Source organism: Gallinula chloropus, assembly GCF_964237585.1.
Source record: "Gallinula chloropus genome assembly, chromosome: 5".
NCBI classification, from domain to species: Eukaryota; Metazoa; Chordata; class Aves; order Gruiformes; family Rallidae; genus Gallinula; species Gallinula chloropus.
This window is the reverse complement of record NC_140090.1, coordinates 43,586,283-43,871,826: the sequence shown is the minus strand read 5'-3', so window position 1 is coordinate 43,871,826 and position 285,544 is coordinate 43,586,283. Positions and strand designations below refer to the sequence as shown.

General features: G+C 45.9%; 3 protein-coding genes across 4 annotated transcripts; 1 reads left to right on the top strand and 2 right to left on the bottom strand.

Moving 5' to 3' along the window:
- Nucleotides 1-77,143: 77,143 nt before the first annotated feature.
- Nucleotides 77,144-91,270, bottom strand: ZNF365 (zinc finger protein 365; the record flags this gene model as incomplete). Its single annotated transcript, XM_084265107.1, has 4 exons — nucleotides 77,144-77,464; nucleotides 80,712-80,749; nucleotides 82,784-82,964; nucleotides 90,540-91,270. The coding sequence occupies 4 exons, from the start codon at nucleotides 91,268-91,270 to the stop codon at nucleotides 77,218-77,220; spliced, it is 1,197 nt and encodes a 398-aa protein (XP_084121233.1). The 3' UTR covers nucleotides 77,144-77,217.
- A 19,780-nt stretch (nucleotides 91,271-111,050) lies between these two features.
- On the top strand, nucleotides 111,051-138,224 carry RTKN2 (rhotekin 2; the record flags this gene model as incomplete). The annotated part of the gene is made up of 11 exons (XM_084265101.1): nucleotides 111,051-111,211; nucleotides 113,227-113,276; nucleotides 117,243-117,296; nucleotides 118,218-118,335; nucleotides 119,871-120,071; nucleotides 124,561-124,655; nucleotides 126,147-126,253; nucleotides 127,245-127,376; nucleotides 134,031-134,196; nucleotides 136,118-136,225; nucleotides 137,719-138,224. 11 exons carry the CDS (start codon nucleotides 111,051-111,053, stop codon nucleotides 138,222-138,224), a joined length of 1,698 nt encoding a protein of 565 aa, XP_084121227.1.
- Nucleotides 138,225-153,843: 15,619 nt separating this feature from the next.
- On the bottom strand, nucleotides 153,844-273,701 carry ARID5B (AT-rich interaction domain 5B; the record flags this gene model as incomplete). 2 transcript variants are annotated; one of them, XM_084264923.1, is made up of 10 exons in its annotated part: nucleotides 153,844-156,850; nucleotides 160,681-160,879; nucleotides 173,480-173,577; nucleotides 181,095-181,147; nucleotides 183,642-183,846; nucleotides 190,290-190,402; nucleotides 226,730-226,960; nucleotides 260,176-260,401; nucleotides 273,208-273,468; nucleotides 273,681-273,701. In XM_084264923.1, 10 exons carry the CDS (start codon nucleotides 273,699-273,701, stop codon nucleotides 154,700-154,702), a joined length of 3,558 nt encoding a protein of 1,185 aa, XP_084121049.1. In that variant the 3' UTR covers nucleotides 153,844-154,699. The 2 variants fall into 2 exon arrangements, with proteins under 2 accessions (XP_084121049.1, XP_084121048.1); XM_084264922.1 differs by lacking the exon at nucleotides 273,681-273,701 and having other exon boundaries at nucleotides 273,208-273,498.
- Nucleotides 273,702-285,544: the final 11,843 nt, after the last annotated feature.

The following is a 285,544-nucleotide window of genomic DNA, read 5'->3' as shown; positions in this document are numbered from 1 at the left end:
AGAGGTACAGCCAGACAATACCTTAAATAGAAGGACTGAGAAGTGATTTAAGGCATTAAAAAAATTGGTTCCATAATCCCCATTGGTTTTGTTAAGAACAGGGAAACTTCTGATTGTCCCTTGTGCTTCTTTCTGCACACCTAGTGCCGTACTACACAGCCACCTTGCAAGACAGAGAGGAGGTGAGCAGTGGTCAGACTCACCAGGAAGGTGGAGCTGTACTTCATTGTTGGTGCTTTTGGCTACCAAATACCTGTTCCCGCTCTGTGGGAGCTGCAGTTGTTCCCTTCAGCATGGATTTACAGGCTTTTTTTCCTAGGATATCAGAGGTAACTCTCACTGTTGACCCAGCTCTTCAGACCTGTATACTGTTCCCTCTCATTTGCAGGGGAGAACCAATAAACTGGGATAAGTAGGGATTTAACTCTCTGAGGCTTTCTGAGCTGTGTGAGAAGAGTGTTCTCCTCTCTACCTTTCCCTCGGTTCCTGAGGCGATGATTCCTGGGAAGGTGCACAGCCTGGCTTCCTTGACTTGGCACCCTTCCGGAGACGCCTGGGTAGGTGGGGGGATGGATGTCAGACACGCAGTTATATGTAGGGCAACCAATAACGGTCAGAAGACCCAGCTGATAACCAGGTTGTGCTGACACATAGGTGTTACCCCACATGCCCACGTAACAAGGGGGTAGGTAATGTCCTGGCCTCACAAACAAGATTTGGCTCCTCCACTCCAGACCCAGAGGCCCTTGGTGTTCCACAATGGCAGGATTGGGGATGGAGCGGTGTGCTGTCACTGGTGTGGCTGCCACTGCTGGACACTGCATCTTTGGACATCAAAATAAACAGATGATGTTCGTGCCGTACAAACAGATCAAGCTCTTAAACCACTCAGAGTGTTTATGTAACTTGAAAATGGCAGAGGCTTAACTTTGTGACTTCATCTCACATGTTTGTGCTGAGGTGATGTGAAGGTTACGTTGCAAATACTGACTACCAACCTGGCTGAGGTGAGGTTGTGCCACAGAGGAGGTGGTTGAATCACAGAATCACCGTCACACAAGGTTGAAAAAGACCTTTAAGATCATTGAATCCAAACATTTCTGTCCTATGCTGACCATATCCCTAAGTACCTCATCTACTTGTCTGTTAAACACACCCAGGGAAGGTGACTCAACCCCCTCCCTGGGCAGCCTGTTCCAGGCCCTGACAACTCTTTCAGGGAAGAATTCTTTCCTAACATCTGATCTGACCCTGCCCTGGCGCAGCTTGAGGCTATTTCCCCTTGTCCCATCTCCTGTCCCCTGGCTGAAGAGGCCATCGCCCACCTCTCTACAACCTCCTGTCAGGTCAGTGTAGGCGGTGGTGAGGTCTCCCCTCAGTCTCCTCCAGGCTAAACAGCCCCAGGTCCCTCAGCTGTTCCTCATGAGATTTGCCCCCCCAGCCCCTTCACCAGCCTGGTTGCCCTTCTCTCAACATGCTCCAGGACCTTAATGTCCTTCTCATGGTGAGAAGCCCAGAACTGGACACAGCACTCCAGGTGCAGCCTCACCAATGCTGAGTACAATCACCTCCCCAGACCTACTGGCCACACTATTTCTGATTTAAGCTAGGATGCCATTGGCCTTCCTGGCCACCCGGGCACACTGCTGACATAATCAGCCTGCAGTCAACCAAGACAGCTCTCCAGCCACTCTCCCCCAAGCCTGTAGCGCTGCATGGGGTTGTTATGTCCCATGTGCAGCACTCTACACTTGGCCATGTTAAACTTCATCCCATTGGTCTCAGCCCATTGGTCCATCCTGTTCAGAGCCCTCTGAAGAGCCTCCCTACTCTCAAGCAGACCAATACTTCCTCCCAACTTAGTGTCATAAGAAGTGGCACGGGGCAGAGTTTAGCTCTGCACAGCTCTTGCCAAGAGTTCCTTGGTATATCCCTGGCACTGGGGTTTTTTTGAAGTTTGGGAATATTTTCCCCCAAGTAACCTGTCTTCCTACAGGCGAACAAAGCTGTGTGAACACGGGGTCCTGGCTTTTCCGGTGAAGTCTGGCTCCTACAGTTCCCTCTCTGTGTGTAAGTTGCCAGCGCCACTGCCAACAGCTGTAACGAAAAGCACAGCTTTGTTATATGAGCTTTCAGCAGCAGTTCCCAGTAATTTAGAAAATATTGGAGCTGCTTCCAACAAAGGGAAAGAAAAAAATGAAACCAAAGCAGCTTGTAAAGCCTTGATCTACTCGGGGAAATAAATCTTTGGTTTTAACCCCATGCCCTACCGGTCTCTCTCTGATACTAAAGTGCAAATAGAGCGCTACTGATTCCGACCAATGCAGCGGGAGATAACGTAGGGCTTCCACCTCACTCCAGTGGGGTGGGGGGGGAAGGGGGTGTGTGTTAAAATCTTGGCCATGTTTGGTTGAGTTTTATTGGACAGGCTCCACTCAGCACTGCGTGCACTGCAGGCACCGTCCTCACTGCAAGAAGTAACTCACCTTCCCTGCGCCTCTTTCTGCAGCAGGGCCGGGGAAAGGGATGGGGTTGAATTAAATCAATACTCGTCATATTGGAGGTGCCCAAAATACATGGCCTTGCATTTGAAGATGAGAGCCTTGCTGTGCCAAGCGCGTCCTGTTGAGGCCCGTGAATAAACTTATCACAAGCAGGTATCTTATTTTTGCCTGCTGCAGGTAGAGGGTGCATCTCAAGGCAGCCTAAAGTTAAAGAAAGATACGACAGCATCTGGTTTGGATCACACTATGAAGAAAGATTCAGGTTAAATAGCATTTATTCTGAGTTTATTCCTTTTGCCTCGAACTAAGAGGCGGGAGCTGAAGCTCCATAAAGTTGCTTCTCCTATGACAGAAGATGAATGAGGTGGTGCCTCTCGAGAAAAGCTATATAAGGATGGGGGTGTAACTGAGGAGGGTTGGCTATTTACCCACAGCTCTGTCAGACTCCAGGAAGGATGCTCTGGGGGGGCTTAGTGCTGGCATCAGCCATGGACACGGACCAGGAGGCCGTGGAGAAGAGGAAGTATCCTGGATTCCTTCCTCAACTTGAGGCCCTCGCTCCATCACCCTCTCTGAGCCTTTTTGGCTCAAGGGGGTGGTTGCGTGATGGCCAGCTGGCTGCCACCCTGCAGAGCCACTCCATAGCTTTCGGTTCCCCTTCTCTGACATGCCCCACGTGTCTGCCAGGAGCACCACTGCAGCTCGAAGGCAGCCACTTAATGGAGCTGTTCTTTTTTCCTGAGGTACCCCCACTGCTCTGGCAGCTGCCTGTTGGAGACCCAGCTTGCCACTGGGCTTTCACCTTGTTGCAGCTCCCATTTTTACACATCTCCCACTCACCCCCCAACCCACAACACCCCATCAGCTCTCAGTTGGAGCCAAGGTGCTCCTGGCAGGACCACCCATGCATCCGTGCCCTTTTCCCAACACCACAGGGACCACTCTGTCCCCCCCATCCCTTGCAGAGGGGCTGATTTCTGGTTTTGGGGGGAATTTTCTGGTTCCTGTGGGTGGGGAAAGGGCAGCCCTGCAGTGGGCAGGGCCTGGGCTTCCTGCCCTGCAGTCATAGGTTGCTGCCTCTCCTACCCTGTGATGTGATTGGCTGGGCCCTGCCAGCAGGCAGGGCTGTTGGTATAAAAGGGCAGCTGGTCTCAGCTAATGGTGGTTGGGTGGAGTTGTGTGTATGTAGCTTTCTAGGCAGGGCTTGGAGTAGTGTATGTAGGTTTGTGACTCCTCCTACCCTCATTTCTGGAAAAGTTTGCTTTAAAGCCTCAACAAAATGTGAGTTTGGTTCTCTTAATGTGGTAACTTTGCTCCTGGAGAGGCTCTGGAGCGGTGAGCGCCAGCCTTGGGGTGCGGTGCTGGGCCTTGTAAAGCTCTGGCATTGCTCCTGGCAGCAGCCCAGTGGGACCCTCTGTGGACAAGGCTTGTTGTTCTTAGCACATAGAAATCCGAAGCCTTCATGGGTTTCAAGCTCCATAAGGTTGCTTCTTCTGTGGTGGAAGATGAGTGGGATGGTGCCTCTGGGGAAGAACTACGTGGGGATGGGGATGATGCTGAGGAAGGCTGGCCATTTCCCCATGGATCTGTCTGTATGCAGGGAGGGTATGCTGTGGGGGCATGGGGCTTGGTGCCAACATCAGCTGTGGGCATGGACCATTATTTCCAAGCTGTGTGTAGTAAATGCAAAGGGTGCCCATTCCCTGCACCATCGTTCCTGAGCCATCCTAATGAAACTGCTAAAAAACACAAGCAGGAATACACTTTGTTGCTCTGCTAACTATGGAAAGTTTGTTATGTCCTGCTGTGCTGGTGGTGAAGGCCTGTTGCCCAGGCTAAATCCAAATCAGATCAGGTGCTTTCTGTTGTCTTACATCAGCTGCTTCAGCAGTGTGATGAAGCACATGGGGTGAGCAGCCCAGTTCCTTGTAATCTGCTCCTGTGGACCTGCTGACCGACTCAGCCACCACCTACCGCCAGCGTGGCATCCTCACACCCTTCCTGTGCATGCAATGGTGTGAACCGATGGGCTTGAAGATGGTTAAGCTTATTAGAAACTGGCTTTGTTTCCCCTCTTACTGCAACATCCCCCTGGTCTTTAATTAAAGTGATTAAAATATGTGTCCAGTGAATGGCTCCAAGTTCCATCTGTCTTTTGTTTGCCCCCAGAAAGAAGAGAACATCAGGCCTGCCTGTTTGCTCTGCAATGGGAACGTAAGGACAGCTACAAGCCTGCAGCGAGCTCCAAGCTGTGTGCCAGCTACAGGTAAGCTCCATTAAGCTCTTACTATCGAAAGCACGAAGCTTGGAAGCGCCTTGTTCTTGCTCCACATAATGACTACATGAAAGTAAATCCAGCTGAAAGCTGTGCTCGGGTACAGTGTCTTCCATAGGCTGGAAGGTTCTGTGGGTTCACTGGGCAGAACTGGCTTTATGTTCAGGAGATGCAATGAGCCTGGATGAGCAGGGTTAGGTGGATCTGCCATCCTAGCAAGCATTGGAGCTGGATTGTGGTTATGAGGCGCTGGAGTTGAGAGAAGTTTTTAGAGTGTCTTCCCTTTTCTCATGTGCTCTTGGGCAAAGTATGGGGCCTCAAGCTTAGGAGTTTGGACTGTTGGTTCCTACTCTTTGCTGATCCAAAGTGATGGTGGTTCTCCTCAAGCCTTTGCACCAAGCCTGAAAGCTCTGAGTGAGCCCAAACCTGTCCCAGAGCTGAAGGTGGATGTAGTTGTCAGTGTTAATGTTCAAATTATTGTGACTGGTTTTTGGAAGGAGCCTTCGTTTCAGTCTAAATTGTGTGCTGAAGCGCTTCTCTGAGCTGCTGTCTCAGACTTTCGGCAGGAGTCAGGAAAGCTGCAGTGAATGGTGGTCAGCTCATACTGAAGACGATGTGACCGAGTTCACATTTCGAAATGGCTTTTTCACCATGAGGGTTAACATCTACTGCCTTCCTCTTACCCGCTGCCTTTGGCTGTGAAGTACACATGGGTGGCAATGCTTCAGGAATATGTTCACTGTAATATATTTGCCCAGGTCACGTACTGAATAACTCCCCTGCTTAAAGCAGGCCTGAAACGAACGCACACAGAATGCATTTAAAACTGGATGTGCTGTGGTAATTGCATGTTTCTATCAGCCTTTTTTTTGGACACCTTACTAGGAAATACTTTTCCCTGTTCTGTTACATCTTCTCTTTAGAGTAACACCACTGACATGAGAAAAACAAGCACATGTATGGAGGGGGACAGGCTAAAGCTATTCATTTATGTTGGAATACCATGGAGCATTTTCACGCTAGAGGCTATTAACCCCAAAACCCCAGTGAGATGGGAAGCCTCTGGCTTTCACGTGTTTGGGGTGTGTGGAAAGTTAAAGGAGCCCATGGGGAAAATGGAAGTTGACTTTTTTTGCACAATTTATTGACTGGTTGGCAGGTCAGACTATACATATATATATTTCTCATGGCTGGCCGTGATCGTGCAAAGGCTGCCTCAGAAAAGAAGGGAGATGTCTCGGATTCCCAAACGTAGCAAGTTTCCACTCAGTGATTATCATATACTTAGCTCTGTTGGTGCAAAGCCTTTTGTTTAGTTTCCCATACAGAGAAAAGGAACACAGCTGAAGCAGAGACTTAAGCCTTGGGATTGTTTCAGAAAGCCTGTGAGCTTTCAGCCATGCCCCATACAAACCCAGTGCAAGATGTTACAATAGCACCTGAAGTTGTGTAACTACCAGGAGAGTTAAAAAGTGCTCAGAGGAGCATCTTTTCCTGAAAGGCTTTCTGCTGCATGCCTGATGCGTGCAGTGTTGGGCTGTATATATTATTTTTTCACCAGAAATAAATTTTATTTCACGGAAGTGGCCAATCGTAGAGAAAATCTGTGGATGGTTGTGGCTTATAGGCAGATGTGTGATGGAACAATGGAGTGTGTGTGTCTGAAATGCTTCTCTCTCTTCTGATAAACCTCCTTTTAACTTTGGCTGCTAAAATCCAGGCTGTCCGCGTTGGTTTCCTTGTTGGCTCTTCAGATTTCAAGCGTGTTTGGTAAACTGATGAGCACATCTGGGAGGGCGGACACAGTGCAGGCGGTGTTGCAGTCTGAGATAGGATGAAAGTTGCTTTTGGACCCGTATGCGCAGTTGCTTCTAGGAGGCCCTTGTAGTAGTACAAGGAGTGGGCACATAGCCCCATACTCCACAGATCTTCAGAAAGATGACGCTACCATGGCGTGTGGGTTATTGCTACTAGTAGCAGCTCCCTTCTGCGCCGTGGGGCCTGCTCTGCTTCAGAGGAGGTGACAGAGCATCTGCCCTTTACACCAGGGCTCTTCTGTCTTGAGGGAAGCAGCAGAGCATCCCTCTGTGCTCTGGCACTGCCAGTGTCATCCTAGAGGAGGAGGTGGGTGTTTCTTTGAAATACACTGATTTCTCTTTCTGGGGATGCTCTCTCCAAGCCTCCCAGACCATATGCTTCTGTCCTCACCGATGAACTGGAGAAAAACCTAACTATGCAATTTCCCTTTTTTTTTTCTCTCCATGTTCTTGGGGGAAAGGTGGGCAAACAATTCCAATGAAGCTGCTCACAGGCTTACTTGTGAGCAATCAATCGAGCTCTATCTGTCCAGGCGTCTCTGTGAGTTCAGAGCCGAATGCAGACTCCTGCACTCCCAGGGCTCCTGTGTTTCTCCCCATGGGCCTTTCAGCCTGGTAAACTCATCCCTGGGAGAGCTCTCCTCCATACAGAGGTTGTGGCATGCAGAACAGAGAACTTCATTTAAGTGTAAGCATAATTACTGTCTAGTCTTGTGCAGAGCTGAGAATCCCTCTTCCCCAGGTCAAGTTGTTTCCTGCAGTTTCTCTCCCTCTCCGTCCCAGTGCAGAGCCATCTGTCCCAGTAGAGCCTTGGCTCTGCTGTTGTGTGGCCCAAACAGCTTGGTGCCTTCTGTGGATCTTCTTTGTGCTGCTGACAATAGTCAGGGAAGCGATGCTTATGGACGAAACATTAAATCTGCCTCAGAGCAGCTGAAGGCTAGGGAGTGCACCAAAGGATCATCGCCGCTGCTGTCCTGGGTCCATGGGTGGGATGTCCTGAAAGCTGCATCTGCTTTCCCGCCTTAACTCTCTGAGCACGGGTGGAGAGGAAGCGAGATGAGAAACATGTTTCTGCAGCAATTGCAACACACTGTGACATGCAGATTCCTTCTTCCTGTGACAAGCATGGTGTAGGCCCCAAAGTGCCACAGTCCTGACTAGGGCTTTCTGGGCTGCTTTTAAAAGAATTCCGTCTCTGCTGTTGCATCCGAAGGAGGGACTAACTGGCAACAGTTTGGTGGCAGGCTTGGCGGTGAACTAACTGCGAAGAAAATAATCTTGAAGGCCCAGGCAGAGGTTTTCTAACATCTCCGGGGTGTAGAGCCAGCCCATGCAGTCCTGAAAGGGTAAAACCTTGTTGCTTGCAAATGGTTCCTCCTCTTCCAAGACAATAACCCATGGGCCTTGCAGTTGCACCCTGTGCTAGTACTTGCTGATGTATTAGGACCAGCGATGGCGCTGACTGCTTGATATACTGAGGGATGTCATCTAGCCAGGGAATGAGGGGTCAGTGGTCATTACCTGTTTGACCCCACCCAACACGGTTACCACACAATTAATGTCAGTGGTTTTCTTCTCAGTCTGAAATCATGTTAACATTAGTCACGTTAAAGGCTATACTGTTTTGAAATAAATATTTATCAACATATCCTATGGTGGTTTATTTTTAGCCCTCTGATGCGTTTGACTAGTGTCTCATATGACCGTGACACTTGTAAACAGAGCGGTGAGGGTGTGTCACTGGCCTTGAGGTTGGTGTTTTCCTGGTAACTGCTAGCTGATCATGACATCCACGTGTCAGACCCTAAACTTGTCCAGATGGGAGAGTTACAACTTGATTTCTCGTGGTTACCAGCTTTTAGCTTGGTTTCCTAAGGAGCGATTCAGGTGTGACAGTGTCGAGGACTGGTGATGTTCGAGGTGGCCACGCCTGTGGGGCCTGAACTCCTGCTGTTGCTGCAGAGGAGCAGTGGCCTCCCAACCATCCTGTGCCACAGTCTCAGCCTCATGCAGGCACTGAGGATTCCCAGAGGTGCCTATATGATGATGGTGGCTGAAGAATCCTTCAGGCAGCTGAGCCTCACCCTAGGTTTCCTCCAGCTGTTTCCCCACAGGTGACACAGATACCTTCAGCATGCAGCCATCTGCCAACACCTTGTAAGGAGCTCCTTGTGCCTCCTGCTGAACAGGCAACGGGCTCCATCCTCTTAGCTACTCCCTAGCTACCGCATCGCTCGCTGCATGTGTGGCAATTTGGACAGCCTCTGGAGAGACATGGACATGTGGTTCTCCCGCCCTCCCCCAGTATAATTCGGGAAGCTTTCCTCACGTGTATGGGTGGCTTTGCTAGCAGAAGAAAGGGAGGAGCCACAAAACTTTCATGCTTTAGGATGTAATGAATGTGGGGTTTTATCTGGAACTGCAATTTATGCATGGATGTCATCCATGTCCTTCAGTTTGAGGTGCTCAGAGCCATCCTGTAGTGAGTAGCTCAGAGGTGTGTGGGCTGCAGGAGGTTGTGGTGAGGCCCAGGAAAGCCACTTGGTCTCATACATCTCTCCTAGTTACTGTTTTTCTCCACAGTAATTCCCGCAGCTCTCGTGAGAGTGGACTGAGCCCTGAGATTGTGGGAAAGTGTCCTCCCCTATCTGAGCTGATGTTCAGGAGTTAGCTGGCAGATTTCAGGCCCTAGACAAGAGTCTGAGGCCACTGATGAGAGCAACATTCGTTTGGTCGTTGCACACATTGGACACGGTAGGGGGTTCTGCTAGGCCTGTCTGAAGGACGTGGGCCTGCCGATGTGCCGTGGGCAGGTTTCAGGGGCTTCTCACCCTCTAGGGAGAGGGGCAAGAGCTGTCTTGGTGGGGCACATCCTGCAAGTGAAGTTGCTGGCTCCTGCTTGTGCTAGTGCTCAGGGGTGATGTGGTGTGTCTGTCCAGGCTGCAGAGGGTTATAAAATCATAGGATCATCCTGAGCTGGAAGGGACTCAAGGTCCCTGGCTCCACACAGCGTCAGCCAAGTCCGAGCATGGGACTGAGGGCATTGTCCAGATGCTTCTTGAGCTCAGTCAGGCTCAGTGATGTGACCCCTTCCCTGGGGAGCCTGTGCTAGTGCTGGAACACTCTCTTAGGACAGAACTTCTTCCTAACATCCAACTTAAACCTCCCCTGGTGCAGGTTCACATTGTTCCCTTGGGTTCTATTGCTGGTCACCAAAAAGAGGAAAACCTGATGCCCAGGATCTCCTTGCCACACCATGGTCTGGCATTGCTTACCGCTTGCCCTGCTTGCCATCCTGCCTGCTCCCGCTGTTTCATTTGTCTCCTTCTGTCAGGAATTGCCCTGTTTATAGGAAACTCTCACAACTGCTCCCTGTTTCCCAACTGCTGCCCATGCTCACTTGCTTGCTGCCTGTCACCGTTGACCCTCATCACTTACCTGCTCCCATGTGCGGCCAAGCTGCCCAGAAAATAAGTTCACTTGACTGTGAATGATTAGTTTCAAAATAAATGAAGGGTTCTGTCCACCCTCATCACTCTGTCCATCCCACCAGATTGCTGTGTCTCCTTAACTTGCATGAATGATCAGAGGGGGGTTGTGTGGACTGTGCTGTGTTGGAGTGATTTCTGTGCCTCTCTGGTCCTGGCAAATGCCTGCCAGGAGACATTTAAGTGCCTGAGCCCCTTTGCCTGCTTCAGAAAGTCATAAGCTGCAGGACTGGAAACCCCCGTGGATGGAGCTACCAGTTAATGCTGTGAAAAATGAATGAAAAAAAGAACCCCAAAGAAACGTAGGAAATTGAGAGTCAGTCAGTTTGCTGCCTAGGAGAGAAGGGTTTATGGGATGCCAGAGTTCCAACTGCCCTAAGCAAATGCTGTAGTGAGAGCCAGAGGGTCTCCTTGCTGTGCTGTGCTGGCAGCGTGGTTCAGACCTCAGCTGGGGTAAGTGGGTGGTGTCTGTCACCTTTGCTTGTCAAAGTCCTGGGTGCTGAATAACAAGGTAGCTGTGAAAACCCTTCAAAATATCCTAAAGGGCAAGTGTTTGCCTGTGTTTGTTGTACTTCTTTGCAGCTATTGTGCCTGTTGTCTTGGGAGAAAGTCCTTCCCCACACTAGTGGGGAGGCCGGTACTTGGCAGACAGCCCCATCTCCCTTGGTTCACTGGGCATCCTAACTGACCCTACTCAGTTCCAGCCAAGCTGGGAGCAGGGTTTGGCAGGAGGAGCCCCACTCAGCTCCCCACCTTTGGCTTTATACTGAGGAATGGAGACTTTACCTCTCATTAAGCCTTTGCTTCCCATCAGCCCAGTGAAACTAAAGATAAATGCTAATTGCCAAAGCCTTCCTCGATATGAATGGGCACACACCAGCTTCTGAAAAATGCACTTGCTGTTTTAGTTAAAAATAAACAAATCAATTCTTGGGCTTTTGAGCATCTGAGCCTCCTTAAGTAAGCAATAGATTTTTCAGAAGAAGAAGAAAAAAAAATTACTAGGAGGCAATCCAGTGAGTCCCATTAAGAACAGGCAGGAGAAACAGGAGACCCAAATCTGAATCGTGGGTTTGGCAGCATTTCCCAAAGTATTCGTAGGATAAAAATTGACTAAATCACTGGTAAACCAAGAATGACATCTCCATGCATCCTCAGCATACCTCTCGGATAAACCTGGAGTGGTGGCAGGAATAAAGTTCACCTTGCTGACGGGGTAATGCGATGATAACTAATTAGATAAAACGCTTTCACAGTGTTTCTTAGCCCAGCCCAAAGCTAGGTGCTGTCAGTTCACCTGTCGCCTGAAATCGCTGGGGGGACACTGGCATGTCGCAAGGGAAACAGTTGCCCAAAATGCCCCTGAGTGACGGGATGGAGCTGTCCTCCTGTTCTTTAATATCTTAGCTAGCTAGCTGTCCTCAGGAAGCTTAGAGTGCTGGTGGAGACGCTGACTGATAAGCGCTCCTGCCATATAGCACGATTTTTGGCTACTGCAGGGGGGGGCTGCTTCCTCCCTGCTGGCATAAACCGGATGCTGGAAGAAGAGAGCAGGGAAAGCGCCAAACAGAGATGCTTCCTTTAAATTAAAAAAACCCCACAAAAGCACTTCCCCCCCCCAGTTTCTGACAGTGAGGCAGCCTGCTTCATGGAAACCTCTGCAGTTGATCAAGACAGGTGATGAGTAAGATCGTGCTCTGCTCATGAAAGCACCTTCTTCCAGAGACCACTGCTTGCTCCTGATTTGGTACTCATTAGTCTCCGCCCTGTGATAATGAGTCATTATATTCTTTGCCCTTTTCCATGGCTGCTTTTGGTGTGGAAACTGAGACGAGTATTGCTCCCTTGCTGGAAACCATGGCGGTCATGTCATCAAATCCATCAGTGCCTGTAAACCCAGAAGAGAATAGATTGTTATCTCTTTTTTTTTTTTTGGGGGGGGGGGGGGGGTGTGGTGTGGCTAGTGATCTCTTGACAGGAGTGCTTTGAAGTTTGGCCATGCTCTATGTTGTAGTGGTCCTTCACATGTAGCACCTGGCTCGTTTCTGTAATGTCTCAAATTTTCTTCATTAAAACAGCAAAGCTGTTAAGCAGCCTTTAAAGCCCCTGTCAGGAATAGGTTGGAGGGATTCTACAGTTGAGGGTCTCTCTGTAGAAGATCGCTATAGAAGATCAAGTTCGAGAGCATCTAAGGAACCTAAGGTAGCTAAGTCCATGGAACCCGATGAGATGGATCTGTGGGCCAAGGGGGAACTGGTAGATGAAGCTGCTAAGCCATGTCCATCATATTTGAGAAGCCATGGCAGCTGGAAAAAGGGAAACATAACCCCCATCTTTAAAAAGGAAAACAAAACATGGGGAACCACAGGCTGATCAGTCTCACCTCTGTGCCCAGCAAAATCATGAAGCAGATCCTCCTGGAAACTATGCTTATGCACATGGAAAATTAGGAGAAGATTGGTGATGGCTTAACTAAGGGCTAATTGTCCCTGACAAATCTGTTGGCCCTCTACAACAGGGTTACAGTGTTGGTGGATAAGGGAAGTGCAGCTGATGTCATCTACCTGGACTTGTGCAAAGCATTTGACATTGTCTTGTGTAACCTCTTTGTCTCTAAATTGGAGAGACACGGATTTGACAGGTAGACTACTCAGTGAGTAAGGCATTGGCTGGTTGGTTCAGACTCGATTGCAGCGAGTGGCTTGGTGCAGACACCAGTGATGAGTGGTGTTCCTTGGGTGTCAGTACTGGTACCAGCACTGTTCGATGTCTTTGTCAGTGACATGGGCAGAAGGATCAAGTGCACACTCAGCAAGTTTGCTGATGACACCAAGCTGTGTGGTGCGGTCGATGCACTGGAGGGAAGGGATATCATCCAGCAAGACCCTGATGGGCTTGAGAGGTGGGCCTGTGCAAACCTTGTGAAGGCCAGCAAATGCAAGTGCCAGGGTCCCATGGGTTGGGGCAATCCCAAGCAGAAATACAGGCTGGGCAGTGAATGGACTGAGAGCAGCCCTGAGGAGAAGGGCTTCGGGGTAGTGATGGATGAGAAGCTCAATGTGACCTGGCAATGTGTGTTTACAGCCCAGAAAGCCAACTGTGTCCCAGGCTGCATCAAAATCAGTGTGACCAGCAGGCTGAGGGAGGGGATTCCCCTCTCTACCCTGCTCTGGTGAGACCTCACCTGCAGTACTGCATCCAGCTCTGGGGGCCCCAGTACAAGACAGACAGGGACCTGTCAGAGACAGTCCAGAGGAAGCCACTAAGTCGATCAAAGGGCTGGAGCACCTCACTAGGAGGACAGTCTAAGAGTGTTGGGATTGGTCAGCCTGGAGGAGGCTCCAAGGAGACCTTACAGCAGCCTGCCAGTACCTACAGGGGCCACAGGAAAGCTGGAGAGGGGCTGGTTACAAGAGGACACAGTGGCAGGACAAGGCAGAATAGTTTTAAACTGAAGGAGGGGAGATTTGGATTAGATACCAGGAAGAAATTCCTCACCATAGTGAGGCCCTGGCACAGGCTGCCCAGAGAAGTTGTGGCTGCCCCTGGATCCCCAGCAGGGTTCAAGGCCAGGTTGGATGGGGCTTTGGGCACCCTGGGCTGGTGGAGGTGTCTCTGCCTGTGGCCAGGGGTTGGAACTGGATGGGCTTTGAGGTACCTTCCAAACCAAACCAGCCTCTGATGTAGTGCTTCCGTCAACAGCAGGTGCCCATGTTTGTGCTTGTCCATAGCTTGCCACGGGGTGTGTTGCCCCCAGCTGTGCTACGACTTCCCAGTTCTCTACAGGATTGTGTGGGATGTTGCCTCACAGCTTTCCCATGTCCCCTTGTTCCACACATCACTGGATTAAATGCCTCCTGCCTGATGTGTCAAGCTCTGTTTTGCTTTGTTTTCATGGTGGAGGAAGAAGGGGACAGGTTGCCAGGGTCACCAGTGTCTTTCCCTGGTATGACTGACTTCCTTGATTTGGCGGGCATTGCTTGCACCAGGCTGTTCTTGAGAACATGTCCTTCTGCTGAACTGCACTTGGCTGAGGCTGGTTCAGGCTTGGTCCTGTGATTCAGATGAGCTGGATAGGGACCTTTAGGACTTACGGAAGCAATTAGCTTGGGATGATGGAATTGGAGACTTGCTTAGTGGGTTGTATAGTGGGTTCCTGTAGCAGATGCACACAATGCCTTTGTTCCTGAGTGAGACAGGGCCTTCTGGCTGTCCCCACTGTGATGGGCACCATGAAACCATAGTAGGTATACCTAGGCAACAGGAGCGAAATTGAAGTAGGTCATTTAAAACTTCAATTGACAAATGGTAGGGGCAGTTAACTGTTCCTCCAAGAACCCATGTCCTGTGTGGCATCACTCCTTCCCACTATCCCTGAATCCTCAGTGCCTGCTGTTTCACTTTGGCGCTTTTGGGCTAGGTGGTACCTTGCCTTTCCAAAAGGGCTTGTCAATTGAAATCCATGATTTCCCTGGATGGCCGGCCGGTGCTTCTGGATTGGCAGCTGGGAATCCCATGGTGTCCCACCTGGTCAGCTCTTGGCGGGGAATAAGGCCCCAAAACATGGCTGAGCCTTTCTGTCTGGGCAGCACGGGGTGTGTACGGGTGTGCTGTGAGGGGGCTGCCAATCCCTTCCCACAACAGCAAATTCCTGCTTCTTTTTTGTTCTTTGCCATGTTTCTGTGGGAATTAGGGTGACTGTGCCATTCTGGTGGAAATAATTCCACCTATTGCACACGTACTGCAGTGATGAGGCTGACTGTAACTGAACAGAATGGCTGGGGACAATTGCTGGAGCCTGATTTGATGAAAGGATAAAGACGACTGTAACAAACCTATTTTGGGGTAGCATCCTCTCACACCCCAAAGGCTGAGGGCTTTTCCTCCTCTCTCTCCACGTCCTCCTCTTCCCAGGCTTCTGTTGCAATACAGCCAGAGACAGGGGAAGAGCAGAGCTGCCTGGGCTCACATGAAGTGTTAAAATAAAGGCAGGTTGGTGTTTTGTCAGAGCACGCTGGGTGCCATGGCCCTACGGTGCCACCAAGGGTTATGAAAGCGACAGATCCTCACTGCTGAGCATCAGCGCCTCTTGCAGCAAGGCTCAGATAGTCTCTGACCTTGCGGCGCTAGTTTACTGTACCAATAGTTTCCTGCCATGACTCAGTGGCTGGAACAGTAATATCTGACAGCCGTTTTTTTCCTCTCTCTTTCCAGATCTCTTATGAACTTTCTCTGAGTGGGTGGGGAGAGGTGAGTGACAGATATAGTCCTGGCTCTTGGCCTTCCTCTTGCTCCCCCCACCCCCCTTCTTTAAAAAAAAAAACAAAAAACCAAAAGCAAACAAAAAAAACCCTACCAGAAATCAACCTGTTCCGGCTTTCTCTGTACCTTTCAGCCCTCGTATCCATCAGACTTCCCTTTCATTCACGTCCTTGACTGAATCTTACTTTCCTTTTCGTTCCTGCTGGTGGTTCCAAGGCTCACTGATAATGCCTGGGAAATACTGAGCTCATTCCCTCTTCCCCACCTACTTCCCCCCCCCCCTCCATGGGCACTTTTCTGCTCTCCAGATCAAACCTTGTTACATCCTCCCTTCCTCCTACGTTATCTTGCTGAGCCTGCATTGCTGTAACAACCTCAGCCACCAGCAGAGATCCACAGAGTTTTGGTATGGTCCAGGCTGGAGTATAGACCACTCATATGGTCTATGAGTGAGGCTGGAGTAAAAGCTGGCTGTATGACCAGGGAAAAGCCCAGCCTTGAAGATGCCACTTCATCTTTGGGTCCTCAACGCAGCTGGGGTGTGAGGAGCGATACTGGAGTGATGACAAGCCCGCTTGTGTGGAGGTGGTCTTAATTCTGCCATCATGGGGGCTCTCTGCCTCAAGGGTAAGGAGCAGCAACTGATGTTTGTTCCTGCTGACTGTCAGACAGCTCTGAGGCCTTCCCAGGAAGGAGCCTAGAGAGAAACCCTACTGCTTCTGCAAACTCCAGTCTCGAGGTGGCTGACCCAGCACAAAGAGCTGGCTTGGGCTTAGGGCACCTAGGAATAGGGGGAGGGGGTTTCACTGCATTGTACCCTCCCTACAGAAGGTGTAAAAACCTACTTGGACTCCTGACTATGCCTTCTGATGCTAATTCACCTTTGGTCTGGGCAGCAGAGCAAAGCGCCATTCTTGTCAATGACTCCAGCGTCTCCATGTACCGATACCAATTGAACTCTCCCAGATTTCCCAATTCTGTGTAGCAATTCCTAATTCTGCAGCTGCTTTTCTGGAGCACCCTGGGAACTTGCTTCAGACCACAGTTACCTAGTCCTCTGAATCCACAAGTGAAGGCCATGTGACGTTTTTCTAGACTGGCTAAATTATTTCATAATTGGAATTCTGTAGTTTCTTTGCTGCTGAACTTAACCCTTGTGTAGGCTGTGAGTTGGGAGCCCATCTTTACTGGAAACTTTATCTTGCTCTTGAGATGTTGGAGTAACAATAAGCACAGGTCCATTGCGCGCATTTGGGAGGTGTGAGTTGGGGAGACTGGAAACAGATAGGAGCCCATTTCAGGCCAAAATTAAGAGGAAAGTATTATAGTCTACCAAAGGCCATCTTCAGCTTTTTATGACCCTTTCAATGTCTGTGTATCTGCAACAGGGCCATGGGCTGGGAAAGCATCTGTGCTTAGTAGAAGCTGCTGGTTTGTGGAGTTGGTTATTTCTCTGTGGTTACCTTTTCAGGGCACATGGAGCTCAGGAACAATTTTGGATGCACAGCATATCTGTCTTACTTCACTGCAGGGAACCAGAGTCTTACCTTGGTAGATGAGGAATACATCTGAGGCCAAAATGAACTGTAGGATGTTTGCTGAGTGTTGAGCTGATCATGTTCCTGCGGCCTCTGTTTCTGTGCTCCTGGTGCTAACATAGGCAGCGAAGCAGAAATGTGTGACGGGCTCAAACCTTGAGCCTACTGACACTATAAATATATATAATGTATATATTTTTATATATTTATATATTTGTAAATATATATTTTATACATCCAGCAGGACGTATAAAATCTGGTAAGTTCTGGTTCTCCTCTGCAAAACTCCAGCATCATGTGTTCAGCCTAGAGAAGAGAAGGCTGCAGGGGGACCTCATTGCAGCCTTCCAGTCCCTGAAGGGAGCAGAGAAACAGGAGGAGAATCAGCTTTTTCAAAGGGCAGGGGGGATGGATTGAAGCTGAAGGAGGGAAGGGTTAGGTGAAATATTAGGGGGAAGTTCTTTACAGAGAGAGTGGTGAGGAGCTGGAATGGGCTGCCCAGAGAGGTGGTGGATGCCCCATCCCTGGGGGTGTTCAAGGCCAGGTTGGATGGGTGCTTGCCCAACCTTGTGTAGATCATGCGTGGAGGTTGGTGGCCCTGCCTGTGACAGGGGGTTGGAGATCTGTGATCCTTGGAGTCCCTTCCAACCCAGACCAGTCTACGATTCTAATCTGGAACCAGCCTAGGAATATGTCCCAGGCTGGAGAGTCAGAAGATGAGTAAGACCACAGGCGCGCAGGGGGTATGCAACACCATCTAATGGTTTGGGTCCTGCAGCTTCTCTCTGGGGGACCGAAGCCTTAACTAACCTTTTTTTCTGGAGTTATAAACCTGACCCCGCTCTGGGCACCACATCAGCAGTAAAATACATTCCAAAATAACTTGGAAGCTGTTGTTTGTTGGGAAAAATTTAGGAGGAACCATTACAAGCTTCTGAAATTGGCTCTCAGTTCAGCTATGTGGTGTTTGCTAACACGGGGTATAGACTTGCCTCTGTGGCATTATGGTCAGGAGAACCCCTAATTGCAAAATAGACAGCAGAGCTGAAGAAACGATGTTTTTACACTGAAATGTTAAGAAGTAGTAACGTTAGCTTATGTGGGCCAGGCTTTTCTCTCTTTGCAGGGTTTACAAAACTGTTTTTTTAGTGGTACTCAGGGGAAACTAGAGTAATTGTTTGGGTGAGAGAGGCGGAATGCTTCTCAGGCCAATGTGAAATAGAAACCAGTTCAATTTGCTTCATGTGAAACTTGAGGGGCCAACCCAATAGAAAAAGTGAATCTTTCATAAGCTCCGCAGCGTGGCTTGTGTGGCACAGGTGTTGGTGGGAGTGCTGCCTGGGACCCAGCATCCTGGAGCTGTGGTGGCAGGAGGCAGGATGCTCTGCCGCCAGCCCTGAATCCCCTTGGCTGAAGGGAGAGGCTGGGGGCAGGCAGGGCTGGGGAGAGAGCATTAGAAAAAAAAGATTATTATTCTTATTTTTAAGCTGTTTTCGGTGTCTGCAGCTGGATGTAAACACAGGGGGAACTGCTGTGCTTCGAAAATGGCTTTTTTTGCTGCCTTTCCCTATACATCTTGGATGTGTACTTAATGTTTGGGGTTTTTTTTCACTGTATGTGCAATTTCCGATGAGAATTCAGCCCTTCAAAGCCCCGAAAGCTGCTCGTGTACGTAACTGTTTTTAGAACGGCCAAGCCGCTCCTCCGGCTTCCCCTTTCCCATCGCCGGCTGCTTCCACGCGAGTCCCACGTAAAAACCAGGAGGTGCCGCGGCACCTGGCCCCGGCCGCCTCTCAGCCCGGGGATCGGGCAAGGCTCTCCCGAGCTGCCGGTCGCTCTCCGGCCCTCCGCAACTGCTGACGGGGCAGGGACAGAGGCGGCCCGGCCGCCGGCCCGGGGAGGGCCGCGCTCCGCCGCTGCCTGAGGCGCCAGCGCCCTCTCTCGGCTCCGCGCCGTCCCGGGGCGTGGAGAGGAGGCGTTGGGGCCCTGGCTGGCGGCCTGAGCCCGCTGCCCCGTACCGGCTCCTTGCGGCTGGAGGCGTTCGGGGCCGGTGTAAGCCCGAGAGTAACGCGGGGTGGGGTATGATGCCCGTCTGCGGGTCGCTCGGTCGCTGCCTGAGAAGGCTCCCTGCGTCTCGGTCCCTGCGCGTTGAGGGAGCTGGCACAGAATAGAAACGTCCCGGGATCTTAGGGGTGCCTTGTCTTTCTCTAATCCCGGGTACCAGTACAGCTTGGGAGGGACTGGTTGGAGAGCAGCGTGGGTGAAGAGGGGCCGGGGAGTCCTCGAGGACAGCAGGATGACCATGACCAGCAATGTGCCCTCGTGGCTAAGAACGCTGATGGCATCCTGGGGTGTATTAGAAGGGGGTGGTTAGTAGGTCAAGAGAGGTCCTTCTCCCCCTCTGCTCTGCCCTGGTGAGACACACCTGGAATGTTGTGTCTAGCTCTGGGCCCCTCAGCTCAAGCAGGACATAGAACTCCTTGAGAGTGTCCAGTGCAGGGCCACCAAGGTGATGAAGGGGAACCCCTTCCTTCTGAGGAGAGGCTGAGGAAGCTGGGACTCTTTAGCTTGGGGAAGACGAGACTGAGGGGTGACCTCATTAATGTTTATAAATACATGAAGGGTGACAGTCAGGAGGACAGAGCCAGGCTCTTCTCAGTGATGGCAGCGACAGGACAAGGGGCAGCGGGTGCAAGCTGGAGCACAGGAAGTTCAGTGGGAATGTCAGGAGGAACTGTTTCCCTGTGAGGGTGATGGAGCCCTGGGCCAGACTGCCCAGAGAGGTTGTGGAGTCTCCTTTTCTGGAGACATCCAAACCCACCTGGACACGTTCCCGTGTGATTTAGTCTGGGTGATTCTGCTCTAGCAGGGGGGTTGGACTAGATGAGGTTCGAGGTCCCTTCCAACTCCTAACGGTCTGTGTGATTCTGTTAAGTTGCTTTGGACAACAAAGAGAGGCTGATGCTGGGAAAGCAGGTAGGGGGATTTTCCTTACAAACCTTTTGCTTGACAGCTCCTTTTCCCCCGCTACTTCCTCAAAACCAAGCCCTGTCAGCAGAGGATTTTCCTTCTAAAAAGGAAACAATTCCTCAACACCCAGAAGCCTCTCAATTTCATGTCAAGGCAGACCGGCCGAGGGAGAGTCCTGGAGAGCTCTCGGGAGGCTGAAAGGATACTGAAAGTCAGCAGATCAGGTCTGGCTGAGTAATAGCAACAACCAGTGATCTAAATTCTCTACTGCAAACCTCTCTCCTGCCTGGCACGAAATTTTGGGCTTGCTAATTTTTCAAGTAGCGTGCAGCTGGGAGTATTATTCATGCTAATTTCAGAAAAATCTTTTCCTCGTGTTACTATCTCTGAATTTGATTTTCATGTCAAATACCAGAATTTGCATGTGAAATCTTTTATGAGAAAGTGAAACCGAGTCCCATCAAGCAAGGGCCGTGTTTTGTGATAACAAAATTAACAGACTTTTGCTTTCTCAAGCACCTCGTTGAGTGTTATTGGGCCCCAATGCCGGGGAATTTCAAAGAAGTCAGACGTCCCCTTCCGATCTTATTGTAAAGGTGTCCATGTGGTTCTGTAGTTCTGCCCCACTGTTATGGTCTGCCCAAGGTCTTTCCGTGCCTTCTAGTCACCTGGAATCACATCTGCCAGGCTCGGCCTCAAAAAACTGTTCATAGGATGATCCTCATGATGTGTTGGGTGCTACAAAAATCTCCATCCTGGGAGCTGACTGTGAGTACAGCAGCACACAGAAGTAACCTGAAGGCACAAAAGGCAGCTTATGAGTGGGCGCTATGTCAACCTTGATATGAAGTCCTCCTCTTACATCAGAGGAAAGTACGGCGGTAATGTGCCCTGCTGTGCGATCTCTGGGGTCAGCAGGGGTGAGGAGGAGGAGTGGGGATGAACGAAAAGAAGTCCTGAATGGCAAGTGGTATGTGTCCTGGTTTTGGTCAGGATGGAGTTAACTTCATTTGTAGCAGTGGATGGAATGCTGTGTTTGAGAGTTAAAATGAAAGCAGTGCTGGTAACACCCTGATGGTTTTAGTTGATGTCAGACAGTCAAGGACTTTCTCAGTTCTTCATGAGAAAGGAGGGGTGAAGCCAGGACAGGTGACCCAGGCTGGCCAAAGAGAGTATTCCATGCCAATTACATCCTGCCTAGGATATCGGGGGGCTGGCGGGAGGAAGAGAGGGGTGGCTCCAGGACACGTGGTTTATGGGGGACGGTCGGGTTCTGGGACGGCTCTGGGTGGCACAGCCTGAGTTGTGTGGTTTGGTGAGAAACTGCATTGTGTATCAACAGCTTCATATATTTTTGCTCTAAAGTTCTGTTAGCATTGGTATATTTTATTTTTCTGTTATCTTAGTAAACTATCCTTATCCCAACCCACGGGCCTCTTAGTTTCTTGGTTTTGGCGTTATTTGCCCCTTCCTTTTCCCTTCCCTTGCCTCTCACCACCCCCACCCCCCTTCCCTCTTCCCCTGCTCTCTTCCTTTAAGGAGCAGGCAGCTGCGTGGATCTCGGCTCTCAGACAGGGTAAAACCACGACAGTATGGCTGGGAGCCCTCACCTAGGTACAGCCACGTCTTGTTTTCTGGTATCGTGATGTATTTGTGGAACATGTCCGTCAACGTGCCGTTTCTAAAGATGAGGTGCAATTGCTGCTTGGTGTACAACGGCCATTTGCCAGGCCTTGCCAGGGACACATGGTGCGGGGCAGTGCTTCCGCACTCCAAAAAGATATACAGAGTGCTGTGGACCATCCTTTTGCTTCGATTAATTAATTCCCCAAATGATTACCTGGCTTCTGGGCAAGTGTTTGTTTCATTTTTGCTGCAGATCCTTCAGTCTGTTTTCCTGTTTGCTAGAAGGAGATGGAAATACTTTTGAAAATAAAAAAGTTTTGCCGTTTTTGTGGGTGTTTTTTTGTGGGTTTTTTCCTCCATTTCCCACAGAAAAGACCAAAAAGAGATTTTTGGGTCCTTAACCTGTTGGTCTTCGGAAGATTTCTCTCAGCATTTGTTCTCTGAAGACCCTGTTTCTTGGCCATCCAAGGAAGCAGAGGAGCAGAGATGATGAAGGGTGGATTTTTGGCGCAACATGTGCTGCATAGACCAATATATCAAAACCCACCCAGTACAGTTTGTCAAGACTCGGTGTGTCACCTAGTAACAGACTTTGCAATTAGATCTCTCTGCTGCTTCTGTGTGTTTAAAAAAAAATCCCACCGGCCTCTGCTGCTGCCTGACTCCCTTGGAAGAGCAGCTCTGCCTTATAGGCCACACGTGTTTTGTACTGACCCCAGCAACACCAGTCCTCTGAAGCTGTGGAAGCACAGGGCACATGTCTTCCCGAAGCGGCCACACTCAGCATCTTTTCCTTCAGCATGTGTCAGGCAGCTCTGCATGCTTTTCCCTGAACACCTCTGACATGTTGCTGCGCGATGGGCTATACCTTCCCGGAGGCTTTCCCGTACCTCTTTCTGGCAACCCACCCACCCTTTAGCAGGACCCCTCATGAGCCACAAACCATGAGGCATTTTGTGTATCACCTACAACTACTTGAAGGGTGATTGTAGAGAGGTGGGTGATCGTCTCTTCAGCCAGGTGACAGGAGATAAGACGAGGGGAAATGGCCTCAAGCTGCACCAGGGCAGGGTCAGATCAGATGTTAGGGAAAAGTTCTTCACTGGAAGAGTTGTCAGGTCTTGGAACAGGCTGCCCAAGGAGGGGGCTGAGTCACCATCCCTGGATGTGTTTAACAGTGTGTAGATGAGGTACTCTAGGGATATGTTTAGCATAAGACGGGAATGGTTGGATTTGATGATCTTAAAGGTCTTTTCCAACCTTGTGATTCTGTATTTTGCTTCAGAAACTCTAGTTACTTTGGGTTGGTGGGGGCTTAACATCTGGAGCAGTAACCTAAATATTGATACAACGAGCCACCTCGGTGGTGGTAAATCACCCCATGTTAATGGATTTTCCATGTGGTATTAGGTAGCTGTTACTCTTCCAAGCCAACGTTTTTACTGCACGTGCTTTCTCCGTGAGGGATGGTTTCAAGCCAAGCGCTGCTGACAGTTGTGAGCAAGCAGTTGGTGCCACTTCAGGCCTCTCATGTCCCTTCGATATCACGCACTGCATGGTAATGCAGCATAGTGGCTGCTAATGAGAAAGTGGGGTGCGTCCTCTCCCGCCATTCCTGTGTGAGAGCTGCCGGTTGCTCACACATGTCCTCGGTTCTGTGTACGAGCACCTTGCTGAATCGGTGGGCAGCTTCAAGCAAAGCTCTTTTGGGTGATGTGGTGGGTGCCCCATCCCTGGGGGTGTTCAAGGCCAGGTTGGATGTGGCCCTGGGCAACCCTGTGTAGATCCAGGCCTGGAGGTTGGTGGCCGTGCCTGTGGCAGGCTGTTGGAGCTCTGTGATCCTTGGGGTCCCTTCCAACCCAGACTGTTCTATGGTTCTATGATGTGTTTTGTACAGTGGTGAGCAAGCACCCCGGCTCAGCACAGCAGCTTCAGGGAAGCGATGCTGTTAATGTTTTGATTGACTCCATCCAAAAAGAGATGAGGGTCCAGCATCTTGGAAAGATGCAGTCACCATGGTAGGCGTTACCCAGGGATTAAATGTCTCTTAGTTTAAATCCAAACCTCCCAGCTTCTTTCATACAGTTTTGCTAGCGATAGCAGCTCCTGTGCCAGTCTCCTCACTCTGAATTTCTCTGGGTGCAGGCACTGGTGCCAAATTTGGGTTCTTGGCAATTCTGGGCTTAGGAGTTCAGCTTCTCACTGTTTCAGATCCCCCAGTGTTCTGCCTGGGAGTTGTTGATCTGTTGAGCAGAGTTATAGAATGTGTTATTCTGCTTTCCTGCGGCATTTTTTACTGTATGGAAAACATTTTGTGCTTATTATCACTTGCCACATGCATTTAATCTATTTTTGGTAATTCTTCAGGGCCCATCACCATGGTATCCTAGCACCAGTGAACATAACGCCGATACCCATTCAATGTGAACCACTGATGCACAACTCCTTCTAATATTAACACACCTTTGTTACTTTTCATTTCTGAAATACAAGGCACTCATGCTTTAAACAACAACCCACTCCCCCCCACCCTCCCCCCCCCCCCCCAAAAAAAAAAAAAGGTTTAAAGCTAAGACCACAAACACTGTGGATGGAACAGTTTCTAAATGGCCAAATGGAATTAACGAACCCAGAGGACTAGACCAGCCTGTTACTGCTGGTTACGTGGGATTGTGTTGGTGGTATGCTTGAGATGATGTAAAGTTTTGGTGGTGGTGTTTTTTTTTAAAAAAAAAGGCAAAAATGTCTGTATCAGTCCAGTGAAACAAAGCGGCTGAAGTGCTGTGGGTGGCTCTGTCTTGTGGCACTACCTAAATGACTTTTTCCCTACGTGCAGGATACTGTCGAGCCTGCAGAGCTTTTAAAAGGTTGCTGATGTGATGAGAGGTGTTGGTGTAATGTACAGGTGGAGGTGGCTAGTAAACCCGATGCATGGCAATGGATCCCGATGCCGTGACTGCTGTCGATCACTGGTGACACTCGTTGTCCTACTTCCAGCCCAGTTGATGGTGGAATAGGAATTCAGTCATTTTTAGCTTTCTAGAACAGGCTGCCCAGAGAAGCTGTGGCTACCCCTGTGTCCCTGGCAGGGTTGAAGGCCATGTTGGATGGGGCTTTGAGCACTTTGGCCTGCTAGAGGGTGTCCCTGGCTGCGGCAGGGGGTTGGAAGTGGATGGGCTTTGAGGTCCCTTCCACCCCAAAGCATCCCATGATTCTACAATTGATTCTATTTCTCTGAGCTTGTGCTGTAGGAAAATGGAGTGCTTAGAGGATGTAAGTAGAAGATAACACTGTAAGAGCTTGGGATTTAGCTCCCCTTCTTTCAAGGTAACTCAGAAGTTCCCTCAAGGAACATGTCTCTGTGCAGAACAAGAATATGTATATTTAATGTGTCTGGTGCCTTTCTTGTTACCTACATTAACCTCTTGCAAACCCATTATGCAAACAATTCTGAAGCAAACGCTTCGCAACTAAAACATGAATGAAAACAAGGTTGTATTTACTCTCTTGGCAAGTACAAGCTCAGCGTCTATTTAAAAGGCATCAAAGCGTGCTGTGTGTGGGAAAACATAAACATCTTTGGATCCAAATCAAACCAGCAACCTTGTGCTGCTTCAAAAGCCTGCAGTGGGAATGCTGGAGACTCCTTTGCATGTGCCGGGCAGGTATGTAGAGAGAAGGTGGCTCTGAGAGCTGAGTGGTACCTCCTGGGGTTAGTGCTGGTGCGGAGTCCCTCTCGGTATGTACGTGTCCCACCAAAAGTGGGAGGGTGACGTGGCCAAGTTCCACAAAGGTCCTGAGTGACTTGTGTGCCGATGGAAAATAATTCCAAACCTGAGTCTCTGGTTCCAGCAGTGGCAGATGGGCTTTTTTGTGGGATCACAAGTACCTTTGTGCTATACCTGGTGTTGATGGAAGGCAGGTGGCATTTTGTTTACATGTCCAGCTGCAATGCGTGGCAACTTTTTAAAAGTAATGCATGTGTATTTTCATTCTACCTAGAAAACAGTCACAGAAAGAGGGTTAATCCCTTGGCAGAGGGTACTTTTAAAAGTTTTTCTCTAGCCATAGGTATCTGGTCTCTGTTTGTTATTCACCTTCACCATGAGGGGATGGGTATCTCTGGGGCAAACACAGCCCATCTGCTTCAGGGTTCAAAGAATCACAGAATTCTAGGGGTTGAAAGGGACCCCAAAAGCTCATCTAGTCCAACCCCTGTGCCAAAGCAAAATCACCCAGATTAAATCACACAGGAATGCATCCAGGGCAGGTTTGGATGTCTCCAGAAAAGGAGACTCCACAGCCTCTCTGGGAAGCCTGGCCCAGGGCTCCATCACCCTCACAGGGAAACAGTTCCTCCTGACATTCCCACGGAACTTCCCCTGCTCCAGCTTGCACCCGCTGCCCCTTGTCCTGTCGCTGCCATCACTGAGAAGAGCCTGACTCTGTCCTCCTGACTGTCACCCTTTACATATGTATAAACATTAATGAGGTCACCCCTCAGTCTCATCTTCCCCAAGCTAAAGAGTCCCAGCTTCCTCAGCCTCTCCTCAGAAGGAAGGGGTTCCCCTCCCTTCATCACCTTGATGGCCCTGCACTGGACTTGTCCAGCCCACTGGCCCTGGGTTGGACAAATCATGCTCTGTGTTTCCAGCTCCTGCATGACACTCCATGATTACCACGCTCTTGCAGGAGATATTGTGATTGAAAATGAAAGCAAAACCAGAAGCTCCAGCACATGGATGGATTTAGATGACAACTCGCTGTAAAAACAAATGCACTGACCATGCTGGAAAGTGTCACCTTTGCCAGTAAAGACACTATTTCCTTTCCGTATTTTTAAATTATGCTTTTGTTCTGTATGTTATTCTCCTAATAAAAGTTTAGTGTTTCTAGCATGAGCTGGAACTGTTCTTTGCAGTGTTCCACTTGACTCTTATCTCTGCCAGTGTTGTGGCCCAGGGTGGCATGGCTCTCCTGAGGATGGGGAAGGTAATATTGTGTGGTAGTGGAGCTAGGCAGCCCTCAAAAAGCTCTTGGCCAAAAGCATGGAAGGGTGTTTGCCCAAATTGTTCCTGGATGCTGGAAACTTTACAGATTTCCCATGCAAACAGGACCTGTTCTTCACCATTAAAAGGGTTTGTCTCCTGTCTGAACTTCATCTTCCCAGCCGTGCAGTAAACTCATCGCTTCTTACAGTCTTCTGCATGTTATGGACGTTAGAGGGTAGATTCTTCCTTTCCTCCAAGCCACACACTTTACGTATCCAAAAAATTATTTCATGAGAACCCGAGTCTTCATTTATTTAGATGAAATAATGCCATCATCTTTATCTTCCCTGTTGGTACTGTTTTCTGGCCTTTTGATTGCTCTTCTTGTTCCCTGGATTCTCTCCAGTCGTTACCATATTCCATCAGGAGCTCTGCAGACAGGTGGGGGAGCAGAGCGGAGCGCTATGGATGGACAACTTTGTGGATGGTGACTCCATGAGCAGTGTGGGCTTCTAGCTCAGTCTCTTCATGTCAGCACTGGCATATAACTTTCCGCAATACCGTGACACAACTGACTCCTGGTTTCCTTTGTGACCTATCCGCTTTCAGGTCCTTCTCTGCAGAGCTGCTGCCTGGGCAGGTTATTTTCCTCTCAGTGCTGGCACATAAAATGTTATGGGTAGTAAAACACTGGGACAATCTGTGGAGTGACAGATCCATCATCCTTTTTGCTAATACCAAAACCAGGCATGTGTTTTGCTTCAAATGGGCAGCCTAGTTTGAATTGGAAACCAGCTTTCGCTTCACAGATGAATGATGTGCTGCCTTCTATCCTTTCACTCTACTGTGTGAAATTAATACAATTTCTTTAAAAAATTAATCTCAGGCTAGCTTTTTCCCTTTCTCCCTTGCTCCTGCTTGTCTCAGGAAAGCCTGCCCTGTAAGGATCTCATGCCGAGCACTGTGTGTCTGCGACATGCCATATGCTGCGTGCCCACAACTGAGGGCTTTGCGCTGTTTCCACTGGAGTTTGGTGGGGAATAACATGTTGGGAGCAGATGTAACTGCAATGAGCATGGAAGGGAGGAAGGACACACATGCTCAAGCTCTCAAGTGCTCATCGGAGTATTTTTCCTGGGGTAAACGAGAGCTTTTGTTGGCTTTTATGGTTTTGTATTTTGCTACCAGAATGAACTGTTTTGCTGGGACACATCACTACTTGACATTCTAGTGATCTTCTGGTGGGACATGTTGTTTTAAGGAGATGTGTATTTCTGGATAATATCCAGCAGCGGTCCAGGTCCTTGTGAAGACTCGGGGGGGGGGGCGGGGAATGGCTCAGAAAACCAGAGCTCGAAGGGTGACTCCAGCAGATGTGACTTGTGTGTTGCACAGCTCTCTTGCTCATTGCTGTTTCAACAACCCTGCCCCTGCTGGTGACCTCACAAATTATGTCCTCAAAGGAGGTTAACAGTTGACAGTGGGCTTCCATCAGGTGAGTGGAGGGCAGTGAGTTGAGATCTTGGCCTCTCCTTCTGCTCTTTGCAAGCTGGTGTCTTTTACCAAGCAATTCTGGGTCTTATCCTTGTGTTCCAGCTCTCTATGTTCTTCTTTTTTCTGTCTTCGCTATTGAGATTCCAGAAATAAAATAACCTCATCATAATTTCTTCTGTAACTGTATAACTGGAAATGTAAAGTCTCTTCCTGCTGCTCCTTAGTCAGTATAATACATCTTCTACTCTCGGGGAGATTGCAGTAATATTTTATGCCACTTTCTTTTTTTCTAATCTGCTTTCTCAATTATCAAATCCCTTGGAGTAAAACATTTCAATTCAGTCGTCGGAGTGGCCGCAGTCGCTTGATGTGCTGTTTCCATTCTTGTTACTGAAGCCTGTGTTGGGAAGGACAAAGAATCACACCTGCATGAGTGTCTGTTCTCAGCCCACTGAGGAACGCAGCGAAATGTAAAGCTGGTCACTGGCTCAGCCCAAGTCCAGGGCTGTTGTACTGTTTGACTCTGGGTATTTTTATCACCTCGTGTTTAAGGCTTTCTCCGTGTGAGAGAGTTTAGATCTAAATGCTGCTTAAAAATTTCATGGGCAACAGGAGGAGGGTTGTGGAGTCTCCTTCTCTGGAGATTCTCTGAAAGATCCTAAAATAAGGCTAAAAAGACTACAGCATGGCTTCACTGTCATGGTCCAGCTGTTCTTTCTGTTAGTGGCATGTATTGTAAATTAATGACTGCCATTCTTTTTTCTGTCACTGAAGCGTTTGGTTGAGCCCACAGACTGTGAGGGTCTAAATATGAAAAGTCTTGGTGTTTGACAGCTTCTGTCGTGCCAGTGGGGTTGCTGGCTTCTGTTTTCCTCTTGACATTTCTGTTCCTAAATCACCTTGCCATGCACTCCCTGCGCTGGCATGGCAATCCTTCCCTTGTCAGTCTGGGATTCGCTCATGCTGAGGGAATCCATGGGCGATGGTCTACCTGCTTTGCATGGTTAGAGGATTAGAGGAGTCAGAAAGAGGTCACGGATGGGTGCCAGCCCTGGCTCATGGTGGCTTTTACTCCAGTGGTCTCTAAATTTTTTCAGTGGTCTGTGGGGACAGGACAAGGGATGATGGCCTCAAGTTGGAGCACAGGAAGCTCTGCACCAATATGGAGAAGAACTTTTTCCCAGTGAGGGTGACGGAGCCCTGGGACAGGCTGCCCAGGGGGTTGTGGAGTCTCCTTCTCTGGAAATATTCCAGTCCCGTCTGGACGCCAACCTGTGCGACCTGTCCTAGGGACCCTGCTTTGGCAGGGGGGTTGGACTCGATGAGCTCTGGAGCTCCCTTCCAATTCCTAGGATTCTGGGATTCTGTGAATCACGTGCTGTGTAGCATCACACAGGCTTCTTCAAAGTAGCATGGTAGTGAGAAGCTGTTGATGTTTGCACGCAGCAGCAAGGCATGAACTTCCCAACCAGGGGATGGGAGCAAGTCTGGGCAGTGACTGGCCAGGCTGTGCTGAGAGCGAGTGAGGGGGTACTGCATCAGTAACACAGGGGTAGGATTTGTGGGAGCAGAAGGGGGGTGGGGATAAGGTCAGAGACAGAGGTGCCAGTATGTGGATATAACTTGGAGTTTAGGTTTGGGCGGGTGCTGTGGGGACATGGGCTTTTAGGGGACACTTGGGAGGAGGAGAGCAGTGGGAAGAGAGCATGGAGATGGGTGGGAGCCCTCGGAGATGGTACTCACTGCTGTGGGCATTAGCAGAGCAAACTGTGGTTTCAAAGTCTTGTTTTACTTTGTTCTGACACTCTCCAGGGTGTGTATATATATATTTAACATGGAAACAGAAAACCTTTATGTTCAGCCCACTGCAGAGAAGACAGATGTTTCCTCCCGGTAAGGGAAACTTTCAGATGACAGATATTGCAGAGCACACCTCCTAAAAGAATTCAATCGGGTACCAATTAGCCCTAATGAAAGAAGTTTAGCGTGGATGTTTTTGGACGGAAGCGAGCGTTAGCCACTGCAACGTGCGGGGCGAATGGAAGTATCCTGCATTACAGGGCTTTGCCGTGAGAGGGTCAGAGGCGTAATGGTTTGCAGCTGTTTCAGGCTCGTTTCCACTGTCAGTGTAAATACTGGGGATGAGTGCACCGGCTGGCTAGACTTTGGGCTGACCTAGACGGCTTCTGGAAATTCAGGATATGCCATTCTTAAAAGCCTCTTAATTTTTCCCATCCCACCCTGATTGAAAACATTCCTCATTCAGCCAAAATGTGAAGGGGGGAGAGCAAAGGGTCCAGCCTAAGCTCCTGTTGGGATCAGCGACCCATCTTGGCCAGGGCAGGAGCTGGCTGGCAGTGGGTCACAGAATCCTGCTCCATCAAATTACTCCAATCCTGGCATTTAGAAATCCAAGGTAGTATTCCCTGTCCCCCTCCCAATTTTCTTTAAAGCTCTGGAGTCGTATTCTGTTCCAGTGCTAGTACAAGGCCCTGCCAATTTGTCAACAATTACCTTTATGCTGTCTCAAGAGCTGGCTCGTTGCACAGATCTGTGACCAAAAAAAAAGAGCTCTTAGTGAAGCACTCCATCCGCTCTGGGGCAAGCACACATGGGTTGTAGGAACGATACCCATTGATTTATTCAAAGAACAGAGATTGTTTCCTGTTCAGAGAAGAAACCCCCAGCATTTTAAGGAAGGTATGCAGATTGAACAGGGATTTGGTTGTAAAGAGAAGAAGAGTTTGAAATGGGCCCGGCCATGGCAGCATCTACCAGTTTGGTGTTTGCTACTCAGCATGGTGATGTTTTACCCACAAATGGGTGACAGAGGGCAAGTCATAAGTGGTGTAGCTGATCATTTCCAGGGCTGATGGACTGACTTGTTAATTTCTTGTTGCTTTTATAAATTAGTAAATTCTGGGCTTGTATGTGTAAACAAGACCAGATTTGTGTTTGACAGGCTGTCTGAAGAGTGATTCATCCCGAAGGAAAACAAATGAGTCAGCCTTTGAGACAGGTTACCCAGAGTGCTGAGATTGCTGTGGTCGTCTCCTCTGGCTGAGGTGGATCCTCCTGGATCTGGTGGAGCCTTTGGATGCTAAACTCCTGAAAGCCTGTGGGCCTGGATATGTCTCCAGAAACTTCTTAGAAACTTTCTCATCTTATTTCAGTGGTCGGGATGGAAGGTCCCAGATCTGGCAGCGCACACCAGTGCTTTCAGTGCAACGTGTGGATGTTGGCGTGTTAGGAAGCCCTGGGGATGCCAGCCAGACCAGCTGCCCATGTGTACTGACTGCTACTGTGTATTGCCACGTGCTTCAAGCTGTGGCAACTTTGTCAGCCCTGTCCTTTATCCCACAGACTGAATGTAACCTCTAGAAATCATATCATGCCTCTGCAAGGGTTAAAAATCCCTGAGCACAGGCTGTGCAGTGCTATTGCACAACGCATGCTCTTCCCATCAATCCATTATGGCTATAGGACCCAACTCGGTGAAAAGCGACCTGGCAGTGCCTGGCAGCTTTTAAACCCGCTTTCTGTTCTCTCCGCCGCACTGTGCGCCAGGCACGAGCGATTATGCACGAACACACCTGCCAGTTAACACCTCTGATATTATTGTTCTGCTGTGATAATGAGGAAGAGAGAGTTACGGCTTTCTACCTCATTTTCACCACGTGCAAGCTTTCATTTGGTGGGAACAATGTGCTCCCGCGCGTGCTGCTGCCCCGGTGCTTGCTGCTGGCAACCACTTTGATTCAGGCACAGGGAAATTGGCACCTCTCTTTTCTTTGAGAGTTCCTCCTCCCCATTTATCACCAGTTTATGTAGAAATACTTTCAGCTGGCTGGAGTCAAAGGTAGGGTTTTCAATTAAAAAAAAAGGTAAATTTGTTTTCCCTTATTTAAGTTATGCCTTTGAGGCCTGAAAGGTCTATGCTGTGAGGTATTGAATAGGCTTCTTGATAGCATTTGGGGATGGAAGGAACTGGGAAATATTTGTGAGTCTTGCTGCAAGTCGGAGAAACTTGGCAGCAGACTCCTACATGGAGTTCTTCCCTGCTTGCTGCCAGGGTAGCCCTTAAACAAAGAGGAGGACCAGTCAGACTGAAAAGTAGCTCTTCACCCTGGTGTGGCATCTATTGGGCTTTGAGCCTCCTGGTAGGATGATTTGCTTTTTAGCCTTTCTTCCCTCTCTGGTCATCAGTGGAAGATCTATGCTGGATGGGAACTTCTTACCCTGATGGTTGGGGTGCAGCTGTAACCCTGGAGAAAGAGGATCATAGCTGCTCCTCTGAAGGCAGACAATTCGAGAGCTTCCAGGTCAGGGGGGCAGAGGAAGAGGGAGGACAGGCAGGGAGCCTCGGTGTGCCAGTCTGGGCAGTCACCTGGCTCATGATATAAGGTGGTCTGAAGCCTTCACAAGGTCACAGTGACTCTCTGACTCTGTGTGGATCATCACAGGGCGGTTCAAGGTGAGGGTGGTGCTCCAGCTGTGCCCTCCACCTTGTGTCAGAAGGGCTTTACAGAGGTGCTAGTCCAGCTCTGTGCCACCCTCCTCTCAGCTGTGGTGTTGGTTTTAAGGCCAAAATCTGTCAATCGATTAGCAGTTCCCAAAGGGCATCTTGGAAAAGGGTATACAGTACAACAATGTGGCAGCTTTAGAGGGTGATTGTTTAGGCACTTGGTGTCGGGGAGTGGAGAGGAGATGCCCTGTGGCCAAGGATGCAGCCCAGGGGGAACCATGCATGGTGCCTCCGGCGGGCAGCAGCTCTGTGTCCCCATGTGCACATCCGTACTGTGGTCCCTATCCCAAGGCAGTGGACTGGGCAAGACCAAGCAGCCGAAAAAACAAGAGGAAAACACTCCAGAAAATCTTGAGGAACGCCGATGCTGTGCCGCTCGGTCTCGTGAGCTCCCCCAGGCTTTGCTGGTGTTTGGGCTGCCAGGTGTGATGGCAGCAAGAAGACGTTTCTCTGCCCCCTCGCTAGGTAGACACGAGTTTCTGCCCCTTGGGAGAGGTGCACTCATCCTGTAGCCCATGTGTATGGCACAGCCCAGACCTCTTGTTTGGTTTTGGGGGTGATTTTGGCGATGTCTGCAAGCACCATAAGCAGCTTAAAACAATGTGAGTTGCTTGTTCTGTTATGGGAATCACACCCCAGACCCTACCTGCTGCCCAATATAATTTACAAGTAAAAATAATTTATATATCCCCCAAAACACGAAACATTGTGAGAATATTAATAGAATGCTAGAAAACAAGAGAGCCCATGTGTACCTGAGTGTGTTCAAAAGGACCTTTCTGCCTGAAAATTCTGAGCCAAGACCTCAGCATCTTCAATTTTGTTATTTCTTGGGTAGAGCTGATTTTATTCTTTGGGGGTTTTTGAGATTAGTTTTCATCACACGTTATTGTGTACTCACTTTTGGTGTGTAAAAGGGTGCCCTTAAACATGACAGCAGGAACTATTTCATAAAGATCCACATGACATAGTAGCCTTCTTTCCTGCGTCAATTACCAAAGAAACCTCTGATGCAAATCTACTGCCCCTTAAAAAAATATAATGCACTTTAATTCACAAAAGCCATTACTTGTAGTTGGTTGACCCAAATGCTATTTTTGCTTTTTACTAGCTTCTTGAGACTAGAATTTGTCTGGTTTGCTTACATTGTGCCTTGTTTTTTTGTTTGGTTTGGGTTGATTTGCCTGGAGAAGAGGAGGCTACAACTACCTGACAGGAGGGTGCAGAGAGGTGGGTCATGGTCTCTTCAGCCAAGTGTCAGGAGATGGGACGAGGAGAAATGGCCTCAAGCTGCACCAGGGCTGGGTCAGATTAGATGTTAGGAAAAAGTTCTTCACTGAAAGAGTTGTGGGGATGTGGAACAGGCTGCCCAGGGAGGCGGCTGAGTCACCATCCCTGGATGCGCTTAGAAAAGGGGTAGATGAGGTACTTAGAGATATGGTTTAGCATAGGACAGGAACGGTTGGACTTGATGATCTTAAAGGACTTTTCCAACCTTGTGGTTCTGTGATTTTATTATTTGGGTTTTTTTCCAGAATTGTGAAAAATTTGCATTCTTGAATTACCAGATTTCATTTTTTGACTGTGCTACAGCCTTTCAAAGTTGTAAAATATAAATAATTGGAATAAATGGCTTTTCCAACGGAGTGCTCCATGCCAGGATAGAGACAAAACAAGGGTAGCCAAAAACTACGCACGTTGTCCTGCTCAATGTGATCTCTGGAAAGACTGTCCTCCAAACATTCTGGCCAGGCTCACCTTGAAGAGCTTTAGCGATTTGGTTTTGCTCCAAAAATGTTGAACTTCTTTTGAACCAGTTTTGGTAATCTTGACAGATTTGCAAGAAGGAAAAGCTTACGGAATCGAGTAGGAATGCATTTCTTGGTTATACATTGCTTCGCTCGGATTTTTCACAGAAACAGATGAAACTTAAATTCCAAAGCATGATGCTAATGAAAGCGATAGTCTAGTCACAAAAGTGGGTTGGCTCCCCCCACCATCCCCCCCGCACCCCAACCATGTCTCTCTTTCCAATCAATGTTTATTTGTATTGCTGTCTGAATTAGTTTGGGACGCTGACCTTATGATGTTTCCCCAAGTTGAGACCTCACCAAGTGAAATACGGTTTCCTCAGACCGACAAAGGAAACGAATTAGCTGGGACTGGTTATTTAGATCATGTTGTGCAACAAAACTGAAGGGAAAAGTCGTTGGCATAGCTCCAGGCCAGCTGTGGCTCATCGGACAGAGCTGACTCAGAGGATATCAGACAGTCCGTGCTGGAAGATGCTGCGCATGGTGACGAGGTGGTTTGGAAAAGGCTCCCAGCTTGTTTTTAAGGGGGTGGGAGAGGGGAAATAGTACAAAGTGGAGATGCTTCTTGCATAGTTCAGAATAACCTGTGTGATGGAGGACCCACAGGTTGAAGTGTGTAATTACAATGCTGCACAGTAATAGCCTGTGCCTGGGCTGCACTGGCCAAAGCTTGGATGGGACCCGCCTTAGGTTTTGGGCTGTAAAAGTGGCTACAATTGCTGGACGCCGCAGTCTGTTGCACTTCCAGCTGCAGCTGGCTGAAACCATCCCTAAAAATAGATGCTGGCCTGTGAGTCACGAATTAAGAGTCTGAGAAGAAATTAGATTAGTAGTCCTCTGCATTGAGTGTGTTGGAAGCCTTCCCCTAGATGTATTTTGGGGAGAGCATTCCCTATCCCAGCCCTGCATGGGTACCATTGGTACTCAGCATAGCTCCGTCCCTGTGTGATGGGTACAGTAATAAGGATTTGGAGAGAAAATCCTTACAAGTGACTATTTCCATATGCAATCTCTATTCCCCCTTCTCCCCCCCTTTAGGACTCTGCCTGAGACACTGCTTTTGATGAGAGTCAAAACTGTTTTTCTTTGCTTGTACAACTCAAGCTCTTAAAGAAATTCACCTCCATTGGTCTACAACATACTGTGGCTTTTTGGCAGAGGATCTAAGAGTGGGACTCCTTTTGTTTGGGACACTGGGTTGATTGAGCTTGTTAGGTATTTGCCACTTTTGTTTGTTCCATTTCATTTGAAAAGGACAGTGGCAGGGTTGAATCACAGAATCAGCATCTTGCCCCTCTCTCTCAGGCGCATGATGTTCCACGCAGAGCCCCTTCTGTTGGCCTTGGCAGGACTAGTGACTGGGAAAGGAGGGGGGATTAGCTGCTGGAGTAACTACATTGCTTGCTGGGAAAAAGCGTGAAAAATACTGAGTCCGAGCCTCAGGGCTGTGGAAAGAAGCCTGACAGCTTCCTTAGGAAACGGAGCACTTTGTAAGAACAAACAGAAAGCTTCGAACCCCCTTCTCTTCTGATCAATACAAGCATCGGTGATGGTGGTTTTCATCCTCTCTGCTTGCATAGTGTCTCTGATGTCCTCCTTGCCCCGCTCTGTCATGCTTGGGGCTGCTGGCATCTCACCTTTCTGGCATGGTGGCTGCAGCAGCAACCCCGGTGAGCTGGGCACCCTTTGCTGAGCTCCGCTGGCTTGTGCCTTGGCAGAGCTGTGATTTCTGCATGGGGCTTTCCAGGACTTCCCAAAGGGGACCTGACCTTATGATTCAGATCTGGGGTGTGACAGGCTTCGCTTCATCTAGATTCCAGGCTGAATTTAAAATAACTCATGGCTTAGTGGCTCGGCTTGGTTTTTCTTTCCTCTTTTGGTTTGTGGGACATTCATATTCAGGTTCTTCCTATCGAAGCTAGGAAGATGGGTTGGATGTGTTTGGGAGCTGTTTGTTTAGCTTGGATACCACAGCACATTTGTTTTCCCATCAGTATGTAGATAAATACACAACTGGTTTGTGAGACAGCAGTTCTGTTTCCTGAAGCTGTCGTGAGGATCTTCTACTCCCATTCCTATGTGAAGCGACACCATAGCTGGAATTCACATTAAAGGAAATATCCAGTGTGGCATAATCTGCCTCACTGCTGCAGCCGTATTTACTGTTCTTAATGACAGCGGTTCCGTAACCACGGCTCAGTTTTGCGGCTCTCTGTGTGTGTTAAGTGTACAATTTCCTGTTACATGTGAGCTGGCAAAAATTGAGCCGATGTTTTTCACACAGCTTGGGTTTTATTCACTAATATCCACATGAGACACCAGATTTACGGACAGAAAGTTTCAAAAGGACATCTCGCTTCCTCCCAAACCTGGAGGAATTGAAAGCACTGAGGAAAGAGACGGACGTTGCTCTCCCACACCGTGACATCTTTGGCACTGAAAATAAAGCCCTGCTAATTGCGGGGCACTCACTTCCAGCTCGTGCAGATAGCAAGAAGCAGGACATGCCCTCACTTCACCCAGTTAACCTCTGGCAGTGCCTCGGAGATAACCACGGGTAACTTAAATCTGAGGAGATCCCCCTCGGATGGTCCCACCTTGCGGAAGCCAGTTCGCCTTGGGGCCTTTCCAAGGTCACCACTGCAGCTTTTGAAAGAGAACGTGGGAAGCGTGGTGATGGTATTTTGTCTACTAGACCCTGAGAAAGGGTGGGGTTGGACTTTTAGAAGTCCAGATGCTGTTTCCGAGAGGAGGAAGCAAAGTCAGGGAGAGACGGCAGCTCACGTAGGAGTCTCTTGCAAGGGGAAAGCGGGGAAGGGACGGTGAACGGGGAGAAGGGGTACAGCCTGAAGCTGCTTCCCATCCTATTCACAGCGTGGCCCTTCTGCTGGCGCTCGCTCCAAGGTTTGGTGTTGCAAGGAAGAATTCCAGACGCATTACTCATTTATGTTAGAGTCTGCTTGACCTGATACTGGAAGCTGGGAAAACAGACTTGAAACAAAGGGGCCAGACACAAGCGAGCAGAGCGGTAATGACTTTACAGTAAACTGTGTAGTCTTGAAGAGGTTAATAATGTGCTCCTATTTTACTGAATGTATTAAACCTCTTAGTTAAATATTATATGTTACTGGAAGGGAAATAAAATTTTATTTAAAGTGGGAGCGCTTTAATTTTATCACGTTTCCTTTGATTTCCTCAAAGTCTCTAAAATTGATTTTACAAGACTTTCAAGGCAGATGGTGTATTTATAGTTCTGCTAGGTTTGCTGCTGGAAAACAAAGTGAGCAAGGCTCCACAATTAAAATCGTTTAAGAACTGAGCCCTGCCAGAACTTACACGTGTGCTACTGAACGCCTGTGAGTATTCTCCGCATGCTAACTCCAGCTACTCACATGAGTAAAATTAAGAGTAGCTTAACTGTGTGCAGATATTGTTTCCTTAAAATTAAATAATTTGGTTTCGGAGGCTGTGTGAAGACCTGGTGTTATGCAGCTTCCATGACCCTTGAAATAAGACTGCATAAAAATGACTTCTTTTGTTAAAACATTACTGAGACGAGTGCTCCCCTCCCTGCTCTGATCGATACAATCTGAGTGTTACATCATTTCATCTAATAGAGCTGTGAGTTTATGTACTTTTTCTGTGCAGAGCCATACGAAATGAAAACTAATGAGGTTCGAAAGGTTTCTGAACGTTTCAAAAAAAAAAAAAAAGAGTAGTTTCATTTGTTTCCCATCTGGAAACTGCTGGAATCGAGGCTGGAAGGGCTCTTTACTTTCTTCCACAAGATCCTCTTGAGATCTTTTGTTACTGTGAATTCACCCTCAAGGACCCGCAGAGAGGGTCTCTTCCCAGATGTTTTCCCAACCTGCCTTTTGTGACAGACCCCTGGGAATTTTCCCACCCGCCTTCCGCTGGCACAGGTTTTGTGCAGCGTACGAATCCCACCTCGCAGATGGAGCAACAGCCAGCTGGCAGCGGAGGGCAGGGCTGTGCGGAGGCAGCAGCGCATCCCTGGCTTCACACTTGGGCTGTCACAGCCTGTCAGTGTCCTTCACCTTCCTCCCTTGGACCCCAAGGTTGGTTGCCATAGATCTGTTTCCCCCCCATCCCCATCCTGCTTGTTGTTTGGGCTCATATCCTTCGTACGGCCTTGGTGTTGGACCCTACGCAGTTGTTTCGGCCAAGACTATGTTCACTTCTTTCCAATGAAACGGTTTTCACCCGTAAGCGGTTGAGGGTCGGTCCAGTTAGAGGCGACTTTCTTTCCTGAGTGACATTCCCACCTGTTCTTTAATTCTCATGCATCCTCTCCTGATGAAAAGCACTTTCTGGGACACCTTGTCAGGCTGCTGCCTGTTCCTCGCTTATGGGGCAGGAGTTCTCTGATGACGGGTCTGCCATTGCAGACAGAATTAATTACTCTATTTAACAGCTGCCAGCTCCCTGGGGTGGCTAACTTTTAATAACTCTCCCCACTTTCTGTAAGGTGGCTGGCGGGGGAGGGGAGGAGGGGACAGTGTGCTGCAGCTCTGGCTCCTGGGAGCCTTGTTTCTTTCAGTTGTGAGAGCCAGGCCTCTCAAAGCATTTACATGGAGGGTGCTTGTGAACTACTTGTGACAGCTTCCCCTGGCTATGGCCAAGAGCCTTTTAGGTGTATATTTTACAAGAGGATGGTTGGGTTTTGGGGATAACCAGTTCTGGCCCCCAAACTTTGTGCTATCTTTAAAGTTGTTCTGAATTTTGGAGCTTGGTGGCAGGAGTCCACCCTTCCTTTGGGGAGTCCAGCCCACCCTACAGGCATCCCAGTGTTATCCCAGGTCAGAAAAAACTGTTTCAAGTCTTGAAGCAAACAAAATGCCTTTCCCCTTGCAGCCTTTCCTACTGTATATGGACTTCTGCTGAGGCTGCTGGGGGCAGGAGGGGATGTGGAAACAACCCAGGGGCAGAGGGACCACCAAGGAGACATAGGATTTTTTCCAGCCTGCCTGCAGTGGACTGAAGCACTATGCCTGCTGCCTTCTTGCCTGTCTCTCTGCCAAAGTGGAGGGGAGGCGGGGGGCGGGGAAGAAAAGGCCATCGTTTAAAAGCACATCTCCTCGCAGGTACTAGTTAACTCATTTAAATGTCACTTAGCAGATATCATGTAGACACAACCCTGCTGTTTAAAACACTCTATCTACTCATAATCACTGCAGGGGGAGCGAAGGCAGCTGTAATGAGCCTGTGGGATCGATAATTGCTCTTAGGAGTCTGTTTCTGCCTGGTTTTAAACACTGGTAAATGCAGGAACTGCCCAAGTTTGAGCACTGCAGCTTGGCCGCCCGCTCTGCTGGGGCTGATGCTGTAGAGAGCCAGAGCAATAGCTGCCTCCCAAGATGGGTCCGCAGCAGTGGCTATGGGTGAGGGAAGGTACAGTCCATCCCAAAATACACCCCAACCCCCCTCGGGTTCCTCCCTAGGAACAGCAGCAGCACCAGCCAGGCTATGTGGCTCTGGGCCACATGTCCACTTCCCTGAAGCTGCAAAATTCAGTTTTCCTTGACATTTCATACCACCACCACCCCCAGCTCCTGTGAAGAATCCCTCTCTTGAATTATGTGTATTGGCAAGAGCGTAACCCCTGTGACAGTGCTCGTGGGCGGGTGGCATCCTCCTTTCACTCCTGCTCCGCAGCAGCAAGCCTGGTTTATCCGCCCTTTCCCACTGTCTGCCCCAGGTGTAGTCTGACATACGCTTCCTCCTTCCCTTCCCATTAAGGCTTGCATCTTGTTCTGACAAATCTGAACTGTTTAAGCCATACACACTTATGATGTATGGCTCCTGCAGTCGATACACCTCTTAGCGTCTTGTCACTTACAGGTTGCTGTCAAATTCATGTATTCTGCCAGTAGATAGCACAGAATAAATAATGTCACTGATAAACAGGCTGAACGACGTTCACTCAGGCAGCGATGCCGTGGGAGCTGAACAGATACCACTCGCCGGCCTGCTGCAGCACCGGCTTAATTACTTGCAGCTTCCTTGGATGTCAGCTGGGTTTATATGTGCCTCTGTTGTACTAATCACTAGACAATGGCTCTTCGCTTTCTGCGCACCACCACCACATCGGAGGTTTTGTTAGAAACTGACGAATGACTGCTTTTCCGCCAAAGAAGCCTTCAGTTCTGCTGCCTGCCATTCAGCAGCTGCTAAGGCTAAAACAGAGCAGTCACTGAAGTGATAGGCCTGAAACACGGGGTTGATATTTGCTGCGTGAGCAAAAGTTGTGAACAAGAGCCATTAGGGTGCTCCGGCGTGACACACTCCCAGAAGTTCACTGTAGATAGCTCAGTGTTTGCCTGCCAAGGAAAATCAGTTGAAGTAGCAGGAAAGCCAGGGAGAGGCTTGGAGCAAGGCGCTGATACAATTACAGCGGCAGCAAAACCCAAGTGCTCTCCAAAGAGCTGACTAATGTGTATGGTAGAACTGTTAATGTACCTGACGCAATACTTTTAAAAGCAAAATCCTGTTCGTTTCCTCTGGTAGGTTTGTTTCATGCTGAATGGGACATGTAGTCAGAACACAATTATTTCAGGGCTGAGCAAGATGTGCTGGTGAGTGCCCCCCCTGCGTTTCCTCCCAGCTGGCCCTGGTGCTGGGGCAAGGAGCTGGTGTCTGGCAGGGTGCTGTCCCACAGGTAGGGCTGGCTGCAGAGCAGTGGGGTCCTGAGGAGCCCCCTTGGCTTGAGAGCAGCACATCGGTCTGGCTGGGAGGGGGCTGCCAGCCAGGCGCTGTGCCCCAGCGGGCCTGCAAATCAGGATCCCGCAGCACATCTGAGTATCGCCCATTGTTGTTTCTCGCTGCAGGTGCTGAGAGAAAGGCTTGCTTTCCTTTTTCTCAGCCGGCTTCTTTGCACGTTGCCAGCCCCTTCCCCTCCTCACCTGCCCCATGACGCTGGCTGCCTGCCTGCCCTCTTCGGGTGGTCCCTCACCATTTCATGTGCTGTGCTGCTCCCAGGAGGTCTGGGGAGCGGCAGAGGAGTGGCACAGTGCTCGGGTCACCTCTTTCCTCTAGCATGGTGCATACAGATCTGATTTTGCTAGCCATGGTATCACCAGCAGCACCCTGTCTCTTGCTGGGCTGTGGGTTTTTACTCCATTGGCTGGAGTTTTCATGTTTAAGCATGATTGCTTTATCTTGTAGTAACAGATAGGGTTGGAAAACAGAGAGCAAATAATAATGTGTCTAATAAAGAAAAGTGAAAAAGCAGATTCCAGTACCTATTTGTCTTTATTAACTTTAGGGGCAGCAGTATTCAGGCCTCTCTCCTCACTGCTGGTTTTGGGGTTTCTCTCTCCTATCGAGAGCTGGAAAGCCAGGCCATGGGTGCCATCACAAACAGGTACTGCTGTCGCTGGGGAGAGACCAGGCGAAGCAAAAAACCGCAGACTTGTGCCTGTAATCTCAGCTGCAGACTGTTTGTATCGGTCCTGAGAAGCGGCAGCACAGAAGAAGGCAGCCCAGCCATTGTGTCAGGCTGTTGCGTGCAGCAGCAGCAGTATTTCCCAGTGAGGCTGCTTCAGAGAAGTAGAGACGGTTGTGCTGACAAAATGCTTTCTGGTTATTTTATTCTCGATGCAAGCTGTCTGCTCTAGGAGTTGCTGCTCTGAAATTTTACCCCCTAAAATGAACCCCCAAGTACTCCAGAACAAACCAGAGAACGGCCTGATGCTACCTCTGGGTGACCTTTGCTTGCTGGTATGCCAGACAAAGGCAGGGGCTCTTGGCGTGGGGATGAATGGTCCCCATAGGGGTGTGCAAAAACGCTTGAAGGCAGAGCTTAGCCTGGCATGGCAGGGGGCGGGGGGGCGTGAGCACCAGCATCTTTATTTTCTGCTGCATTTGCCCTAAATAGCATCATTCCAAGGAGGTGTGTTCAGTGCTTCTCAAGGAAATCACATCTTTAAGTATGGAGGTCTTTTATTTTTATTATTATTATTATTATTATTTTAAGGGTAGGTAAATATTATGTACATTTGTATTAAATCTTCTGGGTTTATTTTTAGGCAGAGGGCATTAATGAGACAGAAATGTCATTCTGATGTATGAAAGCACTCTTCCTCTTAAACAATATGCGATGTACTGATACGAAACGATAGGACGAAGGAAAGCAAATAGCATTTCTAATTGGTCCTGCGTACATTTGAATATGAGTGGGAATGAAGTACTCTGGGATATTTTTAAAGGATGATACCACTGCTTTAGTATTTGTCCGTAATGACTTGTTTGTCTGTCTGGCAGAGCCATGTCTGATGGGTTACCCCTTGGTAGATCCCTGATGTTCTTCTGGAGGTGTGCACCTGAGGACACTCCAAGGGACTCCCCAGTGCCATGTTTTCTCAGAAAATGGGCTCCAACAGGGTAACTTTTTGGCACAGAAAACAATTCAGGTTAAAATAAGTCGTCCCTCTTTGCATCCTCAGAGGGCAGGTCCTTCCCCTTGTCTGTTTTTTGAGCCCAGTGTCTTCTCCTGTGCTACAGCCTCCAGCCTGCTCCCTGTGTCCCTGGGCAAGCCACCATCTCTCTGCCATCACTACTAATGCTGGCTCCAGGATGCTCCTAGGCTCATCCCAAGAGGGACCCCAAGCCCCCGTCCCCGGGCGTTAGTCATCTCTACTCCCTCTCGGAGCAGAAGGTACCCTGAGATCCCCGACTGAGGAAGGATGACTCCCCTCTCTTCCCAGGAGCCTCCATCAGTGGCAGGCTCACGCGGGTGATGGAGAACCCAGATATAAACCAGAACCAGGCCAGCAAACTGCTTTTGTGGATCACTCCCTCCTTTGCAGAATTACTGTTTGATGCAGGTTTTTGATTTTTTTTTTTTTTTTTTTTAGGAGGTGAATTTTGGAGCCTCCCCAAAGTAAGGGCATGGAAAAGTGATGGGAGCAAAGATGACACCGTGGTACTGCCCTGGGCAGTTTTGTTGGCTTCCTGGCCTGTTGCCCGTTTGTAGTAGGAAATCGCGGCATTTGTATTGGAGGGTAGCTACCAATTGGTGTCAATCTACTGTGGAAACTCAAGACTGCTTAGTAATATCCGCAAGGTTGTTTCTTTGTGAGTTTATTTACATTTGGTTTGCAGTCAGAAGCATGAGGAAGTGCACTGCGGAAGGCAACAGGAGCGGCTCTTGAGCTGCTGGTACCAGCTGAAGCTTCTAGACAGCAAAACCACATTCCTGTTTTCTCTCTAAATAATTCAAAGGGGGGAAAAAAACCCACCAACCCCTAACATCTTTGTCTATAAAGACTTTGTTTATACTAAGGAAAGTTTACACAGCTTGTGGAGACTTTAATTTGTAGGAAATGAAACTTCTGTATCTTCTCCATCTTATATACGTGGTCACCACCTCATTCCAGCTCACAGCACTGCTTGGTTTAGGACTTCAGGGTTATCAGGAAGATTTCAGGTTTCAAGAGAGAAACACTTTTAATTTTAGCTCAAGAATAGTAAGGAGAAATGTGAAATCCATGGGTCACATCCAGCAGTGCCCCACCTGCTGAGCTTAGTGTTGAGATGTTGCAGGGAGGCACAGCTTTGCTGGACAGGAACAGGGAGAGGCATTGCCAATTTGTGGGCACGGGAACCAGGAAAGCCACCAGTTGCAGAGAAGCAGCAACAAAGTGGCAGCCTGGGCTCAGATTCCCAATTTCCACCAGCTGGAGGAGGGTCAGGAAGAAGCCAAACCTTCTGGTCAAACCCAACAGGAAGCTTACAGTGTGTGGGGTCACTTTAAAAACAAAAAAAAAAAAAGACAAGACAGACTCCTGGGTGAACTTTCTATATCCTCTGATCCTTTGCCTCTGCACATCCTGCTCCCATGGGCAGTGGGAATGACAAAGCCTGAACTGTACTTGAAATATTTTTAGCCCAGACTTGCAGCAAGAGGTGCCGGACGTTTTATGGGAGGGCACGATTCCATGGGCATTCAGAAACATTTGCTTTTAGCCACAAGTCAGCTGCCACCTGAGCCTGACATTGGTGCTGCCTGTCAGTTAGCTGAAGCAGGCGTGCTTGTGCTTGTGAGAGGCACTTGTTGCAAATGAACACAGTACCTAAACAAAAATGACATCAGAGGGCACTCCAAATCCCTGGCCAGTGAATGCATTTTGTTAAGTATTGAAATCCTTCCTGAGGTGCAGGGGCGGGGAAGTGAAGGAACCAAAGGGTTAAGGTCACTTCAGCAGCAGCCGCTGCCGTGGCTACACATGCTTGGTGAAAAAGGGTTCTGGGCTTCAGGCCACTGAGCCCTCTATGCCCCACACTGCAGATGTTTGGGCCTCCCAGGGTGGCCGTCTCTCCAGTAGCCTCCAGTGCTTCCCACATGAAACCACCAGTTGGCAGAAACCACCTTCACGCCTGGAAGTAGTTCCGCTCCTCCTCTGATAAACAAGAAGGAAGCAAGATTGTCATTCCAATGTTTTCAGTAGGTTTTCCTTGCCTTCCCAGGGAGTTCAAGTGCTCCCGTGGCTCTCAAGGCCTTCCTTGTTTAGCCTGGCACGGAATGAAGTTTTCCACTGAGCCATCACCAGGCCTTCATGGTAGCATCCACTCTCCCTCACGTGTGGATGTCTTTTAAAACCAAAATAATAGCAATGATAAATAAATAGTGCAGTCCAGGGCTCCTGTGAGAGAGAAGGATGCAGCCTCAGTAACGATTAAAGGTCAAAACATAAAGACCAAACAGGAAATAAGGGGTGGTGGGAGTGTGTGGAATGCGACACAGCGGGGTTTGAATGTGACCAGGGACATCAAACTGGCAGCTACACTGCCAGCCGGTGGCTTCCGACCCAGGTGGTGGTACTCTTGCTGTATGACCTCAGAGTGGTGGGGACCCTCACGCTGAAGAGAAGTCCGTGATGTGCTGTTGCGCTGGCCCAATGGGCCATCCCAAAAACACAGCCGAGGGAGGCAGGCAGGGCCACGTGGAGGCTTGCTCTCCTGTGGACTGTGCTGGAGGTCTGCCATGGACTTGGTCCAGCACATCTGATGAGTACTAAATTCACTGTGTTTTTTTTTTAAAGAGGGGGGGAAAAAACCCCTAGATTTATTTTCAAGCTGGATCATGATGTCTTTAACTTACTTTCCTCTTTTTTTTTTTTTTTTTTTTAATAAAGACGGGTGCACGGAGGGAGGGACCTCTACTACACAAAATCAATATCAATTACGGTGCTGTAAAAGATGAGGCTGGGAATAGGCAATGTGGTGATGGCCAAACCGAATCCCCTTTGTGCGGGGAGTACTTAGCTCTTTCATAGCGTTTGTGGCTATAGTGGTAGTTGAGCTATTACAGGAACAATTGATGAGGCTAGCTGACGTCAATACTTGAAAGGAACTTCACCTGTTTTAGAAGCAAAAATAAAAACGGATGTCTGTTAAAAAATATAATTTAAGGTAATCAGAATGCCATATAATAAGAGCTCTATTGCACGTAATTGGTGCTTCTTATTTAGCGTAGCAGTTTGTCTGTATTTGATTTCCTCACATGGTTTGGTTATTGCTTTTGGTCATTACCATCTATAGCTAATGACAAGTAAACTTCTGTTCTTTTTTTTTTTTTTCCTCATTCCCTTCAAAATGGCCTTGTGTCATTTTGTGTTTGAGGGGAAGATGCACATGCATCTGGCTGGGCAACATCCTAGATAAGTTTTACAGCTGTGGGCTGCTACTTTATTCCAAGGAAGGAATCAGTGAAGGATTTAAACAATTTAAAAATTCACAGAAACATGGGCTGAAATAAAGGTTTATGAAGTTAAAGTGCCTTCCAAGCCCTAAAGAAAAGTAACTCTCTCCCTGTCCGTGGCAGAGGTCCCCTTGCTGGTCACAGGTGGGTGCACTGGACTGTCAGCGTGATGCTCCTCACCATGGGCTCTCATGCTTTGTCTGTGAGGTGTCGCTCCAGGTAGTTTCGGAGGCACCCTGTCTCTTCTTCCCTCCGGGGCTGGCCACGGCATCTCCAGCTCATGCAGTGAGGCAGGCTGACCTCTCTGTTGCCCTTCAGCGTTTGGCAGGAGAGGCTTTCTTTAACGTGCTCCCTTCACCAAACTGCCCTCCCTTGCAGCCCCTTCACCCTGGCATTAGCTGCTTGTGTTATCAGAGCTAACTGCCCAGATGACCACAGAATCACAGAACTGTAGGGGTTGGAAGGGACCTTGAGAGATCATCGGGTCCAACCCCCCTGCCAAAGCAGCTCCCTAGCTCATATTGCACAGACAGGCATCCAGACGGGTCTTGAAGGAGACTCCACCACCTCCCTGGGCAGCCTATTCCAGTGCTCTGTCACCCTCACTGTGAAAAAGTTCTTCTGCATGTTGGTGCGGAACTTCCTGTGCTCCAACTTGCAGCCATTGTCCCTTGTCCTGTCTCCACAGACCACTGAAAAGGGGCTGGCTAATTCTCCATGCTTAAGATACTTATAGACATTAATTAGATCCCCCCTTAGTCTTCTCAAGACTGAACAGCCCCAGCTTACTCAGCCTTTCCTCATAGGGGAGATGCTCCAGGCCCTTAATCATCTTTGTAGCCCTTCTCTGGACTCTCTCAAGGAGATCCCTGTCCTTTTTATACCAGGGAGCCCAGAACTGGACACAATACTCCAGGTGGGGCCTGACCAGGGCAGAGTAGAGGGGAAGGATCACCTCCTTTGACCTGCTGGCCACACTCCTCCTGATACACCCCAGGATCCCATTGTCTCTCTTAGCCACCAGGGCCCACTGCTGGCTCATGGCCAACCTGTCATCAATCAGGACCCCCAGGTCCTTCTCCACAGAGCTCTTCTCCACTAGGTCACCCCCCAGTCTGTACTGATACAAGCGGTTGTTCCTTCCCAGATGCACGACTTCAGATTTGCTTTTATTGAACCTCATCTGGTTTCTCCCTGCCCAGCTTTCCAACCTGTCCAGGTCTCACTGGATGGCAGCACAGTGTTCCTGCACGTCAGCCACTCCTCCCAGCTTTGTATCATCGGCATACTTGCTGAGGGTGGATGCTATTCCCTCATCAAGGTCATCAATGAAGATATTAAACAGGACTGGACAAAACATGTTCTGGTACATGGGTCTCCATCCAGGATATATTAATTCAAAAAAGGGCATTGTCAAGTTTAACAGCTTTCCTTTCTTGTGCCAGCTGCTGAAATTTCTCCTGTCACCTCTGGGTTGGTTATTTTTTTTCCTCAAGACTGAGACAAAACCCCACACAAAAGGCAAGAAAGCCTCTTATTTCAGATGAGCCCTGTTTAAGGAATTCCTCCCCCTCCCCAGGCAACTGCTGAATCCTCTCCTTGGATGTGCAGAACCTGCCAGCTGAGATGTGCGTATCCGAGGACCATATTTTTTCTGAATGTTTACACTTATGAGATTTCTGATGAGATTACTAGATGACCTCCTAAAGCCCTTTCCCACCCAATTATTTATGATTCCAGGCTGCTCTAGGTTCTCATAATGGCTCCTTTATGACTCCTTACATAGTTTACTTGCTATTGAAGTTAAATGAATTGGTTAGTAAATTCCTCGATGCCTCTTTATAACTCAGTCAAGTGCTGTATTTTGTGGCTCTGAAATCCTCTGGCACTTCATCTGTTCTCCATGAACTTTCAAAAGCCACCGCTCAAGGTATCGCACTTCCTTCTATTGAGCTCTGTTAGCAATCTCGGGTGCACGTCGTTCAATCCTACGGGTTTATAAATGCTTTCCCAGGAATTCTTTTCATCTTCCCCTTTTGATTTACTCATGGTTTAATCAAATCATCAGTAGAATTCGAGCCCCAGAATTCTCCCCTCCTTGATTACAAAAAGGCAGCAGTAATTAGCAAGGAGAACTTGGTTTCCCAGCACAGGAGAAATGGTCTTGGTTAAGGTGGTCAGCAGAGACCCAGGAAGACCAGCTCCTGCTGTACACTGTGCGGCTGGCTTGCTTCGTGATTTCAAACAGATAGCATACAAATTACATGTCCAGAAGGGAAAGCTGGTGGTGAATCGCAAACAAATATTTGATCTGAGTATCAACAACAGGGCTGACCGCACCGACCACGTCTCATTTAACCGCTTCGCTTTGAAATTCGTGTTCCAGCAGTTCAGCAGCAGGTCAGGCAGGGTACAGCAAAGTGGAATTAGACAAGTTGACGCCGCAATTGGAACAATGCTAATAAAAAGCCCGTAATACCTGTAACCATCCACTGTTTTTTTCAGTGTCCTTAGTCCTCTCGACAAGAACACTGATAATGACATGAATCTGATGGATGCCTCCCAGTGCAACCTGTCCTAGGGAACCTACTTTGGCAGGGGGGTTGGACTCAATGAGCTCTGGGGGTCCAACCCCTATGGTTCTATGAATCTGATCAAACCTTGACTGAATTGGGTTTAATAAGAAATATGGAGGCGAAAGCTCCCTTCAAAATGGGAACAATCTCAAGTAATTTGGACAAAGCTGTAATAAATTGAACCATTATTCAGATTAGGGTTACACGGCTCCCGTATGCAACAAATGAAAAATGGGATTAAAGAAGCCCCAGCCAAAGGTTCCTGAGTATTGGGGGCACCGATGTTGAGGCGAATCTCACAGCAACAAGGCCTATGGGCCAGGCATATCTCTGAGTATGTGCTGATCTCGTTCCCAAGGTCCCAAAACATCATGCCTGTTCAGAGGCCATCCCGTTAACTCTCCTCAAAACTCTTCCTGCATATTTATCATCAGAAAAACTTCCATGTGCTCCAGAGAAAAAGGTGCCATGGTCCCGATTCTACACACACGCGTATGTTTATACCCATGAATTAGAGTGGGAACATTCATGTGCAGAAAGCTTAGCATATGTGTTAATCTTTGCAGGACTGACGTGCCCAGTCCTGATATGGATCCTTGATGGAGCTTGTTTTCCTGCCAAGTGTTTATCCTGAGTTCCAAATGGGCCAGTCCTCCCTCATGGCAGGGTGTGAGCTTCCCCCACAGCAAGATCTGCCTGCAGAGAGATTTCCTGCAGCAGCTCCAAAAATATGTCCCTTGGAGAACACTTTTTCCCACCTTCTGCAAGTCTCAGCCCATGTGACTTTTCTGTGATGTAGCATCCTTCCTTTACTGGAGAGAATGATGATGGCTGCCTCTTCTTCAGGCTTCTCCACAGACTTGCTCTTTCTGTTTCAGTAGCTTTTCAGCACAGTTGATCTTGGATATAAGGGGCAGCAGAGTTTAATGTTATCCATCTGTACTTGCACACCTCAAGTTTTTGCTCTCCAGGTGGCAAGAGCAGAGAAGGACTTTTATCAAAAGAAATTATTTAATTTCTTATTTAATCAAATGTTCTTTCAGTGCCTCAACCCCAATGGTTAGTTACAAGTGACGAGAAGTACTTTACTAGATTTCACTGAGTGTAGGCAGTATTTTGACACCTGGGTATCTGTTGAAAAATAGACCTCGATATTTAGAAGACCCTGTCATGCTGTGTTTCTGAACAGCCCAAATCCACAACACATCTCTGAGCTCCGCTCCTGTAGATCCCAGCTCTGTCCGTGGCATCCCTCATGTCTCCCTACGTTCCTGTTTTGTGGCAAGAAATCCTATCCAGCAACAATATTTTGCTGAGATTTGCAGCAAAGCGCTCGTCATCCTCCTTCCTTCTTTCTCCCCCACAGTTTCATTTGCTTTCATGCTTGCAGATGTCCCCTCTACAGCTGATCGCTCACCTCCCTGTTAAATGGCAAATAATGGAAGTTTAACTGGTAGATTTGCCTGAGGGAGGCTGCAGGTGCTTAAACACAGCCCTTGCACCCAAAGAATGTATGGAATGAGTGACACACAGCTTTGCCAACTGGTGTTCACTGCTGGAATGGTATGTGAACCACAACAAGCTTCCTATCGCCAGTGTAAACAAAATCCTGTACCACAGAAGCTGGGAATATCCATATTCATGAATATAATGGAAGATTTATTGGGGTTTTTTTCCCAGTTAGCCATTTACAAGGTACTTAGTACAGAAACCAAGTTGAAATCTGCGTGTGAGGGAATGAAACTGGGCAGCAATAGAGATTCCTCAATGTACTTAAACCCGTGTCATTCGTGTTCCTAGAAGTATCACAATTTTCTAAGCTTCCTGAAAGTGTGAACTGTATCTGTTTCCCACACACAACGCAGACACAAGTCATCTCTTAAAACAGGCTCTGCAATAGTCTGAGAAATGCCTCTGTATCAAGCATCCATGGTTTGGCGTCTGTGCTCCAGGCGGATGCATGGGAGAAGGGCCTGTGGCAGGAGTGGGGCGACGGCTGTCCTGGGGGCAGGTGGCAGCTGGGGACTCATAAGGGGAACCAAGACATCTGTGAGAAGGAAGACTGCTCTCCCAGTCCTTTCCTCTCTTAGAGAGATAAGTGGGTCAACCAAGCTGGATGACAGGAGCGTTTGCGTTGGTGTGTGCATGTATGTGCATACATGAAGCTTCGGCCTCAGGACCTTTGCTCTGGCACTTCCACAAGCTTCTCTATCCTCTTTCTAAGCAGTTGAGCAGAATAATTACTTTCTCAGTGACCAGAAGCAGGCCTGGGACACACAGAATTGCAGCTCTGGTCTGTGGGGGCCATCTGTCCAAACCAAGCAGTCATCCTAGTGCCAGGACAACAACATAAAGAGGCACATCTCTGAAGGCTTTGCTAACAGCCAAAGCCAAGCATCCCCATGGGGCATGGCGGCAAGGAGGCGATGCTGCGGGTTGCCTGGGGAGAGCGCTGCCCAAACCCAGGTATATGGGTCCTGCTCCACCTGGGATCTTAGGAAGGGTTTTCCTTGGGGATCCAGGCAAGGGTATGGTTAACAGGGGAATGTCACATGGGGATCACGGAGAATTCTGAGTATTATGCTTTTACTTTGATCGTCTGACAGAGCATGTGTCAGATATTCAGTCCTTTAATACTTAGGAGGAACTTCCTAGCATGTTGGAAACTTCAGAAGGACTAGTCTGATCCCCGGATTGGAGCCTGGTACTTTTGCAGGACTCAGATTTCCAAGAAATGGATAAGCTATGAGCCATGGGGAAGGGGGGGCACCAACTCTGGCTGCTGGAAACGATGGAAGGGCGAGCGGCTGGTGCTGCTACCTCCCGGCATGCTGTGCTATGAGTGAGGCGAGCGGCAATCTGCTCAGAGGCTTGCTCTGTCCATCAATTCAGCCAACTTCTTAAAAAAAAAAAAAAGCCAATTTGGGTTTTGATTCTCTACCCGTGCAAACCCAACGAAGCCGTGTGCCAGAAGGGCAGCGTTTCTATGTGATTTAGGGGTGGGGAGGGGGTTAAACAACAGGATGCACTTTGCACGTGTGTGTGTGTTGAAAAATTCCTACCCAAGCCATGGCAGCATGGACCGTGAAGTAAGAAAATAGCTGCGTCCTTCTGTTCCCAAATGGCCTTTAGCTGATAGGCACTTGAGTGCACGTGGATGGCAAGGTGCACTCTTTTACCCCCCTCCTTTTTTTTTTTTAACATTTCATCCAACTGTGCTTTGTAGGAAGATAGTTATCAGCATCTGTAGGAGTTGGAAGCAGCAGGGAATGGCATAGCTCAGCGTGCTTCTGCTTCAAGAGGGTGCTGTTGAATTGCTGCTTAGCAATCCAGTGGCCCCACAGCATCACCAGTATTTAACATGTCCAATTACTGCAATCTTTGTGTTTTATTATGGGATATTATTCATCAGTAATGCACCTGAAATCAGGGGGACAACAAAGCAAGCAGCAAAGGGCTCGGTAGCTCGCATTTTTCCTAATGAAAGGAGTTTTCTGTGCACGGCAGACTGTACGCCTAATAGAAATTGTGACAAACAAACAAACTAAATCCAGATCTGTTGCTTGCAGCGTATCTTTGTCAGCAGCATGCATACACCAAGGTGTGGATCTGCTCCTGGGAAAAGGTCCTTAGCCTTAAGGAGCAATTCCTGCGACAGGGTTTATTTTTTGCCTTGTTATAGTCCCACACACCAGTTCCCATAGACATTCCAGACATGAAATTATCTGAAATTGGACAAACGTCTATGCAAGATAAACATTTCAAACACACAAGAAGAAAAACTTTAGGAAGTATTCTTCAGTTGGCAGCGGCCAGCCCTGAAAATAACTTAGCAGGGGTTTGGAAACTCATACCTCAGGGTAATAGCTTCTCGACTGCAGGCTTCATAGCTGTGGAGGCAGAAATGGATGGCCCTTAGGTCAGCACTAAAATCCTTCACAACAATTAAGCAAGGGGTGATAAAATGAAATGCCTCATGGAAGGGTTTGTGTGAAAAGGCTGGGCCGTGTTTTTGAGAGAGGGAATCACAGAACGACTGGTTTGGAAAAGACCTTTAAGATCAAGTCCAACCGTTCCTGTCTTATGCTAAACCACATCTCTAAGTACCTCATCTAACCATCTGTTAAACACATCCAAGGTTGCTGATCCACCCCCTCCCTGGGCAGCCTGTTCCAGGCCCCAACAACTCTTTCAGGGAAGATGTTTTTCCTAACATCTGATCTGACCCTGCCCTGGAATAGCTTGAGGCCATTTCCCCTTGTCCCATCTCCTCTCACCTGGCTGAAGAGACTATCACCCACCTCTTTACAACCTCCTGTCAGGTCAGTGTAGGTGGTGATAAGGTCTCCTCTCAGCCTCCTCTTCTCCAGGCTGAACAACCCCAGCTCCCGTGCAACTGGGCAGCACTTTGAAGGCACTTGAGGTCTTTTTACGCTGCTTAGCTTGTGGTCTCAGCATCCTCGCTGCATGTTACCAAGTGCCATGCCAAGTGCCATGCCAGCACTATCAGAAAGGGAGATGCACCATAAATCATGTTAAAAATTGACCTCTTGTCTTCTACTGGCTTGGCAAAGATACTCAGGCCTGCTCATTTTACTCTAAGTACTGATATACACCAAAACCAACCAAACAACCAAGTCAGTCGTGAAACAGTTTAAAGAGCTTAGATATTGAGTGTTTTACAGCAAAGGCTTCAAATACTTGCATCTCAGTGATCCCTGTCAGCTTGGCTAGGGGATCACTGAGATGTTCCACGTGACTGTGAAGAATACACAATATCGTGGCAAAAAGGCAGGCAGTCAAATAATAATTCCTGGAAGTCTGAGGAAAGAAGGGCTCTTAAGACAACTTGGGAGTCTTGTGGGTATGCTACCATGTATCATAGATGCCCAGGGATGTTAACTTGCTTGCCAAAAGTGGGCATAGAAATTCAATGCTTTATGTGTGGCTACAAAGCTGGAGTGCCGTCTGGTCAGACAGCAAACACACGCAATACCTGGAGCTGGGAGCCGAGGGGAAATATGCTCTTTCACTGTTAACGGTATGGACAGCATTTCAGGCAGGATTTGTGCTGAATCTCTCAGCGTCGGGAGGGTTGAAATCCAGGCCAATTCAGGCAGGCCCATTTTAGAGGCGGGTACGGTCTCTGGCATGCCCTGCAGTTGGAAACCATGCCATTTTTGCATGAGATGACAAAATACTTGAGTTTGGGGGATGGCATTAAGAATTGAGCAGCTTTACCAGCGATCCAAGCGCGGCCAGGTTGCTGTCTGTCTAAGAGCGGTGACCTGTCCTGCCAACCTTGGTACGTGATGTGGCCTGTGATGTGATGTTCCCAGTCAAGGCCTGCTTCTTAGATGTTTTTCCTTTAGTCTTCTAAGTGTTGGGTGTGTTGCCAGCGCAATACTGATGGACGCACACGACGTCTGCGCTGTGTCGATGGGTTTGGATGCTACCCATGAAGTTAACTTCTGCGCATACCAAGGCTCCGACTTGGCCCATTCACAGGAAAATGGGCAAAGGAGGAACTTCAGTGAAATTTGGGAGGGGAAAAGCGCCTCGTGTCCCCACCCCCCTCCCAGCTTTCATCTCTCTCTATTTTTAAACCATGTAAATGAATCGTAATGCCAGTCGTTTCGGCAGCACAGATGTTTGCAGTGAGCGTGCAGTTGGGAAGGGTAAAGCGAAGATGTATCGTTATTATGCGTAAGTGAACTTCGTCGGCCCATTTGTCAGATCAGGCTGAATTGTGTCCCATCTTTCCAGATTACAAATGGCCTGTATCCAAGGAAGGGCTTTTTATGAAGGCTGGGAAAACATCCCGCTCCGATTGCTCACTGAAAATACTTCACTGCAGAAACTTTGCCCGGTCTCTTCTCTCTCAGCTTTGGAAATAAAAGCTTAGGTAAAAGCACTCTTATTTCCAGTCTAAGACCCTTTCCAGATCCTCTTGCTAGTGAGGAGAGATCCTAGTGGCTATCAACTACAGCATCTATGACAAGATGCTCAAGTGATGTATAGATGCATTCCTCCATTTATTTTTAAGTTGCTCTTAAACACATTTTCTTTGGAGCAGTGTTTCAGCCAAACAAGACAGGAAGGTAGGCTTCCCCCCCGCTTTAAACCAGTGAACATTTTTAAAAGTGAGCTATGCTTCAGTGTTTCCTGGCACACAGAATCCATCTTAATGTGGGGGACATGAGAAATGTGCCACGCTTTCTATAAAGATCTTAAGGAGAATGACCGAGCCCCAGTACCATGCTGTAAATTAACCATTGTCCTCTGTCAGCATCAAGTGTGCCCCATCATGTCAAACAACCACAGTTGGCATCCTGTCTACGAGCACGGCCCCATTCATTCCATCCACCCAGCAGTGAATAATTCATACAGCAAGTTTTACGCTGGGCAAAATACACTGAAACCGTGGTCATTAACGGAACAAAATAGTTATTCATGCCTTCGACGTGAACCATTAAATCTTGCCAGTTAAATTGAAGAATGAATCAGATTAATTCATTTACCATCTTCTGAGCTCACAGTAACACTGTTGCACGCTTGTTGTGCTTCTCTCTCTGTCCGTCCCACCCCCCTCCCCCCAAACTGTTTGTTCCTGGAAACCTGTGACAAGTGGGTTTTAGTAGGTAAAGAATAAAATTCCTAAGGGAATTTTTACCCAGGAAAGAAGGTCATTCCGAAGTCGGGATGCGACACCCCTGGCTAACAGAGTTTCTTGTGTTACATGTCATAGAATCACAGAATGGCCTGGGTTGGAAGGAACCCCAAGGATCACAGAGCTCCAACCCCCTGCCACAGGCAGGGACACCAACCTGCAGGCCTGAATCTACACAAGGGTACCCAGAGCCCCATCCAACCTGGCCTTAAACACTCCCAGGAATAGGGCTTTGTTATTAAATGGCAGTGTGCTTATCAGTAGCATTTAATGCAGCTGATTTAATGCATCCCTTGGCTATTTCAATCTGTCTTCAATGGATACTTCAGTTATACTGCACAAGGTTCCTTATGTTTTCCATTTAGTTGTTTAGTTTTCTTCCCCGATGTGTTTAAGTTTCTTTGTTTGGGGGAAAAAAAAAAAGTGATAGAAAGATGCAAGGAAAGAAAATAATCTATGTGTGGTTTATTGCATGTTGGCCCCAAGTGACACTGTGGTCCTGGTGCAGGGGTTCAGGTGCAGGTTGGGTCCCTTGCTGCCACCACCCATCCTGCCTTCTGATCACTGTCAAGCCTCAAATTTGCTGTAAACCCCTGAGCATCTTCTGAGCTGACAGCTCCTCTCCAGAGATTGTTTCATTACAGTTTGGTGCAAAATAATTAGCTGAAAAGTTTTTATCGCATCCTCTTGGCAAAAATAGATCATACTCCAGAACACCTGCCTCTCCCTTGGAAATCACAGCTTCTGATCTGTGTAACACAACACCAACAAATCCAGGTCGCTGCTTGTATCGTGATTAGGGGTGTTCGAGTTGCGTTGCTTTGGCCTCTGCTGAAGGCCTGCTTGCTGCATGGGAGCAAGTGAGCTGGAGGGAGCTCTTGAAGACAGCTGACACCGAGGTTCTGGAGCATGTCCAGAGAAGGGAAACCAGGCTGGTGAAGGGGCTGGGGGGCAAATCCTATGAGGAGCAGCTGAGGAAGCTGGGGGTGTTCAGCCTGGAGAAGAGGAGGCTGAGGGGAGACCTTATCACCACCTACAACTACCTGACAGGAGGGTGTAGAGAGGTGGGCCATGGTCTCTTCAGCCAGGGGACAGGAGATAGGACAAAGGGAAATGGCCTCAAGCTGCCCCAGGGCAGAGTCAGATCAGATATTAGGAAAAGTTCTTCCCTGAAAGTGTTGTCAGGGCCTGGAACAGGCTGCCCAGGAAGGCGGCTGAGTCCCCGGCTCTGGATGTGCTGAAAAGAAGGGTAAATGAGGTACTTAGGGATATGGTTAGCATAGGATGGGAATGGTTGGACTTGATGATCTTAAAGGTCTTTTCCAACCTTGTGTGATTGTGATTCTGTGACTTTGGAGCCAGACACCACACGGCAGGGTCACTCAGAGACAGGACACTCCTGTGTAGGGCTGTTGTGGTTTCCTTGCCTCAGCACGGTACAAAATTGGGCTGTGTTGGCGTTTGATCCCCTGGGCAGGTTGTCTCGCCTTGGTAGGAGTGTGCTTTCAGCTGTCTGAGCTCTCCTTGAGTTCCTTGATGTGAACCACAGACACGTTTACTGCAAGGATTTAATTGGGCCGGCCCACGTTATCTAATGAACATGACTAATCCATCATGGTTTACTTTGGATTGTGTTTCACATGGCAAAGCTCCCCCAGGAACTGGAGGGAACAACGGGATGCATGTGCTTGGGTCTCAGCTCCTCCATGTCCCTTCCCACCTCTTGTCCCCCCTGCTCCCCCACCCTTGCCCCGCTGCCAGCAGCCGTCTGAGGGATGTGATGGTCCTTTGCTGCCACCTCTCTGATGCGATTCAGACATCAGACATTCAGAGGATCTCTCTAAGGGCTTCCCCAGGTCTATATGAGGCAGCAGCTTCTGGCTGGGCACAGCACATCCGCCATCCAGCTTTCTAGTACCATAGGGGAGCTGAGAAACTGGAGGTGAAACAGCTTTTTAAAAGGACAGGCAATGGCAGGACAAGGGGGTCGATTGAAACTGAAGGAGGGAAGGATTAGATGAGATATTTGGGGTAAGATCTTTACAGTGATGAGTAGTGAGGGGCTAGAACGGGCTGCCCAGAGAGGTGGTGGGTGCCCCATCCCTGGGGCTGTGGATGGGGCCCTGCAGAACCTTGTCTAGATCCAGGCCTGAAGGTTGGTGTTCCTGACTGTGGCAGGGGGATTGGAGCTTTGTGATCCTTGGGGTCCCCTCCAACCCAGACCAGTCTATGATTCTATGATTCCAGCTCAAAGTCAGTGAAGACTTATTCCATTCCTGCGCTTCCTACCTGCCAGGGGACTGGGGCATTGTGAGGAGCAGGAGGGAAAGGCACGTGCACCCGCAGAGGAGTCACGTTGCTATCCCTGCCTCCATCCACACCTCCTGAGGTGGGGGGCTCAGGCATGCAGGACCCTGTGGTGCCAGGAAAGGAATAAGCACAGGGACTGTTTTTCTGCAGGGCTTTGTCCCACGCTCCAGGGAAAAGCTTGAGGACCCCTTATTTCAACTCCTTGCCTGTAAAACCTCTGCCTGGCCACAGCGGATCTGCATCTGCTCCAAGATGCTTGCAGCCGGCCTCCATTTTCATCTCTAGCCTAGTAGGCGTGTCAGAGATTGAAAGTTAAAGAACAGATTTCCTATTTAAGCAGACAAACTTTGCTTTCCTAACTCCTCTCCAGTCACTGCCCAGGACCTGCTGGGGAGAGAGGGAAGCTCCCATTCACCTCGCTGGTGCTGGCTGGGGGTCCCAGCTCTCAGCACCTCCCACCATCCCCCAGCTCACCAGCACGTTCTTCAACAACCTTCTACCCGATGGTGGCAACTCAATGAAGCACTGCCGCAATTTAAGTAGTTATTTGCATTTCATTAGCAATGACAACATTTATTTTAATACAGTTAAATCAGAGTAGCATTTAATTTAATTTTAACAAGATAGTTATTAAGCTAACCAAATATCAATTGATTGCTGAAGAAACCACATTGTGAAACAAATAAGTTGAGAAATAAATCTTGTTGCCAGGCCATTAATGTAAAAACCACATAAATAATAAACGTCTAATTAGGTTCTCTCTAATGAAGAGCTCCAACTGTTCGTTGACGTTCTCCAGGAGGGCTGGTGCCTTTCTGATGTTAGCTGCCCTGAGTGCTCAGAAAGCCGTACAGGCTGAGCCGGGTTTAAGGGTGGTCTTAGCCTTCCTATGTACTGCCTATTTGGGACCACCTTGCTCCGCACCCCTCCAGCCACAGGGTGCTCAGAGAGCCAAAGCACCTTGCTCAGGTATGGCTGGGATACCAAAAGTAGAGAAACAGCACAGGGGGCTGCAGGGTGTGGAGGTCATTCCCCCGCCCCCCAACAAGCTCCACATCTTAACCCTTTCCCCATCCGGACCCTGAGTCTGGAGTAGCAAAACCCGTGGGTTCAAGCAGACATAAACATTTCCTTTCCCAGTACTTAGCAGGACTTTGCAGTGTCCATCTGTCAATACGTGTGGGTATCGGTCCAAGGGGGTTGTCTGTTTGCTCTCTCTGGGGGTTGTTTTCCTAGCCTTGCTGACCATCTGCTCTGTCCAGCTGCACAAAACTGACCGACAAAATCTCACCCAGGCAACCCCGAGTCCAATCAGAAAGTTCTGCTTAGAATCTATTACATTATTCACAGGCTCAGTTTAGAGCCTTCAAGGGACAGAGAATTCGCTGAACCCCTGCTCAGATGCTCTGATGGTTAACAGTGCCCACTGTGAAAAACACACTCTGCTTTCTGAGTCAGACTCTGGCCTTAGTGCTCATTCACTGACTTCTGCAGGGGTAAAAATAACCTACCAACAGGCAGAAATAAATTATTTGTTCCTGAAACTGGCAGAGGGTTAAGGTATAAAGAGAGAGCAAGCCAAAGAGGTTTGTCCTGGTAGAGAAAAGGGCCAGGGGTGTCCCTTCCTTTGCCAGCCCCAGCAGTCTCTCAGCATCCTGGGGCTGAGGCTGGGCCTGCCATGGGAGATCCAAGGGCTCTTCTCCCTCCCCACAGAATTTCTGGAGGGATGCCACAGAAATTCCAAGGACTCAGGGTCAGCAAGCCACTTTACTAATATGCAAGTGACACCCATTGCTAAATAAGAACAACCCACATCTTATATACTCCTGGTCCTCAGTTTATGCAACACATAATCAAGCTGCTAGCCGGTGGCAGGGCGGTGAGGAGCAAACTCCTGACAGCAACCGTGCTGTGGTCTGTAATGCGCTTTGCCCATGCGTGTGTCTGCGTGTGTGTGTGGCTGGGTTATGGGCAGGAGCGCAAGGAGCACATGTGCATACTGGGGGAGAAGTTATTTGAGGTGAAGAATGGTGCTGGACCCACCACCCAAATCAGACATAAGCTTTTCATCCCATATGTGTGATATTTATTTAATTTACTTCCCCCCCGCCCCCCCCCAGCCCCCGCTGCATTTCTGCATATGATGCAACATATCTGAGCCTGGGTGATATAATAGATAGGGTGAGGAATCTCTCTAAAAAAAAGGAGTGAAGTTCAGCTTGGTATGGAATGTCCAAAGATTTAAACTTGAGGTGGCTTTTAATAAAGTTAGATGAGCAGTGTATGATGCCCCGTGCTCTATTAATCCGGTGCTTGATGCTGCGCGTGATATTCCGCCTGCTTTGCCTTACTGAATTTCCTCAGATTTTTAGTGAAAAGCAAAAGGAGATTATGAAACATCCCCCTTTTTAATTCTAATCTAATTGCCTAAAATTAGCCAAATACATCATTTGCTGCAACTTCAGTTAGTACGCTGTTAAATATTACTTTTACAATAGTGTGCCAAACGACATGTTAATGATATTTGGTGTCACTAGCACTAGATTACAAGAATATTTGCATACCACTTATTAGGATGTGATGTGATGCGTTTCCGCACTGGGTGACTATGTAGGTGACTAAGGATTACAAAATAGTTCTCAACCCATCTACTGGATTTTAAAGCTTCCAGATTTGTTTGTTTATTAGAAAATAAATAATAAATAATAAAAAAAGAATTCCTGTTAAGTTCCTGATGCTGTTTTTGAGACATGGTTTTCTAGAATAAGAGCATTCCCAGTCAGACTACGCTTTTGTAGCTATACTTAGCTTGCTTTAAGTCCCTGAGGTTTGGTTTCTTTATTCTTCTCTATTTCTTAGCCTGCCAGGAATGATGAGAGGAAAACTGGTCCTGCCTCACGGCCAGAGTACGCAACCTCTCGTGGGGTCTTTCCAACCTTATTTTCCATCAATCCTGCACAGTCTGGAGCTGCCCTGCATCTAGACAGCTCTCGTGGTGGGGACACGGGTGAACCGGCATCCACGCTTGGCTGCAGCTTCTGTGCTGAGCAAAAAGCGCGCAGTGCAGCTCCAGCCACCGCTGTGTGGTTTTCTAACTGTGGTAGGAAGATGTGCAGGGTTCCCTCCTGGGTCAGATGTCCTTGCTGCTGCCCCAAGGGAAGCCCTACTAGGTTCATTCTTCAGCCTTCCAGCTTTGTGCCCAGCCCCAGGGAAGCTGGCTGCTTCAGATGTACAGCGTTTGGTGGTAAGGCACCATGTGCTGCCATGGCAGAGGAATGGAAGGTATGCTGAGCATACCAGGCAGCAGCGTGCTGGCAACACCCAGGTAACGCGAGGGGGACTTGAGGTGCCAGATTGCATCCTGGGTTTGAACTTTGTCTCCCCTAATCCCGGGGACCAGCTCGCTCCAGGGTTTTGGTCTGGCCCAAAAGTGATGACAGGAAACATTTGCAAACTTGAAATGACATTTGGCTTTCCAGGGCCACCCGGTATTTGGGCTTGCCTTTCCAGGGATACAAGTACTTCCAGGTGTTTGGGGCAGAGCCATATGTAAAAACATCCTTTCCGAGAGCAACAGCACCCCACTACTTGTGCTGTCTGCGATGCAGGAGTGGCGACCAACAGGAAACTTTAGGGGTGAGGGTCAGGCAGAAACACAGGCTCTGGAGGCTGATGGGAAACATCAAAGGCCAATGGCGAATACAGAAGAACACAAGAAAGGTGTTGCTTTGGTCACGGGGCTCAGTTCCAGAGGCAGGAGCTCCTGGGAGTGCAGTGAAGGAGTAGTGCTCAGGATTTATTCAGTACTCAACACTCAGGACTTGCTCTGGAAGCCAGTATGAGTAGCTGCAACTCAAGAGATGCACGAGCTCTATGCCAGAGCTGCCTTTGCTCTTCACAGGGGTCACCTCCGGCCAGAGGAGAGTTTAACCCTCAGCCCTTGCCTGGATGGCTGTATCTGTGCCTCATGCAGGCAGAGAGGCTGCACAGGCTGTCTGACGGCTGCAGGGTGTGAGGATGAGCTCGTGGAGAAAGCGCGATTGCTTTGGCTTTTGTTGTGTCTTTCTGGAGTTTTGTTTAAAAGTAAAATTCCGGGATGCTGAGGGAGGGTTTATTCCTCTTCCCTTCTCCTTTCTCTCCTCTTCCCCTCCCCTCCCCTCCCCTCCCCTCCCCTCCCGCTTCCCCTTCCCTTCCCCTTCCCTTCCCTTCCCTGTCCTGAGACAAAAGTGTTTAACAACAGACCTCAATAGAGTGGGAAGTAACAGCAAAGAGCGAGCAGAGGGAGGTGAAGTGAACATGAACTAGTTTCCGCAGCCTTTGACAGCTCATCTGGTGGGAATAATGAGTAATTTATGTAGCATTCCTCACTTCAGATTATCGAGTGGCTAGACTGAAGCTGGGAAACACTCCAGGTCCAAAACGGATACAACAAAGGGGGTGTTTGTAGTCCTTTGTGTGTTCCCTTATTGCATTCATTTTTATTAATTTCCTGGTACTGCGAGTTTTGGGGTTGGGAAGATATGGCTGTGCATCCCACACTGTCCTCATAGTGGCTCAGGGTGCCGAGATCAGCGCTGCCAACTTTGGATGAGATCCCCATGCCAGGTACTCTGCCCGGTCCTGCCACACAATCCATCACGTCCTTCAGCCTGCCGATGATGGGTGAGAAGAAGCTGGAGGAAGGATTTAGTTTGCGGGACTAGTTTGCCAATAGGAAAGCAGCACTGCCAAATCGTTTGCTCGCCTGCAAGCAAGTCAGTCTGCCTTTTCAGGTCCAGCCTGATGCTTGGCTGATTCTGGCTTGTCCCCAAAATCGGGCTACCAGAGGATAGCCCCCGCCTCAGCAGAAAGCACAGTGGGGGGGACACACTGCAGTCCCTCTCTCTACAGTCTCAGCCCCCACGGCAGCTCCCCTCCAGCTGTGTGTCTGGTAAGCACTCTGAACGTGTGGTCTGGTGGCCATACACACAGTCCCAGTCTCACCTGTATAGCCAGCATCCCTGAAGGTGCCTTGTCCTGCCCTTGGGAAGGATGAAGGTCAGAGATTAAACCTGGGTGGATTCAGAAAGCAGTGTTTTCCTTAAAAAGCCCCAGAAAGATGCCGAGGGACCGTGTGGTCCACATGACTGGAAATGTCCACCCCATCAGTTGCCACCACTGAGCTGGTTGTCCCAGCACCATCCCTGTTCCCGGCGCAGCTCCTTGGTCGGATGGAGAGGCTTACGAGGGGCAAGATGATGCTCTGTGTCCTGAACATGCTGGAGGAGCCAGGGTGACCTGCTCAGACCCCTGTGCCTGCCTGCATCCTGCCTGCTCTCCTCACCCCCCTGGAGGGTTTGTGTGGCTGGGTTTTGGTGGGGAGAAGCTGTGGGACGGTTGGCTGCCCTTTGACTTCTTCAGAGAGCCTGGGAAGAAGGGCTCTGCTGATGGAGAGCTCGGAGGTGGCAGGGTGGTCTGGGCAGCGCTTACAGGCATGGCAAGCTTTTAGGAACGGGTTTTGGTAACGTTTGTAATTACTCCTCGAATTGCTAACGTCCTTTTGTGCATTTGTCTACAATGAAGTGATATAGTGGGATATACTGGGGTATACTGGCTGGGAAATGTCTCCTGCTCTCTAAAAACAAATAAAAAGAACCTACAAAATCCAAATAAACCCCTATGAGACCTCTTTCTACTGCAACTATTCTAGTACAAGGGGTTAAGAGAGATTTTGTTCGTGGAGGGGAGGAACTTGTAGTTATATTTTGCCTGGCCTGCTGCTAATGAAACCACACGCTGCCCGTAACACTTAGGGGCATGTTACTTCACAGACTGCAAGTAACCTTTTTGGGTAACTATTACACAAGTTTAAATATGCTCCAACTCCATTTCTTCACAGCAGCCAAGATGTTTGGAGGTAACGTGGCTTTTCCATTGGAAACCTTGACAGCTGATGTAACATTTCCATTAGTACCCAAACTACCTGACACAAAAGAAATACCCCACCGATTCCTCTGAGCCCTGTGCTCTCCGGCCGCAATCCTTCCTTGCACCTGCCTGTTGCAGACAGCATTTGGCTCGCTCCAGTTTTATACCAGCGCAGCGAGAAAGGGAATTAGGTCTTCTACCTCCAGTTAGCATTACCTGGCATTAATCCTCTTTGGCAGAGGCAGCAGCAGCCAGCTCGCTGCCAGCTGCTGACAGGTCACCACCAAGCACTGGGGTTTGATGTTGGTTGTAGAGTTTACACTACTTTTTTTTAGGTGTTGAACTGAGACGTGCTGTACGTCTGCTTTAAAATGAGCGAGGCACACTTAAAATTTAAGGTAGCTGTCAGGATGGATGTTAGGACTCTGTACTCCCATGAGTATCTGGTAGCTGCTGAAGGAGGGAACTGAAAAATTAATCATTTATTATTTCCCCACCCCCCCCCCCTGCCCCATTCTCGTGCCAGTTTACTGTATTAGCATCTCAGGATCTCAGTTTGTCTGTGAAATGGACAACTCTGCCGCAGAGCAGTGAGGTGTACTTAGTATTCCCCAGTAGTAATGTTGTAAAATGTAATAGCCCGTATCAGAAGGGCTGAAAGTGTTCAGAGTATTCATTATTCTAATTTGGGGGTGGGGGGGATGAGAGAGAGAACTGTAATGAGCTGTCTGTTGGGTTTCCTGAAGCTCCCTACCTCTCCCTTGGGACACCAGGTACAAACATGGGGCAAGCAGCAGGGACATGAGTCTTTAGCTACAACCTGAAATACCGTGGGTCTGTACGTAGTGTGCGACTTCAGGATTTTGGGGTTAGCTCCTGCAGAGCCTTCTCAGGGAGCTGCAGGTGAGATCAACTTTATTCTCCTTGCGGGGTTGGGGCTGGTTCTGGCTGTTGTGGTAAGAAGATACACAGCCTGTTGTCCTTCTCTCTAGCATTTGGTATTAAGGATTCCATAATGCAGTTGCTTGTGTACTCTTCCTTCCCTTGTTCTCCTCCTATTGCCATGGATCTACATTTTCCTCTCCTTCCAAGCAAAAGGCTACTATTTCTTTCCATCCCACACAAGCTAAGCCTAGAATACCTGCAGTTAGCTTAAACACTGCTAACAAAACCTCTGCGTTTTGTGAAGAGCCGGAGGGAAGGTGATGCAAAGTGACTCATAGTTTACATATGAGTACGTGAAAGCCAAACTAGCCTTTGGATAGCTGTGGATAATTCTTTCTATACCATAAAAGACTGTTCAGTTCATACTGCTTTTTGTATTTTAGTTGCTGGGATTTCATACCGATTACGGTATTTATTTAAAATAACAAGCTATGTGAGTCCGTCCAATTCCCAAGAACTCCACTGCCACTGTTCATTGCAAGCTACGATTAGTAACAGGATTATATTGTTTGTGCCCACGGGTATCCTGAACATTAGACCTGTCTCTTGTATTCAGTTCTGCCCTCCGGTTACCTGGGAGTTGTCTGCTTATGTTCCCGCACCTCAAATCTTTACCAACCAGAAATTACACACTTGTGAAACAGGCGTGCTGTTCCGCTGCAGTGGATCAATGGCTTGGCTCTCGGTCTTCTTTTGGTGTGTTTATCAGAAATATAAAAGTTTTGCTATGTACAGCATGAGTACTGTTGCCAGTTAAGAGTTTGTGTTGGATTTGGAACTGAATCCTCAGTACGAGGGTGAAATTAAAGTTTGCTGACAGCTCGATGCTCAGTGGTATGCTGCTTTGAAGCTGGAGGTGAAGAGGACACAGTGATGGGTCTTGGTATCCATGTAGAAAAGGACTGGGTCATGGGCTAGATTTTGTTTCCCATTTGGTTCCCTGAAGACTTAATCTTACTGCTAGCACAAGCCAGTTGTTGCCTTGTAGACCATGTTCAGGTGCTCAATTGAATTTTTGGCCAACTTACAATGTAGATCTACTGTCCTGATTCATCTCCAATGCCCCTAGAATGCAACTTAATGTTCCCACTAGCCTGGTACAGCCAGAACTTGTTCCCTGTTTCAAGCTCTAGAAGGATAAGCCAGCCGTACCCAGGTTTTCTGTGGCTCCTTGAAAATGTAGGACAGCCCGCACAACCATGCTTGCTGGGCCTGGGGTCCCAGGGGTTTGGTCCAGTCACTCAGACTAGAAATGCCTCGGGTTTTCACTGTAAGATGCCTATATCCTGGCAGGGAGAAGGTTACGTTTCTCCTGAACACAGTCGTAGGAGACTGCACGTATGCTACCTGTGCAGCACAGAGTGCGTGGGTGGAAGGGGCTCTTGGTGGAGCCCCATAATGCTGGTTTTGGAGTCGCAGTACATTACTCAAAGGACAGGCCTCCATGGGAAACAGCACTGCAGGTAACCCCAACAGGACCCTCACGGAAGATTTTGATCCCTGCACGGCTGTAAGGGGAAGACAACAGCCCAAGCCGAAGCGGAGAGAAGCCCTCATTCTGAGCCCTGCATTAACATGTTTTTCATTTCTTTCTGTGTTGACCAAAGTGAAACCGATCTGCCTCGCATTTCATAGTCGAGATTTCATGCTGAGATTATATATAAAGTGGGTCAGCTATTCAGGGCTGGCAATCGATGTGAATATGGGATTTGTACTGATTTGATGTTATCTAAAGTGACTAATGTTTCATAAAGACACGGTTCTGCTTGCGGATTGCCCGGAGAGCGGCAAATAACTGCATTTGTACCCATGCGTTGTGCCCTTGGGCTGCCAGAGGGTGATCAGCCGCTTCACCCAGGCAGGCACTGGTGGTCCAGGAGGGGAAAGGTAGGGCAGCCCTCGAAACACTCTAGGAAAGACTGGGAGTCATTTCTGGACTAGAAGGAGGAGCTATATCATTAGATTAAAACCTTCTTAGGACACCTGCTGTTGTTTGGGGGAAAAAAAAAAAAACAACCAACAACATTTTAATATTAATTTGCAAGCATAAAGCTCCCTGAAGCTTTCTTGGGGCTGGGAACAGTCAGGCTTGCATGCACATTGAACAGATAAGCATAATTATGATGGGCATAACAGGTACACCAAACTCATCATTAATACTTCACCTCAGTGTGAGAGTCCCCATAGCTTTGGTCATCTTGCACTCTCCCTGGCATCAGGCTGAGACCTGAGCAGGAGCCCACCCAGCACAGGACTGCGGGGACATATCCCCTGCCGTGGTTCCCATCCATGTGTGGACCATCCTCTCTCCCTTTCTCCACCCATGCCTTTCTTCCCTGGAAGCAAAGCCCTTTGCTCCAGGACAGGCTGCAGGGCAAAGGCATCTCGCTGTGGAGGGGAAGGGTCCCCAGAACCCCCTGGTTTACAGGTACCTTTACCTGGTGGGGGTGGTCCTCTGTAGAACCTGGTAACACGAGCTGTGGCAGAGCATCAAGAAGCAGACGGGTGCACACTAAAAGCAAAGGGCCATTTGGTATATAGTCATTAGCCACTGCCGAGTGCATTAGTCCTCTTATGCCTTTCAGAAAGTCATCGTTTTATAGCAGAAAATTGCTATTTTGTTCCAAGTAGACTTAATTTCTATAATAAGAATAAAACCCCTTAATTAGTGTTAGGAAGAAGTGGAATACTGTGTACTTAATAGGAAGGGCTGAAGTTGCTAAGCTTGCAGAAGGGGATGGGGAAGGGACACTGGGGCTGCATGGAGCAGAGCGTGGCCCTGCACCGGGGTGGCTGCACGGCCGCCCTTCAGCCCAAGGGCTTTGTGGCTGGACAGTTGCTGCCCAGAGGCACACTCGACCTCTTCTGGCAGCAGGGCTCTCATCATCATGTGCCGAAACCCCTTCGCCTCGCCAGCCTGCCCCGTGCCTCAGCCTTCAGCCACAGAAAACTCTGCTCTTAGCTGCCGGACAGTGGTGGATGTTGTGCGGATCTGGCTGTTTGCGAACAATACATTTTTCATCATTTATGTTCTGTTCAGGTGGTCTTGGGATCAGCTTGGCATCTAAGCTGGCTGCTTTATCACCAGCGCCCTGTTGCGAGCGGCCACAGGTAGCATGCCCTTAGCGGGTCTCCTGTCAGCAGAAGGGCAAGAGGCAGGAGGATGGAGCCAGGCTCTTTTCTGGAGAACTGCATCCAGCTCTGGGCTCCCCGGTACAGAAAAGACAGGGATCTCCTGGTAAGAGTCATGTGGAGGGGTATGAAGATGATTAAGGACCTGGAGCATCTCCCCTAGGAGGAAAGGCTGAGTGACCTGGGGATGTTCAGCCTTGAGAAAAGAAGACTGAGAGGGGATCTGCTCAGTGTTTATTAATATCTGAAGTGTGGGATACAGGGGAAATGGCCAGTCTCTTCTCAGTGTCTGTGGGGACAGGACAAGGGGCAATGGCCTCAAGTTGGAGCACAGGGAGTTCCACACCAGTATGTGGAAGAACTTCTTCCCAGTGAGGGTGACGGAGCCCTGGGACAGGCTGCCCAGGGGGGTGTGGAGTCTCCTCTGGAGATATTCCAGCCCCATCTGGATGCCTCCCTGTGCGACCTGTCCTAGGGACCCTGCTTTGGCAGCGGGGTTGGACTCGATGATCTCTGGAGGGCCTTTCCAATCCCTATGATTCTGTGAATTGGTGATGGCCTGTGATGGGGCAACGGCTGCAAGCTGGAGCAGAGGAAGTTCCATGTGAATGTAAGGAAGGAACTGTTTCCCTGTGAGGGTGACAGAGCCCTGGGACAGGCTGCCCAGAGAGGCTGTGGAGTTTCTTTCTCTGGAGACATCCAAACCCGCCTGGACACGTTCCTGTGTGATTCAGTGATCCCGCGATCCCGCTCTGGCCGGGGGTCGGACTAGATGAGCTCTAGGGTCGCTCCCAGCCCCTCGCGCCCCGCGGAGCGAGCGCCCGGAAAGGGCACCGCGGCGACCCCGGCTTAGCCCTCCCGGGCCACGCAGCTCCCTCCGGGGCGCGGGGCGGAGCGGGCCCGAGGCCCGGCGGGCAGCGCGGTCCCATTCGCTGTCGGCCGTCGCCACCTGGCGGCTGGAGGGCTCCGCCCGCCACCCCCCCACCCCCATCCTCCCCGCAGCCGACTCGCAGGGCCGGACCGGAGGGGTGGTAATAAATAACGGGACCAACGGAGAGACGGAATAGGGCTTGTTTACAACCAAAAAGGGGTTCCCAGCCAGCTTTTGAAGGAACGTAGTTGCGAGGTTCGTAAGGAGCGTGTGCTGAGGGAAGGGGTAACGACCCCACCAAGGGGAAGACGTCCAGCCTTCATCCCTGCAGAGCACCACAAGACCCCCCTGAGTGCCACCCAGCACGCTCTACCCAGGGACGGGCTAATGTCAATGTCATCCGGGAAATGATCTGCATAACCCTGCCTCTTCTCAGAAATGACAACAAATATGTAGAGTTAATTTGTATAAGTATGAGAAATTTGGCTTTGAACAGCACATGCAGTGTGAGGAGTGATCCCCCGTGTGCCCAGTATGGCAATAAGGAATGCCTGCTTCATAGTCACTGAGGCTATTGAGCTCTGAGTCCAGCTTTCTGAGGCTTCACCACCCAGACTCAAACGTAGTATCACCCCGAAATCCCAGGGCAGCGAGGATCAGCTTGCATCAAAAGGAATCGAAACCCCTAAAATGAAAAATAATCTGTTTTTTGAAAGTCCTTTAGCAGCATACCCTAGAAAGCAAGGGTGGAAATACTGTACATGGGATGGAGGTCTGTTTACTTGCTAGCAAAACTGGGGAGTTACTGAAGCCCACCAAAAGAATGGATGAGAATGGGAACTCTATTGCTGTCCTGGTCCCTTCTTCAGCAGGTAATCTGGCAATCTGTTTCGATTGCAGCTGTTGCATCTTTTCCATTCTCCCCACTGAAGCACCTGGAAACATCTGTCTGTCCCTCAGCAAATGTTCCTCCCAATTCACTTGTCCTTGGGTTTTTGCCTGGTGCCCTCAGCCAGCCCCCTCCTTGGAAGGTAATCTGCAGGGGAGATCTGGGTAACATCTGGTAAAAGCGTTTTCTTCAGATAGAAAAAGGCTGGGCAGTAAAACTTGTTCTTGATATTTCAGTGCTCTCAGCATGACAATTAACTGGAAAAAAAAGAGTTGTGGCTCCTTCATTATAGCCGTGATCGGGGGGTTGGACTCAATGATCCCTGCAGGTCCCTTCCAACCCCTAAAATTCTGTGAATCTATGATTATGCTTTAATGTCATGACTTGCTGATGGGTGAAACGCATGGTAAGGGTACTACATCGGCAGGGTGTTTATTGGCAGAGCAAGCTCCTTCTGCCCTTGCTCCAAACTAGTTGGCTCCCGGCATGGCTGAAAACACATCCTTTGCTTCCAGGGTTTGTGAGAAGGGTGGGATGAGCTTCTGTGTTCTCACAAGCTGCCCTTTGACGTGGCTTCTCGATGCCTTTAAACCCCGTTTTCAAAGCTGCAGTGTGCAAGAGCTTTTCAACATATCCGCAAGCCTCCTGTTACCCCAAACCCTTTTTGTGGGGTTGCTGGAGAGCCTGAGCAGGCTTGGGGAGCGCGAAGCCATGCTGGCAGCTCCACAGGCACTCTGAGGAGCCAGGGAGTCATGGCTCTCGGCACGGGAATGGGGTCCAGTCCCTGTAAATCCAAGTTGCTTTGACTGCCATTGCCCAGCTTTCCATCCCCTGGTATCTCAGGCAGATCCCCACAAAGGGCCTCTGCCCGGGGGTGGACCCCCGGCACGAACACCATGGCATGCCCTGGTGGCACGCAACCCTGCTGACTTCCACGTGCTCCTCTTCAACAGGTGCTCGCGCAAAGCTTCCGAGGGTGGCATAATTAAACCCTCTCATTTTTGGGAGGTCACGGCTGTGCTCTGGACCTTGGGACAAGTGTTTCTGCTTGCCTTCCCAAGCAGGCCGGCACAGAAACAATTCAAGGCTCACTGGTGGGTGAGGTTCTTAGCATAAGCCTCATGGCTTTGGGGTGATGCTGGCCCATGAAAATACATTTTCCTTTTTCTGGCTGGTTTGGTTTTTTTTCCTTCCTTGTCGGAAAAGCTTAAAAAATACCTTCTAAGCCCACTGCTTTCTGTAAGGGGGAAAGGCTTCTGGGAAGTCTGCTTAGGAGTAACGCATCCTGTGGTGCCAGAAGTCATTTCCAGTGGGAGGTGGATATACAGTTCACTGGGAAGCTTGTTGGTCACTCTCTGCTGAAAAGCTGTTTTAGAGGGGTTTCTATCTAATAGCAATATAATCTTAATAATGAGCAAAATTGGAACAAAACCAGCCTTCTTTCAGTTGTTTTCCTGACCTGTCCCAGTGCACAGGCCTGAGCTGCAGCTTGCATGTGCACATTTAGCTTGCATGTTGTTAGAATGAGCAAGCAGTCCCCTCTCCCACCTGGGATCCCATCAGGAGCAGAGCTCCATGACACCTGCCCAAGCTGCACATCAGCAAAGGGCAGTTACCCCATGTATAATATTTGGTGAAAATACATCTGTAGCGTAGGATGCTTGGCTAAGGTGCCCCTCATTCTCCAGCCAAAGGGGCTGCAGATATCTTCTCAGAAACACACACTTTCAACCTTTCCTTGTCGCTCCTGAGAAGCATGAAATGGTGACAGGTGGGCTTGCTGCCTGGGCTGTGTAAAGCCAGCAGAACAAGTGGCATGCTGTGCCCGGAGCAAAAGCTGGAGCAGAAGCCGGAGCAGCCATCAGCTCCAGAGGGGCAGCTGCAGCAGGGAGCACAAGGGCACCAGCTCTGCATGCCTGTAGAAGCCAGGGCCTTTATTTTTGGTCACAGCTCAGCCAGCCCACATATGGGGCTTTGAGTTATCGTTCAGGTAGTCGAAGCTGATGTCATTTCCTGGCCTTCTGCTCCCCAGACTTGCTTGAAAGTCGTGACTGGAGTAGATGGGTTGAGCTTTGCCGCGGTGTGGGAAAATGCCAAAGTTGTGCACATGCCGTGTAACGAGTAACACTCCATCTCTTCTGCCCCTTGCCAGGGCAGAGGGGCAGTTGTGCTGCACACAGCGGGATAACCTGCTGGCACAGTGGGGTAACAACTTGCCATCACCTGCAGCAAGCACCATGGGTCTGCCAAATGTGTTTTCCAAGTTCGTCTGGTGTGATGCAGTGACTGGACAGGTCCAGGAAAGGTCCTCGCTGCTTTAAGAGAAGCTGTTGAAGGTGCTGAGTTGGCAGGGAAGGTGGGGAGGGAGCTTGGGAAGCAGGCAGGATAGCCAGCAAGGTGATGCAAAGGGAAGGACAGCTGCGGGAGCCGGGTGATTGGCAGCCAGGGAGGGGTAGTGTCTGGGCAGAGTTGTTGGCTCGCAGCCACCAAGCAGAGAGAGTGCAACCACTGAATGCACATGGAAACTGTCCCCCACTGTCACCCTGCTGACGATTCCCCCTCTTAGCACAATCCCGCACTGTAAGCCAACCAAACTGTGGTCTGAAAAATACTGTGGGCAGGATTTGGGGAGTTTCTTGGAAGCCCTGCTCCTCAAGGGCTTACTTCAAAATGAGTAATTAGGCTTCAAAACAAGCGTCTGAAGTGTGATTTAAGGACTGAATGCATCAGGCTTTGGAGGCTGTGGGTAAAAGCCTCAAAGAAACAGCAAGCAGTAATATGCCCCCTGATTTCATTGCTACCTTATGCCTGACACTGGTTTTCCCTCATCGCACTCACGTTTATCTTTGAAAGTTTCTCCAGTGCCCTGAGGGTCTCTCCTACTCTTCCTTTCTCTCCCTCTGCTCAGAAGAGCCCCTTCCTCTTTCGTAACATTCAATGAACCCAAAAGCTGTTGCGCATCCTATTTTTCCGCCAGTTTATGAAACATTTGAGACAACTTTTACCTGCCTGCAGCGTGTGATGTGAAGGCAGAGACAGTGAGGGGTAGGGGGGAAGCTTGTCAAGCCAACGACCGCATTTAACTTATGTTGGTTGTTTCTCCCTCTCCTTGGAGAGACGCAGGAATGAAAATTCAAGAGGCCATAATAATAATAAATAATAATAATTAAAAAAAAAAAGAGAAGCGTGGCTAGAGAGTGGCATTAGCAACAAAATGGGAAAGGACATTGTGTTTGTGTTACAACAGGATCTATTTTTAAGAGCTTGTTGTACGTTTCATGTCATAAAATTACTCCTGAGATTATTTTTTCTAAAAAAAAAAAGAGAAAAAAGAAAACGCAATGCCCATGCCAACGGTGGAGAGCACTAAAATAGTCCACTCCAGCCACTTCAGACAGGATGCATGGAAATAATCAGTGTTAATCTGAGGTAAGAACAACTATCTGGTGATGCAGAATAGAGAAGAGCTGGGATTGTGCTGAGTAGACTGAATGAGCAGGTGGCAGCGGAAGGATCATTAGGGTGATAGAAGTGATAATTTGTTTGACCTAGTAGCTGCTGTAATTGGTGGCCATCCCTTTGAATATGAATATCCTGTTGAATATTTCCAGTATAATCCCCCTAGGAACAAAGTGAGCACCCTCAGATCTCCTCTAGGAGACTCTTCTTACTGCTGAGGCAGAGGCGGAGGGCAGGCGCCACCGAGTGCTTTAAAAACGTTGCTCTCCCCTCAATTGGCAGGAGCATCTTGGCATGATTACGTCTTCTGTGTATAGCTCTAATTAAAGGTCTAGGTATCAACTAGTCTCTTGTTTTTCCCTGGCCTGTAGCATTGTGTGTTGGTTGGAATGCTTCATTTTAAGCAGAAGGCTTACCTGTAAAGGCCCAACCGGCACACGTACTGCTCTGAGATGTCTTTGGATACAGATGAGGTGTAATTTAAAACAAAAATGCATACGGGAAGGAGGCATCCGTGTTCTACTGAATTTCACTCTGAGGTGAGCGTATAGCCCACCTGCCTGTCTTCAACACGCCTCAAAGGGTGAAAGCGGTAACTGTGCCTCAAATTCACTTTCAGAGATGAGTGGCCAACCTTGCGACAGCACTTTCAGATTCAGAAAAAAAAAACCCCAACCTTAAAATTGGTATTTTCCACTTCAGTGTTCCCTCCTCGTGACATCCTCCCAAGCTAACGTCAGTCACGCTCAGCCTGGTGTGCGTGCGGATCCTTCTAAGTGTTCCACCTGTTAATGGGGCATGAAGTGTAAGGGTGATACACACATCAGTTTGAATGATGACCAGACCTTAACTTTAAGAATGAGCTAGTAAATTACGCAGATGTGACTTGGAAGGAACCTCTTTTCCTGATGAAAAGCCTCTTGGGTATGAGAAGGACCTCATCTCCCTGTCCAGTTCTCTACAGCATCTCTCACATCTTACCGTCTTGAGAAGAACCCGGTTCCCCCTGGGGGAAACCTTCTCTTTCCAAGTATAACTGGGGGGAGATACGTGTTGAAATGATGATCCAGCAACTGTCAATGTGAGGGAGGCTTTATCGCCTACGTTCCCCCCCCGCCCTTGATTTCCTTTGCCTGACCCTTCTCTCCAGTCCCCCCAAACTCTGCTTTGCATGGGTTATCTGACTAGGTGGGTTATCCAACCATGTGGGTTACCTCAGGAGTCATTTCCAAGCACTGTCACAGCAGGACAGAGGCAGGCGACGAGAAGTGGAAGCTGTGTGGGCAAGATGCTGGTTGGCTGCCTTTCAGGTTCATTTGTTAATGCACCAAAAGATCTCAGCCCCACTGCACGTGCCAAGGTGTCTGATCTGGGGAGTAACAGGGAGTCCAAGCAGGGCTGCTCTTTTCGTGTCTCTCTTTTGGCTGTTGGGGAGGCTTTGTTGAGAAACATTATGTTTTACAGAGTTAAATGACACAGTAACTGAGAAATAAATATATCTTTATTCTTAGAATGTTTATATTCTAAAAACTTTTGTCTGCGGTTACAGTACAATCCAATTTCTTTCTAATTAACTGACCCGGCGTTTGTTCAACAAGTAACTGTAACCTAGGCTTTGAAAAGTTCAAGAACATCCAACTTCTTTTACTCTTTATTTTTTCCTCTTCCTCCCCCAAAGGGATAGCTTACAGTCAAGATTTTGGCGTGATAAATAATAAAATAAACATCTCATTTGTGAACTAGTTGTTGCACTTAACTTTGGTGACTAACAGAGTAGACAGGCATTTAAAAATAATATTCTTTCAGTGTTGAGTGGCTAAAGTATTAGATGTCTATATATTTAATTTATAATATTTTTAAAGTCCACCTTTATTATCTTCAAAAAGGGTCATTTTCTCAGGTTTGTAAAAGGATTTGGGAAGCAATTAAAAAACCCCAAAAAACCAACCCAAAACAAAACCCTGAAGGATGTTTCTGTTTTGTGGCTTGCCAAAGAAAGTTGTCGTAAAACGTGATCTGCTCCAAACCCATGCAACACGATTAACAACTCCTTTCACCATGCACAGCGCTTAGTGTAAGGCAATATGTCAATATGTCTTAGATGATTGCAAATAAGTCAGTATAGGTCAGATCTCTTATCTCAATAAAGACATCTTTATTGCCACCCTGTAAAACAATCACTGCCTAAATTAAATATCTGGGCCAGAGCTCCTTCTTTCTCTTAAAGCTGTCTTTACTTTCAATTATAATAAGCTCTTGCCACAGTAAGCAAAGAGAACTGATAAGATGGGTGCATCTTTCCCCTGACTCTTTTAGATGGGATTTATCCTAATTGTTAATTAAATCCGGCTGTAATGTAACATATTAACAATAGGTAATAACATATTGACATAACCCTAACCCAAAGCCTACCCTAACCCCTAAACCTAACCCTAACCCAACCCCTAACCCTAATGACGCTAACCCCTAACTCTAACCCTAAACCTAATGACCCTAACCCTAAAACTAATGACCCTAACCCTAACCCTAATGACCTAACCCTAACTCTGACCCTAACCCTAATGACCCTGACCCAGACCCTAACCCTGACCCTGACCCTAACCCGAACCCTAATGACCCTAACCCTGACCCTAACCCTAATGACCCTGACCCTGACCCCAACCCTAACCCTGATGACCCTGACCCTAACCCTAACCCCAACCCCAACCCCAACCCCAACCTAACCACAGTTAGCACTGTGGCCCTGTGACACAGTTAAATAAATATTAAGACATCATTAATGACTTAAATACCTGAATTGGTTTTACACTGTGACTTTCTACCGAAACAGTGTTGAGAAACTTTAAACGTACACCTGATTATTCCATACATGCTATTTAAAACAGAAGTGAGGAGTAACAACTCTCTTCACACTGCAAATTTCTGGGAGCTCTGCACGCTGACGGAACATATGACATCTGTAGCTACCTGATCCCATCACCTGCTTTAAAAACATATTGCAACTCGGGTGCTTATTGCAGCAGTAATGGTAGTGCCACACTGGCTTTAAATACTTGGTTCTGCTTGCAGTTATAGTTATAAAAGGATGAAAAACATTTGTCACAAATCTCTGTACACGTACTGTAAAAATCACCCTCCACAAAAACAATTTACACCTGTTACGAGCATTTAAAAAAGACATTATGCAGGCTTATCCTTGTCTCACCTATCCTTTCCTTTTCTTGAGAAAGTAATTCTCATCAGTAACATTGCCAGGGCGCTTGTATCTGTAAACATGGCGTGAGGATTCATCTCACCACAAAAGCCGTACGCACGAAAGAAGTCATCCTGATAAATGCTCCAATAGGTAAGGATCCTTTTAATTGGCACAAACCAATGTAAACACGCGCGTTCCCACCCTGCGACAGCCACTCGCTTCCTTAACTGTTGGGTTTTTAGTTGAGATTCAAGATCTCCCAACCCTTCAGGGAGATAAAAACAGGAAGGGTTCCGGTTATGGGCACAGCCAGTTCAGGCCTCTCACGCCTGAAGCCAAGCACAGCCACTACATTAGAAACATTAGTTACTGCAAAGTCTGGCTTCTCACACTCTTGCACCTGCTCCAGCTTTGGTCCTCCTTTGCATTCAATTCCCAGACATTTGCTTTTTCTTAGAAAAGTCAAGCTTCATGATTTAGCTTACCTGTTGGATGCTTAATTAAAAAAAAAAATTAAATGCTTCACCCAACTTTTAGTCCTTTCTCTGAAGGGAACATGAGACTGGAGCTCCTTTTGTGCATTTGTCTAAAGCTGGGATGTACAGCAAAGCCATCAACCTTCTGGAATGTGAAAGCTGTGCTTGAGACACAAGTGGGCCAGACACGTATCGAGGGACAACGTGGCTGCTGGAAGGATTGAGAGTTTTAATGTATGTAATGAAATGCAAAAATGTGCCTGGCTAGGCTTACGGCAGAAAGCAAGCCCAGGATAACAACCTCCTGCTGCTGCTGGCCTTTGAGAAACTTGTGTAGACTTTTCATACCTCCGGGCAGGTAGCAGTTAGTCATTGAAAAAAAATCCAGCACTTTGATGCCGATTAAAGGGATTCTCCTGATGGAAAATAAATTACCGAGCGACATGCTGCCACTAAAATAAACGTACAGCCACGGCACTGCCCAGCAAGGTAACTGCGGTCATTTAAAATAAGCTCTACTAAATAAATAAATAAATAGAAAACCCCTTCGTGTAAACTGAATAAAGTGTCGCGTTTCTTACCATGCCCAAAGAGGGAATGGCATCACTAAATAATATAAATCTTCCATACCATATATGTTTCTATCATAATATATTTGATATGTTTTGGCATGGCCAGGTGGGTAGGAAAAGAGTAGGGCGCTTAACCTCATCTCCACTTAAGCCAAGCTCCTGCATTACTATACGCTGCCAACCGCCCCTTAAAGTGGCTTCGCCTTCTTATCCAGCTTGGATTTCACGCTCGTTTTCCTGGTGGGGCAGGCTGGTTCACCTTTCTTTTGTGCTCTCCATATCTCTCTGGGGTAGTCAACAGGTTCATAGAAGCATTTTGCTGGCTGCAAGCTGTTTTTTTCATCCTTTGCCTTTTTCAGCAAGATCCTCCCTTTTTGAAAGGAATGAGGCTTTGCATCAGGGATGTTGTACGAAGTGTGCTGACTCCCTCGGCTCCTGAAATTAAGAACAGTGGTTATCAGTAGCTATTACTCAGTCTTGCAAAGCAGAAGGTCCCCAAAATGTCCCAAACCCAAACATTTTGGAAGAAAGAAATAACTTTGTTTTACAGGACCAGGGAGAAAGTTAAAAGAGAGTTGTGAGACGTATTGCATTCCTCGATGCTCAAGAGCATCCCTCACTGTAAGAACCCCTGCACGTGTGTGACTGGCAGGCTCGTCATGCATGTTCACCTACGCTTTTATTCATCCACCTCACTGGGGCCACTCACGTCAGGAAACTTCGGCTTTGCTTTTAGGCTTTGATTTGAGAGGGAAGAGGAAAGGGGACTACAGAAATTGATGGGGTAAAGGGTACGAAAGCTTCAAGGCCAAAATATGCCAAGTTCTTTGTGCTCTGTAAGGTGGCTCAGGCCCAGCAGGGTTTGCCGAGATGACGAGTTGAGGTGAAGTAACAACATGGTGCCTGGTGCTGCACAGGCTGAACCGTGCCCTCTGCTCTGAAATTTTACATTGAAATAGCAGTTCTGCGGTTCAGCTAAGATTGTTACAGCCCTTTCTAACATATCTTGGGCTGCTTTACAGTAGGTACACGTAGTGTAACAGCAGCACCACCAATGAAAGGCACCAGCTCATGTCTGCCCAGGTACCATGGCTGAAGTGAGGAACAGATGTGCTGATGATGTAAGAGTCAATCTCTTAAGGGTTCCCATGGGGCTATTTCCCATAGCTCGTTATTTCTGGAAACCACATCTCTGTAGTACTGCTTCTCCTGGGAGTTAAACAGTATCATACACTTGATAAAGCCAGTTTTGGGAAAAAGGCTTCAGTTGTTCAAGCGTGTAAAGTGCAAGCCCTCTCCTGGCCTTGAAAAGACCAGAAGGGTCTCACAAAAGCCCTGTGTTTGCTGGTGGGAGGTAGCGAGGGTTGGTCAATGACTCAGGAACCGAGTTCTACCTACAAACCAGTTCTGCCTGGTTGGCAGCTTTGCCAACCAGACTTTGCTACAAGGAGATCTGAGAGGGGAAATACCATGCAGGTCTCAGCTGGAGCCTGCAGGTTCTGTGCCTGGGTCTGACCCTTTTCTAGAGCTTAGAAACAGCTTGTATAAGCCCACAAGTGTTGGACACTCCAGTTTGCAATTGCTTCTTGGGCACCGTTTGTTGCAGTCTGTTACTTGGTGGCTGTTAGAAGATGTAGTGCTCTGTTTTGCTCAAGTTGTTGTTACAGTGGAAAAGCTACATCACTTATTCCCAAAGCACATGCGGGCATTCCTGTCACTTCTCTAGTCACTCGGCCACCACACTGCACGATACCCCTAGGTGTTCAGGGCTAGCACGATCAGAGGGGGTTGCCTGAAAGAGCTAAACTGTATTTTAATCAAGTGACTTCACAGCAGAGAAGGACTTCCACCCCTCACTCTCAGTCAGGGTCAGGGGGTATCTCTCTCAGACAGATGAAGATGGGGGGGGGGGGTCACTGCACATGAAATGCAACGCTGATGGGTCCAGATGCAGAGAACTGTTTTCACATCGAAAGCAGCAGCTCCTTGATACAAGTGGCTGTGAGAGTCTGGCTTCTACTCCAAGGTACTCTGTCTGTCGCAGAGGGGAGAAAGGCTGGTTCAAGCTGCCCCGCTGCCACAGGCACTTCAGAAAAATCCTGCTCTTGCTGTGTTTTCACAAGCAGCAGTCGTTTTTCAAGGCAAGTTTCGATGAATTTGAGAGACCTCATTCTTAGCAGCTTCATGGTGGGAGCTGGCGTTTAAAGCCAATTTAGGCACAGATGTGCAGGCAAGACCCAGTGCCTTTGAGAGACAGTTAGTGAGCATCAGCATCGGGTCCACAGAACAGGCAGAGCAAAAGAAAACTTCCCTACATGTCTGAGCACCCTCACCTCCGTCCTCCCTGTTTCGCTGGACAAGTTGGGATAGTTTTAATCTGGTAACTCCAAATAAACGCTAGTGCTAAAGTCTGGTTATGACAGAGTCTTTTCAAAGGAGAAGTATGGAGGTAGTTAAGCAGAAAGCTCTAAATAATTTCATATATGCCTTTGAACTCCCACTACTTGCCCGCAATTAATGGGTTTTTACCAAACTATGTTATATTTAGACCAAAGACTTGTCAGTGGAAGGACTCATCTCACTGAGTCACTGAATTCTCTGATTATATTTTAATTTTATTTGCCTTGATTCCAATCATATATGACACCCAGAAGCCTGAAAAGCGTATGCACAGTCAACTCAAAGTCTACTTTGGACAACCAACTTTTTCCAGAATATCAAAACAACAGGAAAAAAGAAGAGGTATGAAAGCTATGAAAATAAAAGTAGAAAAAAACAAAGCTAAAGCCCTATGCAGTTCATTATTAATGCAGACACTGCTTATCAGCAAAAGGGTGCTTGGCCAGCTACCTGCTAGAACTGAGGTACATAAAAACAAAACCAACCCAAAGAGCAGAAAGTACAGCCCCTCTCCACAACACAGTAGGCTATACATTGTCTTTTTAGTTTATTTTCCAGCCCATCCACCTGTTCAAGTGTCTCTCAGTCTTCCAGTAACTCTTGAACCTGTCGCTCAAACACAAATCGGTCAGGGATGCAGAAGTCCCAGACCTGGGGTGATTCAACAGGTTTCATGGTGATGGGAAAAAGATCCAAACCCGAGTCCCCACCAAGAATGGTTGCCCTGAGGAAGGATGCACTTGGCCAAGCAGCATGCATGATGCTCTAAGTCAGACACGGGCATTCGTGCCCGAGTCGCAAAGGCACAGGAAACTAGCCCAAATCAGTTCTGCTGCTCCCATGACAGCTGCTTGAGCAACCCAAGACGTTGCTAGTGTGCCCATGCTTTTACATGTGATTTTTAAATTGACATTGTTACTATCAGTTAGGAAATGACAACTGTCTCTCTCCTACTTACAGAATGTTAAGGATATTTTCAGCTGAAACTTGGCCTGTGTTTGCTGAAGAGATTCCTCTGCTGTAGCATTACAACAGGCCACTACCAAAAGCAGGAAGGAGTCATTCAGTTAAAAGAAAAGTCTTTTTTTATAATCTGATTTTAACTTTCATTCAGCATAAATCTGCTTTTTCTTTATTCCATGACACAAACATAGATCATACTTGGATATGGAACCAGATCCACACCCAACCCGACTGAGGTGTTTGGATAAGGTGAAGTGCAAAAGCATGTCCAGTTAAGTCTATTTAAGGAAGTAAGAGAAATGTAACAAGGTATACATACAGGCATCTGGGTTTCTTGTTTAATGAAATATCTGTAAACTGCAAAGAAAACAGAAACAGGATATTAATATTGCACTGTCAAGTAATTAAAGTACAGGGATAAAATACACACAGTCATCCCAAATTGCATTTCCAGTCTCACCTGCTGTTAAAACTGGGAGAATATTTGAGGAAGGAACCAGAACAAAACCCTTTTACAGATTATTCCTCCTCCAGCTTATTACATCTGTTTTTAAAATTTGTAACATGTGAGTTGTTAGCGGCTGGATGTTTTCCCCATTATTTTTATCATGACTATAATCAAAGTAAATTGCTAAAGAAGTGTGGGCTGAATTGAGGTCTTTCACATTAGATTGAACAGTATGGATATGATGAGAAGTAATTATTGTGCTCAAGATAATTAATAAGGGATAGTGCCTGAATGAGGTGTATTAAATTAACCTTCTCTCCAAGCCTTTAATTTTATGGTGGTGATGTTTCCCTTACACAAGTGGCTGGGAAACTCCAGCTATGAGCCCCCAGCCCTGCCTACGGCAGCACTGAAGGGTGGAGGGTGAGAACATGAGTGTTCCTTTCCCCACCCCAAATCCTGAGACCAGCTAGGGGCAGCAGAGCCTCAGCGCCAGCACAAATTTGCATGACTTCACTGTTTGGTGGTTTTTTTACAACAGTTTGGTTCACAGCACAGAAATGCTTTGTCTAGTCCCTCTTTTAGTTGGGGGTCAGAAAAGGAGGGTTTTAATGCCAGCTCAGCCTAAACGGGTCTGGGTACTAAAATTGCTTCTTTGTGTTCATCTCCCATCAGACTAAGTCTCTGAGCACCATTTAAGGAAGTCAAGCAAGTCAGATCTGGCCTCTGAAAAGTATTATGTTCTCATAAACATTCCCTCTGTCTCTGGTATTGCCCACATTTTGCAGATGGGCTTTTGCCCAGCCTAACTTTCCTTTGTCACCTGTCTTGGATGGAGTCTGGAGCCATCTCATAGTGTGCTTTTCTGTAATTACCTCTTGAAGGTCAGGCTGGTTGACATTTGGATGGATGACTGTAGAGGAATGCTGATGTTACTCAGAAAGCAGGGCAGCTGCCTCAAAATTTAGTGTCTTCCCTAAGGGACACTGCTGAGCCAGGGATCCCAGTAAACACATCAAAAGCAGGCGAGATGACTTAATACCAAGGTGCAGCTTTACAGTCCCTCTCTGTTCTTGCAGGCACTGGTTGAGATGTCCTGCATTGGATCTCAGCACACTGACATTTATTCAGGTCCTGCCTAAAGCTCTTTGTCTTCTAAGTGGCCACGGGACTTCTCTGCTTTCCCCTGTCTCATACCTGTTCTGGGCCATGCGGGACCAAATGCCTTTCCTCCCACTTCCTGGGATGAGCGGTTACTCAGCACAGGCAGCACGGGATACTCATTTTAAACTGAAATGTACTTTGGAAGGCATGTGGCTAAAGCTTGCCACGTAAACGTAATGCATTGTAGGGAAAAGACTGAGTTTAAGCTTTAATAACAAGGGCTGTTAAAGAAATCATGTGTAGTGTTCACACAACTTTGGTTCCTAATCCATGGGGGTCAGGCCTGTGGGAATCCAGCACGCGTTGAGTCAGGTGACAGGTAACTCCAAAGATCTCCAAAGAAACTGCCAAATCACCAAGTGATGCCAAAGAAAGTGTTTCTTTCCAGGAGATCCCTGTCTATTTGTACTGGAGAGCCCAAAACTAAACACAATACTCAAGGTGGGGCCTGACCAGGACAGAGTAGAGGGGGAGGATCACCTCCTTTGACCTGCTGGTCACCCTCCTTTTGATGCGCCCCAGGATCCCATTGACCCTCTCTGGGATCTTTTCCCATCTCTAGGTTTTTACTGCTGCTCCTACACTCTTTGCTCCCTTCACTTCGTGTTAAGAGGCACTTTAAAGCGTTAAGTAAAACATGTCTAAAGAAGCATGTTACAAATCCCAACCTGTTTGAAGTAGCCATTAGCCTGTCCCACCGAGCCCACCCGTATTCAAACCCTAAGTACCCTCCCTCCAGCGGTGGGATGACATTGAAGGGAAGGGCTTTACTGGCTTACCACATGCTCGCTGATGTCAGTGTGGGTGCACAGCACCTGCTGATTTTGGTAATACTCTAGCTGCCTTTCTGCCAGGTCCACGCGCTGCAACAGGTTTTCAATGAAGTGCTGGAGCCTGGCTTTTCCCCGGACTTCTTTCTCTGCTGCTTCTTCCAGGAAGTGGTTGAAAGTAACAACCTCTCTGCAAGATGGAAACATTGCAAAGAGGCCACAGTTAAATAACGGGAAGGGCCCTGGTCTCACTGCTGTTGAAAAAATCACCAATGCTTCCCCCATTTTTCATAGCTATAGTCCATGGTGGCTAATTTCCATCCTTCACCTCTACTAAAAGATTTCAACCTTTCTGTGGACACAGTGAAGACCTGGAATCCTGAATGATGACTAAGTTTTATGGGCAGTGGGTTCAGGGTCTTTTGGTCACATTGGAAATAGCCCCTAGCTACAGGGTAGAAATGTCAGTAGGTATCACCCCCTGAGGTATCTGCAAACAGCTACAGCCACTTTCTCTTGGGTTGGTTTTATTTTTTTTTTTGAGGGATTTTTGGTTAGCTGTGTGAATATCAGCTCTAAATATGAAGGGGAATGGATGAACCTCCAAATTAATCTTCCTGGTTGATCATAATCTTGCAATGGTAGTTTAATTAGCTACCAGTACTTAAACTTAAAAAGAGCTTCTGTGGCCATTAAATTTCATTTTGGCTACAATCCCGTGAGTACATCAAAGCACAGTGTTATGATCTGGAGCCAGTGGAAGCACGGGAGATTAAGAGATAATCTGTAGATTACAGGCTGAGGAGTATGTGCGTGGGAAGGGCAAGTTTTAGGCCAGTTGTTCAGAAATGTTTCTTGTCTGGTAACACAGAAACAGTCAGCACCCTTGGCTGTGAAAGGTCCCAGCTCGTTTGGAAGTGTCCTGGTGCTATCAGTTTACTATCAGCAGATAGGCCACTCTGTGGACCTCGGGTATCAGAGGAATTAATGTGTGAGAAGTTTGGTTATTGAGCCATGTAGCACAACAAACCTGTGCATGTGGGACTTCCCCCATTGATGCGTACCTGGATTTAAATAGCTCTTGCTTTGCTGATGAAACTGTGTTAGCTTTTGCTTTGTACAGAATGGAGGGCACGGGAGTTGGGGGAACCCATGCTTCCAAACAAGAAAGGGGTGGGATCATGTGGGAATACATCACCCGAGGAAAAAGCATTTTAAGCAGAAAGCAGTTTGGAGCAGAAACAGCCCTTTGAAGCTTAGCTTGTTTATAAGCAACCCGAAGTTTCTCTACCTTTCGTTGTTTTAACTCAGTAAAGTGGCAGATAATGGTCTCACTTGGTGTAGTTCCTGTAACAGTGAGGTGTCTCATACTAAGAAGGGGCTGGTACCAAGTCAGGCATGGAAATCTGGATTCAGGCTGCATCTCCCTGCTCCAAACCACCGCAGAGCACAGACAGAGCCTGTTTGCATGGCCCATCTAATTGTAGGAATGAGGTTAAAAATGAGCATGCTATTGTTTGGGTGAAGAACATCGGTGAATATTCATTTACATTAACCCACCTACAAAATCAGGCTTAAGAAACAGAGAGCCGCCTTGTTTGTTAAGCTTAGCTCAGTGCATTCCAGTCCACTGCTCTGCACAGTCTCTGCAATCACCGGAGCCACCCAGTGAGAAAAAGCCACCAAGGAAGGAGCCAAAGCGTTCCTCATTAAGCAAAGTTTTAGGCCTTCACTCTCACCACACTTACAGCACGGTAACATGGCACTCCGTCAGGCCAAGGAAGCTTACAAGGATAAGAAAACTCTGCTCCAAATCCCTTACCCCTTGGGTTAGGAGGGAGAATGACGCCCCCAGGATTACGGCTTCCAACGGGTGCCAACATGGCAGCTCCCTGCTCTGCCCAGCCTTCCCACTGGAAGCCGTCAGCCTGGGACACCTCAAGGACATCCCTTCCAAGGGAGCAATTTCCATCATTTTTCTCTGTTCGTTTAGCTGCCTCTGTACAGATTACAGACCCGCCTTTAATAACTTCAGGTAAAAATCTTCCCCCTAGGCTAAAATGGTACCAATGGTACCAGCAGCCCGGAAACTACCTTTAGAAGGACAGGAGCCACCACATACCCACCTACCAGGTCTCAGTCACAGGCCCTGTTGTCCCAATAAGCAGCACTTCTGTCACTTCAGCTACTGTTTCCACTTCATTCCCATCTCTCATACCCATACAGGTAGATGAGATACTTAGGGATATGCTTTAGCATTTCCAGCCTAGTGATTCTGGGATTCTCAGGACAACAACATCAAGGAGCAACTGCTAATAAGTCTCTCTACTTGCTCTAACAGCTCTTCCCCAGAGAGCCGGCTATGCCTTGCTTGCCTGATGGGAGCTCCCAAAAGAACTTTACCCTCCTCCCACCATGAACAATAGGGAAATGGTTTAAAGAACTCGTGTAGCTTCCTGCAGCTGCTGTTTATCTGTTTATTTGCCTTACTTGTCTCTTGTAGTTTGCCCAGACTTTTTCTTAGCCATACTGATGGCCCTCTCCCTTAAATTCTACTTCTAGATAACCATGATTATTTTTTTGCTCATGAGCTTTACGTTACTTTCATTTTATTTCTCCAGCCCACTGCCAATCTTTTTTTGGGGGGGGGAATTATGTGATACAGCTTCTATCTTTTACTCTCTGTTCTTATGCTTGTGGAAAGATGGATGTTCAGAGAGGAGATGCTGCTCCTCATGAAGTCGGGGGGAAGCAGAGCCTGTAAATGTTGTGGGACTCACTTGGTAGAGGCATACAGTGGCGCGGGCCCACTGGGTGCAGTGCCTCGACAGAACAGACTCACCTGAAACAGAAATTATTTGTCAAGCCTGGCTCAGACCTGAAACGCTGCCCTTTCTAATGAGAGGTCTCTGCTACCCTGTGCTGACCATTTGACGTCTGGAGCACTGTTGCTCTACTGAGAAAAGCTTATGTAGAGTTACTAGCTCCCCTGCTCTCAGCATCACCTCTTCCCTACTGGGCTGTGCCCCTCTGCTTGCTCTCTGCCTGTCAGCCTGCAGCCTCCTGCCCCGGCTCACTCAGCTGTGCCCTGGCACTTGCTGTAGCTCTGGGAGCTCTGGGTCCTGCCACTAATATTTCCTGAATGGAGTAGATGATGCTCAGTGCAGCTCAGATCTCTGTGAATTTCTGTAGGGGATAGCAGAGTGATCTTACATGCCAGCTCATAGTTTACTACACTGATATTTAGGTACATTGTATAGTGAAACATATTGTCAGAGGGCTGTGATGAGGCAGCAGGGAGAAAGGTGGGTTCCTTCCTTTGCCTTGGGTGCAAGGATTTGTCTGATCCTTTCAGGAGGAGGGATCGCTGCTGCTGCTGCCTGGAGAGCAGAGGGCACACCAAACTGCCAGTGGCTTGTGGCAACAAGGGGAGGCAAACACAAGAGAAAGGCTGCCAGGGAAGAGCTCTTCCCAGAGCCAGGGGAAATTTATGGCAGCGCAGCAGGCAACTCAGAGGTGCTCAGCTGAGAAAAAAAAATGCAGAGAAGGACTCGCTGTAGGCAAGAAAGATATTTGCTGCAGAGGCTTTTTTTTATTATTATTCTGACTCTGCCAGGACAATTAACCTGTGCTAACTAACCAGACTTAGCTAGTTTGGTGCTTTGCATTCCACCTGCAGCCTAGGCTGCCCTCATAGAAAAACTGCACACAGCCTGCCTTGAAACTCAGCCTGAAACCGCCTTTGTGGAGGCTGTCGTGAAAAGGCATGAGATGTGGTAAATAAACCTACCTATCACAGGCTGACTAGGTGACGTTAATTATTCTGCCTTCACCACTACATGATACAGTGCTCCGTGCAAGACTAGTGAGCTCCAGCTCCTGCTGTACCGGAGCAGCGCTGGCACGGGGACCCTGCGGACACCCTGAGTGTTTGCAGGGCTTTCATCAGTTAAGCATGTAATACCCAGAGTGGCTGCAGAGGCTGGGACAGCTCCAGCTCCCAAACAACTGACAAGAAGGGCTAATGATTTCTCACATTGCGACTAAGCCCTTCTACAGATATGTAATACCGGTCCTGGGACTATTTACAGGAACTTTAAGACCTGCAACAGCTCTGTAGGAGGGCAAGCATAAGGCTCTATGTAGACTCTGCACCCAAATATCAAATCCCTTCAGAGACCTGCATTTGAAGTAACTTGGCCTTAAACCAAGCACTTATTTTACCTGAAGATGGGAAAGTTCCTACTGCCGTAAGGGGTGAAGTGATCTACCAGTGAAAGTTTCACAGGTTGTATACCTATGAAAATATTTAAAATATGTAGAATCAGTTGTCTGGATTGGAAGAGACCCTTAAGATATCAAGTCCAACCACAGCCTAATCCTGCCTAGCCCACTGCTAGATCATGTCCTTCAGCACTTCATCCACACGCCTTTTGAATGCCTCCAGGGATGGTGACTCCACCACTTCCCTGTGCAGCCTGTTCCAGTGCCTGAAACCCCTTTTAGTAGAGAAATTCTTCCTGATATCTGACCTAAATCTCCCCTGGGGCAATTTAAAGCCATTTCCTCTTGTCCTATTGCTTGTCACCTGAGAGCAGAGACCAGCCCCGACATCTCTGCAACCACCTTGCAGGTAGCTGTAGAGAGCTATGAGGTCTCCCCTCAGCCTCCTTTTCTCAAGGCTAAAATGCCTCAGCTCCCTCAGCTGCTCCTCACAGGACATGCTCCAGACCCTTCACCAGCTCCATCACCCTCATTTGCACATGCTCCGGCATCGCAACATCCTTCCCGTAGTGAGGGGTCCAAAGCTGCACACAGCACTCGAGGTGCGGCCTCACCATTGCTGAGTACAGGGGCACAATTCCTTCCCTGGACCTTCTGGCTGTGCTATTCCTGACACAAGCTAGGATGCCATTGGCCTTCTTGGCCACCCAGGCACGCTGCTGGCTCATGCCCAGACAGCTGTCCACTAAACACCCCTAGGTCACAGAATCACAGAATCTTAGGGGTTGGAAGGGACCTCAAGAGATCATCGGGTCCAACCCCCCTGCCAAAGCAGGCTCCCTATCTCATATTACACAGATAGGCATCCAGACGAGACTTGAATATCTCCAGAGAAGGAGACTCAACCACCTCCCAGATTCCCTGATCTCTGGTAAGAGAAACAACCATTCAGAGACCAAGAGAAGACTGGTTTCCTTTACTTCCTTAGAAATAGGATAAGGAGGTGTTTTGGGGAAGAAGGCCTTTTCTTCATCTTCTTATAAAGAGGAACAACTTTTCAGCTACACTGACTCGATATCAATGCTAGTTTTGGTAAAAGTTATCCCTGTTATTCACAAGATTGCTCATTAAATAAAGAAATCCAAAGAAGCTGATGAAAGCATTTATTTCTGAAGGTCAGCAAGTATCAAAGCAGTCCCTAAGGGCTTCCTTTGACTTTACACAACCTGCAGTGAGAACTCCTGCTTCTGCAGTTTCCATTAAGCGGTCTTGTTTGGCTTTCTAATCATCTGGACTTCTTCCAGAAATCAAAGCCAAAGCCGAGATCCTCCTTTTTTTTTTTGAAGGAGGGCCTTTTCAGCACACCGTTAGGTTTCTGAACACACAAAGGACTGAGTAGACAGGTCTCAGAAGTTACCAACAGTTCACAAGAGAGCTAGACAAGTAACAGGTCTCCTCTACCAGAGCATACCACCCAGCGCCTTCCCATTGCTGGGGCAAAGCTAAGCATCCCAGGCATTTTTGGAGCTTCACATGTGAAGAGCTGCCCTGGAAAGTACTGGTTCTGTTTTTACAGAGCATTGTTTATACCTTTCTGTCTCAATTTGCCTTTTCAACTGTTAAAGCACACAGTGCGTTTTTTGATGGCACTATCTCCTGCTATCCCCCAAGATGGGGAATGCAGGAACCATCTGAATGAGGGGAACACACCCCCCCCCCCCGCACATTCTTTTAACTTTTTCCTAGGTGAACTCTTCCAGTTCTTAGAGCCTGCCTCCCGTCCCAGACTCCTCAGAGTAACTTCTACGAGGCAGTGCTATGGGGCTAGGCACAGGCACATGCAAGGATGTAGTAGGACATGTCCCTCGGTACTCTGGGCTGATGTTTTCATCCTACCCACTAGCAAGCATTAGGCTCATTTACCTTTCTTTTTCTGTAAATCCACAACTTCTGCTGCCTTGTCCTTTTCACAGACCCTTTGCTGTCTTCCCTATATCACAGTTGTTCTTGCTACCCCAATTTCCCCTTCATTTCCTCACACTCCTCTTTTCCAACAAGCTCCATTCTTCTGCAGCACCACAGAACTCTGGTTCTGCTCCCCTGCATGCTTTCTGCTGACAGCCACCTTTTTTCCTGTGGATCTCAAGCCTTGGATTTTAAATACAGGTTCTGTGTTTAGCTTGGGGTGAGAGTCACTACCACCTAGCCTGGATGCTGAACTTCGGATATCTGAAGTTAAGAGGGCTGCACACCTAAGGTCCCCCTCCAAGATACTTGTCTAGAAATAGGATGGATCACTGTGAAAAAGCCCTTAAGGGGAGTCAGATGGACACGAACACCAAACACTTATCTTCACAACCTCCTCGCAGCTTTACTTTCAAACCTGCCTTGGTTCCACTAGTATCTTTAGGTTCACCTTGAGTCCTTCTATTCCATGAGGACTATGTGATACTTCCAAAAAGATTAGAGGTTCTGTCACATATCCCTTCAAGGAAAATGCAGGCTCTAGCAGCTCAGATCCTACCACCTTTGCTGTTCCCTCTCCCAGGAAATCTATAGCACTGCTTTTGAAACCAAGGACTCCTACTGACAAAGGAGCCATCAGCATCTTTTCTTTCCAGTCCTTAGGCTACAATGATGAGAGCCCTCCAAACTTCCTACACTGAACTCCTACAACCACCTTCCTTATTTCTTCTGAAGATCAGCGTCATGGCAACTAGCACTTCTCGTCCTCTCTTTGTAAGCTGATGAATTGCCTTAGAGGCACTCCATTACCAAGGCTCTTTACTTGCATTCTTCTAAAATAAGTTGCATCACTCTAAAAAGCCTGAAAGGTCTCCGCAACCACTAAACAAACTAAGTAGTTCGTGTATAAATAATGTATCAGCTATCACTACACTTTTAATGGATGCAGCATGAACGTATTTTTAGGCAGCCTAGGTTAGTCAGAACAGCTCTCGACTCTGGCATCTGCTTCCCACCGCCATAAAAGCAATTCTGGTTCCACCTCCACCAAAACCACCTCCTTGGACGCAGCCTTTCCAGCACTGCCTCCAGTAGAGCTTTGCAGCTGCACGAGAGCCCATCCTGCTCCGCAGGCAGCCCATGCAGCGGATGGCTTCGGGAAAAGAAGTGCTGTTGGGAATTCTTACGTACTTCCTCCAGCCCTCACCCGCCTGTCTCTTCTTAAAAAGATAACGGATTAGAGGGTCAGCCTGAATCAGATTACACGCTGATGATGGCTTCTACTTGTCCCTACCCCTGTGAAAGCAGGAACACACGTAGGTGCTATGTAAAAGGTTAGTGACCAGGGGACTCAGGCATGAAAGCCACCTGCTTGGGCAGCTGTCCCCAGCCTTTTGGAAGGGGGCACATGGTCACAGGGGACACGACTCCAGAATAATCAGAACCTGGGGAGCACCAGGCTCTCTTATAACCAGCAATCCACTGAACCATCTCCCACCCTTCCCCGTCTTCTCCCCCCAAAAGGTGGGGCGCTGGCCAGCCCGTGCCAAGCCACCAGCTCTCGCGCCCCACTCACTCCTCTTTGCGGTGAAGCTCCTCCTCAGACTCGGTGAGGCGTTGCTTCAGGGCCGCGATCATCTCCACCGCCACGTCCACCTGCCTGTTCAGGGCCCGCTCCCGCCGCTGCACCTCCTGCTTCTTCTGGGACAGCTGCACAAAGGCCGCCCGCACCTCCAGTAGCTCCGCCGTCTTCTGGGCCAGCTCTCTGGTAAGCTTGTCAATGCGCTTCTCGATCGTTTTGTCCACAGCCTCCACCATCCTGTTAAACTTCTCCCTGACGTGTGCCTCGAAGGAGGCCTTGGGGTCGGCAGCCGGGAGGCCGGCTTTGGACATCTGCTTGCAGGGAGAGTCAGCCGACGCGTAGCGCGCAACATAGGAGACGGGCTGCTCGGCTTCCACGTCCAGAGGCTGCCCGCGCTTTCCGCCCTCACAGGATGCCTCGCAAAAATTCAGGTAGGAGCCTTTGTGCCCCACGGCACCGGCGGGGCTCCCCAGCCCGCCCTGGGCGGCAGGCTCCGGCGAGGAGACGAGCTCCGTGTCTTTCAGGGGCGAGAAGAGGCTGCTTTTGCTCAGGAGGCTTCTCTCCTCGTAGCTGTGGCTGTACTGCAGGTGAGCTCGCAGGGAGGAGAGGCTCCGGAACCTGGTGCGGTCGCCGCATCGCGGGCAGCGGAAGGGGAGGCAGACGCTGACGCTGCCGAGCGGCTCCTGCCAGGGGTGCCTGCCTTCGTCCCGGGCGGTCTGTTGCATTCCTCGCTGGGCCCTGGGTGGGAGAAAACAGCCCCGCGTTCACGCCCGCCCGGGGCCGGGGCGGCCCGCAGGCAAACTTGGGAAACTTTCCGGGAGGATTTTTCAGGGCTACCTCGCCATCTCCGCCGCCCGGGGGAAGGCACCTGCCCGTCGCGGCCAGCCGCAGGGCCCGGCGGCGCGGCTCCGCTCGCCTCGGCCGCCGCTTGCCCGGGCCTTCCGCGGGAGCGGGGCCGGGCGCGGACGGTCGTCGCCGTCCCCGCACTCACCCGACTTGTTGGCAGCGGCGGTACCAGTGACGGCGGCACGGCGGCGGAGTCGTTTTCAGCAGAGCCGTAAATCAGGCCGAGCGCGGCGGTGCCGCCGCCGCCACACGCTCTCGCCGCCCGGCCGCCGCCGCGGGGCGGGGCGGGGCGGAGCCGAGTTGGGCTGGGCTGGGCTGGGAAGAGGAGGGGAGGGGAGGCTGGTACGGGGCGGTGCTGGGCCCTGGTGTGAGCAGCGAGTTGGAGCCGGGCGGCCGCGGGTCCAGGCAGAACGGAGCTGGGACGAGCCAGGGCCATTCACCGTTCCCGCCCCCGCCTGCCTCGGGCACCTGGAAGTTGGGGTTCGGGGGTGGTCTTGCGGGCGTCCCGTCAGCGGTGAGCCGTCAGGGGTGTGGGGGTGTGCCAGGGGGATGCGGGAAGGTCAGGCAGTTCATGGGTGATGCACTGCTGGACCTGGTGCTCACCAATGTGGGGGAGATCATTAAAGGTGTTAAGGTTGGAGACAGCCTGGGCTGCAGCGACCATGCCCTAGTTGAGTTTGTGATCTCAAGGAATGTGGGCCTGGCAAAGAGTGGGATCAGGACCCTGAACTTTAGGAGAGCAAACTTTAGGCTGTTTAAGGACTTGTTGGCCAAGATCTCCTGGGAGGTGGTCCTTAGAGACAGAAATGTTGAGGAAAGTTGGCTACTCTTTAAGGATGCCTTTCTGAGAGCTCAAGAGTCCCTCTGAATAAGAAAGTGGGCAGGAGAGGCAGGAGGTCAGCATGGCTAGGCAAGGACCTGCTGGCCAAACTGAGGGAAAAGAAAGGCAAATACAAGCTCTGGAAACAAGGGTGTGTTGCCTGGAAAGAATACAGGGATGCTGTTTGGACTTGCAGAGACGGGATCAGGAAAGCCAAGGCGCAGATGGAACTGAACTTGGCGAGGGATGTTAAAAACAACAAGAAGGAATTTTACAGGTACATTGGCCAGAAGAGACAGGCCAAAGAGAGCATACCCCCCTTGGTAAATGAGAAAGGAGAATTGGCTGCAACTGATGTGGAGAAGGCTGAGGTACTGAATGAGTCCTTTGCCTCAGTCTTCTCTGGCAACCAGGATTCTCACAATTCTCAAGACCCAGAACCTTGCATCCCTGGACCTCTAGGTGGGAACTGGGGGAGTAAATTCCCCCCACCCCCACTGTAAGGGGAGAGCAAGTCTGAAACCATCTCATGAGACTGAGTGTCTACAAGTCTATGGGGACGGATGACATGCATCCCAGGGTCCTGGAGGAGCTGCTGATGTGGTTCCTGAGCCACTCTCCATCATATTTGAAAAGTGGTGGCTGTCCGGCGAGGTCCCTGGGGACTGGAAAAAGGGTCACATCACTCCCATTTATAAGAAGAGGAGCAAGGAAGACCCAGGGAATTACAGGCCAGTGAGCCTCACCTCTGTGCCTGGGAAGATCATGGAACAGATCCTCCTGGAAGACATGTTAGAGCACGAGGGACGAGCATGTGATCCGGGACAGCCAGCACGGCTTCACCAAGGGAAGGTCGTGCCTTACCAATCTGGTGACCTTCTATGATGGAGTGACAGCATTGGGGGATAAAGGGAAGGCAACCGATGTCATCTACCTGGACTTGTGCAAGGCCTTTGACACAGTCCCCCATCACATCCTTATCTCTAAATTGGAGAGATGTGGATTTGATGGGTGGACCATCCAGTGGATAAGAAACTGGCTGACAGACAAAGGGTGGTGGTGAATGAGTCTATATTCAGGTGGAGGCTGGTGACGAGCGGTGTACCCCAGGGGTCTGTCTTGGGACCGGTGCTCTTTAACATCTTTATGATGCTCTTTAACATCTTGATGATGGAATTGAGTACACCCTCAGCAAGTCTGTGGATGACACCAAGCTGAGTGGTGCGGTTGACACAACAGAAGGAAAGGAAGAGGAATCTTGACAGGCTGGAAAGGTGGGCCCGGGTGAACCTAATGAGGTTCAACACTGCGAAGTGTCAGGTGTTGCACTTGGGCTGGAAGAATGCCAGACATAGACACAGACTGGGAGAAGAGCTCCTTGAAAGTAGCCCTGCTGAGAAGGACCTGGGGATGATTAGAGGGCTGGAGCACCTCCCCTACGAAGAGAGGCTGGGGGAGCTGGGCTTGTTCAGCCTGGAGAAGATAAGACTGAGGGGGGACCTCATTACAGCCTTCCAGTACCTGAAGGGAACATACAAACAGGAGGGGAATCAACTTTTTAAAAGGGTAGATAATAGCAGGACAAGGGGGAATGGATTAAAACTAAAGGAAGGAAGGTTTAGATTAGATCCTAGGGGGAAGTTTTTTACAGAGTGGTAAGGTGCTGGAACAGGCTGGCCAGAGAGGTGGTGGATGCCCCGTCCCTGAAGGTGTTCAAGGCTGGGTCGGATGGGGCCCTGGGCAACCTTGTGTAGATCCAGACCTAGAGGTTAGTGGCCCTGCCTGTGGCAGGGGGGTTGGAGCTCTATGATCCTTGGGGTCCCTTCCAACCCATGCCATTCTATGATTCTATGATTCTGTGATTCTATGTTTCTATAGATGTGAGAGTGGATAGCACCCGGGCATGGGTAGTGTGGTGTTTTAATGCTGCGCTTGACAGCCAGAAAGTTCGGGGGTTGTTTGGTTTTCTTTTTCATTAAATACAACTTAATTTAGCCTCAGGATTTAGAGAGGGGGAGGCAGAGGTAGTGGGATTTCCATTCTGAGTAGCAGGAACAGATGTGATAGAGTCACAGACTGGGTTGGGCTAGAAGAAACCTCAAAGCCCATTCAGTCCCAACCCCCTGTCAGGGGCAGGGACACCTCCACCAACCCAGGTTGCCCAAAGACCCATCCAACCTGGCCTTGAACCCTGCTGGGGATCCAGGGGCAGCCACAGCTTCTCTGGGCAGCCAGTGCCAGGGCCTCACCACCCTCATGGTGAGGAATTGCTTCTTTTCATAGGTTAACAGAACCTACCCTGGATCCCCATCAGTGTAACTGATGCTAGAGCATGCTGACAGTGCATCCCCTCAATAAAGGAATACACTTCTGAGCCTTTTGGGGGTTTTTTTGGGTAAAACCACAGATGCATGTCTATTTTTACCAATTTTCGGAAACATGGGCAAAGCTGGTCGTAGTGCAGCAGCCTTTTTGAGGTAATAGTGAAATATTGCTCCTCTAAAATCTAGTGCTTGAGGCCATACTGGTAATATGCTGCAGATTTCCTTTTTTATTATTATTATTGTGGGAGAAAGCACTGCGGTAAAGTTTAATTCTGTACTAATGTATCTGTTCCTTGAGAGCAATATATAGGCAAGAGTCCTAAACACTGAGAAAATCTGAGTGCTAGATGCTTTGATGTGATTAAGACATTCCCAGTAAATGATTCACCAGATGGCACATCAAAGGAAGTTACTCAAATTGCATTTTAGAGCTTCAGCTAATCTTCAAAGTGTGTGGGCTACCATCCAGGCTGCAGCATTTTGCATGAGTGAGTTGTCCTGCATTACCTTGTCTAAATGCGGTGATTCTCCCTTCATTTGCCATTAAGCAGTGTCAAAATCCAGAAGGAAGGTCAGGAGGGAATGGTTTTGAACCATGCTTGCCCCCAGATTCGGTCTCCTGACTCATCCTTTGAAAGCAGGTCATTGCTGTCAGGACCAGGTGTATGGGCATGACCGTGGTGTGGTGATGTCCTCTGTTGTATGGCTCTGCTGCACTTCCTGCCTTGTCCTTCTCCTCAGGAGAAGGTACTTGGTGCTGATGCTCAAAGATGCAGATGAATGCTATGCAAGTTGAGGTGAACTTAGTCTGGTGTGATGCTACCTGAGGCTCCATCTGTGTTTAGAAGAGTTGACGCTCACCCAACTGACAGGAACAAGAGCTTTCGTGGTCCCGGGAACAGAAAACGTAGATGACTTTGCAGGAACCTGCTGATCTGCAGCCTGAACTATGTGGTGTCTGTCAGTTAGATATGAAATCCAGCAACCATCTAGCCCCTGCAATTCACTGAAGATTTCTCAGGGTTCACCTGAACTGTAAATATGGGGATCCTACTCCTCATCTCCTCGGTTACCTGCTGATGCTCCTGCTGGGATGTGCAGTTCAGTTCTCTCAGCATTCAGAGAAGAATCTCCCTTTGGTGTACTGGTATGTGTGCATTTTACAGGGAGGACATACACCAACAGTTACGTGTCTGAGGTTTAAATCTGGAGTGGGTAGAATCGAGCACTGTCACTCACACAAAGCCCACATTCACACAGCCATAATGTGTGACTCATCCCTGAAATGCTGCCAAGTGCTGGGGAGGCATTATCCAGTTTATTTGTATGCATCTCTCTCTTTCCAGATCTCTGCAATAGGATTTCCAGAAGGATAAAAGTTATTTAAATGGAACCAGCATGTACCAACCTGCCCAGCACTGCAAGGAAGGTGGGAGTAGTCAGTAGATTCAGCTTTTCTTCAGGTAGCAACCTGTATCTGCTGTTCTGCGTCCTGGAGTTTCTGACTTTGGGTGGAAACTAATTCTCTGACCTCTCCTTAATCTGAGGGTTCCTACAAGTTTAAAAATTGTATTTCAGAAGTTAAGCCAGTTTTGTTTGGCTTCCTGTTTCTGGAAGGTGATTAGAAAAGGGAGTTCTGTAAAATTAGTTTGCTTTTCAAGAGCTACCCTAGTTGTTTATCTTCTGAACCCACCCACCACCCCCGCCATCCTAGACAAGGAAAATAGGCAAGTCTGTTTTGTTTTCACTTGCAGCCACATTCAGGCTAGCCGTGCTGACATGTTTCTGCATTTCATAGCCTCCCATTTCCCTTGTTTTTCCCTCTACTGGTTTGCTTTGAAAAGGGGTGACAAATTTTTGCCACTCCTTCATGCGGGTGCTCCCTACCCAAGCCTTCCCCATGCAGTCCAGCCAGTTGGTGGGAGACATGAATCCGTGCTGGCTTTCTGTTGGGGAAGTGTTTCTAAACATATGTACAGGTATATAAAGATACACACACGCAACAGTACATCCCTTGCTGCTGCACACAGATGAGCTTGTGAGTTTGGCTCTGGCAAGCATTGCAGTCCCCCTGTCAAAGCTGCGTCTGAGATAGGTGTCCCTGTTCAGCCCGCCTCTTGGGTACTTTTTTTTCTTGGTGCCTGAGTGTGAACCGCAAACCCACAGGATAATTTGAGTTGCTGAGGCTTCTCTGTGTTTAATATTTACCACCTCCTCTCTCTGTTTATTGAGGGGGAATAACAAGCGAGTAGTAAAAGCTCAGGAAAGTCCTTTGAAACTGGAAGAATTGTGTTAGGGACTTTTACAGTAGCAATGCCTTTGACTGGGATTCGTGTTAGCTTTGCGTGCAGATAGATTCCGGATACATACAATCATCTAACAAAGTTTTATTTTATGGCCAGGAGCACTCATATCCACCTGTTAGGAAAGGGACTTCCCGTGGTGCAGTTCTAGGTTACTGATTGACTAGCACTCTGCTTGCAAAGAGAGCGAAAGGGAAAGAGGAGAACACGAGTGTACGTATTGGATTTGTGTGACAGCTTAGTGCTGGTTACTCATTGCATTCTTCTCTTTTGGGGGGAGCTTCAGTCTGATCACTGAAAGTCAATTTACTGTCTTCCGAAATGAAAAAGTCAAGTCTGTGTTTTCAAAGGAGTTTTGTCGCCACAGGAAGAAAGGCAGCGTGCTGTGCGAGTGCTCCTGGTCCTGCAGCAGCTTATCCCACCCAGTTTACAATGACCTTCCAGCCTTTCTGCAGACTCTCCACATTCATTAGTGTTCTTACAGGTAACCCCTGGCTGGACCTGACGCCAGGGAAGTCGTTTAGCTTTCCTCTTCTCTGCCCATACTGCTGCATGGGTGAAAGAGAGAACAAGGTGTTCTCTTCTGGGTTGGTCTGCACCAGTTAGCCCATAACTGGGGAGAACTGTCAGGTGTTAAATGGTTGTGTTTTCCAAAAGACAGGAGAAGAATGAGGTGGGGAAGAGTGTCAGCAGTGGGGCTGGCCTGCACTTCAGCCATCTTGATATTTCCTCCAAAAAAAGTTGCTTCAGTTAGTTAGGAGGATGAACGAAATATAACTAATGCCTCGGGAGACAGAAAAAGTTGGGAGGACCTGCCTTCCAACTGAGTTATTCTTCACTGTGCCTGTTGTGAAGGGAAACAGGAACATGGCAAGTTTCTGACACTTTTTCCTCAGGGGATGAAAGTCTAAGGCCTGAGTGTGATGTGCACGAGAATTTGCTGGAGCCTTTTAACAAAGCCATTTCCCTCCTGCTCCTTGAGATCTGTTACCTGGGGACAAGAAACAGCAGCTGAACAGGGCCAGGATGTCGCTGGTGGCACCTTTTTTTTTTTAATGTTGCAGCATATAAATTATGGCAACAAATTGGCCAGCTCTGTGCAGCATGTGAGTTCCCAGTCAGGAATTCATCGTGGGGATTAGCTACCAGATTTACGCACTCAAAGAAACCAAGACAGAGAAAGAGGTGCACAGCAACTGCTGGTCTAGAGATCTTCCAAAACTAGATGCAGTCTGCAGCAGAAAGCGGTCATCCCTTGTTGGAAGAAGCTGCCACACCCAAAAAAAAAAAAAAAAAAAAAGAAAGAGACTGGAAGACAGCAAAATACTCATGTCAGAATACCTTTAAAGAAAGATTTTTCCCTACAGCAGAGCCTTTTTCTCATTTGGTTTTATTAAAATACAGACATTTTCTCCGAAGGAAAGAGAAGTACAGAGCATGCCATCAAAGCTGAATCTCAAGCTTTCATTCTGAGAGCATTCTTTCTGCAATGGACACTGGATGGTAAGGAGCACCACTTTTAAAGGCTCGTTCCACATGCTTCCCACATTTGAGGGGTGTGAAATAAATCACACTGATTTCCCAACTGAAGAAAATGCTCAGAAAGGCCATAAAAGGACTGAGAACTGCCATCTATAACTAATTAGCTGCTTTAGTGCTTAATCCTATGCACTGGGGTTTAAAAAGTTTTTAATTTACATAAGCAGAGACATAAAAAGAAGAGTGTTAAGCTGTGGTGGCAGATTTAGCCTGCTGCCACATGCAGGTGTGTGGGAGAGCAGCCTTGAGGCCTGTGGGAAGCAGTGGGGCTGCACTTCCCTTTCCCCATTCTGCTGCATCTCTGATATCTGTGATGTGAAGGGCAGAGGGGACTCTGCTTTTTGCAGAAATATCTTTTGTCAGGGAGGTGGGAGCCTTGACTTCAGACAGACTATCAGTGTCATAGGGAAAGCACAGCATGTGGCCGTGCTCAGGGGTGGATTGTTTTCCATCCCTTGTGTGATGGAAAACAATGTCAGGGTGTATTTAAGTGCTTGTGTGGTTCCCTACCAAGTTGGGAATTCTCCCATTGGGTGGGAATATTGTGCTGGTGCATCTGTATCAAAGATGCACCCTTTGCTACAAGGAACATGCTGAGGAAGAGACAATTGTGTTTCTGCAGAAGGGGGAAAGAATGGTGGACTATGTTTCACCTCTTTTATGGACAGAAGATCCACTGAAGGCCATGTGAAGCAGCCCACATCTGAGTTGTCAGGAATCTCACTTTAGAGGGGAGATGCCCTAACTCAACAAAATGTGAAAGCAAAGCAGAAGAAGCCAACGACCAACCCCAAACCAAAGAGGCAAAGCCTCCACCCGGTCCTCTAGAGAAAACGAGGCTGAGGGAAGACCTGGTCACTCTCTGCAACTACCTGAAGGCTGGTTGCAGTGAGGTGGGGGTAGCTAGTGACAGGACAAGGGCAAAACGGTCTGAAGTTGTGCCAGGGGAACTTTAGGTTGGATATTAGGAAAAATTTCTTTACTGAAAAGGCTGTTAGATATTGGAAAAGGCTGCCCAGGGAGGTGGTTGAGTCACCCCTGCAACCTTCTCTTCTCCAGGCTGACCAAGCCAAACTCTCTCAGCCAGTTTTCACGGGAGAGGTGCTCCAGCTCTCTCATCATCTTTGTGGTCTCCTCTGGGCTCGCTTTGACATGCCGTATTCCAGCTGTGGGGCCTCAGGAGAGCAGAGGAGAGGGACAATATCCCCTCCCTTGACTTGCTGTCATGCTTCTTTTGATGCAGACCAGGGCATGGTTGGCTTTCTGGGCTACAAGTGCTCATTGCTGGCTCATGTTGGTCATCAACCATCACCCCTAAATCCTTCTCCTCAGGGCTGCTCTCACTTCATTCATTGCCCAGCCTGTATTTGTGCTTGGGATTACCCTGACCCATGTGCAGGACCTTGCACCTGGCCTTGTTGAACTCCAGGAGGTTCACACGGGCCCACCTCTCCAGCCTGTCAAGGTCCCTGTGAAGGGTATCCCTTCCCTCCAGTATGTTGACTACACCATATATGATTCTTTCCTTACAAAACTCTGAGCCCTCAGAGACATAGCCCAGAGAAGCCTGCTTGCTATGGATCATTTTCTAGCCAACCGTTGTGATGGCTGCCAGTAAGACTCAGTTGGCAGCATGTAAACAAATACGGTGCCAATTATGCATGACCGTTATTACCCCTTAAAATGGTCAAAATATGTAGTTGTTCTCCACCAACTCTGCGATGCCACATAGTAAGATGATTTAGAAGGAATGCCTGAAAATTTGTGTGACTGGAGTGGTGATGAGAAAAACCTGTTCAGATTAGTCATGTGCATGCTGCTTGCTTGCATGAAAGCTGCCAGCAAGGTTCTGGGTGCCTTGGTGCCTGCTGGTGCAAATTGCCTCTTTAAATCAGTTCAGCAAGAGCCTGTGTAGCCAGCAGATGTTAACAACATGCATACGTGTGTGAAAGAACTTGTCCCTCACTAGAAGTGTGGGGAGGGATGTATGCCTGGGGAGAGGCTCTGAGCGATGCAATGGGTGGCCAGCTGCCCTTCAGAGCTTCCTCCTGGGCTGGTGTTTCCAAGATGGGAGTCGATACAGGTCTGGAAGAGGCTGCATCATAAAGCAGGGTGTTTTTTTTGGTTTTTGTTTTTTTTTAAATAAGACTGTAGTGTGAAATAAATGATGTAAAAACGGCCTTCATAGTAGGTAGTGGTTTGCTTTGGCTTGTGTTTTCCCCCTCAAAATCCAATGCCTATATATGTAAGTGGGATGACTCAGTGTTGGAGAGATGGTTCATGGATGGGCTCAGGGAAATCATTCCTGAATAGGGAAAGAATAAGAGAAAGCAGATTTCTAACTCATTGGCTAAAATTACCTGTTGCGGGCTGTAGTGTGCAATATATTTGGGAATGACCTTAAAAAGGTGACCCTCCATGTCCCAGATCAGACTCGGCCAACATTCCGTCTTGGGTCTGTGTTGGCTGCTTAAAGAACCCACTATGAAAAATTTACTTGCTGTCTGTTGGGTTTTCTTTGAGTGGTCTGATTACATTTCGATGACGCTGTGCAAACACACTGTTAGAATAAAGTGCTAGGAACAGCTTCCTAGAACTCAAATTGGTTTTGAAAACAAGGAAGTAAATATGTGCATGTGTGTGTCATGCGTGCCTCCCGCCAGGGTGAGCTATTTTTATTCTTCCAGATGAAATTGTCTGTAAAAATATGAGGTGCTATTACTTGTTACCATTATTTATAATTTAAAAAGCTAATAGTGACAATGGTAATGAGACATTCTTTGGGGTTCACCATGTTATTTTAATGCAATAACATGTGCCTCAATACTTCTTGTTTTGGTATTGTCTCGTTCCTGGCCTGAGCTGTATGACAAATGCCCGCTGATGCAGATCAGGACATAGACAAATGGACAAGCCCCATCACTTTGATCTCTGAAATTGTCTTCCAGATTCACATGGGGATTTTTTTTTTTTTTTTTTTTTTTTTTTTTACCTTACCACTTCTGTTACAAAAAGTATTTTGAGTGTGTTTATCTCATACATGATGATTTAAAGAGGCTGCAGTACTTTCACCTGGAGGCATTTCAAGATGGGATTGACATCAGGAGTACTCGGAGGAGCCAGCTTCTGGACTCTTATTTGGGAAAAGGAAATAAAATTCCTTGTGCTTTTTCAGGCTCTTAGAGTTTTGTTTTGAAATCCTACAGGAATACCTGGCAACCTACAAAAGCATCTGGTATCAGTGTTGGTGGCACTGCCCAGAAAACATGGCCCCGGTGCCATCTGGAGCCCGACAGCACTTGAAGGAGGACTGCAGGATGTTAAAAAAACCCCACAAACTTGATTGAAAGATGAACACGCTCTTGAGGTAAAATTAATCTGAGGACAGTAAGAGTTTACTCTAAACTATTCTGGCCTGTGTGTCTAGTTATCAGAGAAAGGTAAGGATGATGCGTCCTGGCTAATTTACCCCCCTGCATGTTCTAGGATGATGTCTTCGATGACTGACTCCATAACTACATTAGAGAAGATACCTACTTCACACAGCTTAGTTGGGTAAAATGGAGCCTACAAACTTGTCACTTGCTGTTGCTTTCACCTGACAGGGTCAGGCTTTAGCTCACCATCTTTGGCCAGGTGATAATTTTCACCTTATCCAATCAAAACTGGAGCAGAAGCACACGACAGGCAGGTAGTTACCCATATTTAATCTGTTTTACAGGACTGTGTGCTGACCTTCTGCTCAGCTACATGAACAGAAAGACTTCAGCTGACCTCAGCAGGCTGAAATGAAGAAACGAATTACTGAGGCTAATCATTTTGCCTTTAACTTAGCCCCATCTTCAGCGAGCATCCAGGTAAACACCCTAAATTGCAGAGTCTCTTGTCCACTTAACCAATCTATAATGGTCATATGTCGTGGCCATCAAAGTCAGCAGCAATTGATGGCAACAGTTTGCTTTCAGTTTAAAATTAAACAAGTAGAGGTCAGTTATAAAAAGCCTTACAAATTCTTTTCCACGAGTCCAGTACAAATCACCATCTGTTTCCATTTAGGATAAACCCGAACAGGAATTGAATAGATTTCTACTGGCACACTCTGTTGATATTCAAGGAGTAGGTGTAGCAAGCTGTGGGAACTAAGAAATTAAGAAAAATATTGAAGTGCTGTCAAGAGTAGGTGTAGACATTTTGTACCTGCTAAACCAAAATGATGGGCCCAACAGTTAAAATAATATGCTGATGTAACACTTGAGCAGAACAGTGATTTAGATAGACAATGATCTTTCCTCTGCTCTCCAGTTTCCTCCTCATATTAGGAGGAAGCCAAATGCTTTGCAATGCAAATAGAGTGGCAAATAAAAGGATGGTGTGAAGGTGTGATTCATCTGAAAGGAAAAAATAAAAAGAATGAAGTTTCACTTGAGAAACCCCAGGAGGCAGGATACAGATCCCCTATTTAATTTACCCTACCCCCTTCTGTCTTCTCTGCACTAGCGCAGCAGTGACTGCACAGGATTTTCCTTGCTTTGTAGGTTGTGCCTTGGGTTGGTTTCTTTACCCTTCAGCGGAAGCTCGTCTGGAGAAGAAAATGTGGTGGCTATGGTGCTTCCTTTTTTAATTGTTGCTGTCTGCTGGGAATACTCTTAAATTAGGGAGCAGAATAGTTGTTTGCTGAATCCCAAATCCCTGGATATTATAGACCGCATAAAGCCTTCTTCGTTTCAAGTTAGTATGTGTGCTGCAACAGCAGGAGAGTGTAGTTGGGGTTGCACTTGGGAGCGTGGAGAGAACATCTCCCCTCACACATCACCTGCAGAAATGCCATTTGAAGCTCCAGTCTCATGTTCCCTTGAGAGAAAGGACTAGAAGTTGGGTGAAACATTAATTTTTTTTTTTTCAATTAAGCATCTGACAGGAAAGCTAAATCATGAAGCTTGACTTTTCTAAGAAAAAGCGAATGTCTAGGAATTGAATGCAAAGGAGGACCAAAGCTGGAACAGGTGCAAGAGTGTGAGAAGCCAGACTTTGCAGTAACTGATGTTTCTAATGTAGTGGAAAACTGGGCATTTAAACCAGCTCGAGAACAGATATGCACTGAGCTTGAGAAGATACTATTCATGTTAATTAGGGCTGAGTCCTACACATTTAACTCCCACTGATTTCTTAAGGGTTCCAACTCAAGTCAATGTCAGTAGAAACATGTCAGGGCTGCAGGCACGGGCTCTTGACGCTATTAGTAGTCACATTTTGGGACTTATTAAGACTGGGATTTGCTGAACAGACTGTACAGCAAAACCGTGCTAATTAGCATCTAAAAGTCTTGGAAAGCTGCCACCGATTCCTGGGAGCTGTCTACACTAGCAGCAAAAATGGCTTGAGAGATGCTGGTCGCATGAAATAGGTTAGGGCATAAATTGTCCTTTTGCAGTGATATGCACATTTACATTTTGACAGTGTCCTTTTGGTGCACACCGGAGACTGCTGTTCTTGGAAGCTTGTCAGGGAGCGTTTCTGGAAGTCTTGAAGCAGTGGGTTTGTTCTAGAGTCTAACCTGGAGCGATGAACTGCTCGGGATGATGCTGGGCGGAACGTGTTCTGGTGTGTCCTTTCACATGCTGTGTTAGTTTTCTGTGGTAGTGCAGTATTTTGTGAGCTGGTGAGTGAATTTTCACAAGATCACAAGATCACAAGGTTGGAAGAGACCTTTGAAGATCATGGAGTCCAACCATTCCCATCCTATGCTAAACCATATCCCTAAGTACCTCATCTACCCTTTTTTTGAACACATCCAGGGATGGTGACTCAGCCACCTCCCTGGGCAGCCTGTTCCAGGCCCTGACAACTCTTTCAGTAAAAATTTTTTTTCTAATATCCAATCTAAACCTGCCCTGGCACAGCTTCATGCCATTTCCCCTTGTTCTATCTTCTGTCACCTGGATGAAGAGACCATCGCCCACCTCTCTACAACCTCCCTTCAGGTAGTTGTAGGCAGTGATAAGGTCTCCCCTCAGCCTCCTTTTCTCCAGGCTAAACATCCCCAGCTGCCTTAGCCGTTCCTCATATGACTTGCCCTCCAGCCCCTTCACCAGCTTGGTTGCCCTTCTCTGCACTTGCTCAAGGACCTCAGTGTCCTTCTTATGGTGGGGAGCCCAGAACTGCACACAGTACTCCAGGTGTAGCCTCACCAATGCCGAGTACAGGGGCACAATTACCTCCCTAGACTCACTGGCCACACAGTTTTTGATACAAGCCAAGATGCCATTGGCCTTCTTGGCTGCGTGGGCACACTGCTGGCTCATATTCAGCCTGGTGTCAACCAACACCCCCAGGTCCTTCTCTTCCTAACAGCTCTCCAGCCAACCTCCCCCAGGCCTGTAGTGCTGCATGGGGTTGTTATGTCCCATGTGCAGCACTCTACACTTGGCCATGTTAAACTTCATCCCATTGGTCTCAGCCCATCAGTCCAGCCTGTTCAGATCCCTCTGAAGAGCCTCCCTACCCTCAGGCAGATCAACACTTCCTCCTAATTTAGTGTCATCTGCAAACTTACTGAGGGTGCATTCAATCCCTTCATCGAGCTCATTGATAAAGATGTTGAATAAGACTGGACCCAGGACTGAGCCCTGAGGGACGCTACTCATGATGGGCCTCCAGCTGGGTTTTGTTCCATTCACCACCACCCTTTGGGCCCGGCCATCCAGCCAGTTTTTAACCCAGCTGAGGGTCCTCCTGTCCAGGCCAGTGGCAGCCAGTTTCTCAGTCAGAATGCTGTGAGAAACCGTGTCAAAGGCTTTACTGAAGTCCAGGTAGAGCACATCCACAGCCTTCCCCATGTCCATTAAGCATGTCACCTTGTCATAGATGGCGATCAGGTTAGTTTGACAGGACCTACCTTTTGTAAACCCATGTTGACTAGGCCTGATCCCCTGGCCATCACGCATGTGCTGCATGATAGCTCCCAAGATGACCCTCTCCATGATCTTCCCCGGGACTGAGGTCAGACTGACAGGCCTGTGGTTCCCCGGATTCTCCTTCTGGCCCTTCTTATATATGGGTGTCACATCTGCCAGCCTCTAGTTGAGTGAACTTCCCTAGTCTGCCAGGATTTCTGGTAGATGATGGATAGGGGGTTGGCTAGCACATCTGCCAGCTCTCTCAGCACACTTGGGTGAATCCCATCAGGTCCCATTGACTTGTTAGTGTCTAACTGGCCAAGTAGGTCACTAATAATTTCCTCCTTAACCATGGGAATTATGCTATTCTCCCCCTCTCTGTCAGCCAGATCCTGAGGATGAGTACTCAGGGAATAACCATTTTTACTATTATAGACTGAGGTAAAGAAGAAATTAAGGACCTCAGCCTTGTCCTTGTCCCTTGTCACTGATGTTCCCTCAGTATCCAACAAGGACTGGAGATTCTCTTTGATCTTCCTCTTACTGTTAATGTACCTATCTTGGTAAGGTAAAATTACAGGAATCCTTTCCTTATCTCTGTGGTTAAGACTGTCATTTCCAGGTGTTCCCATAGTTTACATAAAAGTTATCAAAAGATTTTGGCCGTTGATACTTGTTGAGAAGGGAGCTCCCCTCACCCAAATCCACTGGACACAGTGCAGAAATACTTCTTTTCAGAAAGTTCCAGTAGTTTAAAAAGAGGGAGGAGTATCTAAAATCGGGGAAGAATGTAGTGCCTATAGATCTATGACCTAGGGTAGGGCTTCCCAGCTGCCACTGGTATGCAGATGATTTCAGGATGATATGAAGGTATTTCATGAATATCTTAGTGCCTCCATACCCTTAGGAATGTGGCCCAAGATGGAGACAGGAGCTGCTGGACAGCTGCCACTGCTATCTCTGCCTCGAGTTGAGACTTCAAAGAGAAGTCTGCTGTCTGCTTCCTTCCACCTGCTGTATGTATTCCTGGTTGTAAATGTCAAGGGGCAAACAGAGCTGCCACGCACCTATATGAAATCCTGGAGAAGCAACTAGGCTTTTCAAGTTTTCCCTTCTAACTGCATTTTCTTGTATTTTAAATAAGCATATGTTATCCAGGAGACTCCTGTCTTCTATAGAAAGCTGTTAGCAACGCTGTGTATCTCACTTGTTCCAGCACACTTTACTTCTCACAAATGTTGACAACCATGTGCGAAGCGATGAGGATCTGTGCTTGTGACCATCACCCATTGAGGAGGCATTCAGAGAGGAAAGCTAAGAAACCAGGGATGGATGGGAGACACTATTTTGGCTCATTTGTTGCATCTGCTGAAGACAACCAGAGCTGCAAAACTGGCAGCAGAAGAGAGAGACAGCTCACATTCCTCTCCAATCAATCCAATGAATAATAAATACACTTTTAATATATGATAGCGTAATACACTTTTTCGTGATACGTGCCACTAGCACAGCTATTGAAATACCATTGTATTAAAGATGCATAATTAAACGAACTGCAGCAAACCAGGAATCATAGAATCATAGACTGGTCTGGGTTGGAAGGGACCCCAAGGATCACAGAGCTGCAAGCCCCTGCCACAGGCAGGGCCACCAACCTCAAGGCATGATCTAGGCAAGGTTGTCCAGGGCCCCATCCTACCTGGCCTTGAACATCCCCACGGATGGGGTATCCACCACCTCTCTGGGCAGCCTGTTCCAGCCCCTCACCACTCTGTCTGTAAAGATCTTTCCCCAATATCTCATCTATCCCTTCCCTCCATTAGCTTCATTCCAATCCCCCTTGTCCTGCCATTGTCTGCCACCTCTCTTCTGATTATAACGGTTCAAAATGGATGGCTTGTGCCATAGCCGCAGTGCTGCCCGTGTGAGGGAGGCAGCCCGAAGCCTCTCCCGCCTGCTCATTTGAAGGGTGTTGGTCAGAAAGCAGCAGCATTATTTCAGAGTCACAGGATCACAGAATCATTGCCTCGGTTGGAAGAGACCCTTTGGATCATCGAGCTCAACACTCAAAGTAAATCAGCAGGGGACGAAGAGACGGGGGAGCCCAGTAGGGTGGTGCCTGAATGACGTGGAGGAACGCTGCGAGTAGGTAATAATGCACTTGTGCAAAGTTAGCGGAATCGGGCGGGTGATGCTGGGGACGGAGCCGCGCTGTCGGCTAACAACCCCCGCAGCCTCTGAGGCGGCGGAGGAGGGTACTGGCTTCGTCCCGCTTTTCCCGCCACCGGCCGAGTGTCGCGCTGCTGTCGCGCGTGGGGGGCCGAAGCCCACGGGCACCGCAAACCGCGCACGTCCACAGGCAGCAGGGGGAAGGGGCAGCCGGGGAAAGGGGCGGGCGGTGGGCGGTGCCTCGGCGGCCGTTGCAGGGGGCGGGAGGTTTGAATGGCGGTGCCGCTGAGCTGCGGTGGTCGGCAGTCGGTGAGTTGTGGGTGTGCGTGGGGTCGGGCCGGTGAAGGCTGCTGACTGAGGTGCGGCGCAAGGTGCTGTCCGGTAACACCTCGGCCCGGTCGGTTTCTGGGACGTGACCCGCGGGGCGCAGCCCGCATCTGCTCGGTGTGCCCGTGGTGGCCTGCTCGCCGAGCTGGAGTGCGGCCCCCACGGCATCCCGCCGGGCGGGGGGTGGGGATAACGGCCTAGGCTGGGTGCCGTAGGACCGTCCTCGGGCGGAGGCGTGCTGGGGACCGGCTGCTGCTTGTGGAGGTGGGTGAGCTCCCTGCTCCCTTCTCAGGCTCTCGGAGCGCGAAGCTGAACTTCTCCAGCTCTTAATCTCCTGTGAATCGGGGTTTCTCTCAGCCTCCGGTCACTGAAAACCCCGAAATGGTTGCACTCGTTCGTGCCTCCGGGTCTGCTGCTGTCAGCTGCAGCAGCTGCCCGCTCCTGCGCCTGGCCGGGAAGTCGCCGAGCGGTGCCTTGTCCGCACAGCCTCTGCGTTGGAAGGGGACTCGCAGCCTGACTGCCTGCTTGTTTTAAATGTGTGCCGGGCGCTTACGGGGTTCAGATGTAAGCTGCTGTGATAATAAACCGAAAGAGCACCTTGGAATCAGAGTCTGAAAGCCTCTATTTAAGATAACGATTAAACAAGGTGAAATTTCAATCTGTTCTGCCTTCAGCAGCATCCCAATAGCTTATCTGCTGTTGATGGATTTTCTGTTTGTCTTGTGTCTCTCATCTATTTAAAGATAGAATTCCTTTAAAACTCCTTATATTCTAGGTAAGCTTAGGTGGGAATACTGGTTCTCTCTGAAGGTATTGCTTGGGCAGTTCCCTAGTATGGGGCTGCAGATCTCAACAGCTGTTAGCGATCTTGGCTGGGTTCTGCTGCCACCGGTGGGGGAAGGATGAAGACTGCAAGGGAAACAGTGCATTAGTAGGCAGCATATGGCAAAACAATGCTGTGTCATCCCTCCAAGTCCAGATGGTGTGCTCATATTTTTAGAAGGAACTGAAAGAAGAATAAATAAATAAAAGCTGACCAATTCTTTTTAATCTTTTGGTAGACACGAAAAACTTCACAGATTCCTAATCAGGCTGCTAAATCGTTCCTTTGGATGAGGTTTATCTGGTGCGGTTAGCGAAGCTATGGCCCAACAGCCATTTAATGCTAGTCTGGAAAATTTCATGTGATCCTGGCTGAGATGTAACACTGACTAAATCCTTCATGTAGCTCTGAAAGCTGTGAAACTGCTACATGCAGGTACCCTAAACTTGGGAGAGTTTGTTTGCTCACTGTAGTTAGGTTCGGGGTGATAGACCCAAAGAGGTGCTGTTACTACGGGTAGCATTAGCAGGAAGTGCGCTTTCACTCTCCTGAGATGAAATTCAGCTTTAGGACAACTGATGTATTAGTTTAGGCTCAAAAAATGAGTAATTATTTCTTGGGGGCAGGTGTGGGCCTTACTTAGCTTTTCACAGCTACATAAAATTTGACTTGGGCTGGCAGAGGATTGCTGAAAACTATTTGTTTCTCCTTTCCTTCTAGTCTGAGAGCTGGGGAAAAGCATGGATGGAGAAGCAAGTGCTGGGGATCCAGGGATGTTGGTGTAATGCTGCACTGCTTTATCCTGCGCTGGTTTGGGCTGGAAATTTAGACAGCAAACACGTGATGGGGGAAACTTGGGTAGCCTAATGGTGCCATACTGGGTCCCAGGCCTTTGTATATCTGCTATACAGGATACCAGCAGAACTTCTATGGAAAGCATGTGTGCTGTAAGCACTGGGAGCTGTTCACCACCAGAGAACCCGCTGGTGCCAGAGGGCTGGTGTCATGTAACCTGCGCCTGTTCCAAATGGAGTCTCGGCTTGAGAGTTCTTCCTTTTTGGGGAGTCCTCTGTACTTTATTGGTGTCCTCCTTTGTGGTGGCACCTAGTCATCGTCTGTGTTCTCACCATGTGACTCAGTTGTCTTTAATACTGACAGATTCAGTAGAACATGTATTTCTCCTGCTTTGCCTGATGATGCTAACCTGGGGTCATTGTCATGTTGGGAGGGGGAACTCATGTCCTTTGCTCCCTGAGGAGAATGAGAAACTGTGTTTGTGTATGTGAGCTTAGTGACTTGCTGGCTCGTGGTGTAGGGCAGTAGGAGCTTCTGTATGGTGCTAGGTTCTGTTTTAACGAGAATGAAGTTGCTGTTTTTAACAGAAGAGGTGAGAAATAGAACGAGAAACTTATACTGCTGAAGGAATTTGAACTTGTGAATTCAAATTACTGTACCACAGGTTTTGGTCAATGGCTTATAGATCTATCCCTAAAGGACTTCTTTTGAGTTCAAGTGCACTATGAAACTGAAGACTGACACAGTGCTTTTAATTCCAGATGAAGTTGGGATGCTCTTGCTCATTGTCAAAAAAGCTTTGTTCATCAGTGGCATGCAGTGTATTTGCAATGCAACCCTGCAGCACAGTAACAACAGTCTGGGGTTTCTGTGTCAGAAATGGTTGCTTTAGCCAGGGATGGCCATGAAATGAGGAAATGTGTATGTGGCTCCATCAGGCAGGGCGTGATCCTTGCGTAGTGTTGAAGCTACCACAGCTGTCTGACTTCTGGTTCATGGCCTGAAACAATCAAATATTGGGATATTATTTTCTTTTTGGTTTGATTTTCTGGAGGATTTTTTGTTTGTTTCTGGTGTTACCCAGATTTTGTATCAGCCAGAAGTGTAAAAAACCCCACTTATTAAAATCCCTATTTAAACTGGCCATAGTAGTAATGAGATTGTACATCTGGTTTAAAACATTGCATATATTTTCCTGAGTGTAGGATTTTAGTGTAGGGGTCACTGTAAAAAGTGGGATGTGAGTTTCTAAGCTCTGTTCAGTTAGACCTCTCAATGACCATCTGGGGGGACCATATGTAGTTATCTTATAAACAACAGGGAGACAGGCACATAAGTTTTTAGTTACTTTCACATGCTGCAGAGAGTTAATGATACTACCTGGTTCAGAATTTACATGAATAATAGATACAGTTAATGTCACATCCTGTGTTTTACTCTCTCATTCCTGAAGAGAGAGCCATCATTTCACATTTACTAACCACCAAAACAGCTGCATACAATTAAAACCTAGGGTTTTCTGTATCAACTGTAAAATAAGTGGAGCTTGTGAAGAATACAGGATACTGTTATGTGGGGTTTCGCTTAGTCTTTTGTATTTTGGGGTTTGTTTTTGTGTATCTAGGAATGCAACATGGAAGAGAAGATTAACTTTGAAGTGCTAATGCGGGAAGGCATCTGTAAGCTACTTGCAGTGAGTACACAAAAAGACCAGCTCTTGCAAGCAGTTAAAAACCTGATGGTTTGCAATGCTCGTATACGTGCATACAGGACAGAGCTACAGAACCAAAGAGAAGAGCCTGTCTCAAGCAGAATGGAAGAACAGTGAGTAACTGCTCAAGTTCAAATGGGGCATCATGAAGCAGGCTTTTTACTTTCATGATTTCTTAGCAGCCTGTTATGGAAAGTGGATTTAAACCCCTCTGTCACCCCCCATACATACATATATTACCCCTACCTTAAAGCACGACTTAAGACCATTCCAGTATCATCTTTTTACTTCAGAAAATTCAAGTCCTGTTTTTCTGGGTAGATTTTATTATTGACATTAAACTATAATTCAGCATCGGAATATCAGGTAACACAAAAGATGTATTTGCTTTAGTGTACAAAAGGTGCCTAACCAAGTCTGAAGGCACAAAACCAAAACAGGCCAAGTCAGAACATGTCTATTTCTACTTTTCTTTCTTCCTATTGTTATTGAGGATCCTTTAATGATGGAATCATCGTGGTTAATTGGTACCCTCTGCTGGCCACTTCTGTTAACTACAGCAAAGTAATAAAAAAATAACAATAAATATGAAGAAAAATCAGTTCAGTTGAAAATATTCTCATGTTCTAATACTCTAGTGAGGTGAACTATGCGTGGTTTATTTGAACAATGTTATTTCTTACCTAATGGAATATATTTTGGGTGTAGCGTTGAGAATCATGGTGCAGAAACGCTATCGCTCTCAGGTTACTACTTTAATGAAATATTATATTGCAGTTCAGCATAGAAACTCTTTGAGTGTGTGCTTAGCTTCAATTAATTGTATCCATAGGAACAGTTCTGCTACTTTCTGATTTCAAAGATATGGTCTTACAGGAGAAATTCATTGAAGGAAAAAACTGCATTTTCTGATACATCAACTATTATCATGAAAGGTGATTTTGAAAAGAAGCACCTATAACTTGTGGTGTTTGTAATTATTGAGGTTGCATTGCTTTTTCTTACTGAGATGAAGACCTTTTATAGTGATTCATCTTTTATTTATGTTTGTAATGATGGAATACTAACCAGTATGTATATATGCTGAGTTTACTCAACTCCTGGTCTCTGATGGCAGTGACCACAGAATGGTGATGGCACATGTCCAGAATGGGGCAGAGGTACTGGGAGATACATGTGAGTGGTTCTGTTGTTTTCTTACAGTCATAGTCAGCTGTTGTGGTTTACTTGATCTGTGTCTGTCATGTGTTGCTTAGAACTCTGTCTTAAGGGGTCCTTTGAACTGTTGATAGAGGCTGCTAGAGGAGATGTGTGCTATAGAGTTGCTTCTCTACCTTTTAGATAGTATCTTTGGTCGTGCATTTGGTTAAAGCTTAATCCAGATAAGATGGTGATGGCTGAGAGACAATTCTGGGGTTTTCAAGTTAATTCTGTCCCCCTACTTGCTACGTGGGTTGATAATCTGTGAGTTCTGAAGACGACATAACTGCCTCTGCAAGTCAGGATACTGGTAGCAGCCAGAAATGTTCTTTTCACCTTATTTGGTTAGGAGCAGTGGTGGATGTAGAGTGCGCTCTATTGTTACTCATTATCTACAGGTTGTTTTGCTTCAGTTTAAGGTTGACCTGTAGATAACAAGTAACAATAGAGCGCATCAATTAGCAAACTGTCTGCCTGCATGTAAAAATCACAATATTAACAATCAATATTTTGTAATTTGTCTCTATTAATAGAGGAGGTGGCAATTCTCTAACCAATAATAGAACCGATAAATTTAGTTGCTTGTTCACTGATGTGTTACAGAATGGGAAAAGTTGATAGCATATTTGGTTCTGTAGGAGCTGGAAAAGACAAGGAAAATGAATCTACTTGTCTCCTAATACCTGGGTTAAATAAGATTTGGAGTAAAATCTTTTAGGGAATTAAGAAAACTGACGGTGTATCTTCCAGATTATCCTCAAGAATCTAATGACTCATCTCTTAAACCAGAGATACCAAATTTAACTCTAAAGAAAAGTGCTTGAAATGTGCTGTAATATGAGAACCCTGACACTTTTTAGTGTTTAAAGGGTTGAGTTTTAGAAGCCTAAATGCACAGATCTCAAACCTCTTTTCTTCTTTTTGGCAGGTCTTCAGAAAATGTGACAGAAGCATGCAGAGCAAAGGTTGCTATATCAGGTAAGCAGCATGGCAGTCACTTAATTGCAGGAGCTAATTGGCTGGAGAGGAACTTGGAACAGGAATTATACAAACAGGCTGGTATTTTTAGAGTGTGTATGTGGTTCAGGGGCATACATCTTCTTGTGCTTTTGAAGAGCCTATCCAGTATTTCCATTTTACTTTCGTGGACTTTCACTGTGGGAAATATATTTTCTGGTTGTCACTAAACATGGGATACATTTCAAAGCTAAATATGTGTAAATGTGCTGATAACTCTTTTTTTTTTTTTTGTTTTTCTCCCCACAAAGACAAACTTTGATGTGATCCTACAGGGTATGCCTAACAAATCAAGGGCAAAATTATAACTGGTATGCAAATGTTATTTAGTTAATGCAGATTACATTACTACAGCAAAGGTACAATGGTATGATTTCAATACAAACTGTTAACTAGAATATTTAGTGGTGATTTGCAGTAGGCTGGTGCACTATTTCCTAGTCTGTTCTCAAACGTCAGCACTATGAATTACATTTTGTGTGCCCACGCCCGTAGCAGATGTTCAGCATTCCTCTAGTTGTTCATTGTGACTGTTCTGCTGGCTTTGTTTGTGCTTCCTGACCTGCTGCTTTAAAAATAATGCAGAAGGGCTCACTACTTCAACTGTTTAAGTTAATTCTGCATATTTTGACATATCTTTAAGCAAGGTAACTTCTAGTAGAAGAAGAATGATGAGCACATGGTTCAATAATGTTTTCTGCCAGCACAGCTGTTTGCAGAATGAGTATCAATCTTTCCTCCTTATGGTAGTTGGATGAAAGCATCTGTTTGCCTGTCTGTGCTGTGGTTGCACCTTTGTTCGGATTTATAAAGCTATCAGCAGCGAAGATTTTAGGATAACATAGTACATGTTTGTCTTTAGAAAATCAGGTTTGGGTAAGGACTCTATTTTTAGTATGAAAAACCCGTTTAGGATACGGAACATTTATCTAGTTTCTTTTGATGAGACAATAGAAGGGTGAAATATACCACTTCATAGTATATGCCATCTGTTAAGGGTTCTGCCCTGTTAGTAACACAGTAGCTCTCAAACTGGAGGTTGTAATCCTCACAAGTATGGCACAGGTCGAGGCAAAGAGGGAGACATCAAATTCCTCGCTGTGAACTCAAGTCTCTGAGTGTTGGGATGCTACCGTGCCTCACCTCTCTTCAGATATTCATGTCAGGAAGCATAGCCAGGTCCAGTTTACAGCAGGAAAGCCTCAATGTTTGACCTGTGCTAATGTAGGCTTTCTATAGATCACCTGTTATTAACTCCTTATTTTCCTGTGTGTGCCTGAAAAGCACACAAGAAGTGATTGTGGGGACAGGTGTGTGCGTGCTTGGCAAGGGCAGGAACCTTTGGGCAAGACACATGACTGGGAGGTGCTGAGATGCCATTAACACATGCCTCCCTGGTTCCTCCTTGCATTGTCCTCTGACCCATTACCCTGTGTCCATTTAACATGCCAAATTGGATCCTGGTTGCTTGCGCAGCTGCAGTATGTTCGCATCTGTAGTGTCCCATTCTTCTTCTTTCCCAATCTTTCTCAATCCTTGTGTATCAAATTGGGCACGATGCGTTTCCTCCCTTTGCTATGCCAGCCTTCAACTGGAGCTGCCCCGCGTGTCTGGAAAGTGCACGTGCATGCGCCTGTCTCCTTGAGAACGCAGTCGCAAGTACAAGCGGCGTGAATCAAGAGATGTCATAACCGAGCGGTCTGGGGGAGGTTGGAAGCGAGAATCCAGTGGTAGTGCGTGGAATATGACAGGGCATGTCATTTCAGAATTGAAGATACAGAATGGATATTTTTAGGGGAAACAAATCCATCACTCTGGTCAGTACATGCTGGAAGCATAGACTATTGCCAAAAAAAGTGCCATCTTGTGGCCAACACCAAAAGTTGTGGAGCAGCCATGCAAGAGTGCTGAGGAATGTACTCCTCCAGAAAGCAACTGTCTTGCCAGATACTGTGCAGGGAGTGCGTTCCTTTTAGCTACAGATTTTTACACTTATTATTTTTACTTATTTATCCTTGATGTATGTGAATAAATTACATAATGTTATCAATCATTTTGTCAGGAGACAATACCTTAGATGTTGATCAAAAAGCATAATCATAATTTAAAGTAATTTTTTAAAGGAATCACTGCTGTTAAGTCTGCTTAATTGTAGTGCTTGAATGTATCCAATTTGAATCCACATGGATTTGTGGCTAATTGTAACTGAAATTAAGGTGTGAAAATTGATCTTTGTTTTTGATAAATGGCAGCTCTTTCAATTCAAGAATGATTTGAAAACTGATTTGCAAGTATCATGTTAAACTTGTTTGAGCAATTGACTATCTATATTGTGATGATTTTCTGACTAAGGTTTAAATTTTTCACCTGGAGTGATATTGAAAGTGGCGTAGGGAATTCATCTTTAATCTAGTACTCTAATTGTTAACAAGACCTAGTGAGTGCATTAAAGTTGCCATTCAGAGTCTGTCATGGTTAAAGATGAAAAAAGGCTTTTACTGTAATTCTATTTTCACATCCTTATGTAAATTTAAGACCTTTGTCTTTTAGGAAAGAAACAGTCTGTGCTTTGTATCTCGATGGAGATAAATACATATATTTAATGTTTGTGAGAGACTTCTGTAACTGTTTCAATTGAACTATTTCTGTTTCCTTATTTAAAAAAAAGCCCTATTTTAAAAAATGCTTACTATGCATATGCCTCTCTAGAAGCGAAAGGCGGTTTCAGAATGTGGTGACATTGATTTTTAAGGAAGTTGTAACAGTCTGTAGCTGTATGCTCGCAGTTCGCTATTGAAAATTCATGAGTTTTCATGCACGTTTAAAATAGATGAGTTTGCAAGTTTCAAAATTGAAATAGCATGTATGTCCCGTGATATAATAAAAAATAACTTATTCATTTAATATTACTTCTGAAAGAGTGACTATATGTAGTTTTGCTTCAATTGACAAGAAGTGGGTAAAACCCTGTAGGAATACATGACAATTTGTTGCCAAAATACCACTAGTGTTTTGCATCTTGGTATACTATATGTGGAATTTTTCCATCAGTCTCGTATGAAAATTAACAATGCACCTTGTTACACTGAAGACTTCTATCCAAAGCTAATTGAGCCAGTGCTGTTCACTGCTGCCATCATGTGTCACTTAATATATTGCATATATTTCTAAACTGCATCGTGCTGTGCTTGAGGAATCAACTTTGGATTTATAAAGCCCCCACTGCATTTGTCTTTTAATAAGGAACTAATAAGGCACATTATGTCTGAATCTGAGTCCTCAAAACCGGAGGAAAAATTAAACCAGGCATGACTTAACATAATTGTTCTGTAATTGCCTCTCTTCTGTGGTTCTGAAGTAGAAGGACGTTTCTGAGTTGAAAAACAATTTCTAAACTTTTTATGCCAACTGCGACAATTCTAACTGGGAGTGTGTTTACAAGTGATATTTTCTCTGTGGTTAGGAAAACAAGACTTAAATGTTTGCAGTATCCTGTTTTTTCCATTAAAACAGGAAGTTTTTCTTCTTGCAGTTGGATGAGTGGTTCCAGCACAAGGCAAGCAGAATTTCAATTTGCATCTGTGCATAATAGTGGGCCCAGAACCTCTGAGTTCTGAGAATACCGCTCTGACCTGTCTTATGCAGCCACTCTGAAATGTTATTTGAGGTACTTTCAAATGAAATTTAAAATATTCTTTATCCTAGCACAATTTCTAAAAGAAAATGACACTTCAAGTTGAACTAACTAATGACACTTCCTTTGATGTGGATAGTAATATTGAAATAGTTACACTGCTGTTATTTGTGCAGAAGGTCCTGTTACCTCCAGAAAACCTGGAAAAGAAACAAACTTTTTTGTAACTTGATCACAGGTCTAGTGTTGGCTAGAATTTAATTTCCCTTCCTTCTTTTTTTCCTCCCCTTTAGATATTCGAATACCATTAATGTGGAAAGGCTCTGATCACTTCAGCAATAAAGAAAGTATGTAAGATGTAATGAACTACTGTGATAAGCAATTGATTAGGCTTCTAAATTTAAATTGAGTGGGGAGGCCCATACTCATTCCAACCCCTTCTTTAGCCCTTCAGTAGCTCCATACTTTACTGTTTGTTGCCTAGTTGCTCTTAACTTGAAGTTGTTGGCTGTAGCAAGTTGAGTGAGTTCAAAGTCCTGTGGTCCCGTGTGCATAAACTCTAGTCTCTAAAAAGTCCTCATGAGGAAAAATTCAAGAGGAAGCAAGAGAGAAGTGGTATTATTAAGTGGATAGCAGAGAGACTTCTGATTAAACATGTTGTTTCATGTCTCATCTTCACTTGAGAGAGTATTTTGGAGGCTGTTTCCAGTAAGAAATGTAAATGGAAGTTGTCTGTTGGTGTTGGGTGTATTATTGGATAGTCTTCAAGTGCATGCGTTTTGCTGTGTCATGGTGATTATCCCAAAATCTGTTCCAGCTGTCACCTGGCATTGATTTCACTTTGATTTTCTATAGGGTCAGAGGGGCTAAGCGTGTCAAAATTGTCTAATCCTGTAGAGTACATTCATAAAATGGTACAGGCTTTGGATCAAATGTTAGGGGTTTTTTTGCTTAATATCAGTTCTATTAAACAAAATTACATTTTTGCTAACGTTTCTGAAGCTGCCAGCACAAGCTACCCCTGATTATTGAGAGGAAAAAAACCCCAGAGGTAGGCATTTTTTGCTCTCTGAATATTGTTCTACCTATGTGGCAGCTTTGAAAGTTCAATTATCATAAAGTTCTATGATGAAAATCTATGGTGAGAAGAATTTGAGGACAATTCCTTAGAGGTCTGATATACCATTTCTTCTAGTTTTGTTTACTGTAAGCATTTAGCATTGTGATATGTGATATTGCTAATAAAACCTTTCTTTGGCTCTCCCCAGCATCACAACGCTACGCGGTTTTTTGTTTGTTCAGAATGGGAGCTGAAGTTTTTGATACAGAGGTGGCTGTTGTGGATAAAGCAATAACAGATATCTGTTTTGAAAATGTAACCATATTGTGAGTATAATTGATTTTTCTCTTGAATGAAGTACAAATACTGCTGGTTTGCCTTTGAAAGGGTGTGTAGTGATGAATTAAGATTTGCTGAGGTCCACCGGGTTTTTCTGTGGGCAAAGGAATTGGTCCTGTTAACTTCAGTGGGTGGTGGATCCCCACCTCTGGAATGTTGGGGTTTTTGTATAGAACAATGCTGTATTGCTTTTAATTTTTGCCATGCTGAAGCGTTTATCGTTTTATACAGAGATAAACTTGTACCTGAAGGATAGCAGTAAATTTATACTGACACCTGAAAGCATTATGAAAGTACAGGCATGAACCTTGCACATATTATCCCATACCACAGGCTAGGGTGGGTCTCTTTTCATACCACATGTGCTGTTCCACCTGTACAGGCGTGTGCTACAGCTACTGTCCTTCCCATTGAAGAATACTAGACAGAAAATCATTCACTTATCTTTAAAAGTTACCTGGAAAAGAGCAGAAAGGTGTCCTCATGTACTTTTTTTTTTTTTGTTGTTGTTGCTTTATCACTTTCAGGAGAGTCCTGAGAGTCATTTAACTCCACTCCACCCCGCTTTATTTTTTCATATTAGCAATTTATATTCAGTCTCCTGAGGAAGACTGACTGGAAAGCTACAACTACTGAAAACTTTAAATCAGGATCCTGAAAACTGAGTGGCTGAGAGGGAGTGGATCTTTAAACCACATTTTAAACTCTCTTAAACAAGTTGGGGTGGGGGCAAAGATTTAACACTGCTTTTTCAAAGACATGAGAGCTGGCCATTATAACTTTCTGTGAAATACTGCAACAAAAGCAGAAATGGCACTCTAACTTGCCTTGTATCCTCCAAGATAAAGACAGACATTTTGTTAAAGCCTTTGGGATGATTTTGACACGGGCATCTGTGTCATGACATGATTTGAACCTGAAAGATGACATTATAGGCTTCTGGTTTGATGACTAAGCTTGAAAACAAGAGAATCTATAGTATTGAGAATGGAGAAAGCATAAGCTGTGGGCAGCGGAATACAGTGATGGGGAGTTAAGTTATGAATGACAGGCTTTGGGGGTTGTGAGAAAGGATTATGTGTAATGATATGAAGGAGATGGGGTGTACTAAGATATCTTTAAAGCAGTTCTCTCTAATTTAGGACCATGAGCATGGATAGGCTTTCACTCATCTGATTTTTGCATAACAGTAGAGGGCAGATTTAAGTGTGTTTGAATGTCTTGCCTGTGTATTTCCATAACATGGGGGGGGTTTTTCAGTTCTTAACCTAAACATTGAATTTCCTGTTTGCAGTTGTTTATGGTTGAATTATAACATCCATCTCATAGCTGCAACACTAAGTTGCTGCTGTGTACTCTTGTCTTTAATTCCATATTAATGCATGTCTTTGCCTGAATCTTATGGCATTCCTTCTCTTGGTCAGAAATATGTTATTTAATGTATGTAGTAGCAGCAACATTCCTTGCTGCAGTTCATTAACAAATGCTCTGAAATTTTCTCCTCGCCCCCCCTCCTCTTCAGTGATGAAGCAGGACCAGATTTCCAGCTGAAGGTTGAAGTGTATAGTTGCTGTATAGAGGAGTCTTTATGCGTAACAAACACTCCTAAGAAACTAGCGAAGAAGCTTAAAACATGCCTCAGCAAAGCTACAGGAAAGAAACTCAAAGCTATCCTGGAAGAAGACAGCACTGAGTCCCTTTTGCCTGCTGATCCAGTCATCCAGTAAGCCATCTGTATTGATATTCTGGTTTTATCATTTTAAAAATAGAAATAAACCTAGTATGTTGTAAATTTTTTTTTTTGAAAATTGCCAAGAAAGGGATTATTTCTGTACTTACCCAAGTTGAAACAAATTTACATTTTAAACAGGAAATGAGAGAGTAGGTGTGAATTCCAACCATGTCACTCAGGCTTGGGGCCTGGTTCTGATCTTCAAACACATGAGAAAGCTTTGTTTTTCTGCTATACAGTGAGCTAGCTGTTAAATCCACTGTTATTACAGGCTCTAGAATATTTGCAGTCTGATCTCTGGAGGAAATTGAGCTTGTATGAGAAGTCTGTATCCCCTGTCTGTCTACCTTTCCTTCTCCCCTTTCCCACTTGCTCTCTTCTTCCATATTATTTTTGTACCTAGCCAATTTTGCTCATCCTTGACAGGTAGACCTGTCTAAAAGTTATAAGTTGTGTGAAATACAGATGTGTGGTCTGCAGGGAGGAGAAACTTCTCTTGTACCCTCTCCCCTAATGAAGCTGTTTGCTGTGTCAGGGTTCCAGGTGAGGGTGTGTGCTCTGAATGTGGGGGCCATGCCCCTTGCTGGCTTTTCGGTAAAACTCTGCACTGTCAAAGGCACTTTACAGTTACAAGCTGCTCAACAGGAGTTTTCTTAATTGACTTTAGCACAGAATGTTTTAAAATGACTTACTGGTTTTCAGTGTTCATAGAAGTAAAGTGCTGTTCCCAGTAATTTACCCGTTTCCTTTTAAAAATGAGCTGAAGACTTTCATGCATTTTTAATGAAGTTAACTGCCTACTAATATTTCCCAGCTACTTTAATTTCATTGGGATTTAAGCAGGCCAAGTACCTAAATTGTAAATACTACAAATATTGATTTTATTATTTTTTTAGAAAGCAATTTTTTTCAAGGAACTGCTTCTCTTTTGGCAGCTGAACAGTAAAGAATCAATGCCTAATTCCTGCCAGGTGCTGAGTGTAGTCTTAGTCTAGCTTTATATATCTCTGCATGGATTTTAAAAGGAAACATTTAAACATATTCTATCTTTGTCCAACTGATCTTATTCTCTCAGTGAGAAATATGCATTCAAGAGATCTTGTCCACAGAGCAGAGCAAATTTCATCACTGACTTTCCACTGCATTCCACCTACTGATGATGTATCTTTCCATCCACACCACCTCGGGTGGCTGTGCTTTCCATGAGCTCCAGTTAGGTAGTGACACGCTGTCATTAGATACAGTTTGCTTCAGATAAAACCACAAGCTTATTTGCTGCCCATACTTGTTTGACTGCAGATTGCCTGTCTTTTAAGGAAGAGGCCTCGGTAGGCAGTCTAAACAGCTGCCTCCTTCATTGGGTTTTGCTTTCTCAGTTGTGACTATATTTTGCTTTCTTCTGTCTTGAAGTTTGTTTCTACCGTAAATAATCATCTCACGGGGACTGTTACTTTCTTAACAGAGTTGAATGAACAATGATGTGTTTAATGATGGCTTTGATGGGTAATTAAAAAAGATTCTTGGAAAGAAATGGGTTGTTATAGGCAAATTGAAAATAAATTGTCAATTTTTTTTATAGGATCCCCTTAGGATTCCTGTTAGTAAGACCTTGGTATGTAGCACTTGTAAAGGGGAAGACATTGCAAGATTACAAGGGATCTATCAAGTATTCCCAGAGAGTTTTACCAGTCCAGCAGGTGAAATTAAACTGCAACAACAAAGGGAACTTGCCGTATTATATGAACAACTTCTCCCTGTAGATTTCGTTTGTACAGGCCTCTTTTCAGAGCACGCATGGGTGAAGTTCTCCATTTTCTGAAAATTCTGTGATCCCTCTATGGCCAACTTCTTGGCTGTGAAATCTCCCTGGTTAGAGAAGAAACAGTCAGCCTTGTAACCTCTTACTGAAGTTTAGTCCTTAGGTTGGTTAACTTCAGTTACACTGGCTCTCTTCTCATTTCTATACAGTCTTTCTCCTACCTCACTTTTCCATTCTAGCTTAATCTTTTTTTTTCTCTTTTTTACATTTATCATAGAAGGAAAACGTTTAGTGCAGTTGTACTACTGAATTCGAGTAACCAGGTTGCTCTTCAGCTAACTCATAGGAGAGACTCCCTGAAGTACCTGTTTATTCATTTGCAGGACTAGCCTGTGCATGGGCTGCTTCTGCTTGCCTCCTATGTATTGTCCTGTGCTGGGCTGGAGGCACAGCTCGATGTCCTGGGCTTCAGTCGGCAAACGCGAAGTGCTGTTTTGCCAGAAGTACATGCTGTAATCTAATGGCTTCACTTACAGTTGGGTTATTTTTAGTAATAAAAAGTTTCCCTTCTATTATTTAAGTACAAGAGCATATCAGCTCTTTTCATTTTTTGGATTCTCAAGTTCTCCACTCTGTCTGTCTGGATGAGTGAACCAAGATAGGGATTTCTAACAGTGGATTTCATATTTGGAGACAGAGTCTGGAATCTGAGATGTATTAATATGCTTCAATGGAAAGGGTGATAGAGTTACACCTTCCCACGCCAGTGTCTGTGTGGCAATGTTGGTGCCTCTATCTCTTGATCAGTAAACAGATTTAACAACGAACCTTTGCCACAGGCATGTTGTGGAAATGAGCTGATTTTTTTTTTCTTAGGTAAAGTTATTACGTGGAAAGATATTATAGATACCTAAAGTACTGAGTGAGATGCAGCAGGCAGATTATTTTTTGCTATACAAAGAAACTGCCGTTTAAGGCAGTTAGGTAAAAACAAAGTCAACAATCCTGATTAGCCAGTTGAATTTGAGAAATACTTGCAGATAAAACTTTTCTAAATTATATTTCAGCTGACTGAAGGGAATGACCGTTATATTTTAGAATGAATATGTTGCTGTGAAGCATATTTTAAGAGTGAAGTAGCTAATTTTTTTGGCGAGGTAGTTGTGGTAATTAGTCATGCTTTAGGGGAAAAAAAAAAGTAACTTTAAAATCAGCACAGAAGTTTTATTTGTGAGAAGAAACTGAAATTTTTGGTACAGTTTAAATAGAATGGCAAATGTATTGCTCAACTGAATGGCAAAACACAATCAGTGGAGACTCTTTTGTTAGAGAACAGTCTAGCAGAGCATATATACAAATCCTGATGAGTTTTTGTTCAGATTGCCCTCTTGATATGTTTTGCTGCTTTTCTCCCTCTTCCTCTTTCATTAGGTTTAGATCTAGGTGGGCATCTGCCTTGTTTCCTCAGCAGAGACAAAGATTTTTAAAACAGTATGGTCCCACTCTGCTATTAAGAAAAACAACATTTGAAAAATATTATGATAGAAAACTATTTTTAGTGATGTTAGTTAAGCAGTGTCCTCTCACCTTTTATACCACCAAGCTATTTCATGCCGTGCTGAAGATATTTTAAGGCTCTTATGCTAGATACTGTTAAGGAGGGTAGTCGGTGATTTTTGAGGGATTTGTTTTCTTGTGAACTTTGTTTAAACTGCCATTAGCCAGGTGGAATTCTTACTGCATTGCTGGATTGTAAATCTGTTACTTGGTCTGAAGAGTATTTGGGGGAAAAGGTTAAACATGTACCAAATTTATACTGGTTTATTCAGAGAACTGCATTCCATGTGCACTGTGCTGAATTGTAAATGTGATTTTGGTTTTTTTATTAATTTTTTTTTCCTTCTCCCCCACCCCAGGCAAAATCCCAAACAAAGATATAACATTTTGAAGCCTGTAAGCACAATAAGAGGGTTCTTTGTGCCTCAAAACTGACTGTAGGATTTCTGCATGTGATGAATCAAGCTGTTAGACAGTATTAAAAATATAAACAACTTTATAAAAGTGTAGCATACCCAGGCAAAGCAAAAGAGTAGAGCAGCACAGAGGAGCAGTATACAGCCTTTTAATTTTTAACCTGTAATTTCAGGTAAAGTTTATGCCATCAGTTGTTCTATTAACTATTGCAATTTTTGAACCTGTTACCAAGTCTGATTGATTTACACCTAGGAATAAAAGCTGTAAAACGATTAAAAGCTGCTTGGTGTCCAGCTAGAAAGAAGAGTGAGATGCTGTAATGCTTGGGGAGCACAGCCCTTATGCCTGGGCTTGGCAGCTGCTGGCTCGGCAGTAAGTCTGAGCCCATCTCACAGGCAGTGGCCATGCGAGAGGTTCCCTGGCAGGTCCAAGAGACGTGGCTGTGGAAAGAGCCACCTGATGAATCCTCCTGACATTGGCCTGGAATTTGTATGGTGGTAGGGAACCGGATGAAAATCTGCGGAGGGTGGAGACAAAAGATAAGGATACAGGAACCAGATGAGTGGGCTGTGGGGCAGACCTGGGTATGAGGGTCTGTAGGAAGAGGTTGGACGGTGGCGATCTATTTTCACTGACAGGCACTGCCTTGTACCCAACTCTGTTGCCTCGGGCATGTCCAGACTCCCCTTAATTACTGCCTGAGCAATGTGAAACAAATCTTAAATGTGCCTTTTATTTTGCATCTAGTGGAGTAAAGTACAGTTTGCTGGCATATACCACTTTGGGGCTGGAGAGTGCTGATGACAATTTCAGGACCCACAACCTTACCATTACAGGAAATGGTAAGTACATATGGGACTAATTTAAGGAAATAAAATACCACTAACGTTTTGCATTTCTCTCCTTTGTAAACTCAAGAGCTTAAAGAGCTTGTTTTTCTTGATACTTAATATAGAACAACTTTTAATAAAATCTTTAATGCTTCTAAAACAGGCATCTGTAGATGGCTGAATAAACTATAAGTTGAGTAAAATTTCAAGTCCAGATGAAAACGTAATTCTTCTGGGAGTTTCTTCTGTCATTTGCATCTTGGTCTGTAGCTATATTCAAATTATTTCCCCTTCCTCACAACCAAGGAGGAGGATTGGAATGAAGAACAGCGTTTTCCTGTAGTCAGAAGGAAAGTAGAAAAACAGCTTCAGTTCAATGAGGTTGTTTCAGGCCCAGACTTAACACAGGATGTAAAGATGTGTGCTTGTAATTTGCATTGCTCACTGTAGTTCAGCTCTGGGACAGCAGAAGTCAGCAGCAGTCAACTTAGATGATAACACAGGGACTGTAGTTACACTGCAACTGAAGCTAATGCTTTTAAATACCAGGGGTACAGTTTGTGGTACTTTGTTATTTTCTGAAAGGATAGTCCCTCCTAGAAGCCACCCTCGAATTGTTAAGACACGGGACTTTCACAGTAGCTTCTGGGAACTTTTATCTTTGGTAAACTTGACCTTAAAGAGAATTTCATTCTTTACACTTCATTAATTCTGAATAAGTACAGATTTGAAGATTTATGGGGTGGATTTTTTCCTTGAAGGGCTGGATGAATAATTCTGAGCATCTTTGGTATTTGCAAACCTTTCTTTATTAGTACTTTATACTCATTCTTCTTCAAATTCTTTTCTCTGTCATTAATTTACATAACTTAGCCTGGTGAGAAATGACATACCTGGATATTTTGGTTCATTACAAACATTTCTAAAACATGACCAAAGTCAGAGTCAACTCAATGGAACGTTTTATTACCTGCTTCTAGATATAGAAGACAGAGCTTATTATGTAGCAGGGCTGATCAAAGAGGGATATTGCAATTCATTAGAAGCTCCTTCGAATCCTAAATGCTCTGCTAGTGCTAAAGACAGGGTAGGTACAATTTCTAAGCCATAATAAAACAATCTGAAGCAAAGTGCTCATGTGTAAATGTAGCTGTGTGCCATGATAGGACACGCTTAGGATGAGTTGTCCATTGTACTTTTTTACTTAAAAATGCTTCTGGATGTGAGATGAGATTTAGAACTATATTTTATGTAAGAGCACCTTGTTCTTGCAGAAAAAAATCTCCATTTTAACTTGAAATTCTTTTTTTAATTAAACTTACTGAAGACTAAAACCTGGTTTTTGTCTAGTCCTGTAGGATGAAATCTCTCTCTGAACTTAAAAAAATGATTTTTTTCATTCAAGTTCTTTAATGTAAAAATGGATCCAGACAGCTGAACTATATGTTTAGGGCAAATATTTTGGAACTGAGTGTTTATCTTATGCCTGGCCTTCTCCCCCAGAGGAATCCTCTTTTTGGCTCCCCCTGTACGGAAACATGTGTTGCCGTTTAGTTGCTCAGCCTTCTTGTATGACTCGGGATATGATGGCAGGATTTCTTAATCAGCAGGTAAGATGACATTGCTTGTGTTTACATCCTCTTCCATTAATAGCTGTCACTAAGAGTCGATTGTTAAAACATTTACCTGAAGTGGTTTCTTGAGAACTGTTATTTTTTCACCTGTTCTACTGGGAGCAACGGGAGAATTCTGTTTCAGCCGTGTTTACAAACGGCATCTTCAGTGGCTAAGTGTAAAGAAACAAATGTTTCCTTGGCACACTTATCAATAAAATTATTTAGGCTGTTATGTAAAGATCAAGTATAGTTAGTGGTTTAGGCTGGTGCTTGACAGCAGCAGTTCTAATAATCCTGTGGCTCTCATCCTTGTACATGCTTCTCATGGTGCTCGCGCAAGAGTTCCTGTCACAGCATGGTGAATCTGGACTGGTGAACCGAGCCTTACTGAAACTCATCCCTTCAAAAATGATTCATGTGAACTCAGTTTACTGCTTTCTTGTGGTTCATTGCACAACTAGGCAAATTAGAAGGTGATAGTGGAGGGCCAGAGGGGCTGGGTCATTTGTCAGGAGTACTTTAAACTGGTTGTGAAACTATAGCGCGCTTACGAAAGCTGTTCAGAAAAGTCATTTCAGGAAGTGGAAATTCTAGACAGATGTTCCTGACATTTGTTGAACATACTGTGTATTTCCAAAGTGAGACACTCCTTCTATTTGTCTTATTGTATAATTCCTGTAGCTAATAAAAGTGGTTGCTTTCTTACAGTAGACTAAATTTCATTCCAGGTGAACTACAGGTTCTGCATTGTCTGTGTGATGCAGCAATAATGCTGTGGAAACTATAAAGCACCAAAAGATGTTTCAAGTGTTGCTAACGTCTTAAAAAAATCAGTGAGACTGAAATTTTATGCAACAGAAAGTCTTTGTTTTAGGAAAGAATGCAGCATGGCTAAGTTTTGATCACACAGAGCTGATCTGTGTGTACCTTGTCATATGCTCTTAACTTGTTTGTTTGGCAATTTCTGGCTATTTCTTCCCTTTAGCAAATGATAGGAAGCCTAACTACCTGGAGGAGGCAGTATTGTGTACTAAGAGGTGGCAAACTCTTTTGTTACTACTCACCAGAAGAAATTGAAGGTAAACTGGAGCCAGCATTGACAGTTTCTGTCAACAAGGTAAAATTGCTTGTATGGCTTTGGTTTTGTTTGGATTTCTTGGTTTGTTTTGTTTGGGTTTTGTTTGTTTTGGGGGAGATTGGCTTTGGCTTTGGTTTAAGATGTACCTATCTACAGGAATTCTGGGCTCTCAGGTGTTGGTTTGCAGAATGCTTTATTGGGATATGCTTCAGGGAAATTGGAGGCACTGAATTTTTTAGCAGGGACATTACATTTCTTAGAACAAACTTATGTCCACAGCTATTGCATTAGGCTGGCTTAACACAGAAGTAAAAAGGAGGATGTTTTGATTTAGGAAAAGCGGTAACTTGCTGTATGTCAGTTCCCTAAGACAGCTCTGGGAAATGTATTGCATATGGTCCCTTAGCTAATGCTCTGCTAGACTTTTGTCCTCAGCAAGGTGGAATTTTAACAACAGCTTTTTTGTTGGTGTGTGTTATTTGGCCACGGTCTTAATTAGAAGGAGAGCTGGAAAATTGCTCAAAATATTTTAGTGCCTTAAAATAAGCAGCTTTTCTTAATACTGGTTTTGTGCAGGGTGCAATAACTTTGGAAGTTCTGTTCTCTAGGATGACATTAGTGTTGCTTTTCATACCCTGATTAGGAAGGCTGAGTTGAAAACCTGAACTTAAAATGTTATTTACTGTTTGGCTAAAAACCAAAGTAATTTATAGTAATATTGAAGTGCTCAATTCAGGAATGTTATTGGAAGGACCTTCTAGAATGGTGAGTATTAGAGTGAACAGATGTTTTCAAAAACTGGTTTTGGTCCGGTCATCAAGGGCTTAGTGTCACGTAAGGACGAGCGGAGGAATTTAGGGTTACTAGCAATTGACACTGCTGGATTCTTCGCGTGTAAGCAAATAGACGTGTTGGGAAACTGTACTAAGCACAGGTCAACCTGGATACTGCTGTGAACGTTTGATGGCAGCACTAGTTCTGAAAGAAACATTCCTCCTGCCTAGTCACCTGTTCAGACTGTTGTGCGGCTTTATGCCAGGGTAGACACTGGGGCAGCTGACAGATGAATCGGAGAAGGGAGCTGATGTGGGTTAAAGTTAGCTTACTTTGGGGGCAGGAGGAGGGTTGGCTTCAACTGTGGTTTCTTTTGACACATTCTCTTACCCAGTTCACTATGTGGCTACGCAAATGTTGTGTGGTGCCAGAGAGGGGCCGGGCTATGATTGGGAAATGTGTAGGAACACAGGCTAGTAAAAAGCCTCAAAATATTTTAGTGCCTTACAACATTGTTTACAACAGCAGTATCAGCTTTTGGTGGCTTTCTGGAGAACAGGGCTGCTTTCTCACCTAGAGTGAGACTTGCATATAAACCAAACATTTAAACTAGGCACAACAATGTGGCCTCTTCGTGTTAGCATTGCTTTAGTGTGCTGAGATTTAAATTGATTCCTTAACGTAAATGCATGAACAATTGGCTTTGTTAAAAAATACAGCACTAGCAGAAAGCTGGTTTTAATTAAGTAAATACTGAGACCATGATATATATTTAAGCAGGTTTAAGTTGCTTCCCTCTTCAGTCACTTTTAATTGCACTAGTCAGCCTTTGCTATAATTTTGTTTTCCAACTGTAAGAAATGCTTAACTTTTAGATAATTTTATATATTACTGTCACACTTTAGAATGTGGATTTAGACATTCTATAATTTGCTATCAGGCTACCTCATATCTTGGGGGCCTTTTTGGGGGGGGGGAGGCGGGGTTGGTCTGTATCCTAGTTCTGCTTTTCCTTTTAACATAACCATATTTTACTAAAGTGTGTTGCTCCTCCAAGTTGCCAATGCACTTAGAACCTAAAATCCAGCTTAAAGAGCCTTTGCTGGGAGACCATCCATATGTTTGCAGAATATCCTTAAAGTTTATGTCAAAGGTACATAAATATTACACCATTTTAGAAACATGTCAGACTGCTAGAGAGCACGACTGTGAATTCTTCTTCAATTTAAGTTAAAATCAGGAGAAAAAAGCATTTAAAACCATATTTGGCTATTTTACTACTTAAACAGTTTCCCTTGAAAATACCTTAATGCCTGCAGATATTAGATTCCTTTGTTATGGAATTTCTCCTAGAGTTTAAATGAAAGCAAACTAATCACATGGGCTTGTCTGCTTCATGTTGTTATAGAAACAGCAATTTCAAAATGAAAGTTGAGATTGAACATCGACTGTAGATGTTCTAACTAAAATCTCTTCTGGTTGCATATGTGGCATTTTCATTTGTAATGTGAAGCTGATCCTTTACATGTAATTGAAAGATACTTTCTGAAAAGTAATGAAATCATCTGGATTTATGAGAAACTCTCTGGAAAATATTCACAATGATAGCTTTATTTCCCATTCCCTTTGAATGGAGACTTGAAGAAGCCATTAAGACCAGCAAAGTCATTACTTCAACTTCAGATGACTTCACTGCTACAGCTGTTGAGCAAGAATGGTTCTGCAGTTCCTATTATGCAAGCGCTACTATTATTGTTCCAGCTAAATGTGATTATAACACATTATATTGCACAACTAAGTAGGGCAAGAGAAATGATATTTTCTGTAGCAAAGAAAATTTGCTGGAATCCAATTTGAACAAGAAATACTCCTCATGGGCTGATTTCTGAGATTTTTTTTTCCCAAGCTTGCTTTAGTTTGAAATGAATAATAAAGACCTTGCCTGCACCTGAGAGCTTAGCAAATTGGTGTGTGTGCCAGCAGTTCACATTAGCTGCTCAGTATTTGGAATACTTACTCTGTGTCCTGGTCATAGATTATAAAACCTTTTTTTGGTGCCATGCATGCCTGAAGCTTGAGGAATTCTGCAACGTTGCTTGGAATAAATATAGGCCTGTGACTTCCTTCCTGGCATATTTTACCGGTGCAATCTTAGCTCTGGTGCCACCCACTGCAGCAGTCCCAGAGCTGTCTCTGTGTTTGTGCTAAACCATGTCGTGAATGGGATGAGGGACATCAAATGTTTGCAGCCATAGGCTCAGGGGTCATAGACTGGCTGCTGAACACTGTAGTGGGAGTGAAAGGACAAAATCAAGCTCGTGTTTCTGCGGGCTGCTTGAATGACAGTTCTTGTTGGAGCATCTCTTCTGAGCTAGGCCAGGTAGAGCAGTTCATTGGGAAATGTAACTTTGAGGGAACCGTGCAGTATTTGTAGGGAACCCAGAAGTTCACCCTTGGGCTGGAACAGAAGGTATGAATAAGAGTTCTTGACCACATAAACATTCAGGGAGCCAGCAACACGAGCAGCGTTCTCTGTGTGCGTCAGGAAACTCCAGCAGCGGGGAAACTAGAGCAGCCCTGAAAATGTCTGTGTTCTCTGTAATAAGGACTTTGTCCTGCTGGTTGGCTTAGACAAGCCTTTGTACATGTGAAAATACTTTGGAAAAGCACAGGCTAGCTAAATGCTTCCAAATATCTGGTATCTCACAATACATTGCTCAGTTTAGTCCTGCAGTTGCTTGAAAGAGATTGTGGATGTGGGCTGGAGAAGCAGATATAATACCCAGATCCCATACAGGAGTCCTAATAACACATATGCTCCAACAGTGCAGTTTGGAAACTATGCTTTATGGCTCCCTGGTGCTGCACAGAATGCTGGGTGGTCATATAATACCATCTTCTGGTGTTTGACTGCTGCATTGCACCCACGATAGCTGAAATGGCATAGGAATCCTCTTCCCTATTATACTTACTGTCCAGTGGCCACAGTGATGTTACGTTAGTGCAAGTGCACAAACCAGTAGGGGTATAAGGAGAAAATATTTGTAGCTGAATTGGTGAATCTGGTCTTGTGTGTTAATGCATTTGAATGCCATAATTTTTAAAATTTAACCACATCTCCCTACTGGCCTAAAACAAACTCCATGGAAATTATTGCTGTTACAGCAGAAACCAACACACAAACAGATTATGTTGTGTTTCTGTTACTTCTTGGTTTATTTTTGGTACTAAAAACATGAAGGAAGCTTGTTGTATGTGACTTGATTTAAGCTTAAAATAGGTATGCAGGACTGCATCTTAGGCTATTCAGTATTTTTCTCCAGAACTGTAATTTGTTTTGGTGTACCTTATAATGAGCTTTATAACTATTTCTCCTCAGTGTGTTGGGACTGGTTTAGCAGGAAAGTAGTATTCCCCAGCAATAAAAAAGGCTTTTTTTTTTTTTTTTTTCTTCTTGTTCCCCTTTTTTACTTAAAAGATGAATATTATCAGGCAGATAATATTAATAATAGATTGTTTTGGGGAAGTCCAAAGAAATGTTTGTAGTGACATTAACATTAAAAATAAATAAAAAAAAAAATTCCTTTCTAGTCTTTTCCCACCTTCAAAAAACCTCAAATCTGCAGATAGGACTTAAGCCTGGCTTCAGCTTCTAAGAATCATTAGAGTTCAAGAATCAACTCAGTTTTTCCTGTTAATGGTTGTTTTGGTTTTTACAATATCTGTAGCAGAGTTGGTTCAGTTGCCTGTAAGACTGAAAGGTTGAGCATTCTTATAACATGGTTCCTTAAAACACATTTTTTGGTGGCTGTTTTGTGGGGTGGCATTGGTTTGGGGGTGTTTTCTGCTTGTGTTTTTTTTTATTACATTAGTTTTTTAGTAAGTAGAACTGGGCATGTAGTGCAATTCACCCAAGCTTGGAACATTCATCAGCCCGTTACTGTAACGGTATCTTGTATTGCTTCTTAAATATTCAAGCATCACCTATGGATTGTTGCTGGAGGTTTTATCTCCTTTGAATAATACCACAGTTGTGGGATAAAACCTGCAGCAAACATCATTAAATAAACTTGTGTGTATGGTATGCTTGAAGTTCTTACCTGTCAAATGTTAATCTATTTGATTTAATTTTTTTGCTGGTATCTATGGTTACCTGAGTTAATGGGATATAGAGCACTTATGGATGAATTACTTCATCTCCTATTTTTAGACAGAAGAATTTAAATGAGCATATCCATCAGATATGCTACAAGCAGCTGTTGGTATTTCAGACGGTTACTTCAGTAATGCATTTAAAATCTGGGGAACGTTCTGTAGAATGATTTTTGTTTGTCTGAGTATCAGAACTAGGCATATCCCCCTGGGATCCTATGTGTAAATTTAATTTCTGTCGGTGTATGTTTAACATCTTTAGCAGATGTTTGACATTTGAATTGTGTAAAAAGCAAGATGGTTGATCTGTCCCCACTGCGTGTTGAGGAATACCCTGAGGCCACCTTTGTGGTCCGGTTCACTGTCCAACCAGACAGGAGACACTTGAACACAGCGTGGAGCTGGTTGTTGGGTTCCTTCAAAACCTGGGGTGCTCCCCATGAGAGCAGGAGTCCATGAGCGGCAGGAGGGTGCTGACGGGTGGCTTCCTCTGTGTCCTGCCAGGCTCCAGGGCTGACCAGTGGTAGGGTGCCGGCTGGCTCCCCGGCGCCAAAGCTCCTCATCCTGTCAGGATCGGGGGCTATGCTGTTCTCCTGGGTATGCCAAAAATCCTTTTAAGAGCAGTGTCATAATAGCCCAATTCTTGTTCAGTCTGGTTGAGTTGTATATGCAAAGATATTCCCAGGGTTTCTACTTTTACCTTTGCGAACAAAGCAAGGTTAGTTTAATTTGTTCATCATGTTCTGATGAACAGCAGTGTTGACCAATTGTGTTCTGGAAACTTTTTCACTTGTGTTTTATCAGACTATTACTAAAAATGTTTCAGTATTTTACACTCACAGCTAAATTGTTTGCTTGTTTTATTGCAGTAATGCCATAACAAAGAAACCAGATACTGTGAAACTACTGCTGAATCTAATCTAGATTTTAAAAATCAATTGAACTATGTCTCCAAACAGAAGGGGAAATCTTGGCTGCTGTGTAATTGAGAGCCTTTCTAACATCAGCTGAAGAAATTTGATAGACTTACCGTATACTTTTCATCTGAGTTCTTAGTTGTTTCTGTGTAGCTGGCCTTTGCTAAGGCCAAACTAACACGTTGATTTTGAAATGACAAACAGGATTTATTATTTTTTCAATATTAGAGCAAAATGCCCTCTCATGCTGGAAATCAATTCTAGCAGAACTGTATGGGTAGCTGCTACAAATGCCCCTTTATGTATGGACTAGATAAGTCTCTTTTTCATTTTCCTGTCACTGGATGTCCTGATTCACTGAGAGAAGCATAAAATAGACACGAAATTAGAATACACTGCATAAACAATGGCCTACAGAAGTACAGTAGGAGACCCAAATAGTAGCTGTAACACTGTCCAGCTGAAGAGTTCAGAGAAAGAGCCGCTTGGTGGTGTGTTAGATTATTCACTGAACTGCTGTGGAAAAGGATGAGCAGTGCAAGATGGGCTGGTGAAGGCAGAGGGGTGGGGGAGACATGAAACACGCATTCTGCAATTCAGAGATGAACTGTAACAGTAGTGCTCCAGTCCCTTAGTTTTCATATTTTATGCTGTTTCAGTAGCTTTATGAGAAAATATTTTTATAAGCAGTTCTTGATATTAGTGTTTTGGGGTTTTTTTAATTAGAAAAGAATCTGTATTAGATAAAAAGCCAAATGATGGCAGTTGATACCTCCCTTACACTATCAGTGGGCATAATTCCAGTGTGGAGCTGAAGCAGTAACTCATTGCTACAATTTGTCGTTCCTAGGAAACCAGAATTCGAGCTGTGGATAAGGACTCGAAGAGAAGAACTAATACCTTCTCTGTTATCAACCCTGTATCTGGAGAGGCTGTGATGCAACTTTTTGCTACTGACAGTAGGGATGAACTTCATAAGTGGATGGAGGCTTTCTGGCAGCATTTCTATGATCTGAGTAAGTAAGCAGGCAGCTCTGGCAGCATGTCCTCTGAGTGGGGTGTTAGGCAACATAAAAGGGATCCTTGAACACTGTAGATTAGAATTGCCTCATAGGCCTTTATTTGCAAGGCTCGTGAGAAGGAGAATGTTCTTTGGGATAATATTGGGTGGTGGTCTAAACTATTTTACTAAACCACGTGTTCAGTCCAGGTTTTTGCAGGAAACCAGAAGCAGAATATGTCCATTCATCTCAGAACTTGGTCTCTCTTAGCGGTGTTCTAGGTAATTTATTTTTATTTTTGAGGACTGCTGGGTTCTGCTGTAGCAGGATGAGTCCACCTCTACCTGGTCACCCTACCAGTGGTATACCAGTTTTCTAAAGTTCTGCAAGCATGAAACCTCTGGGTGTGGAAGACCTGGTGAGAAGCAATGAGGATCCTGGCTGGATTCATTTGGGGCCCTGGCTAGCATGTAGATTCAGCCAGCCCTTGCAAGTGGGCACGTGTGTACAGGACTTCCTTGCTCAGCAGTGTTACTGATGAATTAAATTGCAACTTGTTGCATTAGGGATTACTTGATTCTGGTGGCAGTTCTCAGGTTTTGGTACCCCTTGTTACATGGGAACGTGCTCACAGAAGCACGCTCCAATCCAGTCCTGCAAATACACGCTGCTTACTTGAACCTGGTAAAAGCCCTACCTGAGGCTTTCTAACAGAGAAGTAATTGGGATGATAAATTGATGTTTGGATCCTTTGGCTAACCTCTGGAACAACGCTGTTCTTACATGAAAGAAGAAACTCATTTATTGGTGTAAGCCATTGAAATAGTATCGAAGCAGTTGCACTGTGTTGCTTGTTTAACAGCCAGTATTTTTTTTTTTAGTAAGAACTACATACATTAATTTGTCTTTTTCCTCTGCTCTAATAGTTTGACTTGTGGGGTTATTAAAGGTGAGGAACAACTGTCGGTTATGCTGTCACTGACAAGGTATAGTTGGCTCCTGATAGTCATTTTTATCGGGTTGGAAAACAGAAACGGGTCAATAATGAAATATCAGTCTTTAGTCAGAAGCCACACCAATAAAATCAGTGTATTGGGATTGCAGATACTTAGTATTGTAGTTGGTATTTCTGGTTCTTTCTAGCTCTGCTTTACAGTGAGGAAAGGCTCTATCAATTAAAGAAACACACCAAGCAAAAACTAGGGCTTCCTCTTTAAATTAGCCATAGAGTGGGGTAAAAGAATGACGACTTATTCATTATAGATAGAATACCCATGGATTTTTGAGACACATTACTTGGGTTCAGAAAAAAATGGGTCACTTGGCATTTAGATGCCTTTTTTCTTCCCTGGTTCTAAAATTCTCTTAATTAATGTGCTCAGAAAACTTGGAATGATTGTTATGAACAAAGTCATTTTACTGTGTCTTGTTTTCCTTAAGGTCAAAAAATCTATTAATAGAAAAAGAGGTTTCCTTGTCTGCTAAGGGATAAAAGGCAAGTTATCATCTATTAAGAGAGAACTTCCTTTACTATAACATTGTAACGTGGTTGTGTAACACCCAGCCTGCAGTATATTGGAGGTTGTCCCAGTAACTTCATGAAGCTTCTCTAACCTTAAACTATGTGTGTGTATAACTATATATTTTTAGAGGGTTTTGATGAATTTATACTGTGTTGGGGAATTTGAAGAAGAATTATGATCTTTAACCTTCATAATGTAACAGTCTTGCTGGGATGCTTGACGGTAGTAGCTTGTAACCTTTGTGCGAAGGGAATGAGTGGAGAGTTAAAAATACAAATGCATCCTGAGCTACACAAAAGTGAATGCTGCTGTTTAGCATCGCTTTGGAAATAGTTCCCTAACACCACCTAATACCTTCAGTTTTTTTCAAGCTGAAGTGTTTAAGTTCCAGTCATTGTTCTTTTCTCTCTCAGGCCAGTGGAAACATTGTTGTGAAGAACTTATGAAAATTGAGATTATGTCACCACGGAAACCACCTTTGTTCTTGACAAAAGAAGCGACCTCCGTCTACCATGATATGAGTAAGTGGGATTTGTCTTTTCAAGTTGCAGGGTAACAGAAACAACATTGTCTGTGCTCAAATGGCTTCTGGTGTTGATGTTGAAACACTGAGTTTTTTCGAGGGCACTTCAGACAATGAAAGAGCAACATAATTGCATACCAAGGAGTTCATATGAAATCTGAATTTGTAACAGCACAAATAATGAATAGATTTTTATACCTTGAGCCAAAAAATCTGCCATCTGGACTGCAGCTAGAAAGCCCTGAACACATTCAAAAAAGCTGTCACTGGAAATAAACATTCATCCTAAGAGCAGTGTAAAGCTCAGGAAACATAAAGGTAAAATAGTTTGGTTTGCAAACTGACAATAGCTTTAACTAGTTGCACGAAATTAATTTGCTGTTCTCAAAGCTATTTAAAGGCTTAGCTAGCATAGCTTACCTGTTGTTTGGCCTCTGGTAATGATGTTGAAAAATACGCTTGGAAAATCTGTCTAGCACATATTTGAGACTTCTATTTTTACAGAGCAAAATGGTATGCAGCAAGATTATTTTAATAGTTTCATTACAGAAATAATATTTATAGACTAGAAAAAGTAGGTCACTTTGTTTTAATGGGTCCAGTGCAGTATTGGCTGCGAAATACTGTACAATTCTAAATGCCTGCCTTCTTGCTTGCTGCTTGAGATTGGGACTGTGAAGATGTTCAAAATACCGTGTGGGTCACTGAGTCACCATGCATCAGAGCGCTGAACAGTCAAGAGAGTCCTATCTAAGCTATGAATGCAGAGCAGAAAGGCAGTAAATAAACTATGTAGAAGTTTTACCAAGGTAATGCTGTAGCATAATTCTACCTATGCTCCAGTACAGCTGTGAGCAGAACACAAACTCTGTTTCACTCTTAATATACCATTTTTTTCCCCTGCTTACTTAGAGGATTAAAATGGGTTTTTTTTTTAATAAACGTGTTGAAGATTATTAATGTGTTATTTATGTGTGGCCTGCACTAGAAAAGATTGCTACTGTTTCAGAGGCTACTATTACTGCAGTATACATAGAAAACTCAATATAAGGGATAAGAAATGGGGTTGTGAGAGTCTTAAAGCACATAAAGAAAAATGATAGATGTGAAGATGTCCTGTTTTCTGCAGGCTAGAGGCACAAGAATACTTAGTCAGGAGCCTTCTGTGAAACAGTTTTCAAAGCACTGTACAACAAAATATGTTTAATATCTAACACCCATAGGTTTCCTAGCAGTAAATTATTTTTTTCTACTTGGAAAGAAATATCAGTGCTTACCCTGTTGCCTCAATGTCGACTGTCACCTCAGTTCTCTCTTTGAAAGCGTATTAATGGATGAAATGGAAAAGATTACATCCTCTTAACAGTAGTCCAAACTCCAGGAGACAGTGTTAAGAGTTTTGTATTCTGAATAATAATAATGAAATAGGTAGTGGTCAAATTGTTTAGTAGCATTTCAATCTGAGTTAATTGCTCTCCCTTAAAACTACAGGCATTGATTCTCCAGTGAAACACGAGGGCTTAGCTGATATCATACAAAGAAAAATCGAAGAGACTGATGGTGAGTTCCTGCTTGGCCATCAAAAAGAGCCTGCATCTTCCTTATGGGCTTCGTTCTTTGATGGATCTCATGAGATGGCTGTTCAGAAAAACAGGTACCTGGGCCCAAAGAGAGATGCTATGAGTCCTAATGACAGCAAAGGCAAGAAAAGAAGAGCTCTGTCTCCACCCTCTGATAAGGCACTCTACAGTGCAAAAGCACAGGCCAACCCTGAGCAATTGGGCAAAGAGAACCAGGAGAAGTCTGACTGCACATCTGCCAGTAGTTCTGCCTTGGGTTCAAAGCTGCCTGTGAAAATGCAGCAGTTGCAGACACCCATCGCTGCTCCTCGAAAAACAGGTCCTTGTCAAAAAAGCAGTTTAGCTGGCTGTGGGAATCCTGTTTCATTGGTTAACAAGATGAAGTCTGGAACCAAGCCGGTGCTGACCCCTAGATAGAAAAGCATCACAGAAATGCTAGACCACCCTAGACCATGCTTGCAGCCTTAGACATCGTAATAAACTGAGAAGAGTCCTTAGAATTTTAAGTTTCTTGGCCTTCTACTATAACTCTTGAGTAAAACTAGATTTTAGCATATAGCTTATAAGTATTGAGGCTGAAGTTCTCTCTTTTAGCCAGAGCATTACTACTGGCTGCGCTCCTAGCTGTACTCATTGTTGCTATGATCCAAACAATTGCACTAGGAGTGGGGGCAGTTATCTCTGTCTCCAGTAATGGTGCTGCATCCCAAAAGAGTGGTTCAGTACTTTCCCCTTGGAAAACTGGCAGTGTTCAGGGTAACTCAGTGTCCCTGCAGTGAGAATGTTACTGTTGCACTTCCACCAGTCCCTCAGCTTATCCTGCCTGCCGCTCTTCAGACTGGGTCAGATGGGAATTTCACACGCGTTCAACCCAGATCTTGCAAAGCTGATTTTTCTTGGGCTCCGTGCTTGGCATCACCTAAAATGCTATTATCTCTCCCTTGCTGTTTGGGAGCCACAGCTTATACGATAATGTCCTATGGAAAGTTATTTGTGCTCTTCTGAACAGCTCTGTAACTCCACGTGAATTTCTGAAGCGGTTCTACCAGTGTAGCGTGGGACCTCTTAAGTTCTTGCTGGTACATGCGTTGTCTGAACGGACCAGGACGATCTGTGTGTGAGCGAGACTGCGATCCATCGCTCCTGCTGATTTCGAACTGACAGGACCGTTTACAAGCAGAACCACCTGTGAAAAGCTATTCGGGGTTTCGGTTTTAAGGTGGCTTTGTGTGACAGAAGGGGCTCTGTAGCATACCTTCTCCTTTGTGGGGCCTCTCGGCTCTTCCTGGTAGATGGCTGCTTTGTAATCATGGAAGTGTTGCGGGTAAACTAATAGGGTGGGGTTTTTTTACCACTCATTCTTTCTTGAAATAGCAGAGAACAAGTACTTCAGGCAAAAAATCAGACCTTGATATTTTTCCATTAGACTGTTCGCCGCTGCTGTAAGAAGGATGGGTTATTAGGGTTCCTGTGGCACCTGTGGAACATCTGCTGCATATGGGAAGGTTCTGCTCAGGACCCACAGCTTATCTATCCAACCCTTTCCTTGGCTGATGCATTTACCTCAGATGCAAGCAAAGGTTTGCTTGCAGATCTCCTTCTAGAGCCTTGGCATTCAGACCTGTGTTGAGTGAGTCATACCAGCAACTATGTGTGTACACTTCAATAATAATTACTGTTGTTTTACTAAAGTGTGGACGGGTTTGGGAGCTCTAACACTTTTCCAGAAGATACTGTGTGTGTGACCAGTTTGTTGGTTATGTCTAGGTTTTTGCCTTCAGTCAAGCTGCACAGCTGTATAGGTGGCTGCTGAAATCCCTCAGTAGTGCATTGGCTGCTTGGGATCGGGCTCGAGAGGCAGGTTTCATTTACAGGATTAGAGCCCTTCTTTTCTAGAATGTCCTTGTTCCTTCTTTGTTTAATCACATTCCATTTTCCTTCTGAAACAACCATAATCATTCTTACAATAAATCATGCTGTTATTTAAGTGGATGGTTTGTGAATGGCTTATAAATAGGAACAGGAAAACTGAAGAATAACTACATGATTATGTAAATCAGACACAGTCGACTAAGTGGACTGTGCAACTCTGAACAAGAAATAGGGTAAATAAATGGAAGGGAGGAAAACCCCATATTTTCCAAAATGCAGCTGCAGTTTATTTAGCTTCAAATCTATCCTTAAATGTTGTTTAAGGATTTTTCTTCTCTGGAATGAAAGAATACCTTTTTCTTGGTAACCCCCTTCCATTTAGTTGTTATATTTCAAAATAAATCTCACAAATACACAAGGCAATATAGAAGGCACCATAATGAGGATTTATTTTTTTAAACTCAAACGGCCATTGAATTTCAATGAGCAGTTTCTCTATTAAATTCGGTGGCTTTGTTTTGTGTTGAACATACATATTTTAGGAAGCCGTTTAATATTAATTTTGAAGTCTTCAAGTGATGAGGATTTGCTCATACCTCCTGTTGCAATAGTTAATTACGCCAAGTACATTTTTCACTTGATTTTCTATTTGCATTTCTGGCTCTACCTTAAGTTATTTTGGTCTTTTTATGCATTTGATTGCTTATATTGATCTTGGTGGTATCAGCTTTTCTAATTGCCGGTGTGTAGTTGTAAATCATGATTATGTCCCTTTTAACCTTTTCTCTGATGAGATGTACTGAATTCTTTAACTTTCTTGTGGCAACGAATGTTGCCTAGGACCAATTAATCTGCATGTTCTTCTCTGTACTTCTTGTGTATTGAAACAATTTGAAGTGTGACATCTAAATTAGATGTCACGTGTCAATAGCAATCCGTCAGGACTATGCTGAGACATAACATGATCCTCTTGCTCTGCTTAATATTTCCTTCTCCTCTGTCCTCAAAAAAACATATTATCTTTTTTTTTTTTTTTTGTGGAAGCATTGCCTTGGATGCTGATTTCTATGGCTCGGGTCCTCTTCAGAGTCTCTTAAGAATGTGGTACATCATCCTCTTATTAGCTGGCCTACCTTATTTTTTTTTCTTTTAGAAACATACACTGTGTTTTACCAGCATTAAAATACCGCTCATGAAGTGATCCAGATTGCTCTCTAAGTGACCTGTCCTCGTTCTTTACTACTCCAGCAGTCTGCGCATCCTTTGCAAATTTATTGCAGGTGATTTTTACAGTTTCTTCCAGATCATTGATTTTTAAAATTGAATGCAAGGCAAGGTTTGTAGAGAAAGGTGATAAGTTTTTATTGCATCAGTGGCATAGGTGGGGGGGTGGGGAAAAGCAAACAGACAGGCTGTCGGGTATGTCATCTTTTTCTTTTTTCCAGAGCCCTTAAAAATGGAGTAAGATGGAAAACAACTGTACTTCTTGCAGAGTCACTCCCAGCGCTGCATTTTGAAATTAGTTCTCTGACTTCAGCGTAATACTCTATATTGGTTTGATCTAGTACTGGTATTTTTTTTTAAATTAAAATCATAGAATGTGTAAGGTTGGAAGGGACCTTTGGAGGTCATCTAGTCTAAACCCCCCTTCCCTGCAGTAAGTAGGAACATCTTCACTAGATCAGGCTGCTCAGAGCCCCATCAAGCCTGGTCTTGAATATATATGGGGGTTGGGCTCGATCTCTGGAGGTCCCTCCCAATCCCTAAAATTCTGTCAATCTCCAGGGATGGGACCTCCACTGTGTGTCTGGGCAACCTGTTCCAGTGATCTACCAACCTTATATCAACGTATGGGCTGGTTTTCAGTAGGTGATGTAGGGTTCTTGGGATAACACCTCAGTGTGCGTGTCTTGGCAAGCCAAGCTTAGCAGGAAAATGCTGTTGAAGACCACTTCTCCATGAAGTTGTGCTGTTTGATGCTTTATGTCTATCCTTAACTTGGACTTAAATGAGCCAGTTTCCTACATTGTCCTGATCACCACTAAGCAAACTAGGCCATTAATTACCCTACTCGTCCTGCTTCAGAACAACAGCCTTGTTCCTGTGGGCATGTGAAACATCACAGCAGCATTGGGATGTGTTCAGCTAATTGCCCATTTGGGCTCCTCCATGTGAAAAGGTGTCTGCTACTGAATGTAGTTTGTTTTAAACAACCACTAGAATAATCCCTACTATGAAGCTGACTTCAGGTTTCAGTATTTATTGTTACTTAGTGTTTTCCTCCCCCTTCTGTATTGTCACTTATTATTGCCTTCACATCTTCTCTTGATCAAGTTGGTTGAAGTGATAAAACCTGTAGGCTAGCAGCAAACCTTGGTCTTGGCTGTACGGTGAAGTCAGCTGTACGAAGTACATTTGTATTCAGCTTTTGTCTATGCAAGAGAACATAAATATTAGCAATAAAACCAGCACAATTTTAGGAGCATAATTAGAAGATATATCTGTGAGGAAAATTGACAGGTTTTGGCTTTTCTGTGTAGTGACAAATTGTAATATTTTATTACTGATACCAGTCCCTTATAATTGCTTAGGCTTACTCAGAAGTTAGAACTCTTTGTCTTTTCCCCTTATGTTTTGCTGACTATAATGAGGATGAATATTCAGAGCAGGAACTAAGACCAGTAAGTTGCTTGTTCAGGAGGGAGCCAGCCCTATCATGGTGCAGCACAGTGGTGTTTGTGGTTTTGCACCAATTCTATTCCCAAGTTTTTACTGATGTGGACCAAGGCGGTGGCTGAAACCTCTCTAGTGGGCCTGGGGTGCTGCTAGCTTTCTTCCTTCAAAGTGAGGTGATGGGGAGTCAAAAGGCAGAGTTAGGAGGGAGCCTGTTCCTTACGGATTGTGGTAGAAACGGTGGATCTGCTGCTTTGGGCACTAAAAGAGAAGGCACTGTTCAGCCATCTCATTTCAATCCCGAGGGTGCTTTAATTGGTGACTCCAAACATCTGTGATTCAAAAGGCCAAAGCCATTTGATTAGCATCTAGAAACAATGCTGAAATAGGAAATACTTCAGAGGTGCAGGTGGCATTGGCCAGCCTCCTGCTGGGACGAGGCCTGGAAGATTTCAGGAGTCCTGCAGCTTCTCCCAGCCCTTGTGTCCTGCTGTCCCTCGTTCACATTTGTGCTGCCTGGCAGCAGAGTTCCCCTGGCAAAACAGTGTTTGTTCAGAGACTTTGGTGTCATCTGCTACGGCTGAACCACGCAGAATCACTAGGTTGGAAAAGCCCTTTGAGTTTGAGTCCAACCATAGACATGTGCAATTAGGTACCTTTCTGAGTAATTTGGTTGGCCAGCTTTGAAAATGGTTGGCTCGTTGGCTGCTGGAATGAATTAATTGCTGCTTAAGAGCAGAATTAAGTAGTAGGATTGCTGTCTTTAAGTCAGACGGAGACAGCAGTCAGCCTGAACACTTCTGTTTGTCGGTACAACCTGAAAGCAACTGCTAGTCCAAACTTGAATATAAATTTCACAGAATGAACAACTTTTGACATACTCACTTGACATTAGGTGTAATATAAAGCACGACTAAGTTTTCAGCTGTTCACTTGGTTTCGGAGCGGTAGACGGTACCTCTTGTGATTTCAAAGACATTAGCTGAAAATGTTTACATTCCCTAGTATTGCAATTTTTATTTTTCTCCTACGGTAATTGTATTAATAGCTATTTTGCAGTGGTTTGTACATAGTTGGAAATACTGTCCTAGTATTCAGAGATGACCTGTAATTAATGCTGGTTTCCTTAATAGAAAAATGCAGATTTGGAAACTAATGTATTGTGAAATGTCAGAGTTGGGGTTTTTTTGGCTGCTAACAGACTGTACATCTGGTTAAAATACACAAGCAAAATTAAAAATGTTTCAGAGTAAAAGGGTGTTGATGCAATTTTCTTCAGTCTAGAATTGTCACGCTCAAGCTCCAGTTTATAAATTGCTAGTGATGGATGCTGTAAAATCAGAGGTCTCACAAGTGGCTACTTTTCTTCTGGGCTTGTGCAATATATGTTTGAATGTATGTATCCCTCTAGGCTCATCCTGACAGTAGCCAACAGTATTGCCCTCAGTTTTCTAAACTGGTGGAAAGAAGAAGGAAGGAAAAAATCCATTTGGCACCCAGCAGTGACCGCTCAACTGGCTGTCCAGTGTACCTAGCAGATCTGTGCGTGGATACAGTAAGTTTGAGATGTTACCTTTGCTTCCATAAATGCACGTAAACATTGTGGTTTAGGGGCTGTCTTCTCTCACAGTCTTGCAAGAAAAAGGTGTCATGAAGCAGACGTAGGTCATTCCACCCTCTCTGTGAGGTGACTTGCGAACAGGGCTGCTGACACTACTAACGCCCAACATTGGTTATTTCACAGGCAGCCCTGTGTGGAGGCGAACTCCTGCTTGCCTTACTGCCTGGAGCTCGCTGTAGCACTGCTGACTTAAAGCTACCTGTGCCACTGGGAAGCAGTCTTCTGGCCCCTCCTGTCTGTGGGGACAGGACAAGGGGTGATGGCCTCAAGTTGGAGCACAGGGAGTTCTGCACCAATCTATGGAAGAACTTTGTCCCAGTGAGGGTGCCCTGGGACAGGCCGCCCAGGGGGTGTGGAGTCTCCTCCTCTGGAGGTATTCAAGCCCCGTCTGGATGCCTCCCTGTGTGACCTGCCCTAGGGACCCTGATTTGGCAGGGGGGTGGACTTGATGAGCTCTGGAGGGCCCTTCTAACTCTGTGAATCTGTGAACTGCTGTGTAGGAATGGTAGTAAACATGGAGGGATTCCATTTTTTAAATGTTTGATTGATTTTAAGAGTCCATGAAAAAACAAAACATGATTAATAAGTGCAAGGCAAGCCAGTGCAGCAGAGTGAGTTAATGGGACCCACAAGGCACCTGAAGGAGCTGCAGTTTGCTCCTAGTGAAGTAAGATATGATGATCTCTCATAACCATTAGCAAATGGCAATACTGTAATCTTTCCTTATGTGTATTATCTGTTTACAAGGCATCAAAATAAATTGCTTTTCATGGGGGTGAAAACCTGATCTTTCACAATTTTTAATAAAGATAGCTTACTAAATGGTCTTTATGTACCTCCCCAAAGGGAGAGAAATTACAGTAACTAGTGATCTTCTTTTATTCTGTTAAGGCTTTCCTTCACACCTCTCTAAATTTCTTCTGAAATGCTTACAAAAGAATGTAACTTCTAATATACATTGTCTTGTGAAGGGCTTTCTTCACATGTTGTCCCATGTCACCTGTGCAAGAAGGTGCTACAGGAATACCTGCAGCAGGAAGTTGTGGAGCTGTTCTGTACACAGACAGCTTCTTCCTAGCCCTTGGTAATTACAGGCTCTCTTAGATGCAGGCGTGGGAAGCCTTTTATCCTGTCAGTTTCACTGCCTGGACATGAATTCATGGTGGCAGTTAAAAGTAAAAGGCTGTAATTTTTAATTTACTTAAATTTTGGCCTCGCTGTTGCCTCGCAGAACTTGTGGTTTGATGATATGCCGCGAGAGTTTTCTTTCCAAACTTTAAAATCTGTATATTTTCTTTTGCTCAGAGGGAAAGAGTCTGCAATTGTCTGTCACCTTCCTTTTTCTTTTTTCCCTTTTTGTCACTGCAAATAAAGGTGGTACTGAAATCCAAATATCTCTTTTCCCACCCTCAAGCTCCCAGTCTTTCCCATCCTTCTTTGACTTATGCTTTCTGTTTTCCAATTAGGGTGTATTTCAAAATCCCACCTGTATTTTGATGATATCTTGATCTGGATGCCCAGCGCTGAGCACACACTTCTAGCTCAAGGCTACTTTTGAATTACAAGAGAGTGTGGGCTGTTTGTTAGTACGGTCTCCTGTGAGCTGCTCCTTCTGCATTAGTAAAAACCAGAAAAAAGTGTCTCTATTGCTCCATGGCCAGCAAACAAAAGGAAGGAAAAGCAGATCCTGGCCCTGCTTGGGTGAGCTTAAGGCCTGGCTCAATAGCAGGATGTTAACGGCTGCAGAGCTGCTTTGTCCCCACAGCACTGGGGTTTTGGGTGGCAGCAGCTGCTCCACTTTCCCTGGATTTCATTGTTGGTTCCTCTTCAGTCCCTCATGTCTGTACATGAGGGTTAAGAGCTTTCTAAAACAAATTGGGTGCAATTTATCTGACCTTGTGGTGTGGACAAGTTGCAACTGTCAAGGTACTGAGCTGCCAGGTTCTTAGCCCCTGGATTTGGCTGGTGGAAAAAGGGAGAATCTCTGGCACCTCTGCCTTCCCTTCTCTTGAATCCAGAGTTGCTGATGGAATGCAGGGCACAAGGTATGTTGCTTTATTTCACAGCATGGGCCGCTTGAAGTGGTACTGGGTGGACTGGGGCTCCAGATGTGGAAGAAACTCTGTTCAACGTTAGTTAGGAGAGTCTCAATTACATTTTATTAAGTAAATGGAAAATTTTCTATTAAGGACAAATCCTAATAATGATATTCTGCACACAGCTCCAGGTCAAATTGGATTTACCATACCATGCCTTTAATATATCAGAATTTTTTATTATTTTAATAAAGCACCATTCGTGTGACTAATAATACATTGTATTTTACTCACGACCTCATTAGTTTCTTAAATATTTGCCTGATGGTTATTCTTCAGTAAGGAATGGTTTGCTGTCTTGGGACTAGCTTGGGTTGATCCCGGCTCAGGCAGTAGCCAGTTCAGCCTCCAGCCCGATGCATGCTTTCACATTTAAAATAATCATATAATTCCTTGGCAAGAGAAGGTGGTGATTTCCCAGCATTACCCCTATTTACATTTTTCACAGGGATAAACCAGGGCCCATTGCTCTTGCGCTGCTCTGCAGCCCGCTAGGTGATTAATGCAAACTTCAGCAGCCATTTGTTTACTTGCCTTCTGCTACCCCTCTCTCCTTCAGCAGGCCCAATTCTGTCAGCCATACCTGCTAAAATAAAAGGGGGGGGGGGGGCAATCAGAGCCAATTACTTGGTTTGGTTCTATGTGCCTCTCTTTAATGAAAGAGAGCTGAGGGGTTACTTCACCCTTCAGCCTGTTGGGCAGCCTCTTCATCTTTTTATAGTGGTATAGTATTTGAGATTATGGGAGAGCAGTGGGAGTGAGAGGGACCTGGGGGGCAGCAGGATGACCATGACCTGTAATGTGCTCTTGTGGCTAAAGCAAATGGCATCCTGGGGTGTATTAGAAGGGGGGTGGTTAGTAGGTCAAGAGAGGTCCTTCTCCCCCTGGTGAGACCTTACCTGGAATGTTGTGTCAAGGTCTGGGTCCCTCAGCTCAAGAAGGACACAGAACTCCTTGAAAGAGTCTGGTGCAGGGTCATCAGGATGACGAAGGGAGGGGAACCCCTTCCTTAGGAGGAGAGGCTGAGGAAGCTGGGTCTCTTTAGCTTGGAGGAGACTGAGGGCTGACCTTATTAATGTCTATAAATATGTAAAGGGTGAGTCAGAAGGACAGAGTCAGGCTCTTCTCAGTGATGGCAGCGATAGGACAAGGGGCAGCAGGTGCAAGCTGGAGCAGAGGAAGTTCCATGGGAATGTCAGGAGGAACTGTTTCCCTGTGAGGGTGACGGAGCCCTGGGACAGGCTGCCCAGAGAGGCTCTGGAGTCTCCTTCTCTGGAGACATCCAAACCCACCTGGACACATTCCTTGGTGATTTAGTCTGGGTGATCCTGCTCTGGCAGGGGGGTTGGACTAGGTGAGCTTTCGAGGTCCCTTCCAACCCCTAATGTTCTGTGATTCTGTGATGATACTGGTTAGTCCTTGTGCATCACCCCAGAAGTCTGTTACAACAGACCGTTTTGGACCTCAAAGCATTCCTTCCCTTCTGGTGTTGCCATCAGAATTAGTCTTACCTGGTGGCGGCACGCACCACCTCAGTTGCTTGCAGTCACAGCAGCAGAAGTCTTACACACATACATATGTGTGTAAGTCTTACACACATACATATGTGTGTAAGTGTGTATATATATACACACATATATAAAATTATATAAAAATTAAGCCTCACAGTACTCTGTATTAGTTATCTGTATGCCAGGAGAAGCCAGCCAGGGCAGTTACATGTATGGCATAGCCACAAGTCAACCTGTATGGCCTTGACCGTGCTCGCTTGCCCTTTCAGCGGCATCCCCATCCTTTAACCAAATCATCTGTATATATTTTGGTGTTTATGCTTGATGAACTAAAGCTTAAATGAACAAACAAGCAAACGAGCTTTTCCGCAGGCCCCTCTACGCCTCTGTCACAGTCCGGCATTTCAAAGTGCAACCCTCATTGCATGTTCCCTGGAGCCGGGCTGCAGCTTACTGAGCCTGAGTCCCTCCTGCTGCTCTCATTCATGCGTTCTGTCAAACAACATTTCCTTTGACTTATTTTTTTCCTTCTTTCTTCTTATTTTTTGTGGGTTTTTTTAAATACAAATCTTGTCTGAGCGCTTCAAAGCAATTAATTCAGCACTCCGTGATTGCAGCTGCTGAATAACTGTGTGTTAGAGTATTTTCTTTCTCAGGCAAGTGATGTAAAATAGTTGCTCCCCTCAATAAACAAGTTGTCAAATGTGATTAGTTAATGGACCTGTAATCAGGCAGTAGCATAAAGGTAAGGAGTGGGTACGCACGATGTGAAAAGTGGATCTTTAAATTAAAGCTATAGGGGAAGATTTTTCCCATAGGAAATCTTGCTATCGGTGCTGCGATAGACTATTTACCATTTCCTAATGATTAAGTGACGAGCATTAATTAAAGAAAACAAGAGATAAGTCATTAAGCATTGCGAATTAAAGATGCACTGCTTGAGTCATTTTCAGGCCGTGGCTGGGAGCTTGGGCCAGTGCCTGAGTCCCTGTGCCTGAGCCTGCCCTCCTGTGTAAACTGATACGCAGCAGAAAGAAACCCCCACTTTCTTAAAATTAAGGGCAAAAAGATAACGTACTGACCAACATTAAGCCCCAAGAGCCTGAAAAGTGTCACTGTAAGTCACCAAGCTCATAACTTGCTGGACTGCTCATGGTCAGATGCATCGGAAGAAGCAGAAATGGGGGCTCGTCCCATCGTAAGGAGAGGGAACATCTCCAAGAAACATGGGGGTTTTTTTGCTGTGTGAATGCTGAATTCCACACTAACTGCAGTTAGATGCAGGTTCATTTTCTGCTGCGGAGAATTTTGGGTCACGTTGACCTCTAGTAAATCCAAATGTTACTTGATGACCTCTAGTAACCCTGTGAGCAGACCTTTGGGTCAAATTGAGCTCTAGTATCTCGTATGCAAATTGATGATGTTTAGTAAAGCCAACTGCTAACTGATGACCTCTAGTAACCCCATGAGCAGAATTTTTGGGTCAAGTTGACCTCTAGTAACATCAGCTGCTCATTGGTGATCTCTAGTAATGCCATGAGCAGAATATAGGGACAACTTGACCTCTAGTAACCCTATATGCCTAATCAATGACCTCTAGTAACTCCATGAGAAGAATTTTGGGGTCAGTTTGGCTTCTAGTAATCCCATATGTTAACTGATGACCTCTAGTAACCCTATGAGAATTTTGGGTCAAGTTTACCTCTAGTAACCCCATATGATAATTTATGACCTCTAGCAACATCCTCAGGCTGAATTTTGGGTCACGTTGACCTCTGGTACCCTCAACTGCTATTGATGACCTCTAGTAATGCAATGAGCCGAAGTTTTGGGTCAAATTGAACTGTAGTAACCCCATATTTTCATTGATGACCTCTCGTAACCCCATGAGGAGAATTTTGGGTCAATTTGACCTCTAGTAACCCCATATGCTAATTGATGGCTTCAAGTAACCCAAGAGATGAATTTTGTGTGAATCTGACCTCTAGTAACCCTATATGCCTGATCAATGACCTCTAGTAACCCCAACTGCTGATTGATGACCTCTAGTAACCCCATGAGCAGAATTTTGGGTCAAGTTTGCCTCTAGTTACGCCAACCTTTTGTTGATGACCTCTAGTAACCACATGAGCAGAATTTGTCAATTTGACCTCTAGTGTCCCCAGTTGCTGACTGATGACCTTGAAGAAACCTGTGTGAGCAGAAGTTTGGTTAAAGTTGACCTGTAGTAACCCCATATGCTATTGATGAGCCATCCCATCATGGGGGAACACTAGGACTGCCGAGGAGGAAGCAAGTGGCAGAAGAGGTTTGCTAGATGGTGCCATCTTCCTCCCATATTGCGGCTGGTGTGGGGACAGCACGTAGGGCGTGATGGCTTATGGGGTGGCACACTGTACGGCTAAATGAGCATCAAAGCCAATTATCAGGCAGCAGGTTAAACCAGAGGAAGGCCTGTCCTGTCTGCTCACATACAGAAACCATGGGAGACCTCACGCAACCAGCTCTGAAGCATCAATGCTCGACCCAGGGCCAGGACATGGGATGAGGAGACCCCATGTTGAGGAAAATGAAGGGCAGTGCTGTCTCTCCCGCTGTCTCAGGGAGACCCCTCCCATGCCACAGGTAGCCCTCTTGCCCCCACACCTGCTCCTGGACCATCCCCTCTGCGGGACCAGTGGCAGGAATACTGTGCCCAGCTGTGCGTGGGGGCTGGACCCGGCTTCCCTGCCTGTGCACCCAGGCATGCCCCAGGCTGCCTCTCCCCCAGCTGATGTTTCCCCATCAGTTCCCAGCACGCACCAGAAATTATTATAATTTTAAAATATTTTTTCCGAGCCTTTTTTCCCCCCTCAACCACAGCAACACCTTTCTTTAAGCCTTGTCTAGTGGTGACATCATCCCAGCCCGTACCTGCTCTGCAGTGAGACCCAGGGAGCAGCTTCCCCGATGTACCGCATGTGCATCCCAGCTCCTGGAACCACTGGTGACATGCAGGCATCATCCCATCAAAAGCTATTCCTGCAGCCAGCCTGGACACAGCCGGGCTTCAGTGCAGGCACGACTTAAAAACAGAGGCATGCTGGCCGAAGATCCTGTCTCATCCTCTTTTGGGAAACAGCAAGCTGCTTTTTCTTTGATCATCACTTGTGGGAGGAAAAGCCAAAGTGGGCAGGATTTCAGGTAGGGCGGGATAACGTGTAACCCATGGTGGTAAGAGAACAATGAGAAAGGGAACAGATAGTAACATTTTTTATTAAATATTACAGTGGATCAAAAAGTACAAAATATCTTTCGCCTGCTATTGTGATTGGGAAACTATTGGCACATAATACAGTATCAAAAGCATTAATAAGTACAATTTGGAAAACATACAAAAAAAATTGAGTGTTTATAGTTGGCTCAGCTTTATTTCTGGTAGTGTTTAAACTAACGCAAAGGTTACTCAATAACCTTTTAACTGGGAAACTATATAATATTACTGGGCCATTTTTATATATATACAAATCATCACCTTACAGAGCATATAGGCTACGTAACTTGAATCACCAAAAAAAGTATACAATATTTACAACAAAAGAAAGTTAAAAAAGTATAAACAGCTAGTAGATTATGCTGCCATTATTGGAACATATTTAAAACCGGGCTGGGGGGAGAGGGGATAGAGGAGGAGGAGGAGAAGGAAGAGAACGAGTGAAGTATCGGCCACACGTACAGCAAACACCACAGGAAGTGCTCATGGTAGCGCTGCCAATGCTGCTGGCGCAAGGAGTCCCATCACTGGCTAAAATATCATGACAACTGCCAAGCCGGGCCAGAAGCGACCTCGCTGAGCGCTGCAAGGAATAAGGACCCCAGAGGTGGTCTCCCAGGGTGGCAGTTAAATTAAAATGGGGCAGGGCATGCTGGCAGAGGCAGGCACAGCGCTTGCCTCCTGCCCCAGCTCCAGGGATACCCGGCCAACTTCTCCACAGCTGGGACGACCCACTTCACAGCACTGTGCAGGCAGACGACTGGTGCCTGGCAGCACGCAGCCGAGACCGACCTACTGCAAATTGCCGGCTCTTTCTCGCCCGGCCTCGCCGGGACAGGGGATTTGCCTGGGAGTCAGACTCTCCTGCCCAGGCATTTCTCGAAGTCCCTCTCTGCTTGTGGTCAGAAGCTACATGCGAGCCGTTTGCCGCCAGGCTTTTTATTTTTCCTTTGAATCCCACCACCTTTAGCATTCCTAATGAATCCTGGAACCAGCTCCTGGTAAAATAGATTTATGACTCTATCGCCAATTCCTTCGCAAACCTACTGACAACAATGGTCTGGTTGCACAAAGAAAGGCTTGTACAGTTTTGTTCAGCAATAAGGCCCCCTGAACTACAATGATGCAAACAAAGCCCTAAGACGTTGTTAATAACAAAAATTTAAAAAAGAAGAAAAAAGACTTCTCAGCCAATGGAGAATTCAAGAGACTTTTGGAAGTTTTCCAGGATTTCTGCTGGGAGTTTTTAACGCTCCTGTTAGGGGGCTGCGCTACCACCTCTCTTCCTTTGCCCCAACGTTTACGCCCAGTGTTGTAAAAACTCCTCTGGCTGCATGACAGGTGAGGAGGCTTCCTCCCCCTCTTGCCACCTCCCCAGCCTGGCGCTGCCCTGGCATGACAGCCCCCCTCACACTTCCAACAGGACATAACCCAAAAGGGAAGCTGGACACTTGGCATTAACAGATGCAGGACTCCAGGACACGTGACTCAACCGAAACAAGAGAAGCATTTGCTTCACCAAACACATGACGAGCTTCCATTTGCGTTTGCTGTGGTTTTTTTTACACTCCCTCTCTCCCCTTCCCCGCTCCCCCTTGACCTCACTCCCCCGCACCCCCATCCCCAGACCCCTGATTCTCATGTGATTCAGATCTAGTGCAACTTTATATACCAGAGATATCCTCCACACCGCGGCCTCTGCCCGGCTGAGCCTGCGGTTCCGTTTTCCTGTACAATTTGTGGAGCATCAGGATGTTCGGTGCTGGCACATCCACGTTGTAAGTTCTACTAGCCTGTTTATCGATCAATTAAATACAGTTTTTACCACAGAAATATAAAGTATTTAATTGAAGAAGCTGGATCTTTAACAGTAGATGAGTATATTGTTCTGGTTTCCACCTTTGGATACTAAGTATGATACATTATATATTGTATTTGGCTTCATATCACGGGAAGGTTTAACGACATGCCTAGCATGCAAAGTGTTTCGTAGCAGTTTCCGTTTCTCTTTCTGCATGGATTATGCTGTCTTGGATCGGTAACTGAGATGGTTTGAGTCACAACCAATTTTCACATTGTAAAAAAAGCCTCCCAAGTCACACCTCGCTTTGTCGATGTGCTACGCTCAGCTGCGTGGTGGTGACGTCCTGCAAAGCGAATGCACATCCACAGGGAAGCTCTTCCATCAGGAAAACCTGTCCCCCCTCCACACCTGGGGCTTCCCCCCTGTGAAATGATGCCCATGGAGATGACAGGATCCCTGCCAGGGAAGGACCATCCTGACCGCCCCGCGCAGGTCCCTACCTGTCCTGCCTAGCCTGGTCGCTCACGTGGCACAGCCCCATTAACGCCTCCAATCCGAAACAACACTGGCACCTCTCCTAAAATCCAACATCCTCAACATCCCCGTGCACCGCGAACGCATTCTCTGGACTCAGCTGTCAGCCAGCGGATTTGTGCCAGGGTGGTGGGTTTCATTTTGTTTTCTAGACCGTTCCTCTGGTAGGTGGGAGGGTTTCATAGCCTTAAGTACAACTCTCCACGAATACACGGACCATGATACAGAGGGTGGTGGTGGGGGGGTGTGAGGGGAGAAAGTGGCATAGGAGCCATCGTGATAACAGGAGCGAGAGGTGCTCAGCACCTCGCAGGGGCGGGCGGTGGGGAAAGGAACCTTGTTGGCATCCTTGCACCGTAACATCACCTACAGCGTGTTTGTAGCCTTTAAGATCAATCTGAACCAGTTGCTTCAGTTTGTAAACAGTAAACGTTACCACAAAAAACCAAACAAACCCCCCAAAAAAGACCCTAAAAAACAAACCAAAAAGGGAATAAAAAAGCTGCTCGGAAGTGTAAAGGAACTGGAAAAAATGACAAACACGTTAGGGGGGGAAAAAAATTAAAAAAAAATTAGGACAGCCACAACCTTTAAAAAATGTTGCATATAGAATGATACTGTTTAATTAAACACCCCCGCCTTCCCCCCCCCCCCCCAAAAAAAAAACCCCCAACAAACCCAACCCAAAATAAACATAAAGAGCACAGTATGTACTGGACAAACAGAACTATATAAATTATTGGGACCAAATGTGACACTGGTACTTTACGAAGTGGATATGTACAGTCAAATCAAACAGTGTTTTACCCTTCTGTTCTACTAGTGTTAAAATGAAAACTCTATTGCCGTCGTACTATACATTGCATTGATTGAATCTTTAAAAAGTCAGGGAAAGTTACCCCAAAATAAAAAAAACAAAACCCAAACCCACATCCACCAACTGCAAGAATTCTTGGCCCACTTCTCCTTTTCCAGGTTCACCTCGCGTCCTGGACTTGTTTGCGCTGATGGTGATGATGACAATGATGATGCTCAGCCTCCAGTCCTCGGCTCAAAGGCAAACGCAGCCGTGGCCTGGGCCGTCACGGTGGCGAGCTCAGGACTGGGCCTGTGTTTCCATGGCTCCCTTTGCACATGCGCTCTTAACCGTATACCAATCCTTTCAGAAAACGTGTACACAAAAATCAAATTATATATTTTTTTCTTTCTTTTTTTGTTGTTTTTTTTTCTCTTTTTTTCTTCATTTGATTTTTTGTTGTTGTTGTTCGTTTGTTTTCTTTTTGGCAGGGATAAGGGGCGCGGGGAGGGGGTGGGGGCAGGCTGATGTGGGACCCAGAATTAAAGAAAGCAGTCCAAGTCCTGTCTCCAAACTCTGAAGCACTCTGCTGGGTGGGATATGACTGTGTCCTGGCTGACCAAAAATACAGATGGCTAAATCTGCCAGACATTGTCACGGGGGCGAGGGGAAGGAATGTCGCTAACTTAACTCTTCTCCTCAGACCTATTTTTTGTGTGAACTGAGGGGAGTTTACAGTTTTGTGCTGGGGTGTACAGAGGACAGCTGGGAAGGTGGGAACGTGGCTTGAGGGTTTATAGCAGCTAAAGGATAAATGCTGTTATGCAAAAGGTCACCGTAGGAACTTCCTACAGGTGTTGCTGCAGCTAAGTGTCTGTACAGTTGCTGAGAGCTCGTGGGGGACGTGAGGAATTGTCTCTGCACCATGAAGGAGTGAAGAGCCAAAGGCTGCATGAGCGGGGAGAGCACGGTCTGGTTTTTCAAGTACTGCAGGGGATGAGAATACCCGGGTGGGAGGCGATTGTTCAGCCCTGTGCACAGGCTCCCCGGGTACAAGCCCGGGAAGATGGCGCCAGAAAGGGGAAATTTGTGGCTTTCCAGCATGCTGCCAGAGTGGAGGCCGTGCATCGGCTTGCTGCCTTCCCCCTCTGGGTCGGGAACCTTGTCTTTCGCCAGGGTCTCCTTTGGTAAGTGCAGAGGAGAGACAGCTCGGATTTTTTTTTCAGAAATTACTTTGTCCAAGTCCTCCAGGCTCCGTTTCAAAGGCCTGGCGGCCCCCACGTTTTGAGGGCTAGTTCTGCGGCTGACGATAGGATTCATCATCCCTTCCATCTTCCTCAGATTCTCCAGCCTCTGGGCCTGCTGCTTCCCAGACCTGTGGAGCAACTCGACGTGTTTTTTCGGGGCCGTCATGGCCATGGGGGACACGCGGCAGGCTTTGGGGTTACAGTCTAGGCTCACCGCCTGACTGCTCGCAGGCTGGAACAGGGAGATGCCTTTGCCTTCTTGCTGGGCCATGGATGTATGAGGGAGGCTGGAGCCTGGAGCCTTTGCTGTCTGTTTGTGTACGCTCTTTGGAAGACTCAAATCTGTTGGCTGATCATCTGAAGAGGCCTCCGCTGCCACCTTCTTCTCTTGCTGATGCAAAGATGGGCGATAATTTAAACTTAGTTTTTCTTGGTGTTTGTGTTGAGTAAAAGTAGAAATATTTTCAGACTCTCTGAACATGTCCCGGGGGAGGTACTTTGATGTCTGTTCATTATTAAGGTGGTGTTCTGTGTGCCTATAAAGGCTGTGCAGATGAGGTGATGAATAAAAATCTGCCAAGAATGCGGGCACATAGGAGTGCTGCAGTGCCCTTTTCTCACTCATTTTATCTTTGCAGTCCTGGATATCCGTCTTCGGTACATACGACTCTGCAAGTGAACTGAGGTGATGTTTTGAAAAATCACAGCGCTGATGATCAGGTTTACTTAGCATGTCATGCTTTAAAATGTCATTGATCGATTTCCTTTCTTCCTTGGTTTTAAAACTCTGGACGTGTTGTATGACCGAAGGCCTATTAATCGCTACGGGATCAGAACTAGGGGCATGGGGACCTTGTGATATGCTTGAGGACAGCTCGTCTCTGCTGTTCAGTTTCTTTTTGCTGATCAAAGGTGGAGGAGAGCCGTAAGGGTAGCTACACGACAGGGCTGCCCTGCTGACCTGCGACAGCAGCTTCTTCTTTGCCAGGGGTGACATGATGCCCGGATTACCCTTGGAGTAGATCAGCGGCGTGTAACCAAACGTGGAGTCGTCGTTCATGGACCCGGGCAGCTCCTTCTCCTTGAACATGTCGAAGTTCTGGACCACTAGTACTTTGGGCGTTTGCTTTAGTGCATTGTGGATATCTTCATTTCCCAGCTGGTCAACTTTCACCGTGCAGTTTGCGATGTAATCGGCCATCTCCGGCAATTTGTCATCTTCCGTGTCGCTCTGAGCAGGCAGCTGGACCGGGAAAGCCATGAAGGGCATTTCTGGAGGCTCGCTTTCTAAGCTGTCGGTGAAAGCTTTGTGTAGCCTTTGTTCAGGCTTCGTGTCTTCCAGGGCATCTGCTGGGGGATGCAAGTGTTTCGTGACGGTGGCATCCAGCACGGTGTCTTCTTCTGGGGGCACTGGTATACCTGAGAAGGAGGATGGGTGCTGGACCTCCTCCTTGGCTTTGTCAGTGTTCATGCTGTTTCCTGTTGGGTCCGTCTTTTCCAGAGGCAGTGGCCGACCTGCCTCTGGTAAAAGAGGTGGAGGGCCTTGCACAGGTTGTTTCGCCTCACCCGCTGTGGGATGTTCAGGGAAATTCTTCTGGTCTGCTGATTCTTGATCTTTCTCTTGTTCTGACAAAACCTAATAAAATGATTCAACAGACAGCAGTAAGAACATGGTGCATTTTGGCAGCCCACTCCTAAGATCATACACAGTGCAGCCTTGGCTACTTTTAGGGAAGTGCTTGTCAATCACCTTGCTGGAACCGAAAGGCTCCAACGCCAGGTACAGGACCCAAAGTAAAGAACCACACAAAGAAATATTCCGACCCTATGATGGTCGCAGTAAGGCATTTCAAACCAGCAGATGTTTGGAACCTGCTAAGAGGCAGCAGTGGCCTGGCCGGAGAGCTAAAGGCTGAGGTTATACTCTTTTATCATTAATCAGGCAAACAAAGGAAAGCAGATTTCACACCACCAATGGTAAGACTATAGAAATTTCTCCCACCGGCCAACTTCACCTATGAAACCACCACGGTTCCTGTGTCTTTTGCTTATATAAATCTCTCCACCGCAGCTATCTTAACATTCGGTGATCACAGAGGAGATCACTCACACCCACATCTGCGTTAAAGTGTGAAAACGATAGAAACGGCGTAGCAGGAATCCCTATTGTAGGCAGCAAATCACCGCCACGGCTTAACTAGGACACACATTTTTTTTATTTTTTATTAATGGATTAAAATGAAGTTGTCAACACTTGGTACATGTGCACACATGGCTTTTATCCCTTATCGTCAATGGGGCCCGCAGCTCTTTCTGCTCCCCCATTAATAAAGCTTGTGTGCACAATTCACACCATTCATCCCATTATGTAGCCGGCTGAACTGTGACCCACAGAGGTCACTAGAGCATCCCATCTGCGATCCAGCTGACTGACAGCCCTTTACAAAACTGCTGTCACTCTCCTCTGACACGTTGCAGTAGAAGGTGGTCATAAAACGGCAGCATTGTGTGAGCCCTTTATTATTATTGTTTTCTTTCTTCGTTGTAAAGATAAGGTGCATCGGGAAAGTTATTATCTAAGTGCTGCTTTATGGTCTTGTCGTAGGAGCGGGGGGATTGGAGAAGGTCCTAACGATTCAAATCCTCTCAGAGATTTATTTCTTTGCAGACGCTTTTAAATATTCCTGCCTATCTGGCTGGCCTATTAGTTACAGCGCCTGTTTGGCATCCTAACTTCTTCTTAAACTCAGAGCTGCCTTTTTGCAGCCAAATACCATCATTAGGTCCTTTACAAAGTACTGTCGCTAGTCTCTTGAGCTTCTAAAATTACAGGAAAATACCAGACGGATGAGCAAAGCAAGGAGGGGGGGAGGCAAGAGAGAAATCATATTTAATAACTGTACACGCAGCTCTGTTTCTGTTAAGAAAGGTTCAGATTGAAGTTCTAGCTATTGTGAGGAAATTGCAGTCTAAGGCTAATAGCATTTTGCCTGGCGTCTCGTTAAACTGACAATGTCATTGTGATGGCAGGAAAACAGCAAGGAGCACAAAAGCCAGCACAACCCTAATAAATTAAAAGTTATGTTCTCTCCCCGCATGTTTCTAACAGTTGAACATGCAGTCGAGGGGACCACACCTCTGTGCCTTGATTACGCTCTGACAGCTCACAGCTACGGGCAGCTCCTCGGCCAGGGCAGAAACGGTTGAAGAAGAAGCTCGGATAGGGTCGTGCCTAAAGATCAACATGATGTGCCACTGTTGATCTGCCTGGATGGATGCTGCACCCAAACGCGGAGCCAGGCAGCAGACTGTGCTGCTGGGGGAAGGGAGGGCTGGGGTGAGAGGGACATGCCTGGCTCCAGCAGGCTTGGATTTCAACCCACTCAAAAGTGCTGGGCACCTCCTTTCTGCTGGCGCCCTACATGCCACATCCAGGGCACGGGTCCCTCCCCATGACAAAGCAGGGATGAGCTCTGCGCCTAGCCTTGGGGGAAGCCTGTGCCCCGGCAAGCCCCCTCCTGCAGGGCCTGGCATCACCACCTACCCACTGGGTGAAGGTCCTGCGTGAAAGCTGAGGTCCTCAGTTGCCCACCCTGAATAAACAGGGGCAGGACACGTCTTCCCTCCCAGCCAGGGAGGAGATGTTAATTCTGCTATAAAAGGTACCATTTCACAATGGGAATTTGCCATAATTGTACATTTTTATTGTCTAGTCTAGACTCCCTACGTTTCCGATAAACGCAGCTTAAGAACTCTTCCTGCAAACCACACAAAAATAACTGCAGCTTAAGCAGCAGGAAGTTCCAGATAGGGAACAACAAAAGCAAGGAAACAAAGTTAAGGCCAATGCTGTGCTGCTGACTTGCTACGCTGTGCTTAATGGCTCTGGTACTGATAACCTCTCTTACCGATCCAAGACCACTCAGTGCATAGCTAGGCCCCAAGGAATGACAGGAGGAGGGAGCACAAGCCTTCGCTTTGCATCTTCTTCACTTTGGGTGATGGGTGTTGCAGCCTTCCAAGGACTGAAACTGAGCTGTGCACACTCTCCTCTCTATGTGGGTTTTTTTTTTTGGACCCCAACAGGGTTCCCTGCCTCCAAACTATGGTGTGAGAGAAAACAAAAACATCCCCCCTCCCTGTGAAGTGCTCTTAGGTTAGGTATCAAAGGTACTGTCAATCAAAGCAACTTAAAATACAGATTCTGGTTTGGATGGGAGATGGAATTATCCTTGTAAGCACACCTTAGAGAGATAATGGGGCATGAAAATCAAAATTTTCTGTTCTCAAAACTGGGTGCTCAAAGCCTCAGAGGCACCCATGCTCACTGGTCCTGCGCTGGGTTTTTAATCAACGAGGAGGAGGTGGGGGACTGGTGGTAGCTGACTCAATACCCATTTCCAAACTGGTGTGGGAACAGGAGTTGTGTACCTGCCAGATGGCAATGAAGTCAAAGAAGCAGCCACAGTCTTTGGGGTACATCATGTGTTTCTGCATTCCTTAAATACTTACTTTCACTGCAATGCCTCGAAGGCTTCTGTGATCTGGCAGACTGAGGCAGGAAAAAAACCCCACCCCGCATCTTGTGTAGGGCTTGTGTGTGAGGAGCTTTGCCACCTCCTTCACACCGGGCCTGAGCAGGGCACAGGGGAGAGTGGGCAGGATGTGTAAAAGTTAACACCAGAGCAAAACCCTCACTGGTTTTGTATCACTTAGCAACACATGAAATCTACCCTCATTTGCAGACAAATATGAGTCCCGCTGATCTGTCTTACCCCGAGCTGTGAACAGAAAACCTATTCCATGAGGACTGTCCTGTGTCGGCAAGTGACTGAACAGGAACCTATTTCAAGTGAGAACCCTCCATGGCATGTGAGAGGGAAGAAGTTGGGCTCAGTTAGGGTTTGGAAGGCGGCCGCCTCAAAATCTGACCTTCTAGTCTGAAGAGAAACTCAGTCTAACGTGGTAAAAATCCTGGGGAGGGGTAAGCTCTCTGAAAGCTAAGCATATATCTGTGAGCACAGAAGGGCCGATCCAGAGGTTACCATTATAAAAATCAGCTGCGTCCAACAGTTACCACACTATTATCAACAATATTAGAGGTTCCCCCACCCTATACTTAGATTAGGAAATAACTGTGGTAGTTGTGTGGTTTCCTTTTGGCAGCTGCTGATCTTTCAGTGGTGACCACTGTATAATACAATGAGCAGAAATGGTACTTGTTCCATCCAGCACTTGGTCTCCTGCCATAACCATTACGCAATACGGAGCTAACCAGTTGCTATCTGCAGCCCAGCAAAATCCCAACACAGACTAGTACCCCAACCAAATTTTCCCTGCCGAGCAAACTCGAAGGCCAGCTGGTTGGAATTCTCCAGCTGAAATGACGTACTTTATCACTGGATTTCATGTGATTAAAGCTGTAGGTTTTTAATTGAAAAGTTGGGAAGCGGGAAAGCAACCAACCTCAGATGCATCTTGGGGTTTCTGTGCATTATCTCTTTCTTTCTTGTTCTTTTGGTTTTCATTTTTGATGCGTTTTGTTCCAGACACTTTTGTTTTCGCTTCACCCTCCTGGGAACTGTTATCCTGTTTTCGAGGTTTCACTGGAGGCAGTGGCTTATCTTCCTCTCCTTTAATAAATCTTTCATATGGCAGGATTAATCTAGGGGATTAAGGAACAAATAATTGATCAGGTTTTGCTATTCTAGCAAAGAACAAAACGTATCCACTATGAGCAGTTTACTTATTTTCTTCTACGACATAAAAGCAACAGTGTAAACTCTAAATCTATGAACCCGAGTAGGATAAATCAATTTATTCAGCAAGGCTATCACGTGGCACAAATTCATTGGGAGTTGGTGTGGATTAGTTGTCAGTAACACTGCAGCAGTTTGTGTGGCTACACCAATTTGTACCAGATGAGGATATGAGCCGGTATGTTTTAGACCGATTTAAAAGAAAAAAAAAAACAACTTCAATCCACCATCCATTTTTTACTTTACCTCTCTCCCCTAAAAAGCGTCCAGGAAACACCAGGAAAACACCTATAAGAAGCCACAGCCAACTTGATAACAGCTACACGATTTCTAGGCTGGTGTTTATCCTCGGCACAAGGGCGAGTGCCAGGATCCCGGCAGAGGAGGAGAGCGCAGGGCTGCGGGAAGCCTACAGTGGCGGTGGGCGCAGCACCCGGCACCAGCTCACCACCACCCTTGCCACACACCCATTGCAGTGACTGTCACTACGTTCCCCGAGTCTCTTTTGAAGGAGGAAAGGGAGAGGGAGTGAGTTTAAAGGCGAGGGAATCTTTCGCCACCGAACTGTCCTCTGCAAGGCGCATGAAATTGCCATTAAAATAAGCGAGGAAGAAACACAGATGGAAAATATCCTCCCTTGAAAGCATCAAACACCGAGTTTTAATCTATCTGTTTTCCCTCTGCGATTCTCAATCCGAAAGGAAAAATAACTGATGTAATTAAAAGGGATGGATTGCATTACAATCTGAGTTTCAACTTCAGTGATTAAAGTTTTTATAATGCATTTGCCATGATTAATGACTCACTGTGGGATTAATAGAAGACTCTGACTTTAAAAATATGAACTTTAATACAGCAAACATAATTTTTTTTTTAAAAAAAGAGACAAGCTAACTCTACAAAGAAAACGTACTTTGCTTATAAACAACATAAATCTGGTCGAATAACAGGAATCCTTAATTATCTTTAAGACTCCAAGGCAGAAAACCTCTTTGGTTCAGAGATTTGTTTGTTATCCTGGAATCAGTTCCTAAGCATGCAATTTTGATTTACATACTTAGATGTTCAAATGCAGTTTGGGCTTAAGAGAGGAGAAATTAGATTGCTTGCGATCATAATATTTTACATTTTAATAAAATACAACATAAATTATGTTAAAATATAAACCTAATTTATGCTATATTAGAAACAAAATTCATTAACTGAGCATGCTCTGACATGGTATGTGCAAAGAGGCGTGAATAATACTTTCTAACCCTGAATTTGGCAGGGCTCCAGTAATGAAGCTAAGCAGAGCCCACAGGGAATATTCATCTTCAGATCCCATTACAAACCGAGTTTAAACATGTTACAGCTGCTAAAACTGGAAACTGCTCCCTCTATGCAAACTTAGCAAAATAATATGCAGTTGCCAAATACCTGCTTCCCACTGTAATATTACAGTTAATGTTTATATAATAAAAAGCATAACTAAGCAGAATAAGAAAAAGAAAATATAATCTTGTTCGTACTTGAGGCTGCTAGGATTCGCTTGGAAAAGCATGAATATCGATGAAAACACCAAATTCCTCCCTGCCCTCCACAAGACGCTCTGACTTCACTAGCGGCAAGGCCAGATTTTGGCACAGGGCAACGCAAAGGCCACTCCGCCATGTGTTAAATATTTAAAATCACTTTTAATAAAAGCATGTTTTATTACAATAATTGTTAGCACCAGGAGGGGAGAGTGTTTGACTTTGTTTTGTTTCCATGGGAATGCGTCGCCCATTAAAAATCTATATATTTCAACCGTAAAGGTTTCAGACACTGTCCTGCACCCTGACGGGAGACGGAAACGGTCCCAGCCCATGAGCAGCCCTCTCCGTGGAAGATGCCGGGCGATTAACCCTGTGGCAGTGGCTGGAATGGGAGCAAGGCCTGGGACGACACAATTAATCATGGCTTGCGTGCTCGACACTGAGCCTCGTAGGGTAATGCGGGATGCAAACTCCTCCACACCAGAACTCATTAGCTTTGGCGCTAATTAGTAACTGTGGCTTAAATTTCCTTCTCTGATCTTAAGAGTTCATGTGGGAGTACAAGGTTTTCATTTTAGTTATTTTTCACTAAGCTCAGCAGTTGGCAGGCCGACAGCAGTAAAAATACATTTTGCATAGCCAGTCAAAGGCCCGGAGCCAGCGGCAGGAAATCTGGAATTAAACGTTTCATGTATCGGGGAGGCGGCATGACTAAGGTAAAACCGAATCAAAACACAAGGACGGCTTGTTCTAGGATTTTTCCCCTCCTCGTTTGAAACTGAGGGCCGGCAGCTCGCCATTCCCTGCTGCTGAGGTGGCTTTTGGGGGCAGCTGGAGAGGAGCCGGGCAGGAAGGCAGTCTTGCGAGATCCCGGGGAGACTGGGGCAGGGGGGAGCAGCACCAAGTCAAGCCACGCCAACAATCACCCCTTCAAAGTAGCGATTTCCGTCGGTTGCAATTTTCACTGAATGTTTTTTTCAGTTACCCTGTCACGGTACAACACAATTACCCACAGGATATGATCTTATCATTTGATTATTAGAAGATTTTATAGTGCAGGAGTAATAAAGCTTAATACAGCTCTCGGAACATGTAAGCAGCCAGCTCAACATGCCATAAAAGCAGCCGGCTTAGCCAATTTAAGGTCAATATTGCCCAACACAGGAAGAATGCAATCTGCTGTTAGCCAAATAGTTTAGCAGAATGTGACATGTCTGAAACCAACACGAGATTTTTTTTTTGGGGTTTTTTTGGTTTTTTTTTGTGTGTGTCAAGTATTTGCAAGGCAGGTTAAGATTTAATCACTCTTTGCGCAAGGAGATGTAAAGACGATGTCCAAAAGAACGGGGCCGGATACCTCGAATGTGTCGTACTTTGGAAACATCCTCCCCAGTTTTCAGTCCCTTTGAACTGTGGCTGTATTTTGGGGCCGGGGGAAGTAAAAATAAAAAGAAAGAAAAAAAAAGAAGGAAAAGATGGGGAATATTTTGCAGTCTAAAGAATATTTACTTGTAAAGCTTGCGAGGAGACCAAATAAAAGGGTCATTATCACGATCAAGATTCCAGTATTACGATTAATAAAGTGTATTATTTATAAGTCAATTAACATAAATAGAATATGTAAGCACTAGTGTATTAAAAAAAATCTTTCCACAGGCAGCAGATTTTAGCAGCATGAGGTTTTTGCTTTTTTTTTTCCCCATCTTTTTTTCCCCTGGAATAATACAAGAATAACATTTTCCAGCCAAGAGCTGAAACAGTAGGGGAGTCTGCTATCACAGGGCTTCTTATTAAATTCAGTCACAGTGAAAAGCCAGTCTCTCTTTTTTTTTTTTTTAAATAAAGACAACTTAAAATCAATACAAGTTAGATTAACAAATCAGTACTATACTAATCCTGATTTATTACAATCGGCAATATTAAGTTTAATCACGTATAAACTGCTACTCAAAAAAAGATTTTGCTTTACTAAGTCCTGAATTAAATAATGGTGCAGAGCATACTGAGTTTTTAGATCTGCATCATCTGATATTATGAAAAATTCAATGTACTTCTCTGCAGCAGATGTCAGAGGTCAGCAAATCTATTACAGTAATGTAAGTAATCTGGCTTTCTGCCAACCTTTTTTTAAAAAACACTGAAGCAGATAATTTTATATTTACAAATTCTAAAATCCTCCAGGGACTGAATCTCTTTCCCAACAAAAAAGCAGAAACTTCACATTAGAGAAATGTATTTCACAGTGTATCAAACATGTCTTTGTCATTAGCATTTCATAAACAAAAAAAAAAAGAGGAAAAAAAAGAAAAAAAAGCCCTTAATCTTTATTAGTCAACATTTTTTTTCTCCAGCTACAGAACTAACAATACAAGATCTCATCTGAGCCAGTAACTACGACATTTTCATGTATTGATTATGCAGAATGGATGGACCTTTTTTTTTTTTGGCCCGACTCTGCTTCACAGGACGCATGAGAGCACACCTATTTATAGACATGATAAAAAAAGTAGCTACAATAATGCTAAGGATCTGACCAGCCTAGAAAGAGGAAGGAAATTAAATGTTAAGGCTGCCAGTTTCCTCTTTAATTCTCCCCACTACATATGGATATGCTGGAGCTCTCGGGCCAGGGAGGAACTATATGCCCAGGACACCCAGGGTGAAGGAGGGAAGGAGACAGTTCAGCACAACCCCTATGTTTTTTTTTTCTTTGCTTTTTTTTTTTTTTTTTTTTGTTTTAATTGTTTGTTTCAGTGTTTACTTTTGTTTTCTTCCTGGCAGAAGAAAATATTCCAGCATGTCTCCCATTGACATCATCTTGCTTTCTCAAGGGCTCCAAGCCCAACACGAAACAGCATGCAATGGAGACTCTCAGCCACAAAAATAATTTTGGAAGGACTTAAAATACTGGAGCCCATTCCTTGGGAGATGCTGCCCTGCTCCTGTGCTTGGCCAGAAGCTTAAGGAGGTTGATTGCAACAGGTATGGAAGAAGATTTAAATCTGCTCCACCAAATGAATACGGCAACCGGTTAACCCGTGGAACTCACTGCCAATGGATATCTTGGGGCCAAGGGATTAGTCAGATTACGCAAGGATTAGATGCTAATGTAAATCATGAGAACATTAAGCTCTAAGGGTTTCAAAAACACTGAAAAGGGACAGGCAATAAATCCCTTTACTGGTAGGAGTTTGGAAAACATTTCCCTCCTGGGCATATTATGCCACAGTGGCTCTTGCTCCTTCCTCTGAAGGAAGCTGGAGCTGGGGGATGAGACAACTGACCTGCCCTGCTCAGCATGGGAACCATCTGGTTCAGCAGCTCCTCCTGGCAGCCAGGCAGAGCTTCCTGCACTCCCATGCAGCAAGACAGTCTGAGTGGTCACCGAGCTGGGGCAGCTCAGGGTGGCTCCATGGACAGCCCCCACAGCACAAAGGGGTCCCTATTGATAACCTCAGCATGGAGAAAGATGATTCTTGTTCCCTAGAAACTCAGTGGCAAAACATTTGGCTGTTTGAAGGGACTAGCAGGAATGTCTGAGCCCTGATCCCAAGAGAAGCCTTGTCTCATACCCTGATGCTCTTCAAAAGGGCTAAAAAACTTCAAGCAACACTGTCAGTGTACGCATGGGAAACAAGCCACCTCCATCAGAGGTCAGCCTGTGGGGTGGCCAGGAGCGGGAGGCAGCTCTCCCGGTCACCAGTAGCAAATCCCCAGCAGAGAACAGGGAAGAGGAGTAACCCACAATTCCAAGTTTCAGCCTGTTTTCCAAAACGGGAATACAAAAATACGTTGAGGAAATCAAGCAGCATGCTCCTCTGGCCTGATTTCCCTGGCCTGCATTGTACGATCAAGGAGTTATGAAAGCAAGCCTCGTGTGCTTTTGTGCAGAACACAATAGCAATAGGATTATTTGCATTTGTCTGAAGTACAGAACCAATGTGTATTTATCAGTAAAGACAAAATATGTTTGAGTTCAATTTTCTTCCCAAAAGAAATTTCCTTCCTTAAAGAAATGGCTCTTTCATCCTTTCATCAACAACCTTCCTCACAGCCCACTGGGAGTGCTGGTGGGTAATGAGAATGGCTCACTGCTGAAAGGTGGGAACTGCGCTGCTGTAACAGAATTCAAAGGCGCTTTGTTTTAAGTAAACTGGAAATTAGTGACATTGCAAACACAGCTGTTGATTTAGCTGCACAGCCAGGTGAGGGAAGCTCAGGAGCTTCTTGGTCCTGCAGCTCAGCAAGGGGAGTCTCCTACCTCTGCACAGGAATGATTCAAAGGAATTACAGAACTGTAGGGGTTGGAAGTTGGACCTCAAAAGATCATTGAAGGAAGGGCGGCTGGGGCATAGCAGCTTCCCCAGGTTACTACTGACATTGCTACAAGTCTCTATTTTGGCCACAGTCACCAGTTCCGCATCTAAAGGCAGACAGGCTTTTTATTCAGCGGGTCCACATAGCCCCTGCAATGCTTGGTCCCTATTCTCAGGACAAGCTTTCAGGTGCCATTTTCCATTGCCCATGGGGTGCAGGCCTCCTGCAAGGACTCCAAAATCCTACCAACCCTCCTCAAGAGCTTTGTGCCACATTTCCATTGCACAATGTTGAACACACACGGTGCAAGCCATATCACATTAGCAGAGTCCTACTGCAAAGTGTGAGGTGGAGATTCCCAGCAGACCCAGAGTATCCGAGGGGAAAAAAACTCCACCTTTCTACCTTCCTCTTCATTCCTGGTGCTGCTCCTGCAAAGGAGAATAGCACATCTCCCTCCTGAGGCAACTCGGCTCCCAGCAAGGAAAACCCCTGTGTAGGGCCTGTCCCTACTCCTGGATGCCAAGGAATGAGGTTGCCATCTGAGGCACACTTTACCTGATGCTGACCACCCAGCTCAGCTGCTAGGAGTGCCGGGACTCCAAGAGTATTGGGGCACACCACACAGCCTCAGAGCCAGGCAACACATCACAATGCACAGGTGTACAGTGGGCAGGCCTGGGAAGTTCCATCTCCTTGGGATACAACCCGCCTGGGAGCACTAGGTAGCACATGGCATCCTCCCAGTTCTGCTGGGACAAACTCCTGGGTGGAAAGAAGGATGTGGCTGGGAAAACGATTCCCTGCAAGGAGAGAGAGCATTGCTTTCCAGGAAGGCAGAGATCATTGCCTTCCACTGGAAGCTAGTGCCCAACCATCCAGCATGCTCACACCCAAGGACTCCCGCTGGCTGCAGTGCTGGCCAATAAGTCTCTGAGGCTGAAAACCCAGAAATTTTGGAAAAAAAAACCCCCAAACCTGTGTGTTCTCAGATGTTTTGAATGCATAGCTAAGGATCTGTTTTAATGGTAAACAATTACATTCCTCTGTCATCTGATACTTTTTAAATTTTGGGGAGAGGGGAAGCTTTCTGAATTTTCAATAGCTCTTTTGTTAAAGCATCTGTTACTCACATAATTGAAAAGATGTTTGTTCAGTGGTATGCTTGAGAGTACAGTTATTTAATCTTAATGATAAAGCCCTGAGGGCAGAAAATCGTAAGTAGAAACCTCTTGTTATTTATCAAAAAGAAAAAAAAAAGAGAAAAAAAACCCACCCCAAACCAAAAACCCATGAAAAGAGAGAGCTGAGACACTTCATCTATCTTCAGGCTTAAATCTGTGCTTGACTGACAACTACTGAGAGAATTTGCAACTTGTGAAGTTTTCTGTGAGTCCGGGACTAGCTGAACTGGGAGGGGGGTGGCAGGAAAGTGGGGTGAAGGCAAAACTAAAATAAGCAAGTTAGTACGACAAGAAAAAACTGCTGCTTGGCAAGGGGTGGAGGGGAGTTTTTTGGGTCAAACAAAGACCTAGCTGTAGTTTACAGCATGACATAACATTTGATTAATTTTTGCCTGAGGATGTTTTCACACTTAACAGAGTAAATCAAAACCTTCTAATTACAATGTGTATTAAAAGATAACCATAAGCGTTTTCATGTAGATGCTATTCCAGCCTTCCGGATTTTGCTCCTTCTAAAAGATTGGCTGTGATTTCCTACAAGGCTCCACTGAAATGCTTTCACATTACCAAAGTTATCCGAATGCTTTAACAAAACCAAACAGTATTTGCATGGAATGCAGGGCGCTCTCGCGTATTGAATTACTGCACAACATCCTGAGGCTAGAGAGACTTTACGGCTCTTAAAGGGAAGCTACGTAAGGGGCTTATTTTGACCCACCTTGTGTTTCTGGTAATATATAATATTAATGTGAGCGATTTAGACAGAAAGATGGCAGAACAGTCTCTGAACTGCACGAGACACTGTGTCTCCTGGTTTAGACCCTTGTTCAGGACAGATCTGAAAGGGTGCTCTGCAAGTGCCTGGCACTACCCTCACAGCCAGAACAAAACCCTCGGTGAGTCTGTGCCCAAAGTACACAGGCACTGCTGACTTGTGAAGAACCATGACCCACTCGGGGGACCCACCTCACCTACCTGCTCCTCATCAAGTCCTGGGCAACTGTGGCTCCATAGAATGCTCTGCCACTCAGCTGCCCCAGTCTGATGAGAGCATGAAGCCTAAAAACCCTCTCCAGCTGGGCTTCTCCAGGACAGTCTGTTTTTCAAGGTGGTAGCGACTCTTGAGGGACAGAATGAGAGACACACTGCTTAAGAGCAGGACATGGCCCATAGGATGCTCTGGGGCCATCCCTGCTGGAGACTTTAAGTGAACCAAGCTCCCTGCAGCACCTGAAAAGGCTGTGAGGGCTCCTGCTCTATGAGACCATCCAGCTGCCTGCCATGACACCTTCTGTCCACCAAAGCAGCCAAGGAACATTACAGCATGCTGTTGCACACCACAATTCCCCAGCCCATATGTGTCTGTGCGTAGCTCCTGCAACACAAGGCTTGCTTTGGAGGAAACCAAGGTGAATCACAGCCAGACTTGGAGGCAGAAAAAGGCCCCAACAGGCACACTCCCCGTGTTTTTGTTTTGCTCAATGCATTTTACTGGGAACTTTATACACCTTGCAAAATAGCAGGCTGGGTTTTGGTTTGTTTGGTTGTTTGGGTTTTTTTGGGGGGTGGAGGGGCAGGGGGAAGTAGTGCCGGTGTAATATTTATGAAAAATCCCTATCAACATCGTCACTGGAGACACAGCCTACACTGGAAAATTAAAGCTTCTTATCACGTGCTTTATGTAAAACCGAAAGAAACCTCAAACCCTGGCTGTGAAAACCACATCTGCATTATGAGGGGAAGGCAGCACGGAGAAGAGCGCTTTGCCGAAGAGTAGCCGTTTCTGAGGGTTTCTCGCTAAGAGTGAGATGTAGGGTACTGACAAGGGCTGGGAGGGTTTCACAGAAACGGTTCGGGCTGAATTAGCTAATCCCAACCACACACACCTCTGGCCCCTGGCCCTCTGCAATCACGCAAAGCAAGGGCACGAAAGGAGTCCAAATGAAGAAAGGAATGACCAAAACAACCCATCAGCTCTGTACGGTCCGAGTCCTGCACAGAGCCATGGCCCCATGATGGGAAAACATTAATGCTTTTTATATTGGTAATCATCTGTAACACGAGCAATTAAATACAGTACTAATGGACTATAGCCAAGAGCCTGGTACTAATATTAAAAACTGACAGAGATGAATAGGTTTGGGAGGGAAACTAGGCTGACAAAGACATTTTTATGAAGTGCTGAGGCCTATTTGGAATAACCCAATCAGAGGCAGGTTCAGACCAGCCATGCCTACAGTGACAATAATGCGTTCATTGGCATTGCACGATGCATGCTATGCTTTAAATAAAAACACCCCTCGCTTCTGCCCAGCAACCTGCACTTCCATTATTGTACTCATTAATAAAACAAAAATTGCCTAACTAATATACAAATAATGCTTACTGAAAGGCTGGCAGCCTCACCTGGGTTTAAAATGAAACCGGTTACTGGAAACACAACCCCATGCTATGTGAAAAATGAATCGGTTGATAACGCACACAAAATCTTTCCCTTTTACCAGGGAAACTAAGCAAACAGTGCAACTGAGCAACGTGCTGCCTTCCTACAGCCCTGCAGATGAAACCACTGCTACCCCTGCTCCAAAGGCTGGGGCACGGAGAGCAGAGCTACGCGTTCCCCACAGCCTTTCAACCTGGCTTCATTTCAGCTTGTGGCATCCTTGGTACCAGGGTCTGCAGCGACACAACGGCTTTTCATGGGCTACAGGCACACCTTGTGAGAAAGGCAACATTTCTTCACAGGGTTTGCTAGACGGGGGGAATTCTGCCCTCTTTATTTCTTGGTGCGTTTTATCTTTTATTTTTACTTTTGGATTTTCTTTTTTTTTTGTTCTCTGAAGTCGTATGCGAAACTCCACCTCGCAGAGGGCAGGAAGATGGGATGCAGCACTTAAAATGGGACACAGGTGCCACACCATTCTCAGTATCCTAAGCATGTCACTGAAAGGTTGCTGCCACCTAAGCAGCCTGCTACATACAAGCTGGTGCAAACAGCTAGTAGCTTCACTGTCATCTTGTAAGAAAGCTAGTTAACGCAACACAGATGCCCGTGAGATCTATTTGTAGAGATGAATGGCGAGGCTAAGTTAAACAGCAGCACGATCAGTGAAGTCAGGGAACTGCCTGTTCTGCCTCCAGTAAGCAAGGAAAGGCCAGTGGGATTGAGAATGGAAAAACTGCGAGGCTTATTCAGCATTTACTTCCCAACTTAATTCAATTTCCAGTTCAGCTTTACAGCTCACCTTCAAGTTACAAAGCGTATGTGTGTCCTGAATCATGAATGTGTGTTCGTGTACTGCAGATCTAGTTTTGGATTTAATGTCATCTGAGCACTTTGGCTATAAATGAGCATTGTATTTACAGGTGCTGCAGTGAGAGTTACCAGCTGAAACAAGACATGACAATTTCATTTACATTTTTCCAAGTCTGAGGCTTAATACAGATTTCCTATGGTGGAAAAAAGAAAAAGAAAAGAAAAAAGATGTGCCTAACACTAGAAATCTAGAGATTGGACCAGTCACTGAGGTTTGCTGTGTACGTTTTGTTTTTTCGGGCTCGACTTGGTAATGTGTATTTTAGGGGAGCTCAGGGCTGACCTAAAAAATCCCACAAGACTTTTGCTCCACCTGCCATCTTCTGACAGCCTGCCAGAGTGATGGAAAATGGGTGCTGCCTTGTATCAGACCTAATCCTGAACTACACACAGCAGACTGGCATCCAAGAACTCAGATTTGAGCTCTTTGGTGTGCTAAGGCCGATCTAGCCATAAATGAAAGACTCCTTCCTCAGAACGGCTCAAAGCAAGCTGAACTTGGCTTCTGGGTAGCCTTGAAAAGCTTTTCAATCTTGAAGGCATTGTGGATCTGCTCCAGGATTTCTAGTGAGCACAATGGGCTTTGTGGCACTTTGTAGCATACCCTGAGTAACTGCTGAGTAAGTCACAAGGACAAGTCTCTGCATCAAAAAGGAGTGCAATCTGAGGGGTTTGCATGTAAAAAACCCAAACAACCAAACCCAACCACTAGCAGGAAAGCAGGAGAGAGAGACAGGCATTCACAGAGTATTTGTGAATGGCTCATTTCTTTTTCCACAACTACAAGAGACACACTCTCTCTGTGACTCTAGTATTCCAACATAGACCTCAGTGACGCTTGCTCCCTGTGCGACCTAAGCCCACAGAGACCTCACTCTCACATGTGCCTGTGTGTCCTTCACTCAAATAAAAACATCCTATAAAGCACATCTGGTGAGGGTAGACCCAGACTGCAGCTTGAAACCTATCAGCTGGCTTGGGTGCAAGAGGAAGCCCTGAACCTCTTGAGGCGGTAGCGATGGGGAGGAGCTGATTACCCACAATATAGTGAGTCAACGATCTCTAACATTTGTCTGCAATGCAAAGGCAGGGAAAACCCCCACCTGACATGCAGAGCAACAAAATCGGTTCTTTGCTTCATCTCCAGAAAGCTTCTAACTCTTAACTTTCATAGTAGCATCACGTGCAACCTCTTTGTGCAGCCATGTCCTTATGATGGAGACACCTCCTGCAAATGAGGGTTCCCCAACCTCTCCCAGCGTCTCCTCTTTGAGTGATCAACACGTAAGGCATGACAAGGAGGTGAAAAACCTGCCCACTGAGCACACAGGCAAGTACAATTTCATCCTGACCCCAGCAAAGTAACTTGTTTATGCCCAGGAACAAAAGATTGGACTTTCCTTATCTGAGCCTGAAATTGCAGAGCTTTTCTTAACATTTGCTTGTCAGGGGAGTGGGGAAGGGGGGGGACAGGGAAGAAAAAAGGAAAAGGGAAAAAAAAAAACCCGAACAAAACCAGTTGTTCCTAAGACCCATACCAAACCAAACAACATTCCAGCTCCAGTATTTTATTCAATGTGTGCTGGCTTCACAAGCCCTGGATGTTATTATCTACATGGGAAGAATAAGAAATCAACAGTTCTGACCAGCAACAATGGCTGCAGAGAAAGAGTGTTTGGCAGCAGCTCGCAGGCAGGGAGGAGGGAAGGAATGCAGTGAAGAAGAGGAATGCAATGCTCTGCATGACCTACAACATTAACAGCACCCTATATTGTGGACCACCGCATTATTTTGATCACAACCACAATTTGCTTAATTGGTATTCCTGAAAAACGACAGAAGACAAGTGTTTGCATCAATTAGCTGTTGTTTCTTATTTTTCCTTGTGTACATTTTGCTCATTTTTTTCAGGTTCTTTAACTGGAAAGCTGTTATAAAAAATAAGACATGTAGCAAAGAAAAATCAGATGCTTGTTTTATTTATTTAGTCACTGTAGACACACACTCTGGTTTAAATTACAATGGATTATCTGACTAAACTGTTGGGGGAATATTTACTACATCTTTAAGAAGCCTCTCTCTCCCTCTCTCTAATTCTTTGTAAAACGCTTTCAAGGCTCTCTAAATTAATTTTTTCATTATTAAACAAGCATTTCAGATTTGTTATCTTACCTTTCATAATGTCTGCGAGTACATGTAGCAGCACTTGTGCTTCCAGGGTTACCACCTAATTCATCATAAATATGTTTCCATTGTCGACGGGCTGTTATCTGTAAAAATGGCAATGGAAAATTTAATCTTGCATCTTTACAGATTCTACAGCGTTTGCGTTCACAACAACAAATGCATGTGTGACACTTTCAGAACAGCATGTACTACAAGCACTATAAAAGCCCTCACAGAATATACAGAGTGCAAAGAGCTTTGGGTATCTTCCTTTTTGATTTTTGTGTGTGTGCGTGTTGAAAGTTAACACTATGTCTATTTTCTTTCTCTCTAAAATGGAGTGATCTGACTGATTCATTATCAAGTCACAAGCAATACAGCCTCACAAAAGAGAATCTCAATCAATATAGGGTCATTAACCATCAGAAGTTATGCAGACAAATCCCACAGTGAATTATGAAAATGAAGCTCAAACCATACTCAGCACAAATAATGATTTGAAATGAATTAGAGAAAATAAATCTGCTGCAAAACCCAAATCCACTACAGAATTCTGTAAATCCACAAAAGCATAGTCTGTAACTCTGTATGTTACAAGCTGTTTATTTTTATCCATTTATGTCAGTAAAATATATAGATCAAATGGCAATGAAATCTTAACATACTCCAATGTTAATATTTGAGCTATGTGCTTTATTGGACCACGCTGATGAAAATAAACATCTTGTAACATATTGAGTTGCATACCACGGCTCTGTTTTTTTGTACAGAAATTAGGATTATATGGAATAACAGATGGAAGACCTGGCAAAAGAATTGTTTCTGAATACCACTTCATTATTTTATATATTCTGCTGTACTTAAAACAGGAAGGAAAACAGGAATAGGACAAGCACAACAGATCACCCTCTTTTGCCTGCAGCTCACAAAGAAGGCCAGTGGAAAAACCATGTGGGCAATTTGGGGAGAGTTTTGTCATTTTCTGTGGAATGCTGTGGATTTTAATGTATTCAGCCCCGGAGGCTTCTTCGGAGTTACCCACAGAGCAGTCAATGGCGTTTACTGAGGAGGTAAAGGCAGCAATCAGAAGAAAACAAATTTTACAACTTGCAAGCAGAGGGCTGTGATTTTCATCTAAACAAGAGAAGATCGCTACCGTCATTAAATATTACAGGTTAAGAGGTGTTTCTTTCTCGCTCAATATAAAAGGGATATCCTTCCTCTACAGAAATCATTCTCCAAAGCTAAAAGTGTGGCTGGAGACTTAGCATCTGATAATGTTAAAATTTCTTTGAGTCTATTCTCCTTAGAAAACATCAGCATCTCCAACTCACTATTAGCACCTGTACATAGTTTGCACCCACAGATACAGGGAACATTTTATCTTAAACCTTATTTAAGCAAGATGGACTGACTGCACTCACTGTAACCAACCCAGAGACCACAGGCACAAGAGAGAAACTGAAATTCAAGCATCAATTCTGCCCAAACATATTATTTAAACACAAATCAAACACTCGTCTGAGGATAAGGTTAATTTTAGAGTCTATTCTGTTAAGTTCTTAGGCTGTCTCTTCCCCAGGCTACCCACACTTCCACCTATTATCACGACTAAAGGGCTTGAAGAACCAGAGTCCTAATGAGCCATAAAAGAACACCACCTCCTGAGAGTATGAACGGATGCTCCCTCCGAAACCTGAAAGGTCAAAAAAAGAGTTGGAGCCGGTGCCGTGCGGGGCACAAGTGCTGGGATGGGACGCTGCCTGCTCTCTCTGCCTCTTGCACCTTCCCATCGCCCCCTGGAGAGTCAAAAGGACAGAGGCATGGCCAGACAGCCCTTGCCTTCCGATAGCTCCCCAAAATCACTGATACCCTGGGGACTGCTGCAAGTGCCTTCATATTTCATCAAGTGTCTGGCAGCCTCAGAGACTAGGGGAACAAGGATGCCGAAAGCCAGTGTGAGGCCTGTGCTGCGGCCTTCTGGCAAGCATGGCTGGCTGGGCTTGCAAGGCTGTGGGCCAGGCCCTGATGCTTTGGCTAAGTACGGCAATGCTGTGCAGGAGCTATAAACAAAACCAAAGGATTAGTCAGCAAGAGGACTACTGCAAGTCCCCTTTTTAAACATCCCAGTGTGACTGAGAAGCATGGTCCCCTTTTTCAGAAAGAAAAATGTTAACCTCGGAGCCGAAGTCTCATTAACTGTGAGCTGATCCAGGACTGATACTCAAGCTGGAACAACAGCAAACACGACTAACTTTAAGGGGAAAAGAGAATCCCTCTGAAATCCCAGTGTCATTTCAGTGTCTCTCTTCTACTTAGAATGATGGTATTTACACAAACATTTGCCCAGCTTTATCCAATTCTGCCTCTCTGCAATGGGCCAGAACTCCTTGGCAATTAGCAGAGCTGTGCCCTCCCACATCCAGAGCTAAGTTTTAATTTGATATTCCCTGAAACGACTGTTATTCTAACAAAGCGTGGGGTTGAGTTTTCCCCTGCTCTGAAAAGTTTCAAAGTAACTGATAAATTACATCCTCAAACAATCCGGGAAAAAAAAGTGCTGCTCTGTGGAAATTTCACAGTTGTCATGCAGGGCAGCACCGCTCAAGCTGGCCAAATCCCAATCGAGGACTGCTTTTTTCTCAAGTACAAGTCCCTCCTCCAACCACCCCAGTGACCAGGAGCTTGCTGAGGAGCCAGGAAAGGACAGTGCTTGGCACTGCTTTGCTTATGGTTGCTGGTCCTACCAAAAATGCCTGCCTTGGATGCTTTTACACAGTGGTTCTATCTCCAAAAGGGTTCACGTGTGCTCCCGGTTAGGGACATGTCCATGATGGGGCACACGTGGAACAGAAAGGCAGGTAACAACAGGTATGAAGACGGTAAAATATTTTAGCTGCCTGGGCAGGGAATTTACCATAAACATTCAGGAGCAAAGTGAGTTTTTTAAGGGCGTGGAGCTATAGTGGTGTAAGACAACCAAGACCATGCAAAAATTATAACGCATGTCCTGAACACCTCCATTTCACATTTTAAATTAATTCAGCTTCAGTTTCCCGATGAAAGTTGACTCGGTCCAGCAGAAAACATACAGAAGACAACTTTTGCTGCTTTACTTCTCCAGTTTGATTTTCCCTACTCCTACCAGTATACACACCCTTCCCAGTGCCTGCCCCATTTCTAAAAGTGCAGGATGCTACAGGCTCACCCACTGATCAAGGCAATTGCAGAGGCCAGTCTCATCTCTACCAGCTTCCCATTCCAATGCTGGTATCTGTTTTAAAGCAGTCTTCTGGTTTGCAGACCCCTTCCAAAATTTGCTCCAACCTACAGCTTCACAACCCTATAGCTGGGCTGCCCAGGGACCCGAGAGCAGATCAGAGCAGGCTCCTAAAAGCACAGTATTAGGCAATGACTGGTATTCAAGGACAACCAAATAACATCAATGATTTTATCTAATAAAGTAGAGGGCTGTTTATACACATGCTTTTAATGGTGTTTTCTGCTTTGAGAAAATTTAAGGTCTTCTGCACCGCAATCCCACCTCCCTTCCTCATGGAAAGGCTTGTTTATTTTTTGCTGCTACTCTAACAGGGGAATTTCTGGTCATGGTATGTGATGTTCATAACGCTCCTCAAAACAGAGCCCTGGATATTAGCTCTGTATGAAACAAACCCAGGTAGCTTTGCATTCCACTGACATATCAGTTTCTTTGGGCCTGCCTGGACACAGGACCGCTGTACTTGTCAATCATTAATTTTTAAAAACCAAGGCACTTCATTGTCGCATCCAGGAGGCAGCAGCTAAATGGAATCCCACTGACCTTTGGCAAAATTTAAGCTGCTACACATTGAAGTTTAAGCTTCTAATTTTCTTTTTTACCCTTTATCTTTCCAAGACATCTCCAGGTAGAGTCCATTCAGCACCACAGCCTTCTGCAAACATGCCAAGGCACTCCTCTTGTGTTGGCTCAAAAGAAAAAATGCCACTTCATATCTTGCCAAGAACAACTCTTCAGACAAGTCCCAGAAGTTTCCTACCTATGAGCATCTGCACTTTGCACTCGCTAGATGTGGGGTGACTGAGAAAATTCCAGGCAATGACTGTTAAATGCCACTGCAGCCGAGGCCCCTGGAACGTGACACTGCTTTGTATTTCATCCAGGGATTCGGGGACGTTTTAAATTATTCATACTGCGAAGATCCGCTACACAGAGGGCTTTCCACACACTTGCCTATTATTAGTAACAAAGATGCCCATTTCATGTATCTTTGTTTAACAGAAACATGATCCCACCAATGCCAAAGAGACAGTTTCATCTGTTAAGGACTTAAACCAATTTGTACGGGTTGCTATTTTTATTAACCCTGTATTATGTCCAGCAAGAGGTACCCAGAGTGTGGTATTACACAGCTACAGATTACAACTAACTAAGAATTAGTAGTCAAGCTGGTAATGGACAGATGAGAAATGACCCTCGCAAGTACTCTTAACTGGTGAGCCCCTAAAATACGATATATGACACACAGTCATGACTTGACACTACTCAATATCCTGCATGTATATGCTGTATGTCCAGGTAATACTCTCTGCCAAGCCCCACTGGATTCATTCCAGCCCCTCATACATGACAATAAAGGAAAGCCAGATGGCTGAGAAAGTTGTTCGCTGTGCCTCAAACCCAATACCTGGCTGTTTTCACTAGCTTTTGGTCCTTCACTGACAGGACTGGACTCAGAGGCCTTGCATTGTTCCATGAATCTGGGCAGAAGCTGGAAAACACTCTACACAATCTCTGCTTGCTTCTCAAAGATGTTTTTAAAGCCCAATCGAGGCATCTATATATACATGGACAAGGTGGACAGGGCAGGGGATGAAAGTGAAAGTGGGCTGACTATTGTCATTCTGCCAAGCACAAGGATGTAAAATTTGCAACAGCTTTAACTGGGAGAGTTTCTACACTTACTAGTCAAAAAAAAAACCACTCACCTGTCCACTCTAAGATACCCTGTGTGATTTGGACCAATCTTTTATTTGTTTCCTGTTCATAAAATGCCTGTCACATGCTGAAGCCAAATACCTGCTTCTAAGTTTTTGGGTTTGTTTTTTTTTACAATACTTCTCAGAGAAAAGACCCGTTTCTATCTCAATGCATGGACCAGAAACTTGGGAAATTTTCAAACACGTTAAAGATGATAAAGCCCTTGTAATGCACAAGTGACTTGTTCAGGTCAGGTGGAAGGGTCCGTATGTACAAATGGTTACTAATCAGGGTAGGTTCAAGAGGGCCTTTGCTCTGCACATGACTTATCATCAACAGATACTGGTCACTGTGGGTGAGTGGTGGCTGCTGGTTGTTACTGAATTACAGCGCTCATTCCACAATTCTACACCTAAGGAGGCCTGCCTAAGATTCTGGAACCGACAGTGAGGTCCATGCCACCCCAGGCATCCAGTGCTGTGCTGAGAAATGAAACACAAAGCAAACACAAAAAGCCTCTCAGCAACGCTCGCCATGATAAAACAGATACAAACAAATGCAGCTTGGCAAACTCCATGAGCATGGGCTGGCCCTAAAGTAATAAAACCCAGGGTGTGCACAGGTCAAAGTATTGAAACAGCTACCGGTTTAACACCTAGGGAATGCGAAGCAAAGGCAGATCCATATTGAGGACAAGACTGTTAACAGCAGAGAACTAGGTCAGGAAACCTCACGGCTCCATGTTCAACTAAAACTGCAACACCAAGGTCCTCCCAGCTTCAGGCCTTCTGCAGAGAAACAGAAGCCGCTCATGTCATAAACGCAGGATCACCAGGACCATCACTTCAGCCAGAGTCACTATCAAACCAAAGTCTGTCAGAGGGTGTGAGCTACACTTGCCTTGCCACCTACTGACCAGCAAGCATTGCTTCCTTTCTTCTCTGTAAGCACCACCGGTACCTTTTCGTCAAAGGTGACAAATACTCCTGAACAGCACAGAACAACTATCACCAAGAAAGGGATAGGAGCTTTGAGACAAGGGTGGACTGATGCTACTCTGGACGACATTCTCACTACTACCAGTGGGGACTCTCTGTCCTCATGGTTCACAAGCTCACCGCACTATTCCCACTCTGCCTCATGCACAGAGGTTCACCTTCCTCGAGCATCTCTAAACCCATCCCTCTCCTTCTCATTCTGGCACTGAAACTCAGCTCTTTCCAGCAAGCCACCACATTGGGATCCCTGCTTTGATATTCGGTTCCCTTCAAGCAGGCCTGAAAGGTTGCTGAAAAACCACCCGCCTCCTTGAGTACTCGGAACATGCCGCTCTCCCATCTCCCTCCCAGCCTTCCCTTGTGCTCTGGATCAAGTTCAAGATTTTAGTCCCCATTTTCATTGCACTTTACAACTCAATTACTGTTGGCTTGTAATTGCTGTAGCAATCTATCTGTAGCAGCTATTCATTCATGTATAACCCGTGAGCACACCTACACACACCCCTGTACACAAGCATGGTATGTGCTGATTAATGGAAGATAGAGGAACAATAAAAGCCAAATCGAGCCTGCATTTTTGCCGAGAAGGTTCGACTCCGTGTCTTACAAAATCCCAGCCACGCCCATGCTAATCCACCCAGGCTGCTGATTTACAGAACAATACTCTTTATTGTATGGAAGGAAAACACCCAGGCTTGTATTTCGGTTTAAGTGACTTTCAGTTTCTCGATAGCACAGCTCTTCTTGTCATTTCTCTATGTCCCAGATTACTTCGTAAACAAAGCAAAAATACACTTCTTTCATCCAACTGCAGCAGGAACTGAACAATTTAATCTGATCATTGTGTGCAAAGAAAATATTTCCAGTGATGACATCTTCCTATGTCAATTGGTTTTTATTACAGATGTCATCTCGATGTGCCGTATTAATGCAGCTCTTTCTTCTCATTTCAAGATTTTAATCTAAGTTTGTTGCTCTAATATTTTATTGGTTCAAAATACACGCTGTAAAATCCGTGGCCATCAAATTTTCCTGTGAGCTAAAAATAAACTGCTCTTGTCAGATACAGTTAGCTGATAAAAAGTGTCAGAGACTTTTCTGAATTACTCTGATAACTTCCTGTTTACGTGGTACTGACCCTTGTCTAATAAAGATCTTTTACACTTGGAATAGGAGAAGATACTGCGGCATACTATTCCTTAACGGACAATGCTGATTACTTTTGAAAGCCTTTAATACATTTCCCATATTAGACATGAACAGATGTCAGAGATGTTGCCAAGTGAAATTTCTTTTATGCTATCTTGGCTTGTTGTACAATAATAGCCCTTACTCAACATGGGAAAAAATTACAGACCCAACTAATTTCCTTGACAGGGAAGAGTTACATATGTTTTCCACTTGTAGTTTTTACGACAAGTTTACAATTTTGCCAAACCTGGAACTAATTGGGACCGTTTCCAAAACTGGTCCAATAAACCCACAATGTGTACAGCTAGCCTAAAATGCAGCAAATGATTGTTTGCTTTGCTTTTTTTAATCTCTTTCTTTTTTTAATCTCTTTCTTTTTTTTTTCTCCTTCTCCCTAACAGGGAAAAGTTAGATTGCACAATTATTTCATTTAAGTTACTTAAACACTTACTGTTTCATATCCTCCCAGTTTTTGAGCAGCTTGAAACATAGTCCAAAGGTTAACTGTTAGAGGGACAATAAGTATTTAGATAAGCATTGCATTAACCAACATATTTCAAAGAAATGTAAATTAAACAGTTAAAAAAAAAAAAAGAAAAAGAAAAATAGAGGAGAAAAAAAAGCTCACAGACCCTGAAAAAGCTCACGTGGAACATTTTCCAAAGAGGTATTTACATAATCTGAAGAGTAAATATTAGCCCATACTATATATATTTTAATTACATATAAGAGAACACAATTAGATTCCTTAACAGGACTGGAAAAATACACTGAGACAAAGGTAATAGGCTCATTTGACTTTGCTGATAAGAGGCACGGTATAATGACTGCAGCCTGTTTCCATAACTTCGATAACAAAAATTACTCATTGGGAAGAATGTTGCTTTTAATTATTTCTTTAATGCCAATTTCATTAAGCAGGCAAGCATGAATCATGCACTGGCTCACAGAGAAAGCCTATTGATTAAACGACAATAATCAATGTTTACTGCAGCTCAGATAATGGCCTCCAGAATCAATAAACAATAAGCTGCCTTCTAACATGTCCTGTACAAACGAACCTGGGGGGAGGGAGCACAAATTAAAATTATGATAAGAATTACAGTACAAGCCTTGCCCACAGCTTGGGGCAGGTGAAAAAGGGGCAAGTTAATTCAGAAGATGTCTTGGGAGATGCTTGTTACTTTCTGCAGAACTCCTCCCCTCACACAGGCTTTTCACCCAGGCCCACTGCCCCATGGGGCTGCTGCTTGCTGCTGGTGTGTTTTATTTTATTCCTTATTTTATACTTTATTCTTTATTTTATTTCACTGTATTTCATATTTTATCTCAATTTAATTTTACTTTTTTCTTTATTTTACTTTAAATTTTTAACTATATTTTACTTTATCTATTTTACTTTATTTTTTTTCTTTATTTTACTTTAATTGCTAGAAGAAAAGCTGATGTCACAGCTCTATGAAAACACTATGCACTGTTCCACCACCAATCAGGGATCTGCCCACAGACACTCTACAAATACCTCAGGCCGCATTCAGCAGTAACATGGCAGGTTATGGAAGACCGGCTATCTCTTCCTCTGTGGGGGATGATGCTCTCTGGCTGTAGTGTACCCACAGCTTCTCCCCACTAACCTACTTATATTGGGAATGTTTGCCCAAGTTTTGCTGGACAAACAGAGTGCCCCATCCTGCAAACAATTCTGCTCTTCTTAGCATACTTACTCTGGCATTTAAGTATTTGCTGGATCAGGCCCCTAATTTATAATGAATGTCAGGCAACTTGCAGTGTATTGCAGCTAAATGTTAGCAGAGGGCCCTACGCCAGTGGGGAATTGGAGAAATAATACTGTAGCTTGTCTGTCAAGCCCACCCCTGTCCCTGTGCGTGAGGGACTGCAGAATAAAATGGGGAGGGGGGAGGGAAAAATCCCCCTCTCTTCAACACAAAACGTTCTGAAAGCCTCATTGAACCTTGCACTGTTTCAAAGCTATCAAGAGCTTTGCTTAGGCCTTGATTTAATCTGAATCAATGCATAATGCAACGAAGCTGTTCATAGTACATTAATTTTACTTCCATTTCAAGCAGCCAGTTTTCAGACAAACACTGCAATCATTCGGAGTTATATAAGTTTATAATGGCTGCTGGAGGCCTGTTGCAATCAGTGCCAATTGCTATTAGGTATGTAAATTGTTATGTAAAACATACAGGTTTGACATTCCTCATCAAAATAACACATGGCTTTAATTTGGGAGATAAATTAAAGTAAATAATATTTCGATACACGTAGTTGTCTCCCTTTAAGGAAATGAAGTATCATTCATTCTATAGATAAGGAGGAAAAAAATGCCTTTTACACCTTTTGTTGGAAAAACTGAAAGACCTACTCTGTGCTGCAGTGTTTATGTAGAATTCAGTCAGCGCTGCATCTCCTCCATCTACAACTGCTTTACAGACTGTGGCACTACAAACTGTACATGCCAAAGCAATTCTAAACATTGCATTCTGCATTAAACAGACACAGCCTGGTTTTATATTCTCCGAAGCCAGTAATTTATTAACTATAAACACATTTCAGGACTTAAAAAAATGCGATCCCTTTCTTGACCACCTTTAAATGTCTCCTTTTAATATCTGTCCTTTCGTAAAGAACATCTGGGCACAATAAAGATACGTCATGTTATTAACTCAGAAGAAAGGCATTACAGATGCTGCAGATTTACAAAACAGAAAACTAAGAGAGTTTTCAGCATGCCTATTTCTAGTCATAATCAGCGGATTTAAACCTATAAATATCCAGCAGCAACCACCCCAGAAGGAAGAGATGCAAATCTAGGCATAAGACAGTGAAATGCCTGGACTGGAAAATGTGCAGATATAAACATGGTCCCCCCCAAATCCATAAAGCTTTAAAATAGACTTCGTGTGCAAACGCCTTCTACAGAGAAGCCCAAACCATTCTAAAATGTCAACAAGAAAGTGAGAAAAAGGATACTTACTCTGCTTAAAACCTAAATAGGGTATTCGTTCAATTGGTGTTTTCCTTTCTTTCATATATTTATAAAGAGCCACAAGGAACGCCTGCTCATCAGCTCTGCATTCTTCACCTACGGCAATCTTTGATTTATCCTCACTTGAGCCTTTTTTACAGTTGCTGTTGTTACTCTTGGGTTTGGGCAAAGCTGACTTAGGCTCACATTTTACCTGGGAAAAGAAAAGATGTCATATCAGATCTGGGTAACCTTTAATTTTCGCTTAAGGAATAAATACCCTCTGCTAACAGAATGGATTGTAGGAAAAAAAAATTAAGGCCAAACCATGCAACTGTGTTTGAGGGGAAACAAAGGAAGCTATTTATAGAGCTAAATGTCTTGTTCTGAATCTTTAGTCACAACATTTTTAAATAGCCACATCTTTAAATCATTATAACCCATTGGTAATGCTCTCCAGATCTGCATTTTTATGACTATACATTGCTATGTCACAGACAGCTCCCATCTCTCACATACACTTGCCATTAGCAAGTCTAATAATAACCTTAGTTCCAGGATTAACATGGAGCATTGTCAACTCCCGTAGACAACCCTGAGAGCTGAGGGTGCTCAGCCCATTCCAGGAACGCTCAGCAGCCGGCTCTGAAACGACACATTTTTCTCTCCCTTGGCCCACCAAAACAGACGCGAACCTTGGCAGGCCCTACCCGGGCAGAGCTCTCAGCACACGTAAGTGGAGGTTCTGCTGTAGCACGGACTTAAGTCAAGCGGGTTTGAGCATCTGCTTAAACTTAAGCACAGCCCTAAGTATTTATCAGAAGGAAGAGGCTGGTAGCTGGAGCCCTCCCTGGCAGACACTGGCAGCCCTGATGCACGTGAGTCCCGGAGCTCCAGGTTGTCACACTGGCCTCCCTGCCAGATGTGTGCCAGTCAGGGAATCAGCAAACTGAAACCACTTTACCTCTCATCAGCATTCAAAAATGGGAAAAAATACCCAGTGAGACCAGCTGAATCCCCCAGTCCTCCTGAAGATAATCCTCTCATTGAATTAAGCAAATTACATCTTGAACATGCCCATAATTTTTGTACACAAAAAACAAAAAAGCAGAACCTTGCAATCCAATGTTTAAAAGCTCTCCATGACCAAGACAGGACCATTACATTTGCAGTGAAATACTGTTAAGTCCTCTAATACAAAGCTGTGGCGACGGTGGTTACATCTATTTTGGGTTTGCGCCGTGCCTTCAATACTTCTGACTGCTGTGAGGAGGTCTTCTGGCAGCTCCATACCCCATCCAAGCCATGTCATTTGTGCTCCCAGAGGAAGCAGGGAGACTCTGAGAGCCAGCATTTAGCATTTCAGGAGGACAGCAGAGGAGAGCAGGGTATCTCACTCAACAGGAAGGGAGGAGCTCTTGGTCAAGTAAGCCACTGACTCTCCTTCACATGCCTCGCTTCTAAATCTGATGCTTCCTGGGTGCTTGCTGACATTTTGGAAGTCCACACGCACTACAAAAAGCATAACGTTAAGAGCTTCTAAACAACCACCACACGTATCACAGGAGACACCATGATATGTTTATTGTCTCTCTAATAAAGTTACCCTGTGCTCAGGCACTGGGTAAGCAAAATCTCCTCTTTTGTACTTTGCTGGGGCATTAATATTGCAGAAAGCACCGACTCAAGGTTAGATGCCTCCATAGTTTCCACAGATGTTGGACAAAGCGACACTAGTTCCTAACCAGAGGGGGGAAGCGGCCACCATTTTCCAAGGTAATTGATGCTGCTGAAAAATCTCCTGGTTGGACAGTGCAGGGTACAAGCTTGCTCCTCCCAGGTAACGCAGCAGGGACTGGGTAATGGACTACTACAGGAATTTTCTGGACCAGGTACTGCTGAAGTCTGTCTGCTGTACTGCTCCATATTCTCTGGTTGCGCGGTTCAAAGAGACTGTCTTCCTATGGCCCAAGACACCACACTTTGCCTTTCAGTAACAGATAAAAGCTCATCATTTAAACTTATGCAAAGGTCCTGGGTTTTACCCAAAACTCAACAGAGCCAGTGAGACTTTTTCCTTATTAAATGCGCTTCAGATTTCCCCATCCACTTTTCTGTTCAGAGCTGTAATCCCTTGACTTTTTTTACATTGGATACTCTCAGAATTCTTTGACAGCTGCTCCTTAGAAAGTCCAGACTATACTGTCATAGCTTTGGATGCTGTACCAGAGACTGGGATAACACCCCAGTAATGAACCCACCATTCCAACACATTTGGGATCTTTAATTTGAGCTGCAACTTTGCTGTGAGCTAAAACTCAGCACAAGTTTCACTGGACCCAGGGACAATTTCTCTTAAGAACTTTACTAGGTAAAGACACTCAGCCTTCTGCAAGTGTGTTCTTTTTCACACTGGATAGTTCAGAACTGTTTGCTCAAGCAGCCTGGGCACAAACACCAAATGACACCAAAGCTCACTGCTATGCAAGCAAACCAACGGCAAGGGATGTTACTCCCAAGGAGACCAAAAGGAAGGAAAAAAAATGACATTTAAAAGCCACTGGGAGAGAGAAAACCCTGTGTCACACAGATCCTCCTTCCCTCCAGTGTACAGCGAAGTGAGGTTGAAGTGCCTGTGCGAACTCAAAGGCTCCAAAATACAAGGGATGGCCTCCAAGCAGCGGCAGGTTCAGCAAAGCCTTGACAAAGACCATGCTGCCTCAGTGTTCGAGGCACAAGCCTCGTGTCCGGAACCTCCCCACTCCCTGACAAGAGATACAGATGAACGGCATGACCAGTGACTGGCTAGAACCAAAAGGGCCAAATGCCATCCATTCTGGGTAACAGTGGTGTAAATCCAGCATAAACTTACTGAAGGCAACGATGGCAGATTTGCACCAGGCACACCAAAACACCCTTCTCTCTCAAAACATGATGCTGGATCTTCCTGGAGGGCAGTATTCTGGGGACTTTTGCTTGGCTCTGCTCTCTTTTCTGGTCAGCTCAAAAGCTTGAGTGAACCCATTACAGGAGGAGAGCTCCAGTTTGAACAGGAGGAGTTAAAGCTCTTTCGTGGTAGCCTCAGTGCAAGTAACACCTCTGAAAGGATGTTGAGAGTTGAGGCCCTGACAGCCCAGCACCGCATGGGATGAACTGGTAGTGTGCTGAGATGGGCCCTGGAAACATCTGACCACCTCCCCAACTCCGCATTCCAGCCATCACCAAATGGCCCATGGGCACTCACGGGTACCCCTGAGCATTGGTCTTCTCCTGCCCGAGGTGACGCGCAACCCAGACCACGACAGACCTGCATTTTAAAGTTTCAGTCACACAACAGCTGAGGTGCTCGGGATAAAACTCCAGGTCTGAGAGCATGCTGGGCCACCTGTGGCCCCAGGAAAAGCATATCCTGGCAACTTTCAGACTCATTTCCCAGGTCTTGCTGCACAAAAGAGGTGAGAGATTTACTTGAGCATTTGCAGTAGGAGATGTAATGAGGAGATTCATTTGGGGACATTTTCCCTGTTTAACAAGTTAATCCTTTCAGCACTTCAAAATGGTCAGTGTTGGAAAGTCCTACAGTGCATTTCCGCACACTCTGGATGGGAATGCTCTTTAGGAGCATGAAGCAGGTATGATGAGGGTCATGCTGGAGCCTGTGGGTCCCAAAAGCCTGTTCAGCACTGATGACACATGAAGTATGAAAGCCTCCCGAGTCCTGGGAGTGCCTGGAGAGAGGAGCTTGATACACATCTCGCCTGGATCCTGCCTCAGTAGGAGTATTCTTGTGATTTCTACATGCCCAGCCTGGGAGGGAACTCCCCTGGGATCTTCCCAGGAACATACTAAAAAAATGGATGCAGTAATGAGCAAGAAGATCAAAAGCAAGAGGCGAAAGACCCACCTCCCCTGGCTGCACCCTCAGGTCCAGGAGCCCACTGTCTGTCCTTCTATGCCTCTGTTTTTAACAAACCACCTACACTGGAATTTACTCCCAGCTTCTCCTACCCAACCAAATGCTCTTCCATGCCAGGTAACAGTAAAAGCCTGCAGAACGACCCGATGATGGTTCAAGGTAAACATGCCCACAGAGAACTCAGTTGTAAAGAGGTACAAAGCCTTCTAGTCACCAGCGGCTGAGAACATGAAATTCATTACAACCATGTTACTTGCACTGGCCTTGACAGACTCAAAACCAGAGCCTTCAGAACGCCCCTTATGCCACTTCCTGACCCAAACCATACAGCCACTGTATCTCCTTCAGAGCCGTCGCCCCACCATCTGAGAAATGAGGCTAGACTTCAGATGCCGTGATCAGAGGATGAAAGCAGCACAACTTCTGGTCAAAAGGGAGTTTAGCTGGAATAAAAATATGGCTAGGACTGCTGCCAAAATGTTTCAGCATCTGACACAAGTTGATTTGTCCCGTTTACACTAGCAGTATTCAACGTCGCTCTCCATGGGCCCACTGCCATTGTTAGTCAGCGATGGAACACAGACAGAGAAGAAAACCCGATGATGAAGCCCAACATGGAGCCTAAGATGATGACTTCACCTCATGACTGCTCCCAACAGTGAGAAAACAGTAGGTGGGTCTCCATTGCCTGCCTTCCCAAATGCACTTCCCTTCCATCCCCAGAGAAGTGCAACATGTCTGTAGTAGAGGGTTTCTGAGTCACCGTCCCTCTGATTAAAGTATATCCAGAGCCCTCAGACGCAGATTGATGTGAAGAGCCACAGTGAAGTCAGTATGACTACATGCAAGGACATTATATCATGAGCATGTCTACTATTTATAATGAAATTAAGCTGGCCAAGATAATTAATGCTATTAATATCTGCACAATGATGAGCACAGTATGCCTAGATAAATAGGCAGAATTAGTTCTTATCAGAAATATCCTCCTGCTTGACTAGTATGGGAACCCAGATATAAACAGAGAGAATAAACAATTTGGTATGAAGTGTTACCATTGGACTTAATTATATAACATATTTTTAGTATCTGAAATATCAGGTGCTGAAGAGGCAGAACTACTTGTGCTACAGTCTGGAGCTCTTTGACAACATGGTCTAAGCCGCAATTTGGTGGTAATATTGTAACATGAAAATCTGGTTGGGGCAAGGGGGAATTGGGGCAAATCGAGACATTTTCACACCATGGATTTTGCACGTTCTTCCACAGAGCAGAAACAGTCAGGCAAACTCTATAGCATCTGGCAGGACCCTGAAATTCAACACGCCAGGCTCCATCGCCTCTTACCATACCCATCTAACACGATAGTGCAGACTCCAACCCAGCACAATAGGGTGCAAAAAGAAGAGAAACTGTAACTTAAGGGTAGAGCTTCATCATGAACTTCAACCTCTTTTATTGTCATCAACAGAAGGCACGATTTTAACCAAACTCCTAGGAAGGAGGAGGAGGTAGAATTTAATTTGCCTTCCTATGATAAACTGAGAGCAGAACACTTCCACTTGACCTCTTTAACCTCCTAATCTCCCAGGACACTCACTGCATACAACAAGACCAACATAAATGGATCCATAGATTCACTGTATTTCCTCAAGAGATGGTCACAACAATGGAAGCAAGTTTTTTTCAGATACGCATCCATCTAATTTATTGAAACAATGGATTCAAGAGGGGTTGGCCTAAAAATTCCATCTGTGAAAGCCTCCTTAGCTCAAAAGTATTGCAGTGACAAAGTTCTACCTCAGATAAGAATCTACAAGTATTGCTTTAAGTAATTTCCGCCTTTGCATCTTACAGTTTCAAATTAAATCATCTTGAAAGGAGTCATTTGGCCTGCTTTTTTTTTTTAAGAGAAAACCAAATTCCTATTTAAAACCACATAGACAACATAGAAAATAGGATGTAAATTACACTGCAGAAACTACATTTGAAAATATTTTAAGGAAAAGACGCAAACCCATAAATATCTAAAAGATTAAGTCTATAAAAACACAAATCAGCGATCCAATTTTCACTTGCAGCATAGGCTAAGCACTGCAGCACATACAGAAGACACTGAAAGCACAGGCTATTCAACAAACCCTGGAACATGCAGCTCAGCACTAAGTATTAAAGCAACAGCCCAGATTTTTTTTTTTTTTTATGCTTTCATACTGGATTTCTGTCTTTATCTCATTGGGGTTTTTTTTCCTAATGTAAAAAAAAAAAAAGTCGAGATCTTAACATCAGGGCAATGTCATCTGTGGGTGCTTCTTAGAAACCATTACCAAAGCGGCTCTTGTTTCATAGTCTGTTTATCTTCAAACTTATATTTAGCAGTGCATTGTAACGGGGTGAGCTGCTCCCTGGTTTATTTTTAATTCGGAGATACTGTCGCAAACTATGTTTGTGTGTCACAGAATGTGAAAACTTACACTAGATGCCAGGAAAGCTTACGCACTGCCAGTTACCAGCAAGCTGGTGGTAGCATGAGGTTGTTAGGTGATTAGAGTTGCTGGTAACTTTGAACACAGATGTGAATTAATGAGAAGAATAAAACCTACTGACAAAAAAAAATTACATTTATCTCCCCAAGAAAACAAGTTACATTCTTAATTTGAAACAACATGCTGGGAAACAAAGACAGGGCTGTACCTAAAAAAAGGAGAATGTACTGAAAAGAGTATTATTAAGTGATTTACCTTGGTAACAGCTTTGCTTTCGGAATTACTGTTGGAATCCTTAATGCCATTTAATGAATCTCTTCTCTGTGGGCAAGGCTTCTTTTTGCGCGGTCTGCCTTTAAGATTTGGTGCTGAAAATTAATGGAGAACAATTTGAGCACATTGTCTTATACTGGATTCTTAACAGCTGAAAGCATAATAAATAATTCCAGTACAATCAATCACAGAAGTGTACACATCTGTCTACAGTAAATGCTTATTACGAGATTCCCATCCTCCATGGGTTACATCTTGACACACTATACGTTTCTATAGAATATCCCCCAAGGCTAATCTACTCTACTTGCAAATAACTAATTAATATAAAGTCAAACACTGGTCTCTGAAGGACCTGGCGGGGGACGGGGGGGGAGAAGCACAAATATTTCTCCATGGTACAAAAAAAAAGAACAAAATAGAATATTAATAGGTAACTTTGGCATTAATAAGCCCACTGCTTTTATTATTTCTAATCATCATGTAAGAGTACTATTTCCAACTTTGGGAAATATCTGGTTTCAGAAATGTTCTGAAACACTGAAATTCCATAACAGCTCCAAGAAATGTTTATATACCCTGTCACTCTTGTCAAAGTTCTTCTAAAATAAGTTAAAAAAAAAAAAATTACCCCTGAGTCCTGAAATGGATCAAAAAAACCCTTAACAACTAGTTCTGGAAGTTGACAAGTACTGAAATAAGTGATTGATTGTTTCATAAGGGTTACATACCATCCATACAAATTAACATGAATCACTTTCAGTTTTGCCCAATTCTGAAGATAAAATAGCTCTGAAATAACACAGTGACTAAACCCTAACTGTGCTGAGCCGTATGTAGAATGGGATATGGATCATATATATAGAAAAAAATATCAGGCTCATCTTTCAATAGTAGTATTACGATATAAATTATGATCACATATAGAAATAATAGATGGAGCAGATGTTTGCTCGTTATTACGTGTCCTGCCTGCTTTCGGATTTAAAAATCAGCCTCCGACTACTATGGCAACATTTAAAATGATAAACAATCATTAAGTAATGACTGTACTGAGGAAGATAATTTCCTTTAAACCTTTAATTTCTAGGTAACCATTGTTTTCATTACTTAAAGGGATGATTAGAACAATGTCAGAATTCTAAACACCACAAACCTCTTGAGTGCCTTCTAATTGTTTCTAATCTCACATTTGTCACACAGTAAGCCAGTGGTTTCAGGACATTTTACATTTTAATTAGTTTGCAAACACAATAAAGGGTGCTAATTTGATTTTATAGTTTGAGTAACAGTGTCTTATTTGGTCTGTTCAGAGAAAAAGAAAAACCATGGGTTTAAAACCTAAACTCCAAAAGACGCATCCTTTTTCTTCCCCCAGCACTGACACATGGTAAATATATATGTATATATCCATGTGCGTATGTGTGCAAGTCCATATTTGCGTCTATATAAAAATATGTTTATCTCCCTACAGAAATATCTCCATCTATCTCTGGTGAAGCATATTCTGCTTATTGAAAAGTACTGCAGAAAGCAATTCTGAAATTGTCATCTGAGGCTAACATGCAAAATCAAACAAAGAGAGAAAGAAATTATTACCCATTCCAGCCGACAAACATCTGCCTGATTTATATCTGTACTCATGAATGCTACAGCATGTGACTGCACGCTACGTCGCTGGAAGTCTCGGCTTGGTGTGGATGTCAGTCTTAGACAAAATGAACACTACGAGTATTTGCTTTGCGCTTACAAATCCCCTCCCAGCCCCCCCCAGCCGCTCCATTACTCATATAAACAGTGATGAGCGGCTCGACGGGAGCGTGGGATGAGCTCCGAGGACTCCAGCGCCGGCTGCCAGACTGCCAGCCCCGGCCATGCCACCCTTGCTTTATTTATAAACCTCGCTCAGTCCTCCTCCTTTCATGCCTTTCCGATGCCTGCTTTTCTTCTGCATGCCACCTGGATGGGATCGCCGGACCCTTGGCTATGGGGAGCCGCCACACCCGCGCCTACTTTAGAAGAGGTACCGAAGAAAACAGAAACATTCCCTGAGTACCCTGGCACATGGGTTAAAACAATGACCTTCCAATCTATGGATTCCCCGACCTGGTCCAAGCAATGGGCAGAGAGAGACATGGTTTGGCTGGGATCAAATACATATGAATTGCTTTCTCTTTCTCTTTTTTTTAAATAGAATAAATAAATAGAGTAGTTCAAGGCTCAATGTTTTCCAAACATACTTGTTATTCCGAGTTTTGGCACTGTACTTTGCATCGCACTATAAAGCACTACTAATGTTTTGCTAAAAGCTTTAAAAGCAAGGAGGCATTTGTTCCTGAATTCCAGGTATATTGAGCTTGCATATAAACACTGTTTGAATTGGAGTCTTCAACAGCTCAGAACTGGCTCGAGCCTGGTACGAAATGGGGTGTTTGTATTCTCCCCATGGCTCAGGAGCTGCAGTTGGGAAGGTCTGGCTGCCGCACGCACACTGTGGGACTGTCCTGCACGCCGCACCGTAGGACTTCCAACCACTTTAAAGCCATTCCAGAGCAGACGCACAATTAACAAGAAAGCAACGAGAGGAATTAATACCAGAAGAGAAGGCCCTTGCCTCTAGTATCTACTCTGTAAAAGAAAAGATTTGAAATAGTTCCAGTTGTGCTTGAAACAAAGCCATTACCATTTGCTCCCTAAATCATTATAAATAAATGCATTATTTGAGGATTATTTATATTTCAGCTTCATCCATTTTGTTCTCTTGAGACAGGAAACATGACTGGGACTGAAGGAATAGTTTACAAGCCACATATTTGTTTTAATTTTTTTTTTTTTAATTTTTTTTTGGTCTCGTTTATGACACATTCATGAGCACGCTTGGATTTGAAAACAAGAATTTCTTGGATTTGACATTCATAATTATTTTAAAACAAATTTACAAACGTGTTTCCCGATGACACTGGGTTTTTAGTGTGCGCTGGGCAGCTAAGTGAATATCCCATGTTTTTTCTTCTTTCTGCTCTCTGGTGGAGAAGGACTTCTGGCATGACTACCTGAGAATATCTGAAACAATTCAATTCCTTCACATTGGCGCACATAGCTTTCAAATTAATTTTCTGGAAGCATTTGTGGCAGTGAGACCTCGTAACTTGTACTTTCCCAGAAGGCAAGAACATAAGTAAAGCAAATTAAAGTACAAGTAAGTACAGAAGAAAAGTTCGCCTTTACTTGCCACCTCTTCAGTCTAAGTGCCCAAAACAGGAGTATGAGAGATATGACATGCTACCAGCTCAAGTACTTTCTTCCCTCTGTGCTTGACAACACGTTTGCTTTTGCCAGTTTGGGTTTTTTTTCCTTCCTTCCCTTCTCTTTGCTTCCTGCTCTATCTGAAAGAGGAGAAACCTCAGCTACTGAAAAGTCCACCGGGATCCTTTGCCACTACTTTGGTGGGATTTGAAGGATCGCTGTGAGCATAGCATAGGTGCTGGAGGTTTGGGATGCAAACCAGAATGCCCTCACACCTGCAATAAGCAGGTGGTGATGCCTCGGGAGCACAGAGCTGCTGCTGCTCAAGGCCAGCAGGCATGGGAAGGCTGTCCAGCAGAGACATATGCCTGGTATGATCCAAGTGGCCCAAAGCTCTGAGTTCAAACCTCTGGGAGCGAAAGGGTGTTCACCCACCCACTTGAAGCCCACACACGTTCGTGCCTGGCTGACTCAAGGAGCCTCTTCTTGGGATTACCGCTCATCCCAAATTTGCTAGTCGTCACAAAGGGCACTGCCATTTAGGAAATGGCAATACAGGAGAAATTATCTTCCCTGCAAAGTGCTACGGCAATCCAGAGCCCAGAAGCGAAAGCCACTTCACCAGCTGAATCCTGGCAAACGTTTTGGGTATGGCCAGCTAAAACACAGCCAGCTGCAAAACACAGAGAGTACGGGCTGATGCTCCTTATGTCAGGAGAGCTGAAGGAGCACAAAGGCCTCTCCCCTTGGGCTGGTTGCTCTTTCCATACACGTTGCCATTGTGCATGCTACATCTACCTGTTACAGGAGTTCGGAGGGACCACTTCAGCGCTCCTTGGATGCCACAGGAAGCGTGTTGCTCCCTTGTGTCCCTGAGCAGCCGGTCCAGCTGGTGTCATTTAAACAAACCTATCCCTCTGAGCCCACGAACCCAGCTGGCCCCACAACGCAACCACCACCGCCTGCAAGGCTGCCCACTGTCGCAGCAGATTCTGAGGCTGTCACGCAGGGTTTCACAAGGAACCAAGCCAATTTCCAAGATGAAGGAAGATCTAATTCAAGGAAGGAAGATTTAATTAAACTGTAAAGAAGAAAAGGTGTAATTATTAACTAATACGCATATGGCATGGACTTTGTTTTTCAGCTGACTACGACTTGGTGGTAAAAGTCTTGTCCTCTCAATGAAGTGAAAGCTTGTGAGATGGCTGTGTGATGAATACCAACAGTTACACAAGCCATGATCACAACTGTATTTTAATATTTCTCCCCCCCATTCTGGAATATGTCTTATTGCTATCCCAGGTGTGACTTCTCAGGGAAAATAAAATTATGTACAGGAGTCCTCCCAGAGAGGGGAATGCTTTCTTCCCCTCCATGTTGGAAAGGGTCCCTGGGTGTTGTCTGGAAGCAAGCAGTCACCACAAATCACGTAGAGACTGTTGCTTGTTGTTCGACATGAGGGAACGCTTCTCAGAAGACCGTGAAATGTTAACTTGTGATTGAGCAGGACCCAAGGAGGCTGGGCAGGGGAAAAGAGAAGGAGCTTGTGCCTGTGGAGTGAGAGGGCAAGACAGGGAGCCAGAGAGGTGGGAGGCATGCCCCCAGCCCTTGGCACACACTTTGCACACCTGCCTGGGCCACAGCTGGCTGCCCCATGTGGTACCCGTCCCTGGTGTGCTATGGCAGCAGGGTGCAGGAGGAGACAGCCACCATCCTCCCACCGAACTGTTCTTCAAGTGTGTGGCTCTCTGTGGTGAGAGGGAAGGGAAAGGTAATGCCCTTGGCCTTTTCCATCTGCTTAGGGGACACAACTCATGCTGGCCACAGACATGTGGAGCTCCTTCCCAGCACCCCTGGGGCTGTCCAGAGAAACCGCCTCCCTACCTGCAGGAGAGCAAAAGCAGGAGCACACAGCCATGGTTTTCAAAAGGGGGGAGTGAAAGGGAAGGTGAGGTGCAGAAGCTGCCAGTGACACCTCCTCTGTGCAGATCTTCCCTTGTACCTGCTGTTGGAAAAACCAGAAGCACTTAGCATCCAATGGAGTGTAACTGCCCTCAGTAATCTGAAATTAAGATTTAATCTCTTGATTTTCTTCTTCCTAGATGGAGACCAGCACCTCACCTTTTCCTTCCCAAGCTGTGGCTAAGGCCTGCAGTGCCACAACACCAGCAATGCCCTGCATGGTTTTATTACAAACCTTTATTACAAGGGTAAAGGCAAACCCTGTGTTACGCATGGCACAGGAAGTTAGATTATCTGTAGATGCAGACTGGCAAATCTTTGTTGACTAAAACGTACCCCAGGAAGAAGCTGACCTGGCGATCCTGAAGCCCAAAGCCTATGTGAGCACCCTATGGACCACCATAGCCAATCCAGAGGCACCCGCAGCAAAGAATTAAAGACTGGGTGCTGTTGACAAGCTCAGTAGCAGGCTCTGACCCACAAAGCCAATAAGCAATGCAGGAAAGAGAGAAGCTCAGGGTTAGTGCTGCTCAATCAGCTAGATGTTTCCTCGAAGCCAGAGGTCCTCTCTGTTCACAAAGTGGTGTCATTGACCAAAAAATTACATCTACCCCTTCGGCACTCTCATCACAGCGCCTGTGCAAATATCAGGGTATCTTAGGTGATTGAGAGGGCCAGAAGGTGAGGAAGGAGATGGCTACACTGCCCACGCACTGAGAAAATTCACAAGGTTGTGGCCACTGCTCTCCTGCCACTACCACCCCTCACCTGCCCAACTTTCTGGGACACTGCATGCTCAGCAGGGCACAGGAAACAGGAGTGGGCCTCTCTCCCTAGTAAAACTCCCACCAAGGGCGGCAAGTCCTACGTGCGGGAAAGAGATGTACCCAAGAACAAGATCCATGGAAGTCAGCCATGGGTAAACACTGCATGTGATGGAAAAACATGCTGCTACAAGACAGCACCTCCACCAGTCACCTTCTTTACCTGCATTCCTAGGAAGGGGAAGTTACCGGTGGAGGTACCATCTCCCTGCCATCAAGTCAGTAATTGAGTCAGCCTCACTTGAGCCACATCCATGCCAAGAACACAATGCACTAGGTACACATGGCCACCCCTAGACACACAAACATGTCAAGAGACAATAGCTGTGGTTTTGAGGTACCTAATTTTAGCAGGTTAGTTCCAGTAGAATTACCTTGGGTTTAGGAGTCTGATTATCACCGGAAGACTTGTGAGTCCAACCCTCCCCATAACATTGTTCTCTAGATGTGCAAACTTTGGCTGATGTAAAAAATGTGTTGTTATAGGGAGGGTGTTAAAAAAATAGTGGCCTTCACACAGCTGAGGTCAAGCTATGTTGGCACTTTGTCAAAAGCAGTGGTGTAGTCAGGAGTTTTTAATGAGCCTGGAATGCATTACCTCATTCGTCATACCTGGATCACTTACTCATGCTCAGTCCAAAATAACCTTGGACCTTGTTGGCTGCTCAACAAACCATGTAAGTAAACAGTACTGTACTCACACCTAAATCATGTACCTTTTTCTTGCTCATCCCACATTACTTACTCTAGAGAACATCTGAGCAATTGTAATGCCCGTAATCAAAGTTCTTGCTTTTCCAGGCCTCTCTGATCTGCATAACTATTTCCTGATATGACTTTTTGTTCTGGCTTGCCGGTACTCCAGTTTCTCAGAAACACTTCAAAAGTTGGAGAAAAAAGAAAAAGGGAAAAGGGAAGGATGGCCATTGCCCTAGGTCACTGAGGAATGTACCAGTTGCTCAGCATCGCTAATGTTCTTACAGCTTACACTGCCAACCAGGTTGTGACTGCCTGTTGTTTTTGTGACCATGTTTCTGTCCTGCGGAAGGATGATGGGAAAGGAAGGAGCGACAGCATTTTTCCCAATTGCAAGAGTATGGCAGCACAAAAAAACCCGACTGAGCTTGTAAAACTGTCCATGGCCAGCAGCAAAGAAGGGCCAGGGCAAGATCTGGGTCTGCATTTAGGGTGGGCCTGCACAGTCAGAAGAGCTCTAAACCGGAGAGGTGGGAGGGCACCAGGGGCAGGGAATCACAAGGCTGGAGTTAAGATGGAAGGTGTAAGAAGTTAATAAACAAGGAGGTACAGTGGTGCTGAGTTTAAAGCTGCAGTGCACCTGCTAAATGTACCAAGTCTTCACCCTGTAGACATCCTACAGAATGTCTCCTCACAGAGCCCTCCTGCACTGTGCCAGTCCTTCATACATGTCCCAGTTTTCACAAACACACACACAGTTGTGGAAAACCTGTGATACCAGAATGCTTGGCCCAAAGCTGCAAAACTGTCAGCAGATCACAGAATCCCAGAACCTTAGGAGTTGGAAGGGACCTCCAAAGATCATCTAGTCCAACTGCCTGTCAGAGCAGGATCACAGAATCACAGAATCGTAGGGGTTGGAAGGGACCTCCAGAGATCATCAGGTCCAACCCCCCTGCCAAAGCAGGGTCCCTTGGACATGTTGCACAGGGAGGCATCCAGACCGGGCTGGAGTATCTCCAGAGAAGGAGACTCCACACCACCCTGGGCAGCCTGTCCCAGGGCCCCGTCACCCTCATCAGGAAGAAGTTCTTCTGCATATTGGTGTGGAACTCCTGGTGCTCCAATGTGAGGCCATCGCCCCTTGCCCTGTCCCCACAGACCACTAAGAAGAGGCTGGCCACTTCCCTCTGTCTCCCACACTTGAGTTTATTTATAAACATTGATCAGATCCCCTCTCAGTCTTCTTCTCTCAAGCTGAACAGCCCCAGGTCACTCAGCCTTTCCTCCTAGGGGAGATGCTCCAGGCCCTTCATCATCTTTGTAGCTCTAGACTAGATCACACAGAACAGGGGGGTTTTCAATGTCTCCAGAGAAGGAAACTCTATTACCTCTCTAAGCAGTCTGTTCCAGTGCTCTGACAGATACGGAACTGATTAGGAGACTCCCCCCTCTCAGGCAGGTGGATATGTCAGATCATAGAGCTATTCATGATTTGGGAGCCAAACAGAAGCCAGAGGTGGCACACGGAGGTGCCTGGCCATCTAAGTCAAGGTGAGAAGACAGGTCCATGAACTGATCATGCCTTCTGGCAGGGGGCAAGTAGCTGGTTGCTAAGGACCCTCCTAAAGCAGCCTGGCAAAAGCTAGCTCTTGGCTGAAATACATGCTTACACGCCACACCTTTTAAAATGTAATGAATAGAAAGTTAACAGTTTTAATGGCTTTAACACTTACCCCTCTAGGGAGGCTCAGGCACTCTGCAAGAGTGGAAAGTTAAGGAAAGCATGTTGCTATATTTAAGCATGGTCCCAAAAATCCTGTTCAAAGGTTACTTAATCTCACGTGCTGCTCTGGCGTCCCAGCTGCCTCCTTGATTTCCTTATCTATCTTCATCTCTTTGTTTTGTCTCCTTCACCTCATTCATTCCTTTTTTATATCAAGTTCAGGATCTTACCTTTCATTTATTTTCCTTTCACCCCTTAAAGTTTGATTAAAAGGTCCTGCCTCCTGGAAAGAGGGTCTGAGAAGGAGGGCCTGGGCCACTGATCGCCTAGGCCCACCGAGCAGGGACGCTGAAGGGAAGCAAGTTACAACCAACCTAGCATTGCTTCAAAGGGTCAGAAATTAAAGTTGCTGGGAAAAGGTAAGAGTACGCTAATCGCCCACCCCCAGACCTTTGTTTAGGAAATGACAGTATCAACAGAATTTGAGGGAACTCTCTGCAGGATCTTAATTTCACCTCTAGAAGTCAGTGATGAGCACCTACTGACAACGCAAGCTCTGACTGAGCTCTAGAGGTCACACATCCTCTCCACACGCACACCCCTCTTGCTTACTCAAGCAACACACACAAAACAATTTGAGTATTAAAATTAAACTTTTTCTAAATCCACACACTTGTTTTTGGTTTTTTTTTTCCTTTCTTTAGAACCGAAACACCAGGCCTGACCTGGAAACTCCAGAGAACTACAGCAAACAACTTTTGCAGGGACCACCAAAGACACACGCTGCTTTTTTAACCCCCACAAAGAAAGAACATGGACATTTCTGAAACGTTTTGTTTTGGAAATGAGATATCCCATGCTCCATGTGGGGAAAATCAATTCGCTACCTCTCTAAAGAGAACATTCCTCATTTGGAAACAAGCGAAACAGACACTTCCTTGTGTGGATTAACGTGGAGACATATGACTTGTGGCAGACTGTTGTTTTGACCTCCCCTTCCTGACCAGACAATCTCTAAAAAAGCAAAAAAGGTGGTTATTTTTCATGGGTTACAGTCCAAACTAGCATTGCTTTTAATAGAAAGGTTAGAGGCATCGCAAATACCAGATTGGCCAATTAGGCCAAAAGTGGAACGGTTTTTGTTTCCCCAGAAGATGGGGACAAGATTCAGCACAATTATTTATTTTTTTTGACAAAATCTATGCATGTGTTAGAAATTATGGAAAATGGCAAATTCAGAAGGAGGGAAGATGAAAACTTCAGAGAAAAATCTACACCTGACAAATACGTGACATTTGAATAGCCCTTAGAGCAAATTAAAATAATAATAATAAAAAAAAAATCCTGTAGGCCTATTACTGGCTACAGATGACAGGATTGTTATTAACGATGCAAAAAGAGGCAGAGGTGTTTGGTAAATATTTGTTCTGTATTTGCACAGAAGCCAGATGATACGCTTGCAAAAGAACATAATTAAAGCCAGTCAATTGACTTGGTATTACGGAAACCAGATCTTGAAAAACAACAGAAAATGAAAACAAAACAAAGCACCTTAATTTATACTTTGAAACCCGAAGCTTTGTTAAAGAAGCTAGCAAAACACAGGGAACTTACCTGTGTTTCAATAAGACAGCTGATTTAACGCTAGATAATGCTTTGATTAAAAAAACAGCACTATATAATTTTATTCAAGCAAAGTATTACACGGATTAAGAACCAGCTAAATGATAGAGCTAAAAGAAGGCACCAGTGGGGAATTTCTATTGAATGAAAATATTTCTGGTGGCATTCCACAGGGGTTGCTCTTAGCCTTTGTAGCATTCAACGTTTTTGTCAACGAAATAAGGTCCCTGACAGTAACATTCAAGTCGACGCGAGGACTGGCGCAACGCTGAGTCATACAAATGGAAACAAGCGATCAGAAGGACTGATGGACCATGCAGACACGATGCTTTTTAGCTCACAAAACTCATGGGTGAGGACTACAGGTCACAGTGACCAAACCAAGGGTGAGGTTTCACCAGCCACCCCTGCCCCTGGAAATTCAATGTACCCTGATAGGAAGATGCTGTGACCAAAGGGAGGTCTGCCTTCAAGGAGGAGGTCTGAGTATCTCAAGCTGTGCTGGATTTGAGCAAAAACAACCAAGGAGTGACTTGACCAGGTAGTACGTGTGCCTCAAAGGCGAGAGGATGCTGGCAGTCAGAAGTGAGGAGGCCTGGCCAGGCATCCCTAGGCACTGCAGTGCCAATGACAGCATACAGAGGCAAGTGTATGATCGGCTTTCAGAAGACCTTTCAGGAAAAGCCTAAGCCAGGCACAAGCTGGCAGGAAGAAATGCATGCAATTCAAGGGTCTTTGTCAAGATACCAGGCTGGAGCTGGGTGTCCTGTCTCAGCCATGGGCAGGGTTGGGTCCTGGCTGTTGCCAGGAGAGCCTTGCCGCTGCAGGCAGCTGGAGCAGCCTGTCTGGCTGCACGGAGGAGGTGTCCAGCTCTTTGGCTGTGGTCCTTGCTCAAAACAGCTGTTTCCCTTCTCCTTCAGAAAAAAGGTGGTGAACTGGATGAAAGCATTTGACGGTAATTTTGGACGGCAACCCACTACTTGGGGTTCATACCAGATTAGATGACTCAGTGGTTCTTCTGGTGAGAAACTGCACGAGCATAGGATCAAGTAAAGTACCGCGGTATGCAGAATGAGGCATATGGAGAGCTGTAGCCTTGATGCTGCAAAATACACAACTCATAAAGACCTGGAGCACGCAAAGACCTCTGATGACCTCACTGGGGCTATTCACACCTTTGAGGCTGAGCCTGGGTTAAGCATCGAACAGGGCCAAGCCAGCATGACTCTCTCTCTGTCACTAATAGATGGCAAAGAAGCATTCAGGCCCTGAACAAAGAAATTACTGTATTTCATCATGAAACACCACGTGCTTGGGCAGCATCACAGGATCAGGGATGGGTTCATCAAATTTCCCTTTCCCTCAGAAATCTGCAGTCAGTCTCCAGCCTCCAAGCCCTCTGCCCCCAAAAGGTCACCTCCTGGGAAGCTGCGTTGGGTGGGCAGGGGCTTTGATTTCTGTAGGAGGCTCACAGCAACACTCAAGAAGTGCGTAGCTGCCTTCTCAGAGTAGGCTGGGTTCAAACAAAAGAAGGAAAAGCAGGGAAGACCAAGTGGGCACAAATGGATTATGTAATAGCCAAGACAAAAGCACGAACACGGCAGTGAGAAAATGCACAGCAAACCCATGCAAGTCAGCCTGTCTCATCAAAACTCAGCAGAACACCCAAGGCAGACTTCCCACTGAAGAGCTTCAGAAAAGGGAAGGCAAATGAAAACAAATCTTAAGGTGGCTTTATAGTAGTATGTTCTCCTCTCTCCAGTGATGCTGCTGTCTAGCAGAGTCAGCAGTACCCAATGGAGACGTGACCTACATACCTCAGAAATACAATGGATACATAGCCAGTCGCATCTATGCAGAGAGACGGCAGAGGAGATGGGCTGACTGACTGGTAAGGGATGAAGACCGAGCTCATCCAATTGTGCACAACATGAAAATGATAAAGATACCTTTCGATCACTCGTGTTTCTGATTTGCAGTCTATTATCCAAGAAAAAGCATTTTTTAATTGTGAGAATATTATAATTTTTCTTTTATGCTTTCTCTTTGCACTCAATCATCACGCCGCAAGGTAATTGAAGTTTGTTAAGCATAATCAGCCTGCATGCAGATATCAATAAAGTGACATGCAGAAACTAGAGAGCAAGCCCCCCCCTCCCAGCTCTCCCAACTCCCGATGCCTACATGCCTACCCCAGCTGCCACCACCATGAGGACTACCCATGAATAGCAGCTGTAGCTTAAGCCCAGCTCCCGTTCACCACTCTGGGTCTTCACCAACTCTGGTGGCAAACTGCCACCCCCTCCCCCAAAATGGCACCAATGGTTTAAATGGGTGCAAACCCTGCAAATGTGGTGCAATCGCTTCCCACCCCTTCACACACACAAACAGAAACAAGTCCACCTCTGTGGTACAGCTCTGCAAATCTCTAGCACTCCGAAAAATCCAAATAAAATCGAGCTGTATTGGTTAATTTATCTGAGCAGGGCAGGGTTTAAACTAAATATGAAGCTGGTTGAGCAATATTCTTTCGTAGTCAATACCGGTTCTTGGGAAATTATTCGAGTGAATTAAGTGGAGGGACTATTAAACAATTTACACACTTCCTTGTGTTTCAGATGTCTAATTATAGCCATGTTTGCCTCTCCCCGCAGAACTGTTGTATACCACATGGTATGCATATTTCAGCATCCAGCATTATTAACTCATGACCGACTGTCAGTTGATCATTATCTAACACATGGGGTCTGCAAAAAAAAGCCTTATTTGGGCAAAAAGCAGGCTTCGGACCCGCTCCCGCTGTATTCTCCCCCAGAAAAACTTCGGTTGGGTTGTTAGTTGCTGTCAATGGAAACTCAGAGGTTATGTATGCGAAATCCGCAGACGGGAAAATAAATCCTTGCCGAGTTTAAACACACAGTTGATATTAAAACCATCTCCAGCTCGGTTGGTTTTAAAGAAAACTCTCAGTTGCCCTCTAGTGTCACTCAGCTGCCATGCCAGGCAAGGTCACCAAATTTAACCCGATTTCATGCGACGATTTACTGTACGTGTAATTTCGGAAAACGGGGTGAGGGGTGGGGGGGGGGAATGCTTTTCGCTTCCTGGAAATTTCAGGGCTCGGACCCTTGGAAGCCCAGAGCTCACATAATGTTTGCTGCTGCAATTGTGGCGCATGACACAACAGGTTTTATGAGCGAGCATCTCCGCAATAATCGCTCCGCGCGCTGCACTCCGTAAAGTTCATTCATAACTAAAAATAGACTAAATGTACAAACTGATTTAGCATTATACTGAAGCTCAGGAACATGGGGAGCCTGCAGAATTCCCTAATATGGAAGAGGAGCTGAGTTTTCAAAAGCGGCGGGTTTATTTGTTTCTGAAAATGGACAACATATGTAAAAGATTTAATATACGGAACCAGGTGTATATATATATATAGCATAGATCCTTGCATGCGCCCGTTTTCATTCTATATAAAGACTTTATACAGCCTGAAACTATAAATTTAATAATAGATTACTAAAATTAAGTCTGCACAATCACTTCATAAAAAGGAAAAAAAAAAAAAAACATTTCAATTTAAAATACAGCTGTAGGGGTTTGGACAATTTCCTGCATAATGGAGGCCCAGCCCTGAAATGTAAATAACACTGGTATTAAAACAAGTCAATCAGGCACATTGGGGGGGGGGGGGGGGGGGAAGAAAAGAAAAAAAAAAAGGTACATGAAAACATAAATGCGTTTTCCAGCCTATCCTAAGTAAGGATGCCAAACCTTTATTTTATTTGAGCACTGCTCTGATAAATCACTACAGCTTCAGCTGGCTTTTTTTATTTTATTCTTTTCCAAATGTCCTGTTTTTCCTAAAAGAAATCCATGACCGATTAAATCTTAACAATTTGAATACACCAAACCATCAGGGTTTTGCAATAAGAAGTATTCACTTCTTTCCTGTGTACCGTCAGCGTTCTTAAAATACTGCTACTATAAAATTAAACGGTCTGCTCTTCAACAACGCATGATGGTGCCTGCACTGGTTTTTGGTGGTTGGGTATTTTGGTGGTTTTTTTTTTTTAACTGTAATTGCACAATTTTAAAATCATCTTCTTTCTCAATGCCTTTTTCACAAACAAATACCTTTGGAAGCTGGAAGATTACAAAAGCAGAAGGTTTTTGGTTGGGTTTTGGGGTTGGTTTTTTTTGAAGCTTACATGCCACTTGTAATATTATTAACTGATTACACAGCAAAAATGGCAAGTGTTATGTGCTATACATACCTCCTCACTTAAGTACAAGGCTTTTCCTTTTGCTTTGACAAGACCAAAATATCACAAGAAGTGCATATGGCAACTCAGAAAAATATCATCAATACAAAGGTGAAGTGAACATGTGAAAAGACAAATGATTTGATTTGCATAAGCAGGTATTTGGGAAGCACCACCTTTCTCCCCTGTCTGAGCAGCACTTTCCAGTTCCTCCTGCTCTCTCAGCCTGGTTCCACAAGCACAGTAATGGCTCTTTCTACCTCAAAATGTTGGGCCTGTTGGCAATGGGAGGCTTTTGCTGGCAACACCCCGCAATGCTGCAGGACACTGAGGGGGGAGACAGGGTGCAGCGGGCAAGGAAGCAGCAGGGAGGTGCCAGGACCCACCCGTCCAGGGATCCTGGCCCAGCAGCCCCAGCATCCCCACTTCGCAGAGGAAGGCTGTCTCCCAGCTTCGACCCAAGCCAGAGCCCCAAAACTGCTGGAATTGCTACTGAAATCACAAACGGGGTGTTACAGTGCTATTTGACAGGGCTCGGTGTCGCTATGCTACTCACTCTTCTCTCCCAGCAACTGAACCCTGGTCTTCGAGTTGCAGGAAGCTTTTTGGGTTTCCAAGCTGGGTACCGAGCCCAGGGACGTAACAAGCCCAGCACGGGGGAGCAACTTTACTGCTGACCTGCAAAAGGCCATTCCAATAGGGACACAGCAATGCTGAGTCCAGCTTCGTCCAGCTGTGTTGGACCCTGCCTGCTCGCAGACCCTTTTGCAGGGGAAGGGTGGGACCCCTCACAAAGCCACCATCCCCCTTGCCTGCAGACTGCTCTCTTGGGCTGTACCTTTGGTTCTGCACAATACCCGACGTCATGCCCTGTGGGATTAAAGCTACTGAAAGCTCAAAAACTTCTTTTCTCTGCCTCAGGAAATACACAGCGAGAGTTTTTATTGACTAATCCGGGTCAGTCCCCTCTTCCTGATAGCATCTGGAAGGGCTTTCACATGGTACAGGAATCTTCATCCTCATTTCCCATAAAGGGATTGCTCCACTCCCACGTCCACCCATTCTGCCTGTGGCTGGATCTAGGTTTTTCCTAGAAGTCTCCCCTCGAGCCATGACCTGAGGCTGCCTTGTTTAGGAAAGCCAACTAAGTGACACGAGTGGCCAAACCTTCTGTATACCTAATTTTAAAGAGAGAAGAGTAGCGCCGAGACAAATCAGCACCTCTCCTGGCTTTCCAAGTACACCATTAAGTAGACTTGGACTTCAACTAAGGTGAATATGAAGATTCATTGTCCCAAAAGATAAATATTGACTAAGGAAAAGCAAAGGTCAAATTGGTCAATATTTACTCAAGAAACTCTAAATCTTGACGCAGTGTAACATACGCCCTGAATGTCTTCATCAGCTACCTCTGGAGACCTTTTTCATTATGTCTAAGGGCTTAGAAAGTATAATCTTCTCCCATCTAAATTTGTATTTAAAGAGCCCAAGCCAACTCACGCAAACCTACTGCAAATAGGAAGGTTCCTGGGCCTGTGGCCTCAGCAAAAGGAGATGTGTTGACTTGCAAACGCTATCTGCCCAGTCTGCACGCCAAAACTCAGTACCCCTGACCTCTGAAGATCTGAACAATTAAAAAAAAAAAAAAAATAAGAGCTTTCTGACTCATAACATGACAAGTGTTTCAGACTACCATGAACAGGAATTTCTTCTTTGCTAAGGATTAATGCACTTTCGTCTCAAATATCTGTAAATTAAAGCTGAAATTTTACCCCTGGCTCCCATTTCACCTAAGGAATGGCTTGGAGACAATGCCAATCAAGAGTTTTGGGGGAGTTACAGTCCTGTTCTTTACTGTGGCAAGTCTATTAGTCCTGTTATTTATCTAAGGTTTCAAGCTTACTGCTGGGCTTCCGAAGGCTGCCTGCCATGCTATTTTTGCCTGAAGTCACAGCGCTATGGACTCTTCCATCTATGGAACAGTGCTGTTGAAAACCAAAATTCCAGGAAATTTATAAAAGCCGATTTTTCTGAAGATGTACATGGAAGGCAGCCACTTGAATGTTCTGAAGCTTTGGTGAGGTTATTATCGAGCATGGCTGCTCAGTGATCAGGAACGTACCAACCCTCCTGCTCCTCTGTTCATTCAAAAGGTGTAGAATGGCAGGTGACCTCCTATTTCTAACCTTTGTCTCCACTGAATAGTCAAACCTGGCACAGATCTGTCGCAATCACCATGGAGATCAGTTGGTTTCCAATTAAGGACAAACTGTTTGTTTCCTTGGCTGTATTTACCGTGTTTCGAGACTGTTATGCTCCTCCCATCCTGCCCTTTTTAAAAATCTTTACAGGCAAGTAAAAAGCTCTTACTTTATTGGGAGGTCAAACCCAAGCCATGGCCGCTCCTGGGCTCAGCGGGGGACGGCAGCAGTCCCTCTTTCTCCACTGCCTTCCCTCACCAGTCGGCATCCAAAAGGCCTGTGTAAGGTCAGGCTCCACAGATGAGATGACACAGAACGTACAAATGAAGTTCCTGTTAGCTGGATGAAAAACATGAGCCTTGCTCTACACAATTTCATGGCCAGGTCTACTAGGGATGGAAGAATTAATTTATTCTCTGCCTGGGGGAATAACAGGTAGACTTCGGGGTCTCATCTGCACTGGCATGAATGGCCCACCAACAGCAGCTGTGAGAGAAATGGCATTATCCTGGTGTATCAAAGAGAGACCAGGGTGGCGATGGGACCAGGAAGTGAAGGGAAGCATGAGATACTGAAGAACAGGAGGAATCATAGAATCATAGAACCACTTAGGTTGGAAGAGACCTTTAAGATCCAGTCCAAGCACAGTCTAACTCTCCCTAGCGCACCTCTACACCAAGTCCTCAAGCACAACATCTACACGCCTTTTAAATACCTCCAGGAATGGTGACTCCACCACCTCCCTGGGCAGCCTGTTCCAGTGCCTGACTATTCTTTCAGTACAGAAATTCTTCCTGATATCTGACCTAAATCTCCCCTGGGGCAATTTCAAGCCATTTGCTCTCATCCTATCACCTGTCACCCAAGAGAAGAGACAGACCCCAACATCTCTGCGACCGCCTTGCAGGTAGCTGTAGAGAGCAATAAGGTCTCCCCTCAGTCTCCTCTTCTCAAGACTAAAAAGCCCCAGCTCCCTCAGCCACTCCTCAGAGGCCTTGTGCTCCAGACCCTTCACCAGCTTCATCACTCTTCTCTGGACATGCTCCAGCATCTCAACGTCCTTCCCGTAGTGAGGGGCCCAAATCTGGGCACAGCACTTGAGGTGCGGCCTCACCAATGCCAAGTACAGCGGCACAATCCTTTCCCTGGACCTTCTGGCCACACTATTCCTGACACAAGCCAGGATGCCATTGGCCTTCTTGGCCACCTGGGCACACTGCTGACTCATGTCCAGCTGGCTGACCACTAACACCCCCAGGTCCTTCTCCTCCAGGGAGCTCTCCAGCCACTCTGCCCCAAGCCTGTAGCGCTGCCTGGGGTTATTGTGACCAAAGTGCAGGACCCACCATTTGGCCTTGTTGAACGCCATAAATTTGGCCTCTGCCCATCAATCCCGCCTGTCTGGGACTGAAGCAATGTGGAGAGAGGGAATCCAGGCTTCTGGGCTTTCTGGGTTACACACAGAAAGCAACTTAATCCAGCACCACAAAGCCATACGCCAGCATCACTCATTGATCACACACATTCATATTTGGTGTGACCTACTGGTATCACACCCATTGATATCCAGGCTACTGTGGCCAGAGGCTATCTGAGCACCCTCTGGCCGCGGAAAGGCCACCCCGCACCACCGAAAGCATGGTGGAGCAGTTGTTGACTCCCAAAGAAGTGGAGTCTCTAAAAGAAGTTCCTTTGGAGGCACAGAAGATGGCGCAAGGACAGACAGCGCTGATTTGGGTTTCCCACAGCCCAAGTCAGTGGGCTCCCTGTGCCAAAAACTGCAGCAGGCTGTGATCTGACAGTCCCAAAGATGCACGTGCCAAGACACAAGCTGTTCCCACACAGCTCTGTGACAGGTACATCGCTGCCTTTAAAACAGCATCACGTCTCCAGTACAGCATCACTCTGCTTCTGGAAACGTATGTGATCCATAATGTGGAACTTAAGTTTAAATTCAAAGATCAATTAAAAAAAAAAAAATGCAACCCACAACAAACAAAAAACCCGCCCTAAAATCAATGAAATGCTTTTATGAAACAGGAGATTGATCTGCAGCTTCAAACTTCCAGTAATGTAATATTTTAGAACTTAAAAAAAAAATAATGCTTTTATCTTGATTGCAAAATAATACCCTGCCACGAAAACACAGAGCAGAGGTAGGAAACCGTTCGACGAGAATTAAAATGTCACCCTTTGCACAGAGCGGAGCATTACAATTATTGGTGAAACACATTTTTCAAACTTGTTAACAGAAAATTAACAATTACATACATCACTTAATTCTATAAGTGCATATCTCTCCAAGTACCCATTAGCTAACCGTGCCTAGTTCGGTTTTAATAAACGTGCAAGGCTTTGCCGCACAGAGGGGATGGAACTACGTGAGCACTTGGCACCGTAAACCCCGAAATGGCAAGTGCTATTAAATTGAGATGCAATCACATTGAAAGGGAAACATTAACAAACAGCAGACAATTGAGAAGAAAATACAGGGCGCTTGTGTTCTAATAGATGTGCTTCAAAACCTTATATAACTATTCATTGTCTTGTTCATCTGGCCAGGGGCCTGGTTCGCTCTATGCTATTCTATACTAATTTTACAACAATAAACTGTTACACAAGCTTTATGCAGTCATGCATACGAAGAGGTTGCAGAAAACATTAGGTTTGATTATCTTTCTAGCAAAGACACCATCTTGAAATTAAACATAGCCTGGCAGGAAAATATATGATTTAAAAGAATATTTTAAATAAAATAAAAACAACCCCCAAACGCAAGTATGTTGTAAAAACAAGGAGGGGAAAAAATCCTTTCAAAAAAGGCTCTTGTCCTTCCCTGAATATCACCTTCACATTATGCATGACAGATGAATACCACTAATCCCATAATACAATGCAAGAATCTGCATGTTCCCGGACTAGGTTCGTTTGAAGACAATCGGTGATTTTTGGAAACGCGTGCTTTATTTTTTAAATTTTTTTTCTTTCCTTTCAATACACCTTCTTTTTGTAAAAACAATGCAAAAAAGGTTTACAAAGCCAAAAGGAACGCATGAAATAGCTGAGATTTAAAAACCCTTTATGTTATTTAGCATGAACCAACATGACCCACCGAGCTGCTCCACAGCTAAGATTTATCTGTGCCGCCAAACATTCGTTGGAGAGCGGCTGGGCAACACAGGGATGAGAGAGACGGGGCACAGAGGCATATACAGCACAGACCAGATGCAATCCAGAAAAGTAATTTCATATTCCACAATTGTCTATGGAACTGAGTATTTTCTGTGGAATGCTGTTTCCAGGTTTATCACAGAGGTTTGAAATGGGCTATATTTAGTCACTGCCTGGTGCCAGGAAGCACTACAGACTATAGGATCATGGCATATTTTAAGTTTTGATATCTCAGGGGCCATCAAGGCCAGAAATAAATGCCTTTTATAATCAGAAAGAATAAAAACGCTCAGACTTCCAAGATATGTATGGGATTTTTTTCGGCTCTGAGTCCTGAGATATCAATCTCAACGATCACATCGTTCCGATTATCATTGTGCGCCTGCTACTTCCCGACCACTTCCTGTATTTTGATTTCAACGTTTTAACATCTCATCTATAAAAAAAAAAACCCAACAAACCCACTAAAGCTAGTGAAACAATATTTTATGCAGGGCCCACGAAGCACTTTTACGTGCTAACACCACCACCACATATGAAAAGCGAAGAGTCCCCAGTCAAGCGGCACTGTGAGTCGACGGGTGTAGGAGCAAACCCCCAGAAGCTCTAATGCCAGATCCTGATCTAAATCGCATCACTGTCAATCCAAAGTAATTGACTCCCATGGATTTACATGAGTGGAGAGGAGATCATAATCTTGTTCTTAACCTTTACCTTTGAAGTAGAGATGGTCACAAATCCGATTTCTCTATCCACCAGGAAAATGTCAGAATTTCATCATTTTCAAATCGGGGCAGGCAGCCACGGAAGTTCTGAGTGACACTAAACAGGCAGCTACTGGGCTCTTTAATTTTGAGGTGTCTAATGAAAAGAAGCCAATTGAAAATGCTTCTACAGTGCAAAAAACTCTTTTACCTCAAAGGGTTCTGACGTTAAAGTGGATCCCACCAAACTGCAGGTCCCCAAGCCCTGTGCTCCACCATGCTGAGCACCCCGAGCCACTGTGACATACAACCACTGATGAGGCCACAGAGCAGAACCAGACCTCATCCAGAGAAAGGGATGGGCACAGGATGTGGCAACACACTGCTTGTGGCAGGGTTGTTCCCAAGAGTATGTCAACATGGCACGATAAAGTTCAGTCCTTCCAACACTACACCAAACATTTCATTTTAACCTTTTTGATTAAAAAAGGGGAAAAACAGCCAAAATCAAAGCAGACACATAGTGGCTGTGGGCTGATACTGTGGAAAAGATTTACATTTTAAATGGCATCTTCTGGTGAGAAGAAGAGCATCACGGACTTGACTCAGAAGAGTGAGAAGGGCTCCTGCGAGGTAAAAGTTATGCCAGAATTCGAATGCAACAAGAGAAGAGGTGGGACCCAAGTGGCAATGCAAGAGAAAGGCTGGAGCCAAGCGCCATGCAAGGGGTATGTCTGCCGCTTAGACCCGCACCTGGAAATCTCCACTAAAGCAAGTGGGAACTTCACCTATTCTCTAGCTTCAGGTGGAATACAACACAAGGTGGCAGAACTTTCCTCGGCATGGGGGAGGGTTTGTTGACTCCCAAAACTAAGCAAGCCCAACCAGCTGCAACCGCACGTGGCTGTGCAACTCATCTCATCTCCGCATCTGACTGATGTGCAAGTTGGAGCTTGTATTTGTCACCTCGGGACTGTCCGATTCTCACGGACATTCATGCTTAGACCCAAACAGTCAGCACAGCCCTAATGCCTTCTCCAGCTCACCTGAAATGGGAGCTGATGTTTCTGCTCATTCACCTCGGCTTCCTTTGCTATCCCGAATATTTATGATGGTTGCTAGGCAACTATTGTTGAATACATGCATGAGGCATTAATTGTCTGAGCACTTTAAAAGAGGAAAATTCTTTAAAACTGAGGACACTGCCATACCAAAAATAGGCTATTTCCTTTACAGAGGGCCGCACTCGTGGCTGGGAATGTTGATGGCTGCAGTATGTCAGGGGCTAGATGAGTCATGGAGATTACTCACATGCAGCGCAGTACAAAAGAGGTGTCTTAGGAGACCTGACTTTATTATAAAGTTTTATTTTAAATTAAGTGCTTCGGATCTAGTTTTACCTCCTGACTGCTGTCACTGGGAAATCGGGGTTCCATATTTTCGTAAAATTAACAGAATCAGGTCCAGCCACTGTTAACGGTGTTAGAGCCAGGTAAACTTATCAGTTGACTACCTTCTAAACCCCAAATGGCATCTCCTCTTCACTGCACTTCAAAGAGATACTATAACCTCGTTGCTGATCCTAAGTGCTCTGTGGTCCTTACCCGTAAATGTGGATTTCATTTTATAGGGTCTCTTTTTTTCCAAAATACATTCCAATTCCATGATCAAGCTCTAAAGACAGTAAACACAGACCTTCCATAAATTGACTTAAAACTTCTAAAGTAAACAATTGCAAGGATTTACAGCTAGGTAATGTTTTGGTTTTTTGTTTTTTTTTTTTTTTTTAGTACCAAACGCATCTCTACCGTAACTAAACATTCACGATGTACCCGTATTTGTCTTAACGACAGGCTGCCTTTCAAAACAGCCAACACGAAAAAAAGCCCTTGAAGAACCACCATATTTTAATATTTTGAGCAAATCGGTCAAATGATTATGGTTCGTTGCAAAGTCGGGATGCTATAAGAGGAGGGCAACTATACTGCTACAGTATTCTGAGAGAAGAGCTGCTGAAGACCCTGGGAATAGCTTTTCAAATGTGTGTTCTACCTGGTGAAGGTCTGTAAGGTCACACAGGCTCATCTCAGCAAAGTTCAGCTCAGGTTTCTAAGATTTTAAGATGAAGTCAATGAAGAGAGAAGTAGAATCATCTACTTAAAGTACACATGCCACCTCACAGCAAAGTGCTGCTTTCACTGGGAGTTTAATTTCTACTGCAGTTGCAAATCCAGGGTGGAACAGGGGTGAGCGATGACAGAGATGGAAGGCTGCACAGTACCTCTCTGTTGAAGCAGCAGCAGCATCTATGAACGTCACCCATGTTACCAGGATGATCACCATTAGCCTTTTCACATATTCTCTTACCCTTTCTGTGGGCTGAAACTGCTGATTTCAAATAAATTCCTCCTCGTCTATTACTCACTTGTTGCTAACACCTCGTTTTTAATTAATATGCTCTACAAAGCTATTATGTAAAAAAAGGTAAGGTGACCAGAGATGTCTGTGAAGGAGCTACCAGGGAAGACTCATGAAGTTAGTACAGTAAGTCCACAGATGATCTTGTGGCATGTTTCTGCACAATTAAACAAGGTGCCATCAAGTTACATTCTCTGTAGTTTGACTGAGGAGACAGCCCTTGGTAGAATGACTAAAGTGGCCTAGAATGTATCAGTTACCTGAGCAGGCATTGCCCACAGGGAACAGCCAAGGGCCTGATGAGCCCCCAGAGACTGGAGTTGAGGAGTGCCCTGTTTGACCGGGGCTCTGGGGCAGGTCGCTGCTCATGGTGGATGGAGACTGATAAGGAGAACAAAAGATGTGGTGCGTCAACAGACACCAAGGTGGACCAGTGAAGACACTGGCATTTGTCTCATTGTCTGTGGGGACAGGACAAGGGGTGATGGCCTCAAGTTGGAGCACAGAAAGTTCCGCACCAGTATGTGGAAGAACTTCCCAGTGAGGGTGAGGGAGCCCTGGGACAGGCTGCCCAGGGGGGTGTGGAGTCTCTTTCGCTGGAGATATTCAAGCCCCATCTGGACACCGACCTGTGCACCCTGTCCTAGGGACCCTGCTTTGGCAGGAGGGGTGGGACTCGATGAGCTCTGGAGGTGCCTTCCAACCCTTACAATTCTGTATATCATCTGTGTACCGTCCTAATGCACCAGCTTCCTGCTTAACCCTGTCCCACTCAGCCTCTGGTCCACAGAGCAGATGCAAAGCTTTGCCTTGTCTCATTGACTATGTAAGCAAATTTTAGGAGAGTGTGTTTTATTGTATAACAGACACAAGATCCAGCACAGTCTAGCCCTCAATGGCCCAGATGATGTATATTAGTACAGTAACAGTTTTCAAGGTCCAGAAGAATTAGTAGGATATTAGCACCTTGTTTACTTTCTGTAGATACTGTCTATACAGTGCCAGAGTGACCACTGGCTGAAGACAGAATCTCTTGCATAAGGATCGTGTCTTTTAGAAAGCAGCCTTGATTTAAAAGGTTCAGGTAACAAAGAATCTATGTTACTCCTAGCTAAGTTGTTCCTGTGGTTAATTACCCCTCGCTGCTAGGTAACTGTGCCTTAGTTCCAGCATTAATTTATCTTTTTCCACTTCGAAGCACAGGGTCTTGCTATGTGTGTCTCTGCCAAATTGGAGACTACTGGTCACAGGTTGTCTCCTCTTGGAGGTACCAAGAGTCTGTGATTCGGCCATTGGTCTTCTCCTCCGTGCACTGAACAGACTGACGCTCCTTTGTCTTTCACTCTAAGGCAAGTTTGCCATGCTATGAATTGATCCTTGGGTCCTCCCTTAACTCTGCCCCGCATTTCAATGCAATGTGCAAAGCATGGGCATCACAGTCAGGCACAAAGCTGAAAGTGGGGGAAAATCTCTCTGCCGAAGTCTCTGCTCTTCCACGTTCTTCTGCAGCCCGTAGCTCAGAATAACAACACCTGACTATTAGCAGTGCAGTTATCCCATAAAATTGTATCACCCTCTTAGCAGAAAGCCATCATCATTTGACTGACTTACCAAAAATGTTAGCTCTTAGGGGGTTTGATAATGAGTTCCTCTAGTGTTATAGGCAGCAGTAGTAACACCTCTCTTTTTCTTCTCACTATTCCCCTGCTTATTCTTTTAAGAACCAGGTTTGCTCTCCTCCTCCAGTCAATTGGTTATCTATCATTACCCTCAAGTAATTTATGGCATGAAGACCAGCACAGCAGCCCCGAGGCATAAGGAAATGCTTGTCTGATCACTAAAAGACCAAGATACAGCCATACATAATACCAAGGCCCAAACTTCAGTTGTAATGTAAACTCTCACCAGGCCTTTGACCCATGATGGGCAATAAATCAATTAAAAAAACATTACAAAGTCCTCAATGCCAATGATAAACGTACCAAAAAAAAAAGGTAATACTTTAAAAAAAAATTTAAAATTGCCTCCTTATTCCATAATTATGCATAAAAGAAAAGATCCTATGAATAAACTACCAGCATCTGCTGGTTATGACTAGAAAGACGGATGCTCACACTGTAACATGTTGGTATTTTCTCCCAGGGATGCAAGCAAACAGGCATTGCTGAGGGGTGTAAATGATAAACTAATTCCCATATTGCCCACGATTCGTCCAGTCAGGTTTATGAGGAGGCTGACAGGTAAAGAGAACTTACTCAAACCGCACCCGTGTCAACAAGAGGAGAAAAAACCCTCCTCTGGATCACCCTTAATACCCTCACTTGATTTCTAAGAGAGAAACTATAGCAAGAATTTTAATGCCCTATTTTGCCACCCGGCCACGTGGAATCTAAATTCTGCTGAAGTCTCACCCGCCGCTAATAACTACTGCAGTGTTTAAAATTTTACAAGACAACAAATGCAAACCTGAACAAAACATTATCTTTCAATTAATTTTCTTCCTCTGATTTCTCCCCACATTGCATCATCTCCCAATTACCATGATTTTGCTGAGTGTGCTAGTTTCTTAAAGACACAGCTATAAAAATGTATGGACTAATTGTTGAGCAGAACTATAGAGCTATTAAAACTGCAATAGTACAGCACTTCCAACGGTAGTCTATTATTTCTACATGATTGGTTTCGTACAGTCCAACTCACGCAGCGAAACTCTTAGATAAATTAACTCCTTCGTTTTGACATAAACATCAAAGGGAAGAATTAAAGGAGAATGGACGTTATTTTCCTGCTGCTGTTTTAGCCATACTGTTCACAACACCCATGCACATTGTTCCTGGACAGTCACTAGTTATTTAAATTGAGAAAGCATTTCACTGGTTTTCTCGAGTCTGTAGTATAGAAAATTCAGCTCTAGAATTATCTCATTTTTCCATTTCATGTTCCCTTGTCTACATGGTAGAGCTTGTTTACAGAACTTTGTAACTATAATATACAATTCAGTCATTTCTAAACAGCTCTGTAAGACCGAGCCTGAAACGTACACATTTTAAAGATTACCTAGTGAATACCAAACCCTTTCCCAGCTGTTTCAAATTTCGAATTTCCCAATAAATGAATAACATACTAAAAAAGCAAACAGGATCTGACATTATTTAGTCTAAGTTTCTAAAATGGCATAACATCTGTAGCTAAAAACAATTTTGAATAACTATATTTAACTAGAGCAGTATTCTATTATTCATAGCTCGTTTTTCCTTACGGACCAAAGGGACTTAATGTGGTGTTCAAACATTTCAAACATTTCTTTTAATTGTTTAGTCCTTCTAACAGCCAAACTGCAGCAAGAAAGGGGAAGTGGGGAAAGGGGTGGGGGGAAATCTTCATGCATATCTTTTTTAGAAATATAATTTTTAAAAAATGTATTTCAAAACATATATATTAATGTGTATATATACACACACACACATCCATGTGACCAGCCCATTATCTCAGTTAAGCGCCACAACTGTTCATTAACGCACACCATAGCCTCCCAGTAAGCACTGGGAGCTTTAAAACATGCCAGAAAGCAGGGGCTCAACAAATGGCACTTTGACCTTTTCACTACTAACTTCAACCTTTATTAAAAGAAGAAAAAAAATCCTCTCAAGACGTCAGCTCCTCTTCCACCCCCTTTTCTCCGCTACTGCAATACCCACACGTTCATTCATTAAGCGGAAAAGTTCGTTACCTTCTTACGTAAGGACAGATTCCCCCTTTCACTCGCAATCAGCTTGTGAAATGCTTTTGATTAAAAAAAAACCAAAAAGAGAGAACAAAACGCATCCCCTCCCCCCCCTCCCAGCCCTTGCCAAACAACTCTGAATTCAGATTGCTTGCTCCTTTCCAGGGAAATCAAGTGTGCTGCCTAATATTAATAAATAAAGAAATAATAATCTTGCAGTATCCAGGCAAGTTTAGCTCCATTTTACATTCCTCTTATTAAAATGGAACTTTGCAATGCACAAAATGTTCACCCTGCTCTCTGCTTGCTTCTTTTAACACCATATTTGCGTTTTCCCATCTTTGGCCTGAGCAATTTTGGGAGGGAATGCGGGGGAGGGGGGGGGCACAAAGCCTTGGGTTTTTTTTTGCCCAGCGGGCTTCCTGATCCCAGCAACAGAGTCACCAAAATCAGTAGTCTCATGGAGGAAAATGTAACCAGAGACAAATGGAAGCTTTGATAATTTTTATAGCGCTCAAACATAGGTTGGGGGGAGGAAGAAGGAAGGAGAGAAATTGTGCCTTTTTTAAAAAAAAAACTTTCTGCCCAGCAGTAATTAACTAATTACACATTAAGAAAGAAAAAAAAATCGGAAGTTGTTCACATGAGTCATTTATGTGTTTTCATTCTTTGTAAACTTGCTGGCACACCCTATATACTTCATTTCTTGCTTTAAATAAGTACTGGAAAATATGCGCAGTATTTGGAACCAAGGGGAACAACATATTAATTTGAAGTTTGCTTTGTGTAAGCTTGTGTTTTCCAGATCTGAAATGAAACTTCAAGGAGACCCAAGGATCACCCACAACCTTTAATTTATACCCCCCTTCACCCACATATTATCTAGAAGGTATATGCTATTCATTTAAGCAGCACCGGGAAGTATCATCATTAGGTGGCTTAGTTGCCTGGGATACTACTATCAGCCGGACCAGTGGGGAACCTGGGAAGCTTGAGCTCAGAAGGAGGGCAGCAGGAAGGGGGGGGGGGCGGGGGGGCAAAGTAAACAGAGTAATGAGTAACAGTTACGGCTCCTTAAAATGTGTACATTAACCTCGGGATTGGGAAACTATTTGCTTTTTAGAGGCAGCACCCTCTGATTGAAATAATGACAAATACTTTGGAAATTCCATCCGAAGCCAGGATGGAATTACTCAAGTGCGCTCCGGGAGAACAAAGCTTTTTTAGTGTAGCTTCAAATGAACTCAGGTAAGTTTACAAATGGCCTATACCAAAAAGACCATATAACCAAAATTACATTTGTTTTTATTGAAAGACAGCCTCAAGTGCTGACATGTAATATATGACGTGATACATAATAATACTCTTAAACCAGTTCTGACATAATATCTCCCAAGGCATAATAACCACAAATGACTGCTTTAGTTAAGAACTAGCCAGAAGCAAAATAGAGCCATGTAAAAGTAGCTTTAACCATAAATACCTCAACAATATTTTATGTCACTTTGTAAAAAAGTTAAAGGAGTCCCATAATAATTAACAACAAAAACTTCATGTTCTTTACTATTGTATGGTGGTTGTGAAAGGTTATTTCATAGTCCCGCAGCTGCCAATGCTGTAAATTATGCAGGCACCAAGAAGCATTAAGGAGAAATAATAGCAATTTAAACTAAGGCTGACGTAATTCATGATAAACAGTCATTGGAAAATATTACAATGTTGTCTTTTTTGAGTGGGCTTAATCAGAAGAATGTGACCGTATTCTGACATAAACCACTTCTCTTTTCCATTGTATGGGCACAGGAATGGGGTGGGGGGTAGGGGCCCTTCCCCAGCTTCCTCCCGGCTGTGCTGAGCCCTGGCACCTTGGGGACACTGCTGACCGGGCTTGGGATGCTGCTGGACTGAAAGCTGTCCTGAGGCAAAGCTCAAGAGTCAGGGCAGGCAGGGTCCAAGGGAGGCACCAAAACCAGAGGAACATTCAAATGAGGGTGCTCTTCATTAGAAAGTAATGTTGAAAAAAAAAAAGAAGAAGAGAAAAGACGTCTCTAGACCTGAGAACACGTATGATGGACACAGCTCACACTCATGACGAATGCAGCCTGGCTTACTTTTTGCTATAATGACAAAAAGTGGTTTTGATAGCCGAATCATAAAGCTGGCCATGGAGCGGAAATCTTCTTGACGAGGAATTAGTCACTTATATCTCCATTTAGTGGATGGTCACCAATGAAACAGTCGCGTGTTTAATAGATGACAAAGCCCATGCAATAAGTGACATTTATCAGGCGCAGAAAAACATCTCACAGGCGAAACCCTTTGCTTGCTGGAACTGCACGTCAATTCTCGGCCAAACTCTGGCTTGTAACACACATAGCAAGCCCTGCAACACCGCTGCGTGATTCAACTTTTCAATTAAAGATGGAAAAAAACAGACCAAGTTAAGAGTGCCGGACTGGAAGTGGGCACATCCAGGCTCTCAGCTATGCCACGGGGGCTCACTATCTCACTTCCCATCCCCTGAGAGCCCCAAACCTGGGTTGTCACAGCAGGGAGCCATGCTGGCCACCCCATGGTTCACGGCCCTGATGTTTCCTCAACCAGCCGTGTCACAGCCATACAGAGCATAGTGGACACGTGGATTGATGTGCTCACAGCCCTTCTCCCGGACCGCGAGCCCAGGGCAGCCGAAGCAGCAAGGAGCCATATCATACTATACCATACTTCTGGGCAGCTGCCCCGCTACCCCGCAACAAGAGAGCCAAGCCACCACCAGCCTGCCTGAGAAGTGATGCCGAGGGGCTGGAGGAAACGGGACAGAAGCAGCTTTCCAGGCAGCGCTCAGCATCTGCTGCTTTCCTGAGGGCTGCCCCAAATGAAACCAGCAATGCTGGAGATGTTCTCCATAAGGGAGTTTTGATTATGAAGTGAAAATAATCTATCTTAGTATTTATCCTGGATGCAGCCATGGTTGCTAGTGAGAAAAAAACCCCACCCAAAAACTAGAAGCTAACAGTGTTTGTTGCTATTGAAGTTCTTGCAGACAGGAAGGTATTTTATCTTAACCACACATTACTTATGTTCACTTAACAGCTTGCTGTTAATGCTGGATGAGATTCTGACCTTGGTTAACTGGTGAAAATCTTGAGGAACAGCCAACAAAGTGGATGGAGCTATTTGGGATTTACACCACGAAGCGAGACAGAATGTGACCCCTTATCTGTGCCTTTTTTGCTTTGAGTATACAAATATTTTATGCATTTCAATGAGTGACAGAATGCAAAACTTGCAAATATTTATTTTTAGATGTATGGGGAAAAAGCAATTAGAGCTAAAAATGTTAAGAATGAAGAAATCACTTAACAGAAGCAATTATGTTGGGCGCATAAACAGCTCTGCCTTCAGACATTTTATTCAAATGCTGCAGAGCATGCTAGAAAATATCAATTGTTTAAAAAAATAAAACCCTGCAAGTATTTTTTCACAACTGAAGGGGAAAAAAAAATCAATCATTATAAACAACATCTGGGGATCATTAATATCTTACTCTACAGTTGAATTAACAAAATAAGAAAGAAATCCTGATCAGAATCCAGAACATTTCCAGATTTGCTTTTCAAGCTAAAAGCTTCTGCTTGCAGAGGTGGGGTGGGAGGAAAGAGGAAATGTACATTTATCTGTATTGTATATAGCGCTATTATGCATTAATCGTGACTTCCCCTCCAGCTTTGTCCTGTTTTTGTTTTGAGAGGGTTAGAATTTGAAATATTTAGCTAAGCTACCATGCCCTGGTCTTTTCCTGGACCTTGGAAAAGATTTGCATATTTTTCAGACCCTTGGAGATGCCATCATAAAGCTCCATCTAAGGAGGTCCACTAATCCAGGCCAATAAAAAAAAGCCGCCATACTCTTCCCGCTGCATTTCTACAACACCTAAACGCTTCAGCCTTAGCATAGGAGAACAAACACCAACTCAACGTCCCATCTGTGTTAAAACAAAGCAGCCCGAAGCACCCATCTGGAAACTTCTTCAGGGTTTTCTGAATGTCATGGATAGAAGTTATCTCACAGGTAGCTAGGAGAGTCGATCGCAATAACGCCGACATGTTACGTCAGCTGAAAAAACATTACAAAAAACCCATCCTCCCAGGCCTAAGTACAATCTTTGTGCTTGGGCTGGTTTAAGAAAAGCCGACTTTGAGTCACACGAGTAGTCACCAAACAGAAAAACTGTATTTAGACTGGAAAGATGATGGGTTTTTTTTTTTAAAAAGAAAAATCTCACGCCCTGCCAAGGTTTTGCTTTGTTATGTTTTCCCCCTAAACAACTGGTTTTTCTCTCTGAGTCGCAAACTTCTGTAAACTGAGATGTTTAACGAAAGCAAAGGCTGAATTTCAGCTGTACCCACAGTTGTGGTACCATATTCTACCCTGAAGTCATCAGCTTTCATCATACACATGACCCATACCCAAAAAGTCCCTTCTCCTCTTCCTCCTCCTCAGTGCTGCCTTGCCACAGCTTCTGTGTGCCATGACAAGAAGGGAGTTAAGCCCTTCGGCAATCCTTAGCTCAGACACCCCAAAGGCTGGGAGGGATGTGCAAGTCATCCCTCGCTCCTAACCACCCCCTGCCAGCCCTGGAAGGGAGAGAATCTGCATTGTTTTACAGGGAGATAGAAGGTGTCAAAGGTTCTGAGGTCTGTTTTGGTTTTCATGTTCTTGTTTTAATGGATTTTTTTTTCCCCCCAATGCAAGCAATAGATGGAGAAGGTGGGGGGTTTTTGAGTGGGAAGGGAAGAGAAGGGAAGTGGGGACTGCAATGCCCTTTACACATCATGTTTTTTCAATGAGCAGTTTCTCGTCTGTACTGCTCGTTTTGGTAAAATAAAGAAGTTTCATTTTTCAGAGAAAAAAAAATATATTAGTACTGCAGCAGAATGCAGTTCTCTCAGTTTTTGGTATGAAATGTTTTCTAAAAAAATTGGCCTCTACATGCAAAAATAAAACTTTTAACCTTCTTTTGCAGGGTGAGCAAGTGTTTATGCTACCCCAGGGACCAAACAGCTTGTTTAATGGCATACTGGACCCAGTGTGCTATAAAAACAGTCCAGAATGATTTAAAATTTACCAAATAGATTTGAAAAAAACCAAAATGAAATCAGGCGCTTGGTTCGCTCTCACACTCCCATTTACAGAAAGAGCAACCCCATGCTCACAAAATGAAAGCAAGTGCTCCGCTTCATCTTCAGCAGGCATGATTTCTAATGTTTACACAGTAAAGCGCTACAACAAGATCTTCTGCATGAGATTTTTCACCAGGTGAAGCCAATGGAGCTGTAGAAATCCACCACGTGAGCATCCAAGCCTCCTGCTTCTAAGCTGTCTCTGCTCCTGGTTCCCACCACCCTGGAGTCGCCAAGCATGGAGAAGGTGGAGGTCACGCTGATAGACTCATCAGCATGCTACCTGCACATTAAGGGCTCCACACACGCTTGGCAATGCAAACCCACAGCCGACCCACGCTCATGCACGCACCCTGGACATCACTCCGTGCAGTGGTGTGGGCTCGAGTCTGGTAGAGGGCCTTCAGACAAGAAAATGCAGTGGATGCGGTGCTGCTCCAGCAACAACTGCACACTGATTTCTGCCCAGTGACCCTCAAAATCCATCTACCGGACCCCGCACAGGCCGTTTCGCCTCCAACTAGATCCCTTCCATCTGCAATAAAAAAACCCAAACATCGGGACCCGTATTTTTTCATGCCTTCTCTCTCGTAGCACATATGGCTCCATGACAAAGGCCAGTAAATTACATGTATTTACTAGAAGTTATTCAATAACAGTAACCCCAGAGGCTGATAAATGAAAAGGATTCTGAAAAATGTCTTTACCGATGATCTTGAGTTGAAGAGAAACTAATTGTTCAGCTGGTACATATTATTTGTGTTTTAAGGGAGCAGGGGAAATGCGAAAATAGGGTTTTCTTCCACATGTCAATTAATAGAGGCAGTTAGATAAAGGAATGCGTAGGTGAACTCTAGTCCACTCAGAGAAATAAAACAAGGCCACAAAGAGAATCAATCCCGCCTGCTCACCCTGCTGCTCCTTCAGGCTGCAGCAGGGACTCCACCATGACTGCTGCCCATTGGGCTCCCTGCGACCCTCACTGGGTGACACCCACAAGCCATCCCACAGGCTGGTGGCACCTCTCCAGGCAAGGCTCAACCAACTCCACCACCAGCTTTGGTTTTTGTTAATCCCCACAGCCCCACAGAATGGGGAAGAAATTGGGGTGAGATGAAGAGGAGTCAGAGCTGAACAAAAAACACCTTTCTCTATTAAAACGGGCTAACGAGGGCTAGAATTTACATGCTGCGGTGAATGGGGCTCCTGGTAAAGGTGTTTCTTGTGTCTCACTTGTGACACACTCGATCTGTTGCGTAGATACTCCAACGCTCAGAGAACGTGTTAACACCTTCCCCAACAGCAACGCTTCCCGAAGATGACCTGGCATCAGTATCAGAAGCCAGCACTTCTCACATAACGACATCAGTAGACCCCATTTCCCAAATTTTGTACTTTTTTCAAGCTTGGGAATTTCAGGTGATGGGGAAATACGGACGTTCCTGTCTTGTTCCTTCTGCGTGCTTTTTTCCCCCCCATTTGCAGGGTAAGAAAGAGTCAAGCCCTTCAAATTAAACATGTCTGGATCTCCTTATAGACACCTTTTAAGAATTTTAGTCACATTTCTGTAATCTTGTCCCCCCTTAGATTTGACTGATAAATACCAGTGCCTTGGAGTAATCCATTTATCTACTGTACCACCCTGCCTCTGTTTAGCTTTAGCAGTCATCACTTTCCACATGTGACATCAATCTACATGATATCAATGTAAACTGTTTGTATAAAGAAGTGTTGTACATTTTATTGTCCTGCCAGCAAAGAAAAGGATAAAATAGTGCTTTGCCTGTTGCCTTCCACAAAGGTAGGATAATTGACACCATACATTTTGCGACACAGAAACGGAACCATACACTGGCCAGTGTTTTCTTTCTAACACAGCAGCAGAGCTTGCAAATTTTACCACTTCATTATTTTCCTAAGAAATACTTCTAAAAAGAGTACTATTTTTTGGATTGTTGTTGGTTTCTATAGGCGTTTAAAAAAGTAATATTCTGCTTCTTAAACCAAACTAAGTTTTAAACACACATTATTAATTTCTATGGCTAAGATTTCTGCAGCTCTGGTTTGATAATAAGATAATTGCCTTGCAAAGGTCAAGAGAATGGCATAGTTAGCTTTCAGTGCCTGAACAAAGCACTCGCTATGATTCACTAAGCGTAGTTTCTGCATCACTCCATATCCCTTTGATTCATCTATTACTAATATTTCATGATACACTTACAGTATGGATCCAACTATTACAACAAACCTGTAATCAAGGAATGACCCTGAATGAAATACTCCCCAGAAAGCAGATGGCATGCTCATCAAACGCCTTCGAGCCTAAAATAACCTTTCCCATAGAAGAATGATAGTCAATTAAAACTGAACTTTAAATTCCAAGCTGGAGCTCAGAGTAAATAAAAATCAACATGATACAATTGTCTTACTGTACCAAACTTCCAAGACACTTCATTCATTCTTTTTCCCACCCTTGTGAGAACAACCAACACTTTTATTCACTGTTCTTTCAAAGCCTGTCGTGTTTTGTGTGAGCGTGAGCTGACTTGACAGTTTGTGCCCGATCCTGAAAAAGCCTGACATCACAAAATCAAAACTGCTCACAGCAGTGATGCACTCTGGCGATGACATGGCGTGAGGAAGGATCGCTCCTGCCTGCTGGTTGCTGATGGGTGCAGCAGTCCTGTGCTACTTCGCGAAATGCCCCAGTGCCATGGTTGGGCTGGTGGTTCTCCGACTGCACAAGGTCTGGACTGGTCACCGAGCTCAAAGGCAGCGCGCTAGAGTTTGGAATAAGGGCGACATGATTGTCCTGTCGCAGCATCGTTGAATCCCTTCCCTCTGTCTCCCATTAGACGCAAAATCAGGAATCCTCTGAGACCTTCCTCACAGAGATGCAGTGCCCTCACACAGCAAAGGCATACCCACTGCGATGCAGACAGACTTTGCGAGTGCTACCTGCAGCGCTCATCCATCTGGTGATGCGGGCAATAAAACTTCATTCTCACAGCACCGGTACGCTGCAGAAATGATACCGGAGCTGTTACTGGAATTACCCTGGGTGTGTACACGAGATACATTCTGCTGCAGGTTCAGCAGCACATCCGCTGCCCTCAGGTTGATCTAACACATGCAAAAAAACCCCCCAAAAGGCATGAAATCACCTGGCAGCTATCAGGAGTCAAATCTTGTAGCCCCCTCTCCCAGCCCTAAGGGGCTGCATACTCCTTGGAACCTGCAGAGTATTCCCTATGGCCTCTGAATTAAGAGGTCACCTCCCAGAAGCACCACTGCACCTGTAAAACTTAAGCTCCTAGCCCTTGCTGAAAAAGCCCGTGTTCCAGGAAGGCCAGAAATACACCAGCTATAGCTGACGTTTGGTTGGGGCCCTCGGAGAATACACGTGGTTGATGAGTGCTCTGCAAAGCAACGGGATACACAGGGAATCACAAGATTGTAGGGGTTGGAAGGGCCCTCGAGTCCAACGCCTCTGCCAAAGAAGAGTCCCTAGGACAGGTCGCACAGGTCAGCATCCAGACCGGGCTGGAGTATCTCCAGGGAAGGAGACTCCACACCGCCCCGGGGCAGCCTGTCCCAGGGCTTCATCACCCTCACTGGGAAGTTCTTCTTCATATTGGTGCGGAAATCCTGGTGCTCCAACTTGAGGACACTGCCCCTTGTCCTGTCCCCACAGACCACTGAGAACAGGCTGGCCATTTCCCTCTGTCTCTCACACTTCAGATATTTATAAACATTGATCATATCCCCTCTCAGTCTTCTTTTCTCAAGGCTTAACAGCCCCAGGTCACTCAGCCTTTCCTTCTAGGGGACATGCTCCAGGTCCAATCATCTTTGTAGCCCTCTACTGGTCTCTCTTGAGGAGATCCCTGTCTTTTTTGTACCAGGGAGCCCAGAACTGGACATAATACTCCAGGTGGGGCCTGACCAGGGCAGAGCAGAGGGGATCACCTCCTTTGACCCGATGGCCACATTCCTTTTAATGCTCCTCAGGATGCCCTTGGCCTTCCTGCCCTCCGGGCACACTGCTGGCTCATGGCCAGCCTGTTGCTCACCAGGACCCCCAGGGTCTGAGGAACAGAGCTCCTCTCCCAACAGGTCACCCCCAGCCTGTACTGATACATGTGGTTATTCCTTCTCAGGTGCACTTGCTTTTCTTAAACCTCATCTGGTTTCTCACTGTCCAGCTCTCCAGCCTGACAGGGAGTGTCCTGTTTTGCATCTGTTAGCATACTGCACCAATAATGACTTTAAAAAAAAGAAAACAACCCACCAAACCAAAACCAAAACCAACGAAACCCACGCTTTGTAAACCTTCTGGGAAGACAGAGGCTGTAGGTGAATAGTTAAGGCAGATAAATTTCAGATCCACACAAGGGAGCCTTTCATTCACACACACTCTGCCCGCGAAACATTATCTCTGATTGTGATAAACTCAGGTTGCAGTGTGGAGATAGCTAGTGGCCGGCAGCCTTCAGTCTCACACAGGCAAAGAGCGTGCTTGGCACTTCAATGTTTCAAACAAAAATAGCAATGGTTCCCTTCAAAGAAATCACATCTTCCCCCTTGAAAATCAGTGGACACTTGAAGAAAAACGTCTTCACTTGTGAACACCCCCGCCCTAACCCCAGAAAGAAAATAGCCGTAACGTGACTTACCGAACTCATCACATATACTTTCATTTTCTATGAGAGTTGGATGATCAAATGTATCCCGACAGTAGAAGATTTGGGGATTCTTGCTTGTTACTGCAATGCCTCCCAAGGCTAAAACAAACTGGTCTGTTAGTATGGAAGAAGGCTTGTCCTGAATGCGCTTTAGCATGGAACGGTACCGACAGTACTGGGGGTAGCTGAGAATTAGCAGATTTGAATCTTCATCATCCTCACCTGGAAGGAGGAGATAAAAAAAAAGCCACTTTCAGTATGTCAGAAAAACACAACACAAGGGCTACAAGTTGAGCACCTCAGAGAACCCGTGGGCCCACCAGTTCTGTCTTTTCACAAGCCCTATCTTTTATAGCACAGTGGATTCTGAAAGAAAGGTTAAAAATAGAAATTAAACAAAATAATAAATACGGAAGGAGGTTCTTTTCTGGCTTCCCACTCAGTTCTCCCATGCTCATCGGCAAGAACCCTACCCGGATGAGTAAGAAAACACCGCTCTGCAGAAGTTGGCCAATAGCCTGTATCAAAAGTGCTCTCCACACTTTGCCAACTCGGCTACTTTGATAGAAATGTTATATGTCATTTCTACTCCGCCCCCTACGCAGCCTCACCAAATTCGTGTTTACACCAGCTGTAGTGCCTTTAAAAAATAATAATACACGAGGCCCAGAGCATGCAGCTCTTAATTCTTTGAAGCATCTGATCGGGGCCAACTTCCACAGTGCCCCTGGGCCAGGGAGGTGGGCTGATCTGACCTGGTCATCGATGCTACCCTACCCCAACAGCTGGAAATAACTTTCCTCACATTAACTGTGAGAGCAGCAGGACTCAATAAAACACCTACAGAGCACAAGGAGCAACTGAATTTCCAAACAGCCCGTCCTGTTGAAAAGTGGGCTCAGAGATACAAAGCCATCTACAGCTCAGACCTTTTCATCCCCTTGGATTTTAGATGGTATTAGGCACAGAGGCGGCATATTTTGAAATACCACAATCGAGTTTCACCATATGATAACCAGCAGGAAACCTAACAGCCAAAAAAAACCCCAACTCCCAAAAAAAACCCTAACCAGAGATGCAAACATGAGAAATTATTCATTTGCAGGTACACAGCCAGCACTTAACAGTGCTGCTTTTTAGGTTCATTTATCTCCTCAGGTGGGGTAACTGGACATGGCTTTCCATGCATGCCAATGAAGACAAAGCAAATGCATGCTGCTTACACTTTCTGCTGTACTCCGATTACTGAATAACTAAGCTATTCCTTCTGTCAGAGACAAAAGGTCTGCTATTTAATCCCATTACCAATACTGAAATAATCTTTCTTACCCTTAAAAAGTAAAAATCACTTCAGATACTGAAAGAAATGTCAGATGGGTTCTCCCCAACTAACTACAATGACACAACTCATCTTGATTCGTGTGAGGCAATGGAAACATTGACACACAAAAAGCTAAATTTTAAGAAGTCTCTGGAAGCAGATACATCACCTAGAATGTCATCACTGCAGATGAACGCGACGCTGCCTGCAAAAAAAACCCCAAACCCCATCACGATAGACGGCCTTGGGAAGCACTTGTTTTCACAAGCACAGCTCCCCAAAAGACATTGCTTTCAAAAAAACCCCCAAACCTAAGGGCAATACATTTTGGTATACATTACTTTTCTAAGAAAATAAAATTTACAGCCTCTTTTGGTCAATCAGGATGTGGTTGTGTTTGGTGCCCCCCCCCCACATTCTTTGATTGCAACAAGTTAAGTATCCCATAAGCCTACACAGCAGCACGACTGAGCCAACTGCTCCTGGGAGTAAGGCGCTCTCTCTTCTTTATTAGGGAGCTCTAAAAATCAGATCAGGAAAACCACTCTAGGAATTAACAAGCACATGATCCATTCTTTAGCTCCTTCGAGAGTTTCGTGTGCGACTGCCTGACAGTTATTACTACTTTATACCTTTGTGTAGACAGCGGTGAGCCGAATCTGTTGATCTGACAGCACTTTTCTTATGCCAGGATGTGGTCAGCTTTTTAAATAGGGTGTATATAAATGTACGGCCCATGTGCCTTTGTAGTAAGCCATTAGTTTCTAGAAAAACATGCTCTGTGTGGAATTATGCAAACTTTCTCCCCCTGACAAGTCAACCCCCTGGCATAAATTAAAACATTAAGTTAAAACATTAAATCATCTTCTTTATTTTTTATACATGGTTACTTTTACGCACGCTTACGCAACTCCACTGAGTACTTCATGATGCATTTGTTCCCTTTCTTTACCCACTCCAGGTTCAATAGATAAATCTAAGAAGGAACAAAGGCTGGATAAACTGAAGATTTGTTTAGTGAAAGACAAACAGAGTGTTCCTGGAACAAAGACTTTTCTTTCTTCCCAACCACGCCCACATGAGAAAAGAGAAATCAAAGTATACCAATCCCTAGTAAAACGGCAGCCCGGAGAAGTAGCATTTTTTTTCTTCCAGCAAAGTCTAACACGTGCCATTTAATGGTGGGCTCAGGGTATATTACGTTGTGGAATGTTTTTGATAAATAGGATTAGAAGAAGAGTTTACTCTTACGGAGACCAAAACCTGTGGATCTCATTCCACTGAAAGCCAATAGAAAACGCAACATAATTCCTAAAAACGTTTAGCTGAGATCTCAGGAAAGCGAGATGCTGTATTTCTGAATCTCATTTCAGCTTTAACAGAGGGAGCACGGTAAAAGATAGTATCTCCGGTATGCCGCTTCTAAGGCTCAACAGAAGTGACTCTAATCTCGTGCTTATATCCTAATTGTGTGTTTTAATAACCCCCTCCAATGTTGGTTTTTCATGTACTTATATATTTCAGGGCTGAAAACAGAGAAACTGTAATTAGGAGGCAAGGTTCCACCCCTGCCTTCCGTGCGCTGCCTATATATGCATAGATGTAATCCAGCAGTTCCCTTTGTGAGGGGGTAAAGAGAGCTGGGATTTGGCACAGCCTGGCATTTATGTTGGATTACATGTTCTTCAAGTTGTCTTTGTAAGCAAGAGATGCATGAAATGCCAAACACAATGAATCCGCGCAAGAACTGACTTCTCAAATCAGCACAGCCATTTTTAATATGTAACGCAAGACAATTAAAAGCCCCAAAAGGAGGGGAAAAAAAAAAAAAAAAGAAAGAGAAAAGAGCCTGCTAAAAGCATGAATTCCTAACAAATCCGTCTAGAGCCAGAACTATTTACAGAGAGGAGAGAGCGCAGAGAAATACAAGACTGTAACTGGCTTTTTGTTTGCTTGTTTCGGAAACATCAGCCTATAATGTTATTGCTAACCGCCATAATCTATTCTCAACATCAGCACGCATTTTATTTTTTTTCTTTCTTTCTTTAAAAAGACCTTCACACTGGGATTTTATAGAGCTTGATGGAAAAACTATGCATGTTCCTTCCTGTACCTAATTACCTCAACTGCAAAAGCTGCCAAGTATTTTGCCCTTTAGTTCTTTTAATCGTATTAGTGCAAATGCATTCAGATGCCAACAGAAACAAACATTTAAAGATTTTTTTTTTTCTTAAAAGATTCCAAATATGTACGAGGCCGGTGCTAAGAAAGCACACTCTGCTTCTTCCCAGAAAGCACAAGAGTTATTTCTGCGGAAGAAATATGAATTTGTGCCTCTTGTAAGACTAAATGTCTACTTTCGACCCAATTTAAGTAAAATAATGTCAATATGAACTGCTCTCACAATGATTTATGCTACCTTCTGTTACTTTATTACATTAGACATTCCTTTCTCTAAGCTTTATACTTTTCACCGTGCTCCTAGCAACCACATAAAGGCTGAGCACCAACTTTACGCGTCTGGCACCCTTCCAGGCTCGACTGTTATTGATAATTATATTGAAGTTTCAATTTAATTGCTACTCTGTTGTGACACAGAATATTTTTTGTAATTAGGCATTTCCCATTTTCTGTCCATTCATTTTTCCTATTACTGAAAACGATTCCCCACCACCACCACCCCACCCCACCCCACAAACATAAGCAGAGCAATGATACAGATAAGAGCACATACATCTGTTACTATCATTACCAACATGGTAATGGGAAGGGAAGAAAAGGAGGGGGGAGGTGTGTGGAATTAAAGGGAAAAAAAATTGTGAATATAATTTCTCGGAAGGTAATTTTCTTTTCAGTTTAAGTGCTCTTATTCTTCTTACAGTTACTCAATGATTTCCTGTTCTAATTACAAGACATTATACAGAAATGTTTTTAAAAAGGAAATGTACTAGAGAAGGAGGCTAAATAGCATCAACTCGCTTGCTATGGTTTGAAATTCCAAACTTTGGCATGGCTCTCTCCATCAATCCTTCACTCTACCTCGGTGTGATATATTCTACCGCGAATCTACTGTCTTCTTCGGAGGCAGTTAACACAAATCTATACATCAAAGGGGAAAAACACACTTGCAGTTAAACTGCAGGCAAAAGAAAAAAAGAGAAAAAAATAAAAAAGAATTTTTTTTTTCTCCTCACTGTAGCTGGTAAATTGGAAGCGAGCCAAGCCCGGGAGTGGAAAATATTAAAAAGCGAAAGGAAAAAAAAAAAGAACGAAGAAGAAAGCTTGATTAAAAAGCGAGAGAAGAGATATTCAGTTCTGAATCTAAATGAATAAGCCACAAACTATTTCATAAAAACATACTGTGACGTAAATTACACATCAGCATTGTACTGTTGTGGTTATTTTGAGAAATGGCTTGTACTGTAAGTCAGCTGGTAAAACCCCACCCTTAATGATTTTGTAATTCTCCATACGGCAATCAACTGGAGCACTCATGAAATTGCCAAGAAGGAAAACAGACAGAGCTGCAGAGGGTTTGTAATAAAAAGATAATGTACTTTTAACATAACAGAAGTAGAAGATTGGTTTTATTAACTAAAAAAACTACTTAAAAGGTCCCAGGCTTGCCATTTGTTTTGATAAATGTTAATGCATATCTTGGTAAGATAAGCAATGGAAGTATCACGGGAAGCCAGATAATATGGGATGATGCTTTGGCGCGCGGGTAGCGAATTGAGCAAGGGAGTTATTTGGGATATGGAGTGAAAAACAAAGGAAGCTGCAGGGCTGTGTCCATCAGGCTCCTCTCCCACACGGTGCTCTTGCTGCTGTGCCTTCCTTCATTGCCCTCTGTTGCTAAGGAGGACTACTTCCAGGGGATGCACGTATGGTAATTAACTTATCATCGCTAGGATGCGTGGTTAGGACGGTATCATCAATACAGAGCAGATACGGAGGTAACAGAGAATGCATCTGATGTCTGGAGCAACTGGGAAGGAAGCGTGAGGGTTAGCCGTGATGAGCTGTGTCTCCTGAGGTGGGATGTCTCTTGACTACTGCAGGGCAGTGGTCAGGTGCTACTGCCCTCCCAAGCCTGGTCCTCAGCAACCATGGGAGCACACATGATGGGACTCTTTCTGCCATCTACTAATGCTGTTTTAGTCTACGACAGTTGCGCGGATCCCTCTGTAGCCGTAGAGATCTCTTTCCACCCTGCTCTTCTGTAAGACACGGATCAACTCCCTCTCTGGAGTTACAACCTATCCCTTCAATGATGACTGGCTTCATCTACAGGCTTAACCTGCAACTCAAACGAGTGAGATGAATTTCACTAAAGTGACAACGCAGTCTGCTCTGAGCCAATGTGATGGTCCAAGTGCTTGCTGAAAAAGTAGTCCCCTCCCGGCAGATATGCTTGCCATCAAGATCAAAAGACGTTGATCTAATCTGTGACAACGGACTTTGACTCCTCCAGCAATTAAGGTAGGGTCCAGTTCCCCTTCCACTGTTCCACTCCTTTGGCAAGGACCTTCCACAGTGCAAAACTTACTACGCAATTGGCTAAAAACCTCCGAATCCCTCAACAACTTCAAGAGTGAGAGACAGCAGAACAACGAAAGAGTAACCAGAAGGAGGAGGAAGATGAAACTGGGTCATTATGTGCTAAAAACCTTCAAGAGGAATCTTTCGGTGAAAGCGCCTACCGACATCGCCATCCAGTCAGAACTTGCCAAATACCCCCATATCATCACCCACCAACTGTGGCTAGCCAAGCAGCAATGCCAGTCATTACCTACAGCTCTGGGTACTTCACTATCGGAGAAAGAACAGCTCTGCCAGTGACATAACCTCCACAGGAGAATTATGGCTGGCCCCTTGCTTGACCACGTCACACACCAAACCCCCCAGATGCAGGCACAAGGCTAGAAGCTCCAGTCAGAATCCATGTCCCTTTGTACCAGGCTGCAGTGAGCTTGGAGCAACAGCTGAGAAGTTCAGGTAACTGCTGAAAAAAACCCAACCCTACTCCTGCCTGCTCTAGCACACCAATCTGCTCCGTCTCCAGCCATCAGGGAAGACTTATCAAACACGGTTGCTCCAGCCCACCCTGTCTTTTCATTCCCATGGTCATTGTTCACTCCAGCAATGCCACTTGGTGTGCCCTGGCCAGCTAATTAATTGCAAGACCTAAAAAAATATTAATGGGAGAATTGTATTTCCCTCACAGATAAATGCAAATAAAGTAATGATTTAACCCCATGAGACAGGACAGGAAACCTGTGTTTTTTGGGTTTAAATGAATTTGGGTAAATTATTGACACAACAGGGATGCCGCTTTGTTGGCAGGACCCATGCTACTCATCCTTGCTTTGAGAACCCCCCTCTATTTGAATGCTAATGCAATCAAGAACAAAGGCAATGTTTTGCAGTATACAGAACACAGTGATTACATTTATGTTTACCAGATAACGATGATGTTAACAAGTCGCCTGTAATGGGTTTTTTTTTTTTGCCTGCCTGATTTTGTTTTTAAATTGATCAAAAGGCAAGAGCCATTTCTGCTAATACGCAGAATAAACCACGCAGCAGCCTTTCTGTGCGAATCAGAGATGTCTTCCCTTGTAAGGAGGAGACAGAGCTAATTCTCAGAATTTCGTGCCACTTCCCCAGCCCTCCGTTTTCTGTCACAGCGCCAGTGGAGCAACAGCCATTCAGGTAATTCCTAAGATTAGTTTAACATTTGAAAGAAAGAGAATACTTACAGATCTGCTGGAGATTGAAACTACTGTTCAGCCCAACAGCAATATATAGTCATTAAAAAAAAAAGGGAAAAAAAGTAACAAAAGAAAAGAAAAAAGGACAGCACCATCTAACAAATACTTAAAGAACGTGGTTGAAGAACATTTTACAGTAGGTGGTTTGGATACGATTTGTTCTAGTCCTACTTCACAGGGACGAAACAGAGTATGTTGATCAATGACTGATGGTATTATAATAATTATACATAATCAAATCTCCTGTAATATTTATCTCGTTAAACCACTTTGAATTTGAATCATAAATCCGACTTTTGAAGAAGACAAGAGGAATTTAATATTGAAAAAGTTTCCAAGGAGGCATTCAACCTCCTTTTTCAGACCTTAATACAGTATTCAGCTCCTCATAACTGCAGCTCCTACACCCTGTGCTCCCAGGATCCTCCTGTGCCTTCAGAACGTGGGTTTATGAGGTGTTTCTAGACTCGAAAGAAGAGTGACTGACAATCGTCATTTCCAGCTTTTATATAACCCTTTCATCCACAGGTCTCAAACTGCTTTATGGAGATGAGTAAAAGTTATTATCCCCATTACACTGAGAGAGAAACTGAGACAGAGAGAGCTTAAAGGATTTATCGTGCAGCATCAAGCGACTCAGAGGGCAAGAGAGAAGCCAACAGACCAGGCAGAAATCCTTGTTAGGGGCGGGGATTTCTGGGTAAGTCAGAGTTTCCTAAGTTTCCCCAAAAGGGAAGCGGCCGTCTCTGGCCACCCGAGTCAGCCTGCCTGCCGCCACCAGAGACGGGATAGACCAGGCAGAGGCTCCATCTCAAGGCTTTGCTCCTACCACAACAGGTATTCCCTGTCCCATGCAACACAGGTCATTTCCTTCATTTCATTTAGCTGTTGCCTGGCTGGGATTACCTTCCCTCTCTGTGGAGCATTAGGAAAACAGAGGTTCACTCTCCTGCTGAACCGCAGGTGACCATCAGCAAGCTGATGCTGGAGACGCAGCCAAGTACAGAGCTGCTTCCCTCCCAAACTTTCCTTCTCTCCTTACTCTTCAGGTCACGGGCCAGAAGATGTTCAAACAGCTATGGCTGGCTACCGAAAACCACTCTGGGAGACAAGGTTTTTAAACCACCCTATTAGCTTTCTAAAGCAGATGGAGATGGGGGGGAAGGGCGAGATTGATTGTAGAAGGGAGCACATGCTGCTTGTCCTCTTGAATGTTCTGGGTCATATGGACCTTTCAGGTTGAATGTGCACCAGCTTTAAAACAAGTATTTATCCTGGTTGTCGTGGTTACTGATAAGCGGCTTGAATTCTACTGATAACAAAAACGAAGAAAGAATTAATAACGGGAAAGGGGGGGGCCCAAAACCATAATTTGGTAATATGACAAAGCTAAGAAGAGGAATTAAATCACATTAAACAAGCCAATTGTACTGTAAATGGCTCTGTCTCTGTATTTGCTTTTAAATCATCTAAGGCTCTAACATGGCAGCTGCTTCAGTTTTAACAAACAAACAGTAAAAATCCCTTTTAATAAAGAAAGGAAATAATGATATACTTTGCTTTAGCTGAATTCAAACATAATTTAATTTTTCCTGAGGTGAGATTTGCACAGCGAACAATCAGATAATAAGTGTTATCATTCTCATAGACAAAACTGAACCGGCACTTTGCAATTCAAAGTGCTATTTAATGCACCATTTTCAGCAATCTCTGAACACCATCCAACACGCCGCTGAACTACGCTTCAGTACTTACACATAAAGCCTGATCCTGCAAATACTCGAGCATGGGAGCTCTGCTACAAGACACAAGCACTTCCACTGCAGCTGAAGTTACGTATTCCCTAAGGAGCTTTCATGGGAGAAAAGGTGGGGGATCTCACATCCAGTAACTTTTCCTACAACACCTTCTCATCACCTTTAGTATTATCACTATGATGATGTGCCTTGGTCTCCCTTTTTTCCGAAGCGTAAGGCACCGCGCCGAGAAAACACCAGAGAATGAAAGAACTCTAGGAGGGAAGCACACAAGTCGCAGCAAGTGAACGGCATGCGTTCGCAGAGTGATGACAACCGCTGGAACGATGAGCTCAAGGAACTAACAGGTTTCCTGATCCAGTGCTCAAAACTGAATCTTTTTTTTTCTTTCCTTCACCCCCCCCCCCCCCGAAAATATTCTACACACTTAACGAGTTTTAAACTTGTGGTCTGTTATGTGCCCTCTGTGCTGAAGAGGTCCAGGACAGATCTGTACTCGCTTGGGAAAATTTTGAGGCATGCAAAGCAGATGAAAAAGGGAAACAAAAAAAATTAAATAATAAATAAAAGGAAAGCCACTGAGAGTTGAACCGAGTTACTGAGCTCGATACTGGAGTAACAGGGTCTCCTGTCATCTTCTCCCTCTTTCCCCTCAGCACACATCTCAAACGCAGAGGAGAGCGCGGTGTGAGCGACCTTACGTATGAAAGGACTATTACACCACCTCTTCCATACAGCAGAACCAACTGCCTTCATTTTCCACTGCCCCCAAAAAGCATGAGTCAAAAGCCTTATCTCGGCGTTTCACACAGGGCCCCTTCACTATCATTCTGAAAATTTGGAGGAACTGTGCCCTCCTTGAAATAGCAGCAGCAGAAGCTGCTGGTCGCTGGTCCCAGAGCTGTGACACGAGGTGTGGAGGGTGGAAATGGTCCAGTGATTTAAACAGCCCGAGCTCTGCTTTAGACATTTATACCCTCCTTGAAACCCTTAACGAAGTAACAGCCCCGTTAACTCTTGCGGGGTATTTAGTCCGCATAAAAACCGCATTAGCTGCTTTATTTACAATTTACTACTACACACGGGTGGGATCTGGCTCCGTACAAAAATAACAAGCACGCTGTAACCCTCCGCTCCCTAACCATACTGCTGATTTCTCTGACACATGGAGAAGTGAGAATAATTACGTTTTACTGAGTGCGTCTCATTACACTGATTTAAGTTAAGATTTCCAAAGCTGCAAAAATATGCTTTTCCATTTCATTTGTTTCCAGCAAATCACTCTGAGGACAGTTAGTAAAACCTTCAGAAATCATCATCAATATGGACAAAAATTGTACCCTTCTCACGCGGACATTTGACAGAGGGATAATAGGGTCTAGAAACACCATAGTCAGACGTTTTCTTTTCTATTTAATGTTTCCTTCTGTGCCAAACATAATATAACAGACAAGTGTTAGAGAGACGTGCAGGGGGGAGCCTGAATAGAGAGCTTTAAAAGAGGTCCTTAATAGAGAAGCTGTATGCTTAGTCTTCAACAACATTCAGCGGCAATTTATTTGCAGCCATTTTCTCATGTAACCTTTCACAAGGGAGCAGGTAAGATAGAGCACGAGACAATTTGTCAACTGCCAGATATGAACAAAAGAAACCATTTTTAATAAGCTTTGGCGGCCCCTCGTATTTGTTTTGCAACATGTTAATATCTTTTTTTTTTGGAAGTCAATCAAAGGCAAGAAGAGAAAAAAGACATCAACTTGGAACACAAAACCCCCCACAGTTAAAGAATTTTACTGATAAGCTTGTATTATCGTCTGCAGTCTAATAGTAATGCTTAAGTCCAGGAGCGGCACAGAATTAGTGTGATGCCATGTCTTTAAAAAAACCCCATAAAATTGCAATTACAAAAAAACTAGTCCCATTTTTCTTTAATCCCCTCGTGAATTTGATGTCCTTTCATCCCAATGTAGTATGAACCTGTTCCCCTTACAACCTCACCCTGGTTTCCCTCCCTCCTGGTGACAAAATGAAACTCAACAGGAGGACCTCAACATGAAGGAGAGGCCAACTGGGAGTTGCCAAACCGAGGCCACTGACCCAACTTCTACACACACACACAACCCTGCCCTCTAGAACACGAGGTCCAAAAAACTGAGCCATATGCAGGTAAAGATGTGTACTGAAGTTTGGCAGTGCTGAAGTCTTCCTGCATGACCATGTTTGTACCACCAGGTTTCTGTGGCACAGCCTCATTCCTGTGGAAAAGGAATCAGTCGCAGGCCTGTGATGGCTCATGGGCCAGCAGCTCCCGATCCCTTCCCCTTCCTGCAGGGACAAGCCTCCTCAAAACACGATCTACCGATAGTTGCATAAAAACTGTTTCTGCAGCGCTGAGGCTCAATCAATAGACCAAAGGCGCTCCGTTCCACTTCTAAAGGAAGCGTGCCTTCTGGTACTGAAGCAAAGCCCAGTGCCGAAACAGAGAGGCAACAAAGTTCCAGCAACACACACTGAAAAACCTGATGAAGTGTTAAGCAATTTTATCAATGTTATTAAAATGTAGAAAATTCTCTTGGAAAATTTCACACAGGCTTTCCCGTCTCGTTGTGTATTACTTATGGACTGAGAGACATGTGAGGAGCAAATGGAGAGAAATGAAGCTTCCCTTCAGTCAGTCTGGACCAAGTCCTAGTGTCACAGCTAGAAAGACCAGTGGGCTTCAGTGGGAACGGGGCTGGGTCCTTTGAACTTGATCATTCTGTCACCTGTAAGAGAGTTATGGAAGTATACGGTGCAAGATGATGTGCCAGAGAACAAAAGGAGCTGGTGGTCAGACGACAACCATCCTCAATACGGTGATGAAAAGACTCCCAGACATCCATAGACACACACCTGCAGAGTTTACTACTCTATCCCCAAAATTAGCTTGTGCCTTCTGAAGACTTTGCAGAGGTGTCTGTTACCTGGTGAAGGAACACAAGCATTAGCTCTTCAAGAAAGAGCCTTTTGAATAAGAAAGGGCTCACGAGATAGGAACCTGCCAGCCTAGCCCCACACTCCTCCTGAGAACTGACACAGGATTTCTCTCTTCCTCTTCTGCAGGACCAGGAAACAGCTCCCAGAGAACAGAAGCCGTGCTACCTGAATTATATGAAAAGGCCTCAGGTGGAGGACAGGGTGAGAAAGGATTTTGGGACAAGTTATGCCTGCGAGCTGAGGAGAGCAAGCAAGTATCCTCCCACACTTTTCTCTAGGCAGGCTCTCTTTCCAAGTTTTCAGCCAGAGCCTCAGTCCCCAGTGAATCCTCCCAAGAAGGGCGCTGCAGAGCGCTGCCAATCTTCCAGAAAACAGGCTCCGCTTCCGACGCGGGTGTCTATCCGACACCCAGCAGAGAGGAAGGCTCCCAAGTAGGAAAACGCTCCTAACATACTATTTACTAGTCTGGAGCGTGCTCTAGTAATAGATAGCACTGACTATTTCAAAGCACTTAATGGACGCTAATTAGTCCTCAGGGCATTCCTATGAGGCAGGTAGATAGATAAGTATTATTTCCCCTGTTTTACATACAAAATAACCTTCTTGGAGATGTTCTGACTTGCTGAAGGCCACCAAATGAGTCACTGAGCTCAGCTCTCAGCAGGTCCTGGCTCTCAGACCTGTGCTCAACCCTCTCAGCCATATCTCTCCTTCCTTCCACAAGCACAAAGAGGAACTCTTCCATTCAAACCAGATGGGAGGGAGGGAGATCGAGGAGGGATGATAACACTGGGGGGGGGAAAACACCACTCTCTGGGAAAGGAGCTTCCATAAGAATGACAAAACAGAGCCTTCTATCTACTGAACATGAGATACCAACTGTAGGGCAAGGAGAGAGACAAAATGATTGTTAAAGAGGAGTTTTCGTTGTGTATTCCCTTCAAGCAGCCACAGCTATTTATTGCAATTTGCAGCTACTGCTCATGCCAGTTAAAGAAAGCCCTAAATTCTTGCATGGCCATGAGCACTGAAGAACGCGAGAGGGCTGCAGGCAGGAGTCCTAGATGCACAGAGCATGGACGGTAAGCGCATGCACCTAAGTTACAGGCCCACACCCACAAAGTTACACTGAGGTGTTGATCCACACTGGAGAGCTCTGTGACTTCAGATGCCTGGTAAGCAGGAACACATCAATTATGGATTTTTTTTCTCTCTCTGGGAAAGAGCAGCACATGGCTTCAGAACAGCCAGAACTCGCAAGACATCAGGTATGAAGTGACACACGCTTCTGCAACTCAACACCATGCTGTAGCTCCCACTACTCTTCCTCTTGACCAGCACAGAGTGAGCTGGGGAAGTTACACCCTGGGCCTTCATGGCTCCAAATCTAACACACATAGTTCTCGTGCTCCTGCCCGTGCCTCTCGGTGACACCTTCCCTTTCAGCCCCCAGAATGCCTGTACTACACATTCCCCGTGACTGCATTCCATCCCTGTGCCTCCGGCTCTTCCCCCCTGGCCATGGCTCCGAGGGATTGTCCGCATCAGGTGGCTGCAGCCCAGAGAGCGAGCACCAACACACATGGATCTGCATGGAGACGAGCAAGTAACAACACTGACCACACGTCCTACATTTCTTACTCTGGACACCATTGCCGGCGCATTCCTGACTCTAAACTACACAACTAAGTGAACTGGAGTCCTTGAGAAAGCAAACCCAGCGTGCCAAGTCCCCCAGAATGTTCAAAAGTTGTCTGTGCTAAAAATATTCTTAATTTTTGCTTCTATGGGATTCAAGGACCAATCTCCAGCAGCCACGGGCTACACAGAGCATCGCTTATTTTTCAGAGGGAAAAATAACTATGCAGTGCATTATCAATCCTGAACGGCAATGTTTAGGTCCAAGTTTGATGAACTATACGTGGCATAACGCAGCTGCTTTGCATTTTGATTCCTTTATTTATAGACCGCGGCAAATTAATAACTGAAAAATGTTGTTTCAGGCAAAGTCATGGACACACAATAAAACTATTCATTTCCTCAAAGGTCACTCTAGGAGAAGCATACATTGTTTAGAGGCCTACCAACGACGCTATTGTTCACGAGAAAAGTGAAAATATATAATGAGCAGTTGGCACCCGTATCTGCATCGGAGACCCTAGGCTAATTTAAAGTGCAAGCTTAAGGCAATCAATCATACTCTAAAATTACTTAATTTTCCAAACTGTTTACACTTTTTAAAGTTCCAAATCCACTTTCTGCTATTTCAACTCACGATTTACAGCTCCAGATTTAGCCTGCCCCTGGCCCGCTGCCAACCGCTAGTCATGAGGGAGCTAATGATCTGAACAGATCAGTGTTTATAATGGAGAAAAAGCGCATGTAAATTTCCAGCATGTCTGCAAGTAATCAAGGCATGCTGACTATAAATGAGGGCGGCCTCGCCTTTATTTTAGGAGAAATATCTTAAAGCCCCACTTTTTATCTGGGCCAACAACAACAACATCACCACCACCACCAAAAAATAAACCCAACCAAACCCCACCACAAAACCAACCTGAAAAACTCTGTAAAATACATTAAAAAAAAAATCCCTTTTGAAAAGGTACTCTGAGATTATTCCAAGTGATTCTAAATGAAACCGCTAGGCAAACAATACGCTTAAAGAATAGTACAATAGCTAATTTCCTTCGGTGTTTCTATCTCAACCAGATCGTATCCTTATCGTGGCAAGCTGGAACATTAAACTCTCCAGTTCATGGAATCAAAACATGAGAACGCTTCATATTACATTATAGAAAAATGAGCCATTCCCTACAAACAACGTCAGATTTCTGGAATACCAAAGGTCTACGTTTAAACAGAGCTGGGAGGAGGGGAGGCTTTGCCCACTCCACTCTCTAAAAAAGCCAGGGAAGGAGGGTGGCACAACAGGGATGACACTAGACCAGCAATTTAAATTTAATAGCCAAAACAGTAGAAGCAGAGCAAGAAGTCTCTTGGGAGACGATGCTTAATTTAAGTATGATCTTTATTGTTTCATTACTGTGCCATGCCAAATAATGACTTTGTGATACAAACAACGCAGCATCCTTGTTTTCTAGCGGAAATAATTACTCCAGTCTATCATATTCTGCTTACCGTCAACCCACACCCCCTTCGCTCCCTCCTTGTGCAGGCACTGGGTTGAGGTAGGTTTCAGGCTGGACCAAGAGAAGTTTGAGATTTTTTTTACCCCTGTGTGGGAAGGCCATACCAAGGAGAAGTATTCTGACCTAAAAGTGGCTTTAAGAATGGAGCTATAAATATTCTTGCGTTGTACTTCATGAAATTCAATCCATCATGATGGATATTTCTGTTATAACTTTATTATATGCCTAAACTCAATTGTATAATTGGATAGGGCCAGAAACAATACACTGGCGTTGCTTTTGTTTCAGTGTACTGCAGCTTTAAAATACCTGTAATTGTAAGCCACTGCTATCATCTGAAGTTCTGTCACAAAGCAGAAGAGAAAAAGAAAAGTTAAAGGTAACTAGCTGGTAAAGAATCTCATTTTGCTTTCCAGAGACTGAAAGTCTTTACCAGTTTTGAGTCCCACCACCACTGCAACCGGTAAAGTCTCCCTACTTTCTAGGTTACCTTGAAAGGCAGCTCCTCCAGAGAGGTTCTGCTTCACAGCTTTCCAACACAACCATCAGAGCCACACTGACAATCCCCCTGTTCCAAAGTTCAGTGGACATGCCTGCATTGCGGCCGTCAAGACCAGGGGAACAGAGAGCTGGGGCTGGAAGACACAAAGTGATCCAAGACCCCACACCTCCCCCTCAGTCAGCTGAATGCCTGGTGAGCTGTGGGGTTTGGGGGACGAGTATTGGCCGTCACCGCTGGTGCAGTGGGTCATGCTGAAAGCCCTGGAAGGAGATAGCTGAACTCCCTCCTTGCTGTGGAAGCAGTCAAGGGAGTATTTTCCTTTATCCCAGCTTGGGAAATATTTTTCCTACTCATACACACAAAAAAATGTACTAACTCCTTCCTGATGGCTCTGCCCTTCTTACCACAGTCAAAATCAAAAGTAACTGACCCTTTCTCACTCTTTTTGTACCACCAGGACCTGTAAGTGAGAGCTGGGAGGCAGAGCTTTGATGGACAACCCCTTCATCTGAGGACAGCCCACTGCCTGGTGGTTTATTTTTTAATTACTGCTAAGCAACTGACATTAGGAGCCGGCCCTTGGGAGGCCATCACCCGGCTGCGGTGGAGGACAGGGCAGAGGCAAGCAGATGTCCCTCCTGGCACACAAAGACCCCACAGAGTGCTCTGGGACGGGCCATTCCATCTTCCTCTAAGAGGCAAAAGCAGTACAGTGGGGTGGCCCAGGCATTTCTCCCCTTCCCCCACCTACATTTACACAAGAGTTCTCCAAATCTCATATCCACCTACCTTCCAGCCATGCACAGCTTCACACTCACTGGAGGCACCTTGCTGTAGCATGACCCAAGTTAATATTAAAACGTGGATTCACACGGATGGAGATTGCTGAGAACCTTCTCGTTCTGGTTGTCTTGCTGCTATTACAGAGTTTTTTTAAAAAAATAATCTTTTCCTGCCTACTTTTCCTTTCGATCTTTGTAGGTCTCAAGCAATGTATTTTATTACTGCTGATACCTATGTGAAGAACATTAAGTCTTTAATGAAGAAACTCTTTTGTCCCTGTGGTTTATAAGTATCAGAGCTCAGCAACACGCACAGTTGTGTATAAACACGTCTACTCACACACGCACAGTAACTTACTGTAACTTGCTTAAAACCCTTACTTTCTCAAGTTCTCAACTCTCACACGCTGTGACATCACAAATTGGAGAAGTAGTTGAAAATAGGTAAGACTTCAATTTCTTGGGTCAAAGAACAAGAGGAAGAACCGCCCCCCCTTCTCTTTCAATATACCTAAATAGGCAAAAAAGTGGGAACAAACAGGTGAAAGAGGCAGGTCAACTCAAGCTCAGCAAAACTTTCTAAAAGATAAAACCCAAGCACAAATAAATAGGTGATGTGAAAAATTCTTGAGAACAAAAAAAACATTTGATATCATTTGGGTCAGTGTCACAGGGTGGCTATTAACTGCCATAAACATTCATTTTCAGTCTCACTGAGTCACCCAGAAAAGCTGGCTCTCAAATAACGAGGCTGATGGAGCCCGAGATCCAGCTCCACTTTTCTTCCCTTTGGTTTGCAACTGCTGTTCAATTACAATACACAACGTCAGGATACAATAAACAGAACTGAAAAAGGGAAAGAAAACAATTCCCCCACCCTCAAGTCAGGTTGAGTGCCTATTAAAGTAACCAAATATGTTTCTCTCTGAAATCAAAGCCAAAAGGCAGCATGCCAGGCACAGTTAACAGATAAATCAATGCTCCCGAAGGGCGGGCTTTTCTGTTTGGGTTTTTTTTTTTTTGGGGGGGGGTTACCGCCAGACAACAGTCTTGGAGCACACAAACAGAACACCCACCACACATCTCGTCAATCTCCTCTCATGAAACAGGGAAAGAAACATGAACACTTTTGAAGATCTAGACGCTGTTTGGAAAAACTCGGTGTTCTAACCTCCCTGTCAAAGGTCACGGTTTTCATAACCATGAAGTCTGCAGCTATTGTAAAAGCCCACTACATATAACATGTAATTGCAGTTAATTTATCACTAAGGTCATTGTATACTAGCTGGGAGTTTGTAAACAAGAATGAATCACCAGGTTTCATTTCTGTGTCCCTTTTAAACTGGAAGACCTAACAGTTTCCTGTTCCAACATACAAAATAGTATTGCTTCTATAAACCTACTCATGTCTCTTTGCCAGCAGTTTCCATTTAATTAAACTGACAGCAAAACAGGGCCCTTGCTAATGTGATCCAGACCAGTTTGCCTTCAATGTAAATTCTCAGGCATGAAATTACATCTGAAACAGACACAATAATCCCTCTATATCTTAGTCATAAATTTAATCTATACTAAAATAACATTTTCTTTGTGTATATTGAAGTCCGTTTTAGAATTCAGCGATCTTTTCTTCTTTACCCGGTTGAAGTTCAGGGAACTATTCAACTCCCATTCACCTTACAGTCAATTCAGAATTTTCTCCTTGCCTGCAATTTATACATTCATTGTTGGTTTCTAGGTCACGGGTAGCAAAATGATCTCGCATTGAGAAACCAGATTTGGGACCTACTTTAAACTTTCACTTGCTGGAAATGAAATAGGTTGGTAGCACTATAAAACTCGTTCACAGCTGCTTAAAGCAATTTAACTCGCCTAAGCCAAGGGCCGGACCTTTCACACAGATCCTCAGGGCAACTACCTGTAAGGAAGAAAAGCCCTGAGATTTATAAGCGCCTTCAAGAAAATGAAGGTGAGACCATTTGTTTGTTTAGTGACCCGTAAACATTTCCCTCTCCTCTAGTCATTCTCCTCCGTACTCAATCGATCCACAAATCCCTGCAACGCCCAGGAAGAACGTAATATGCCAAGGCCTAGTTACTTATTGCACAGTTGCTCATGATGAGCAACTCAATTGTGGGGTGCGTTTAGGGCAGGCACAAATGGGATGGGGATTTGTGAGGGGCACAAAGTATTTTGTTACTGGCCCACGGGCCGACCCTCCTGCACTGGCACCAGGACAAACCCAGGGACATTACAGCCCGCCTGCAATTCAAGCCCATGATACCAGAGGGCTCTGTAGAACAGGGAGGGACAGTATTCAGAGGGTGAAAAAAAGGCACAATGGGTCCCACTCCAAGTTCAGTAGGAATGATCATAGAATCACACACTGATTTGGGCTGGAAGCCCATCCAGTTCCAACCCCTGCCACTGGCAGGGACACCCTCCACCAGCCCAAGGTGCCCAAAGTCCCATCCAACCTGGCCTTGAACCCTGCCAGGGACCCAGGGGCAGCCACAGCTTCACTGGGCAGCCGGTGCCAGGGCCTCAAGGTGAGGAATATCTTCCCAATATCTAATCCAAATCTCCCCTCCTTCAGCTTAATACCCTTACCCCCCTTGTCCTGTCACTGTGTATCAGTGTTACCAGTCACTCTCCAGCTTTCCTGTGGGCCCTCCAGGTACTCGCAGGCTGCTGTACGGTCTCCTTAGAGCCTTCTCTTCTCCAGCTTGACCAACCAAACTCTCTCAGCCCGGCTTCACAGGAGAGGTGCTCCAGCCCTCCTGTCATCAATTACACAAGGCCTAGCCAGCAACGTGTAATGACACATATCAGGGCATTCATTTTGGTGGCAGGATGTTCTGAGCTTCAGAGTGCCTACCAGTGACTGTCACCTCAACATCTTGATCCTGGAAAGGAAAATCCAATCTACTATGTGCAATTACATGTCTTCTGGCACCAGCCATGCAGGTAAATTAATTGTTTTAAAAGGAAAGCCTGAAGCCATTCTGAAGATGTATTTTGGGTGAAGCTTTAGCCCCACAAGTCTTCACAAAAAGCTGTATAGGTGAGTTCAGATATAGGCACCTGAAGCTCTTGTCTTCTGGCCAAAGTGACAGAGGAGGTGGCATATGAGAAAAAGCTGCAAAGAAACTTGTAAAAAAAGGATCAGAAGGACAGCCTACATTAAGAGCATGTTATCCTCACGAGGCCTGGCCATCTCACACTGACAACGTCAAAAACTGTTTCCGCTGAGGTGAGTAATTCTTGTTTATGTTCTTGTGCTCTTTGTGACCATGGAGGAAAACATCTGTCAGGGCAGAACCTGCAGGGTGCCATTATCACTATGAGCTTGCAGACGGGGGTAGCAGTGGCATGGATTTACTGCAGGCCTGTTGCTGGTACCATGCCTCCCTCTGTATATTAAGTTGAGATATCAAAACAGTTCCTGCACCAAACAAGACTGAGGATTCGCTCCGGTAAAAATCTGAACCACAGCACACGTTCTAAGTCTCTACTTGCCCAATCAAACACTTGCAAAACCTCAGTCCCATGTCCAACTAAAAGTACCTGCTGCACAAGAAATGCCACCTGAGCAACTCAGAAATTCGCCGCACGCACAGCAAGGTACAAACGATGCTTTCAGACAAAGGCACTCAAACCGTTTTCCAGAGCCTGCCACAATCTTCCTCTTGAAGTATCTTCCATGGCCTTGTTTTCCTAAAAAGCAGAAAGTTAAGCACCTCTCTACGAAAACCAGCCATATACTAAGTAGCCTGGCCTTAAGACGATGGTCAGTCATTAGCACTATCAGAAGTCATCACAGGTCCTTTGAGCAACCATGGTTCTGCTGCACCGTCCATGAAGGTCTCTTGTTTTGGAAGCAACACCCAACAGGTATTCTCCAGGTAAAAAGTATGTAAACCTTTCCTTACTGTTACAGTGACTTTGTCTACAAGGTGATGAGGGAAAAATGGTCTTAATACAGAGCAGCAGCCTTTCTTTGCCTCTGCTCAGTAAGAGTCAAGTCCCTGTACTTCCCCAAGCTGACACAAGTGGCTGCTTTGTGTGAACGACTGGCCAGAAACAAGGGGATGACTTTTCCTAGTAACTTACATGGACTTACCTGTGCCTGATCAGTTAAAAACATCTCAATGAGGCACTGAAACTACCAATGGTCCGTTCGTGAAATATGCTGGGTTCATGCTATTGACCACATGAATTGCTGTCCATTCCAATCCTAACCATTCTGTGAGTCTGTGATAAATTTGCACTGACTGCCCATAACCAAGGGGCATGCTCATCCCAGAGGTTCTTTTCCTGTTGAGGGATGTAACAGTCAAGTAAGAAAACCTAAAGAGCTCCCTCGAAGTTTTTTCACAAGGACACAACAGGATCTGACTCCCACCACTCGCATTGTGGCAAGGTTCGGTACTGAGTATCACAGCAGCCAGTCTATGCCTGTGGTACAACACCAAATACTGATCACAAGGAAATGCCCCTTCAAGCTCTCCCTCCTGGAAGGCTCCCCTACGTGGGGAGTGGAGCAGGCAGTTCACAGGGTTCAACACCTCCCAAGGAGCAAGCCCCGTGTCCTCCTTCAGCCTGACCAGTCCACTGAAATTCCAGGAGCCTCCCACACACAGCACTACAGGATCTGATCTTTGATGTTTTACAATAGCACAAAGACAACATATAAAATGCATTCAAGAAACACTGTGGGAAATGCGCCAGCATTTTAAGGAACGCTCCCTTTGGACACGAAGCCTTTTTTAGCCAAACCGCTATGATTTTGTTCTAGTGACTCATCAGAATGGATTCTGGATTAAGGTTTAAAAAACGGGGTATTTTCTGTTCTGCTCCTGGGTTCACCTCAAGAAATGTGAATGAAAATAAAGCAGTAAGAATATTAGTCTGTACTTACATTCACCAACAGACACTAATTAGGGATCTACTAAATTTGTAAAGCTTACATGAAGTTTCAGATATGTAATTCTGAAAATGCAATTCCTCCTCAAGTGGGGCTGGGCAAGGATCATAAAGCTATAAAAAGACACTTTGTCCCTAAAGACTGCAAGAAGCTAATCATTAACTACCCCTTTATAGTGTTTACCTTTTTATTATTCTGATATTATTTTTCCTTTGTGGGGACCCACTCCTTATTTCTACCATATGGGTAACAAAAAAAAAGAGATCTGTTGCCTTTAAGCAGTGTTTTTAAAGACAAAAGACATTCACCCAATTAAAAATGAACAGGCAAACAAAGCTTACATAAATTTGGGCTGGACTACTGTTGGGTATCTGGAATGGCACACTACTTCTTCGGAAAATTTTTCTTCCAGTTTCTTCTTCTTTTTTTTTTTTCATACAAATGACAGTAAAATATGTACCCAGCAGCAAGCTGAGAGAACTAAATTTAAAAACACACTTTCAGACCTCTCTTTCATCATTTTTTTCTCCTTCCTTTCTTTCTAACTTTTCTTTTCCAAGGCAAGAGGGGAGGAGGGAGCTTGTACCCGATGTTTTGAAGTACTGTAAGTTCTTTTGCCTTTTAACAGAAATATGTAAACAAGGTGTATGACTGTAGGGTAATGTTCTAGTCACAAAGCATTCAAGAGCCAGAGTGAAGCTATTTAAAGAATGGAGTATTCAATTCCTGAGGCCAGATGCTAGTATAAATATGAAACTGTGTTCACACTGCAGATTAAATTATTTTTAGTTTCTGCATTTGAACTGCCAAAATTATTTGGGTTTTTTCTTTTCTTTTTTTTTTTTACTGTACCACAGAACTTATGGGGTGGCTGCTTTATGTATCTGAGGAGAGGATGAAAAAACACAAACATAAAAGGACTTTTTCAGCTATTTCCTCTGTGCAACAAAACTAGAAGCGTGTAGTGACACACACTGTCACAAGTAAGGGTCATTCAGGGAATAAGAAAACTAAAAATAAAAGATGGAGCTGAAACCTCTGAGATTCTTGAAATAGATTTTTATAGTACCTTATCATTTAATTTGCATCCCACAAAGCTTTTAATCTGGAAATACTTAGTGTGAAAGAAAAGTGGAGGCTGTGGTTTTAAAATAATTAGAGAGAGCACACATGCATTGAGGCTGCATTACATGCTGTCTGGCGGGTCTGCCATGGGAGCTCAGACAGACACTGCTAAGAGTATCACGTTAAAGCCACCAATAATTAACTAAAACCAAATAATCAATAGTCCCATGACCCTGTCATCGCAAAATGTGCGCGAATCCAAGAGAGAAAGACAATGAAGTAAACTGGGGGTGAGTGAAGCAAATCCAGGCTCAGTGACTAGCTGGGTAAGGACCTAATGCCAACACATGCTACAGCCTGAAGTCACCTAGGAGGCTGACAAGGAGCCCCACCTTGCTGATGACTACTTCACCACTGTTGTTCTTTTGGTCCTGAAATTATCTTCTCTTTGCTTCATCAACTGGCAAGGATGGCAGCTCTATGATGTATCTCAAAAATGTGATTCATCTGCCGACATTGGGAGTTAGTCTACCAAGACAGGAGGAGCACAACAGGAACTGCACGGAGGGATATCAACCATGCTGCAGACCCTTCCATCCACGAATACCACAAATACCCTGGAAGGGCTGGATATACAGCCAGGAACGTAAATCCACAAGAAGGATGGGCAGAAAGACTGCAGCTCAGTCAGCGGAGAGACCTCCTGCAACACTAAGGAATGTGGAATTACTGAGCAGACTCGCTCTGCGCTGAACATGCGTATTTTGCCGATGACTTACAAGGACAAGGCCAGTAATGCCATACAGCTGGCTGGGGGGGAAGGTGCTAGGAGGGGAAGGGGTCCTGCGGCTCCAGGGCTATAACCCATTTAATATTGAGATGTGCGAACTGACATGAAGTACCTGCGGAGCCTCTGGGGCTACCCCACTTCAGGAAGGCAGGGGACACCATGCTCAATTACAAACGGGTGATGTGCAATGCGCTGAAAGCTGAACACGCTCCTGAATATCGCAACAGGTTCAGACCCAGTTCCTAATTAACTGTTCTTATCAGGCCCAGATCTGCTATTGCAACAGCAAAGCCTCTTTTTGGTGGGCTGGGTGACAACCCCAGCCTTCCCCAGGTATTTACTACAGGCTTTTAGAGGCTCTAAAGAAACCTGGGACCAGGACATCTGGACTTGGGTTGGTTTGTTCCTCAGTAATACAAAGTGGGGGTAAAAAAAGTGATGCAGCTGTGGCTAAAATGTTGAGGAACACAGCAGCTACCTCGGCATCCTTTACTTATCATCCACCAGCCTTGTGCACAGGAGTGGAACAGGACATGAGGGAACTTCGAGTAGGATGATGAGAGAGAGCATTTCCCACTTCTTTCCTTAAATTAGCTTTTCGATTTGCTATAGAATCCTTGAGTTGTACGACATGCAGGGATCTATTCCGCTCATGACGCGCACGCATAACTCCCCTCGGCACTAATGGGAATGACGAACACGTTGTCAGAGGAGAATCGCCCCCTAAAAGTGCAGGAGTGTGGACAAGGCTGTAAATATATCTCAAGGTTCCGGTAACATTAGAAACCAGCCTAGTGCCTTTCTCGTGGTTTATTATGGTATCACCAAATCCCCCCTACGTATTTATAGCCTTGTAATTCACAATTATTCTGGGTCCATAAATGTTTTTGGCATCTGAATGTAGAACTGATACTATTATTTCACGTATTATGGTACCGTCCGTGAATGTGAAATTTATTCCAGCAGAGACTCCTGGAGTTCATTCATCAGATATTTTATGCTACTGTTCTTTTAATGATTCATTTATCCTTAGTAAGATTTGTATTCTGAAGTGTGGCATCTCCAGCCGACAGCACAATGCTCTGTTGAATTATCTTTTTCTTTCACAGCATAACCGAGTGGAGCACAGTCAAATTGAAGATGGCCTTTAGTACGCTGTCAGAACAATACTGCTTACCAAGCACATCCAGGCGCATTTCTCAAACCACCATGTAATGGCCTGGCTGCCAACATGCTCATAAAGTCATTAACCGGCATCTTAAAATGAGGGTGTAATACATATATTTAAATGTTTAGGAAAATCAAATGTGTGCTCTTCTAGAAGCTTATTTTGAGTTTCAGCTTCTGCATACATCAATTACTCAGTGGTGCGCAGAGGCAGAAATTCACCTTGATTTTTCATGAGCTGCTGGAACACACTCCTGCTGAAACAACACACATTATTACCTAGCACTGGCAATAGCTTCTTCATGGCATCACGCATCCATCCTCCACTACGTAACAGAGCAGGAGAGACCCAAGCTGAAGGTGCACAGTGTTGAGGGTTCATTTTTACTGACAGACTGCTATTAACAGTAAAATGAAGGAGGGACTTACTTCACATATTACTAAATGAAGTAAATAAAGGTTATGCCACAACAAAACATACAATTCACCATGTCATATTGTTTCAACAGACACTTTCTCTCTGACCCACTCCCCCAAACCAGGTTTAACCCCTTCCTTCCCATCTTATCAGCAGTCACTGCACGCAAGGATCACCAAGCCAGCATAGAGAAGCAGGAATCAAAGTAGCCAAAAAAGATTAAGCAGTCACCATAGTGACTTATCGAGAGTCTTAAAACTCAGTTAACACAGGCAAGGATGCCAGAGCCAGCGTCTTCTCCTGCATAGCCCCTCTTGGTGCTCACAACAACGATGCCTAACGCTGTGTGAGATCCCTGGGCTGCCCACATTCAGCCAGTCACTCAGCCACTGGAGCCAAGCCCCTTCCCTCACCCCATCAACACCTTCCTTCTCTTTCTAGCCAGCCCACCTCCTACTTTCCCATGCCTATCCAACCCAAGCAAAGCCGAGGGCCCATCACCTCCTGTTGCTGAGGTCCCCACAAATGCTAGCACAGCCATTTGCTGGCATGACAGCTCCACCCAGCTTGGGGGGCAGCCCAGCTTTTGCCACCTCTGTTCCACCAAATAATTCTGTGAAAAGAAGGGGGGAAAAAAAAGCAAGTCTCCTCCTTCAACTGCAGATGCAAAAAGGATGCTTCCTCTGATCAAACCCCATGGTACCAGATGATGAATATTCATCCTTCTTGTGATGGTCTATCAGAGAAGAAGAACCAGCCTTTCTGCAAGACTGCAGTCAAGCCTGGACTAAGATATTTAGAAAGATGGCTGATGCCAGGGCAGGCACATTGCAGTGTGCCTGTAAACAGAAGGCACGCTGCGACTTTCTGGGCATGCGAGTACTGAAGGGGCACCTCAGAAGAGCAACTTGGGAGACGCTGAATAAGCTGGGTCTGACTTTTCTCCTCCCTCTCCTGAAGGAAACTGATACCCATATCTGGCTGTACTGTCCAAAGAACCCGCAGAAGAGTCTGAGCATCTCAGCACGGCAGCACAGGTCACAGGCCAGAATGATTCACGAGCTGGTATGAAGACAGCTTTGACTTAATTAAATGAGCTCTAAGAGGTGACCACAGGACTCCAAGTCCTGGGCTGTGGCAGTACAGAATTACAGCGCAGGAAAGCAGCCATGCAGGAGAAAGAGGACATCTTCAGGGCCCACCCAACTGTACCACAACGTTATACGGGTGCTCAGTTATATATGTACACCTAATGTTGTACCACAACGTTATATAGGTGCTCAGTTTACCCATCTCAATACTCGGCCAGTTGTTGGTTGGCTGTGTGGAAAGGACACGCTGTGGGGAAAAAGGCGTCCAGTGATCTATGAGGAACCGATGGCGCTAACCAGCAACCCTGGCACACAGAGGAGACTGACGATCACCTCCCACCACAGCACTGGGCAGGGAAAGAGCAGGGATGCAAAACAATAGATGTCCCAAACAGGGTCCCCCTGGGATCCAGAAACAATATGGGCAGGGACAGAAACTAGAGGGAAAGCAAGGGAGCAAAAACAGTACCCTCTAAACCCAGAAGTTAAAAAGGGAAAATCAAAAAAAAGAAAAAAGGAGATATTGGGACACAGTCAGATTCCAAGCACAGCAGCACTGCACCAGGAGACACATGTTTGCAGTTGCTGGAACAAAACCTCATGGTCAGTAAGAATTAAAGGCAAGATCCAACAGTGACTAGAAGGGAAAAAATCCTGGAGAGCAGACACATGTGGGTTATTACACAGCCTGGCAAGGTCAGTCTCGGTGCTAAAACCAGACAAAAATATCAAAAAAAAAAGCCATCAAACATTTTTAAAGGGACACTGTCTCCGAATGGCCCTTAACTTTTTATCTACTTATTTTGCAATTACGTAGGCTACTCCTGCTCCAACAGAACTCTCACTGATGGTGCAGACTGATGCAACTTCAGCTGTAGGAGAACGTGGGGCAAATTCCCTCCAGCTTCACAAGGCAATAAAAGTTTAACTCTTCCTCCTCCACTGTTTTTTTTTGCAGTGGTGATTCCTTCCCTTACGTTTTGGCATAGGCCAGAACTGCAATTGCAACTGGCTCTGCTCTACGCCAACGACAAAGTGCCCTGTCATACCGGTACATAATTGAAAACGCTGACACAGTGACAACTGCTATCAGCACAGTTCTGATAATCAGGTTGGCTTGCTCCTGCTGCAGGGGCTGGCTGGGGGTGAGGAACCAGCATTGTGAATCCGGGGCTACCGAGAGAGAAGTTACGTGGGGTTTTGTTTACCTTTCTTGGCAGACCTTCTTCATCTCAAATAAAAAAATACCCACCTCCTCAATTCCTGGGGCCACGCTACCACCCCCTTTTATGAGAGCTCAAAGGCAGGTCAAAGTTTGAGAAGAAATCCAAATTTTCTCTCTTTGATAAGGCATGCTTCAAGTTTGAGGTGTGTGCTATTAAAGCGCCTTTCAAGAGCCACAAATAGATGAGGCTTAACAGATTGTGGAGGTGAACACAAGGCTCCCATAGGCAGTGCTGCATACTGAAATGCTTTTGTCACCCCCACCCGCTTCCTCTGTAATGAGGTAGGCTGTCCTCTGAGAGAAGAAATTAACGGCGCTCAAATCATCCCAGCATCACTCGGGCAAGGACCGGCTGGCTACAGACAACCTCCCAAGGACCCCGCCAACTTCTTCCCAGGGAGGCTGGAGAAGGTGCAGAAGACAGCAGCAGCAGCTCAAGAGAGGGGGGGACCAAGAGAGGAAAGGGGGGGCCCCAAAGTGTTGCAGCAGCGCTGGCACGTGCTAGGAGCTGCACAATACAGAAGAAACCATGGGGACATGGTCCTTTCCCCCCTCCCAAGGGAGCCATCTCTATTCAGGCTCCACGGAGCACAACAGACAAGTCATGTAAATAGCCTCATCTATGGCAAAAGAGCTGTTACCAGTCAGGCTGGTTAAAATGAGCTAGAGAGGTCACTCTGACCCACAAGACAAAAAAAACCCAACCAATACACAGTGCACATAAGCAGAGAGGGGAAAATGGGGTAATGGGACACTTACAGAAGCTTTATCAAGATCAAAATGGCATTCAGCTAGGGCAGTGGGGACAGGAAGGCACAAGAAGAGGCAAAGAGTACAGAAAGAGAAGGGGATGGGAAGACAGTTAAAGGCATGACTTAAGCACAAAGCATCCAAAGTAGCTGTACGCTTAAGACCTAACAATTAGTTGGTCAGAAAATTGTTGCACTGAGTTGAGCCAGGCGAGCCTGAACTCAGCAGCACGTGACGAGCAATGAGAAAAGGGGAGCGGGCATCGGTTCAGGAGTCACCACAAGCGTCTGAGCACGCTACAGTGGCAGATTATCAGTTCTGATAATATTACAGCTTGGCTATGTTACGACTTCATAACCTTCATCTGGAGAAGTCATGCCTGCTGCAAGGCCACCGGTAAGTGACATCAGGGGGTCCATGCAACAGCCCAGCACCTGTCTGAGCCAGGTACAGCAGCTTCCTGGGCACCAAGGGGGTCATCTTCACTCTGCTGCTCCTTCCAAACTCACTCCACTCTGCTGCCACTTTATATGGCAACATAAGATCCGACAGGCAGCTGGGATCTCCTTATCACTGCCTACGATTATCTGAAAGAAGGGTGTAGAAAGGTGGGAGATGGTCCCTTCACCCAAGAGATGGGTGCTAGGACAAGGGGAAATGGTCTCAAGCTGTGCAAGGGCAGGGTCAGATCAGATGTTAGGAAAAAGTTCTTCACTGAAAGAGTTGTCAGGGCCTGGAACAGGCTGCTCAGGGAGTGGGCTGAGTCACCATCCCTGGATGTGTTTAACAGACAGGTAGGTGAGGTACTTAGGATTATGGTTTAGCATAGGACAAGTATGGTTGGACTTGATCTCAAAGGTCTTTTCCAACCCAGTCATTCTGTGATTCTCCTGGATGCAAATCACGAGACTGGTGAAAGAGAGAAGGGCAGGAGAGTGAGCCAGTCCTGCGGCTGCCCCTGCCAGCAAGCTCTGCTGGGGTGCTGGAAAGAGCGAAGTAGGAAACAACTACTGGAAAGCCACCTATGGAGCAGGAAGGGACAACTGCTAAAATATAAGCCTCAGCTAGTAGCAATACTCGATTTTCTTGGATTTCACCAAGATCACCAATCCAGACTCTACACTGCAAAACACAGGGCTGCATGGAAGGAAAGACAGGACCAACTGATAAATTCTCTTTGGGTTCCCTCTCACCAGATCCAAAGAAACAAGCAATAAACTGCAGCATCCTCCCCACCTTCAGCCACACACCAGAACTTGCTCATCCCTGTCACTAATGCCATCCATGCAGGAACAGGAGTGCCCACAGCACAGCAGCCTCACCCACCAATTTTGGCATGACAAAGGTAAGACAAGCAGCAGTGACAGTTTGGGGACCAAACTTAGAGCTCTGCTGTGACACTCATGAGCCAGAGGGGTGGCGATTGCCCGGCCAACGCAGCAGCAGTTCCCAACCTCTCTGACCTGGCACAGGGCTCATTCGTGCCTCGGCTAAACTGAGGCAGAACTGCAGCCCAGCCAAACCCAAACCAAATGTAGCTAGTGAGCACTAAATTCAGTCATTCCCCCCCCCAGCCTCTCCTCTCAATTTCAGCTCTGACTCCTCTATCTTTTATTTCTTTTTCTAAAGACACATTTAGAGATGAAACCATTCATAACTGCCTATCCACAGACAGTTTGTGGCAGCATAATTGACAATGAGTCTGCTGCAAAAATGAAAATGCTGTTTTAATAACCTTGGCCTAAAATACATTCTGTTGTATGCCTCAAAGGGTTTCAATAAAAAGTCAACCTGTAAAGACATATTTTCTTGGCTTAAACAACAATCCAAAGCATATAAATGTAGTCCAACTATAATGACATATTTATAGGCCAATAAAGCTTACACTGCAGCTTTCATACTTCACTTAAAGGAAGTCTGTAAGAAGCAGTGTTATATAAAATAATTTGAATTTCTTTTGCCCTCCTGCCCCCCCGAACTATAGCACAAGGAATACAAATATGCAACTTTGCTGTATTTAACTGACGTTTTACATTGCTCGGCCCCTAAAAATTTTGCAAAATGAAGTAATTCCTCATTTGGCGACTTCCCCCTGGTTTACCAGATATGGGTGCACAAGTCCATTTGTTACTGAGAAAAATCCCCTAAATAATTCTAAAGACAAAATATAAATAACTAGCGGCCTTACTAGTGAATGATTTAATCAGACCAATTCTTCTGGAAAAACAGGTTCTCGTGTTCATTATGAATAATACATTCCTGAGCAACTCTATTTTTATATGCTGCATTGTTGTTATTCCTTTCTTTCCCCCTGCAACATTAGAAAGAAATATTCAGAAACCCATAAATAGTCTTAAGACATAAACTGCTAGCATTCAATATTGACATATTTGTAGAAAGGCACAGAATGTACAACATAAATACCTCAGGAGGCAAAAGAAATAATTCTTCAAAATAATTTTTCAGGCCGAAATCTTGAAGCTCACACAAAAAATATACCATTGCTAGATCTTTTATTTAATACAGTCCTAAGGAAAAGTTCTGCATAATTCACTAGTGATAAAAACAATGGCATTTTACAGGAGGGGGAGGGAGCCCCTAATGCAGTTTCTGCAGAAAATAGAAGCAAAGAGAAAAGAAAAAGAGAAAAAAGATAGAAGAAGAAAAGAGAGACAAGAGGGGGGAAGCAAAAAAAAAAAAGGAGAAAGAAGATGGAAAAAACCCCAACAAAAAAAGGAGAGAGTACTTCTGAATTTGTATTAAGGTCAACTTTTAATTATAGGTGCACGGTTTCTCCCAGGTTGTGGATTAACCAGGTGCTGCCTTAGTTTTGGCAAAGCGAATGCCACAGAGCACAGGGTTTAGGCTGCTCGCTTCGCCCCGTTATTGTTTAAGGCTGCCCTGCTCCCAACAGCAATGTGTTTAAGTGTGTTTGCACAGTGCCACCTCTGTGGTTCTCCATCAGCCATGTTTTCATTTCATCCAGGTTTTTCCACCCTTTGCCACTCCTGGGGAGCCAGTGAAAACTAATCTTGTTTCTTCTGTAACATTGGGGTTTTTTTTGAGGTCTTTGGTAGGTATATGATTTCCTATTACCTTCTACCTTCAAAAAGGAGTGGGAGAGATTTCACAATCTACTCACTTTTATGGGATTTTTCTGTAATGGAAACATGCCCTTTCATGGGGGTAAAAAGAAAAGGGGGTCCAGGAGATCATCCTGTTTATCTAGGCTTTTACAACACCTGGTTCAGCAACCTCATCTACAGCCATGGTTAAACGTGGGCATCACCAGCAGACTTGTGCATGGCCAGCCAGACTAGCATAAGAAGAGATTTCTTCCCTTCAAACTCAAGTGGTGGGAAGCGGAGGATGCACTGACAATCACCTCTCTGTTAGGGCTAATCAACCTCGCTCACATAGCTGCGCTGATGCTCTCACCCGAGGGACCTTTACATGAGAGCACACCATGCTGCCTCACTGCTTACAGCCCTCAGTTAAGAGGAAAAACCACCCCATTCCACAGTGCTGGAGGCCTACTGCAGAGGTTACTGCTAGTACATCTTTGATCGCCGTGGCTAAGAGTCGTTCTGTTGGCAAGATGCTGAGTATTGGCAGAGGTCTGTGGGCAAATACCCTAACAGGCACTAAAGCCAACACTTTGAGAAGATGGAGAAGATACACCACCAGTAGCTCATCTCTCTGCACCTTGGACACCACACACTATGCTACCACCTTTGCCTGCCGCTCGGGATATGACGATTCCCAGAGCATGATGTCAACCTTGACCAACTGCTCAGAATGAGAAGGAAATCTTATTCACCTGGCAGGTATTAAGCCTTCACCCCATAGCTAAGCCAAACACTGGAGCTCATGGGTTGCCTACAGACCCCAACCAAATTGGGCTGTGTCACAAGCAACCACTGTTCTGAGTTCAAGCATCGTTTGCTTCCCGCATCTGTGAGAAAGTTGTGGGTTTTTTCAAAGAGTAAAAAGTAATCTTAGTACTGGATTTCAGGAATTTCTTTGACTGCCTTTCATAGGTAAGATCCACTGTCTGTATCAGCAAGCCTAACCAGCTATAGGTCTTCTTGAACCTTTGGTTTCACTCCCAGCAACCAGTCACAACAAACAAAAGAGGTGATCATAACCAAACACTAACCAAAATACCCTTTTCTACTGGAGAGGAAAAAAAGGGACCCAACAATAGAGTCAGAGCCACCGACTGAAAACAAGCAACATCAGAATGCGGGTTATCAAAATTATACCATATAGCCTGCATTCCGTAAGTGTTTTCAGTATAACCTCTACTTTCAAAAGCTTCAGGCTTAAAGATAATTTTCCTTTGGCTCCTAGAGTGGATAATAGCAATTTCATAACTTACCACAAGGGGTTTTTTTGTTTGTTAAAAACAAAAATACGAAAACATTCACACACAAGACTTCTGTCTGAAAAACATTAAGATTCTTTTGACACAACAAACAAATGCAAATAAATGTAGAGAGTAAAGATGATGCCAGGGCAATAGCAGAGAAAATTGCTGCATGTAATTATGAACCAGAAGAAACCACACACAAACGCAAAGAGAAAAAAATTGCTTTTTTTTTCCTCCCCCCAAAGATGTAATGAAAACATCATATCAACTTCCAATCATCCTTTAATCTTCCAACCTACGTATCAAATGTTGAAACGTGAGATTGACAAAAATCACTTTACCCTTTGATAAGATCAGAAAATACGAGATGCAGAAGATAAATCCTTCAAGACACCATCTTCTGCTTAGTGCAACCTGGCTTCAATGCCAAGAGAGTCATGCCATTATAAAACCCAACTTGGCCCCATGTCTTCTGTTCATGTAGATACAAAAGCATTTCCTTGCACGCATCAGCCTTAGCTTTTAATTTCTTACCTTTCCACCCATTATGACCTAAATTTGATGCCCTTCAAGCTTGGAACATTTATTAAAAGCTTGATACAACAAAGAAACATCCCTGGGATGCACTTCAAAATGCTGCCTCTGACAGCTGTTATGAATACAAGGCCCTAATACCACAAACAGGCATGTTCGCTAAAGGATGCTCATCTCCCTTGAACCCCTGGGCCCCCACCACAGATCTGTAAGGAGTAAGTTAGTGTCTGTGAGGTACCAAAGCAGCCTCAGAGTTGCCATCCTGTCCACAGCCATGCAAGGAAGCAGAGCTACCATCTCCTGTAGTATCAAGATGCACTTGGAAACATTATAGAAAGCTCTATCAGGGGAATCTATCCCCCTTCCAAACAGGACACAAAGTTCACCTTAGGAAGACAGGACAAACACCAAAAGCAGGTGACAATCCCGCACTTTGTGAATACAGGATGTCAGAAGGGAAAGGCCTTTGGCTCAATCCTGCCCATCAGATGTGACCTTGGGAACATGTCTTAGGCTCCTGTGCCCACAACACACAGCTCTGAGCTGATGCCCAGGGCTCGAGAGCCCTTAGCAATTACTGGTGTGTGCATTTTCAGGGTTTGAGACTAGTGCTCAGGTACATGTCTGTGGAAAAGTTACCCCACAGAGCTATCCCGCACCAATCTTAAAGGAGCCTGTGATGAGATCACCACCACCCATCACACTCAGATATCTCACCTGCACCTGAAGCACAGACATACTTTCTGGAATCAGCAATGGCTCAGCAGGATTGGGCTCATCCACCTATGCTCACTCATAGACCCTTTCCCACGGGAGAAAGTAAGGGATACTCACCAAGGTCAGCCTTTTCCTTCAGGATGTCTTTGAAGTTCAAGCCGCTGTTGAGCGTGGATTGTCTGTATCTCATCAAGGCCTCCTTCTGTCCATTCTTCCCCACATCCATCGGCTTGACGGGCTCAGCCCGGAAACCACACTTCCACTTGGAGAAGTCGGACTGTGCCCATTTTGCCAAGTCCTCAAGCTTCACAGTAACCTTCTCTGAAACAGCAATAACTTCATCCTGCAAGGAGCAGTCAAAGGACAATGCAACATGTCAATGCAGGGCTCCATGATTGACTGATAAACCCTCAACACTGCCCCTCTTCCTCCAGCCCCAGCTATTGGGGAGGAAAAACAACACCCCAACCCCATCTCGCTGTCAGATTGATTTGTCTGTAATACAGAGGAGCCAGTACTTCATTTATTCCTCCCATTGACTAAGTGGAAATATTAGTTGTTTGCTCGAAACAAAACACATGAGATCTAAAGACAATTTCTAGGACCAGGGCAATGATCCTAAAAGACATTCAAAGTGCAGGTTGCCAAATCACATTCTATAACCCAAAGCCTCGAGGGAAAGTTTGTTTTTTAGGTGCAATTAGCTGCAAATGTAAAAATTCATGGCTGGATGACTAATGGTTATAGCTAGTCCTGAAATAAATGGACTAAGTAAATCTCTGATTCTTGGAACTCTGACTCACCAGAAAATTCCTGTGTTTATGGTACATTTTCCCTTGGCTTATGCACAAATATTGAATTTAACTTTTGTCCTAAAAAAATTAAATAAAACCTGTGATGTAATCCCAAAAGAAATACTATATAAATGTTATGTGCTTCCCACCACCAAAAGAAGCTTGCACGTTCTCATGTTTCTTAAAACCTTTTTCAAGATCAGAACTGTAGGGGTTTTTCCCCCCCCTCCTCCTTAAACATACATTCTAAGAAAAGCACTTAAACTTAGTTTAGCCTCCAGAACATATACTCAAATTAAACAGTTCTAATTGCTTAATTTTATCCTTCCAGGAAACAATCAACTCTTCTCAGTCACGATGAATAAGCAGAATGTATTAGAGCTGACTCCAGTCAGCAAGAGCTCAAAAAAGCCTCAAAAAAATAAACAAACATATACATGTATCCAGTGAGATACACTCCACGGTTGGTTTTTTTTTTTTAAGTTAGAACAGCAGAAATAATTTATATTTTAATGAGAGTTGGCTGCACACCACACCTTGTACACAGCACATTTCTAGCGCTAAATAAGGTTACAAGATTTTGAAATAAATAAGCCAGAATCATTTTTTTCCTCTCAAATAAACGCAAGTATTTGCAAAAGGGGGGAAAATTCTTTGAGTTATGAAACAAAGAGAAAAGCATGATTGAGTCTTTCTGCATTTGTTTTTTCCCCCTACAGAATACATTCCTCAGGAAATAAAATACTGCTTGATATGGGGGGCGGGGGAAGAAAAAACCTGGTTTATAAGTGGGTACCTTCATTACATTTAGTGCAATAACAAATATTTGGCCAGAAATGAATGGCATGCTTACACGCTAAGCAAGCTTGCAATAAAAACCCTTTCCTTTATCGTCGCACAGCGTAAGAGCCTCCGGTGAACAACAAACAATAACGGTCATGTCTTAAATCTCTGTTTATGACAAATGTCAATACTTTCTAAACAAGCGTCGGGTGCTACAAAGTACAATTTCAATGGATGGTTTCACCCAATTTCATTACACCATGCACTCAAAATAAAAAAAGCTGTAGTTGCTATGCCTTTTATAGCTATTACATAGTGATTATTAAATGTCAGGATGGAAAAAAATAATAATAAAAAATATCAGCCTGCCTGCAGACAGTCTCAGCAGTTTCTGGGTGAAGTCCTTTTCTAGAAGGTTGAATACTATCACCAGCTACTACACAATTTCTAATACTTAACACTAGAGAAGTCTATTTCACAGCAGTTAAAATAAAAAACCTGACTCGGAGATCAGACATGTTTTTGGATAAAATATTATTTTCTAAATAGCTCTCATGATCAAATGATTATGATTTCAATTACTAGTTTCTTCATATCCTTTCCAAGAACTGGTATGACTAATTTTGGCTAGCATACAAAGTAAGCTGAGCAGACAATTTATTAACCAAAAGAAAAGTACAATCACTATTACATCATCAATGAATAAACTTGTTTTTGAGAATACAACCTTCACACACACGAACATGTGTACACATGAGAAAAAAAAGGGGGGGAAGAAAAAAAAAGAGGAGAGGGTGGAAAAAAAAAGGAAGTTCTACTGTAACCAGGATCTAAGCCATGCCTCTGCACTTGCTGTCTGTGGCCAGGCTGCCACAGAGGGGGAACTGGAGAGGCAGGGGGAGAGGTGGCTTTCATGGGCAGGGGAGAACACACCCCACTCACACACTTTCTGTGGCAGCAGCATGGCCATGAAGACATGTAGGGTTTGGCACCCCCGCGCCCAGAAAGGAAAGGCCATGGCGCACTAACCACACCTCATCATGAAATGGCATTGGGGCTTGAAATACAGCTGGCATGGCGTAAAGGGCCACCCAGCACAGCACCCTGGGGTGGCTGAGCACACAGCAGACTGCATGAATAACAGAAACTCAGCCTGTCCCTGCACCATGACTGGGGTTGTGTGCTGATGCCCGCCATGCAGGCAGTGCCAGGGCCCTTGTCAGGGCCAGCCCATCACCCCAACAGCAGCTGAATCCCCAGGGACACGCTGTGCCTATCACTCCCGTGTCAGCCAGGTCCCTAAGGGTGACAGGATGGCACTCAAATCAGGTGGTACTGCCCTAGAGGGCTGCTGCCCACAGACCTCATGCTCATCGCGGCGAGGCTAGGCCTCGTGCCACCGCTAAGCCATGGCAGCACCCACCTCACCAGTGTCAGCAAGCAGCTCATCTCACACCTGCTGCAGTTCCACTGCTGCTAATGCACCCCAAAAGAAGCAGGTCACCCAACTATTTTGGCAGCTCTGGGATTTTGATGAGTTTTACCAAACTTTCACACACCCCTAAGCAACCTTTCCAAGTGCTCAGAACCGAACTAGGATTTGTGGGGGGTTTGGGTTGGGTTTTTAGGTCGGGGTTGGTTTTTTTTTTGAGCAGCAGAGTCACAAAAGGATCCTTCTTCCTTCTCTTTTTAGGCAAGAGTGTCTCACAGCTCTGTATCATGACAGAATTTGCTTTGGGACCTGCCAGCTGAAGGAACCCCCGTCACCATTAGACATCAACTGCTGCACACCTACTGCCACAGCTCTCCTAGAGAAATTCTTTCAACGACATGACAAAGGAATAGAGACATGGAATAAATAAAAACCAGGTACACGGTGACACATGACTAGCAAATCGTTAGAAGATTAAAGACATCTGCTGTATAACCTTCATGTCATTCATAATTATATCTCTGTGTAAACATGAAAAGCCACCCACATTGCATATACATACATCTATATGAAAATGAACTCATTGTGTATTAGCTGTGCTCTAAAGTGATACATTTATGAAATCTCCATTGCATGGTTAAGTCTTAAACTGCAATTCCCCCCACTCCCGCTATGGCAAGATGAGGTTCACAGGAGGAATCAGCCAGCTTAGTTCTGCTTGGGAGTAAGATTTCTCTTGGATACACCCCTTTTGGGATGCTGATTGACCATGGGCAACAATTCTCCCAGCTGCAAAGTTGCCTTAATCTTGAAGTAAGTACTGACTATATGAAGAGGCCCTTTTCCTTCTGTTTCTACAAAAGCGGGTATCTAGTCAGCCTATAATTTTCACACATCTTAAGAGACTCCTGAGCAACTCATGATACTTTCACCTATCTAGTGGGAAATGGGGAGGTGGTTAAGAAAGATGGTGATACAAGCCCTTCTCATCCCTCTCTAGTTGTATTTTTTTTATGAGCGTTATCAAATTTGCATTTTCAGAGAAGTCATCTAGGGAGAAGGGGACAGTATCTTCTTGAGAGCCGTTATGCTTAAATATTATGTCACTGTTGTCTAAGCAACCATCACAGCCTCCTGAAAGCACCGAATGCTATATTGCCTGACTCAGCAGATGGTTGAAATACTTACATTCGGGGAAAGAGGTCAGGTAGTTAGAATAGTTTAAAAGCAGACAATTATTTTTTTAAAAGAAATATTAACTCCTACAAGGCAGGGAGTCACTGGGCAGAACAGGGAGGTCATAGATATTGATTGCGCACCCACACGTGGTACGTCACGACTCCGCACTCATTGCCAATAACTAGAAAAGATTTATTTTTCAGAGACACTGAGGCAGCCTTAAAAGAATTACGGTGACTGAGATATCTCAACATTTTGACATGCTGAGACTGTTTTCACTCCAGTGCTTCTAGAGGTCATTTAAGGAATTCTGGAGGGCACAAGCGAGTCGAACACCTGCTTGGCTGTCTCCTAACATCAAATATGTGGCCTAGAGAGAAACAGGAGACGTACTGTAAAAACTCTTGCCGATAATTACCAGAGACACCGTGTGTCATTTATCTGATCGGTACAATTTGCATTAGAAAACATCTTCAAGCTTTTTTTCCACGACCTTCGGAACTGTAGATAGCTGGGGATGCATATTTTACAACCCAGTACATTGCCGATGAAAACACATTTATCCACAGAAGCAAAAAATACAGCACGACTCTTGTGGGCCTGCATTCACGGAAGACAACAGAACTGCTAATATTTCATTTGGGTAAAGGCCTCTCCTATTCCAGACTTTTTTTTACCTCCCCTGGTTTTGGGGTGGGTTGTTTTTTTTTTTTTTCAATTTAGGTTAAAAGCACCTTCCTGCACCTTGCACAGTAATGCAATTCACTCCCCAGGAAACAAGTTCCCTACTCTAGAAACCTTTGAGGAGCAGAAGTCCACGTTACAGAGATGGAGAAAGGAAGGAAGGAGGGAGGGGCCTTATTTCCAATAAGCAGCTCTCCTGTAGTAATACATTTACCTGAGTGGAACTGACCACTGGGGTCCAGCCCCACAACACTCCCCAGAGATACCTGCATGCAGGGCCCTGCAGAGACTGCCACTCTCCAGCCCTGATCCCCCTGGGACAGCCTGGAGAGTGGAAACACACACACACACACAGATCCCAGGACCTTGGCTGCTACTGGGAGTCTTTTAAAGAGGCCAAGGTAGAACCTTTCATCTGTTAATCCTTTGCTAATTACTTTAAAGGACTGTAATGATCTCATTAAATTCAAGTGACAGGTATTCCCCCAGTCTGCCAGCTATCTCTTCTGCCTCAGCCCAGCTGCACCTAGTTGTCTGAAGCACTGACAAGAGAATGCTAGGTCCCAGCAGGTTCATCCTGTTTGCCGGGGTCCAAAACTTCCCAGTCTTGCACCTGGGAAGGAATAACTGCGTGTATCAGTACAGGCTGGGGGTGACCTGTTGGAGAGGAGCTCTGCCGAGAAGGACCTGGGAGTCCTGATGGGCAACAGGCTGGCCATGAGCCAGCAGTGTGCCCCAGAGGCCAAGAAGGCCAAGGGGATCCTGGGGGGCATTAAAAAGACCGTGGCCAGTGGGTCAAACGAAGGGATCCTTCCCCTCTTCTCTGCCCTGGTCAGGCCCCACCTGGTGTATTGTGCCCAGTTCTGTGCTCCCAGGTACAAAAAAGACAGGTTTCTCCTGGAGAGAGACCAGTTGAGGGCTACAAAGATGATCACGGGCCTGGAGCATGTCCTCTGAGAAAGGCTGAGTGACCTGGGGCTGCTCAGCCTTGAGAAAAGACTGAGTGATATGATCAACAGTTGTAAATACCTCAAGTGTGGGGTACAGGTGAAAATGTCCAGCCTCTTCTCAGTGGCCTGTGGGGACAGGACAAGGGGCAGTGGCCTCAAGTTGGAGCACAGGAAGTTCCACACCAATTTGTGGAAGAACTTCTTCCCAGTAAGGATGACAGAGCCCTGGGACAGGCTGCCCAGAGGGGTGTGGAGTCTCCTTCTCTGGAGGTACTCAGGCCCCGTCTGGATGCTAACCTGTGTGACCTGTCCTACTGACCCTGCTTTGGCAGGGGGGTTGGACTCGATGATCTCTGGAGGGCCCTTCCAACTCCTACGATTCTGTGAAAAGGTCTGTGAAAAATCCAAAAGAAGAGCCCAAGGACAGAGGTGAAGCACATCAAGTCCTGTGGCATTCACTTTCTCTCAGTGAGCACCTTTTTGCACGTGGGTCGGTCCTTCCGTAGTGTGACAGGTGAAATGTCCCAGGGCAGGGCAGTGCCGCCATTTTTGTAGGATGCTTTGTGGGATACTGGTATGTCTGGGCCAGAAGTGGGGTGGAGATGAGTGTACAGAGGGATGGCTGTGAGCAGCCAGACTTGATATTTCTACTGCTAGCCTCCTCCTTCGTTTCTGGGGTGGGTTTGGTTCGGGTTTTTTTTCCCTCCCTCCTACTCCCGAGCTGAGGTTCAAATTGGATTTATATCTGTCATCGCAGATAGAAGTTCTGACCAAAGAGAAAATAGGCTTCAGTCAAAATGTTTTCCCGTCAGATAGCTCATGGATCTCGAAGAGTTGTTTTAGCTTAAGCAAGTTGACAAGCAATTCATTCCTAATTTTGCCTACTACAGTTACAGTACGAAAAGCTTTCCTCATAGATTACATAATTATATTTTTTCTTAACAAGGAGTACATTGCATTAGCAGGTTTAAATTATGCAAGCTTATTCTTTTGTCTTTTGTCATACTGTGTACTATTATGCTAGTAAAAAAATACGTGCTTTAATTAGCAAATATCTGTAAATAATTTACTTGCTTTTCATACAGCAGAACAATGGAGCCTATTTTCACATACATCCACTGAGCATGTCTAGGGGGTTTCTTGTCAGAACCTTCCGTTGTTCCGTATCTGTATCAATCTGCCCATCATCAGCAGCAAACATTCAACAACCGGGGGAAGAAATTAAAAGTTCTGGCCCCCGGGAGCAACCCCAAACCCCCCCCCCTCCTCAAACCCGAAGCCACACTTTGCAAAGAAAGATTAAAATATCCAGAAAATTAAAATCAAACTCTTTGATTATCTATAACCCCGGCACCTTCGCGCAGAAACATGGGATGCCTGCCAAGCATTAAGGTCATTGGATTAATGCCATAAAACGCTGATGTTCATCCGACCTCCCGACTGCATTTTTGAGCTCCAAAAAGAAAAAAGAAAGAAAAACTCAAGTTGATATGACACAATGAATCACATGAGCGGTGAGCCTCTGCAGGGTTAATGCTGGGTGCGAACCCATGCCGCGTGCACACACACACACACACAGAGACACAGACACACACGCAAAGAGAGAAGCTCTTAAATCAGGAGTGGATGACTGTTGGGGGACTGAAGGCATTGTTATTTTGAATGCGAATGAAAGGGCCAGAACGAGCACTGCAAGAATATTTCAATTATGTATTTCCCAGAACTACATCTCTGAGCAACTAATGCAAATACTGCTCCCACGGCAGCAGAACTTCTTCCCGAATAAATGCATATAAGAGCTCGAATCAGAACATACTTTCTGCATCATTCGCATATTGTTTGAATATTATTAAAAATGCAAAAATCTATGTGTGCGTTACTCTCCTGAGCAATACAGTAATTATGATTAAGGGACAAACGGCACAAAAAGAGCCAATTTATCTTACTTGTGCTTAGGAATACTATTGTGTAACTAAGCAACTAAAGACAAAATATAGTCTAATTAATTCACTTCTATGCTTATTTAAAAGACACAATTAGAACATTTTTATTTTCCAGCCTGCACAGTATCTCAACATGCTTGAGGGTGTACCATGTGAGGCCTATTATTCTCCTAAGACAAGAGTTTAATGTTTAGTGCCACTGATCAGACTGGGAACAGCAACTCTGGAGAGTGGTGGGTGTATTTTACAGTCTGAATGCACCGGGAAGCAGAGGCAAAGGGGGTGGAGGGGGAAATAGAAAAAGGGGGAAAAAAAAGAAAGAAGGAGGAATCTGCCTAAAGTGACCAGATACGCCAGATTGCTGGCTAATGGCTAGCAACATGTGGCTCCTCGCTGAGTAATACCGTTGCCCTCTCTTTCCTTTGCCAGCATATGCTACTGGCGGCGGGAGAGATAAAAATACACAGGCTGGATATGCAATTACCAAAGAAAAAGACCACCCACCAAAGCCCCACAATATTTTACGCCGAATGCCGTTTCCCTAACGCTGCTATCACAGCGCGCCCAGTTTACAAAGCCGAGTTAATTCCAATAAGTGTACATTGGAGACTGGCGCTATTAAGGGTGATTTTTTTATTTGTTGGGTTGTTGTTTTTTTTTTTAAATACCCTTTAATCATCACAATCAGTGTGTTTGAAATGCGTTGTCATTACCGGTGTTGATAGATATGAGTGGGAGGCACACACCATGGAGACTGAACCGAGGTGGAGGGGGGGGTGTCCATGCCCATTTCAAGTGAGAGCGTACAGCTTCCTACGGCTCTCCAAAATAATAATGGATTATCTATTTCTGCACAAGGGGAAAAGCATGTTTTTCAAGGGGGTGGCCATAAATCACCAGTGGCACAATAACCAGCCCTTGGGCCTGCCTATGCTCCCTGTACACACAGACTTCTGCACGCAGACAGCCCCTCGGAAAGGTGACAGGCTTTCGAGGGATGCTGCAAGTGCCTGTCCCGAAATGAAGACAGAGTGAACTCGTCACCTATTTTAACGTTCTGGAAGAATCTTTTTCTGCAAATGACATACATTTAGGGAGCACCTTCTCTATTATTTTTTTCCCCTCTCCCCCAATTAGTCTGAAAATGCAAAATACTGCTAGGTAAATAATTACAGGAAACTAGCTCTCTCCTCTGTGTGAGCAATGCTTGCTCTTGTAAATTACTTGCATGAGTAAGGATTATTTGCATGGCGAAAAGCATTGCATCAGATCCCTCAGTCTGGGAGAAGAGACTAAATCAACAGGAGTTAGTAGTAAACTTTGCTCCTGATGAATGAGCCAGAGGCAGATAGATACCCCCCTGACAGACGCGGTCCAGCTTCGGCACCACAACATTGGGCAGCGCGGGGAATGTCACATCGTGCAAAGTAAGTTAATTGCTTGTTTGGGGATGGGCTTTTTTAAGAAATTGTACACTTCACGTCAAATACCATCCCCTAGACTTAACGAGCACCGGCTTTGATACATGTTTTTAAGCCTGGCCTAATTAATGCCAACACCTTTAAAAACAGGGAAATACAAGGCACTAACAAGCGGTTTTTGCTCCAGAACTGCTTCTGCAAAGGTCACTCATTCCGCAGCCCCACTCCAGCCCTTGGAGGAAATGAGCCAGAGGAGGATTCAGCCAGGACCCTGTGGGCCTCAGGACTTTGGGGCTCAGCTCCCTGCCCCACTCCCCTGAGCACCATGGGTCCAGGGGCTTGGGGACTGGGATGGGCATTCACTGCTCATTGCACTGGAAAAGCTGGGGGGTTGGGCTGCTTTCCACATGCCTCATGTTTGAGGTGCAACACTGTGCTCTTCCAGCCACTCCCTCCAGACCTTCGCAGCCCCCCAGGCACTGAGCCCCACACAAGGCACCTGCCCTCACTGAGGTCTCCCCTTACTGTGATTGGGGGGGCCACACTGGCCCCAAAGCAGCCAAGAAAACCAGGGCAAGGTGGCAATTTCCTCTGGCAAAACAGATGCTTTCCCAATGAGATGGTGCCCCGCTTTCCCTCCCCACCCCTTATCCCCAGAAAGGAAGGACAGCCACTTTTCCCCTCACTGGAGGGAAAGGGGAGAAGGCTGCTCCCACTCTCCAACCAGTGCTGCACCTGCCACAGCTTCTGAGCTCGACAGTGAGGCAGGGGGAAGGCAGCACTCCTGGGCCCCTGTGTTTTACCAGCAGCAATAAAGTTTTCAGTGAAGTAGAGCAAAACTCTTGTAGCTCACCTAACAGCATCCTCAGCGGCACCACTGCTCTGGCAAAAAGGCCACAGGTCTGAACCCAATGCTGAGTTGGTCCCAGCCTCTCCACGCATGTCGCTCTGCAACGCAATGAGCATGGGACGGGGGGCAAGGAGCACGGGTACCTGCAGCCCACGACCTGCCCCATCCCACATTTGTTGTCCCCCAAGACTTCCTGGGAAGCAATCTCCAGCTGGATGAAGGAGAGTTTGTCTGCTGTGCTTATGGGGATGCTCAGCCTCGAGAAGGAGGGCAGGGGTACCTTGGTGGGAGCACACCTGGGCTCGAGCCCTTTGCTGGGTCTGGGCCACAGCGCATGGAAACATCCAGTTTTAGCAGCAGCCGGGGTTATATTTAAGCCTGGATGATGAATCTGGCTAGCTATAAAAAGCCTTATATTTACACTTACTGCTGATTAGCTCAAACATTTGGCAATCAGATAAAATACGCCATCAGACATCTCTGAGCAGCAGAAGCATTACATACCTCCTTGCAGCCACTAGCTGAATGTTGTCATAGTGTCAGCACTGCTATTATGGAAAACAGGCAGCGAGCTGCCTCTATTAACCACGCTGCCAGCGCAGGTAGCTGCTCACGCCCGCACCCAAACCTCTGGTGGGCTCAATCCCATGCCCACACTTCGACCACTTGACCAGACAGCGACCACTTTCACCTCGGGACCACGGATTTGCCAGCACATCCTGAAACACCACATCCTTCATCCCCCTCCCCAGATGCAAGATGAGGTGTTTCACCCCAAATGAGGTCTGCACCAACTACCAAAAGCTGTGCCCCACTTGGGAGCAGAAGGAGCCCAGCCCGCAGGGGAGTCAGGAAGCCTTGCGACCCCCGGAGACGGCCCTGCTGCCGCTTTGGGGGACAGACACGAGTGTCATTTATGCCGGGAAGTGTGGCTGTGGGGTGCTTCAGTGAGAACCCCACGTGCCGGCAAAGGGGGAGATGACTCCCTGGATGGCTGTCACTGGGCTGCCCACAACTGGGATCGTTCCAAACTATTAAAAACCGGATAATAAAAAAAACATAACAAAACAACCCAAACAACCCCATCCCGATGCCCATAAACAAGTTAATGGAGTAAGCGAAAACAAAGTGCGTCCCTTAACGGGAGTGTTATGTTGCCCTCTCTAGGCCCTGGCTCTCAGTGCCGGTTTCTGTAGGCTCCCTGCCAGAGAAGTATCACTCAGAGCTGCTGCTGCTGCTGCTGCTCTGCTAATGAATGACTAACTTAGGCCAGAGGGGAAATGACATCACCGGGGTGTAAAACACAACTGCATTGGGAAAACTTTTCTTTTTTTTTTTTTTCCTTTTTTTAATACCTGCTTTACATTTGTCATAATTAGCCTACACGATGCGCCGGGCGCTGGCAGGATTTTGAGGCGTGCCATCACCTTACACGCAAATTGTTTTCGCATGGCTGAAAAACACAGAGTGACATCAGCTCAAGCCCCAGCGAAACGCGCGAGTATAATCACCGCGCGGCTAATTGCCAGCGGTGTTTTGCATGTAAAAATAAATAAAAGGAAGGTATACACAGCTGAGAACTCTCCTACCAGAGCCGCGGTTCACTCGTAATGGTAGGATTAATTTTCTCTCATGTTCCTACCACAGTAACATGAGCTGATCATTAAGGCGTATTAAAATGATTTGTGTCCCTTTCCCCACACCCCCTCCCCACGCCCCCCCCTTTCCTCCTCCCTCCCAAATATCTTTCATTTTACACACACGCACACGAGACACGCATAGGCACAGTTTTTAAATAGTCACCACAGGCAATCTCAGAGCATCCATTGCTCACTGTCACCTTCTCAGTTCTTAGGAAAAGGCTCCCTTATCTCAGCGGCACGCACAGAAAATTAAAGTAAAGAGGTGGCAGCGAGCAAAGCCAGCTCTGAAATGCGTTTCAACTGCGTACACGTCATGTGTAGAGGGGTACACGGCTGCGTTGGCACCTATAGCCATGCGTACCTCCCAAATCAGACCCTGCGGACAGCCACCCTGCGTTGTACCTATGCCCCCCTACCATCTCCCAAAAGAAGTTCCCTGAAAACACCTAGTGTGGGCTGCACACACCCCCCCCCCCCGCGCAGCCTGGTTTCCAGCCCCTCTCTGGGGACCCTCCCCATCCCTGCAGCTCCTCTCTGGGTCCCTCATCCTTTACCCCCTCCCTAGGTCCCTCATCCTTCCCCGCCCTCCCCGGACCGCGCTGAAGCAATAAATTTGAAAAGCAAATAAGGGGAGGGAGCGGGGAGATGGGAGGGGAGGCGGAGGGGGGGGGGAGGGGGGAGGGAGAGTGCTGCCCGGGGCGGGGACGGGAGTGGGGGGCGCAACCTGCGCGTCTCCGCGGCCCCATCCCGGGCGGTGCGGGGCGGGCGCGGAGCGGCGACGGGGCTCCGCGGGGGCCGGCGGTAGGTGCCGGCTCGCAGCAGCGTCTTTGCGCCGGGCACACAGCGGCTCCGAAATACGCCCAGGCGTATCTGCAAGTTATTTGAATGTATTATTCCCGTACCTGTCATTTATCACTTTATTCAACACGTCCCTGCCAGCTCAATCGCTTTTGATCTCCCTCAGCCTCCATTTCGTAATTTCCGCCCTCTTAAACATAGCGAATACTAAAAAAAATGGACACCCCCCCCCAAAAAAAAAACCTGCCCGAACAATATCGAAATCCCCCCGAGGGATTTCTATCCCCCCCCACATCCACTCCTCTTTTCCGTGTGCTTCGGGTTTGGGGGGGGTTGTTGCTAGTAATGAAGCCGGAGAAGGGCAGGGCTGTCCGCCGAGCCGGGGGCGCCCCACACCCCGACACCGCCTCCTCTTTCTTCACCCCCCCCCCCCCCTCCCCCGCACAAGTTCCCGGGCAATGCACACCGGTGCGCCCCGACGGCGCGGCCCGTCCGCGCTGCCCCGCCACGCACAGCGGGTCAGAAAGGGGGACGCGGGTCGGGGAAGGAGGGGGGAGGATTTGGGGGCAGCGGGGTACCCGAGCCTGGGTGTGCAGATGGGGACAGGCGCGGAGGAGGAGGGGGGGGGGCCGGTGGGGTGAAGGGAGGGGGGGCCGGCACCGGGTTTACCACCTCGCCATGGTCACTGGTCCTGCCCTGGGGGGTGTCCTCGGGGAGAAAATAAAGTTTGGCGCTGGAGAGAAGTTGCCGGCTGGTGCGCTCCTCCCAGAGCAGCTGCAGCTCCGCGATGCAGGCGGGCTCCTCCGCGCGGCACCGCACGAAGAAGAAGTCGCCGAGGGAGAGGACCCGCGCCCGGCCGCCGCCGCGGCGTTGGAAGCGGAACGCCCTGTAGAAGACGTAGGGGCCGTGCGAGCCGCACGGGGCGCCGACCCACTGCGGGGAACAACAACACGGCAGCGGCATCAGCGCCGGCTCCGCGCCGCGCCGCGCAGCGCCGCGCAGGAGGAGGGAGGGCGGGCGGAGGGGAGGGGACGGGACGGGACGGGAGGGGAGGGGACGGGAGGGGAAGGGAGGAAGGGAAGGGGCGCGCAGCGGCGCGGAGGCTCCGCGGCGGCGGCGGGGCGGGGCGCGGGGCGGCGCGGTACCTGCAGTGCGCTGCGCTCCATCGCGGCTCCGGCGCGATTGAACTCAACATTCTCCCAAACTTGTTGGCGTGAATGGAGCCCGGCAGGTCCTGGCAGGGCAAAGGCGCCCCGCCGCCCACCGCCCCCTGCCGCCGCCGCCCCCGCGCCGCCCCACCGCCGCCAGCGGCCCTCGCCCCGCCGCGCGCGGCGACGCCCCCCGCCGACGCCCGCCCCCTGCCCCGACGTCCCGTCGGCTCCTTGCCGCGCCCCGCCGACGCCGACTCCCAACGCCGGCCTGCCACACGACGCCCGCCGCGGCCCGGCAAAAATACCGCGGGGCGGCGGCGGGGGCCGGGGGGAGGCGAAGGGGCGGCGGGGCGGCGGCGGGTCCCCCCGCGCCGCTCGGCGATTTTTAAGGGGCCGAAAGGGCGGGCGGGTGCGCTGCGGATCTGACAGGACCTGCCCGTATATGTCTAATATAAAGACCGTTTCCTGCGGCGCGAGGGGCGCTGCTCGGCCCCGCGCGCGCCCGGGGGAGCTGCTGCGTTCCCACCGCCGGGCCCTGCGGAGCGGGGCGGATGAGGGGGTACCCGGCTGGCTGTCCGGCCGCACCCTCCCTCCTTCCCCCGATCCCTCCCGGCGGCCGCCCGCAATGTATTTATCGTTCTTCCCCGGGAAGGGAGGAAAGTGGGTTATCGATTATATAAACACATCAATATTCATGCGCCGCCGCGCTGCGCGGAGGCACGCGGCTCGGCCGGGGGAGGAAGAGGGAAGCGGGGGGGGGGGGGGGGGGGATATAAATAAATAATATCAATAGCGATAATACCGGGGAAGGGGGGGTGGGGATAGACGCGCCCGCGGAGCGCACAGCGGGACGTGCCATGCCGCCGCCGCGGGGGGTGTGGGAGAGCTCCGCGGGTGTGGAGGGGCGCGGGATGGCGGGCGGAGCGGCTACGCGCCCCGCAGGAAAGGGTGGGGGCAGGCTCTCACCTGCGCCCCGCCCGGTGGCGCCGCGGGTAGGGGACAGCCGCGGGGGTCTGCGCGCCCGTGGAGTCTCCGCCGCCCCCGCGCTAAACTAAGCGCGGGCACCCCAGGGCGCCGCTGCAGAGCCCAAGCCGCGGATCTCCCCCCAACCCCCCGCCCTGCGAAGGAGGGGGGCACCGCCGGCTCTGCGGGGTTAAGCAGCCGTGTCGAGGTCCGGCTCCCGGCACAGCACCCGCGCAAAAGCCGCTGGCGGGGCCGCGCACCTAAAGTTTCCATCGAGTCCCTGAGAGGTGCAGCGCCGCAGGTAGATAGTGCTGCGGGTACGCGGCTTTCCGCGCCCGCAGAGCCCCCACCCGGCCCGGACACTGTCAGGCGGGTCAGGGTTTTTTAGTTTGGGCGGGGGGCGTGTAGAGGAGGGTGCTCTCCCCTTTTTCTGCGCTAGCGGAGCGGGGAGGGAAGGTGGGGATGGGGGACGGGGGGGGGGAGGGGGAAAGCGGTGCACAGCGGGTCCGTGGGGACCTGCTGTCTCCCTTTCCCAAAACTGGAACTTTCTTCCTCTTGTTTTTATTTTTTTGGGGGGCGGAGAGAGGGGCTTCCCCCTTCCCTCTCCCCACCCCAAGCCCTCGGCGGGCCCCGCTCCGGGAGGCAGACGGACGCACAGCTCTGGCCCCCCCGCCGCCGCGGCGACCGGCGACAAACAAAGAAATAAATAAATAAACGCAGGACTATAAGCGAGCGGGCAGAAAGACAAATAAATAAATAAAGGAATAAAAAGTCCTCACTAATGACGCCGGCGGTGACGTCAGCCCCGCGTGCCCCCCGCGCCACGGCGCGGCGCTGAGCACAGCAACAAGTGCGGGCGGCGGCGGCGTGTCCGGGGCGACCCCTGGCGCCCGCCCTCCGCACCGTGCCCCGCGGGGCCGCCGGGCCCGAGCTACTGGGGGCACTGGGGCAAGAAAGGGGCTTGCGGGGCCAGGCACCCCACACCCCCCCGAATCCCCCCTCCCTCCAGGTTCACGCCTTGTGACCCGAACGGCTGCGGCGACGCGGGGTGTCACACGCGGGCCTGCGTCGGCGCTCTAGGTGCGGTCGGACACCTCGTTGAGCACAGGGGGCTCCCGGCAGCAGGCTGGGGTGGGTGGGTGGATTTTGGTGAGCGGGAATAAGGAGAAATCCCACCACGCTACCCCTCACCCCGACTCCGTCAGTGCTTGCATCCAGCCGGGCATCCGCTCCCCTGGGATGCTCCCCTGGGATGCTCCACTGGGTTCTTCTCCAGGCAGAGCAGCTTTTCTTCTTGGTCTTCTGGAGGAAAGCCAAATTCTTCATCTTCCTTTGTAAAAGGTTTTGTCTTTACCACCCAACGTCCCCGGGCACACCTCGAGCATCTGGGGAAGGTGTTTCGCTGGGGCCAGGTGGGTGTGGGAGGCAGTGCGAGGGGGACTAACACCTCAAGACCCTCAAAAGCCCCTGCAGTACCAGGAGCAGTACTCTCCTAGTGAACTCCCAGCCCCAAAAACCTGCAGTTCCCCAATACTCTACTTTGGTTTTGCTCCACGCCCCCCAACCCGCCAACGCCTTTAACTGGGGTTTAAATTCTTACCCAACTAGAACCGTCTTCCAACGACTGATTGTTAGGATATATTGGACAGGTTTTTGGTTGCCTGTTCCCTTTCCTGTCAGGCAGGTGGGGCTGCTCTTTTCCCCACAATACAGAATCAAGCAGCAACACACATGTGCTATCCCTTCTATATACATATACACACACAGACATACAGAGTAGTAGACATCTGGGTCCTGAAGCGAACTTAAGGTCATCCCACCATCTGTGTTCTGGCGTTAGCCATAACTCGTATGGACATAAGCTCAGGGATGGCCTTTGGCGTTGACTGTCCCCAGAACCTGGAGGTGAGATGGAGTCCTGGGAGCTCAGTGCATGGAACAGTGGCTTAGGTCATCGTGCATCACCCCCATCTCCCAGCATGCTGCATGGACAAGCAGAATCACAGAATCATAGAGTCGCCTGGGTTGGAAGAGACCCTTTATTTAGATCGAGTCCAACCACAGCCTAACCCTGCCTAGCCCACCTCCAGATCATGTCCTTCAGCACTTCATCCACACACGCTTTTTAAATACCTCCAGAAATGGTGACTCCACCACCTCCCTGGGCAGCCTGTTCCAACCCCTGACAACCCTTTCAGTACAGAAATTCTTCCTGATATCTGACCTAAATCTCCCCTGCGGCAATTCCAAGCCATTTGCTCTTGTCCTATCGCTTGTGACCCAAAAGAAGAGACCAACCCCGACATTTCTGCAACCACCTTGCAGGTAGCTGTAAAGAGCAATAAGGTCTCCCCTCAACCTCCTTTTCTCCAGGCTAAAAAGCCACAGGTCCCTCAGTTGCTCCTCACAGGACTTGTCCTCCAGACTCTTCACCAGATTCATCACTCTCCTCTGGACACGCTCTAGCATCTCAACGTCCTTCCTGGGGGGCCTTCTTGCAGAGAGATGTTCACCCTCCATCCCCACTGCTCCAGCCCCCAGCTTGTGGGGGTCTCTCCAGGCAATGCTTCTGGCTGGTGGGACCCTCAGCATGCCATCGGGGTTCCCTGTTTATAACGGGATAGCGACAGGGGGCTGTGGCAGTGCACAGGCATATGTGTTCGCAGCGGCAAGTGCGTCCGTGTTCAACATTGCTCTGACATCGAGTATATAGGAGCCTTCTCCCCACCCCCCAAAAAAAACCCCAAACCCTCTTTATACTTTGAAATAATACTACTATATAAAAATAAATAAATACACAGCTTTTTTATAGCAGAAAATGAAATTCCAAATATAATCAAAAGTTTGGTTTTGTCCTGCAGGCACTGGCGAAGTTCCTTCGCATGAGTATTTTGTATCTCTCTTTCCCTGGCCAAAAGAAACGTGCAAAATGTTGTAATGTTTCTGTGCTTTCCTTTGGACATTCCAGGCTTTTGCTTAAGCTTCTCATAAAAGGCTATTTTCGGTGGAGGGGGCGAAAAGGGGGTGAAGCGAGGCGGGGGGGAAGCAGCCTACAGTAATGCCGAGTCAATAAAGTTCCGCAAACCCATAAACCGCTGCAACAGTAATGCCAGCGGATCTGTAGGTTACAGCGGAAAGAAAGATGGGGATCAGACAGAGCAGTAGCTGGAAACAGCCGAAGTAAGGCTGCTCCAAATAAACAGCCAAAGTTGAACCAAAAAAAGCATTCAAAAATGCTAAGATTTATTGAATGGCTTTATTTTCGTGCCTTACAATTAAAAATAGTCGTGGTCAGGCATGTTGACAGGAAGCAATCGGAGGCTCCAAGCCCGGCTTCATGCTTGGAAGGAAAGCCAGGCCAACCCGCAATGGCGTGCATGGGGCCATGCCTGCACTGGGCTGGCGAGCTGGGTGGTGCTTGGGGGAATGCAGGTCACTTTCTCCATGGATTTTGTCTTCGTAGCTCTTCTCTTCCAGGATTTTGAGAAATGGGGGGGGTCACCATTGCCGATCGGCTGCTAACCAAGACACTGCTTTTCAGATGCTGTTAATTGAGGCTGATGAATTTTGCTCCAATGGGGCCTATTATGGGCAAAAACACAAGTGACATCAGAGCCGTAACTCATAAAAATCAAGTCCCTGAATTACATCTGAGAGCAATATTATTCAATAATTCAAGTGGGATTTCAAACGGTATCAAATAACTTTCTGTCATACCTTATTAATACCACGGAGCTAATAGAAACAGCTATATTATCACCCTAATGTCATTACACATACATAACACACAGGTGTGTGCTTACACGCAAACAGCATGTGCAATTATATCCACATTATTTTGTTCACACAGCCTGAAAAAAAATGTGATTAGGTGGCGGCTCCGAAATGGCAATATTCAATCAGGTATGACTTGTACGTTGGCTCGGAGCACAGGCTTTCTACTTATGTAAAATTATGCCTCATTATGCGCAGCAGCGGAGAGAACGAGGGAGCTGAAGGCTGCGGAGATCGTTTCATCTCCAGTCGGAAAGTCTGAATTGTCATTTCCAAGCTGAAACGCCGTCACCGTCCAGCGAGCGATCCCTGGCCTATCCTTTCTGCATCACTTTTGGAAAATGTGCTAATTTACCTTCTAAAACCCAGTCTGCCTTCTCACCAAAATCCCTAATAAAATCTCTCCGCCAGACAATGGTCCTAAAGGCGACTGAAATACCACTTCTTCTTTTTCAATCCTGAAACTGGGAAGGGGACGTCGCCTGGTCGGGCTTTGGATGGGCTTCAGCTTCCAAGCGGTGTGCAGGAAGCTGAAGCCCATCCCAACACCACACGCCCAGCTCCTGTTAAATAATTTACCGTAACTGTTTGCAGTGAAAATATACATACATGTGTGTGCATGTGTATATATGTACATATCTATCTATATATCTCCCTGCGTGGTGGGGGTCACTGCAGCTGGAAATATTGCCAGGCTCACATTTACCCAAGGCAACAGTCAGAGCATGCTGCTGTTTTAAATAAGGTTAAGTAAAGAAGCTGATCTCTTCCCACTCAGTGGGTCTTTGTCACCATGGCTTTGGTGACAAAGTCATTTTTTGTCGTTGTTTTTATTGATTTTTTTTTGGGGGGGGGGGGGTGTTGTTGATTTTTGGGGTTTTTTGGCAGTTGTAAATCTGGCGTGTCCCTGAGGAGTGTCAGCATCTGTCTTGGAGGGGAGCAGCCAGTACTGCCAGGGAGGGCAATGCATTTTTCCCAGGAAAGGGGTGCACCAGCCAAACACAAGCTTTGCCTTTTTCTGCCCCGTCTGCATTGGAAAGCAGCAGGCTTCACCTTCTCCTGGGCTCCGACAGGCCGTGCCCGTGCCTAAGCGCTTTGGGCAACTCTTGTTCTGGGTTGAGTTTTTCCTTTTATCCCAGTTGGGTTTGCGCAAGGCCGCCTGACCTCACAGTTATTGAGATCTTTAACAGCATTCGTAGGAGACGCAGTGACACAGGACAGGCTCCACGAGCTCCCAAGGACCAGCGGGGTTGCTGGACGGTCCTATGTCGACTGCCGGAGGATGCATCGCCAGCGTGCCCACCGCCCCACTTCACGCTTCCCTTTCTGCCTGCAGATTTTCCCCCATAAGCTCCAGCGGCCACTTCTACACGTTTATTGCTGCAACATCGGCCTCTACCTGAGCTACGGCTGCAGCAAGCCTGACGAATCAATCAGCTGGCATGGTTTAACAGCGTTTAACCTTTGGCTAAGCTGAGGCAGCGAGGCAAACAATCTGCCAAGGATGGCTCTACAATTCACCTCCTCCCGAATTTTGCCTGGAAAAGCCTTTTGGCATCTGGCATCAAGCAGCAGTGGAGAAGGAACAAAACAAAATTGCTCCCGGTGTTTCGACTCGACGGTCTGGAGAGAATGCTTCTTGCCTCCATGGATGACTGGCTCAACAGGAAAGCGCTCCCCTGCCCCCTGGGTTGTGGTGGCCCCTGGCACTGGCATCGGTGGGGACACACATGCATCTACATGGCCATTTCTGCAGCACCTGCTGAACCAGCCTCGCAGTTGGGCTGAAATACCAAGAGACTATAAACACTGGGCCAACCTGGCAAGCACTGAAGAAGACGCAGGAATCATTCCTCCTCCTCCCAGTGCAGGTAATCTGGTCAAACTAAAATACTAGGAGGGAAAAAGAATGGATCTGCAAGTCCAGCTCTGCTGTGTGGATGTGGGGCCACGCTGTTGCTGTTTCCAGGGAGCATGGATATCTGCCATGGTGGAGAGTCCGCCTTCTCCTCCTTTCATACTCAAGTGAGCATTGGACATGTTCCTGAAGCACAAGAACCCCCCAAGGTCTAACCACCATGGACCCAAGCCTCTGGGGATGACAGAGCCTGTGGTTTGGATTTTGGTTCAGGTAGTTTGGTTGGGTTTTTGGTTTGGTTTTTTTTTTTTTTCTTTCTTAAATCCTCTTGAGAAACAGATGCTTTGGCTCATCATTATACCTAGCTTGATTTATTTTAATTACTCTGGGTATCCGGAATACTATGATTGCATAATCTCATGCACACGCCTTTAAAAGGAAGCCTTGGCTGCGACGCCGGGAAGGCAGTGTTAAATACAGAAAAAGGACTATGCAAAGTCTCATTTATTTTGGAAATCAGTGGAAAGAGTTCGACTGAAAATTCACAGCAAAACATATGCCGCATTTGAATAATGACTTCGAGAGGTGCTCTACCTAGCTCTGCAACAGAAGGGGCTCTGAAAATTGCAGTTCTCCAAAAAGATCTCACCCCCAGACCCTTCAATTTTGGTGAAATTTGGGGATGGTCAGGTCCACAGCAGCACCCCCCCGAGGTCAGCTGCCAAGGGTGAGGTGAGAGCTGGCTTCCCAGCACTGCATGCCTGGGGGCATCACTTCTACCCCGTACAAAAATCACTGGAAAACTATGACCTAAAGGAAAAAAAAATAACCAAACCATTTTGAGCTGAATCAATGGGAACCGCAGGCTCGGGACAGGGAGAAAGGAGGTGGTCTGCCAAGACCTGCCCTTTCCCAGCTTAGAAATACAGGATTTAATCTCACAACGACAAAGCAGGAATAACAGGGCTGTGGAGAAATACCTGAATAGCATCTGCTCGTCTTACCTGATACCACGCACAGGACACCAAATATTGTCCGCCTGGGAAAGGAGGTCTGTGGGAACCTTACTGAGTTTGGGAGAAGGAGCCCTTATTGACCTTATGACCACCTACAATTACTTGACAGGAGGGTGCAGAGAGGTGGATGATGGTCTCTTCAGCCAGGTGACAGGAGATAGGACAAGGAGAAATGGCCTCAAGCTGTGCCAGGGCAGGGTCAGATCAGATGTGAGGGAAAAGTTCTTCCCTGAAAGAGTTGTCAGTTGTCATGCTGCCCAGGGAGGGGGTTGAGTCACTATCCCTGGATGTGTTTAACAGACAGGTAGGTGAGGTACTTAGGGATATGGTTTACCATAGGACAGGAGCAGTTGGACTTGATGATCTTAAAGGTTTTTTCCAACCTTGTGATTCTGTGAACCTCCTTCTAGTTAAGAAAATAGATTATTTAAAGTACTTTGTAATTGGATCTTGAATAAGGGTTTATTTTGAAGTCACCTCAATACATCATCTCTTACTTAACACACTACTTTTCTAGAGGGAGAGATCTATATCTTACCAAAAGCTTATATTTCCCTCTGCATTTTTCTAATTTACCTTATTGGACAAATTAATACCTGCCACAAATATTGTCCCTGAAGCCAGTGGGGGTACTCTGTGAAAGAATTAGACCATGAACTCAAAAAAACCAACAAACCACCCCAAACCCTGCCCTTACCTTTGCCTTACTGATAACGCTTTCCTGTCTTCTAGGGAAAGGAAACCCATTCAGTTTGTAGGTTACCTACACTGTATTAACGTACACAGTTGCCTTGCAACTGGGATTTCGTTTTGCAGGAAACATACTCACTTTCTCTTTATCAGCCTTAGCATCCACCCAGAGAAACGTGTGCGCAGACTGAGGGATATTGTGGGGATAGTTTCCCAAAGGCAGGCTCCACGCAGTGCTGGCAGAAGCGAGCCCAGTAAACTCGTCAGGTGAAGGAGACCCATAGTCATACCTTCTGGTCTCAAAGAGGAACCGTGAGCACTGTTCACTTGCTTTTGCTTTGTATTGTTTGTCTGGGCTGCAATACCCAGCTGGCAGGTGCCTTGATGATGGGCTGTATGGGGGCTGTGACCAGGAAGCAGTGCCACGGTTTACTGGCAGCACCTTTAAACACCCACAGATTTACTTCAGGTTCACAGAGGATAATGGGATTCATGTCTAGGAGAAGGAGCCCACAGAGACTATCAGGAATATTAACACTATCACAGAGGTTTATTAGTGCCTGTGTGTCACGAGATGGGTATGGAAACTCTGTGGGTTTTGTGGTGCTACCAGCAATTATCATGCAATAACATTTCCATTCCTGGTCTTCCCTCTGTTATGGTTTGGAGAATAAGGCTTCAAGACTAATCTTTGGGCAGTGTTTGGGTTCTTAAAGAGAACAGATCTTCCCTCCGTTCTCCTTCTGCAGACCTCAATTTCTCAAACAAGAGCCAAGGGCTTTCCCTGTCCTTCCTTCTCCAGCACGGTGCTGTTCCCAGCTCCACAAACCCACGTGCCTCGTGCTTGTGAAATTTGTAGGTGCATGTGTCACTGCACAGAATTAAAGTAACCCTTCAGACTGGGGTTCATGTATCTGCTTGGTTCATGTCTTTCAAGCCAGAGCCTTGCTCCCTGCTCCCGTCTCCGCTGGGGTTGAGGATGGGATTTACGCTGGAAGCCATGTGGTGCTGCTGTTTCTTCAGATGCCAAGAAGCCACCTGTGACTGGCTTTATGAGGAACAAACCATCAGGACATGAGCATGGGTTCTGGAAACCCATCCCCGACGTGCCAGGAACCTGTCCTTGTTCCTTCTTCCCTTTCCTCGTTTGCTGCATCAAGGGCTTACAAAACCTTCTGCTTGTTACCTGGGCTGGGGTGTAGTGCCGCGATCTGCCAATTCAAAGCCTTCTAAGCTCCTTACACATTGCAGGAGGGAAAAATCAAAAGGGAGAGGAAGAAGCCTGCATTCCAGCGGAGCGGTCAGGGAGAAACCCCAAGCACCATTCTCCTTCTCTGGAGATATTCCAGCCCCGTCCGGATGCCTACCTGTGTGACCTGTCCTAGGGACCCTGCTTTGGCAGGGGGGTTGGACTCGATGATTTCTGGAGGTGCCTTCCAACCTCTACAATCCTGTGAGTATGTGATCCCTTTCTCCCGAAAGCTTTGTTAAGGTTCCTCCATCTAGGAGGTGCGGTTAAAGATGAACCGTCTTCAGCACAACCCCTCCCACCCTGGGTGTTGAGGAGCCACCGCATGCATGTGAAGTTTCAACTGTTTTTGCATCTTGAAAGAACCCAGGGAGTAGGGGCTCACTCTGAGTGCAGCCCGGACCAGGGTAAGGGCCCATGGCCATGCCCTGCTGCCGCCTTTCCCACGGCAGAGCCAAAAAGCGCTGACTCATTTTTCCCAGCCAGGCACCACCACCCCCATATGGTGAGAGGTTCCCTCAAACCCTGCGGCAGTGCCTTCACTGATCGATGCGGTACCCATCAGCATCCCCCTGTCCCGGCAGAGCCATGCCTGTGGCTCTCAGGGGCCTAGTTAAACCAGGCCTGGTTAAACTCCTGCTGCTCAGTCTGCGTGGAAAAGTGTGGCCTTTGCTGATGGAGGAGTTCCCGGCTGTTACATTTAATTAAGGATTCTGCTGGAAGTTCTGTTTAAAACACCGAACCTCGCTGCTTAGGGAGGCAGAGGTGCTTCCCCTGGAGGCCTGGCTAGCATTCCCATTCCTATTGCACAACGATATTGATTAATCAAAACTAATGCTCCCAGCTGTTGCCTGATGGATAACTTCTTTGGTGTCCGCCTGCATATAATTATTTACTACTTTATTGATGTTATTTATTTCTTCATTAAGTACTGTTGGCTGTTTAATTGCGTGAAACGCAACTGCAAGTGTCACTGCTAAAAGCCGTGGGAAGGACTGCCCAGAGCTGAAATATTTCAGCCATAAACTCTAAAAATAAAACGTAAATATTAAAGTGTTTTAGCCAACATTTTGTGTGAAGACCATCAAATCACAAACACATTTAAATGTCACCGGGAGGCTGATGTCAGAGCGCTGCTTCCAGAGAGGTTTGCAATGCTGATGTGATGGTGCACAGCAAAGAAAGTTCAAGGAATCACAGAATGTTAGGATTTGGAAGGGACCTCAAAAGCTCATTTAGTCCAACCCCCCTGCCAGAATATAATCACCAGACTAAATCACACAGGAAAGTGTCCAGGTGGGTTTGGATGTCTCCAGAGAAGGAGACTCCACAGCCTCTCTGAGCCGCCTGGCCCAGGGCTCCATCATCCTCACAGTGAAACAGTTCCTCCTAACGTTTCCATGGAACTTCCCCTGCTCCAGCTTGCACCTTCTGCCCCTTGTCCTGTTGCTGCCATCGCTGAGAAGAGCCTGGCTCCATCCTCCTGACTCTCACCCGTTACATATTGATAAACATTAATAAGGTCACCAACGTATGTGTATGTTCCACTACACCTCCGAAACACATGAGAAAGGGCCCTGCCTTCTTTTCAGTAGCTGGATGTTTGAACTAAATCGAAGGGAAACTCCGATTTCCTGAAGCTTATCCAGTCAGGAGTGCCTGAAAACCAGTTCCCGTGCCACTGACCCGAGGGCCGATGCTGGCCCAAGTCCAGCACCCTGACAGACATACTGCGGAGTCTCTCCAGGAGCCCCTCCAGGCTCTCCCCGCTGCAGCAGATCTGTGCCTGACCTCACTGAATTAGGGAGCTGACCTCTAATCCCTGGATCCACATGGGACGAGAAGGGATGAGCTGCGGCTCACTTAGCCCGTGACATAAGACCAGCCTTAACAGAACCACTTGTCCTTGCCAAGACGAAGCCATGGAGGTTTAGGGGGGAATCAGCATCTTAAATTCTCTCTGGAAGCCAAGAGGCAGCAAGGACAAGCTAAATCTAAGGCACGCTGTGGCTCTTGGCAATCTCTGGGTACTCGCCGTTTAGGAAAGCATCAGCCAGGTACATGACAACAAGGTGGGTATTAGAAAACTCGGAAAGACCTTCTCGGTCTACAGACAAACCTGAGGACCCCCAAAGCCTGCTGTAGCTCACAAATCACCATAAACACACCTATAGCAGATCAGAAATGGCCTCTGTATCTCCTTGCTCAAAAATGGGAATCCCTTCCCTGACATCCTTTCCAAACAGCCCTCACTAGGCCCTTTCCCTAAGACCAGGAGGACCAGCAGCTCCGGCAGCCCTTGCTTGGC